General features: G+C 38.5%; 4 protein-coding genes and 1 long non-coding RNA gene across 7 annotated transcripts; 4 read left to right on the top strand and 1 right to left on the bottom strand.

The window, feature by feature from the left end:
• Positions 1–6,894: 6,894 nt before the first annotated feature.
• On the top strand, positions 6,895–8,420 carry LOC140241445 (tRNA methyltransferase 10 homolog C-like). The gene has a single exon (XM_072321177.1). The coding sequence runs from the start codon at positions 7,009–7,011 to the stop codon at positions 8,050–8,052; it is 1,044 nt and encodes a 347-aa protein (XP_072177278.1). The 5' UTR covers positions 6,895–7,008; the 3' UTR covers positions 8,053–8,420.
• Positions 8,421–16,181: 7,761 nt separating this feature from the next.
• LOC140246253 (protein bicaudal D homolog 2-like) lies at positions 16,182–75,381 on the top strand. Of its 2 annotated transcripts, XM_072325711.1 has the most exons (4): positions 16,182–16,530; positions 37,100–37,441; positions 38,355–40,073; positions 75,165–75,381. In XM_072325711.1, the coding sequence occupies exons 1-4, from the start codon at positions 16,315–16,317 to the stop codon at positions 75,168–75,170; spliced, it is 2,283 nt and encodes a 760-aa protein (XP_072181812.1). In that variant the 5' UTR covers positions 16,182–16,314; the 3' UTR covers positions 75,171–75,381. The 2 variants fall into 2 exon arrangements, with proteins under 2 accessions (XP_072181812.1, XP_072181811.1); XM_072325710.1 differs by lacking the exon at positions 75,165–75,381 and having other exon boundaries at positions 38,355–40,310.
• Positions 75,382–81,353: 5,972 nt separating this feature from the next.
• Positions 81,354–93,039, top strand: LOC140246251 (N-alpha-acetyltransferase daf-31-like). The gene is made up of 7 exons (XM_072325707.1): positions 81,354–81,515; positions 85,297–85,454; positions 86,584–86,629; positions 87,127–87,242; positions 89,243–89,287; positions 90,586–90,667; positions 91,471–93,039. The coding sequence occupies exons 1-7, from the start codon at positions 81,495–81,497 to the stop codon at positions 91,822–91,824; spliced, it is 822 nt and encodes a 273-aa protein (XP_072181808.1). The 5' UTR covers positions 81,354–81,494; the 3' UTR covers positions 91,825–93,039.
• Positions 93,040–93,220: 181 nt separating this feature from the next.
• On the bottom strand, positions 93,221–109,165 carry LOC140246250 (EF-hand calcium-binding domain-containing protein 12-like). The gene is made up of 10 exons (XM_072325706.1): positions 109,135–109,165; positions 107,021–107,577; positions 105,217–105,396; positions 101,622–101,828; positions 100,990–101,131; positions 100,327–100,592; positions 98,503–98,716; positions 97,613–97,771; positions 96,762–96,912; positions 93,221–96,013 (listed from the first exon to the last, which is right to left on the bottom strand). Exons 2-10 carry the CDS (start codon positions 107,480–107,482, stop codon positions 95,737–95,739), a joined length of 2,058 nt encoding a protein of 685 aa, XP_072181807.1. The 5' UTR covers positions 107,483–107,577; positions 109,135–109,165; the 3' UTR covers positions 93,221–95,736.
• An 8,406-nt stretch (positions 109,166–117,571) lies between these two features.
• On the top strand, positions 117,572–144,020 carry LOC140245993 (uncharacterized). Of its 2 annotated transcripts, none has more exons than XR_011902415.1 (3): positions 117,572–117,735; positions 140,848–141,003; positions 143,917–144,020. It is a non-coding gene; the product is annotated as an uncharacterized lncRNA (long non-coding RNA). The 2 variants fall into 2 exon arrangements; XR_011902416.1 differs by lacking the exon at positions 117,572–117,735 and adding an exon at positions 117,947–118,047.
• The last annotated feature ends 60,356 nt before the right edge of the window (positions 144,021–204,376 follow it).

The following is a 204,376-nucleotide window of genomic DNA, read 5'->3' as shown; positions in this document are numbered from 1 at the left end:
TTTTAGGTCCAGTTACATGTCCAGGGAGGTGGGCCACCTCCCTGAATCACTGAATTCAGGCAATTCACCCTGTTTTTATTCAGGGAGGTCCGTAGTGGGCCCTATTTAAAGGGACTGTACCTGGTTGAGGTGAGGATTCAGGTTTATAACATTTTTTTGTGAGATAATGAGAAACCTCTTATGAAATATGAAAGACCATGTAATTCCAAGAGGGATTCAATGTTTATTTGATAAAAATTGGTTTTGAAATGGCCGAGATATCCAAAACAGAGCGATCCTAATAAAATGTGAGACCCACATTATATATTACGATCGTTTTGTTTTACTTTGTTTTTCGATGTTTCAGCTATTCCAAACCCGATTTTTATCAAATAAACTTTGAATTCTTCTTCAAATGGTTTGCTCTGTACTATTTCATAAGTGTTTTCTTGGTATCTCAGAAAAAGTAAAATCCCAATTTTCATCTCTGCCAATACTGTCCATCCCTTTAAAATCCAAACTTGCTAAATAATTTCAACACCGGAATTTGAATCGTCTATAATGGAAATTTCTCATCATGACTTTCTCAGAACTTTGTGTGTGTGTGTGTGTGTGTGTGTGTGTGTGTTTTCCACATTTTCGTAATGGTGTTTCTTTTATGCTGGAAATTATGCTTTTATAATGGAAATTTCGCATCATGACTTTCTCAGAACTTTGTGTGTGTGTGTGTGTGTGTGTGTGTGTGTGTGTGTATTCCACATTTTCGTAATGGTGTTTCTTTTATGCAGGAGACGTGTAATTTGTTAACAAGCGGACGTTTCGCAGCCTTTGTGACTACATGGGTGTAGCAGGATAGCACCTCACGGTAAAAAAAAAAATTATTTTCATGATGTCATGTTTAGGCTCCCTATAGGTTCTAAAGTCAATAGGATTTTATGTTGCATCTATAATACTGAGAAGGTCAATGTAAAAAAAAAAGGCAACAAGGTGACCTCTTAAAACCTCGTCTATTATAATAAGGCACTCTCATAGGAAGAGAGAAAGCGACTTCTTGAATTTCTCCTCGGCGCCTTAAACAGGAAGAGGAAGATATACCTTAGAAGGAGCCAAACTTTAGTGGCTTTTTCAAAAACTCGCCGAAAAGTTTTTTTCTTTTCTTTTTTCCCTTTTTAAGATGAAAAGGCACACGTAGAGCATATAATAGGCGAATTTCACTTAGAGCTTATCACTCAGCAGTTGCCTTCCCTCGCACCCCGGAGTTCCATAAGTGCAGATTCGATCTAGTATAGAGGCCGCCCGCGCCCCGGAGATAGGGACGGTAGAAACGTTATTGTAACAATAAAGAAATAGTAATAACAGATAAATGAATGAATAGAAATAGCTAATCAGTGAATCTGAGCTCTCTTCAACTTGTCAAACCTAAAAAATAAAAAATAAAAAAAACTAATTTATATAAACCGGTCCTATACACTCCTCGTATAGGTCTTGTCATCATTTCACTTGTCATGATGCATGCGGCCTGTTGCACTCTCTTCAATTTCAGTCAGTGTTATAGGGATGGGATCGATTGCCGGATTCCTACTTTCATAGAGTAGGCCTAACTAAATACCAACACGTCTATGAGGCCCATAAAGATTTCTGTCACGACTTTAAACCGTATTAGGTGCATCTGTAAACGTTTTCTTTCCTGCTTCCTTCCAAACTGACGGATTTTGCGTCGTCACGTCATGGCCTTCAGAAAAGGAGAGATAAACATCATTTTAAGTATAACATATTTGTTATTAACTGTTTGTTGTTCGTTGGTCGATTGGTTGGCATTTGATTACCCTGGACCATGCCACTATAGATGCTCCGTAATCTATTCATGAATCATTTTTTTTAAGTTTGTCAAATCAGAAACAGATGTCTGTAATCAGAAAAAGAAACTTATGTATTTAAGAAAAGATGGGTCATGCTTGCAGTCTACACATGAAAGTGCATATCTACATCATCCAGCTCCGACATGAAGTCAGATATTCTTGACAGTTTTTGAAGTTCATCTTTAATTCCTTCTTCTTCTTCTTGCTTATGAGGCAGCAGCAGCTAAGTAATGTCCCTCAATTGTTGTAGCCAAGTTACAGTCTGTGGAGTAGGGTGTGTCAGGTCCATGTTGTCAGGAGGGCGGAGATCAGGGCACTCACTTAAGATGTGTTGAGCCGTCTGTTCTGGTGAACCACACTGGCAGGCTGCTGACGGGCGTAGCCCCCAACGATGCATGGCTGCATTGAAACGCCCAACTCCCGTTCGAATCCGATTTAGAGACACCCACTCACTCCTTGGGAGGTTTGCTCCTGGGGGGACAGATGTATTGGGCGTGACAACGAGTTGGGCAGGTCGTTGGGTGTCTTCCCAGCTTGTTCTCCATGTCTGGCAGATGTTGAAGTCTGATCCTCTCAGCGTTGCTGCATGGCGGGAGAAAGGGCGGCGAGACTTCAGTCGCTGATGCCGCTGACCCAGAGTTACAGAGCCCTCAACTACGTCGTGGAGGAGGTCGTCCGGGTTGCTGGAGGCCTTGGTTACCAGCCTATGTGTGTGATGTTCTCGGCGCATGGGGGCAGGAGCGATGCCTGAGAGAACAGGTAGGAATTCTGTTGGTGTAGGCCGGAGACATCCTGTTATTAATCTCATGGTGTCATTCAGAACTGAGTCAAGTTTCTTGGTGTGAGAGCTCCTACACCACGCAGGGGAGGCGTATTCCGCTGCACTGTACACCAGTGCTAGCGCACTAGTGCGGAGAGTGGTTGTACTGGCACCCCATTTTGAGCCTGCAAGTCGGTGAAGGAGGTTGTTCCTTGAAGACACTTTTGCACTTATGGCCTTAAGTTGTTCCTTGTAGGTCAGCTGCCTATCCAACTTCACTCCAAGGTAGGTTGGTGTAGCATTGTATGGAAGAGGTGTTCCATCAAGAATGACACTGAGTTGCCGATTAGCCTCCTTGGTGTTCAGGTGGAAGGCTGTTACCGTTGTCTTGGACATGCTAATCTTGAGTCTCCAGATCCTGAAGTACTTCGCGATTTGCGACATATCTGCAGTGAGGGTATTCTCTACATTTGACCAGGCTCTGTCAGAGTGAAGAAGGGCAAGGTCATCAGCATAGCCATACTGTCGTGAGGTTGTGAAGGGGATGTCACTGATGTATATGTTGAAGAGCAAGGGGGATAGTACAGAGCCTTGAGGAACTCCATTCCGCAGTTGGCGTGGTCTGCTGGACTGTCCATCACTAGTCTTCAGAACGAACCTCCTGTTGGCTAGAATGTTGCAGAGGAACCTCACCATGTGGCGATCAGGGATTGTCTTTAATAATTTCAGAGTCAGACCCTGGTGCCACACAGTGTCGTAGGCTGCAGTGAGGTCGACAAAGATGGCGCCTTCTCATCAATGATACTTCACTGCAATTTTGTTTCATAGATTTACCATGTAACAATTTGATATACGATATGTATTACCTATAGGCCCTACATAAAAATATATAGTCAAAATTGTCTGCAACTTTTCAATCGTCCATCGGCCAGAAACTAAATCTCTCTGGTCGCATTACACAGGTGGTCACTACCGTATGTTTAGGTACGTTCTTACAAGCAAACGTTTTGTCTAAGGGATCTCCGTGTGGTCGCTATGGGCAGGTGGTCGCCAAAACAGGTTTTAGTGATCGCGGGGATAGGGGAGGGATGGGGTTAATGGGACATAGCCTGACCACAATCCCACCCTCTTTTGTTATTCTTCTGGTCGCAAGTTATGCTGCTGCTGCTACTGTTGGCGTTGTTGTTGCTGTTGCTGTTGCTGCTGCTGCTGCTGTTCTTGCTGTTATCAGTGGCGGATTCAGAGGGGGCGCATCGAGCGCGCGCCCACTCTTTATTCTTTGCTAAAACAAAACAAAAAATAAATAAAAAGAAAGAAAGTGCGGGGGGGGGGCATGCGTTATGCGCCCCCTTTAATTTTGTAAAGGTGCCTTCCCTTCATGGAATTCCTGGATCCACCCCTGGTTATTCAGTGGCGGATCGGGGGGGGGGGGGGGAGTTGCACCGGGTGCACGCCCCCTCCCCCTTTATTTTTCGCTAAAAACAAAAGAAATAAAGAGAAAATAATGAAACAAAACCCGGAAGTGGCACCGGAAATATTAGTTGCGCCCCCATTACAGAATTCCTGGATCCGCTCCTGTTTGCTGCAGTGCTGTTGTTGTTTGAATGACTATCACCATATTAAACAGTGTGTTTCCTCGAATGTGTATACGTTTCAAATATCTCGCAAAACGTTACAAGCTGAATCCTCACCTCAACCACTACTATAAATCGAGTCCCAGTGGTACGTGAAATAGCCGGGCAACTGGTTTCCTCTGACATTTATGCACACGATGTGTAATACAGAAAACAAAAACGGGTAGGCCTAATAAAGCTTTGTTGATATATTGTATCTTCTTTTGGACTGGATATATAATACGCGACTTCAAATATATGTCTGGAACTCAGACTATTAGTATTAGCAATGCGCTAGCGCTAGCACGTGTATTTTGCGCTCACTGCGAGGTTCCGAGGCGAGGACCACTTCACTTCGTTCATCAAAGCATTTCAAGCTAATAATTTCAAAGTAAGTGACCATTTGATGTGATCGGTTTAATAAACTAGATGGCAAGTTCATTTTTCATGAGCCAAAGTCTGTATCTATGTGAGTGCCTATGTTTATCTGTATGATCTCGCTGTTTCGTAGCATGTGTGTGTGGTCCCATATATTGGTACTGATGTATTGCCGTTTAATAGGAGAATCCGAGACGAGCGAGGGCGAGGGCCGACAAGCAAGAAGAGCTAGCCAGGCTATCGCTAGGCAGGCCAGGGATATGGTGATGGAGCTACAAAGGTTAGCTCCCCCATGCTATAATTTAAGTAACGTCACGATAATTTCCTGACAGTATGTCCATGCCTGCTTTGATATATTTATCATGGCCTTTATTAAAGCCTGAAACATTGTCAAGACTCGCCAATGCTCACCAAGTCTAAAAAGAAAGTTACATCTTGCACAACAATAACAACATGCAATCCATGCAACAGAACAAAAGTAACCATGGTAACGGTTCAGGTTATGATTAATGATTTATATGGGGGGGGGCCTACATATACAGCCTAAAAAAAAGTACAATCATGGCAATCACAATGCCTGTACAAATGTGTTATGATTTTATTTTTAATATTTAACATTTAAACTGTATAAGTCGGTTAAGTGTATGGTCAATACGTGGACGGTAAATGACTAAATCATCATCTAAACTATCAAGTTTGATATTCTCTATTACCGGTAATTGCTCTGGACTAGATTCTATACACTGTATAAAAAACCAGAAACATTCGCAGCATGAAACTTTTTTGAATTGGAGCCAATGACCTTTTCCGCAGCGCAGCATGAAACTTTCAAAGCAAATTGCCACTGGCATTTAATGCATTATGTAGTTGTTAGAGAAAAAAAATTGCTTGCAATTTGCTTTTACAACTCTTGGCTCTCAAAATTCGCGAAAGTTTCATGCATGCAAAAAAGTCTATAGTTTGCATTGATACTATGGAGTAAATCATCAATCATCCTTGTTTGCGACAAGGTGCACGTTTGTGGCAGGGGCCATTTCATTCATTGATGAAAAGGTCCACTCGGGTGTGAAAGTATGCTCACTTCCCATAACACCTGTGAGTATTAAATTCCCACTTTTGTTCTAAAGTGGGACAAGCACACTTGATGCTCTTTACTGCTATTCTATCATTATCATTGCATGAAACTGCCCCTGCTACAATTAGGCACCCTGTCACAAACGGAGATAAATTGATTACTCTCGTAGGAGTGTAAGTAAGTGTTCTGTGTCGTTTCTGCACAAGACTACTCTTCATTATCTCATTAGTTTTGAGTTGAGGGATAAAAAATGGACAATATTGCGAGTAAGATGACTGACACAAAACAATGTAAATAATTAATCACTTATTGTACATTAGATTAAAATTCATGTGACCAAAATGCTGTGTGTGTGTGTGTGTGTATTTGTTGGCCCAGGTCCCCATTTAATGCTCTCTTTTTTTTTATCTGAGTGATTTTTCTCGAAGTGTCTTTTGTCTGTTTAACTTTCAATGCTTCATATGCACCCCTGCAGTGTTAGCCAATTAGTGTATAGAATTCACTGTAGATATGCAGCAATATCCCTGCGGCTTTTGATCAACTCAAAAGAATCACTTACTCCTTGGGTATCAGAAACATTAGATGTTATTCCTGGAAAATATGGGATGTTTCAGGTTTGGGTGACGTGAATAAGGTTTCCACTTATGTTTCAAGATACCAAAGATATAGCATGAATTTGATAGTTATTTGAAAAGTGAATTGAAAGCCAAGACAAGAATAAAGACATCATAGAGAGACTGATATAAGTGAGATTCATAATTAAAATTTTTAACTATTTTTTTGTAAGAAGAAGGAAGAGAAATTTGCATAGCTTACTGTCTCATGGTTGGACAAGCTCTCATGGAGATCATTGAACAGAAGTGGAGGATTGATGGAATGAGATGAGCATTTATATCTTTCATAATCAGACTGTAATCTGAATTACAAGATTCAATGAACATGTGCAAATTAATTGATTGTGTTTATTTTTTTCTTCAAATCACTGACACCTTACTCCTCTTTCTCCCACTTTGCATTTAGGTGTCTTCACACCAGAGTCATGTGGTCAAGATGTTCCGGACAATAGCTATCAGGATTGCTAGACTGCAGACTGTCCAGAGCAGTAGAAAGTTCAAGAATGCAACCAAGTTATGTGCAGCAGTGAGCACTAAGTATGCTGCATACCCACCTGAATTACTTCCCTTTTGCAGGAAGAACAATGTTTCATTCAGTTCAAGCAGTGAACATACTGAAGTAGACAAAGGAGCTACCAGTAGTTCAGATAAGTCCAGTCTAGAAGAGGCAAGGAAGGAAGTCGCAGATCTTCTCACTATTGGCTGGCAAGCCCCAGAGAGCATTTCAGACATGGACTTGGAACACTATATGACCTTGACAACAAAATCTAGTAGGAAGAAATTTCTGCGTTTTCTTGCAAAGAAAGAGATCATCAAAAGAAAAGAAAAAATGATGAAAGAGGAGCGTGCCCGTCAGAAGGCAGAGCAGAAGGCCCTGAAGGTTGATGAGGAATTGGATGAATTTCCGAATCGGTACCTGCTGCGTGTCCATGGCAGTGCAATGCTGCAGTTTGACCAGTCCAGATTGGCAGCTGGCATGATGTTTGGGCCAAAGATTGCATTTGACTTCAGCTATGAGGATCTCATGCGGAGACAAGAAGTTTCGAGTCTGGTGCAGCAACTACTACATTCAATGAATGCAAACAAGCATGCCAAAGACCCATTTGCCATTCACTGGGTTGGTCTGACTGAGGAGACCCAGTCTCTGAAACGGTTAAGGCATATCCTTGGGGATTCTCTGGAGAATATCATGGTGAATGAAACAGAGAAGGATCTGTTGGAGGTGTTCCCTAAAGACCAGCTCATCTACATGAGTGCAGATTCACCCAACGTTCTCCAGTCTTTCGACTCAGACAAGGTTCATGTGATTGGTGCCCTGGTAGACCGCAACATCATCTACACTGGTCAGTCGTTGGCCAGAGCCAAGCGCCATGGCATTGAGCATGCCCGTCTTCCACTGGACAGACACCTGCAGTGGGCAACAGGTGCAAAGAACCTGACCTTGGACCAGATGATTAAGATTCTTTTGGAGCTGAATGCTTCTGGGGACTGGATCAAGGCTCTGCAGCATGTACCCATCAGGAAGCATGCAGGACTTAGGTCGGGACCTCACTGGGATGCGGAAGCAGAGTTTCCTCCCAGCCGCAGGAGAGCAAAGCAGGACAGTATACAACGGAATCCATCTCATTTTGTGTCCAGTCGTGCCAAAAAGTCCAAGGCACCGGACAGGTCAAAGATTGGGTCAAAGAAGAAGACTTTTGTAGAGGAGGAAGATGACACTGATAGTACTCTGTTCAGTTCTAGAGCAAAGGGTCACTGGTTTGACAGTGAGTGAGTTAATTGACTGAATTGAATTGAATTGAGTTTTATTCATGTCAGTACGGTAAAGGCTTGTGATCAGCTAAAGAGCTGCTTTTCATCAAGGCTGTGCATACAAATTTACCAACTGTGATTCAAAATACACTGTATGTGTGTTTATGACAAAATGAAAATAGAGCAGTTCGAAATCATACAGTTCAGGTGATGAATGCCCCTCATAACTGAGTGTTGGTAGTCTATTCCATCGTTGTAATTTATGTGGTCATCAAAACAGCATCCCTTTTACCATGATACCATGTCATCAACTGTACAAGGATGTTAATGATCCTGCTATGCCAGCAAGAATGCCATCTACTCTCTCACATTGCATCATCTAAGCCTACAGCTTTACAGTATAAGGACAAGTCCACCTGTACAGGTGGATTGAGTGAATGCAACAATATTAGTAGAACACGTCAGTGGAAGTTTGGGGAAATTCCGCAAATCCATTCAAAAGTTATGAATTTTTAAAGTATCTGCGCAGTCACTGCTGGATGAGAAGACTACTACAGTGTATGATGTCATATGCGTACAACGATATAAAGAAAATAAAAAGAGAATTTCACAAAGCTTCACTTTTTGAATAAAGTGCACATTTCTTCGACTTGTTACTGACATATGTTACGGGTAATATTATTCCCCCTGCTTTCTGAAAGAAAGAAGTCAAGTGTTCTATTGTTATGTGAGAAAAGTGAAAATATGTTGAATTTTCTTTATTCTTTCTTTATATCGTTGTACACATGTGACATCACAAGCTGAAGTAGTCTTCTCATCCAGCCTTGAGTGAGCAGAAACTCTCACTGTTGTGTTCTACAAATATTGCTGCATTCGCTCCACCCACATGTCTATGAAGGTGAACTTGTCCTTTAAAATTCATCTTTTGTACTTTTTTTGTATGATGTGTCCTACACATTCGTACTTATCACCTTTGTGTCGGTCTCACATATACAACATTTGTAATTTGAGCATCAGATTCTAATAACCAATCGTGTGTCCAACAAAATTTGCATGTAAACAATTTTCCTGTGTACTGTAAAAGTGGAAATTTTTGTGCAAGTATTTTTTTTTTCACTTGGTTGGGTAAGATGAATTGTGCATGCATTTAATTCTTTGGAATCAATATATTATGAACTAGTGTTGAATACAAATGAAAAATTTGCATATTTTTGCTTTTGTGCTAGTTTCATGTGGCATGAAATGAGCAAAATTTCACCCCACCAAAATGTACACTTTGTTTGGTATTGTACAGACAAAGCAATGTTTATGTTGTTAGGTAATTACCACTTACATAATTTTAGAATCATTTCCCCTTATACAGCTGTACATATATTAATTACCATACTCTTTATAGTACTGTATCGGCTCAGCTCCAAATTTTTAAGACATCCATCGATGAAAAATGCTCTCTTTCTCTTTTTTTTTTTTCTGTTTCTTTTTTTTTTAGAGAGAGAGAAAGACCCTTTGAAATACTTTGTGTTCTTACTGCAGTGCACTCCCATCATAACAAAGTCCTTGGAACCGGCAATTTTCTTTCATTATATTGACATTTCATTGTAGCCAAACAGTAAAGTGTATAAAGATGTATAGAAGATAATTTTTGGACCTGAAATTACAAGAATTTCATTTAAACATGTGTGATAACAGGGGTGCATTGTATTGTAAGGCTTTGTCATGTTGAGAAAATGACTCAAAGCTTTGACTTAAACTAAGGCAGTGTAAGAAGGTGACTGAGATGTTGTGAATGCCATCTCCTGCGTGTGGGACAGTCATCAAATGTGAATGCATAATGAGAAAGTAGATAAATTGTTCATTTAGAACAAGATTGAACATGGCACATTCAGGGCCAATTTTAAATAAATGCCCGCAAATGTTGTGAAGATGTTGTAATCTTAAAGATTTGTCGTAGTAATTACAACAAAGGAAACATGCATTGCCGAAAACTTCCTCTACTGTTAAAGTTCCAGAGCAAGAATATAATGATCATACCATTGGATAGATTATCTCAGAAATTGAAGCTCTCAGTTGAGATTAAGCAGGGAGAGCACTTAAATGAAAAAGTATGAAAACACATAAAAGATACGAGTGTGACACCATTGAACCAGGTACAAGAAGTTATGGCATACACAGAGATGCCAGCTGTTACATATTTTCAGTACTGGCTCCTGTTTTGTTTTTTGCCAAAAATATTACAAGTGTCATGGACAGAATGGTTTTCCCCCAAATTGTAGTACCACACGTATCTATTGCAGGAAAGGTAAAAATGTTTTTCAACCAAAAGTATTCATTTTCAGCCCTCAGAATACTGCAGTTCTGTTTACAAGCTTGGCATCCATGCAAACAGGTGGTGACAATGTGGAGCTAAAATATGAGCATCAATGTGGAATGTTTAGAGTGAAAATCAAGCCCATGTTCAAAGTGATTTTGAATAAAAAGTAGAGCTATAGCAATTGAGTGGAACAGTAAATGCTTATGAAAATCAGAATGTGAAGAAAAAAAAACACATGAAATGTTAACAGCTTTTCACAAACTACAGTTTTTGTAGTGTTTTACAAAATGGTGAAAATTAACAAAAACCATATGCAAATTAGATATGGTGATGTCATCTCTTCAAAACTATTTTATTGGTTTGTCAACTATACAACAGACTGTCAATAAAGTAATTTTGTTTTATGTCCAAGTAAACAATGTTTCTTCTGTTTTGTTTTATTCCTCTCCCTTAAAGTTAATGTGAACATGGAATGGCATGTGAGTGTGACCTCAGATCTCTACCAGAATTTGATCCAATCTGTCCGGCTGTTAGTTGTTCTGTCAGATGACATCCGGTTACATGTATAATGTGCGAGTGAAGTACCTGTCAGCAAATGCATACTATATTCACTCTTTGATTAGGTAATTGCAATACCAGAGTAGTTGATATTTTGGCTTTAAAGGGATAGTACAATATTGGTGGAGATGAGAATTGGGCTTTTAACTTTTTGCGAGATACCAAGAAAACACTTATTATATAGTACAGAGCATACCATTTTAAGAGGAATTCAAAGTTTATTTGATGAAAATCGGGTTTGGAATGACTGAAACATCCAAAAACAAAGTAAAACAAAGCAATCGTGACAAAGTGTGGTACCCACACTTTAGTGGAATTGCTCTTTTTTGATATCTCAGCCATTTCAAAACCAATTTTCATCAAATAAACGTTGAATTCCTCATAGAATTATATGCTCTTTCATATTTCATAAGAGGTTTCTGATTATCTCACCATAAAATGTTAGAAACCTGAAATTAGGTCTCAACCAAAACTGTACGATCCCTTTAACTTTTGACCAGTTCTTTCTCACCAGGCAATGCCCAAAATCTACACTGACATTTCCCATCGTGATGTTGCCATTTAGTACCGAGTTTAATGGATGTTTGTTTGTTTGCTTGTTTCCTTGATATTTGGTGAATATCCTGTACATGAGTGGTGGAGAATGAATGCTGGGTTATGGTTATTGCTGTCTTCTCAAGATTCATGTTGTAAAGTGTATTCTGTTTACAATGAATTTCATATTATTGCTTTTGTTGATGTGTCCTCTGCTTCCCCCTCCCATCTTGCTCTCAGAAAATGTACGACAACCATGCTTGCTAGACATTCTTCCTAAACTGAAACTAGGCAACATTGTTAAGACAAGAAACAGTGTAGGAATATAAGACAAAGCGTTGAATTGAAATTGAATGGAAAAATTATCAAATGTCATTCTTTGTAAATTTTTTTTTTACAGAAGAGTGATATTGATGCAATCAGATATACACAATGCATGAGATGAGACCATGATTTCACCAGCTACTAGTAACAACTCTCCTAAGATCTATGTTATTATGTAGTGATGTTCATCTGTAATTATACAAGTAAGTCTCCTGTCTAAACAGCTGCCACTCTTTTATCATGTAGGTTTGTATAATAATTCTTTTGATACAAGAATGATCACTTACTTTGTTCCCAAGGACACGTAGCAAAGATTTTTGTGCAAGTTAATAACGGGCATAATGACATCATCACCAGCTCTGATATTTATACATCACATCTATGGTCGTGACTGCTTTCACTGTTTATGTTAACAACTTTGAAATCCCCATGAATTATTATATCTTTTTGGGCTTACTCCGTTTGCATTTTATCTACTAGATTAATGCACCTTTATTTAGGAGAGTTTTCCCCTAATAACGATTCATCCAACACTCTTAGGACCCCGGCAGAGCAGATTTTGTTTCCTTTCATGATTACGCCAACAGAGGGTAGCAAACATTCTTCCAGCTAAGGCTTGCAAGATGCCCCAGGGGCGTAGATCAGCGTAGTTTTAGATTTACACATTTTGTGTCAACTCAACAAGAAAGCGAAAAGAAAACAGTGAAGTAAAATGAAATACAGAGTGATCTGAAAGTTTAAATCTCGTACAAGAATAATCAGTGAGTTTGATTAATAAAACTATATTCTCACAAACCTTCATGGGCCTCCCGAAAAGACCGCAAGGTTCTCCGGAAGATGTGTGTGTGCAGTAACATGAAGACGCCCACATTTCAAAGCCATCTTCTTTCCTCATTCATGCAGTTATCACTCAACAATAACATCAACAATAATAACAACAACAACAACAACAACAACAACAACATATGAATATGTACTGCCCAACGTGTGCCTCTCAAAATTTATCTTCAAATCGAGCCTGTCGATAGCCCATGCCACCTCGAGGTAACCTGAGGATTTCATCAATGACCTAATGTACAGGGCCCGTTTTACCTTTTTGGTCAGATCAGTTTCAAATACTACTGAATTTCGTCATTACCGTATTATGTAGGTGAGGATGGGGACGTAGCCCCTATAGCCTAACGATTCCATGACCCATGAACGATGCTCACTTGTGTGTGTTTGCATTTCTAATCACTATAGGTCTAATCACCTTCTCTATTTTCGTATTTTCTTGAAGCCGTATCTTTAAACAACTCTCCTAAAGAGTGCTTGAAAATCTAAACATATCGCATATCCTGTGAAGCATGTAATTGATGCCTTTTACATTTACCCCAGGAAATCGTAATCTTTGTTATGACCAAAACAATAGGGTTTACAGTTAAAACGCAGACGACGTCAGTATTGTCGATTGTGTCCCCCAAATCATGGAACTGCAATGAATGTTTTCGAAAGACGTTTCTTATTACATAACGCTCAAGCCGCCGTAAATTCCTCGAATTGGGCTTGCATATGTTATGCAGATATCTTCTTTTTTTTTTTTTAAATCTTCAAGAGACTAAAGAGCTTATATCCTGGGGCTGATCCAGGAATTCCGCAAAGGGGGGCGCCTTTACAATAAAAGGGGGGATGGGGGGGGGGGGTGGGGCGGCGCCACGTTGCCCCGCCTGGGTCCGCCACTGATATCTTATAATGATGTGAAAATCTCCTTTCTTGAGACCAGGGAGGTGAGAAGTATCACCTCCCTGTTGAGGCACAACTGTACGTTCAGAGGTGTCAACCTAAATAATAATAATAATAATTGCATTTATATGGCGCTTCATACTGACGTTTCTAAGCGCACTTTGCTACTCATACAAATAGATTAGAAAACACAATAACATTAACAAAATCAGCGTTAACAGTAACAAAAGAAGAAAGAAAAGAAAAGAAAAGAAAAATACATGTGATACAATGGTACAATAATTGATAACTGTGTGCGCCTCCAGGAGAAAAAAAAAGGGGGGTAGTTTCTGCTGCCAAAATCTCTCAAGGCTGGATGGGGAATAATTAATGCAGTTCAAAGAGATACTTGCACAACACGAACGCAGTGAAGGAAGAGAGCTATGGGCTTGCTTGATAGCAGTCAATAACATTAATCATGAAATGTCACTCGGATCATGTCATGGAAGAGAAGAACTTGTACCTGACTCTACTTGCTTCATTAACATTGTTATTTTTTTTTCAAAGTGATTAAAAAAATACATAGAAAGTGTATTCTTTCACACATCTTAATTGCTTCACAAAACGAGACACAAATCAATTTGGTGTTTTTAAAAGAACAAAATGACAAAACTTGGAATGCTGAAACAAGCAACACTATACAGTCCAATTACCATAATTCGAGCTCCCGTCTAGACCACATTCTCTATAGCCGTTGACTGTCAATTATTTTTCAATATCCAACGTCTCTCCATGTCCAAGTTATGGTTTTTGTTAAATAGAGTAATATCAAACCGACAGCTTGGTAGAAAAGTTTAATTGAAGTTGGACATAAGATGCTTTACTTTTTTTTTTTTTCATGGTACAGAGGTACTTTATTCAGTGATATTTCATATGTATCAAACTAATTCATTTCACGTGTTATATCTTACCTGATGATATCATAACCTATAGGCTGCAATGTATTCTGATTAGTGAAGATGTCTGCTTTAAACGCCCATTTTTGTAACGGTAAATAATGATGAAAATTCATTTCTGAAGTGAATCCATGTAAAATGCTTGTTTAAATGGAATTGCTTTTATCTGGTATGACTTATGTAAATTGCATATTGGGCGAATATCATAAGAATATTAGTTAGTATTTGGTTCATGCATATTATGATATCCAACAAACAAACTCTTTTTAATAAATGATGACTTCATACAAACTATCTACTACTTCTTTTGTCTAAACCTCTTAATGAAGCATTACAATACTCTATACTGTTGCCTTGCATAACATGCTGCATCTTATACGGGGAAATTGTGGTAATTCTGAATTGAAAAGTATTCATAATTTCAAAGAATGCTGTAGAAGTTGTACAAATTCCATCTTTAAAACCCATACTGATCCTTTATTTTACCATTTAATAGTTTTCAAATTTGGTGATATCAGTTGTGCTTTTCAAACACCATCTTTTATGTTTAAGTATATGGAAAATTTGTTACCTCTCGATAGCTTGTCATGATTATTTTTCATATAACAAAAACATCCGATCCATTCACATCCCACCCATATGGGCAATAACATTCATTTGAATAACCCTGGAAGAATCCTGCGCTAGCTCAATGGCTCTAATGTATGACTGCTCTTCCCGATCATCTGAAGCAATTCACATCCTTCTCAAAAGCTTTTAAAAGAAATTATTAATGATGTTTGATAAATAGCATCCTAAGATGAATGATTATATTTATATCTAAAAATATATTGAAATATAACATAGTATTGACAATTATAATTTAATAGCAGAAATTATACAGGCCCTAATGGTAATTCATATTTTCTGTTAAGTTAAATCAAGTTAGACCATTTTGACTCCCCCTCCCCCTGCATTTGCACCTCCCCCTTTCTTGTAAATCCTTGAGAAGAGGGGGGTTTAGGGTTTGTTTTTGCTTTTGTTTTGTTTTGTTGTTGTTTTTTGTCGTTTTGTCACGATGAAAGCTATATAGGACTGTCACTTCAGCATGTAACATGTCTTGGAAAAATGCAACAGTGTACTGTATTTTGTAACTAAATGATGTATTGAATTTGTTTGTAAGATTCATATAGTTTTCCTCAGAAATCTCTGGACTCTGGCTGTTATATTTTTGTTTCTATCGTTACATTGTATTCTTGAAACAAAAGCCGCAGAAATTAATTGAAATTGAAGATAAGAAAATAATGAAGTTTGAAAACTGTTATATGTCTTTGTGAAACGGTAATTTAAAACAAGGGACGAATTAAAGTATACATGCCTGGGATATAAAAATAAAGTTCTCCTTTATTATCAATTTGCAAGAAGAGACACGCCCATCGCGATGGGTGGGAATGGATTTCTCATTCAAGAGGGCGTTTGGCAACTACTGTACTGACTTCACGCACACGCCCTTGCATGCTGATCCGTGCGTGCAAATGCATGTACAGTATTACAGTCGTGTATACGAAAACTTCGTTGCCCGAGACACGTACGCGCATCGCACTGGTGTGCCCTTCTACTCTGCATGCGCCAGCTGTATGGATCTCGTACATTTGTACACAAAACGGGGTAACGGTACTCGCACTGTACTGCACCGCCGTGTACAGCCGTCTGAGCTGCACCTGTAAACGTAAACTCCGGTGGTGTTGAGAAGCATTACGTTACTGAAGGTATGTAATATGGCGGATATTCTAGGGGACGGAAACTAACGGCTGTGGAGAGAAAGGAATGTCTCTCTTCGATTATTTGCCAACTTTTGGCGAATAGTCCATCTGATTTGACCACATTCCCTGCTGGAATAGCTGGACTATAACCTGCAAACATGATGGACTCAGATGATGGTTCGGAAACCATCGAAGAATTACGAGTGGAGGTGAGCCGGTTAAAAGAGGACCTTGCGCTAGCGAGCAAGGAAAAAATTCAAGCGGCGGAATATGGACTGGTCGTCTTGGAAGAGAAGCAGGCTATCAAGCAGCAATATGAAGACTTGGAATTGCTCTACGAGACATCCAAGCAGGAGCTCGAAATGGCGAAAGAGGTAAATATCACTTCACCAAAGTATTGAGATGGATCAATATGCAGCAACAAAAAATGAATATCAGTGTAGAATCTACATTACTACAGTAGGGTCCTAAACTAAAGATCATAATTTAGTCCGGGAACCCCGCTCATGAGGGGGGTTGCTCATGATCCCTCCTGGCCTTATGAGCACCGCCCCCGGCCCGGCCGTGGTCATGAGGCCCTCGGGGCGAGATGCTCATGAGGCCCCCTGTCCCTTCATTTCTCATCCATCTCACATCTGATATATGAATTATCGCAAGTCCGCGTGGTGATTTTTTGTTACACACACATGTCCACTATCCATGATGAAAAGAAGGAAAAATTCTTTCTGCCCTCTGAGACAAAAAATAGAGTTTTTATCAACCAATGTGCAGTGACCCACCGAAACGCAAGTGCCAGCTGGTGGGTTCACTCAATGCGGGGCTGCAGCACCTATCGGCCTGATCCAACTTAAAAACTTTGGTGCTTTTTTCTGTGGCTCGTTCCACGCACAAATCAGTCACGTGCAACAAGTCTGACATAATTTTACAGGAGACTCCTGTTATGAAGTCCTCAGGACCAACATTTTTCTTTCGTTATATTTTAAAATTTCGTTGTAGCCGAACCAATGAACAATAAAATACATACAGAGTGGATAATCGTTAAAGCCTGAATTTTTACTTCTTTGTAACGGGAACTTTGTTATAACGGTGTTCGTTGAACGGGAGTGCACTGTACAAACATTTGTAAATTAGAGAAAAATAAAATCAGAAAGTCCCAGTCTGTAACCTGATCTTGTGCATACATGTGTAGGTTCTATCAATTCCAAATTACTATTGCACACTGATATAGTAGGTAGGTACTTGAATTTGTCGGTAAACTTATCACTTTGTAGATACATCATTCATGAGTTCATTTTCCGTTGTCCATCAAAACGTGTGTGTGTTTGTGTGTGTGGACCATGACACATGTCCTGAATTTGTGCAGCAGAATTTGATATATTAAAGGACAAGTTCACCTTCATTAACATAAGGAATGAGAGAATGTAGTGCATATTAGTGTAACACATCATTGAAAGTTTGAGGAAAATAGGACAATCCGTTCAAAAGTTATGAATTTTTGAAGTTTTTGTGCAGTCACCGCTGGATGAGAAGACTACTGAAGTGTATGATGTCACATGTGTACAACAATATAAGGAAAATATAAAGAGAATTTCACAAAATTTCATCTTTGGAAAAAAGTACACATTCCCTTGACTCGTTAGCGACATATGTTATGGGTAATATTATTCCCATTGCCTTTAGAAAGAGGCAAGTCAAGTGCTCTTTTATTATGCGAAAAAAGTGAAAATATGTTGAATTTTCTTTACATTTTCTTTACTGTTGTACTCATATGACATCACGAGCCTTACTGTATGTAAAGTTTAAAACCGTAGAGTCTCTTTAAAGGTGTTGTTGGAGGAAAGAATCTGAATTTTCATTCCCAGCTCTTAGTTTCAATAGGAGTTTCCTATTTTTCTTGATAATTTTACTGCACACTCTACAGCGTATGGAAACTGCTCTTTCTTTCCTACTTTTGAGCCAAATCCCTATTTTTCATTCAGAAAGTTTGGGAGGTCTAATTTAGACAAACGTTAAGAATTTAGTGGATAATCTCACAGGGTACCTCCAGCTAATCATCTACAATCTCATGTCTTTAATGTCTTGTGGATTGTATCTTTCGTTTCCAGATTTACTCTGGTAATAAAGCGTGAATCATTCCAAGATTAACAATGCAGCAAATATGATATTAAGAAAACAACCTGGTACTAGACTTTGCTTTGTAATAACACATTTGTGGTGATATACAATGTACTACTGTATTTGTACATAGTTGTAAAGCAAATTAGTTATTGAGCACTTTGAATTGTACCGACCTTCAGAGTATCTTGGTGTGCACATTTGGTAGTACAGCAGGCAAACCAACTCAACTTTGGAATGCGAATTGCTTCAGTGGTTTCTTTGAGTTGGTTCTGATCCAAGAGAAAAGTGAAGTACACCCTTTGTAATTCCCTCAGCTCCATGCTCTGCTTTCACACTGTAGTGGTTGTGAAATCTCCATCCAGGAATTGTGGTCTAGACAGCCCATTCCAAATTTAGAAAGAAATAACTATGTGTATGATAGTCGACCAGACACCATAGCAGTATATTGGCTTTTGGGTGTATTGCAGATCTACAGTGTGTATGTGGATCACGGAAACCATGCACATAATGTGTAGATCTATAAGAAACAACAAATTTACAAATGTACTGATACTAAAAATTTACAGGCTGCCTAAGTTCAATGGATGAATCTGCTGGTTGAATTTTTTGTAGTCTTATGGGTACAGCTGACGGGTCAACAATACATTATCAATTTGTGCTGATCATTTTTTGTTTGTAACTCTGATTATGTGACATACTGTACTGTTAGCTTCGTCATAATTACAGTTATATCTTGCATTGTGCTGTTCTTACCATTTCACTTTATTAACACATTTTGTTGTCAAAGGCAGTGATTTTCAAGAGAAAAAAAAAGGGTGTTTTTTATACACAATGAGCCCATCTGACACTCTCTGTCTTAATGCCATATCATCCGATATTTGACAGTACTTTATAATGGAGTGTTGTCAAAAACTAGACACCAGGAGTAGGACGTACAATGTACAGATTGTACTTTATAGCTTTACATGTACATCATGTAATTATCGGTAGTGTTTCAAATGTGTTATAGAGAACTCTTTATGCTGAGCAACCCAGGTAAAGACAAAGGCTCCTTCTTGCATTCAGTACATGTAGACATTACAATCAGATTTAAACATTTGTAGTTCAAACTAATTATCAAATGCTACAATTGCAGCTGTTTTTTACTTAGGGAAGTGTTATACTATGTAGCTCTGCAGCAATGCTATGCCGTACCCATAGAGTAGAAGGGAAAACCTTCATTCCATGGGCAGTAGATTTCCAGCCCCTTGTCATTTCATGCAATGACTTTGAATACCAATGGCAATGGGACAGGCTCATTTGCGATACTGATGTGTAGATTGCCATGGCCAGAAATGGTATCTGGGTGTATCACTAGTGTGAGTCTTGTACGTAAAGCTTATAAACTGGCCTGTGGCAAGGGATTTCAAATGAAATGCTGCACAAGTACAGCTCTGTATGCATACATGTGTGCATGCAGGCATGCCAGCTTTGCAGTGAAAGCCATGTGGCACTAAGGACAGCATTTCTGGATGGGCATGAGCCATGATGACTCACCGCCCTTAAACGGTTACTTACCGCACGTGAGATGTATTATTGAGGCATTGCCCGACTGAAATGCTAATGGACGGGGAAAATGAGGAGGATGTATGGCTAGCAGAGCAGTAAACCCCCTGAAAAAATGAATATCAAAAGATGTGTACATGGTACATGTATGATGCTCTTGTACAGTGTATTTAAAAAAAAAAAATCATCGCTTATTTGTTGCAGGACTTAATATGTGATTTAGCAAACCTTATCATGAAATTTACTGTACATGCATTTAACATTTTGGTGCTACATAGAATTCTCTTTCCACAATGCTCATTAAATACCAAATGGGTAATACATGTAAATGGAATACAATATAGGCCTAGAGGGTGTTATAGAAAAAGAACTGGCTTTATAGCCCCTCTAGTCTTGTAGTCACATGCATTGTACATTGTATTATAATGCCTTTTCCAAGATTTAGGCTTGTGGATACTGTATAAATGGGCCCTTGTTGCATATTTTGTGTGACAGTCATATTTTGTCTGGAGTCATGGAGTTGAAATGATGTTTGAGTCTTGAATCAACCATCAGTCATGTGATAGACAAAGGCAAGAAGCAAAGTACATTAGTATGTACCTGCCTTGTATGTAGGCATAGAAAAGAATTACAGGTACAGCGCTGTAAGTAGATTTATTGTTTTGCATATTCCTGGTACATTTTGCATGCAGGCATGGCACAGCGCCCCAATTACCGAGCTGAAATCCATCAACTGCAGCACCTTATGGCATAAAGTAGACATGTTTTTTTTTTTTTTTTACAGTAAACAACTTTCCATCCCTGTAAGTCACAAAAGGCAAATATTTTTTAAAAATTTAAGTTTCGATATTGATTCTTATGAACGTACAAACATACTCATATGCATAGATATGTATTAACAATTTGATCATCAGAAAAAGAAGTTAAATTTTAGTGATTTTAATTAAATTTTGTTAATTTTGTATATTTAGTTAAATTTTGAAGAAGACAACTGAGTAAAAATTACCTTAGAATTTGTCCAAATTTCTCTTCTTTTTTTTTTCTTTTTTTGTGTGCGGTGGCCTGGCAAGAATACAAAGTAATATCAAATGATCAAAGCATATCAGGGCAATTACCCCCCCCCCCCCCCCCCCCCCCCCCGGCTAAATACTGGTTAGTGATAAGGTTAGAGTATTAAGAGATAAGGGTTAGGGTTAGATTTAGGATCTAGAGTTTAGGTTAGGGATAGGATTAGGTTCAGGATTAGGATTAGGGTCAGGGTCAGGGTCCGAGGTAATTGCACAGGGGGTACAAGTAATTGCCCTAGACCCGATCAAAGACTCATCGATCTATACACAAAATTTTACGAAGATATTCACCCAGCCAGACTGGTATCATAGAAAAAAAAAATTTCAAATTCGGGTTGTGTGAAAACCAATGACACAATGTTCAGGCCAGTCCTACACATTCAGTCACTTTGTGCGATGTCTGCATTGAAACGTACAAACCGCGCACCGAGTGTGCTGCAGCTGCACTCAACCACGCTTGCGTACACAACATGTGGTGCAGCATTTTACTTTCTTCTCATGTTCCATTTGATGACTTTCATTGCGCATGCACAATTTTCCTATTAATTTGTGAATGACATGGAAATGTTTTGCAAGCTCGCTCTGAGCTCGCTGACTCAAAATTTTCATATCAAGCCCTGTAGAAAAGTTACTATTCTCCAAAACTACACCATGGCCCAAGCGAAAATTTCTACCTCCATATATGGATTGGACCATCATCATATGTATAGATACAGGTATACCAGATTTCATGATTATCAAATGTCAGCCAGGGCACAGTTAGAAGAAAAAAATGCAGAGTAACCAATCTCATATTTAATTTCATCAAATTTAATATGTTTTTTCATGGATATCAAGTTCATTGAAAACTTAGATAGGTTGGAAATTTTCACTTCATAACTCCTATGCAAAGTGATGAAACTCGACTGTAAAGATTTTGACTTTCAGTGACCGCATTTTCAGATTACCATAGAAGTCCGTTGCGAATTATACCATTTTGTAGAATGGGCAGAAAATGAGAGGCAAATTGAGGTGCTCCGCTGCGCCTGCATACCAATCTATGATACTTGTGTAAGTCAATGTTTACAATTTTCATGATGTGTTTGTCCAGCTTGCATTAATGTGTGTATGTGTGTGTGTGTGTGTGTGTGTTTTTTTTTTGTAGTTAACATTAAATAACTGATGATTTAGTACAATGTACAGTACTGTAGGTCAATACTGATTATCAGCTACAACTGTCAAGTTATATTAAATGGGTTATTTTATCAATAATGCTACATTTTTGTGGTAAAAATATCTCTGAGTCCAATACATTGTACATCCCATCCTTGGGGATCTCTTGTAAGAGGGGTATTGATCTGAATTTTTTTAGCTCCTTGGCAAATTAGGTATGCATTGACACACAGGGCTTAATGATCTCAAGATCAGTGGCAATGCTGCATACATTCACATATGCAGGATGGTCCATGAGGGGTTTCAACATGTCCCGGCAACATGCTCAAATTCTTGCGCAACATCCTCAAAAGCCAGCAACATGCTTTGCAACATCCTCAAGAATTTGCAACAAGCTCAAAATGAAATGTATTCAAACATGTGAAAAACATACGTGCAAAACATAAAGAAATATCAAACTACCCGGTACTTGTGCAAAACATGAAAGAGAGCATTGAATGCAAGCAGCACTAAGAGAGATAAACTGCGAAATATTGCATACTACGTGTTTGGCGCACATACAATTCCTGCCACATTCTCAGATTCTGAGTTTGCAACATGCTCAAATTATCAAGTTTAGGACCACCCTGCATTCAATGTACATACATTGCACGTACAGGTGTAAATGGACATGTGCATATCAACAAAAACAATGTGCTGGTGGTGTACACATTAGATGTCTTTGACCTTATAATTCTTTCCTGTTCCGGCAGTTTGAGATAATCTGGTAATCATTGAGCCACTGGACTTCCTGCTACTTTTCAGTGATGAGTATCTCCTGTCTGTCTCAACAGATAGAGCTTTTTCTCTTTTTTACTGGTTGATATTGGCACTGAAGCTGTTTGCCCTGAAGTACAGTGTATTGAAAAAAAAAGAAGACAAGATAATGGGAGAAAATTTATTTGACCTTGTTCTGATTACTGATATGATGGCAAGTTTGCCTGTTATTTTACAATGTGGACATGGTGTTTCAAAGCAAATTTATATATATACATGTACTGTACCAAGCTTTGTTTTCATTCTTAGTGCAGTGTGTGTGGGATGCTAAGGAGCTTTTGATAGCCTTATTGATACATCCTGTCTATGATAACAAGCTCTCCTCGGATCATTACTCAGAGAAGATTGTGTGAACTTGAATAGTGTGTATGTGTTTTTGATTGCCCTTTATGCCTTAAAGATAAAATGTTGATGCTTTTTCAAATTTAAACTTTGTTAATTTGAGGACTTGCCTTTGCTGTACTCCTTGTACATGTAGAAAACATACATGTTGAGCTCATCCCAGTTCTCTTATACTTTCTTTATACCTTCTGTTGAATGCAGTTAGAATCCACCAGAGCAAAGGAAACCAACTCATAACATTGTTCATTTTAAGTGGTGTTAAATGTTATTTAAGAGCAAGACATTTTAAAGCTGTTGAAGACTTTTGAGATTTTATTAGTTACAATGTACAGTACGCGCAATAGAAAACGCCCGACGAAAGTGCGTCCAAATTTCGTCCCAACGCTTTTAGCGTTGTTGATTTCGCCTGGGACGTTTTCAACGCTTTTTGCGTCCAGACTTCATGGACGGATTTTGGACGAATTCAACGAATTCAACGAAATCCCCGAACGCTTTTCCGAAGCTGTGGACGCTTTCAACGCTTTCAATGCTTTCAACGCTTTCAACGCTTTCAACCCTTTGTACGCGCGATCACACACACAGCTACAGTGTATACAAAGTTAGCTGTAATCGCGAATCGCTAGCTCTTCTTCGTCGAAGTTCTCTAGGTTTCCCGTCCATTTCTCTCATTTTCTCTCTTTTGCTTCCGTATCATTGTATCCCTTTCTTTTCAGAGTACAATCATACTTCTGAGAGTGTTTTTTTCTCATTTTTATTAAGTGATTACCCTGTTTGCCACAATTTGGGGTGAGTTTTTGTTCGAGTGTTTGTTGAGTTTTTCGATTGAACGATGTGTCGATTATCTTCGTGTGTGCGAGAATATCGTACCCACTCGTTTGTTTCCGTGTAAGTATTTTTACCGTAAAAGTGTCTTCATCGTTCGTCTTCACGCATCGGGTTTTCACCCTAGTTTTCCTCATCGTAGTTTTCCACATCCATTTTTTTTTTTCCGGTGCAAGATACTCTGTGTATTTCCTGCTACGGTAAAATGCCATCGTCGATAGTTTTTGTGTATTCATCGTAGTTTTCCACCTCCATTTCATTTTTGTGTGCAAGATGTGTAGCTAGGTCTGCGATGTCTGAATCGTTTACAGATGTGTTTTGTGAGAGTATTAACCGCGATGATTTTGAGGATTTTGAGGGTTTCGCTTTGGATGAGATTGACTGGAATGATAGTGATAATGATAATGATTCTACTATCTAGTGGTGTTGATATAAGAGCTCTTATGATGATGCAATTTATTTCGTGTGACCGACCATCATGACGTTGGCGATGACGAGTACGAAACGATGTATACGTGTAGGCCTGTATGATCTAAGACGAGAGTGACACTGACGACATGGCCTGGCCCTGGGGGCTGTTTTAGTGTTGCTCGCTCGATCGTGCACTGGAGTGGTCTAGAGACCTGCATTTTATTTTTTCACTTAATTGTATCCTTTTGCTTGTTCACTCTGGTTTACTGCTACCAAAATTTATGTCTCTGAAGAAACTCAACCAGAAGCTAGACAATATGTTTGCATCAGGTCCAAGTCTGTAAATTGCGATGTTCCTACTCCTATTGAACTCGAAATCCCATTTTCTTTGCTCTTTTTTCCACTGATAAATTATTTAGAACTGTACTGCATTTCTGATGAATTGCTTTTGTGTTATATCAAGAGCCTGCTGAGTAGGTGTTTCATTCTATCCTTTCAATTATCTTTCTATCACTTTCTTCTTTTGACCCTGGATGGAAAAAAAAAAAACCTATCTTGCCATGTAAAGACAGAACACATGCCATCATGAAATATCATGACATTACGAAAGTAATAAAAGAAATAGGTAAGCGATGAAAATTCTTGTTTGTAAAATCATAAATCAAAGGTGATTTCATATGAACCAGCTCTTTGAAATGTATTTATTTTGCCTATTGATACTTGCTTTGCAAGTATACATTTTCTCTCCCATGGACTTTGTGTCCCCCTTTTTTTATGTGCTTTAATGATTATTATTCTAATTTGTTTTGTCAATATCATCATTATTACTGTATTAATATTACCATACTTTGATATGGTTAATTGCATTTGTTGATTGACTCTCACTTTCATTTTGTTGCATCCTCTTGGTACTTGTACAGATCCTTTCTAGGGCTTGCTGTTTGCTCACCCCCCCCCCCTTTGCTGTTGCTATTTCACGCTTTACCTTTCTTTGTCTCTCTGTTGTTCATTATCTTGTTTGATGTTGCCTCCATATTCATCCTTTTCCTTCAATGGTTGCCCCCTGGCCCTCACGGCGACCATTACTAACCTTCCCCTGCCTTTTATCTGTCCATCCTCCTGCTCTAATCCCCCTCCCTTACCTGTTGGGCTCCTTGCCCATGACTTCCTACCCTCTCCTTTTGTTTTCTTTGTTCCGTGTCCCTTTGCCCTGACTGTTCTTGTTGTGTGAAGTCGCTTTACATGTGTGTGGTTGCTTTTTCTGCCTATTTGCCATTTTGCTTCTGACGAAGATTCTGCTATAATCGAAAGCTTAGGTCCCTTTTGACTCTATCCTAAAAACAGTCATGTACACTCCCAAAGCTTGCTGGGCTAGTAATGAAAACTTCCATTATCTAGCAGGGGAGGAGGGGGAATGCTTTCATTTTCTCAAGAGAGCTTTTGTGTGAGAGAATGAAAAACTTGATTGAGTGTTGCCAAGTTGTTTTCAAACTTCTGCATTTTATTTGATCTTAAGCATAATCACTTTCGTAAGTACATGTACAGTATTACGATTTCTTCTCCCTTGACTGTAATCGGAAAGTTTGCCATAACGACGATCGCTAATGTGTTTGGATGTGCCGATATGCGAAACATGTGGTTCAAAGGAATGCACCATGTGCTACTAACTTACTGCCTTAGAGGTTACTGCAAGCTGAATGGATCGAATGCGCCATAGGCTTAGTTACGGTAAACAGTTTACGTTCGATGCGAATAATTATTACGTCTTTCAGGATCGAGGAATAATACACACAAAACATGCAAACAAACAAATCCACGAACGAGTGTTGATAACCAAAATTCATATGAAAAGTAATAGGCAGTTTTGGTGAGCGTGAAATTTTACTGTCATGATTTTGCTGTTTAATCGGGTGGTGGCTGCATCTCACATAGGACATCTCGGTGAATTTGTCTAGGCATATGAGACCTTTCATAATCTGTGATTGCATTTTTGAGTGATTAATCAATTCCTTTTTACAGCTCGGGAACATATAAATACATTGTATTTAGATCAAGTACGCAATAATCGACTGTTCGATGTATGCGCCTAAAGAAAGGCGAAAGAATCAGAACATCTTTGCAATGATTCCTTTAACTCGACTCACCAGCGAGTTCTTCGATCGATATACTACACCAGTGCGCGCATTCTTTCGTCTGGCACCTGGGGTCTGGCACGCACCTGGTTTTGTGGAAATTTCCACAAAGGGATCCGAGGGTGGGGTTTTTCCAATCCCAAGAGACCGCATTATACACAAGAAGACAATCTCGTCGCTTCTATCATTTTCCGTCACTCGTGTTTTCCCCTTATTCTTTGCTAATAATGAACGTTTCGATTGAACTTAACGATGGTTGTTCACACGTGGTTCCTTTTGTTGTGAGGTGTAGGTACAGTATTTTCTTTTTTTATCATTCTTGGGAGGGGAAAGAAGAGTAAAAGAGGGAAAACTTATTTAAATAAACGAAGGGCACGTATAAACGCTCAGCATCCACAGCAAGCCGTCTTTTACATCAGCATCGTTGATTATCATCACCTGCACTATCATCAGGCATCACTCAGATAATGTCCTTTTTTTATAAACATTTAGAAACACGATCACCATCACTCGAGATAAACACGTAGCAGTGGCAGATCCAGAGGGGGCGCATGAGGCGCACGCCCCCTTTATTTATCGTGAAAAAAAAAAAAAAATAGAAGTGAAACCCGGAAGTGGCACCAGAAATATTAGTTGCGCCCCTCCCCCCTCCTGTACAGAATTCCTGGATCCGCCCCTGCCTGTACGAAAATAAATGTCAACAGACAAAGTATCAACAACCTCCCCGACAACTACATAAACATTACCACAGAGCACACCGAAGCGGCTGGCATCAAACACCCTTCGAAATACTGCAGCAAAGCGGGAAATCGCCGTTACGAAAATGCATGTACACAGTGCGAGGCAATTGAAAGAATTACCTTTAGATTAAGAATATGAAGGGAACAAATAAAGTGATATGAAACGAAAGAAATCGTACACCAAACGAGAGGTATAACGACCTCCAATAGGCCCTTTATAGCCGCAGCATATCAATAAATATGACGTATAAATAAGCACACGGAATATGCGTGTTTCGGATTCCTCCCTTCTATTTCTTTCCTGAACTATTCCCAATGCCCGAATAAAATAATGACTAGTTTGTTACTCTGATTTCTTCTTCTGAGGAAAGGAAGTTCGTTCATCCGAAAACAAAAGGATTGACACTCCGAAGGTTTGCTAATCGGGCAATGCCCCCCCCCCCCAAAAAAAAAAAAAAAAACCAACAACAAAAAACAAAAACAGCCAACAAAATGCTCGTTAATCAAAATATTGGTTGATAATGTTAAAGACGATAATAATAATAATAATAATAATAATAATAATAATAATAATAATAATAATAATAATAATAATATAACAATAGACATAAATAAAACAATATATGGCCCTATAGCAATTACCCGCAGCATGATTACATTTTCGAATCAACAAACATGGACAGGCACAAGGACTATGCGTGTTTCGGATTCGAAATAACGCCGTAACCATCGGAATAGCGCACCCGTTTTCTTTTTCGGAATAATGAACACCACGGAAATCAATAAAATGATTTCAAACTAAGAATCCATCGTAATTCTTGCCTTAAAGATTTTCCTGAACTACGTGTATTCTCAATGCCCGAATAAAATAATGACTAGTTTGTTACTCTGAAAGTGGTGTTGTGAGTTAGGGAAGTTCGTTTATCCGAAAACGAAAGGATTGACACTCCGAAGGTTTGCTAATCGAACAATGGGGAAAAAATAATAATAGTAATACATTTTATTTTCACACTAGGTACGAACATCTATGGTGTAGGGAATTTGCGTGTTACGGAACATTTTATCACTTTCGCATCAGCGAACTTTACGTGCAGTGGGTACTACAAAAATGCCTCCCCCCCCCAAAAAAAAAAAAATAAATAAATAAATAAATAAAAATGTATATATAATTACACCAACACTTGAGCATAACAACAAACAAGCAAGCAAACAAACAAATAAACAACTTAAGATTTAATCTCATAGCTGCTTTGAATATTTCATGTTCCGTCTGTATACTTCTTTTCAGAATTATCTCTCGCTTCCCGCTTCACAACTAGGAAATAAACGATGCCAAACTATAATAAGAATTAAACTTATTGTCTTGCTCTGAATATAAAATTCATTATTCCAAAAGTTCGTTTATCCGTGAATACAACAGGCTCGATACTACAGTACTCTGAAGGTTTGCTAATCCGACAATAAACGCACCTATCCAATCACAAACATTCGTGCATTTTCGGATTATGAATCATAATTTGACTATCACATTTACGAACATCTATTTTTCGTGTAGGGAAGTCGCGTGTATCTGAATGTTTCATTTTCGTACTAACGAACCTTATGGGTGCATGGGTACAACGAACATGACCCTCAACCCCCCATCCCCCCCCCCAAAAAAAAAAAAAGAAAAAAGAAAGAAAGAAAGAGCCAAGTCAAACTAAGAATCAGTCTGAATTAGTCGCTTTGAAAATTCCACGTACCGTCTGAATTATCTCTCTGTCCAATAAAGAAATAAACGATATCAAACTAAGAATTAAACGTATTGTCTTGTTTTGAATATTTTTTTTTTTTTTTTTTTTTGCTTTTCTGGGGCCCGTTGCATAAAACTTACCATTGAATTTCAATGGTAACTACCGTCAAAATTAGGCATCACAGCCAATCAGCATCAAGGATTATAAAATTTACCGCTGATTTGAAGACTTACCGCTAGAAAGGAGCGGTAAGTCCAGCGGTAAGGGTTTTATGCAACAGGGCCCTGATTCAATAAAAAAACGGGCAATGTAACGCGCAATTGCTGAAGAAAGAAAATATATTTAATGACCAAATAACGGCGAACAAATCCTTCTAATTTCTTTTTTCCTCTTTTGGGGGTTAATTTTCTTTCTATACTCAAATGGATTTTACGTACACGCAATTTTAGTGAAACCATTTTCTTTTTGGTCGGCATTCTACGATACGGTTCCTGTGGGTTCCTGTGGGTTCACCCTCGCCAAAATTGCGTGATTTCTCTTAAATACTATGAACCCGAATGATCTCTGATTGGTAATTTAGTCTATTTCATGATCAACAGTTGTTTATTTTCTGCTTGTAAAAAACAAAACAAAACACGTGAACTACTACATCGTATAACATCTCTGTTTCGTTCAGCCGAGCGAGCCATGCCATAGCAATGGCGGCGACGCACATACGGCGCACTCGCCTTTCACATTCCCTGGTGGTTACATGCAGCCCGCATACCACCATGTGATGTATCAGGTGACTTTCACTAAATGCAGTGAATAATCTGCTAACGGTGCCGTACTTACAGCTAGGGTAAGGGAAACTAAAACTTTTACAAATTGCTTCAATGGAAACGGCATCGATATATGTATACATGTTACCAGTTTTAATATTATTATGTGTATCAGGTGAATTCCACGCCTGTCTACTGTTCTCATTCCCGACCGCTGTGCTACTTGTTGAGTCTAATCTTGCAGTGATTCACGTGTGTACTGACTACTGTATTCCATGTGCGCCTTGGATCACGGACGCTTCTAACGAAATTTGGACGAAACTGCCGAGCTCCGAACACGCATTTTCCGAACGAGCAACGCATTTGCCGAACGGAATTGAGCGGGCGGTCGTGCGTGAAATGCGTCCACAAAGCGTCCACAAAGCGTCAGAATCGTTGCTAATGGATCGATAACGAAATTTCGTCCAAATTTCGTCCAGATTTCGTTGCTACTCGATCGATAACGAACTTTCGTTGGAAAACGAAATTGACGGAGGCGTTTCTTATTGCGCGTACTGTACTTATAGCCAGTTTATTTATTTATTTATGTGTGTGTGTGTGTGTGTGTGTGTGTCACTTAAATTTTCTCTCTCTCTCTTTTTTTTTTTTACTGGTTTCAAACAATCTTCTATCTGATAGGCATGGCACTGCTGGCTTTTCAAAGTCAACCTTTATTTAGCATATCTCTTGAAAATACTGTGTAACATTCCAGCGACATGTTTTATCTTTTGGAGGTGGTTCTGGAGTATGACTTGTTTTGCAAGATATCCATTATACAAAATACTGGTACAGTTGAGTATTAGGATATAAACATAAAAAATTTAAAACATATTTAGTTTGTGACCTGCCAAAATGTCTGAACCCTTTGCTTTCTGTCTTTCTATCAAAAGCAATTCCATACAAACTGTATCTGTGTTATACCTACTATACAGGTACAAGAATGTACATGTAGCAAATCTTACCTCATCCCTGTGAGAGGAAATTGTTGGGCGCTTGCTCGGAAATCAGCATAATTTGCAGCAGACCTATCACAGCCAATATTAGGGTATCGAGCCACACTTGATGTCTTTCCAGTGTGTGTATGGCGCATGCTGTAAAAGTTCTTCACCGCCATTGACCTTACAGTCTGCCCATGCCTTCTCGGTACATTGATATGTGGAATTGCAATTTTGCAAGTCTTTTCAATCTGTAGTGCGTTCCACAGTAAACTGTGTGTACGTATGCTTGTGGGCCAAACAGAGAAACAAAGCATGTTGAACATTGAACTCAATGTTGCACTGGACAACATTGTCGTCTTCTTGAGTCACTACGCTGAAAAGAAACTTGAGTTTCATATTGTGATGTTTTCATGGACTAAAAGTTTTGACTATGTCACACTCAGATAATCAGAATGTTTGTTGTGAATTCATTTTAGGCCATGTCTGCTTCAGGTAATGCAAGATTTTACCATACTGTAAAAGTGGAAATTTTCGCGTTGTTGAAATTTTCGCACATTTCATGCAACCAGGAACTAGCGCCAAAATAAAAACACGCGAAAATTTTTGCTTGCCATATGTTTCAGTAGTTGATATCTTGATTCCGCGGAATTAAAAACACGCGAAACTCTTCTAATCCCGCTGAGCGCGAAAAATTAGTCGCGTGAAAATATCCACTTTTACAGTACATTGCATACATCTGATGGAGATGACCTTAAGCTTGTATTTACACATACAGTACAATAAATACACTGTATGTGCTTCCCAACGTGATCTATCATGGATAAAAACAATATGCACAAAGAAACTAAATCAGCTTTTTTGTTTTACCTATAGACATTTCATGAACTTCAGTTTGTTATGTTGTGTGTCAGACAAATGTTGCTTATTGCTGCAGACATGATTTTATTAGCACTTATAAAAAATAACTTTTTGTTTTAGTTTGAAAATGTGACCGCATGCTATGGATTCTTTGCCTTTGTTTCCATCAAGCTATGAGTCTCTGACTGTGTAACATACAGGTCGGTGATTTAATTATTTCATTCCATGCAAATGATGTGGCATTCAAGTGCACGCATTTCCAACCTTGGCAGGCTCTTGGGTGATGTACATTGTAATTGTAGGCACTCTTCAGAAAAGTTATCTAGAACAAAACCAATTTACATGCAACTCCATTGCAGCCATCTGAGAAACCACTAACGACATGTCATGGCATAAAAACAACCCAACCACTCATAGAGTACATGGGTTCTTCCAGGATTTTTCCTCAACTAAAATGTCTGATGTAGGGAATGAGCAAAAACATTGCTCATGTGCATAGTGCAGGTGCTGTTCAAGCTGGCACAGAGCTGGTGATGACAGTGTATGTTGCAGGTCAGTGGTGAAGTGTACATAATCGCTGCTTGCCCTGGTATGCTGGTTATTTGATGTCCTACCAGCATGGTTGCCCACCCACATCAGTATATTGTGAGATGTATGCCACCCTTACATTGTACATGTATGCATAATGCTGGTAGAAAAACCCAGTTAGCACTAATAGGGCATACCATACTGTGCTGGCACAGTTTTTGACTTCAAGAGCTATTATGAGAGATGTATTCCGGTCTGCATGGCTGTTACGGTATGCCAGTATAGAGTCGGCTGTTGCATAAGCTTTTATAAATTATAGACATTACAATGTATCTGTTACTATACTTATAGCTCTGTAGAATTAATTTCCGTGCAGTTATACATTTGTAAGTATGCATTGTACATTGTGTGTTATAATCCCCAAGATTGGATGTGATCGATAACAACATTCCTCGCTCCTTCTAATGTTCATAAGAATTTACACTTACCGATTGTATACTGTGTGTTTCATTAGATATTTGCGTAGTATACCTGTTTTACAATCATGGAATTACTGTAAAACACGATATTTTCGAGGCATGAAATTTTCGCGAATGGGAGCCGACGGTCTTATTTTTGCGAGTTGCCTCTAACATACAATCCATATAGTGTAGACAAGATCTTTAGCCTGCATTTTAATTCGCAAAACTCAGCTCTCGCGAAATTCGCGAAACTAAAATGCACGCGAACATTCCTCCTTGTACAGTAGTGAATTTACTGAGGAATTCCTGTGGACTTGCACAAGAGGCATTAATCTGGATGCTACACTTGTACATAATGTACAACAATGTACACATGTATGTTGAAGTTTTACCACAAAGAGAGATTTGTATTGTGCTGAAGCAGTGAAAGAACGGTATGTGAAAATTTTAAAGTTAAGATTGAAGACTGTGTGAGTTATGACCTTCGAGGGATGTGAGAAAATCAACTAGTCTTTAAACATGATTAGTTGCCACTTACTGTGACACCTTCATATTATGTAATTAGCATGTATTGGAAATTTCCTGCACCTACATGTATGAAATGTTTTAAAAATATTCAAAAGACATTTTTTTTTTTGTCTTTACCCTTCAACAATGCTGCCAAAATATGTGTTATGTATTTTATATACAGTTTTGATATCATAACTAGTTGATTCTCCAAAAAACAAGGAAATTGAGGGGGGGGGGGGTTTCGCATACAGATCAAATTTTTAATAGAGGTGATGTCGCAATCGCTGAGTCATGTAACCATGATAGCTTTGTCACACATCACCAATCAATGCTACGCTTGAGGACATCTGCCCCCCCACGGAAGAAAGCAGTAACTGCATACATGTAGCTGCTGAGCTGAGATAAATGCGATTTTGTGTTTTTTGCAGATTCTTTAAAAACACAGAAACATTCAAAAATAATTTTGTGGTATGATTATGCACCATACCTAGTTGTCTAACAATACCTAGGAAAAAATTATGTTTCCGTTATTTTTTAAATGTTATTTAGGAAAATGCAGTTACTGCGGTGGCTCACCCTTGATTCTGGGTAGTTTCCCCACGGAAAAAAGCAGTAACTGCAGACGGCCAGGAGTCTGCTGTTTTCCCCATGGAAAAAAGCAGTAACTGCACATGTCACATGACCATAGGAGGAGAATTGTTACCACCACCAGGTTATAAAGTTCTTCTACTTTCTGGTTAGTCTAGATCTATAAGATCTAGGACCTATCGCTAGACCTAGACTAGGTCTTGTCGATTGAATGGCATTCTGTGTAAAAATAAGGTAGACACCTATGTAGGGTTGGACCTACTACTAATCGACCGCCTAATGTTTATTTGCTTGATAAGAATATTTAACACTGAAATTCACGTAAAAAACTTGACCTACGTGATTGAGAAAATCCAGCTCTATCAAATGCCGTTGTTCCCTTTTCGATTCGAAGTTTCAGTGCAAAAATATCGCCGACGAACTTGCGTGGCCTCGTTTCAGCTCCCCGCGGTAAATCGCGTTTTTAGGATCGACCGCTGATTTTGCATTGACAATGCACGTAAACCGAGTTGTATTGAACACCGTGTTGTACGAAGCTTTTTAGAAGCCTTTTAGAAACTTCCATAGACATTACATTGTGCTGTCATTACGATTCGGTGAAAATATTCATTCGAAATTTTGTCCTTGAATAAAACCATTAATGAACAGTGAATTATCGCGTTTTCCCACACCATCCTAATCTACATTCAAAGCCGATCCATTTTTATGTGCTTTGCGCGCAGAGAAGTGCGTACTAAGTGTTCAGTGCGCGAATTATACGCGGTCGGTTTCAATAAGGGTGGTCGATATGTAGTAGGGCTACTATACCCTAATTGAACTTTGGAGTGCGCGGCCTGGCCCCTGACACATGACCCTGGACTAGACAATAAAGTCAAGTCTCTTCGTCTTAGATCCTAGTCGAACTCTGACGTTACACTTAAGCTAGACTACAGATCTATGCCCAATGTTAGTGCTAGACCTAGGTCTATTACGTTAGATTAGGCCTACTGACATTTTGTCTAACACTAAACAGTTAACAATAGATTAGAATCTAGATCTACTCTGTAACGTTAGATCTGGTAGACCTATTTTAAACTTTAGGGCCTAGTCCTACATCTAACATTAGACTAACGTTAACTAGTGCATTAATACTAGTGCTCATCTCCCTTCAATATATTTTCAGCTCACCTAGATTTTCTGGTTCTGGCCAAAGCCATGGCTACCATGACTTTTCCTCTGCAATTCATGATAGATAAACAGGCATGCCTGGACCGCAGAAACTGTGACAGCATCGTTAGCACTGGCATGATCACTGAGACTGTACCAGACCTGGCAATACTGTGCATGCAAGTGATGAGTGATGTGATGCAATGTTTAGCTAGTTTTTGTATGCATGCTGCAGAATTTATGCGCATGCAGCAGCTGCTGCACGCGTATTCTGCACTCTGAGCGCGCTGAGTCTGCCAGGTTTGCTAGTCTCCAGAAAGAAGCTTTTTCTACAACTTGTCATATGATTCCCTGCGGGCAGAGTCAAGTTACTGGTGAAACAATCTTTTTATATCTACTCTCCTAAATTATGGGAGAAACTGCTGTTTACATTGTTAAAAAAAAAAAAAAAATTAGTAGAAAAAATAAATGGTATTAGGGAAAAATATATACAGGAAGGACTATACAGAGTCTGAATGATAAAGACTAAATTGTTAGTTACTGCTTTCTTCCGTGGGCTTTGTTAGTTACTGCTTTTTTCCGTGGGGAAACTTGCAAAGTTGAATCAACTGGATGCAGTTACTGCTTTTTGCAAAAGTGAAAAATTGTATTTTTGGTCACTTTCATTTTTCTTTTTGCAAAACTGACCTATTAACATTGGAGAGCATTGGGTAAACTATTCATTTTTGCAAAAAAGTAGACATTCATAAAAATGTCAGTTACTGCTTTTTTTCCGTGGGGGGGCAGACATGTTGGCTTCACTTTATGTGTGTGCTCATGATGTTAAAACCTGTCTGAGTGCCGTCAAGTGTACATTGATATGCTCTGCTTATTTCAGTGCCTGTGTGCTCTGCAAATTTTCTCCTTTAGGCACAGTCAAATGTGTACGTGTCATGTGCCTTAAGGTGCTTCATCTATATGTCAGCGACAATGCTTTATTTTTGAAAACAGCCGTAATGATTCACATTTTTTTTTGTGTGTGTGTCTCGCAACGTATCTGATCCCATCATAAAAAAAAGTGCAGTTCAAATTTTTCATGATATTCAAAGTATCAGGAGTAAATCTCATACAATGTTCATAGTGTTATACATTGAAAATAAGCAAGCACTATGATGTTATTCCCCATGTGCATGATAGAAGATTGAATTTGTTATGTGAATATTTGAATCAGTATACAAATGTACAGAACTTGTGAAGGATTTAAGCTACAGGGTATCCGTGTACAAAAGGCTCCAATGGGATGCTGGATGCCTGCAATATTAAAGTATACTGTGACCACTCTCATGGGCCCCATTCGTGTACATTACACTTGAGGTGGAAGTCAATAACATACCAGCACCATGTAGCTGATCTCGGAATTTAGACCTCGGGCAGTCTATTACAAGTTGATTGTCTTGCCTCTTTTTCATTTTTTTTTTCCTCTCTCTCACACTGAGTCATCATTGCCTACATGTGTTCATTAGGGGTCCAGAAGAATTGTGCTGAAGTTTATTATCTTGTGATGACTTGCCCTTTTCTGTTAAACTTGTAGAGGCCTCGTAGAGACATCCATACTACAAGCGTGTAGACTGATGGGCAAAAGGGGTGTATGAAGTACAGTATTGAAAAGAAAAATTAAGTGTTAATGTACATGTACGTGCATGCATATAACAATGATGTACAAACTTAGATATTCGTTGTCCTGAAAACCTGATTTTGTCATTGTGTCTTCAGTGCATTTCAGGGGGTATTTCATGAAGCATTTTGTCCGACAAAGTTGTGGGACAAATTTGCTCTCAGCCAGTCAAGATGCAAGGATTTCAGTAGATTGTAACAGTTTGTCAGGAAATATCCGACCAAAATGCTTCATGAAATGCCCTCCAGGGGGGCATTTCATGAAGGAACTTGTCGGATAAAATATCTGACAAGTCAATTATATCCGACAAGTTTTGAGAAATTCTTTAGTCTGATTGGCTGATTTCTCTGAACTTGTCGGATATAATTGACTTGTCGGACATTTTATCCGACAAGTTCCTTCATGAAATGCCCTCCAGAACTTTGTAAACATATTGTATTTTTTTGTGTGTGCTATTTTGTAAATGTGTAAAAAGTATTTTTTTTTAATGAAAACTACAACCCATTTCATTATGTACATCGAATCTGAGATCATTTGTAGAATTGTAACAGCCAAGGACTGTTTGCCTATTTTCCTGTACAGGCTCTGGAGTCTCAAGCACAATGGCAGAAACGCTACACGGAGCAGGAGGTTCACCACGAGCAGAACCTGCTCCAGGAGAGCGCCACCAGGGAGCGGGACCTCACGGAGCGCCTGGCTGAGCTGGAGAGCGAGGGCCGCGGCATGCGGCAGGAGGTGAGCCGGCTGCGCGTGGAGAACGAGCGGCTGCACTCGCGGCACCACGACATGGTCTCCTCGGTGGAGCAACACGAGAAGGAGCGCAAGGAGCTAAAGGAAGAGCTGCGGGAGATCAAGTTCAGGGAGAAGCGCCTACTGCGAGACTACAGCGAGCTGGAGGAAGAGAACATTGCTATGCAAAAACAGGTCAGTACCTGCAACCTGTCCTCCTGTTTGCTTTTCCTGCTGTGTTATCTTTATGCAGAAGTTTTTATCCAGTGTGGAAGTTTTCATGCACTTTATGCTTTGTGATACTAGCACAAAAAAAGAGAAAGCATCCAAGTATTTTGTGTACTTTGTTTGGTTCATTTCAGTCAGTGACATCTTGAAATAGATTCTAAAAATTGTCTAACTAATTTTGTCCATATGAATTTGTACCATCACCGTCACTGGTAATATGTTAACAGGGAGTGACACTAAAAAAATGTATCATTTGTCTTACTAAAATCACAAAAAAATATTGATCATGCCAAATTTTCTCTCAGATAGTGAATAGTGCATACTTTCTATGGCAGCTGAACTTTGTATTGAGCTATTACGCAGTCCAAGAGGCAACTGTAGTTTCATGCATACTGTTCATTTCCTCTTTTCTTAAATGAGGTAATGGAAGATATCGACTTAATCAAGTTCATCCATATATATCCAGCCTCCATCCTTGCCACTTTTTTGTCTGATGGACAGAAAGATGATACATGCATCTGAAATGCTGCTTGTCGACAAAACTGAAAAGTTATCAAATTTTAAAAAGATCAGAAACATCCGGTCCCTTTTAGGCATCTTTAGATTGTACATTATTTGGAAAAACAGTGCAGTACTTTTGAAAAGAGTGAAGTATGTTTTACAATTTCGTGATTGAAAATAATTTAGATTAAAGTCTGTTCACGCTTACATTTTTCCACAACTACGTGCTCTCTATAAGAGAGTCGAAAGTATGCATTGCACTTCGCCATGTTGTAAAATTGCATATTAAGATTACCATCATCATACCTTTATGGTGTATCTAGTTAGGTGGAATTACCCGTTATTGTTCATTCATGTGCAATTTCATCCTTGTTAACAGAATTCATCTCTCAAGTCGTCCCAGATTGAGTATGAATCATTGAAACATGAGAATCGACGACTTGCAGAGGAGATCCAATACCTCAACTCCAACATTGAGGACCTGGCACGGCTGAAGGAGATCTCGGAGAAGCAGATTGAGGAGACGATGCAAGCCCTGGAGTGTGAGCGGGACCAGAAGCACCAACTCAAGAAGCAGCTGGACCAGGCTATGATTTCAGAGCTGGAGGCCATCAATGTGGACCTTGAGAATAACTCCCAAATGCACTTCATGGAAGAAGACTATGAAGATGACGAGGCTGGGGGCCATCCGCTGCTGCGACGCTTTGAACGGCAGATGCAGGATGATGAGGAGGACACTAGCATAGGGCAGGAAGCCTCAGACTTATTCAGCGAGCTGCAATCGATAGAAGTGAAAAAGTTGGAGGAACAGCTTCATCAGCTGGAGTCTGAGAAAAGTGAACTCTCAAAACACCTGGAGAAATCCAAATCCGAGTTAGAAACAACTCGTGATGCCCTCCAGAGTTTGTCTGACCTCAACATCTCGAGCTCAGATGGAGATACGGAAATTGACCCCTCACAGTATCAGCATTTGGATGAAACCCACCAGAAGCTGTATCAACTGGTCAGTCTCTACAAGCTCCAAGAGAAGAGGTATGCCGCTGTCCTTGCTAAGAATAAGGCTCTGCAGAGTGAGTTGGAAAACATGGTATTAAAGTTGAAAGAGGAGGGTAACAAAGTGGAACTCCAGAAAGAGGTGCAACTCATGAACGAAAGGAATCGCAAACAGCAGGACACTGTCAAAGACTTGCAGTCACAGCTTAAGGGTGTCCATGACATGGTGGGGGATGCCCAAGGCCAGCTTAATCTCACTCAAGATGAGCTTGCTGCTGTCAGTGAAGACATTGCACAGTTGTACCACCACGTATGCATGGTCAATGGAGAAGCCCCAAACCGCATCATGCAGGATCACCTTAAGGTCACGAGGCAAAGCAGGAGGGATGGCTTCAGAGCAGAAATTGCCAGCAGACTCAAGGAGGTGTCCACAGAGAATGGTGGCCAGGATGTGGTAGATGGAAGCAGCTCAGACTCTGCAACGTCCAGTCCAGCCAGGAGAGCAGATGATCATGCCAAGTTCAACGGTGACACCATTACATGTTCAACCTTGGTCTCGACTGTCAGAGATCAAATCAAGTACCTGAAGCGTTCTGTGGAGCAAGCCGTTGAAATGTCCCGGCAGCACAGCAGTGATGGGGGTGGAGCTGAGAATGAGGACTTGAAGGAGGAGGTGGTGAAGCTGAAATCACTGCTCATGACAAAGCGCGAACAGGTTGCCACTCTAAGGACAGTGCTGAAAGCCAACAAGACGACTGCTGAGGTCGCTTTGGCCAACCTCAAGAGCAAGTATGAGCATGAGAAAGCGATCATCGCGGAGACGATGAAGAAGCTGAGAAATGAGCTGAAGGCCTTGAAGGAGGAGGCGGCCAGCTTTGCCAGTCTGCGCGCCATGTTTGCGAAGCGCTGCGATGAGTACGTGACCCAGCTGGATGACATGCACCGTCAGCTGGCATCAGCAGAGGAGGAGAAAAAGACCCTGAACTCCCTGCTCAGGATGGCCATCCAGCAGAAGCTTGCTCTCACCCAGCGTCTTGAGGACCTGGAGTTCCAGAATGAGATGTCGAGCCAGCGGAGAGGCCAACGCAAACACAAACCCTCCAAAGTGAGTGAGAATCAAATGGCTTGGGTGACTAGTATGGGTCTTCCAGTGGCCCACAGGATGGGGCCAATGGGCCCCCTCTTCCCTGTCCCTTTCAGATCTATGCGGCCACCACCACCGCCACACCACCACCACCACCGCCTGCCAATGAGAATGCCGCGCTATCCTTACTCTAACCAGCCTCATTTCTTGTAGTGATGGGCCTTCTTTACACTTGATCTCTGTCCTTTATTTTTATTTACCTCAATATGTACAGCATGAAAGGGCTGGATGCAGTTTTGACATTTTAAACTTTAAAATCCAAACAGCTATATTGCCTCAGTGACAAGATACTGTCTTGAAAACGGGGATGATATGACTTGTAATATTTGTTATTCAAAGGCCAATGATTTTTTTTCTTTAAGACAATTCTCTGATTGATTAATCCAGTGTAGATAATGGTTTTTTTTAAAAAGAAAAAAGAAAAAGGAGAAGACTGCCTCCAGTCCTTTTTGGATATGTATCATACATGTAAATGTACTCAGTGATCCCACCAAGTATATAGGGAAACCATACATACTGAACATGTACATCAACATGCCTTACAACTAACCATGGCTGCTACTAAACATGGTGGTGTATCTACATATCCACACACAACTTGGTGAACACATGGACAGATTAGTGATCTTATATATTTGTACACGTAGCCTTGTCTTGCCACCAAACTAACTCATGCATGTGGTGTTTTTATTGTGTGTATATTTTGGGTATTTGTGGGATTCAACTAACTCATCATACCAACCATCATAATATACTTACCAGCTAGCTGACAGCATTATTTGGTGTCATTTCATGAGGGCCCTGTGAGTCAGTGTGTCCCGAGTGCATGACGACACGCATGCAGTGTTGCATGGTTTGTGCACATAATCAAGAATGCTTTCCATCAGTCAATCGAATCAGATGTTGGTCAATATTTATCCTGTGAGATATCTAACCTCAAAATCTCCACAACAATCAATGCTAGGTATGTAAACCATTTCTTCATTGATCATATTGAACCAAGTGTTATTGATAACTTGCATTTTTGGAAATGTACCATCGTATAAGCTCTAATTACAAGTCAGTGCAAGCAGCCTGGGATGTAATATGTTTTGACAGTGAAGGCACTGGCTCAGTGTCCCAGTGGGTCTTCATACGACATATGTAAAGTGAACTGCTTTAAGTACAACAAGCTTGTTGGAGATGGCTCACCATGGCGACAGCTGGCGGAAGGAAGAAGCTCTGATGGACTAGATGACCCAGACAGCAGGAAGAAGGAGGAACAAACGGCTCTTGCACAAACTCTTGTGATGATGGAATCCTATCATCTATGACAGGAAATATATGGAAGGTACTGAGTATGTCCTCAACGGTCAGTTTGCAATTGTTTGTATATTTAAAAAAAAAAAAAAATGAGTAAGACGATGAATGTATCTCATAGCCCTTTTTGCATGATTGACTTCTGAAGGCAGTTGCTTTGCAGTAGTTCAAGGGAAAATTAAATGTAAAAGACAGCACCTTCACACTACTCTCACGCTAGAGTCAGAATAGGTTTTGGACTGTTGGAAGTCAGAACAGACCCCATGCAAGTTCTCCAGTGGACTGCTTCTGTCTTTCTACCACACAATGGATCCTAAACATTTGGCATAGATTGTAACTAGGGAGGAGGAGAAAGTGAAACTGTAAAACCTTGTAATCACAAAGATGGTTTAAATCAAAAACGTGGTTTAGATTTCGTTCACGGAATAAAAGGAAGAAGAAGAGTGAAATAGGTATACCATTCACACGTGAGTACAGTATCAATGTGCGGTTATTATTTAATGTCTGTTGTTGTACACAATCCTTCATATGCATTTTTCTCATTTCAATTTTCAATTCAGTTGTGCTTTATTTCCATCCAACAACAAAAGGTAGTACAAAAACAAGTATACATTTATTGAATCATATTGGTAACAATCTCTGAGAAATACAAATCATAAAGTTTGATACAAAATGTATGAACGAATCAATGCAGAAGAAATTAGCATAAACCATGGACAAAATTTAAACTACCTTTGTGAATTCCAGTGTATGAGTTTATACTGTGCATGCTTTACATTGTGAGGCTGCTTCTAGCTCCATCCCTTTATGCACAAGGAAGTAAAGATACCTTTCCAAGAAGGCTCTTGGTTCTTGTCAATATTGTGATGATTGGTTCATTGAAGTAAAGTATCACCAAGTACATCCGTAAGTCTGTGGTGCGAAATATGAGAAGAGAGTCTAATAGGCCAAATTCAGAATCATGTAAAGCTCAGTGCAAACTTATGTATTTTTTTTTTCAAACAGCTGTCGAATATGCTGTAAAATTCTTTTCTCACATGCTGTATGTTTTGCTCTAATACTATGCCATTTCTTACCCATTGAGTTTACGCATTACAAATCTTGTCTGTGCAGAACCACAAATGTATTATTAGTATTTTTCTATGTGCCATATCATGCAGTAACATGTAAGATGAAACTACCACTTACATTATAGAATCTTGAAGCAGGGGGAAATTCCCTTGTTTGCATTGCTGGTAATGAATGCCTCGAAAGGAAATACAGTGCTTTGTGAATGTGCCACCACAAGAAATGGGACACACTTTACAAGGAGTACATAAGTGAAAATGATCTCACATTTAGCCACTTTCAGCATTTGAAGTCTGCAGCATTGTAAAGGCAAGAGCAATTTTGGATGTAAAATTGCTCTCCGTGTATACATGTAGAACATTGCCTCCAACATTGGAAGAGTAAAAACGTAGAGCTGATTTAATATACAAGGATGAATACCTTGTAGCCATTCTGTACAAAACCTACGTGTACAGTGGACCAATAAGAACAATTACCAGTGACAGCACGGCAGTCTTATTCATGCCCAGTGTTCATTTCATATGCACTGTACTCCTACCAGTAGTTGGAAGTAGCCCTGAAGTTACATAATGAAGGCAGGAGTCTTGGCATTTGTTATATTTAGCCACGCCAATTAGGTTGTGGAGATTGATGCCTGCGCAGGAGCAGAGTTGATTGATTCACAAGAAGTGACGTTCCCTACATAACCTCCATAATATGATGGCAAATGTGCGTTGCCACAAGTTATGCACATCAATAATATCCAAACCTAGAGGCAAAGCCTCTGAATCATGTTGAAACAATTTGTTCAGGCAGATGTGATACAGTTTATTGTATTGTCCTTGATGCATGTATTGTTCGCTATCTGCCGACTACAAAGGTGGAGAATATCAGTGAATGAGACTGCCCACAGCTGTAACAAAATATTTCTATTCATCATCTGCATATGAATTATTATTGTAAACAATGGAGTGATTTATCTACATGGTTTACATACAGCAAATACTCATGATTTGTTTCATTACACTATGTAGGTCAAGGTTATCATGTCTAAGAGAGTGCTTCCCCCCCCCCCCCTGCATTTAGTTTAAATCCAAAATGCAAGCCCTCCAAAAACATGGGCGTATGGGCATACTGGGTCATAGCAACTGAGGTGGAAGCATATGCACACGAGAGTATTTTAATTACCATGCTGTTCTGCCCATGATGACAATTTCCTGTTTTCCTTGAGAAATCACAACGGCTTTATTACGGATAAGTATCATGTCCTGAGTTGTTCAGCATTTGGCTAGAATTAGCCGAAGTATATTGAAAAACCCTGTGTGGAGTCTGCTGTTGATTGACTTTCACTATATTTCAGCTTACAACAATCCTGACATCCATAATGGAGAACATTTGTATGCCCTATCTGTTTCTGCAATAGTTGAGGAGAAATAATCTGGCTTGTTAGTATTTTTCTTTTCTTTGTGTTGCACTCCACTAGTATTTGCTAGAACAATCTCAAAGTGTGTATTTGATGTGCTTTGTGTGGATGTGTTCTAGAGTGACCTGTCCTGTTTAAAGATTAATTTACAATAGGCCCGTTCACACACAAGGGAAAAAGTGCGATTTAAAAATCGATTTTCTTATCGCGATCAAAATTTCGAAATTTTTTCCAGTGTGGACAGAAAAATCTCACTAATTACCGCGATCCTTATCGCGATCCAACTCGCACTATTAGTGCGATTTTTCAGAATAATCGCGATTATTTTGCCAAGCGTCGTGTGTGTGAGCGCGATCGAGATTCGGAAATCGGTATTTTTTGTCCCATCGTTCGTAGCGCGTGCGAAACTCTATTGGGACTGCGCGGTCAGTCTTCGGTCATGCAAGATTCGCGCATGCGCAGTTTGGCCACTGATCGTTCTTTCCTTGCTGCGAAGTGCGATTTTTCCCTGTGTATAAACGGTCGAAAAAAAAAATCGAAATTTGGATCGCGATTGAAATTTCGATTTTCGTTGTTTGTGAACGGGCCTAATGTAAGTGGTGAAAATGAGATCTTAAAGCTTTTCTAATAAAGTGGTGGTGGTTTATATCCATGCAGTGAAGCTAGATGATAGGATAATCATTGTACATCATTGTTGCTTTCCTTTTTCTTCATGGGGGTGCAAAATATTCTAGATCCATTACTGCGGGATAAACCCTTTCTTTAGTGATGACAGTAGAAGATACCCCTTTATGGGGAAAAGTACTCTTCTGCAACTCCCTCAGATTCTACATTATTTTCCCTTGTCGTTGATCAGGCAGCCTCTTGTAATCCTCAATTCCATTAGGGTTTGGCCAAAAAGGTCAGATCGAAGTGATGAAAATGGCAGCTCTGTACATGCCATCATCGCTGAAGTACAGTGCATGGGGTAAAAACAAAGTGTCCACGCAGGACACATCCCACACCATGTCAAATGAATATGAGAATGGAGCAGTTCTGCCCTTCTCTGGTGGTGCTTAGAAACTGAAAAATACAAGCAATGTTGTGAAATTGTACTGTAAGTAACAGTCCAAATGAGAATGGAATAACTTTTCACTTTTCATACCTGATTCAAAGTCTGATTCCCATTCCTCATCTCAAATGATGTTGTTGCGAGTCTCGCTGAACTGAGATATCTCAACTGTGTTAAAAGGAATGCTTTGGGCTCAGGAGATTTCATATGAACATGTGAGATATTGAGATAGTTTCACTTCTGCACTATTTGAGCAGTGTCAAGGTCATACTGCAGACTTTAAAGACCAAGCTGTGAATTTGTCTTCTTCCGACTAGACTGGAGAATATAGGGACCATGTCACACCAGACTCGCACATTTCCGTCAAACAATCTCAAAACCCACAAAATTTGATAACCTCCATACATACACCCATAAAGCATGATTGTGCACAGTGAACACAAATTCTGAATGGCATGCAACAATTCCAACTGTTAGCATGCTGCATGACAAAAGTGGCATACCTTCCATTATTGTTGGGTTGTTTTCCATACAGGTAGTTGGATATGATTTATTGTTGCATCAGATTTCCTCCCTTTCCTTTTCTTTTTTGTTTGGTTTATCCCCCTCCTTTTTTCTTTTGTTTGGTAAATGGCATGCCAAAAAAAAAAATGTGTGACACAAAAATCTCAACTTTGCATGCAGTTGTGCATGTGTGTATTCTCAGATCTGATCCTGGTGGTATGTAACAAGGTCGCAACCCCATAATCAGACAAAAGGTGAAACAAAGTATTTGGGTCAAAGGGAAACAGATGGTGAATCTACATCTTCTTCCATGTGCCACTGTACATGCATTATATTGGGGTTTCAGACTTTCAAAAGATTGTGTTTGTAATTGCATCTCTAAAAGAGTAGTTATGGAGTCTCCTGGCCAACTGCTATCTGCAAATGACATCCATATATTGGCTGTGTCACAAATTCTGTGGCCTTTCAAACAGTTAACTTTACACTTCCTTGGAAAAGAGCACAAGTGTAAGTGTAAGCATGCACCACGAGTACACTTGTAAAGTGAATACAATTTCAGGTTAGGCTCCACCTCGTCATTCATGATGGAGAGGTCAAATCAAGTAAAACTTATTAAAAAGATACTTTTGGGATTAAGACTGGTCAAGTGAGGCTCAAGGTATTTGTTCAGGAGATAACACTATTTAAGTTTCCTCTCAGTCTTACAGAATTTGACTTGATCAGCATGAAACATGTTTATGAAACATGTTCTTTTGCCAGTCTGAAAGCATTCATGTGTCATGGGGTGTCAACATCAGGCTAAATGATCAGAAGAATGTATATTTTGTAACATTTGTGCAGAATTTGTTTTCCCCTCCTCGTTTGCTGCTTATGTACAGCAGATATGGATGCATAGTGTTCAAAAGTAAATAATTGTGATAGAGCATGGAGCAGTTTCAATTTATTATGATCACTCACTCAAGATGTTGGTACATGACTCAAATACGTTTTGGTTTGGAATGACATAGTTTGCTGTGGTAGTCATGCACTGTTATTCTGCAGTATGTAGGCCCTATCTGGTGAAAAAAAAAAGTCTCAAAATTTTACTGTGTCCCTGTATTATATGAGCTGTGCAAATAGGGTGAATATATGTAAATGCCTCTTTTACCTGACATCTGACATTGTTGAAGTTGTATCCAAGAGTGGTAAAGCAAGCAATTTGTAACCTGTCAAATTCCCCCAAACCTTTAAACTGTAGGACTATAGGCTGAAGTATGAAATATCAAATGTTATGTTCATTGTAAAAGAAATATATATCTATGCACTAATTTCAAGAGATTGAATTAAGTTTTCAGAGCACAAATTCAGAATATACAGATGTCTGTACATATATATGGAATATAGTGTTTATGTCCATTATCATATTTATGACATGATGTGTCCAGTGACAGAAATATTGTTGTGTTTTCATTTTAAAAGCTACACAGAATAGTACACCGTGTATATGCTGATTGAATGCAGCATCCTACGCAGTTGTAGTTGCAAGTGTAAGTGCTTTTGTTTTTGATATGTAATGTTTTAGATGGCTTGGGCGTCGCTTTGCCAGTATTATTAATGTAGCTAAATTCATTAATCTGTCCATGTGTTCATAACTAATATGTGGAAGAAAGATTTTCACTATTTCACCTACAGACACACACATACACACATATACAAATATATACACCCTGGTATATTATACAGATCTTGTAATGCTAAATCTTTGTTCAGTATGAAAGTCTTTAGAAAATAAAAAGTAAACCATACTCTGCTTTGGCAAAGGAGATGAAAAGGAAACATTTTTTTTTTTTATTATAAGATTGAATTCAAAAGGGAATTAAATACCAAGTAAAAGTTATTTGAATGATTTCAGTTCATTGTATACACTTGAGATGTAACACTTGACTCTGGTACCATTTAGAACATGTGAACTGATTGACGGTAAAAAAACTTTTTCATCTCATGAGAGTGAAAGATGAATACTGATAAGCTTTCTGCGCTTGCAGTAAACAACCAACTTGCATTGGTCACATTTGTTGTTCAAAAAAAATGTGAGGAAAAAGGAAATGATGCTGGTATTTGGGACCTGAATGTTTCTCAGAAATAATTGGGTTTCGGTATTTCCGTGTGTAATCAAGTATCACGAAGGACAAGATTTTGCAGAGACTCTAAAGTTGCTAATCAGGATATGCCGTCTATTTGACATTGAGGTTTTGTGCAAAATACCTTTTATCTATGCATGCATGAAATTGGACATTTTTTTTTTCTGACATGAAATACGTAACATTTGCAGGATATTGTAGTGTGTGTGTAGGTGTATGTACCATGTTTATTTGTGAGTAGCTGTATGCATTGTGTGACAGTAGAACATATTTATCTTGTATGTATTAAGTATGTTGTAGTATAACAGCTTACTGTTGTTAAAAAGAAAGAAAACAAGATTCTTCCACTCTGTAAATTTATGTGTAATTATCTTTCATAAAACTGCGAATAAAATCATGTGCACATCTTGGCCGACTGTCTGTACTGAAATAGGAGCTGATGAAAGTCTCATGCAGATGCTTGACAATGATTTTTATGGAATGTGCATGACAAACATACAAATGAAATCCACTTCCCCTCTCCAGTCCAAGGGGAAAGATGATTGGAAATTGTTTGGCGCTGGTGGCACATCTTTCATAGTCAACTGTAATGTTTAACAAGATGTCTCATTCAGCTCCTATTTCAGTCAAACATCTACAACTGTATACTCAGCAATACTTGCTCATGCATTTGCATACTGTATAGTGCTAATAATCTTGCAATTTTTTAGCTTAAATTGTCTTTTTTTTTTTAAAGGGAATTGTGCATTTCAGCTTATTTAGTTGTTGTGAAGTAGTTTTTAATTTGATTGGCTTCTTGTATTAAGAAAGATGAAAATAATTTTCAGAGTATGATATTTATCTTTTGTTTATATTTATTCCTAAAGGACAGGGATCAAAACATTGAATTCCATCATTGTTGTTTTAAGAAATGTTGTGATTTAGTTTACGGTTCCTTTGAAAACTTTGTTGAAATTGATAATGATGACTTGATTTTATGCATGTTCATTGAATGATAATTTTTAGTGTGTAAACATATTTGTCAGCACATGCTATTGTAGAGGATTGGTTTGTAGATCTATGCTTCTGGCTAATAAAGAATAGGCAAAACTGAGTGAAAGTGCTTGAAATTTGTCAATATCAGTCTTTGAAATTTCTAACACTGTTCATGAAATGTTGTACTAACATCACATCATATATGCCAGTGTAGTCTCTTATTTTAATCGAGCTTTAGATCTCTCATCATCATCATCATCATCATCATCACTGATTCAAACACTCTTCAAAAACTATCAAAAATATCAAACTAAATATTTTCCAACTTCTATCACATCATCATAGTGATCATATAGTTGTGTACAAAACTCATTCTCCAAGACTTTTCCCCCACATTTTCTCCTTCATTCTGTCCCTCGCAAGAGAGGGCTCAAAACTTTCCATGCTCTCGCTCTCCACACTGCCATCGGGTTCGCTAATTTACCGCATACTTTATAAGCTGTTATTTTCGCATACAGATATTTTTGTGAGATCATGTTTTCGCCAATTGACACCGAGACTGTAGTAAGCGCACTATTACCGCAGGGCATGGTGACATTTTCGCGTGCTGTTAAATTCACGGTCCAACAGTAATTCGCGAAAAATCAAACCCTTGCGAAAATAACAGCTAATACAGTATACAGGTTACCTGGTCTGCTTGGTTTCCATGCTGATTTATCATTCCTGACATACTCCTGCTTCTTCCTTTGCCCCAAGTGCCCCTTTAAAAGAAGACCCAACATTGGATGAGGTTGGGGTGGCTGGGCTGTGGTGGTAGTGATGGCCGAACATCCCTTTATATATGCCTGAAGCAGCTCCAAAATGAAAATAGCTGGATCTGGCAGATTGACGGTTATGTCGATAAAAGTCAACATGGGTCAGATGTGTGGCCTATTAGCTTTACTGTCATAACTGACAAGTTTTTGTTTGTTTGAATGTTGTTTGATTTTTTTTTTTCTTGCCTAGTGGACCGATCAGTTGCAGCTTTTGATATCGTTGTTGTGTAATGATAACAACAGTACACCAAGATAAACTGTGTGACTTTCATTTGAAATGCTAAATGCATGAACATTCCATATATTTGGAATCGGTGAGACTTGGGAAATGGTACAAGTGCAATCAAAACTATAAGATGAAGCATTTTTTCCCAGCATTGCTGTTGACTTTACTTTAGTTTTACTTTAAAATGACCACAAGTTAAGAATCAAAAGTATGGTGGCATGCTAGGTATTTGGATTTTGATGGGAACAGGTGAGCAAATCACAATAATAATGATAACAATAATTATAATAATAATAATAATAATAATAATAATAATGATGATGATGATGATGATGATGATGATGATGATGATGATGATGATGATGATGATGATGATGATGATGATGATGATGATGAAGATGATGTGATCTCAAGATATCCGTAAGACTTTGAGATTGCTGAAAAACACTTTTTGGGGGGTGGGGGTGGGGGAGGGGGAGGGAATATGTATAGAGAAGCCAAAATTAGATTTTCTGCGTCTATGCAGATTATGCCTTGATACAAAAATGCTAGGTGCTAGGATTATCAGCAATTTTGAGATGATGGTTACAAGTGTAGATTGTGGTTTTGTCTTCTTTGTATTGGGTGAAGTTGAGATTGCTTTATTTGTAAAACCAGAAATTTTCAGCTGCATGAACCTTTCACAAACTTCACAAGGAGCCAAGATTTGAAGAGAGTAAAATGCACTCAACTGTATCTGTCTAGATAAAACGCATTGAATGCCAGTGGCGATTCATGAAAGTTTCTGGATGAAAAAAAAAAAAAAAAAAAAAAAAAAGGTTGTTGGCTCCAATTCATGAAAGTTTCATGCAGTGAATGTTTCTGGGTGTGCAGTTATTCTACAAGTACAAAGTGTTTGCAGAAAGCCACAAATTCAGGCCACATTACACAGAGCATTGAAGGATAGATAATATGTCTGCACACACCTGCTTCTCTATGGGTTTAGAATGTGTTTTGCATAAATTATGGTCACTATTGATGTTACAAATTGATATTAGTGAGCTTTAGATCTACGATGAAAATGCTAAGACAACGCAGCCTCCTGGGTTAGACAATGGAAACACCCGTCTCATTCATGTGCAGAAAACCGTTTTTTGCCTAATTACATTGAATCGTCTTAGCATTTGCATCATAGATCTAAAGCTCATAGATCAAAATCTTTGAACTACATGATGTGAGGTGAGGATGGATAGAGCCTAGCAGACAGAATATTCCCATCTCTCTACAGAAAAAAACAAAGTACACACACAGATTAGCATATTTAGGACTACACTGGGAACAATAGCATCATCTATTGCCTCCTGTTTTCATAAAAGGATGAAATATTTTATCCTCTTTGGGAGCATCATAGATAACAACATAAGAATCTCAGAAAATTTAATTGAAATCTCACTGGGACATTGAGAGGAAGGAAAAAAAAAAAACCTACATATGGCAGGCAAGTGGTTTCTTTGTTGCGTTATCACTGCGACTGGTCAACTGCTGTAAAACGAGGAATGTTCACGTGCATTTTAATTTCGTGAAATTTCTTGTCTACACTATATGCATTGAACGCCAGTGGCAATTTGTGAAAATTTCATGACACAAAAAAGGCCGTCAGCTCCAATTCATGTCGTGCCGCGAATATATCATGTTTTACAGTACTGTAAAGCTGTTTTTTTTTTTCATTCATATATTTTCGTGAATGAAATGGTGACTCTGAGGTTATAGTACAATCTGTAAGTTCACTAATGCCTGTACATTTGTGACATTTTTGTGTTTTGTTTAGTGATTCCCAAAACTTGTGAAAATTAAACCCTCAAGAAAATATAAACAGCTTTTACAGTATGTTGGCACGGACATAAAAAAAAAAAATCCAGCTCTTGTATGCACACACATCAAGACACTTATTCATCCTTGCCATACATTATTCACAGCTCAAGCATGTCCAGCATGTGTTTTCGGGTATTTCAATTTCATTAGCTGCTCGGACTTTGGTCAAACAAGAGCCAAATGAACTGGAAATTTAGGTCAATGCAGCTATGGAGGCAGAGTATTGATGTTGTACCAGAACCCGCTCTGAGGCAGAGCAGATGTCTGGCTGTACTATGTGAGCGTCATCTGTACATGTGATAACGCAGTGCATCCATGTGTGGGATGGGGAATATTTCTGTCATATTAGAGAGGTCATCCGTGGGGCATAGGGGCTGCAGTGGATCGGCCAGTAGCGAATGAAATGACAGCAGTCTGATGTAAGGCCTAGACTCCCAAGTACAGACTTTTCACACGCAAATATATGTAATCATCTGTATTTACCTCGGTTATAGAATTAACTAGTTACCACCATACCCCCCCCCCTCCCAACAACAAAAAAAGGAAATCAGACCAAAGTGATATGAAGAAATTTGAGCCAGTTTATCATGCAACAAAAAGGACAATCAAAAATCAAAGTATTGATCTGTGTGGTAACATCAAGAAGAGTAAAGAATGGAAGCTGCTCTGAATGTGTGACCAAACATAGTGAGAGTGTTTGCATTGATTATATAAAGGTGAATTTGAATATGACTCTGTTCAGAAGCAGATGCATTCTGGTCAGATGGAAAGAAAATGCAGATACATGTACCATACAGGGATATTTGAACCTCTTACACCTTGTTGTCCAAGCATCTTACACAAGCCTTCTCAGTTATTTCAAATTTATTTTTAGGTGCTGAAAAGTGATGGGAAAGGATGTTCAATTTTTGCAATCAAAATATCTGAACAATAACTATTTTAATTTGCTTTTTTTAATTCTACTTATTTATTCATAAAATCACAGTCAAGTTATTTACATAATCTATGATAGATATGTGAGTTTAAAGGAGGAAATCAGGCAAAGGCCTGGGGCTTTCTGTTTAAAATCTTGGAAGCCACAACCATAATATTGTGAAGTTTCCCCCATGATTTTCCAAGTGTTTATTATAAATAACACTTTAACATAAAATTTTAGCAGTGAAGAAATATATTTTATTTATTTATTTTAGCAAATGAATAAAAAAAAAAATCCCACTTTGAATACCATTTAAATCACCCTCCATGAGCCATCCATTTGAGTACATTGTATAATACATGGTCTCTAAAAAGATTTGCAGTCATGATTTGTCTGTGGTTGGTCAGCCATAGGCATCCAGTCACATGTTTGTATTCTTCACTGCACAAAACTGCTTACTCGGAACAAATCAAGAGTCAAACAAATTAATTTTGAAATACATAGCAGACTGTTCACATACCGGTCAAGTGACATACTAGTAATTGTAATGCCAAATTGCAGTTAGTATTGCAATTATGATTCAAATAACTGTTTGTTCACACAATGGAGGAAGGCTTCACATTTCTGCAGTTTTGAATTTCAGAGCAAAGAGAGGAGGTGTGGCTTCTTTCCAAGTTCCCATCAGTCACTCTTGAGCAGTAAGTAGTGCTCGCTTTGACTGCAGGGCAAGCATTCAATTTGAGGAAGGAGGTTTTTATGCTGGAGTGATTGAAAGGTCACCACAAACTCCGCCCCAAAACATGATTTGGAGGTCAATCCATTTACATAATTTTGGCAAATCGTGATTGGAAAACACCCCCTGACCGTCATTTGAAACACCATGGGAATGACGATTCAAATTACTCTCTGCGATTCCAGTTAGCATTCACATGGCAAAAAAAAAATGAAAAAATTGAATCATGATTTTAGTGATGCATCATTACAATCTTGTTTCAAATGGCGCACTCTGGGTACGTATGAAAGCACTCTATTGTTGCCCTCTCTTTTTTTCCTGAGCTTCAGTCTGTGACAAGCAGTGCTTTAACCCGCCTTGTGCCAGAAACCACATTTTTATGGTTTGGTACTGTGTCTGTCTATAATGGGATGCCATTATCTAGTATTAGAGTTTTCTAGGATAGAATAAACACAAAATAAATAGAAATTCATTTGAGCCCATTGTTGTGCATATATGATAGTTTTGGTTGCATAATTTCCAAAAGCCTCTTAATAATTGCCAACTTTATAACCATTTCTTATATTTTTAACACATTTTAGAAGATGAAAGTTCCTTTTCCTCTCTCTCAAAATGGCACTATCTTTTTGAATTGCGCAGCAAGGTGAACAATTCTACTTCAACATTTCCCCCTTCCCCCAAATAAGCGGGATACTGTATATACCATATCTGTAGTTAGTCTAATATTTACTGAATGGGGAAATGCATGCATGCACATCACATTCATGTCCGGGATCAGAGTTCATATTTTCGTGTGGTTTTAAATTCGCAAAAATGAAAACCTCACAAAAATATTTGGCATACAGTAATAGCTTCATGGTCACACATCCTCCCCTCCCCCTCCCCCTCCCCCTCCCCCCCCCCCCCAAAAAAAAAAAGAGAAAAAAAGAGCTGGATTGAGAAGAACTAAATGGGCACAACAAGGGAACGGAGAGATTGTAGAGTTTGACAAGTGTGAATTGCAGCTCTTTAAATTTCAGAGACAGAGAGCAACACAGGATATGGCTGAGACTCGGAGATTGTTGGTTGAAGGAATAAGATCAGTTCAATGAAAAGGACAGTTGATACACTGTGGATAGGATGTTATTAAAGACCCCTGAGATTACACACAATGTGCATGTTTCTACTGGACACCTCGTATCAGCTCGCATTGCCACAAATTTTTGTCACCTGCATCACGTCTTATTCTACTACGACCTGAACCGTTTCTACGGAGCAATTAAATATGCAATGATGCGGGGTAATGCAAGGGAACTTGCAACATGTGATTCAGGAAGTCGCGTATTATAGGGTCACAGATAAGGTCGCGGGCACACTGCCTTGTGATCAATAGACCATTTCTGTACCTTTTTGCAGTTCATGGGTGTTTCTTTTCCTACAACCTACACTGTACAAACAATTTCAGTCACCTGCTCCCTCTAATTAAGTTCCTTGGGCAGGAAAACGCTGAATTGTTGCTAGGTAGGGCAAGTATCTGGCAAGCTTTGAGATTATTAAGAGTGACCTTCGTGAACAAAGCAGGCATAGAATTTTAATACATTTACCGAAACGGTCTATTGAACAACATGCGGAATCTTCCAATACGATTTTGAGACATCCGGCACACTGCAAATTTTGTTTCCTGCTCTGTTTCTGCTGAAATTCGTCCCTCACATTACTTCACGTCGACCACCTAAAAAGGTGAATGGCAGATCACTTTGCATTAACTTCGCATCACCCACTGTCCAATACATTTCTACTGAGGAAAAATTTGAGATGTTATTCACATAACTGCGCCATCATTTAGCATCACCTCATATCACCTTGCATCTCCTCAAATTTTTAGCGTCCAGTAGAAACATGCTCAATGTCACCTACGGGAGGTATTGAAGGGGAAGTTAACCTGGAGAGCTTGTGACATGGAGGTGTTGAGGCATGCTGGTTAGAACATCATGACTCCCAGTCTTGGGGTCCCTGGTTCAGTGGCAGGAGTGGTTGTTCCCTTTTAGGCATGGCTCTTTATCCTCATCGCCTAGTCCCTCAGAGGGGACGTAAAGCTGTCGGTCCCTGTGATTGCCTCTGCTTATGAACACAGGGGCACATCTTACCAGAGGAGACTTTGCTGCAACTGCCGCGACTCAAAAGACCAAAAAAAAAAAAATATTTAAGAAATAGCTTGCACTCTCACCAATAAGGTAACTCCACAGCAACTTCAGAGAAATCTCTAAATTAGATAGTAATTAATTTGTCCAGAAGTCATGGGGACGTCGCCATGATATCTCCGCGACATGTTCTCAGTCGCGGAGATGTCTTTGTAACATCTCCAGCACTCCAGTAGGATGCCAATGGGTCTCCACATAGTCGCAGAGACATCTTGGAGACTTTGCGAGTAAAATTAGTCTCAGCTAATTGACCGCTGCTAGAAGGAGATGTGGCAGAGACCTTGCAGAGATGTCTCTGTGACCAGCTGGAGACTGGACAGAGTCTTCAAAAAATCATATGTGTTTGATTCTTTTGCAACTCCCTGACTACATACTCGGCTACATTCCAGGAGAGGTCTCTGCAATGGAGACCACTCCACGACCAGGGAGACTTGAGTTGCCACCAGGTCACCAACTAGTCTCCAGCCCAATGAGTTAACGGCCATGGGAAATACATGTATCTAAAGTAAGCCCAACTAACCTCAACAATGTGATGAAAATATTGATGTGATCCGAAGAAGACAAATCAAAAGACAATCATACCTGAGAGACTGACACTTGAACCATATAATACGGTTAGAGTGTATCCTCAAGGCCCATGTATAGTTTTGGGAATGAACAACTCAATGAGACCAAATGTCACGAAACTTCTTGACATTTATTCTTTCAAGATCATATTGCAAGAAATATTGCATAGTACGCATGGAAATAAAAAACAGATGTAACTCACTGGTGAAGAATGTCACAACATGAATTTTCTCACCAATAATTCATTCTAGTCAACCTGCCCTTATCTGGTAGGTACTTTATTCTGTCAGTTTTCGTTTGCTCATTTGATTTTTACTCTGCTATCCAGCCCACAAAATAAAGGATATGCTTTATCAACCAATCAACAAAATTGAATAGGTTTCCTTGTATCTTTTTACTCTGCTATCCAGCCCACAAAATAAAGGATATGCTTTATCAACCAATCAACAAAATTGAATAGGTTTCCTTGTATCTAATTTCTCATTTAACGAAAGCTGCACTTGTGCTCTGAGAAGGCGGTTTGATCGTGGGTCTGATGTAGAAAGATGAAACCTTTCATATCGACTTACAATGTCCCATATGTCAATATTTGTTCAAATGAAACACATTCACGCAAGACTTTGCTACATATTGCACAGATATCAAAAGCCGTAATAGTTGTATGCCCAGCCAAAGGTTGCTAACGCTATTATCAGTTATGAAACTAAATAACCATTGTGTTAGGTCAAGGTGTTGATACATTCAACATTTCCAGGAACTCCTTCATCTTATACAGATTTCACACAGGGTAAGTCAAAAAAGAGAAAGACAAGAAAACAGTAATTGGCATTAATCATTTTGTTTAATGCAAATGGAGCATTGTTCACAGATGGTACCACAAGTTAGTTGACATGGTAATGTATATGAGGGATCCATTATTAGCCTCCTTGTTCAAAGCCAAGATATCTCTGCTTTACATGGTGGATTTCAGAGTTGTCACTCTAGCTCGTAGGTGATATGCAAATTAACTCGCTCTTTAATTTCTCTCTCCTTGTCGTGGAAATACTGTAGCTGCCAAATTTCAACACAACACAATTGCAATGGAGCAGCATTTTCTGGGTTATTTTGCATGTGATATTGACAGTTTCATAAATATATCCATAGGCTGTCCACACTGTCTTATAATAGCTTTGTACAGAAAGTGTGTTGTACTGAAATTAACCAAGAAAAAGAAAAAAACCCTGAAAGATGTGTACATATACCACCAACGCAAGCACTATTTTCTCCATCATTGCAGATATTTGTCATTTCACCTTCTGATGGAGTGTGCAAGACGAGTTTAATCCAATCTTTCCTTGTACTCTACGCAGTACCAATATCCTCCATCATTGACCCGCATGCAATGCACTACCGTCCCTGGAAGACGGATGCATGTTTTCCGCGAGAGGTTGCTAGCTCTAGCCTGTAGCCCCTTTGGAGAAAATAGGATTACATGCTGAGGAAGTTGTGGTTTTGGAAGTACATCTCAGATTAATTTGATCAGAGTGCATTCGGCCAGGAAAAGATGTGAGGGAAATGAGATTCCGGTTCTTCTCCCTACCCCGATCCCATTACCCCCGTCTCTCAACCCCCCCCCAAATCCTCCCCCCCCCCACATCCTCCCCCCCCCCCCACATCCTCCGCCCTACCTTATCCTCGTCATCCGATAAACATCGATAGAGCATCATATGATTAGCTGTCTTAATTAATCTCCATGGATGACAGCCAACTCATGCACGCCTTGCGCTCCTTCCTCAACCTGCATATAGAACAGGGTCAAAGAGTTAGTCAAATATTTGTGAATGCTTCAGAATCTTCAGTGTCTCATCACAAGGGGTGGTTATGATGATGATGTGTGTGTGTGTGTTTGTGTGTTTGTATAGTTACATGTGTAGTGTGTGTGTGTACATGCTTGCATGCATTTATGGACCAAGTGTGGATGTGTGTGTGTGTGTGTGTGTATGTGTGTGCATATGTGTGTGTTTGTGTGCATTTGTGTATGTTTGTACTTGCGCAAATTAATGTGGAGATTATTAATTCCCTTGTGATTAGGAAGATAATTAGGTGCTGATTTGGGTGGAATATTCATGACACAAATGTGAGGGATTCCCAGAAGGAGATCGGAGATGATAAGAAGAATAAATGGAAGCATTAAAACCCGGGCAAAGTCCTCGGGGGGGGGGGGGGGGGGGGGGGGGGAAATAGCAAGAGAACCCCCCCCCAAAAAAAAAAAAAAAACAAAAACAAAAACAAAACAAAAACAAAACACAAACAAAACACAAACCAACAACAACAACAACATGATAATGGGAATTTGGGTGGCTTTCATGGTCATGTGAAGAAATGCATCATGTAGCATGTGTGCAAGTCACATCCTTTATAGCCCTTTCAAGACTGCTACTAAAGATGACATGGATACCGCAGGTAGTTTGGGCCTATATATATAGTTCTCAGTGGGATTTACACGAGAAAGATGAGTATGGTTGTAGGATCTAAGGATTTTTATCTTTGTGTGTGTGTGTGTGTGTGTGTGTTTGTGCAGCAAAAAATACATCCCCAACATTCCTTGATTTAAGTAAACACTTTAGTACATGTTTTTCCAGAAGTTTTGTGTTTGGTTAATGCACTGGGCAGCATTTGGAGTGAATATAAGGATATCCCTCATGAACTGTTCACGTGAAACTTTAACAAGCTTCGTTTGTGTGTTTGTTTGTTTGTTTTTAATCAAACTTAGTGAGGGGTGAAACATTAGGTGCATCACATAGGAATGCATTTTGATAGAAAACAATGTTGTCATGACTGACATGGAATGGTTAATACAGGAGAAGGTGCAGTGTGAAGATAATCAAGGAGAAAATTTAGCTTTCTGGAAATAAAGGGAAAGTCAAGGGAAAATGGCTCATGTGTGCATAGAGAAAGTAAGTGAGAATGGTATGAAAGAAGGGATAACGTGTTATACGAGAGTGAGAATTTAAGATATATGAAAAGAATAGAGAAGTCAACTGTGGCTGCACACTGATTTATTGCTTCCTACAAATGTTTTCTTGGATGTTATCTGTTCACTGTGGTGCGAGGGTGTGTTTGTCAGTTGGCATGACTGTGAGCTGAATGTTTGACATTCTCATCTGTGTTGGCACTATGTCACCAAAATGTCATTAGGACACTCAAAAGCCAACTGCCCCTAACCTTCTTGAGTCATTCTGTGAAGTGAGTCATGCCAGTACTGCCATGGAGAGTGTACTTTTTTTTTTCACTCACTCTCAGCTCAGACAAGGAGACAACCATGCTTCTAGTACCGTGGTATTTAATGAGAGATGCAGTGAGTAGGCCTGTAATATGTAATGCAAGTGAAGTACAGAGCCCCACATGCACAATAATTTGTGGGACTGAGGAGAAGATTTGCCTGTGGAAAAGCATGTCAAACAAATATACCTTTTTATTTGGGGAGGGGGGGGAACGATCATTTTTTTTCCCGAGTAGGTACAGGGATTATACAGTTCCATTGAATAGGAAAACAAAATGAAGGTCGGTGTGAAATTGTATGAGGAAGATTTGTTATTATTGATGAGATTTTCTCCTGTCTTGATTTACTGTACTGTACGAGCTGAAATTTTCGAGGTGGTTTTATTTTCACGAATTTCGCGGATCGCCTTCGAACCGCGAAAATAATATCGCGCGATTAACTAAGTTCAGTTAGACCCTCGTAATCGCGAAATTAACAACACGCAAAAATGTCCTCTAAGTAGCAATTCGCGAAAATATCTGTACGCGAAAATTTCAGCTCGTGCAGTATATGCCATATATTTCTTAGGGATTTTTGTGAGTGGGCTACTCTTCGTGAATTTTTAAAACAAACAAAAAAATTTCAACTCTGATCCTGACGTGAATGCAGTCTGAATGTAATATACATTTCCTTGTCCATTGTAGTAATCCACAGTCACGAATTTAACCACTCGCAAAATTTTTAGAAAATTTTGGTTTGCAAAAAATTAGTCTCACTAAATATTTGATGTATACAGTACTGTGCTGGACCACTATAATCGATTATAGCAATAGTGATCTCGGTCAGCAGCTAGACTTTGTCCCTTTTTTGTATTTATTTTGATTATTTTTCGCTGGTTCCAAATTACTTAAAAATCACCAAAAATAAATATTGATTTGGTGACAAGGCTAAAATTTTCTCATCAAGGGTTAAAGAAATGACCAAATTACATCAATTTAATATTATTATATTAAACAACAGTGAAATGATGTGGAACGCACACTGCCCACTTATTCTTTTTTTTTTTCCCCAGCCTAGTGTAGAAAGAGATTTAGATTTGGCATTCAACTTCCAGTACAGACGTATACTGTGCGAGGTGGAGAAAGTACATGTAGATATGAATGAACAAGAAAGTATGATGCGTGGGAAAGGAATTGTATAGGGCTTTTTACACTTGTAAATTTTTGCTTAGCCCCGGACTATCGGTGGGGCTAAGGGGGGGCCTTAGCCCCACCGATAGTACGGGACTATCCTTAGCCCACTTTCTGTTTACACTCGTTTTTGCCAAAGTGGGCTAGCCCCACCGATAGTACGGTACTATCTGGCCCTGCAAAATAGCAGGGGTTAGCACCGCAATTGCGGTGCTAGCACCGCAATTGCGGTGCCAAGCAAGTGAGTGTAAACAGAACGAAAAAATAATCCTGGGCTAAGCGACGGAGACGAAGTGCGACCCTCACTGACCAATCAGAAACGAGGTGATCAAGTGCTGCCGGTGCGTGCGTGTACGTGTACAGTACACAGCGTAATTATGAATATTCATGTGGTTTGGAAAGTCCGGGGCTAAGAAAGACGAGTGTAAAAAGGTCAGTTTTCTCCTTAGCCCCGGACAAGAGATAGTACGGGACTAATTGGCGAGTGTAAAAAGCTGAAAAAATTGGTACGGGACTAACGATAGTCCTGGGTCAGAGAAAGTCCGGGGTTAAGAAACACAAGTGTAAAAAGCCCTTATGTGTCTCTTTCAGCTTTATTTACATCCAGTGTTATTGAAAACATCCTCACAAGTTAGAATGATCAGGGATTTTTAAAAGTTGTGAGATTTGAATCCTCGTGGGAGCATGGGCCAAAAGCATCACTTACAAGGTAGCGTGCAGCTGTAAAACCTAATAGGCTTGTTACTCATTCAAGGTTTCTTGGAGGAGGAGAAAAAGATTAGTCAAGGAGCTTTCCTTTCAATAGACTTGGTTGTCCAGCTGAAGCTTGAAGTTTAATGTCTGAGAAGTCTTGTACTTTCTTGTGTGCAAGAGTCTGTCCTGAAAGGCTAGCTCTGATTTCGGTGCTGCTGTTCTCCACTTAGCGAGGCATTTAGGATGGAGAGCTTTAAGTGGCTCAAAATGAAATGAAATACAGGTCTAAAGACCTTTGAGAGAGAAACAAAGAATTTGTTTCATACAGAGATTGAAATATATATATATATATATATATATATATATATACCTAAAATTGTAAAACAGTTATGAGAGAGCTACTATTAATAGTGTATGATCTCCATATTTCTATTTAATTCTGCAATAAATAATAGTACATCCAGATAAAGGATCAACTCTAAGGTTGCAGTCTTTTACAACAGAGATTTCTGAAAATATATTGTACTGCAAACTAGTATTTTGTATTCATAATGTGTAATGTGTGTATGTATGTGAATGTGTATGTGTGTGAGTGTTGTGGACAAAATGTTTGAATACCTTTGAATTCAATTTCTTCTTTTCAATTTTACATCAATACAATAAACACTAAGTAAATAGTAAGAGATGTCATCTCTGGTTTCTAGTTGTTTTTTGGTTGGGATTGGGGAGGGGAGGGATAGGCTTGGATGAATCATGTGCATATGAAAGCCATAAATTCAACTTTGAATTTTTGATTTCGTAGATCAACCATGATTCAAAATTATATTCTCATTTTATGTGTCTGAGATTCCGTTCCAACAGCAACAACAACAACATGGAAACAATGGATTCAGTCAGGCAGATATATGCAGGTCTATATGTACATGGAGTGCACTCTGCAGTTGTAATGATCAGAAGTGTTTAATGTGGCAAGCGACAGTGTTTGGACATATGCCTCATTGAATGTTGTAGTGGTAGATATCGTGCACAATTTGTGACTGAATTGATTCACATATTGGTGCATTGAAAGTGAACTGACAGCATTCATTATTCAATGCATTTAGTCATCTGTATTGGTTGAGAGTAATGTCAAGCTCGCATTATATTTCATTAATGTGAGAGTGCAATTTAAGCCAATATCTGTGAGATAATCTTTATGAGCTATGAGACAGCAAGCCAGTTCATAGTTAGCTCATATACACATTGGTACAAATGATTTTTATGCCTCCGCCAACGAAGTGGCCGGAGGCATTATGTTTTCGGGTCGTCCGTCCGTCCGTCCGTACGTCCGTCCCGTTTTGTTTTTGTCGATATCTCAAGAACCGTGAGGTGGTTTTGCATCAAACTTGGTATGAGGGTATATCCTGGGGGGATAATACTTTGTTTGGATTTTAGGGTCACGGGGTCAAAGGTCAAAGGTCACAGGTTATTTTGTGAAAAAAAGGTTGAAATTTCATGTTTTTCTCCATATCTCACAAATGGTTCAAGGTATCTTCATGGAACTTGGTATATATGCATGTACCGATGGGCAGTGATTATCTAGGGAAGTTGGGGTCATGGGTCAAAGGTCAAGGAGTCAAAGGTCAAGGTCAACTCCTCAAAATATCACTGCTTTCCTTATATTTATGCAATGCCTGAAGGATTTTTTTAAAAATGTGATGTATGCATGTATAACCCAATATATATTCTGTGGGAAGTTTCTTGCCAAAAGGTCAAAGGTCAAGTGAAAGTGCTAAATTGCACTTCTTCCTCCATATCTCAAAAGTAACTCAAGGTATTATCATGAAACGTATGCATGTTCTACCTAACAGTGATTCTCTTTGGAACTGTGAGGTCAAAGGTCAAAGGCCAGGTTTAGATAATACTATTTTACCATTTGATACTGAAATTATACTTTTTCTCAATACCTTAAAAATTACTCAATGCATAAACTTATAAAAGGGTCAAAAGTCAAGTAAAAATCATCAGTTCCCCCAAATACCTGCACTCTGACGTTTTAATCATTCATCCAATTAAACCTAGTTCTAGGAAAGTGAACATTCAGCACATTTGTGGCAAACCTGTCATTTTAATATTTTGCCAATTGTGTGAAACTTTCATCACACATTGTCAAGACATTGTACTATAGACCTATTAGGAGAACCATGCATTATGGCGGAGGCATACACCAGTCGCCGTAGTGACATTTCTAGTTCTTTTTACTTTAATACAGGTTGTTGGTTAGGCACGCCACTTGTTTCACAGTGACACAATGATTAAGCTTGCTTGTTGTGACAATTTATGGAATTCATCAATCATATTCAAACAAAAGATGAACTTGCATAGACCAGGTGACCAGAATGGTCTGTCAGTACATTTGAATGTTTCGGAGCATTAAAGATATGCAAATTTGTCTCTTTTCAACTTTCAGCATTCACGTTGAGCCAGAGTTAGTGAGTCTTCTACTTTCTTAATGTTTTCACACAATTTCAAACATATTCCATCTATTTACTGAGCTTAGGCATATGTAACTGCTAGCTATTTTTCGTATATGTTACTGGTATGCGTGATGTCATGTTTAATCATTACAGCATCTGTATAGTGTTGGTCTTAGGAATGTGATCTCTTTGTCATGCACTTAACACATGCTCTTCATGCATCACAAATCTTTTTTTTTTTTGGGGGGGGGGAGAGGTGGGTGTCTCAGATTAAAGGAAGTGTGTAACAATATCTTGATTTCAAATCTGAGCCATGTGAGATGCTACCAGTATATCTGATATTAAAGAAGAGAAAAATATTGAGGCTATCCCAAAATTGAAATTGAAATAGTACATAAAACTTAGCAATATTAATTTGTCTAATGGGACCAATTTTAGTGATCTTAGACCCCGTTTACAGTGCGAGGCTCGGCCGCGGCCGAGCCGCGGCCGAGCCCAGCCCCGCTTCAGTGTAAACGCGCAGAAGGCCAAATGCGAGGCCAAAATTGGCCTCGCATTTGGCCTCGCTCTGGAGGTGAGCCCGGCTTCTTCTTGGTGTAAACGCAAACTGGGCCAAATACGCGGCCAATTGCGCGGCCAATTTTAGTCTGGCTTCCAAACCCTGTGCCTGTATCTTTCGCTATTCAGGATATTAACCCCCCTCAACGTGGAAAACTAGTATAGTTTAAGGTGGTTTTGTCCTGCAAAGGATTTTTTCCTTCGGCAAAGGCCTTTGCCCGAACGGCGACTTTGTCGCCACGGAATTCATTTGGCAAAGGGTCTGAAAACCAGACAATACTAAATTGCGTTTGTTTACAAGCAGAGCGCCACTACGACAAAATATTGAAAGGTTTGAATCAAAAGCGCGGCCGAGCCCAGCAGTGTAAACGGACAAAATTGCGAGGCTCGGCCGCGCAATTGAGGCCGGACTCAGCCGCGGCCGAGCCGCGGCCGAGCCCGGCCCCGCACTGTAAACGGGGTCAAAGTCTAATTGGAATTTTGCAAATGAGACTTGTTTAATTATTTTTGTACAGCATTTATTTAATTGTTTTAAGTTATCATTTAATAAATATTTGCATATCATTAGTTTTGCAGTAGATAAATGGAACACACATTTGTTGACAGTTCCCATAAGGCAGAATAGTTTGTTATATTACCTGAAAAAAAAAAATGCACACAAACACACATATACAAAAAAGGTCATTGATGCTCTTAGCCTGGAGGTATGATCTAGTCTTTAAACAGGCACATAATTAAATGGTAGTGTGCTGAGTCTACAGTATTAGATTAGTAAAATTTGATATACTGTGAACATCGATAAGTGATGAAAGAAGTATAAGAAAGGAAAACAAATATGACATAGACTAATAAGCATGAAATGTGTCTTTTAAATCAGCATCGTACATCGTGAGTCAAGTCATGTTTCACCATTTTTCACTTCTGAAAAATATGCAAAGAATATTTTATAACATAAAGATCATTAGATTTTCATATAAGATGCATTTGCATGTTCCTCAATATCATGTGGAACAAACCTCATCTTCCATTAGATCTCAAATAAAAAGTCATTGGGACATGTTTCAGCTTCAGGCAAGCATCATCAAGTTCACCCCCAATTTTCTCATCACTTGTTTTGACAGTTGTAGATGCATTCACAGACCAGCGTGGAGTGTAAAAGGTGAAGGTTGAAGTAGCTTGTCATAGTGTCTAAATATGGTACCCTTTGTGATTCTACCGTCATTACACCAGTCCTTTCCCCGAGCTGCTCGTGATATCAATCAATTTATTTCCAGGGGTGTAACAAACCCCTGTCACAAAGCATGTTCATATTCTTATCTCTTTTTTTTTTTTAACCCTTCCATCCTCTCTTACATGTTCACTCTCTCTCTCTCTCATTTCAATTGTGTCCTTATGTTCTACATTCTTTTTCCAAATGTTTATTTTTCTTCCTTCATAAACTCTCTCTCTTTCTGTATCGTTCTGGCTCATTATTTCTTTAAATTTATCTCATCGCCATCTTCTGTCCATCTCTTCTCCTTTGTTGACTCATCTGCTGAGAATTGTGATTCTGTCCTGTAATTCTCCATGTGTTTGTGTTGTCAGTTCATTCATTTTAAGGATGTTCCCCATTTCCTTAGCTATCAACTCTTTCATCTTAGTGCTGATGTTATATATAATGCTGTAAAGTGCATATATGCTTCATGTTATCCTGTCATTTTAATGTCTCCCTTACTCAATTTTCTCTTTCTTTCTTTCTTTATCAGTAGTCTCTTCCATCCACCATAATGCTTTTTAGTCATTTCATCACCTGTAGTACTGTTGTTGTTTTTGTTTTATCTGTTATCTCTGATGTACATGTACATCTTTCAGTTACTCCACCATCCCCTCTGCCCCTCCCTCCTGTTGCTTTCTTTCTTTCATTTCTTTTATGCCATGTCCCTTTCACCTGTTAAACTGTTTTTCTTTGACTCCCATTGGGAACCCTGTTGTATCAGCCCATTCTCTTTGCTGCAGCCGTGGTAATTGCGTCCGCTGTGCATTGCGGGCAGTGTCATCTCCAATTGTTACAATGGTGGCTATGTTTGTGTTACATATTGTAGATGTAGATCGGCCTCATTATGTGAATCGATGAATGCCGCGCCATTATGCTGCTCATTGATTTTTTTTTTCTTTCTTTTTTCACACACACCTCCCATTGGCCAATTCTTCAAACATTAGTCATGCCCAGCAAGTCAGTGATAGAAGCCCAGGGTTGTTAGTTTTAATATGGTTTGGGGCTTTGTAGTTGTTGAATAGTTGTTCAAAGAAACTGTATGTCGTGATAGGTGGATATGGTCTATGTGTAGGCCTATTTGATCATTGCATTGCAATGTGTGAAATCATCATTAGTGTTAAAATCACTCACTCACTGTGGAATCACACACTTAAGAATGCCACCACAGTATGATGCACGTTTCCATCTGTTTGTTGAGTGAATGCCCCATGGGAAGAAAATAGGAAAAAAGTGAGATAAAAAGTACAAAAGAAAAAAATTGGGGTGATACATGAACACACCTATCTCAATTTGGGCAAAGAAAAAAAAAAGAGGAAAAAATAAGAAGTGTCAGGCATGTCACTTGTTGTTGGGTAAAATGACTAAGCATCCCCCAGCACTACTAGATTGTGCCAAAAAAACATCAGTCATAGTAAACGTGTGTTGTTACGTGCTTATGCCAGTTCCATATTGTACCTGTCTACAGCAGTTTCAAGAGCAACATTTATGCCCACATATCCACTATATAAATAATGCCCAAACATAATTTCAGGTTCAGCAGCCACTGGTTCTCTCATAAAATATATATGGCCTGCAATAAACTGATGCGATATTATTCCATGCTTGTAGATAATCTGTTGTTGTGTGTAATCGTTCTGATAAGTTTTTTTTTTTTTTTTAATTTCATTTTATTTTGTTGTTGTTGATGATATATTAGGAAAAAGCAGTGTTTGAATAAGTAGTGTGATATGCAAAGCCATTTCCCAGATCCTTTCAGGCCCAAATACTGACATGACTGTTAGTTAGTACAGTCAGCCATGCCCATGTCGAATCTATTTGGACTGAAGAAATAGCTTCAACTTAAATAGAGAAAATTCAACTTTTGAGGGATTAAAATCAATGGAATATAAAGAGAAGATGACTTGAAGAGACCTTCGACTCAGGCAATTATTAGACTTTTGCGAGGTCAACTTGATTAAAGCAAGTTTGACAGTACATCCAAAGGAATTGGATAATTGATATTATACAAATATAGACCCAGCATAATTCTGGGTTACACATACATACTCTTGTATGTAAGAGGAATACTATGTCTTTCTTTTCTTTTTTATTGAGGGAGAGAGAGAGAGCGAAAAACTGAATCGCATTTTCCTGAGTGCTCAATTCATACATTTTCATGTGATCTTGATTCAAACAAGGCAGATCCTAAATGAGAATGCTTGTAGGAGGTCCCATACTTGAGCAATTGGCAACATGGATTAGGGTATATGGAACTTGTATGACTTTATTTTTGCCTCTAAATTGGCTTTATTTTTGTCTAAAAGCACCTTCTACGTTGCTGAAAGCCACATTCAAAGTCAAATTAAATCCCCCCTTGGCACTGAAATTGTGTAATTGTGTCTAATATTTAGGTTTAAGTAGCCATAATTAGAATATATCTAAATTTATATTTCTTGGTCAAACATTGTTCTTTTAACCATGAGTGACATATTGTGATACATGTCTATGAATCATCATTATAATAGCTGTAAGTAAGGTTCTTATAAATTGAGACCAGAACATGGTAAACATAGCAGAAGCTCTGCCAGCATTTTTAGGATAAAAGAATATCAATAATTGTGCAATGTGCCATTTCCATGCATTAGAGCTTCATTGATTCCCATCCATCGGAAATGCTTCGTTCTCACAGTGACTGTCACATGAATTGAGAATATTGATAAGGCTTGCAAATAAGGCGTATGTGATCAAAAGAATGTTTTAAACCCACATATGAGACATATGCCAGCCTACTGTAAAACCATATTTGTGTGTGTGTGTGTGTGTGTGTGTGTGTGTGTGTGTGTGTGTGCATGACACCTTTGTGAGAAGCCAAGATCTGCGAAAGTAAAATGCATGCAATGTTTTTTGTGTGTGTCTACATGATGTAATAAATGCTATTTACAAGTCATGAAAGGTTCATGCCGTGAAAAAGGCCACCCCACTGAGCAAATGTTTCTAGTTTTACAATATATATTTCATTTAGAAAAAGAATATCCCCCAGTTAGCCATTCATTGTACAGTCATAATTTTGTCTGCTGGCATGTCTGTGTATAGCATGTTTGTTCTGGCATTATAAACTAAAAACCGTGCATGGCTTATGTTTGTCTTTCTCTCCTCTGTGTTTTTTGTTTTCTGTGGCCGACCTCTCCCCCGTCAAGGTTTCGTCACTGTTTTCCAAAGTTGTGGAGAGCAGACACTCTGAGTACCAGAGGTTTGTGCGTAAAAGGTGTGCAGTTCCTCACTTGGGTTTCAGACACAATAGATAGTTGACAAAACAAAAACCTTTTTTAGTTTTCACTCACTTTGTTTGTGTTGGTTTTTTTTTTCTGTCCTTCTCTGCCTCTTTGCCCTTCAGTTTGCTGTGCATGTTTTAGTTTCTTTGCTTCTGTGTTTTATACACTGTAAGGCAATAAAATGTTGTTCCTTTAAAGGGAATGGTCACAAATAATCATGATAAAAAATAATGGTAATACAATCAATAAATAGAAATATTTGGAGAGCATTTATTCCAAGGCCATAGGGTCACTAAAATGCCAAAGAGATGTGCACACATCTTGATTATGATCCAGATTATTACCAAAAACCAAAAGTTTGTTCCTTTCACCACATTGGATCTATCCTGAAAATGTCATCAACATCCGTTCATCACTTAATAATGCGAGTGGATTAACAAATAAACAGATCAATAGACACCAGCAAATACTTAGCCTTGGCAGATGTTATAACAGTGGTAATGATAACAAGAATACTTTATATGCCATATATTTTATGAGTTGTTTTTTTTCACAAATTTTGCGAGTGTATGCTATTTACGAATTTAACAAGACAAAAAATTTTGACTTAATCTCACCATGAAAGCAACATACATGCTTACATTTCTCAGGTCATTACTGTACTCCACAACTGCAAATTTAACCGTTTGCAAAATTGTCAGGAAGTCCCGATCCATAAAAAAATTTGACTTGCAGTAGTCATTTGTTTGGTAGCATTGGTAGCAACAGTAGTTGTAGTCTTTATTTTTAAAAAATAATAAAAATAAACAAAATATGAAAATATATATATACACTTGGTGATTCTATCCTTCTGTGGAGAGTGCTCGATATCCTCAAAGGAAGAGCTTTAGACAGAAGTATTGGAACAAGTTCACGCGGTTGACTGCAGGTTCATCCGTATTTATTGCAACTCTGAGTTTCACGCAACTTCCATGAGGCGCAATCATTAGGCAATTGCCTGATGATTGCGCCTCATGGAGGTTGCATGAAACTCAGAGTTACAATAAATACGGATGAACCTGCAGTCAACCGCGTGAACTTATTCCAATACTTCTATATGTGTATATATATATATATATATATATATATATATATATATATATATATATATATATATATATATATATAATGTTAAAATCACCATTTGTTTAAATAATGACTATGAACAGTAATGATGAAAATAATGATGATAATGGCAGTAGAGTAGAGTTTCATAAGAAATCATAATAAGCTAAAGACCACATGCTTTCTGGGATACACTAATAGCTTGTTTGTCTGTTTGATTGTTTATTTGTTGCATGGGAATTGCATACAAAGTAGTCCTTTTCACACTGTATTTAGCATGTTGGTCTTTGATATGATATGCGAGAGTTAGATGCAACAACAACAGAAGTGTAGATAATGCAATGCAAATGGAATAATTCTTTTCTGCATAATGGTAGTGAATATAGTAAAAGGTTAAATAGGCAAATGCCAGGGTCATCCAGATAAGACACATTTCTTTCGTGGATATCACACACAGAGTCCTTGTTTTGAGGAAGAAATATCCAAAATAGTAAATAACTTGTTGATTTAATAGATGAGTAGTACTTTTCAAATATACCATCTTTTGTGTTTTGCCAAAGAACTATATCTAAATCCAGTGTTATGACAGTACACAAATAAGCCAATTGTCATGATCTGTTTCATCTACCACAATCTCTTTGTGTTCCCTCCCCATGGCAATATGTGACCAACTACAACAAAAGGATCAAAAAGTTGAGGGGGACAATTTTTTGAAAATGACATGACATTATTCCCTTACTCTTCCGCTTTAATTTTGTATATAACACAACTCATAAAAGTACTCAGTGGCGGAGATATTGGTGATTTTATGAGACCATGTCAAGTGGTCTAGGAAATCAACGTTCAAGAGCTTTCAAAAACCGCTTTCAAAGTTTTCTTTCCAACTCAAATCGTGATCAAGGGGGGGGGGGGTGAGACAGTTTTCACCTCTTGACAATAGGTCTGCTCGTAGCAACCTCTAGCAATGTTCATTCACGCTTAGCACCAGTGGTCTACGCACGACCAATCAGTAACCAGGGTGCCACGCACTAACCAATGAGATCTCTCCCTCGTTGCTTAGGCAGAGTCTATATGCGGCGCTATTAAATCCAAATCTTCGGACACGTTTCTGTTCCATTGAAAGTCAGAAAATCATGGCCCAGAAAAGCATTAATTTCTTGCCTTTCCTTTGATTATTTAGCTTTGAAATTTCAGCAGATGATAGACGATACATTAGACCACAAAATTATGCCAAAAACAGAAATCCGATCGTTTTAACTGATTTGATGATCTGACTTCAAACTCGGTTTTCTTGGCTCAGCCATCAGCAACTTTAGGCAAAAATTATGCTGAAAACAGAAATCCGATCGTTTTAACTGATTTGATGATCTGACTTCAAACTCAGTTTTCTCGGCTCAGCCATCAGCAACTTTAGGATCCTTTTGTTGTGGCGGGTCACATATGTCCACGTTCCATATCATAACAGCAGTAGGAGCATACAAGATGGGAAATATAAAATAAAATGTGTTCATGATGACTTACCTAGAACTGCTGGTTTGTTTGTGTTTTTTTAGGTGATACGCTATCAGCGTATCACCTATTGTGATTGTCAAAATCTCTCTTTATTTCTTTTTATTCTTCTTTCTTTCTGGACAATTTTGTGTCATCAATATCTCAAGAATGACATTACGGAATAACATGACATTTTCAGGGAACATGTCTCATGACAAAATCTAGCCACAATAAGGTTTTCATGACAGTAATATATCTATGACGTCATCTAGGCGCCATTTTGTGATTTTCGGACCATGTTACATGATCGATCATAACTTCATAACTAAAGGTCATTTCTGTATCATTTTCGGTGGACATTAAGTTCAGGTCACGCTCTATCTTACATTTTAATGCTAATTACCTAGGACATTATTACGGGCGCGTACGCGCGCGTCAAACTTTTAAAAGGCTCAAAACAACTTACCAATGGGAAATCTCGAAGTTTCAGACAATTTTAAGCGTTTCGCGCGTTCGCGTCCGTCCGCACATTTTCGCGCGTAGTGCGCGTAGACAAAATGAAAATGCACATTTTTTGACAGATTTGGATTCCTGATACATTAAGCAATAATATCCTTTGATTTCCGATCAATTTTGACCTATAACAAAGGAATGCGTTGGCGTCAAAGTTGAAATTTCGTGTGCGCGTCTATGTGCAAATATAGCGAAAAACATGTCTTTGTTTATTTCGCCATAGCTCTTTAAAACGTCTGGTTACCCTATGTTTTTATTGCATATTACAAAAACATATGAATTGGAAATAACGTTTCAAGTATCAATATCTCCATGAATACATTATGACGTCATCATATCATCATCTGAAATCAAAAAAGTGGAAATGATTTTTTTAAGGTACTGTTTCTGACATTCATTTGCTCGTATCTCTGTTGTTTAAGCTCAATATTATCCCAAATTCAGATATGTTGTACTTTGAACATTTACCTTTCAAGTCCATGTCATAGATTTGAAACTTGATGACGTCATCATGCTTTAAATTGTGTTTAAATGTAAAGACGCAAAATCGGACAAGTTTACGTGTTATGTCTATGGGAGGTGATTTTTTTAGAAACCATGCATTGACTTGACAACGTTTAAGCACCTTTATCTCAGCTGATTTTGCTTCATTTCCTCTGAAACTTAAGTATGTTGTAGCTGTGACAATAAGCTGCAGTAATCATGCATTTTATTCTTTGAAATCTCCTCATGAGGTTGACAATTTTGCAATTTAAAACTGAAAATGAGAATGGAATGCGGACGAAATGATTCCTGATTCGTCTTTCACGTACATAAGTTTACGTTCCTCTAATTTTCTCGTCGAGACATATGGCCGAGTGGTTAGAGGCGTCGTCTCAGAAACGTGAGGTTGCACACGTACGGGTTCGATCCTCACAAGAGCACGAAAGAAAATAATTATTTTTTTTTTACTTTTTTTTCTTCAATGGAGTACTACACCTTCGTCCATGTAGAAATCACATTTGCATGTAAACACACCTATACGCACACACTCACACAGCATACCTTTGTTTTGCGTTGGAGACTGCATTACTTCGACTGCTGCAAAATTTTGCAGGCTGGGCTTTTCGTCCATGTAGAAATCACATTTGCATGTAAACACACCTATACGCACACACTCACACAGTATACCTTTGTTTTGCGTTGGAGACTGCATTACTTCGACTGCTGCAAAATTTTGGAGGCTGGGCTTTTCAAACTGATATAGTATATTGTAACAAAATGAAATTTGTACATACCAATTCAGTAACACAATGTAGTCGTGGTTACTTTGTGCTGATTTATACATGTAACAAGCTATACATTGTAAAAAAGGTATTTGCATTGTTCCTTTAAGTCAGTCTTCTGTATTGATGATTATTTGTCAATTAGTGGTTTTTGTGGAGTTTCAGATAGTGATAAAAAGTATGGATGATAAGTGCAGCGATAATTCCTACAGTTAGTTCAAAGTTGTGTTACAGATGTTTGATACATGCATTTAGCATTGTGTGAGTATATACGTGTATACAGGTTGGCCATATGACACATTCTAGACAAATAATCTTAATTAATTAGCAAACGTGATCAGCTATGGAACTGAATATGGTACTGATGTATGATGTTAATGATTCTAATTAAACTGTGACGAGTTTAAAGGGATAGCATAACTGTGTGTAAAAATAAGGCAATTATAAGGAAATTTTAGGGGAATTTGATAACCATGCCTATAATAATTTCATACAGGTATTAATATCTGCCTCATATTCGTGCGATAGATCGTCATGTCAATAGCAAACTGACAACGTACGATGAATGTGTTATATATTGAACAACTGTCTTTCAAGTCCATAACGTTCCCCATATTTTCTCGTCGAGACGTATGGCCGAGTGGTTAAAGGCGACGTCTCAGAGACGTGAGGTTGCGGGTTCGAACCTCACAAGATCACGAAACAATATACTTAGCTATTTTACTGTTTTTTTTTCTTCAATTTTGTATTACATATTCGTCTATGTAAAAATCACGTTCGTATATAAACGCACCTATACACACACACAGACACACACACACACGCCATATCCCTCTTTTTTGTGTTGAGTGGGCATTGACTTTCCCCCTGTTATATCTATACATTGTTGCTGTTTTTTGTCTTACCATTTCCGTGGATGACCCGTGGCCGAGTGGTTACAGAAACAGTTTCGCATGCACGCTCAATATAACTTCAAGGTGCCTATATCACATTCGTTTCTTGTCGATCACAGATGACCGCCATCTGATGACCACAAGCGTATCACCTAACTCGTCCTCAATGTGACGAGTTTCCATGTCTCGTTTTTATTTTGTTTTGGTTTTTTGCTTTTTTTTGACAGAGTAGGTCAGTTTTTCTTGCATTACTGTTTCTATGTATGATGAAGGAGATTTTTTTTTCTTTGAAGGGCTTTTTAAAGCTTTTAAGCACTGCAGTCTATAATTCTACACTGTATACCTGTGACATTACTGTTTGGCTAGTGATTGAGAGCTTAGAAAATGCCATGTTTTTTGTTTTTGTTTTTGTTTGTTTGTTTCCTTCTGAGTCTTAAGAAATGCTGTTAGTCAAGATATTTCACAAAAGATCTTTCGATAGGTCTTGACCTGCTTTCCAATCTTTAACTTTTTTTTTATTTTGCATTTCACACTTTTATGTCACAGTAAGCAATCCTTTTGGTCTTCCTGTGTAGTCTCTGCATCTCAGACTCTGTTGTTCCTCACAGATTTTTTCACTGCTAGCACTGTGTGTAGCTCTAGTGATGAGAATACTGATAGAACAGAAGCAACCTGCACTCAGATATTTGTTTGCAATGCAGACCGTACCCTAGTGTCAGTGTGAATTGTTTTGTGTGTTTCTAAAATGTTTGCCTGTATCAGAAAATTGTCAGTTGAAAGTATAACATCAATGATATAACAAGACAAATGCAATTTCCATAAAAGTACCAACCTCTCTGCAGGCCTTATTTTAAAATTGCAAGGAATCTTTCACAATGCACTTGATGCATGTTTGGAATGGAAAATGCACAACTTCTTTTAAAAACATAGTTTTAAAACTGCACAGAGATGAAATGACCTATTTACCATCAGTGTTTAATGGATGGCAAAATAAGGTCATTTTCTGTGATTACATTGTGTGTAAAATGCTGTGTTGGTAGTGTGTTAAGAGACTGTGCTCGCTCCATCAGGTAAGTTTCATTTTTTTCTTGGCTTGCCCCAATCGCACAAAGTGGTTGCCCCAGAGTGGTTTCCCCATGTAAGCAGACGACTTTTGACTCTTTGGCATCATCCATCTAAACCACAAAGAAAGGGATGCAAAACTTGTGTCTGTGAGAGCAAGAATTGGAATCAGTTGTAAGTCTGTCAAGTGCACCCTTTTTTGTTGCCTCCTGAGTTACACAATTGATGCCAATCCTACCATCAATCACAATTTATTCTTCCCAGTGCAAGGGTTCAGAATTATTTGTGATGGGTGTCTTCAAAGCAGAGCATTAGAAAGAGATTTCTCACTTACTGCAATGTTCTCTTCTTGTCCCTCTTTTTCCCCGTGCAGCGTTAATCAAGAAGATCAGGATGACTACTTCTCCTAGCAACCAACACTGTCCACCGGACCCAGGGAGGATTACATGGATGTGGAGGAACACTCTCCGGATGGCATCACCGCAGAGGAGCTCTCTACCCCGGTGCGTGCCCCTCGATGGCATCCCAGACAAAACAACGATAGAGGACAAAGAGATTGGGAAATTCTGTCCCTGTGAATCATAGCTGGACAAACTCTCGGAACGGCAGCTTCCGAGCTTGTCGTCACTGTCCCCTTTAATATGCTCTTCTATCTTTCTTCTTCTTCTTCTTCTTCTTCTCTCTCTCTCACCATCTATCTCTCTCTGTATTCATTAAAGGGAAACATTAAAGGGAAACTCCACTCTGTGTGCAAGTTGTCTTTGATAGATGAAAATCAAAGAAACAGAATCGTCACACAAAACTGTTACTGTTTCTGGTTGTTTGGGTTCACTGTAGTTAAAGTCAACTTCAACATGAAGTGGATTTTCACTTTAAGTATATTCCATCCATGTGTGTTTCTTCTTTAAAACTGGGTCCAATTGGGTCTCATTGAATATTAAATCTTAAATCTAAAGTCCAAATCCCCCCCCCCTTTCCTTCTCAGTTGTTTCTGTGTAAATCCAAAGAGATCCTTCCCTACACAACATTGTACAGACGGTAGTCAGCCAGGCAGTATCCGTTGTATAAATTTTAAGGAGCATAGAGTATTTTTGCAGATTTTCAGCTCAGTGTCAACTAATCAGTGTGGTCTCTAAGTATCATCGTCTTTGTAACAGTGTTCTTATTCATGGGTTACTGCCTGCTGGGTGGAAGCTAAGCCAAAACTTCCTGCTCTATCTGATTGGTGTTAAATCGTAAGTTTTACAAGGCAAAATTGAATTAAACCTCATCCTTTGAAAGTCGCTCATTGGGCAGTAGAAAGTGTTAATCAAAGGGAGATTGTAATTTTTCTGTCACACGAGGGCGCTTGAGGACTTTTTTTTTAAATGTAGCAAGCTCTTCATAGCATTGGTAGAAACAGCATGTGTTGCATCACTCATAGTGGCAGTTGAATGCTTGTGAGCCCTCTCTACATGTCAGAAAAGAGACGCTTGTTGTACAGTATCATATGTAACGTTGAAATGTTTCTCACATCATTAAATGGTTTTGAATTGTCCATTTCAATTTCATATTAAACAAAACAAAAAAAGACATTTGTACTATCGTTGGGTTGAAGTTGATAGATTCTGTGTGTGTTGTGTGCACTGCTGCTCACATGTTTAAAGTGTTTGTGTGCTTTGTATGTGCTGTACCATACCTGTAACTGCAGTTTGCCAAATTTTACATAGTACACAGAAATTAAAAAAAAAAATACATAAAAAAGATTTATAATTATCAGAAAACACACGAAAAATTGAAACGAACAAAACATTCAACATTTCTTGACTGTTTCTTGATAAGATCACATTGCTGAAATACATCTTTTCTATGCTGCTTTTGTATTAAAACCTTACTCATTAGATTTTTCAAGAAAAAAAAAAATGTTTGTACACCATTGATACTTGTTCAGTACAACCTGTTCGGACCTCATCTTGAACGCACACACACAAAAATGAAAATTACATTATTACATCTTGTTCACAGGTAGAATGATGGCATGCATGTGATGCCAGATTGTTAAGGGCAGAATGTCCCTATGTGTAAGCCCAAGTCATGTGACAGTTGGTTACCCCCGCCAGTCATCACGTCATAATGTAGCCCCATGTATTTGAACCTGTGTGGTACATTTTATTCAGTCATGGAGCCTGCACTGTAACTTCTTTAGGTCTTTGCATTCCCTTATATTTGTGTGGTGTATTTGACAAGCCATATTGTGCCTAGACTCTTCACTTCAATTCCGTCTTTATGAATACGCACGGCATATCAGAGCTCTACAGTTTTGTTTGTTAATGTTAGATTGAATATTCTACAGTGCAATATGCTATTTGTCTTGATACTGTGGCATGCATTAGATGTTGCAGGTAGGTAGTGAGTTCAGTTTGTACGAGATATCAATAGTAACTTGCGTCCAGGTTGATTGCAGATAAGAAAACACAACCAATTCCAACAAACATAGATCTCCACAGATCTTCCTCAAAATACTGCAGGGGGAAAGGAAATAGGGATATGATCAAAAAATGTGAGACATTTGATAGAAAAGTTTTCTGTTTTATAGTGAGAATGATGTGATTCATGCAAGTTAGTATTACCAGCATGTAACATTCGTGGAAAGATTCATTACCAGTTGTTGCATTCATAGTGGAGAGCAAATCTTTGCATACAGCTTCATGCTTGAAGTTCTCTTAGCTTATGTAGAGATGCAAAGATTACCATTTTGGGGGGAATTCGCTTTTTTTTCACGGTGCTCCTTATTCAATAAGATTATACTTTACAGCAAGTTTACTTCTAACTCATTTAACACCATGTCTCTTTGGATTGGTGTGATTGTTGGTTTTGTATTTATTACCAGGAATAGTATTCAAGTGTAGTCAGAGGTGTCAGTCGAATAATTGACCTGTATAACTTTGCATATTCGTGCTTATTGTGCTAAAATTACAGCTTAGTTCAAACTTGTTCTGATTGTAACTACAGTCCTTAGATAGTTCATTGTGTTGTAACCCTGTTCATTTATTTATTATATATCAAAGTTAAAACATATATTTATATATCATATTTACACCTGGAACTTGAAATGTTTTGAAATAATTGCAGATTGATACTTTTTTTTTTTTGCAGCAAAGAAATATTTATGTATGATATCTCAGAGCATATTAATGTGGAGAGTGGAGACTTACATGAAAAATGATAAGCAATTCCGGTAAATTTTGTGTGTTTGGCTGCCAAATTACATGCCATGGTGATTCAGAGTTATTGCCATGTTATATTGCTTCAAGGAAGAACACTTGGCAATGTTGGAAGTGGAAGGTAATGAAGGAATTGTGATGCGTCTTTTCTTTTCTATTTTTTTAAGTGGTCTGGCATCAAGGGTCATGGTTTGGTCAGCAACATTCCAATCAAACTGCAACAGGACAGAATCATTCTGGGAATATACAGCAAAATGCACTTACTTGATGTATATAATTTTTACCTAGTCCACAGTGCTGCCCTTAACTCCCCTTACTCTACCCTCCCAAGTGCAGGAGAATCGAGGACATTATTATATATGATTCTATTCTGTTTTTGCCTATCATATCAAAATCATGTCCAGATAATATTAAAACTGAAACAGCTTAATAATGTGTTGGATAGAGAATATTGAGCTACTATTATTTCTGTCCTTTTTTAAAATCCAAATATGTAAGTACAACAATGTCGAAGTTCATAGATTTTAGTTTTGTTTTTCCTTAAGTTCAAAGTGTTTTAAAGTTATATCCACTGTGGAGCTGTCTCACATGCTGTAGATATAAATTTCCACACTGTGTTAATATAATGTGGAAAGTGACTAATACTGTACAGTTTTAATGTGATAAGATAGAAAAATTTCCAGTCAGTTTAGGTATTTTGGAGATTAACATCTTAAAGATTAATGAGAACAAAAATATTGTGCACTATGTAGAATACTGTATCATCTTTGTATCACATGGAAAAGAAACGAATAAAGTGGCACTGTTACAGTTTTTAATACAAGGTACAATGTCACAGAAGAATTTGGTTATGACATAAAGCACTGAATTTAATGACCTTCACTTATGACATGTTTCTCAAGTAAAGTTTTTTTTTCCATGTTTATAAATGCAGCATCATATTCTGTGCTGATCTAGTGTACCAAAGCCATCACTGGTAGTGCACTGCTCCATGATTGTAATATTTTGTTCTCTGTCGTTGTAATCACAGGACTGCTCTATTTCAAAGTATTTTGACACTTTTTGAATCTGTGCATTTGAATGCTAGATGAACAGAAGAAGGTATTCAGGCTGTCCATTTTCAGACATTCTTTTACTGACAGCAGGGTCTTCTAGCTTCCCTTTTCTGATTATTGACCACAAGTTTTTAAGTTACATTTTATTCTCTACTATGACATGTGCAGCACCTGCATTTTATCATTCAGTTTTTGAGCCAGTGAATATGTCGTGCTACAATGAGATTAAACCTTGGGATTAGAGGAGGAATATGATTGTAATTCACACCTGTTGAAAAATCCATGATATTGCTTATGTCAGATATTTGTATAAGGTATTCAGAGGAGAGGAAAAATCAAGTTTGCTTGTTGCTGTGAAAGTTTTGGCAGAGTTGAAAACCAAGAAGTGATTTGCTGAGCAATAAATGGATTGTATCTTCAAAAACCAAAGATAACATCACTCCATGTTGTTGTTTTTACCCTTTCAATGTTAATATCAACTCACAATCAGTCATGTACCTTACACAGTCATCTCACCTATGTCAAACCAATGAAACTGATGACAAATGGATGGTGTATAGTTATGGTTGAGATGGGGGATTCATATTTTAACTACATATGTATTTGCAAGATTAAAAGGAACTACTTATGAAATATTAGGGAGCATAAAATTCGAAGAGGAATTCAAAGTTTATTTGTGGAAAATTGATTTTCAAATGGCTGAGATATCCAAAAACAAAGGAAAGCAAAGTGGTCCTAATAAAAGGTAGGTCCCACCGTTCATTAGGACCACTTTGTCTTTGGATATCTCAGTCATTTCAAAACCAATTTTCATCAAATAAACTTTGAAATCATGTGAGAATTGTATGCTCTGTAATATTTCATAGGAGGTTTCTCATTATCTCAAAAAAGTTGGAGACCTGAAGCCCGTCCCAACCAAAAACTATACCATCCCTTTAACCCATTGAGAATGGACTGATTTTGCTACAACACGCATTTCCCAAAGGTACCTGCCCAAGTATACTTGGGACTCGTCCTCAATGGGTTAATTATGTATATTTTCAGCTAATACAAGTAAAAGCATGTTCTCATACTAAGATATATCAGATTTAACATTTGTTCTTTTCCCTTTTTTTTTTTGGTGGGGTGGTTTTACAGACAAGTTTTATATTAATTTTATACAGCTGAGATATGAGATTTTTGTCATTTCTGTGTATGAAATGAATAAGAAATTGTGAGAGGATGACATCGACTTCCTGATTTGAATATTCGTAAGGACTGATCAAGAAATGTTTTCTGAAAAAATCTGAAATTTCAAAATGTATTATCTTCCTTATTTCTTAGATGATTTTTGTCATTTTTGTATTGTTCTGTAGGGAATATTTGTTCTCTTTCTTTTGAAGTTTTATTATTTTTTGGGGTGGATTTCCTCTTTAACTTACGTATACGTGTAAAATTAATGGTTTCAAATGGAGCTAGCTCGCTCCATGGTTTCAAATAGTGTGACTCCATGTTCAAGTTGACTTAAATGAATAGAGTACAATCAGCTCAGTCAGACAGAATGGTAGATATTGCATTAGATTAGGATATGAAATGAAAAAGTGATGGAATTTTAAAGTGTCAACGTTTTCACCAAATGGCGCTTTTGTACACTATCAAACAGAAAGGGAATGAGGTGTGATGACCATGTCAAATGTATGCAGTGGAACTTTGGTATAAATAGTACTGACTGAACAAACTGCCATATAACCAAAGAATATAGAAGCGCACACAGTGCGCTCTCGTGCGCTCTATACTCTTTGCATACAACAAAGACATTTTCTTTTTTTCATGAAAATTTTTTGTTTTGTTTTGTCCTTTTTTGTTAGTTTTTTTATTTTTGTGTGTGTTTTCTATGATGGTAACAAAACATCAGTTCAGCAGAATTATCCTGTTTCTACATTTAGTTTCTTTTGTTTAGCAGTGGTTGAGACATTGTCCAGTGTGCAGCGTCGTAAAGTTCACAAAGATCATAAAGTTAACCTAGAAATATCCTGTGAAGCTTACTTTTCGAAAAATATGAAATTGATTTCATATCCGACATATGAAGCTAAATCAATACTGGTATTATCTTGTCTCGTATAGTTTTCCTCAGGAAAGGGTTATGCCGATCGCATTCCCGAAATTATTTTGTGATGCTTAGGCCTACTGTACTTCCAATTAAGATTTAGTCTCGGATCTTTGCAAAGAGATTTTTCTCCTCCCCACCACGGGGGAAAATCTCTTTGGAGCTTTGGTACTACAGCGATAGAAAGTTGTAAGGCGCCACCTTGTGACCACCGTGGAATGACCTGCGACCGCTGGCAGTCGAGTAGAGAGAGTGGAAAGATATTTGGTTTGTTTCCAAAATTTAGGGAAGGATTGACCATTATATATAACTTGCATTCATTATTTTCAAATTTAGAGTAAAAGCCATCCGATACCACGATGAATATCCGATGTGCAAGGGTAAGTAGACCTTGACTTATTGTGTATGAAAGTGTGCTGAATACTTCCATCTTTACAATCACGTGAAGCGTAGTCCCATTAATTGCATAATGTGCTGGCTGGACGTGTATTTGACCGTGGCGTGGAGAAATGCGATGCTAGCAAGGGTAGCAATAAATTTACTAAATATTTATTGCTTGCCATTATCTCGTACTTGTTGTCAACACCACACGAAAACTAGAGTTCTGCAGGAAGACAATTCGACAAATTATGCCTGAAAATGTATAGTCAAAAAAACTTTCCTTACAACCTTGTGTAAAAATAGACATAAAAACTGGGGGTTTTTTTTCTTCAAAATCCACTTGATTTGTGCAAAATAATTTACAGCATTTAGACCCCCTCCCCCAGTTTGTCCTAATTTCCCTCATTCACCGAATGACATACAATTGTTTGGCACTCTAGATGCTGCTTGCATGTAGGGTGTCTGATCGCGCACTGCTAACCCTCGACCAAAACGCGCCCCTATCTAATAACACGCAAGTCCCATAGAACGCAATAGAGCCGCGCGCCTACGCTGTTTTGACCAAGCATTTTTGTGCCAAATTTCGCCTTTATTGCCAAATCCCCAGACCATGCCATTAACGAATCCTGACAAATTTGGTATCATATGAAAGAGGAAGTTTTGCTCCATACTCTATCAGAGGGGCGGTTTATGAATCCGACGATAAATTGATGTAAACATCGATAGAAGCACATCTATCCCCATATCTCAGCGTCTGCTTCGGTATTTGCATCGCCCCAAGACATGCTAGTAGTTGAGGATATGCTGAATCCGATGGTGTGGCTAGTTTTTCGCTAGCTCCACGCCTAGGTGTGGGGATATCGCCTTGAAGATACCCCTTGCAATAATTTTTTGGTCACAGCGAACGTTTTAGGCGGGGCTTCGTATGCAAGAATCCATAGCAACTTCGCGCGAAGGGGCTAATGCATATGTAAATTTGATTACGCATCGCGCGCCGTCTACCACCGGCCACATGGCCTCATCTGCGGTGTGTGGGGATTGCGTGTGCATGCGGCGCACGCCAGAATACTGATGCTGCCAGCAAAGAGCTACCTCTGTGTGTGTGTGTCACTACGTGTGTGTGTGTGTATGTGTTGTGTATGATGTGCATCTCACGAGGCAGGAAACTGGGCTGTCGCTTGCGATAGCTCCTACAACACGCATATTAGCATGCACTCTGTATACAGTACTGTACATATCGGATACAGTCACGCTCACAAATCACGTACGTCTTGCAAAACAACCAGACTCTACTAAATTTCTGTCTACTATTATTAGTTTACTTGTGGATTGGTTATGATCTTATCGTTGTTCAATCAATCATGTCCGCTTAACCAAAGAAAGTGCGACTGTGGTGGTAGCGGCAGCGGTGTATCACAATACGAACACCCGATCGACAAAAAGGGTGTGCAAAAGATTTCGGAAGACTCTTATTTGGCCATTTTTGCATGTACGAATAGTGGTAATGTGGCATCATTTCCAAGCCTGTGGCTGTAGAGGTTGTAGCTTGTACATTTCACGCGAGCTGCGTGCACCTGCTCTCGACAATTGACTGCATATTTCTTCGAACCATGCTCGCCATGCCGGCTGCCCTGGCTTACAATCGCGATGCTCTCCGCTCGGCTTCCCGAATTTTACCGGCGGCGCGGCGGCGCGGCGGGGCTAGCTGCCTAGCCGCTGCTAGCCTTTAAACAAGGCGACTCGCTCTGCGTGCCCCCGTATAGCGCGTTTACCCCACAAACCTGTTGGCCGGCGAGTGGAGCGAGCCGCCTTTATCCACTCGTTCAGGGATGTGTACTTTTGTCGTTGTTGTTGCTTTATATTCTGGTGCAGTGCGTATTTTCTGCGTCAAATTTGTACGCAAATTTGTCAAAGAATATAAAGCAACAACAACGACAAAAGTACACATCCCTGAACGAGTGGATAAAGGCGGCTCGCTCCACTCGCCGGCCAACAGGTTTGTGGGGTAAACGCGCTATACGGGGGCACGCAGAGCGAGTCGCCTTGTTTAAAGGCTAAGCCGCTGCTAGCTAGCTGCGCCTGCATACATACGCGGGGTTCGTACGTGTTGTAGGGCGCTCAATACGGTACATGTGAATCGAATGTAAACTGCATACCGAGCACGTACGAGTATATGTACGTACGCACGCAGCGCACACAGGGTATGACAACACATAGGGGGAGTGGCTTCTTCGCTTGTTACGCGTAATTTCTAACCGCTGTACGCTCATTATCTGATCACTGGAGATCCACACGCGAATGCAGCTTTTCGGCGTTGTTTGCAAACATGATTTGGGTCACATTTTGATGCGTGCTCGTAGAAAAAGGGGGTGATATTGCTGTGATTTCAAAGTTAAATTTCTCAAGATAGAAACATCATTTCGCCATGAAATTTGAAATATGTCTTAATGATGTAATTCTCTTTCATATGAAATGATTCACAATTCGTTTCTCACAGAATTTCAAAAGTTACAAAAATACTCCAGACACCCTATTGCATGTGCATACCACTCAGCAGTTACAGCTCGTTATTCCGAAGGTTCGTTACTCCGATACCGAAGGCTCCTCAGTCCGTAACTATACACAGCCCAGTCGCCGCTGTACATACGTAGCGCGACAGGGCTGTACCAACGAAGCTCCAAACACGAAGAGGGTCCAACGATCGCATGCGATCGGATTGAATTTTGATACTTTAGATCATTATTTTGTCACTTCAAACTCATCTGACGAACAAAATGATAATGAGACTTCATATCTATGCTATGAATATTGAAATTTAGATTTAATAACTTACCTAAAATGATGGTTATATGCAGCCTGTGTGAACGGTTCACGAACGGTACATCGTCTTTCACGCCAGGCCATTTCCAATATCCGGGAGGTCACATGATCTGAATGCCCTTTCAAAAGGTCGCGCTGTTGACCGTGCTGCTACACCAACACTCAAGCAGCGCATCGTACGCACGCAAAAGATTTCCGCAGAGCTCAAGGCGCCATTTTGAATTCTGCAACGATGAACCCTGACGGTGTTAGGGAATCCGCCAGAAAGTATCATTTTTTGGTTCCACGGACTTATCACGAGGGCTCTCAATGGACTTACGAACCTTCTGTAATACAAGCATGCACTTAAGGTGAGTAACGTTTGGTAACGTGTACATTGTTTATAAAGAACGTATAAATTTTCATAAGTTTTGTAGTTGTGTTGTGGTTCCCCACTTTGTAGGTGCCCGCTCGTTGGTCAGACGCTGTATTCGCGTAGCGTATTAACAGCGTCTGGTCGGGCTACTCAGTCCGAAGATTCGTTATTCCGAAAGTTCATTTTTCCGAATTTCATTTTCGGATTAACAAATCTTCGGAATAACGAACCTTCGGAATAACGCCACAAATGTTCGGATTAACGAACCCTTTTTCATTTTCGGATCAACGAACCTCTAGGTATAGGGAATTTGTGTGTTTCGGATTAGCAAACCTTCAGAATAACGAACCTTCGGAATATCGGACCTTCGGAATAACGAACAGCACCCCCACTCAGCTCCCATTTGTGTACCTGACTGCGCGCATGCGCTGCGGTAGAAAATTGTTGGTTTAAACAGCTCAAAAAAGAAAACAAATTTTTATAAAAATCAGATTTCAAGACTGCTAGATATATGCTTTCTTAGTGCAATGTGCAAGTGATGGGGATAGCAAAGCATCGCCTTTACAAATGTGATTACATTAGACTGAAACTCTGTTTTCCCCCAGCCTGAGGATTTGATGAACATGCAGCACTGCAACCTGCTATGTCTTCCAGAGAACTACCAGATGAAGTACTACTTCTATCATGGCTTGTCCTGGCCCCAGCTTTCCTATGTTGCAGAAGATGAGGATGGCAAGATTGTAGGCTATGTCCTGGCTAAAATGTACGTTTGGAAGGGGTTACTCAGACATGAAATGATATTCTCCGTATTACAAGTGCAAATTGTATCTTGTAGTTTGGTACCCAATCATGTACAATGGTAACATACTAACAACATTTGAAAAACTGTAATTGTGCACTTACCCATAATGTAGTTATAAAATTCATGCAATCCTGGCTTAAAGGCATTTAAACCAGAACAGAAGAACTTTATGAAGTAATTGAATTCAGTCAAAGATGGAAAAAGGAACCGAATTAACTGTCAAATATATTTGTACTGTAAACAAGCCCTTGAGAGCTACAGTATGTGGTGCTTGATTATCATGATGTACACTAACATAGTTTATTAATGGATTTAGATAACTACTGGGAAATCAAGTATTTTGCAGTTCTGCTGAAAATGGTCATAATTGGTGTTTGAGAAAAATGCTAGCCCCCCCCCCCTCCAAAAAAAAAAAAATGAATAGATAAATAAAAAATAAAAGGGAAGCTTAGCAAAGAAATAACTAGATGCAAGAACATGGTCATTTTGTTAATTTTTGTATGGATGAATAAGTTAAGTGTGGAGAGGAAATATTTTTGATAGGGAAAGAAATTATGATGAAGGGAAAAGATAAATTAATCTCAAGAAGTAGTACTGTAGGGTTAAAGGGGAAGGCTAGTAACTGATCAGTGGGAATCAGTGGGAATGCTGGAGGATGATTGTTCCAATCCTTGTGGGATTTATTTAAGAGTACACTATATATCTATTCTTGTGTGAAAATTATTTGCTTCAGAATGGTCTCATATTCAAGTAATGTGCAGTTTAATGTTTCCAGGTAAGCGTCCCTGGTCAGTGATGGGGCATTAATCTGCACATTACTTGAATATGAGACCGTTCTGAAGCAAATAATTTTCACACAACAGTAGATATGTAATGTACTCTTAAATAAATCCCACAAGGATTGGAACAATCATCCCTCAGCATTCCCACTGATTCCCACTGATCGGTTACTAGCCATCCCCTTTAAGGAATATCATTATATGGTGTTAGAAGTGAAATTGTAACCTACTTGTATATTGAAATGAGTCTATCGGAGCTGTGTCTGAGTACGACTAGTCCAGTTTTCTTATACTTTGTTCCCATTCTGTAGGGAAGAAGACCCAGATGAAGTACCACATGGCCACATTACATCGCTGGTAAGTCTTCATTCAGTAGAGTATGTGATATGAGACACAGCAGTGTGTAGGTTGTTTCCGTTTTGTCATACCTGAAGCAATCATCAAAAAGACAACTGTAGGCAGTATGTGTTTGCAATGTTTGTACGTTATGTACTGTAACTGTAAGTCTGTCATTTATTCTTTAGATACTTCACTGAAGTTTGACAAAGGCTGTTGGGGAGGTATGTAGAGAAGGATGGGCCACCTACTGAGTTGTTCAGTTTTCCCCAAGAATGCAGTTTGCATGGAACACCGAGGAGGGTCGTGTTAGTGGATGGAGCAGAGGGAATGAGTTTATTTTGTATTTCTGAATGAAGATGAATTTCATTGAGTAATCTTCTTTTTGGTTTACCCATTAAAAAATAGTCTTGAGTGTACTTTGGCAGGGGTCTGTGGAACTTGATTGTTAAAGCAAAGTCAGTTCATCCTCAGCGGGTTAATAATGACTCATTTTATTCCTGTGATTTTCCCATCAGGCTGTGAAGAGGTCCCACCGCCGACTTGGCTTGGCACAGAAACTGATGAACCAGGCTTCCCTGGCCATGACAGAGTGCTTCAATGCCAAGTACGTCTCACTTCATGTCAGGAAGAGGTAAGAACTGCAACCCTTGATGGATAACCCTTCTTAGTATTGATAAGTATGTACACATATTCGACACACACACAAACACAGACTGCACCTGCTTACCAAGCAACATGTAGGCTGTTCAGAATTTAGACTATATACACAGAATTTCATATGCCGAATACCCACCTCAGTGGTGGATTGGGGGGCACGTCAGGCAAGCGCCCCCTTTAATTTGTTTTGAAATAAAGGAACTAAAAAGAACAAAATGAAAGGGGCCTGTGCGCCCCTCTTTAATTTTTTTTTTTTAAAGAAAGGCACCAGAAAACTGCTGAAGCCTTTTTTTTCTTCTTCCTTTTGCTTATCAGGCGATGAAACCCAGAAGTTGGAAAAAATTGCACGGTGGAGCCTTTTTTTTTTTTTTTTGTTTACTTTTTGTTTGTTTGTTTGTTTGTTTGTTTGGTGTTTTTTGGGTGGTTTTTTTTTCTTTTTTTTTTGCTTGTCAGCCGATGAAACCCGGAAGTGGCACCAGAAATATCTTTTGTGCCCCCCTTTACGGATTTCCTGGATCTGCCCCTGCACCTATTACAGTATTCATCGCATAATCGGGCATCTGATAATCGGGAACCTCGCTTAAATGACATACGCTTCCCAGAAACATTTCCAATGCACGTTATTTTCACTGGATAATCGGGCGGGGACCTCTGATAAACGGGACAATTTTTCTTCAAGCGATCTTTGATTTTGTTGACATTTTACACAAAAAATCTACCAAAATGCCACAACAATATTTCAAAGATTCCCTAACAGTTGTCGTTTACATCGAACTTACAAAGCAAGCTTCGGACTGGTGTGTTTGGACCTCCGTCCATCCAGTACATGTACATTTCAGCTCGCTGCCCGCCTTCGCTTTTCTGTACGTGTGTATATATGGCGAGCTAGATCGCTACATATTGACAACACATGTACAGTGAAGTGATCGCGGCAAGTAAACAATCAAGCCGTGATGACTGAATGATTGAAGGACTTTTCATTGACGTTCCCACATCAGTTCTGGGCAATCATTTCCCATGGTTGTGGATATGTATTTATACGGAACGCCCTACGTGTCCAAGAATTCTACGAATGTTTAAGAAAGTGCTAGCTTTTAATCCACATATTTTGTGTTCGAAGAGAGGTGACAGAAGAAGAACCCGGTTGCGATTACTCTACATCATTGCGAGAATGCAGGGAGAGCTAGAGGGTCGCGCCGAGGGGTAGCGCGGCTGTGTATTCATGTACATGTACAGTACGTCACTATGCATGTGTGTGTGTATGTGTGCACTACATGTACATGTCATATGCCGTTAGTGTATAGTGAGTGCTCATCGCGAAATCGGGCACCCCGCTTAAAGGGGCCATGTTTGCTACTCCCAACCTGTCCCGATTATGCGATGAATACTGTAGTTCTACTGAAGTATTGCTTACTACAAGCATTTTGCTACCCTTGGAGGCTTGCTCTGTTCTTTGTGGTGTATTGATTTCACATCTATGTTACCGTACATGTACTGTGTGCAATGAGTTTTCATTTTTGTAACTCAGTGAATTTCCATGCTCTGGTATTTATGCATACATCATGTGCACAAACTTCTTTGCAGACCATAACAGTTACATATTTCTATGTGCCTGAGGAAGAGTCAGTAAAGAAAAAAAAAAAAAGTCAGCCTGGTTTTACACATGATTGAAGGAAGTCAATGATAAATTTCTCCAGCTTGATGGAGACACACCACGTTTTCATTGGTCTGGAGGAGTTGAGTTTTTACACAATTCCAACGTTCTGACTCCCTCATCTGTATAATTCTAGTCATGTTGTTGAACTTGTGCTAGGTTTAGGACATACTGCTTAATAAAATAGATATCTTAACCTCAGTCACTGTAAGATGTTGGAAATATGCAGTCAAAATTTCCTATTTTCACTTGGGAGTTACAAAGGAAAGTTCATTGTGCTTCAATTAATGAAGTCAAGTGGTCATCTGTTTTCTTTTCAGCAACCGGGCTGCCCTGCATCTCTACCAGAATACACTCAAGTTTACGTAAGTACTTCTACAGAAGTTGACAATTTTACTACATGTTTTGAAGCCAATGGAGATATTTGGAACACCACTCAAAACTACAGAGCTTGAATATTGCAATAATCCATTTCCATTTTACAATGTCGTTTTAGGATGGCATCATGTAAGGTTAGAGAAGGTGGGTTTAAACAAGAAAGCTGCTACTGAAACAAAAGTAGAGAATTTTGCAATCAAATAATTGATATGAATAGTTAAATAACAAATCATTTTAAATTGTTGATTTAATTCCCATTTACTCATGTATAATCTGTTAATGGTATTAACACTTGTCATGTTCAGTTATTTATAATTTGTGTGTGTGTAGGAGTTTTGTTATACCCCCGCCAAATGAAGTTTGAAGGGGGTATATAGGAATCAGCGGACGGTCGGGCGGGCGGTCGGTCCGTTGCAAATCTTGCGTCGCGAACTACTTCCTCAGTTTTCAACCGATTCCCATAAAACTTGGCACAGATGTGTGCCTTGGGTTGTAGATGTGCAAGACGTATTTTTTGACAGTACCCAAAAGTACGTTGCCATGGTAACGGCATATTATGGGCAAAAATGGGTACAAATCTTGCGTCGCGAACTCCTCCCACAGTTTTTGATCAATTTTTATGAAATTAGGTACAGATGTTCATCTGAATATGTTAATGTGCAAGACACATATTTCCGCAGTGGCAAAAAGTGCGTTGCCATGGTAACGGCATGTTATTGTAAAATATAGGGCAAAATGCTTCATGGCAAAACTGCTTCATCAGTGTTCTTCCAATTCTCATGGAATTCATATTGAATGTTTGTCTTAGGATATAGGTCAGCATGACACATTTCTTGACAGTGACAAAAAGTATGTTGCCATGGTAACAGCTCACATATTATGAGCCAAAATGATGGAAAATTTTGTGTTGCAAACTACTTCCTCAGTTTTTGCCCAATTTCCATGAAACTTGGTACAGATGTGTGCCTTTGGTTGTAGATGTGCAAGACGCATTTTTCGACAGTACCCGAAAGTACGTTGCCATGGTAATGGCATATTAATGGCAGAAGATCAAGGAAAGATCTTGCGGATTTAACTACTTCCTCAGTTTTTTGACCAAAGCTTATGAAATGTTGTTTGGCAGGGGTATAACCAGTCGCTGTAGCGACATTTCTAGTTACCTTATATTTTTGGTTTGAAATGAAGACGAAATTTCATACATATTCATCTTTGATGCAGTTTTGTGCAAGACAGTGGAAATATTTCAGTCAATGAAAGTAACCATTCAAATATCATTTTCTTACAGAATCAGTGACATCGAGCCAAAGTATTATGCTGATGGGGAGGATGCATACGCCATGAAGAGGGATCTTGGAAATATTGCCAAGGTATGGTTTTTAATCTCACAATATTTTTTACCCATTTGTTCCGTAGTTACCCACTACCAAAGTGCTTGCAATATATTTCTTGGCATAGAAGTGAGGGGAAAATGGTTTCTCATTTCTTTTGTTGTATTTCCTTTGTTACCATAACAAACCGAGGTAAGTTTGTTACCCTGTATACAGGAAAGACTCATTATCTGCCAAAATAAAATGCTGGGGTAGACCAAGGAAAATTACTCTCAAAATTATGTACGTGAGCACTGAATTGCATACTTCCAGGACCAGCAATGTTCTTGTAAAATTGCCTTGAAAAAGGCAGGTTCACAGTAACATTCACTGAAACAAAGTGCCATGACATATTAAATCCTTTCTGCTGTGTTTGATGTATTAAAGTAGCACAAACACTATTATATCATAATGGGAGTTTGTCAAGTGTTTTGGACTGTGCAAATAAATCAATGCAAAAAAAAAAAAGTTCTTTCATTGTGCCATTTATTTACAAATGAAAGACAAATCATAAAGCAATAGATCTGCTAAGTGCAATTGTCACTTAAGTTGGTATAGAATAGCATGCGGTCAATGCTTTTCAGTGCTTCATCATAGAAGCTAAGCTTTTAATTCTACTTAGTGACACATTTTTAGCCGGTATAGTTCAATGTTTATGTGTTGGGATTGCTGTGAAGTTCTGTTTATTTGGATGAAAAGTTTCTGATTAGTAAAAATCAGGATGATATCTTCAGTAGTAAGTGTTGAACAGTGCTGTCAATAATCATATCTCTACCAATTCATTCTTGCCACTACTCATCCAGAAGGGGAAATCTGATGTTGAAGCTGTGGAGAAGGTGTTGGAGCGGATGACAGTGGAGGAGAGCAGGGAGCAGGAGGAGGAAACACTGGCTATCACAGATGCTGGGGCGGGAGACCACACCCCGTCCCCACCCTCGGGGGCAGAGAGGCTCCAGGGTGGGGCAGAGAAGGCGGGAGTGGAGGAGGAGAAAAAGGCAGCGGCAGGAAAGGGTAAAGATGAGGCCAGCGGAGGCGCAGGGGGAGGGGGCAAGGGAGGGGAGCAACCGCCCAAATCGGGGCGGGAGTCCAAGAAGAGTCGGAAGAAAGCAAGGGAGGCAGCAGCCAGGTCAGAGGAGAAATCTGGAGAAAAGAGTTAGAAAATGTCAAGAGTTGTCATTTCACATTTAATTTTTGCCAAGGAGAAACATAGTTAAAAACCATCTACACTATAATGTACTGAAGTGATGATGTTAGTCTTTTGTTGTAGCTTGGGTTGGAACTAGATGCGAGTATGGTTAGCAACTACAGTGTTCACAGACCAGACCAGATGAGGTTGTGTAAAACCACTTTTGTGCTCTTTAACACCATGAAGAAAGAGGTATGGTTATTTATGACTTTTACCTGCCTGTGTATGCTTTTTGGCATCTTGCTGTCAGGAATCACAAACACACAAAAGAAAAACCAATCTATACAATTGTCATCCCAAATAGATTTATACTAGATAATATTGTAGTTAAACGATTCAGGACTATGATATATATATGCCGTGTTTTGCCTTCATACAGATTCAGCTCACAATCGCAAAAAGTTTTCAGTGTGAGATCTACAATATTTTGTTTGCCCCGTTACAGCAAAGCTGTGATACCATATCGTTAATGACAATATTAGATTATGTTAATCACTATTGTATTGTTGAGGAAATTTAACCATCACTCACATTTACTGATTGTGCAGCCCATTGTACTTGAATATCTCGTAATTGTCTGGAGCTTGAATGGAGTAGGCATACATAAATAACCACAAAAGCCTCAACAATAAACTTTGGAAACAACCAAAAACAGATGTTAGCATTTCCTTAGGAAGTACCGTATCCTAAACTGCAGAAAAAACATTGGTTGGAAATGTAATGCTTCAATCATTAGTATTGGGAATTGTTTGAATATAAAGCAATTTTTATTCCCTCCCATATTATGACATATTCTTTTAGGCCAGCGGGAAACAAAATATTTTTGGTTTTCAATTGCTTTCATCACATCACGTCTTGATATTTTCAGTGATATGTTTATGTTAAAAAATAAAAAAGAGAAAAGAATGTGAACATTAAAAAAAAAAAAAAAAAGCTGGAAAGTGATGAGATCAGTTCTATCTATAATCTCAGAGCAGAAAATAAAAGATCATACCCTTTTAGATTTTTTTTTTTCCCCCAACCCAAAGTTCCCAACAGTGAGACTACGGTTGAGTGTACTTTCATGCTGGTATGTATAACTACCGATACATGCACATTATCACCCATCACTGAGATGTAATCATTATGTCTTAGCCCCTCGGACTGAAAATACTCGTTTGTATGCCAATAAATATCTGAAAGAAGAGCGTGCTAGTGTGATATGTCATTATTTTGCAAATAAAGGTTAAACGTGGCGTGTAATAATTCAAATTTCTGCTTGCAGTAAAGGACGCTAACCATTATTGGAGGGGACAGCAGGTGTGTCCCTGGGAATTTGGACAAGAGACAGACATAACACACTGAGCATTATTGTAAAACTTTGGTTTTATTACATGCACTTTGGGAGTCACAAGAATCACATACATAAGGCTTTGGACAGCAAGAACATATAATGAAAGACGTTAGTGAATTAGACAACAGTATTTCTGAAACAATTTCACGCACACACAAAATAAGGCGTTATGCGTAGCTGAAGGTATTGTTGACCAAGTAGGTACTCGACACGTGGGTGAAGTGCTTGGCCCAAGCACAATCATTCCTGTTGTATGCGATTTTAAAATTGAAGTACAATAAAAACAAGTGTACATAAACACAAAAATTTGTGTAGAACAGTTGGAAATTAGCAACTGTTTTTTATATTTATTGTTGTTTGTTTTTTATCTCAAATGTTTGAATTAGCAAAGGCAGTCCATACCAACATGATACATTTTCAGGCAGACATGTAGAGATATTGAGCAAATAGTGTCGAGCTTACCACAAAATCTGATACGAGAATACATTTCATTCTTTTCGCAGAGGCATATAGTCAACCTCACTGAAGATGACATCACACGGATAAATCTCAGTCACTACTGCAGTAAAGTCAAGACGTGCTGAAAATACATGTACATCTACCAGTACAGTTCGACCTCGATTATCCGGCCATGTCGGGACCGGCGCTCATCCGGATAAGCGAATTGGCCGGATATGGGAGACACAATGTTAACGTATATAGCTGCCGTCCAAGCTGCCGTCCTATTGCACTGGCAGCTAGGCAGGTAGCGTACCCCGCAACGGTGGTGTAATCTATGCTAGCCTGCGCAAAATTGTAGTCCCTTCTTCACAAAAATAAAGTACAGCTTTATGTGAAAATCATACATGTTTTACCTCATTAGATATTGAGAAACCTATCATGCACATCTTATGAAATTAGTGAAATAGATCCATGAAAGTCACTGTTTTTTCTACATTTTTGGATGACAAAAAAAAGTCCTTCACTGCGTGAATGCCTCCGGATAATAGAGATTTCCGGATAAAAGGAGGCCGGATAATCGAGGTCGAACTGTATGTATGTTTGGCTTACAAGTCAAAGCATGTTCTTTGGTCTGACATAGCTTGACTAAGAAAAATTGCTTGGACGTTGGATAAATACAGAATAGGTATGACCATGGTCTGTGTGTTTGTGTGTGCATATGCAGTTTATGAGCATTTGGAAAAAAAAAAAAAAAAGCTCTCTGAATATTCCTATTCAGTGTATCATTTTGAAATAGCAATCTTCATCCCACAATAGGCAGATAAGAAATGGAAAAGGCTCTCTCATCAGCGACAAGGAAAAACTGTGCGGCCTTACAAATTCAGTAATTGCATATCAGTGCTTGGAAGCAGAAATAGAAGACATAAATCCACTGGCTTAAAGGGCATTAATGCCAGTATGGTTCAAAATAGATATTTAGTAGTAGTCGTGAAGGAAGACAGAGAGACCACTTTGCCTCGAGTTATCTTCAAGTCTAGGAGCAGGATGCATGTGTTAAATACACTGTTATATAATTTCTTTGTATACACATATACATTGACAATGATTATCTATTCTTACTACTAGGTATATACCATAAAATATATCCATATATTTGTTACATATGTACATAAGGCAAAACAGAAAATATAAATATACTGTACATCCAACATGTACAAAATGGTTAAAATATTTTCTTTTTTTGTCTTTATTATCTTAAAGAAGCTCTACACGAGACAGTGAATCACACAGAATGTGTGACTTCACAGATGCTACACAAAACATCTGTAAAGTTGAAATATTGTGTTTCATGATTCCTTTTATTTCAAAACACATTTCACTCCCAGTGCTATCTTCTACCTGCAAGGAACCAAATTACCACAACTTATGGTGGTTCCTTGTAAACTCGCGCAAGTCGAAATGAACTGGCAAAATTCAAAATGAACTGGCATTAGTTCTACATTGCTGCACAGTTTTGCAGATAAAGTAACTTTTTGGAATACCTTCTACGCTCTTGGTTTCTATAGACGAGCTTTTCAGGCAAGATAAAATGGCTCTTGTTTGGCATAGATATGGCTCCTAAACCAACAAACCAATATCCTGGGCAGATTTTCAAATATTGTGGAGCAACTTCAGTGCATAGGTTTTCATTTTTGTTTTTTGTTTCTATTCATTTTTTTATTGAAGATATTTTCTCACATATTTGAACAATGCAAACTAGTACAGTTTCATCAAATCTTTGCAGCAATAAAGTGGTTACTCCAACATGTGCCTTTACTCAGAGAAAGATGACTTGAGGCACTCACTGTCACATATCAGTTCTTGAGGACATCATTCCTGCATGATGCTTTTATGGAGAAATATGCTGCAAAGTGACCACATTCCAATAAATAATTGAGCAGATCTGCTCAGCTATGATAATTCAATCCACAAAATGACCCAAAAGCTGAATTGATAGTCATTATGAGATAGGAGACTCTTGTAACGTGATGGCTTGAACACCCAGAGTCTGCATTGTGCCATCAATGAGTAATAGGCCTCCATTGCAGTGTGGAGGTCGTCATAATCCCTTCACTTCCAGTCAATGTTGTACACCTTGCGCTCCTCAATGCCACCACTCTTGAGGTAGTTGTTGTCGCTGACCAGCCAGTAGGAGATGTCATTGTTGTAGCCCGGGTTGGACCGCTTGGCCCGCACCGCAGTGGGCTGGAACAGGGCGTGGCTCTGGATGCCCTCTGTGGATCTGGTCTCCGGCATGTAGAGCTGGATTTTGTCCAGCAGGAAGCCTGGCCAGAAGACATCATGCTCTGGCACGTTCTCGAGGCTGATGTACCGCTTCTTTAGATGCCTGCAAAGGAAGGGAATAGACATGTCAACACACTGAGAGTTGACCCTGGAATTTCTTGCACCAATGTGGTAACAAGTTACAACAAAAGAAAGGGCAATCCAATATGCCTCCTATTTCATTTCAAAAAGATATGCTTTAATACAGTATGGTGCTTTCTGGCAATTTTCTTTAAAGACATCATAAACATAGATTTCCCGTAGGAAAACTACAGTGTAATGTTTACAGTTGTCCTCATTCTCAAGTTTTAGCCTTGTTCACAAAAGCCTCCCAATCTAGATGGCATTCTGTACTGGAATTTGCAACTTGTGGCAAGGTTCTCTTTAAGGCGCTATATGACGATAATGATTAATCGGATAAATATTGCAGCCACAAACTGAGTGATGAGATACCAGACATGGTTGGAGATTAAATTTCTTTGCATGTTCATTGTTTTTTTGCTTTTTTTTTTTCAAATTGTCTTGGAATTCCTTTCATGACCACAAGCAACATCTAACAATGATTTTTTTTTTCTTTTTTTTTAATGGAAGGGCTTTTACCTTTAAAAAAGTATCAACATGAAATGCTACCATTCCTAAAAAATGCCATAAGAAATGATTTGATGTGCGATTCATACCCTTATGTCTTTTCGTGACACCACCTGATCCTCCATCCTCCTTATCAATTAAAAGAGATAGTTTTTGCCTCTATAGCAACCAACATGGCACATCATACTTTACTCCCAATTCCTCATCACCCAGTGAGGACTTACTTGGTAAGCTTGTCATACTCCTCAAACGACATCCAGCAGTCAATCTTCCTGGAGATGAAGGCCTTGCCACTGGACAGGTTCTGCATCTCTGGCTTGGGGAAGACATCTTGTTTCTTGGGGTACACATGCTTGGAGTCCACCAACACCTCACCTACACAACACAGAGAGGGCCAAGGGGATGTTTATGAGGTCTATCATGATTGTCTGCAGTTGCATACATCCACAAGAATGGGTATAAGATATTAGAGAGAACAAAATTAGGCTTTAAATGATTAGAAAAAATTGTACTTGCTTGACTTAAGATGGCCAGATATGATAGAGCATGACCGAGCGAAACACAGTTCTGATATATAGTCTGGTATCAACTAGTTTCTACACTAAGAATAAGAATGAAGTGAGTTTGAAAGTAGTAGCAGAACTAACCAGTATTTTTACATCATGAAATGCCAAATGTGAGAATTGTTTCTTGTTCACGCTGCTTTTTTTCTTGCATACACTTGTTGTAGGCATCCACTGGTTTACACTGGACCTCATAAAAATCTCACTTGCATCCATTAGCAAGAGAGAGAGCAAAGTGTCTTCATCATACCCTAAGATATATGGTAGGCAAGTCATAAAATTTGCACACCTCTCAACCTTTCTGACTGAAAAATAGGGATGATTTGGCTCAGAAGTAGGAAAGAAAGAGCAGTTCCCATAGGAGTGTGTAATATAATTACCATGAAAAATAGGAAACTCCTACTGAAACAAGAACTGGGAATGGTCAAAATTCAGATTCTTTCCTCCAAATTCAGAATGGGTGGGAGGTTTGAATTTGTATCAGCTGTAGAAGCGAGGAAGGGACAGCCCACCTGATTTGGTGACAACCACTTTCTCCATGTCATGATACTCCACAGGTGAGTCTGGAGGCTTTGGTGGCTCTGCAAACTTGTTGGACATGGTGTGGGTACCTGGCTGTCGGAGTCGCCTCTTGAGCTGGGTCACTCTCTTATCACCAGGATGCAGGAGAGCTAGAATCCAGAGATGGTGATGATGTGAAACACACACAAAAATGAAAAGACCCGAGTAATCTGCACATCAGACTTTGTTTCCATTAGCTGTACATTATTCAGTCACTGGAATGAATTTCAAGCGCTAGAATTTTGATCATTCACTAATTTGAATTGGCAAAAGGCACTTGTTTTTTTACATAATCACAAATTATAAAAGAGAGAAAAGGGAAATGAGAAGAAATCAACTGGTATTCTTCATGATGTGCCTAATGAATATTATTTATGGGAATATACATGATGATCAAGTTATGCTTTGTTTTCTTCTATGTACATTATTTCAATGACATACCCGATTGATTAATTGTCTTTTGAAAAAAAAAAAAATTGAATATAACTAAATTACATTCAAAACTCATTCCTACATGTCGAGTCAGATGCTTCCTTCATTTATGTACGTGTCATGTCATAGTGAAGTTATTTCAGGTAATGTATTGTGTGACATTGTGGAGATTTCAAATCACAATGGGTTATACTCATTAAATGCTATGCAATTGATATTACAAGCTGCTGATGTTTATGCATACCAAACATACTACATCAAAACTAATGAGACATCATAATAAACGCCAAAACAGATATTGTACTTGAAGCATATTACCACACCATGATATGTATCACAGCAAACTGCTGCATAAATTAGGAAAATGCATTGCATGCTACATTTCTAGGAGCAGTAAGAGAAGTGCTACCTCTTTCAAGAAGCTTGGGAGTGAGTGGTATCTCCCTCTCCTCACACAGCCTACAGATGGCGTGGTACTCGGCCAGTCGGGCTGCCCTGTAGTCATGGATCTCCACAGCCAGTTCGCCACCCAGGGTGGAGGGCTGGCTGTGCATGTCAATGGCCTTGTTCCCCGTCTTGATCGGACTCTGAATCGTGCGAGGGAGTCTGCCTTGCCTCTCCGGCTGCAGAATTGGGATCACACAAAGAGTGGAATTCAGAGGCACATCGTAAAGTTTGCATGAATGAATGAATGAATGAATGAATAGTTTATTGATCATTATCATTTTTGCTGAAAATTGCTTTTAGAATTACACTAGGACTGGCGATTTGCAGTAAATGATTTGCATGCATATAATATATACTTTTTTCTTTTTACTTCAAGCACCTCACACCAAGATCTTTCCACACAACTCTACTGTTATCACTGACTGTTATACACCTCTTTTAAGATTGAGCATCTCCACAAAACTGAATTATCTCTCCATGATGTGTGGGTGACCAGCAAGTGTTGGTACTTGTAGATACAAAAGCAGCTTTTTTAGTCTCTCTTTCTACCTCATGTAACAGTATTATGTATCATGCAAAACTTTTTTTTTTATACATATATTTTTGTCTCCTTATATTATTGCCATCATCTCAAGGACATTTCTGACCTCCTGAACACAAAATTTGGCATGTCATTGATGCATATCACGGAAAATAAACATCTCATTGAGCATTATATCACAAAGAAAACACTCAATGTAAACTCATGCTACGTGTATTATGCCACATTTCTGAAATACAAGAAAGTCAAAGTCCCACATAGTTCTGCACAGCAAGAGCATTGCCAAGTCTATGGCTCTTCAGTCTATTTCAAAAGCAAAGCAAACTAGAAATGTCGCTACAGCGACTGGTTATACCCCCGCCAAACAACATTTCATAAGCTTTGGTCAAAACAACATTTCATAAGCTTTGGTCAAAAAACTGAGGAAGTAGTTAAATCCGCAAGATCTTTCCTTGATCTTCTGCCATTAATATGCCGTTACCATGGCAACGTACTTTCGGGTACTGTCGAAAAATGCGTCTTGCACATCTACAACCAAAGGCACACATCTGTACCAAGTTTCATGGAAATTGGGCAAAAACTGAGGAAGTAGTTTGCAACACAAAATTTTCCATCATTTTGGCTCATAATTTGTGAGCTGTTACCATGGCAACATACTTTTTGTCACTGTCAAGAAATGTGTCATGCTGACCTATATCCTAAGACAAACATTCAATATGAATTCCATGAGAATTGGAAGAACACTGATGAAGCAGTTTTGCCATGAAGCATTTTGCCCTATATTTTACCAATAACATGCCGTTACCACGGCAACGCACTTTTTGCCACTGCGGAAATATGTGTCTTGCACATTAACATATTCAGATGAACATCTGTACCTAATTTCATAAAAATTGATTAAAAACTGTGGGAGGAGTTCGCGACGCAAGATTTGTACCCATTTTTGCCCATAATATGCCGTTACCATGGCAACGTATTCTTGGGTACTGTCAAAAAATACGTCTTGCACATCTACAACCCAAGGCACACATCTGTGCCAAGTTTTATGGGAATCGGTTGAAAACTGAGGAAGTAGTTCGCGACGCAAGATTTGCAACGGACCGACCGCCCGACCGCCCGACCGACCGCCCGCCCGCCCGACCGACCGACCGCCCGACCGCCCGACCGTCCGCTGATTCCTATATACCCCCTTCAAACTTCGTTTGGCGGGGGTATAATAAAAACACAATCCCAAAGATAACTCACATTTGCCGCCTGATAACGCTCCCTCTTCCTCTTGATGATCATGTCATCTGGGGTTAACGCCCTCCTCTCTGTGATGTCCATCTTTGGGATCTCTAGCAGGGATGCTAGGGAGTCGGGCGTGGCCCCCTCCCTTGGCTCCTGGGATACCTCCGAGGAGAGGGCAGGGGTGGAGGCTGACTCCTTGACCGTGGTGAGGCTGGGCGGGACTGCTGTAGCCTCAACCACTGGCGAGGAGCGCGCCTTCATTTCACTCTTCCTTCGCTCCTCTGTATCATTAAAGAAAGGGTAGAGGGATCACACACTGCGTATATTAACATTTCCTATTGAAAATAATTCTACTCATTAAGTGAAACATTTATTTGACTTGTTAAACAATCATGAGAGTCAATTGATTAAGTTCTGATTCATCCAGGTAACATTCAATTAAGCAAAAAATATTTAATCACTGCATCTAGACTTACTGATTAATTCTAAGAATGGTTTCATTTTGGATCCTGGATGCTCCATCAGCTTGTCCGAGCTGATAAAGTGTCCAGGATTGAACCTGAAACCATTCTCAGAATTGAACAGTAAGTCCAGATGCAGTGATTTTATTTCTGTTTCTTACAGATCATGAGAGTATGTGAGAGTTGTTGGGGCCTTCACCCGTTTCAACCCACCCACCTATGATCTTCCTCTTCCGTTCCACCAGCTGGTAGCGCTCCATGCCCTGCACAAACTCCCGGTAGTCAACCTCCAGGTTGTCATCTTCATCCAGCGTATCCATCATCTCATTGAGCAGCTCATCCGAGAGTGGAATCTTGGCCTGGCACAGCAACAGATTAAGGGAAGCAGAGTCTCACTTCAGTTTTTTTTTTCTCCAGTCTCAATATTTTGGTTGTTTTAGTACTTTGCATAGATACAGACTGACCAGGATTGATTTGCCATTACTCTCATATGTTTTAAAGGGTTCATCATGTTCAAGTTTTTAAACTGACTGACTATACTCACATACACAACATTCTACAATTAACATAGATTTACAGCATTGTCTTTAAAATAAGTTTCCTTTTGAGGGATATGCATTTCTGCTGTTGCTTTACTATCAGGATCTCATGCCGTTACATCCCTGCTCTGATCTTGTAATCCATCTCAACGTTTGCTTACTTCTTTCTTTCCAATTAACATAAACATTTGTATATTCTACCCTCGGATTACAAAAAGTGAGAGGGAAAGAGAGAGAGTTGAATAGAAATAGTTAGGCAGAGAGAGACCTAAAATTTTCACCAGTGTTCTAATCGCAGCAGTGCTCTCACCTCTTTGATGACTTTTCTGAACTCCTCCCGGGTGATGGCCCAGCTCTTGTCCTTGTCGGCCCGCTTGAAGAGGTCCAGGAGTCTGACCTTGTTGGTGGATAGGTAGTCGGCCAGGATTGTCATCCCTTCCGGCTGTGGTTTTAGCTCATCTTCATCCGTCTTTGCTTCCTTCTTCATCTTCACTGGCTTCTTCTCCTTCATCTTCAGCTAGGGATGCACCAATCATTGGACAATTAGATCTTTGAATGCATGACTTGACATGGAGAGGATACATTCTGGGGAATACATTCAACTACAAGGTTTTGTATTGCTCAGAGTGCTGCACACATTGATACTTTATCGTCACATTTAGACTTGTGCAGTGTTTATGACAAGTATTGATGGACAAGTGGTATACTTTGGCCAACATGAACGTAACTGTTTCTTTATCTTACTTGTTACTAAGTATTTCTTCATTTTGCCCATAAAGCCCTACACACACATTTTCCCTTGATCTGGGGTTTATCAATACTCTTTGTTGTGGATGATGTGTCATGATGTAATACTGCTGAAATGATAGGCTCATGTGGAATGCATATCATGAAAATATCATATATCAATTTCAAGTCATGAACAAAACAAAAGGAAGAATATACAGTGTAATTGTTGTACTTGTGATGACAAGGTATTGCTACCATGATGAATCTTTCGAGCCACTCACTCCAAACATTGCTTTCTACAGTTTTGGTTCTAACATTCAAATGGCAATAACTGCTACAAACATTGCTTTCTACAGTTTTGGTTCTAACATTCAAATGGCAATAACTGCTACAACCTTTTGGTGATTATACACATTGCTATTGAATTTAACTCATCAGAAACAAATTTTTCACATGAAGGTTTACTTCCCTATAATGAGTTTGTCCCATGAATGAAGTTTTAATTCAAAATGTGGTATAAAGGCATTTCCTGGCTGTGTATTTGTTGACGAAATCACAAAACAAAAAACACAACTACATATGTAGCTCCTGGGATAAATTACCAAAACTGCCAAACCTTTAAAAAACAAACAAACAAACATTAATGATTTGGCTATGTAACTACTCATCCAGGCTGTCTCAGTATCAATGAATTATGAGTAAGTTTGATGTACTCTGCAGTATCACAGGACAATCTAATTGTGCAAGGCAACATGGAATAAAGTATGTTCTACAATATATGTTTCCTCTTAATATTAACGGATGGAAAAGATAATGTTAAGCATGCAACCTGACACAAAAAAAAAAAGATTTTTTTTTAAAAAGAAAGAGAATAGCTGATGTCCATCAAATGGCATGATTGTGAGTATGATTCATGTGGAATATATAGCATTCAATGTCATGGTTCTGAAAGTATTCATGATGACCTTAATCAAGAGGCAGGAAGCATTACTAAGATTAAGTTTTTGCTAATTCTGTTCCTTCCCAACAAACAAGCATAATATTTGGGGGTAGAGGGTGAAATCGCCATTGAAAGTGAAAAGATGGTTGAAAATACTAAAGCCAATAATTCTGATCTATTTCTTTCCATCACCTAGGCTGTAGTTTTGAGGCACAGATAACCGGTGCAAACATTTTACTAGTAATGCTCTGGATAGCAATGTAATTTATAGAGGGCTAGCAGCTTGATATTTCTTCTCAGTCTAACTGGAAGAAGATTAATATATTTCTTTCATACGTACGTTGCACTAAAACTTTTAGTACAATCTTTAAAACAGCCTATCAAACAAAGGAGATTGAAATTCATAAATGTACAAAAGTTAAGGCTTTCATCTCAATTATCAAAAGACAAACTATGCGTTCAAATTTCATATCACAAGAAGTACTTGTGAAAAATGAGAACTTTACTTGGAATCACATGGTTTACTGAATAAATTTGTTGGTAAAATGGTATTATTGTTATCATGCCACTTCCAAAATTACATCAATCATCAAGACATCAAAATGGAAATATTCACTGTTGCAGAAACTGGCGTGCCTAACTGTTTCATATCAAAGAGACCATCTTCACGTCCATTTCATTTTACCACTCGAGCAGTTGAATAAATTTTTGTTTGCATTAAAATGTATTCAATAACACAGCATTTATTCCTTTTCCTCCCAGAAATAGAACAGTTCAACCACAATTTCAAACGACAGTTTTTGTTTTGTTTTTGTTTTAAACCAGGAGATTAGAAAGAGGAACATTTTCAAAGGCACATGTTAGAAGAAAGATACAAACTTCTATAATGCTAAATCAAACAGATGTGGTATAGCACAGAGGTGTTAATGCCATGCTACATTATTTTTCAGTATCGTAGTCAAGGACGCATAGACGAGGATTTCAACATGACAACACATTACTTGCAGCCATGCAATCATTTTGATGCAAAATTGTCTAGATTTTGAAGCCAAAGTCAAGACAGAAATACAAGCATACTCAGAACACACAAGTCTAGACAAGAGCACTAGTCCTTGTTGTTACAACAGTAGAATCACAAAATACAGGAAAATTCTGTAAACAGAAGGACACATTTTATGATCGAAATCAAATAACTAATTCCTGTAACAGGAAGCTAGATGATCATCTACAGCAGAAGGAAACTACCAGCTATGAAAAGTAATTGTACAACCACTACTTTTTTTAAATGTCCTTGGTCTCTACCAAACAGCTATATATTTGGAGAACAGAAAGAGACAGTATACACACAACAATTGGTAATTGATAGATTGGAGCAATTCATCATGCATGGAAGACAGGGGAATGAACATGGTGTTGTGTTAAAGTTTGGAAAACATCACTGAGAGGAATGAAGAAACAGAAAGTGTAGAAACTATTGTATGGCAGCTATGTATGCTCCATGCAAAGCATGCAAGTACATGTTAATAGCAATGGTTGGCATATACCTCGGGTACAGGGAGAGTCTTAATCGCTGTTTCAAGCTAGAGCAAAGGCAAACAATAATAATGGTTTAAGAAATACACATAATAATTATCTAGCAATGGAGTGCAAGCAAAAGCACTTTGAAGGTATAATCATCACTTGCTTGGTGATATCTGATTTCATGCTACAATGAGCATCACTTCATGTGATTTACTTTTTCAACAATATTAAAAGAATAGGGGCGAATGATATATAAGGTTTAGTTTTTTCTTTTATCATTTCCCTTCATTTTGAATAAACAATTTCAGCTTGTTACAAAAAAGAAGAAGAAAGTATCAACAAAGTACACTCGTAATTACATTACACAATGATTCAATCATTGAACTTTATATTTTGAATATTGATTAATCTAGCAGAAATCCTAACCAGACATAAATCAAGACATATAATTGGACTCCCTGCCTATTCAATGTTGACTGAACCACTAGTTGCCTTTTATATTTTAACACAAAGCAATAAACAGTGATGATATTTTTTAGCACATAGACTAAATGAATAAATCTTAATTGAATATAGTTTTATGAAGATTAATAAGTAGTATCATCATTATCACCATCATGGTCATCATTATTGCAAACGTTATAATATTATGGCATTGAAAATAACAATAATTTAATAAGTTTGAGAGTTTCACCGTCAAAACCCAAGTGCATACCTTGAGAGCTTCGGCTGTACGCCGAGCTTCTTGCAGCTGTGCCAGGACCCTTTGCTCCAGAGATGTAAGGTTAGGCTTGGCCTTCAACCAGGACTCTTTGAGGCCCATGGACTCCAGGCCAGCTCTTAGAGCCATCCTGTCGTGCAGCCAGCTCTTGTATTCCGTCATCCTCTCTTGCACCTAGAGAAAGATGAGGCACAGTGTTTGAATTTGTGTTTTGACAGCAGAGAAGGATGTGGCTGAAATTTAGATATAAAAACATCCGTGTGCATGATGGTAATAAAAAAGCTCTCGAAACAGCACAAGAAAATGAAAATGACTGACACTGGACAGGTTGATTTATTTATAAGTTTTTATTTTTCTTGTTAGAAATGGTACAGCTTCTGGGTACTGTTTTTCTTTTACTGGTAAATATACTTATATATAAAGATAGATTAAAATCTTGTCTGCATGAATACACATAACATAATAAACACATAAAACAATGTACAGTACTTATAAACCTCTTTCCATTCTGCAGGAGACTGAACTTCTTTAATAGCTACATTGTATTTTACAAGTACTAGTATTCAGTTCAGTTAAGTTCAGCATATTTTGCCTTTCACAGAAAAACATGATGAAAAGAAAAACAGAAATGAATACAAAAGCACACACAAACAAGAGCATGCCATCTATTCAAGAATAAGTGGTATGGACATCTATGGAGCACTGAGAAGCTTGTGTGAAGGGCCCACTAACAAAGAGCTATGATGACGAATTGATTACGCCTATGAGAAAAAAAAAAACCCAAAAAAACTATTGTATGCCACTTAATTGCATTTAAACAGACACAAACTCACACACATACACACACTCATGGAGAGAGGCTTGTATTATTCAGAATGTACATTTCATATCAAATCCAGGAACAGATCAAAGATATAAAGAGAGAAATAGAGACAGAAGTATAGAAAGACTCTGGGCATCAAGTTTATTATTCTTTTTCAACATGGATTTGAATCTCTTATAAGAGAACTCTACACAAACATTCTTTTTCTCAATGAAATATTGGAGGCAAATATTTACCTCCGCCAAGGGAGGAGGTTATGTTTTCATTACCGTTGGTTTGTTTGTTTGTCCGTGTGCAAAATAGCTCAAAAAGTAGTGAACGGCTTTGGATGAAACTTACAGGAAAGGTTGAGAATGACAGAAGTAACAAATGATTAAATTTTGGTAGTGATCCAATAATTTTGGGGGGAATTTATGAAGGATTTTTGATATTTTGACAGGTAGGGTCAATGAACTTGGGAGTTCAAGCTGCGCATTTTTGAGGTTTTCAAACGCCCGCTAAAGTGCGTGCTCTACGCAGTTCCTGCTACGCGAGGCGCACCGTGCAGCTGAGGGTTTATGACGCAGCTAAGGCTTCTATATTGGGAAATCAGGCAATTTTTCAGCAGAATACCTATGGGTGGAAATCACTGATCTCTTTGTAAGAGCCCAAAGAGCTTTTCCCCAGTGGTGGAGAAGAGAAAAATCTCTTTGGGAAGAGCAAGATCATCGGTGGAAAGTAGCTGCTTGGCGGAGGTCTGCACTCTCAGAGTGCTTTTCTAGGTTGAAAAGCATCAATTGCTGATGTTTGACGGATAGAGTAATTATAAATGCAATTAGTGCCCTTTGTCTGTTGCAATAACAATGTACGAACAAACTGAAGGAGAACTGACCAGTCATCAAATATTCAGGGAGAATGACTACCTTTTCTACTTCTTGGGGAAGACAGGATTTGCGTTAAGTACACTGTGTACAGTGTATTTCATATCACACTTACCTCCATGTCATGCATGATCTCCTTGTCCCTCCTCGTCAAGACAGTCCCTTGGGCACCAATGGGTTCCAGCCTGGGCCTCCCATCCCCCTGGGGCCTAAGCTCTGCTGTGGCCCTCTGAGTGCCTACATGCCTTTCCACACCAGTCCCATCTCCCATCTTGGGGGCAACATAGATGCGCTTCCTAATTCTAGGATGACCAAATACCCTCGCTGCCAGGGAGAACTTTTTGGTTGCTGACAGATCTCGGTGCTTGTATAGCTTCAGTTGCTCTTCCATGGGAAGGAATTCAGTGCTCTGGGGGTTAAAGAGTCTCCGCAGACCAAAGTCTGCCCAGCTGTCTGCACTTTCCGGTCGATCTTTCTGTTTTTCCTTAGTCTTGTTTTTCTTCTTTTTCTTCCCATTTTTGGCATCTGAATCCATTGGCAAGGTTTCATCTGTTCCGTTTTCAAGTTCCCGTGCCATGTCAATACTTAAATCCTTGATATCTCATGGAATAGAATTAAATAACATAATTTTGTCCTCCTATCATGAATTCTTCATCACTGGTGAAGAAGTCCCTGTTGAATGACAACGACAACAACAAAATGAATAAGTAGCATTAATAAACAACTAAAAGGCTAAGCTTAGTAAACTAGTAGTGAATCCTAGAAAGAGTTGATGTTGTATAGTTGGACCTACTACTCATCAACCACTTTTTGATTAAACACCTTGTATCTTAGAAAATATCTCTCACTTTCACCTAAATTTCATTCCATTCAAGGCAGAAAATACCGCAGATTCATATCCCCCGCTCATATTGTTGACTCGTACCATACCCGCGGAATTCTCGGTGACAAACACGAGTGACATTTTTTACTGAACACCGGCGCAAGCTCATCATTTTAATTGACCGCCCGTTTCCCATTGAAGAGCATATAAATGGGCAAATACGTGTTAACAATATCATGTGCATTCTTCAATTATTTTTCCTTCTGTTTCCTCAGGTTATTTACTTGTACACATGTATCCCCCTAATTTCTCTTGATTTGTATGCATGTTCGAATGTTCCAGCGTGCCGCACCCCGTCCCATGCATACTTTTGATTTTATACGCAAGAAAGCCATTGGCATTGCGCAAGGGTGGTCAATCTTAAGATAGGTGGTCGATGAGTAGTAGACTTACTATACTTTGTAATTAATATTCAATTAATATTCAAAATAGATTTACAATTAGTTGCAATCCTTAGTTTATAATTTGCCATTATTTCAAACCGACTGAATTACATAAAATTTCAAGTTGACAGCAAAGTAAACATAGAATCCAGGTAATGTAATATTGTGGATATTGAAAACAAATGGTACACTTCACGAAATCACTGAATATGGTTGAATTGTAATAGAACTACCGTACCTTGTTGAATCATTCAGAGAGCTCTAACTAACAATATATAGGAACATTACCATTAGGAAAAATAGCAACTGGCAGCCTTCTTCTTAGCCTATTGTATGTGCTTGGGCAAAGTAAGAACTCAAGCATTACAAGGTTAATTCAGACACCTTTATAAATTATATTCTAGAGAAAACTCTGCTTCAGTTTTAGGCCTAACATTGTTAGAGCCAGAGGGTCTAGTTACTGTAGTCTGTACTGGAATGGGGACTGTACTTCGTACTGACTTGGCATGGCACTGCTAGTGCTACAGCAACCAGAGAAGAGTTCTAGTCCTACACACATTCCAATAAATTCCAATAAATTCTCATGCACTTTGATTACGATGGGGAATATCTTGCAAGCGTCTTGGCACACAGAAAGAAAATGCAATGGACTGCTGTCTAGAGCTTCTGTTATTAGTACTAGACGTCTATGCCAAAGCTTCAAGTCAAACGTTTCTTTCAACTAAACTTTTACATAAAACGCCAACGGTTTACCTTACATTGTTCTTAATACATGGGACTGTTATGTTATTTGCCGTATTTACGGGGGCGAAACTTTAGCTCTCTCATCCGAAACTTTCTATCAATTCACATGAAACAAAACATGACAACACATTCGAAGTCTTGGAGTGTAATTGTCTGTAAAACTCCAATAAACTTAAGGCATATTGTTCGGAAATGTTGCTCTCGAGCTCCCATACATACCAAATACCAAGTGGGAAGCGTTTTCGCCACGATATGGTTGCCCCGACAACCGTACAGTATGCATCTCATGCACCTGCTGTCAACTGAATGGCACCGTCGCGCCGTATCAGCTGGCTAGCTGCGTTTACTATACACTATATACTGTAGTAGATTTTTATATACTAGTATACATGTATATAGAAATTTATGTATTTTTTTTTCAGTCTGAAGTTACTCTTCTGACATCGGATTTAAATTCACGTATGTTTCCATACGTAGAATGTGTGATGCGTTACACATGGTCTCTGGAAGGTTTATGTACACGTAGAGTCCCCTATTACTATGGAGTCTCCGATATACAAGGAATCTAAATATCACGAATATAATTATGTGACTTCAATTCATACTAAAGTGACTGAAAGTGACACTTAAGCAGATTTCCTTTGCAGGATGTGCGGGTTTTTTTTTTCCATATAACAACTCCATTCTTCTTTTTCTTTCTCCTCTAATTCGGATGTCCCTCTGTGTTTCTCCATAATTTCCTGTGTTCTATTTTATCATGTTCTTACTCTCCCTCTTATTATGATGATAATTTGATTGATGATATATCATAGCTTTGATTATCATGATTACCATCACTATTATCATCGCTATATCATCATATTTGCTACACACCATTAAAGAGGAAATCCATCCAAAAATAAATAAACTCTAAAAGAAAGAGAAAAAATCCACACAGAACATTTCAAAAAGACAAAAAACGATTTTAAGATTTCACATTTCTTTGGAAAATATTTCTTGACCAATCCTTATTAATATTCTAATGAGCTAGTTGATGCTGTTACGCCCTCACAATTTTTCATGTATGTTATATATGAAATTCGGGGGGTGTTATTTTTTTATTACTACAGGTAAAAGCATATTTCCACACTGAAATATATCAGAGTTAACATTTGTTCTTTTTTGGTTTGGGCAAGTTTTTCATTTGTACAGCTGAAATATGCGATTTCTGTCATTTCTTTATATGAAATGAACAGGAAATTGTGAGATCATGACATCATCAACTTGATGATTTGAATATTCATAACGATTGGTTTTCCGAAAAATTGTGAAATTTCAAAATGTTACATTTCCTTATTTCTTATCCGATTTTGATCATTTTTGCACTGTTTTGAAGGGATTTTTTCCTCTTGATAACATTTGGAGTGAATTTCTTCTTTAAGACTATCAATATTATCACCTATCTGTAATTATATGGTTGTTGTCATAATATACTTCCTCATTCTCCTTGTCTACTTTTCTACTTTGAACACACACACACACCCATATATATAAGTATATATATTATATATCCACTAAAAATTGAGTGAAAATATTCACTCTCGAAGGAGTGAATAAAAAAAAAAAAGTGAATTTAGAGTGAAATTGGAGTGAATTTTGAGTGAAAATGTTCATTTTCACTCGTTTTTGGAGTGATCCCTGAGGTCACTTTATAAAAGAGTAAAATGAACATTTTCACACAAAATTCACTCCATTTTCACTCTAAATTCACTCCTTCAAGAGTAAATATTTTCACTCGATTTTTTTTAGAGAGTATGAATATATATATATATATATATATATATATATATATATATGCATTATATTGTAGTTGCTCCGCGTATTGGCAGTACTAGAAATAGCAATAATAATGTCACAACAGAGGAAAGCATTAAATGCCAATCTTGATTTCAATTTAAAATCTGAATTTTCGGGGGTCCTCCCCCTCCGTCAGGGATGACAGTACGCACTGTCATCGCACTGTCGTCCCTGACGAAGGGGGAGGACCCCCGAAAATTCGGATTTTTCATTAAAATCAAGATTGGCATTTAATGCATTCCTCTGTTGTGACATATATATATACATTGTATATATATATATAATATATAAAGTGTGTGTGTGTGTGTGTGTGCATGTTTACTTTTTCAGGCTTTTCCTTTCTTCCTTTTTTTATTCGAAGAGTTGTTACACATTGCACTGGACAGAACATTGTCATTATACTCAATTTGACCATGAATCTCCGAGGACAGAAAAGAAAAGAAAAAAAAAGCTGCAAGGATTGGCTCGGTGCCCAGCATTGTATCAACTTCATATTCACAGTGGTTTCTATTCGTGTACCTTGGGATTTATCATGGCACATATCATTGCAGCTGCTGCGCAGACGTGAATAAAGATGACCACCGAGCGTGTGGGAAAGTTGCGCAGCATGCAGACAGACCCATGAGTTCGTTCACCTGCAACCATTTCTTCACTGGCATCCCTGCGCAGCAGACGTGACCGAGACCTATGAGTGCATTCCGGCGGGAGACGTAATACGCGCAACAATTTCAGAGGGTAGGTAGACCTGTTATCAATATGTGAGTTTTTTTTTTTTTTAATAAACGTGACATCAAGTAACAAAACAGTGTATGAATGTTTTAAGCTCCGACAACGTTGCTAATAACTGTTTTCTCTTCCTTGCAGTGGAATTTCTCTTGTCCAAGTTGAATTAGCATGCACTTTGTATAATGATATCAGATATTGATATGTCGGGCAACCTCTTACAAGCTTTTGGGTCGTCATAGAAATATTGCACATTGTAGGGTTTGTGAAAGTATCTTGTGATAGATCGATCTTTCGAAATAAAAACATTTACTTTACTTTTCTGGAAGTCTATAGTTTATATATTGATATTATGTTAAGATATGGCGAGTACTAGCGGAGACATTGTCGGGAAAATTATTTCTACGTCTCGCCTTGAAAAAAAAAAGGAAACAATATCTAAACATAAAAATTGTTCTCAACGTGCGTGGAAAATATACCGGTATACTACGACACTACTTGCATATCACAAGCGCATTTTCCACTGATTTTGAGTGTACATTATATTGGTGTGTTAGTGTGTGTGGGCGTGTTTGCTCAGTATTGATGAAGCCGTGAAAATTATGTGTGACGCAGTTACAACGACTGTAAAATTTGCATCAGTTGCTTTTTTTTTTTTTTTTTTTGGTCGTATCTTGCAACTGCATAAAGTCGTATCACTTATCTATAAAATTAAGAAAATAAAAATAGGTTCGACTTGGCACCTTTAGTGTCGCATTTGGAGCACCTTTACGGGTGCTACTTTGCATCTTTCAGTCCAGGAAGGTACAAAGTTGCACCTTTATAGTGCCTCCATTGTGACACTGGTAAAGGTGCAAAGTTGAGTCTGATTTTCTTATGTATATACACTCCCTGTCTCGTTTACATCCTTCATGAAAAGTAAAATGAAAATGTGATAATCGCAAATCAACCACGTTGTATCTGTTGTAATCGACTAAATAGAGGAATGATAGAGAATCATTGTTCGTGCGATTACATGTTATGTGTCGTGTTTATTGCTCAAATAGATAGTGTCGTTGAAACATTGCGTCTTCATTGAGTCCATTTAGAAGTGAATCGCCATCTCTCATTGTATCTTTTTTTAATTTCACTCCGCGTATCAATTTACTATACAAACTTGTTTTTGATAGTTATCATTTCTGTGTGGAACTTGCTTATTGAGGCATGTTGAATTGTATATCACGACGGAAGCACTTGTGTTTAATTCAAATAAAATCATTATAAATTTCCTATGATTCCTATTATTCACCGACATCATCTTAAATCTATACAGGACATACGTATCAGCTTCCCGAAGCTGAGTGATACAGTTACGAATAATTTATATTCAAAACATTTCTTTGCGATTAAGTTACATTGAGTGCTATACCGCGCGGTAATCGCCGAGTTGCGAGATGTGTAGGTTTCCTGTATGGGTCAAGCGAAGATGACTGTCATCTCACAGCTGGTATTATAAGTTTATATCCCCACCAAGCTGTTTGCAAGGTCCACGAGTTTTCATTGAAGGTAGGCCTATATGCTGCTCCTTTTATACTTTCGGGTTTGACCTATTCAGTGTGCGGCATATTATATCGTCTTCTTGAAATTCATCGATGACAGCCTAAGTCAAGCGTATCAATTAATCAATAGAGAGCATAAACCACAGAAATACTGCCATTCTGTGGATCGTTGGCTTTCTCAACAGCTCCGGATTTAGTTTTTGTTCGTTTTCAAAGTTGTAACGTTAAATTATTGATCAAACACAACCACGCCTCTATGCATGGGTTTCTCTTATACAGTGAGATTAAGAGTGCGAATATCTTTTCTTTCACTGCTGGTTGCCAATTTCTCAAGCGTTGCATCACCTTTCTTTTTTCGTTGCAACGCGAAGAGCATTCAAATTCACATTCAAATAATGTCATTAACATATAAAGTAGTAAAAAGTAATATATATAATATATAACGCTTACATGAGTATAGACTATTTTAAGGAATTTTGAACAACATAAGCTTCAACAAAACATATACAATTACAGTAATATCAACTTTGTATTTCGATTAATAAACAATCAGTATGCAAAATATACAATTTAATTTTGAACTGTCACTGTATACGGAAAAGAGGAATTCACAAGAAAAGCATAGCTTAAAAAGTGAATTTTTGTAAATTACTCTGGGAGACAAGGGCATTTCAAGATCTATCAAGGACTCTGAGTTTTTTTTTTTTCTTTATTCAGAAAGTCGCTATGGCTATCCAAACTTCATGTACATGTATAATAATATAGGATACCTCAATGGTTTTTCTTAATTTACAACACGCAGAAAGTTTACCCAATAAAATTGGTCGACCTAATAGAAACGTATATATTATAATGCAATGTTTAGCACATAGTAGCAGTTCATTATTAATTCCCTGTTATGTATGGGAAATGTTCATTTACTCAAATACATCACATCTTAAGCAAGAACGCATATAGGCCATCGTAGATTTCCCTAATCATAAATTTGATCATGCAGCCCTTATTATTTAGCGGTATACATGCTTGCTGGTGTGAGGATACATCACGATCTAAAAATCTTCTCCCCGAAAACCTGGACAAGTGGAAGAGATTTTTATTTTATGAAACCTGAAGTATAGAAAGTAGTAGTCTGCACGTGAGTGAAGCTTGAGCAGGAGAACAAAAAGAAACGTTGGTCATTATCTTACTATTATGGAAGTATACAAGTTGATCTTATGAATAGTGTCATCAAAAACAGACACACAAAAGCAAATAAACACGAAACAATCAATCAATTGCAATAACATGGTACACTGTATACAAAATAGGCCTTTAAATAGGTGGTGCGAGAATATTATTGGCGGAAATACTAAAACAGTTATAGTTTAGCAAATATCACATATGAATCAATCATGAATTATGATGACAATAATCAACAAGACCGGAAGTGAAACTCCACTGCATGTTCGACTTGACCTTCAAGGTGAGATATGTATTTATCAGTATCTTTATTCTATATATTTTCCTGATGAATTCAGGTGAAAACAATATTCGATTAAAGGGTGTGTACAGTTCTGGTCGAGGTGAGGATTTAGCTTTTAACGTTTTGCGAGATATTCAGAAACCACTCTATGAGATGTCAAAAAGCATGCAGTTCTAAGGGGTATCAAAAGTTTATTCGATGAAAATCGGTTTTGAAATGGCTGAGATATCCAAAAACAAGGTGAAACAAAGAGATCCTAATAAAGTTGTGGCATGTCGCCTTTTATTATTAGCACTTTTTTGGATATCTCGGCCATTTGAAAACCAATTTTCATCAAATAAACGTTGAATCTTTCTTAAAATTACATGCTCTTTCATATTTCATAAGAGGCTTTTCATTATCTCACTTACGAATGTTCAAAACATGAATCCCCACCTCTACCAGTACTGTACAGTCCCTTTAACATGAAGCCACGGTTTAATCTATATGGGTTAAGCGCCTAAAAAAGTATAAAGTCCATAATCAGATAGAACACGGATACAACAAATTTTTACTGTAATACCTTACGTGTTGCATAATAAGGACATTTCTTGAAGTTATTTGATAAAAGTATATATCCCATGTTTTCTTCGCCGTTGTTGTTTTACTTATCAATCATTTTATTATTATTATTTTTTTTTTTGTACCAGGTTACACTCTCAAATATACAAATTGACAAGGTCGGAGTTGACTCATTTTGCGCTAAGACTCTTCACGAGGTACTGGGTGTCATGTATTCCTAGTTATAATAATTACCTTGCACTTAAATATCCACAAAATCTACTTTCTACATGTATCTAAATTCATGACTCCCCGTCAAAATATTTCCTTCTCAGCGAATGATCTGATACTGCAAGAATCATTGAGCATAATGTGCCTAATAATAGTTCGGAATATAGTTGACAGTGAATGGGTTGTTTTAATTTCACTTCTTTTTCGTTCAATGAAGTCCAAGCCACTTAAAGTATCAGCATACTGGTAGTTCACAGGGGCGGATCCAGGAATCCCGTAAAAGGAGCGCCTTTACAAAATTAAAGGGAAGGGGCGCACACGCCCCCCCCCCCCCCCCCCCCCGCCGTTTTGTTTTCTTTTGGCGCGCGGCCGGTGCGCCCCCTCTGAATCAGCCACTGGTTCATTTTGCAAACAGAATCAATGGGAGAGTTGTGAATTACAGTATATATATGGAGTGATGACATCGCATATTTGTAGGCCTGATTATATAGAAACTTTTTGTTCCGAGGAATGTGTCATCTTAAAGGCATAATTTACCATTTACAGGTGAAACAAACATCCAGTACATGTATTAGTGCTTTAAAATAGTTCTAAAATGTGAGGGATAAAAACAACCACTGTAAAAATTTGAATCGGTAAAATCGAATATATATATATATATATATATATATATATATACACTGCAAAACATCGGTGTTAGATTTAACACCATGGGTGTTAAATCTAACAACGTCAATAGAGGTGTCAATAGAGGACCACACCTACAGGTGCAGAAAGTATACTGTGATGATATTGAAAAGCGTTCACCTGGCACTTCATGGTGTTAATTTGACAATGTGGCTGGTGGTATTTTGACACTGCGCTGGTGTTAGTTCAACAATGACACCGCATGGTGTTCATTTGATATAATGCTGGTGTTAATGCCAATGGTATAACACCCGTCCAGCTTCAATAAGGGACCACACCAACTAGTGTTACTGTGGTGTAAATGTGTTCACACTTCTTTTAAAAAAATCAAGTACTTTAGGCCTATCGGAAAATTCTTTATCGTCTTGTTGAAGTTCAAAATCAACAAGAAGAACAGTAACTAAGAAACTATTCAAAAAGCAAATTTATAATTTGAAGCGGGACACCCGGAGGTGTTAATCTAACACCACAAATTAGCACCGGAAATTTAACAACAGCTCGGTGTTTCATATTTAACACCTGACTTTTTGCAGTGCAAAGTGTGAACAATAGTTATAATAAAAATGTTTCCAGACTATTAATATCAAAACGTCTACAGTTGTGGTTTATTGAGAAAAATACAGATATCTCCTTATATTTTAGGCTTTATCGCGAAAAATTTATACGATGATAGGATGTTTTGTGGTACAACAGACCTACACATATGCATTTAATGTGATATCTTGATTTTTTTCTTAAATCAGCGTTCCCAAAGGTAAACAAGACATACATGTACCTTAAAAAAAAAAGATATCTCCTTTCATTATAGTACGAATGCCTACCGTCGACTTATCATGAAGTAAAATTTCCACTTTACGTAAAATGTGATTTTCAATAACTCGCAATTACACCGCTGCTTCAGATCTGACTACACACGACGTTTCAATGTATCATAATCTACTGTATACGTCTTCATCTAATTCAAGTCCATTTTCAGGGAATGAAATTCTAAACAATTGAACCTCGGGGAACACGAAAAGAAACGGCGCGACGGGTGTGTGCAAATGATAACGCCTTTATAGAAACAACGACGAGGATAATGATGATGCATGATGATGATGATGATGATGATGATGATGATGATGATGATGATGATGATGATGATGATGATGATGATAATGAAAGTAATAACAATGATAATACTCGGTACCCGTAATACGAAGATTATGATACTGATTACAATGATGATGTTAACAGTAGTTTGATGCTATACCAACAACTGTCAACTCTATCATCCATCTTTCTGTAAAACTTAAATGTGAATTTTCCGCATGCACAATAATGCATTGATTGTCATTACAGCACGCAGCGAGCGCCAGCTTGGGACGCAGGCAATACATCCGATCCCACCGACGTCCGGCCGTGTGTGGTGACGTCCAGTATCTTCCAGCAGATGTTGTTTTGAGGAGGAATCACACACGACGAGATATGGTCCAACGTAATATATAGCATTTGTTAGCTTTTGTTGTCAACAAAAAATTATAAAACTAGACTGTGCGATCGCATGCACTCGCTTTTTGCTTCCACTGCTAAAACTAGGCAAGTTGTCGGGTCTACTACCGGTATACTGTGAGTTTGATCGTGTTGATCAGCTGGTAACACTACAAAGCGGATCACCAAAGCTAATGCCAAGTTCTGCTTGAGCTAGTTGGTGCAATCGAGAGCTAGATCTGTTAGAGAACTTGGTAATTGAGAAGACCAATCTCAAAGCAAGCCAGCAGGTCAATTTAGCCAGTCTCAGAGAACTCGGAGCGTCTTTGGGTGGTGAGATGTTTTGCTTGATTTTGCTACCTGGATATGACGTCCAATCAGACGACAATAACAATTTCTTAATGTTTAGTTAGCGATGATTATGATTAGTATACGGTATGAAGATAGTCGGCGCGAGGAGAGAAGCTAGAAATGATCGCATCATTTTTGCAGCATACCCAGCTAGCCAGCGCATCGCATCGCGTCGCCCCATCCGCAGCCCTTGGCCACAATTCAACGCAGCCGCGCGTTGTCAGGTCGTGAGCGAGCGGTGCCATTGCCCATGGACATGGACATGGCAGGGATTTGCAGACCCGTTGAATGCAGGTATTATGAATGTATGGCAATCAGGAGCGGTCATAAGAAACATGTATTTCACTGTGCGTTCAATCATGTTGAAGAAATGTTTAGTTTTGTTTTCTTTCTGGAGATGGGAGAATGAAATGCTGCCATAATAATAACGTTAAAAGACAACACATGACTAGATGATTGACCATGTAGCAAGATGCTTGCACTGCAGTTCATGTTATGCTCTGTCCATTCTATTTCCTACCCCTAGACCAATAAATCTGTTTCTAGATTATTTGATAGCATCTTTTTAACTGTCGGGTCAGTGATATGGGCGGCCGGGCCGTGTGCCATCCACTGAGCTAGAGGCAGATTTATCGGTCTATGTCCATTTGTGTAGGAAGAATGGGAATATTTAGAAGTTGCTTTGTTCTTGAGTCACACTTTGATACCTGAAGCTGTATTCTGTATGCTGGTATCCCTGACAAACAATGAGTTTCATCTTCAATCACATGTCCATAACGCTGTGCTGAGATGATGTGAATTGTGCATGAACAACTTGGCAAGTTTTGGTTTTCAAAGATGTTTGCAGCTCACATGCCCTTGCCAGAACGGCTCATGTTACATGCTCATAGCTGATATTAATTTGACGAGTGACTGTAGTCTGTAGCTACATTGTAGGTCATGTGAGCATGATTTAAGTTCTAGTCTTTGCTACACAGCTAGTGTTTCTTTGCAAAAAAATAATGTGAAAAACCTAGATTAAAAGTGACTGCTGTGGGAAACTGGACTTTTATTGTAAGATTTTAATAAACTTTATCGACCCCCGATCGTGAGTATGAGAATCTCAACAAGAACATTTACAATAATCAAACATATTTTGAATATGTGTATAAAGATGAACAATTTACAATAATGAATGCAAATGTTTGCACTGTGAATTCATTAATTTCTACTACACTCAGCATTGCAAGGGAATAACAGTGTGTGAAATAATCATTGAAATTTTACTTGTAATGAGATAGCCTCAAAACTTGAGTGTCTTTTGAGTTATTGTTCAAATAGAATAGCTAGTCTGAAAATAATTCTATCTGTGATCTGTGCACTGAATGAAGGACTGGGGACCAATCTTTGTGGATTGTACATGAAATCATATGTCACCTTTACAGCAGTTCATCTTCAGCATCATTCAACCATCTTAGGGTCATGCATCCATTTTATTTATTTATTATATTTTCATATTGTGCTAGGCAGAACAGTGAAGCATCAAATCTGATTCTAGTTATGAATACTGAGTCTGCCAGCTTCTTGGCTTGTCTGACATGAATTTTTAGTCATTCCTGCAATGCATGTGATGGCAGTGAAAGGGTGATGGGGGGAGGTGGGAAATCAAAGGTGATTTCCTAGTTTGAATTGCTTCTGTAGATTTTATTTTCTGTTGACACTCGTCAGAGTCTATGGCAGTCACATGATGAACAGATTTATCTATTACAAAAGTGTAAGTCTGGAAATGACCTGATGGTCTTCAAGGTATTTTCATCCCAGTTCTGTCAACAGAAATTGACAGAACAAAGCTGATATGCTGCTGCCATAGTAACAATTTACTATGGCAGCAGCCAATCGGGATTTCCTTCTGTGCCTTGTGAAGTGTCATTATTGCAAACCTGCTTTATAAAATGGACACCAGAAGGTAATCGTTGTCCTTATTCTCCAATGGGTTTCATACATGTATATTATCAGTGATCTTCCAAACATGAAACTGAAGATGGTATATTTTCTGAACCCTTCTCTCCTTATGCCCTGATTCACACTGATCAACTGGATTGCTTTCTTGGCCTATTGGAAGAGATGTCAATGTACAGTTTAACTGCCAATGAATAGAGGTTTTCTAATCTTTCTTTAGAATCCCTACTGTGTCACGATAGCCTTCCTGTCAGATTGATAGGCATGAGCTGTACACACATATTCTGACACAGGAGTTATTGGTTTTTGCATTGGGATGCAAAAAATCAATTTTATTTGCCCCCATTTCCACATGGGATATGAAGAAATTCATGTTTTCTTTCATTTGCCATTGGCACATGTCGCCTATCAAAGGCAAATTATTGTGAGAGATTAAAAAGATATATGAAAAATGAACCAGAACCCAATTTGCATTGTAATGCATTTTGGGAGAGGTTAGCAATTTTATGTGTGTGTGTGTCCACACACAAGAATTGACGGTTTTCACATTGTGTTTCTTTTAGAAATTGATTTGCAAACACAGATTTTGTTGTTGTTGTTGTTGTTGTTGTTGTTGTTGTTGTTGTTGTTGTGTGAATGCAGTTTCCATGATACCTGCAGTGGGCTGTCCAATTTACAAAGTGTTAGGTCAAGTTTTTAGGGATTAACTCAAAGCTAATTAATGAGAAAGCTTAGCAAGCTATAGCTAAACAGCAAGGTGCAAAAATGGTTAAGAATAACATGATATGCTGACATCAAAAGATGTTTCAAACAACAGTTTCAAATTTACAAGATTATTCTACCCTCCTCCACTTCTCCCTATTAACTGGTATAAACCCAGAAATTCAGCTTTGTGCATATACACAATGTGGGAGCAAGTGTCAAATATTAGCCTGTAACAAAGTTTGTTCCTGATCTCTATGTAATTTTATTAGCTAGGTCTGAAACCGAAACTATCACATCATGTTCATCTTTGAAGTGGGTTATAGGACAGGGGCGGATCCAGGGAGGACAGCAACCGGTGCACGCCCCCCCTTTATTTTTTGTTGAAACAAAGGAAATAAAAAGAAAAAAATGGGGGGAGGGGTGCGTGCGCCCCCCCCCCCCCTTTATTTTTGTAAACACGCCCCCTCTTTACGGAATTCCTGGATCCACCCCTGTAGGACCCCTACGTACAGAGCTGCTAGCCAGTCACACACATGTGTACCAATACAGAAGGTCTGTACAGTGCTTGTGGAAGCTGCATAATGATGCATAGTGCAGATCTTGATGCAAATGAAAAAAAAAAAAAAAAAAGACATATTTCCTGGTAGGATGCAGTGTTGGATTGTAAACAGAGATATAGAGGTAGATCTATAAACAACAAATTTTGATGGGTTTAACATGTGTGCATGACAGTACATCACTTTTGTATGCAGAACTGCAGTTATGGCCATTCACATGGAGTTTGCAAGTTCATGCGGACTGGCCCTGTCAGTGCCATTAGCGCAGTGTCCATGCCCGATGTTAATGGCATGTTCAGTTGATGGTCCTGAGGGGGTTAAGGAAATGAGGTATAGTACTGAGATCATCAACGTGATAGGAACTATGATGTTTCACACTTTAGTTAAGTAATGAAAGCTATTTCATGACAAAATGAAACAATTCCTTTTAAACATCATGGCGATATAATGATGTAAATGAAATGACTGCTAAAGCTTTTTCATTAGGAATAGAGCCATCTGATCAAGAATTTGAATAGTTGGAGTGAATTAACCAATATCAAGTAGCCCACACCACAATTCAGCAGAGTCACTACTTGGTCAGAGTAGTGGTTGCAAAATCTGAAAACTCACAATGAAGCATAGACAACTGACCAGTAGATTCTCTTGCAATCTCCGCAGGATCAGTAGATTTCATGCAGCCTACAGTCTTACATGTACATGTACCTTAAAAGCACTGCCCAAATCCAGTTCTACAATTAAGCTCTGAACATTAATCCGTCTCTGACGGAAGTGTATATCCTGTAACTCTTTCTGAGATGATCAGGTGCCATGAAACATACCAAACCAGAAGTCAGTGAGTTCCACTGCTAAATCATGTCCGGTATTGAAATCAAGGCTGTTTTTATGTTTCAGTGTTAGCAAGTATGTAATTTCCAAGGACCAGTGTAATAATGATATTAAGGTCTTATAAGATTTTGCCCCCTCCTCTGATAACTTGATATCACGATTACTGTGTTATAAACAAACATACAAGGAATGAAAACTTTGTGCATTGTTTACTGTATAGTAATCGTGCAAGCTCAGGAACAGTTGAGTGTGTGTTTGTTGCAAAAATGATACGATAACTAAGGCTATTTAAAGGGGATGGCTAGTAACTGATCAGTGGGAATGCTGGGGGATGATTGCAGGTGACTGCAGTTTAACTGATTGCAGTTTACTGTTTCCAGGTTAGCATGCCTGGAAACATTGAACTGCACATTCCTTGAATATGAGACCATTCTGAAGCAAATAATTTTCACACAACAATAGATCTACAATGTACTCTTAAATAAATCTCACAAGGATTGGAACAATCATCCCCAGCATTCCCACTGATTCCCACTGATCAGTTACCAGCCATCCCCTTTAAGCCTAATCCTGTACAGCAGACCTCTTCAAGATCATCATGGTTGTTTTATTGATTATTATCATTATTATTATCATTATTATTATTATTATTATTATTATTATTATCATTATTATTATCATTATTCTCATTATTATCATCATTACTATAATTATTATTATTATCATTATTTTTATCATTATTGTTATCATTATTATTATTATTTTCATTATTATTATTATCATCGTCATCATCATCATCATCATTATTTCAATTTGTTATTTATTTAGTTATTTATTGGGCATTTCAACATATTAATAATATTACATGATATGAAGATTGTGGTGATTTTAGGTGCATACCACTGGTCTTCAGGGGAGGGAAAGGCAAACTTAATCACCGAGGCTTGAGGCCTTCCTCCCCAACCAGTGCATGCACCCGGAATCGGCTATATCAATGCAAAACAATCACAAACAATGTCAAATAATACAGTATTACACAAAAGAAATATTCACTTCAAATACAAATAATAAAACTAGAACTATCATTGAATGTGATTCATGCCCAACCTGAGGGTATCTCATTCAACAAAACTTAGTATCTAATATGTTTGAACCTTTTTTTTTTTTCTTGAGATATGCTTTTAATGTATTTTGGAACTAGTTCTGTCTCTTATAAGTTTCTCTGTTTGCTTTTGGGTCCGTGTGAAGTTTGAGGTCTGTGCTTTTGTACAGATCCGACAAATAAGCATGGAAATCAGCATTCCCCTTTTCATACATCTCATCAGAAATTTCATTATTCTAGTCATGTGATCATCACCAATAAACAAATCAAGTTTGTCTTCAGTCTGGGATGTCGTTACACGGTATCCTTGCATGACACATACATGTATTGTACATCTATGGACAGGTTTTCAGTGAGTACCATGGTTTTTGTTGTCTGTGCACACCTAGAGCTGTATAGGCAGTCGCCAGTGTCAGGGGGACAATGCAAATATTGAGTTCAAAGCTCAAGTTCAACTTTATTCAATTCTGCGATACAATACAGCTATCGCTTGTTACGTCTCTACCTCCTACAACGCATGAAACGAGCCAAACACAGAGTTTCCGTGGATACAAAGCAAGTGTAGAGATATTTTATCTCTTTGCCCCAGATAGCTGATGGCAGTATCAGAGTGTAGACTTGTTGGTAGCTATTATGAAGGGCTGCCAACTAGGTTTAGTCTTTGCAATATCTCTGAATGTTTGAGAGGACGGTTTGAATTTTAAAAAAAAAGTCATATTTGATTAAGAAAAGTTTTTTATTTAACTTCATATAGCATGCTCAGTATGTGCAATATTCCAATCTTTCAACCAAAATATGATTTATTAGGTTTTGCCTTCAATATGCATTGATTTTTCAAAATTATTATTATTATTATTATTATTATTATTATTATTATTATTATTATTATTATTATTATCATTATTATTATTATTATTATTGTTATTATTATTATTATTATTATTATTATTATCATTATCATTATTATCATTATTATCATTATTATTATCATTGTTATCATTATTATTATTATTATTATTATTATTATTATTATTATCATTATTATTATTATTATTCATTTTGTTATTTCTATTTCGTTTTACTTAGAATCAGTATGCCTATGATCTGCAGAGGTTGGCCGATATTGGCAGTGATGTTAACAAATAAAAGTAGTTTACTGCAGGGAACTAAGTTCCAAAGGATGCATGGATTTTGATATTAAAAAAAAAAGAAGACTCACAAAGTTGTTTCAACACGCAGAGGCCAAGTAATGTCGGGGAAACATGGATGGTCTGGTAGAATCACTCTTCTTTTCGTTGCACACCAGGGCACATTTTAAACCATGAATAGCACCTGTCAGCCACATATCGGCAAATAAACTCCAGTCACAAGATTGTTTGGCTGTGTGTATACTTACATCTAGAGATCAGTGATAAAACTACACAATTTGTTATGGAGATTCTTGAATATTATACTTGAACTGAGCCCCCTTTCCCACACCATGTATCTCCACGCTATGGGATCTACTTTACTGATTACTTTGAGTGTATCAATGTGTGTGCCCATCTAATGTAAGTTTGATCTGTAAAAAGTGTGAGATTTTGTGTGACATGCCTCAGAACAAACTGTCTTTTAAGTAAAACCTGAAGCACCAAGCAGCAACAACGTTTTTATAGTTAGGCCACTGGGTCCCATCTTACATTCCAATATGCCAATACCAGAGGAAAAAAAAATCAGTTTTTAAGATACATGTACTTGGTTAAAGGGATCGTATAGTTTTGGTTGAGACCTAATTTCAGGTTTCTAACATTTTTTTTTGGTGAGATAATGAGAAACCTCTTATGAAATATGAAAGAGCATGTAATTCCATGAGGAATTCAATGTTTATTTAATGAAAATTAGTTTTGAAATGGCTGAGATATCCAAAACAGAGCGATTCTAATAAAGTGTGGGACCCACATTTTATTACTATTGCTTTGTTTTACTTTGTTTTTGGATGTTTCAGTCATTCCAAACCCAATTTTCATCAAATAAACTTTAAATTCCTCTTAGAATGGTATGCTCTGTACTATTTCATGAGTGTTTTGTTGATATCTTGCAAAAAGTTAAAAGCCCAATTTTCATCTCCACCAATACTGTACCATCCCTTTAAGTAGAAATTATGTGTAATCACACCCTCCTTTACAGGTGTTCATGGTGCATGCAAATATATCACACATGCAAAGCATATTAATCATATTCAAACAATTGTATAAAACTAATGAATTACACTGAGTGCCAGTGGGAGTGCCATATATGGTAGGCCTTATATGATGGACAATGACAACAAAGTGATTTTCATAATCAAGTAAAGTTTTGATAAGATGTTTAAATGGATTTCTGGTTTGTTCTCTAATGTATCCACAGTATGCATACTTTCAGTTGCTCAAAATACAAGAATGCTGGTTTAAAATACTAGGATCTGAGTCAGGTTGTTGAGCTGTATGTATAGATGTCTAGCAAAGACATAAAAATTATAGAAGTAGGGGTCCAAAGAAAACGGGTTAAATGGAAACAAAATGCAGCCTAAGGACTAAAGAAGAAGAAGAAGAAAAAGATAAGAAAAAAAAAGACAAATATGCATACCTAGCTTTTTGCAAAATCAGTGTATGGTATCATGTTTTAGTTTTTTTTTTTTTTTTTTATTGTGTGCGGAAAGGGGTAAAAACGCCATATCCGTAGCCTTTTGGTTTTTGTTCCAATTGATAATTTTATGTCTTTGTTCAAACGCATGATACTAGATGCATGCACCTTACTGATTGCTTCTTATCATGCATGCAGCATAGGCAACATGCATCACTAAAATTTTGTTGCACCCGATCGTCCAAGATGCATGAGTCATTTTCAATTTTCAAGAGAAGCTTGAAATTTTCAAATGTTTACGGTTCCAAGATGTTCATTTACATAATAAGTCACAAACCTGTTCCAACAACTATCTGTTGGGGTATCGGAAATTAAGAATTAGTGAGACTGTAAATGATATCTATATTTTTTCTGATATTCCTCGCATTCATACTATCGTGAATTTAGTTTTGAGAATCGCTACAGTATCTTATGCCAGATTTTGTTTCTTGCGAATTTTTGATGTATATATTTCTCGAACAATTACAGTCATATTCGACGACTTTTAGTATTCATTAATTCTGAACTATTTCTTCGTATTATTCCAATTTACAAATTTCTACAAACTTCTACTGAACAAAATAATAAGTTTTGTCCTAAATTATCATATAAAGATATTTAACAGAGACTTGTAATATTTCCTGCACTTCACAAAGATAGTCTGCCATAACTGTCCGAATCCAGTAAAGCTAAACATTTTGTATCTTTCCCTCTCGCACGCGAGATGCACACACACAATAGGCAACCTTCCACTCATTCACTTGCACTCACCCACAGTACGACGCGCGTCTGTGTTCAATGGCCTCCATTTCTTCCATCGTGTTCTCCTTTGAATAATGAATAACGAACCTGCACACGAAGCTGAGGACCAATATTTAACAGATCATCATAGTGAATACTTCACAATTGACGAATTCAATTCCGAATTTTGCCCCCAAACTGGAAATGACAGTCGATCTGTTCACAGTTTTTCCATAGATAAATACTTCAGCCTCATTCATATCAATTCACGAAGCTTGAATAAAAACTTTGAATCAATCGAAACGCTCTTAAACTCTCTTCACCATTTTGCCTTTTCCGTAATAGGAATTTCTGAAACTTGGTTGCATTATGTCTCCCCAAATATGTTTAGTATTCAAAATTATGATATGATTCGTGCAGATAGAAGGACTGGAAGAGGAGGTGGAGTAGCCTTGTATATACATAATCAACTTCGTTACAAACTCCGACCTGACTTATCCATTAATGGTGTTGAAAGTTTATTCGTCGAAATTATAAATGATAAAACTAAAAATATCATTATAGGTATTATCTATAGATCACCAAATAACGAAATAGATTTATTTCTAGACAGCATTGAAATTTTTTCAAATACAATTATTCATGAAAATAAAAGTTTGTTCTTAATGGGGGATTACAATATTGATTTACTAAGTACGACAAACCATAATTCTTCTAGATTTCATAACACATTATCATTAAGTAGTCTTTATCCTCACATTAATAAGCCTACGAGAATCTGTAACACCACGTCAACTGAGACTTTAATCGACAACATCTTCTCTAACATTATTGATAAAAACTATACTAATGGCATACTTTATTCAGATATATCTGATCATCTTCCAATATTTACCATTCACGAGCAGATTGGAAACGTTCAACCAAAACAAAAATGCTATAGAACGCGAAGAAAAGAATCTCACGAAAATATTAATTCATTAATATCTGATTTATCACGCGAACAATGGCAAGATGTGACTTCGGTCAATGACGCGAATTTATCTTACGAAATGTTTTTGCATAAATTTCTTTATTATTATAATAATCGTATTCCCTTAGTTAATGAGAACAATCGCGCAAAAACAAAACAACCATGGATTACCAAAGGGCTAATGCGTTCTATACTCACCCGTAATCGCTTATATAAAATGTCCTTACGTAAACCAACACCACAGAACAAAGCAAAATACAGAACATATCGAAATACATTAACCACATTAATCCGGGCATCTCGAAAGCGATATTATTCAGACATACTAGAATCAAATAAGGACAGTAAATCCAAACTGTGGCGAACTATCAATGACCTTATTAAGAATAAAAAGAAAGAACTCCCGACCGTTATTTCCGAAAATGACCAAGATATTAACGACCCTGAAATCATTGCAAATTGTTTTAATACGTTCTTTACCAACATAGGCCCCAATCTCGCCTCAACAATACTTCCAAACGCTGGAAATTTTACAGATTACCTTCCAGAAAGTAATAATAATTCTTTATTCTTTACTCCCACGAATGAAAATGAAATACTGAATATTGTTCGATCTTTTAAGTCGAGTAGATCTTGTGGCCACGATGGATTAAGTATGCATTTACTAAAACAAATAATACATTTTTTAGTAACCCCCATAGTACATATTTGTAACTTATCATTATCTACTGGGATCTTCCCAAATTCTTTAAAGATTGCGAAAGTAATCCCTATTCACAAAAAAGATGATGCGTCCCAAATAAAGAATTATCGTCCAATTTCATTATTGCCCGTCATTTCCAAAATCCTTGAAAAGATTGCACATGAACGTTTGTATAAGTTTCTGGTTGATAACCACATTTTAAATCCTAACCAATTTGGCTTTCGCAAAGGTTTTTCTACAGATTTTGCAATCATTCAAACTTGTGACAAAATTATCGATTCTATTGCGAACAAACAGCACGTGATAGGAGTTTTTATGGACCTGAGCAAGGCCTTTGATACAATAGACCATGGAATTTTATTAAAAAAGCTACATAATTATGGCATAAGAGGAATAGTTCTTTCCTGGTTCCGAGATTATTTATCCCAACGTCAGCAATACGTAGCATTTCATTCAAGTACCTCGCTTAAGTCATATATTACTTGCGGTGTACCACAGGGATCCATTTTAGGACCTCTACTTTTTCTTATATATATCAACGATATCATAAATTCCTCAACCCTTCTCACCTATGTATTATTCGCGGACGATACCAGTGTCTTCTACTCTCACAACTGTTTAAACACACTACTTGATATACTTAATTCTGAGCTTGCAAAAATTTCTACATGGTTTAAATGCAATAAATTATCACTAAATATAGATAAAACGTGTTTTATAAACTTCAATACTTCACATTTGCAACCGATAATGCCTAATAACATTATTATTGATGGTATGCCCATTATTGGAAAAAAATCAACCAAGTTCTTAGGGGTAACCCTTGACTCCAACTTAAATTGGAATAACCACATTGACAATATAACCACATTAATATCCAAAGCCATTGGAATACTTCGGAGATTAAAATATTTTGTAACGGAAAAAGTACTCATTATGTTATACAATGCATTAATCTTACCGTACATTAATTATTGTAATGTTGTCTGGGGAAACTGTAATAAAACCAAAGTAAATGTTATTTTTCTTTTACAGAAAAAGGCAATAAGAATATGTACCAACTCACATTATCTAGAACATACTGATCCATTATTCCTTAGACTAAAAGTTCTTAAAGTTGACGATATACACAAATTTCAAACAGCAATATTTATGTTCAAATACACGCAAAATCTACTCCCACTCTTCCACAACGCATTTTCCCTTAACAGGGATGTCCATGCTTACCCCACGCGCCATCGTAATGATTTCCATTTGAATAACCCTAAACTCCTATTAGCTCAAAAATCAATTCGGCATAACGGGCCTGATATTTGGAATTCACTCCCTCTCCACATAAAACAGTGCACTTCTCTCTATTCCTTTAAGGCAAATACAAAGAAATATTTCTTGGCACAATATCATACGGTACAGTAATCATTAAACATGTACCTCTTATACTCAACAACAAGGCAATATTTGGTCCACCCCCTTTTCCTTTTCTTTTACTTTGCTGCTTGACCCTTCGCCCATATTATAACATATCCAATCATTTTCTTAGAAGTGCTGACCATCAACACTTTCGCGCTTCATCACCTGCACACGCACTCACGGGCACCACTCCTGTTTACCAAGTAATTGTATAAAACTGGATTTACGCGCACTTTAACATGGCCCATCTGTATTAGTGTTCAAGTACTACAATAAAAAATGGTAATTTAACTCCGGCTGTCCGTCTGTTCAAGCACGGCTTATAACGGCGGCCCTCTGCATAATATGTATATATTATATATTGTACTGTGAATTAAGTCATTATTGGCCATATAAACATTTTGAATGTTATTTAACGTTTCATTTGTCTTTACATACAAAATATGACTTACTATGTAATATGTCAATAATTTTCAGAATTGTATTTGTGTAATTGAACCTGCCTTTGTTATTTTTGTTATTCTGAAAGAAAATATGAAATGCAGAAAATAAAATCTTTTCAAACAAAATGTGACGATTTTACCTTTGTAATGCTAACAATTGTGTAACAGGGGCATTCTCTTCCCAGGGTTTTAAACCAAACTTATGTAACTCTTAGAGCCAAAGTTTTGCATCTTTTGAATCATGGAGGTTCTCTTTTCTACCTCCATGTTTAAATCCATGCCTTACATAATCTCTGTCCGCAAGGTCTTATTTCTTGAAGTGAGTTTCCGGAAACATGACACAAAAGTGAAGAAGTGACCCCCTGTGGTCATTAATCTTTTTGCCAGATGTTTTCTCTCCTTTCATGGTGTACTTACATGCTTTCTTTGATTGTTTGCGGCATAAGGAATCAAAGAATGTCCAGTCCACTTATGGTGTGCGGTTAGGGACCATAATAACACATCTTGACCGTTTCAATGATTTCGGAAACCATTATCAGGTGGACTGGGTCATTAGGTAGCATTGTTGTTTATACATTCACACATTGCATGGTGTAATTCCATTGAAATTTGTGCTCTTTGTATTTACTTTGAAACCCATTGTGACAGGTTCTTCTTTCTGTCTTTTTTTTTAATGTATTCTCAAGCATAATCTTTCCCATCCCCTGAGTCTGGTGTTGAAATTGAAAGGAGGTGAGAAACTGCTTGTTCAGCCTTAAAAAAAAATTAATAAACGCACACACACACACACAACAACAACAAAAGAAAATTTAAAAAAAGCAGTCGAACTGTGTGGCACATCATAGACATCAGATGTTTTTCCCCAGGTCATTAGGTTACATTGAGATTTGAATAGGTAAAAGACATTATTCAATCTCACATCACCTAAATGTGACCAACCAAAGCTTACCTGAAAAACCCCTTCGTGTGTGAGTCTGCCTCCACCCCAAAGGATATTGTCCAAAGCATTATTTATTTCTAAGTTGTCCATTCATCTATCTGTTTCAGATATCTTTACCACAATATGAAAGATATTTTCAGCAGATTGAATTTGTACCTTGTCCAGGTATGCTGCATTAAGTAGGTGTAAATGTCCTGATTAGACTCTGGACAAAAGCAAACATTTGTCAAAAATAGTATTTTGTATCGTAATTTCGGCTTGAAATATTCAATAGTAATATGAGGGAGAGTAGAAATGAATATATTTTCAATTACTGTATACGCCGAATATTTTGCAAGGTTTTTATTTTTGCGAATTTCGCGAGTCGGGTGCTATTTGCGAAATTAAAGACACGCGAAAATATTGACTCTGATCCCGACGTGAATGTTACGTACGCATGTACATATAGGACTCTACGATCGCGAATTTCACCACTCACGAAATCGTCGGGAATTCCCGATTCGCGAAAATGTAGACTCGCGAAATATATGGCGTATACAGTGTTTACATGTGTAGTGATGAAATTCAAAGGTCAAGATTAAAGTTCTCTCTGTTCTGCTCAAGGAATGTGAAAAGGTAGTTTGTGTAGCAAAATGCATCCCAAATTGCAATGCAATACCAGAAAAACTATTCCCTGTATGAAAAACAGGGAGGTGAGAAACACCTCGTCTCACCTCCTTACAGTCTCACCTCCCAGTCCCTGATAAGAAGCACTGCTAGGCCAAAAGAAGGTGTAATTTCTGAACCCTTGCCAGAGGGCACTGCCCTTAGAATCTCCACCTTTTTATCCAGATTTTATATAAGGGTACTCACACCCTTGTCCTTGAGTCATTCCTTAAAATATAAGTGCTTATCCTTGCTGTTGATGTTGTTTCTCTTTTCTTTTGGAGTTAGAGTTCGTGCACCTTGTGTCACAGCTTCTGCAGAAATATGTCAAACAAGATTTCAAGAATAATTTCGGTGTAGATGGCTTGTCAGTTCGTGAACTTCATCTCTTTGTGTGTGTGTGTGTGCGTGGTGAAGAAATCTAAAAAGAGAAAAAAGTACTTTATGACCTGATGCTGAATGATGCGCAAGGAAAACACACGTGGAAGTGTCCAATTGGTGATGTTTAAATATTCAGTAATTTTGTGACCTTCTTAATAGACTTTTATTAATGCAATCAAATCTGTGGGTGTGAGTATCTGAAATAGTTAATGGCGAGCTACTCCTGAAGCCTGCTTCCCTTGATGTGGGTTCAATGTGCGATGTATGTTTTGCTTGTATGAAGTCACAGCTGGGTTGGGCCAACTGTGGGCACACCCACTAGCTGTCAAAGTACATGTACATATCTGCCACAAGCAAACTCGAGAAGAAAAGTATGAATGAATTTTTAAATATGATTAAATGAGATGAACTGATCTAAAGTCACATTGATAAGAGCACACACCATTAGCCAAAGCTAATTGAATACAGTTCGACCTCGATTATCTGGCCTCCTTTTATCCGGAAATCTCTGTTATCCGGACGCGTTCACGCAGTGAAGGACTTTTTTTTTTTTCATCCAAAAATTGAGAAAAACAGTGACTTTAACATCTTTTCATGGATCTATTTCACTAATTTCATAAGATGTGCATGATAGGTTTCTCAATATCTAATGAGGTAAAACATGTATGATAATATCTATTTTTGTGAAGAAGGGACTACAATTTTGCGCAGGCTAGCATAGATTACACCACCGTTGCTGGGTACGCTACCTGCCTAGCTGCCAGTGCACTGAGACGGCAGCTTGGTCGGCAGCTTGGACGGCAGCTATATACATTAACATTGTGTCTCCCATATCCGGCCAATTCGCTTATCCGGATGAGCGCCGGTCCCGACATGGCCGGATAATCGCGGTCGAACTGTATAAGAGTCTGATGCCCTACTCCTCCCTTCATCATTTTGTCTGACCCTGCATTGTTGTTTTTCTTGTGATTATTTTGCATTGCCATGGAGATAAAGATACTGAAACATCTTAAATGTTGATTTTCATGCGCACCTACATTCAAACAATTCCACTATACAGGCAGATCCAGGACTTCTGTAAAGGGGAGGCACCTTTACAAAATTAAAGGGGAGTGCACGCGCCCCCTGCCCATTTTTTTCTTTTTATTTCTTTTGTTTTATGAAAAAATAAAGAGGGGCGCCCACCTGGTGCGCCCCCCTCTGGATCCGCCACTGCTACATGTAAGTGAATTTGTAGTTATGACCTGGTATCAAATGCAGTTTGTGTGTCAGTATTAAAACCTGTGACAGGTCATTGTCCTATGAATCGTTCTGACTTTTCCTGCTGTGAGTTTGGCACCAAGCAAGTAGGACATGAATAGGTTATTCACGTCCAATCTATGCTCAGGACCCCTGGACAAGGACAATACAGTTTATCTCCGGTAATTATCGTTGTGATAAGGTGCCCTAGAGCTCAACAATGCCACTTGAAAGGCAGTTCCATGAAATTTTAACAGCTCACGATTTCTGTGCTGGGTTCTTGGAAAATGAAATGGCCTCATTTAAGAAGTCATAGTGCAAAACTTCCACATTCATGAATGCACAGACTTCTAATTACTACAGTGTACACGAACATTGCTCATGGGCCAGAAGTATGCCAAATATTTAAACAGACAAGACAGCCAACATGGATGTTGAATAGTATTAGTAGCATAAACAAGTTGAAAAATATTCAACAGTTTTAGTCACCTTTAGGCTCATTTGATGGTCATTTGTTATGCTACGTAATGTAATGTATCTCTATTTAGAATTTTACAGGGATTTGTTTCAGATAAATGGGTTAGGGCCTATTTTGTATGTTTAGTGTTAGTTTCTGTTTTTGTTTTGTTTTGTTTGCTTTTTGTTATAGTTTTATGTATTTGGTGTGGGACATGGTGCCACTTGCCCAGTACCAGTTTACCCCTCTCTCAAGCAGTCACTGGCAGGCCAACAGGTACCCCCAGGGTATGGGGCAGGACTGGGTAAGGTGAAGGACGGTGGGGTAATTAATTGCCACTCCAAGGGCTCCTCACCGTGAAGGCAGCCTCATTGAGCACGACGTGTATGGGAGTCGGAAGTCACGTAGTAATGCCCCGCGCAGGCGCGAAGCGTGGTCCCAGGGAAGTGCTGCGCTTCACTGCTGGTGGGGCATGCCATGAACGACGACTAAAAAGACTTGCGGAAAAAGAAAAGGAAGGGGGGGGGGGTGAGGGGTATTGGATTGCAAGAACTGTGGGAGTAGAGTAACACGTTGAATTCGTCGGAACCAAAACATTGGTCGCAAGAGTTGTTTTGGGTGCGTGTGCATGTCTCCCTCTCTTTGTGTTTGTGTCTTTGCCTGATTGTGTCTACAAGGCCATGATTATCAAGGGAAGCAGAGTTAAGGATGCCTCCTATTTTATAAACGTGAGTCTACTTTTTGACTGGTGGATCAGTCACAGGTAGAGGAAGGAACACACTGTTCACTGTTGCTTTCCAAGGCATACATATCCAGAAGTACAAATAAGAAGAGATAGTTTTTTTGAGTGGGAGCAACTAAATTTTGAAAACCAGACGCACTCGTCTTTACGAATTGGTGAGTAAGAACGTAATCAACGTAAAAATCTTAGCCTAGATTACAACTGATAAAGTGTTCTTTTATCTGTTGAGCAGTAGCCATGGTAATGTCATGTGATATGCTAATCATTTGAAGTATTTCATTCTGTCCTCACTGTAAACACTTATATGTATAAGGTGTACCCGACTTTGGACATCAGGGCAAAGAAACAAAACAAAACACATAGACACAAGTACTTGCATTCGTGTATAAGGCGCAACCCAACTTTCAATATTTTTCAGGACAAAAAAGTTGTGCCTTAAACATGAGTGTTTACAATTAGTTATATTTTTTATTTGCCTGGAGACACAGATGCATACAGTTCCTTTCCCTCTAGATTTTTTCTTTCTTCTTTAAGATAAGTCATTGACTCTTGTTGTAGCTTAGGCTTTTGAATAGTAGTCGGTTTGGATATATTTTATTGTGTTGCAGTGATCACGTTGTTGTCGTCTAAAACTTGTTTTGTGATGGGTTACTGACCCTTATTACAAAACCCAATGAAAGCTTTGCCAATCTTTCTTTTGCATCACAGACCTTTTTCTATGACAATATTGAGACGTGCAGCACCTGCTCTCTCACTCTGCGGCATTTTTTTTTTAAAAACGTGATGAGGTTACCTTGCCTTGAAATTCCAAGAAAGCAGTAATGATTTCAAGAATATATGGAAAACAACAATTCTCATTTGCCTTGTAATGTTCCCGTGATTCAAAGGCCAGTAAATCTCCTATTCCCTTTGAATCAGTGTGAAAGCGACTCATATTACCTTGTTTACTACTCGCTAATGACAGCACAGCAGATAGACTCCAGGTCTTCAGTGTACAAATCAATGTGAAATGGAACATTGCATTCTTGATGTGGCATAGAATGTTCATGGATGGTTAAAGAACGTCTCTACAAACATGCGCTTTTATTCATAATTTATTAAAGGGGACCTCCCTATGATTTTCAGACTTTTACATTTGAACAACTATAAATTAGTCAAACTGAGTACAGAGTTTCAGAATTTATAGTGATTAGGATAAGGAATAAGAATGTTTTCAAAAATTACAACAAATTGCAATGAACAAGGATGATGACATGACAGCCTCACCATAAGAATGCATGAGTTCGGGCTCGAGGAAGCAGAACAAAAGAAGAAGGCATGCATAGATTTTTCACAGGTGAACTTGTTGAGCAAGCGGTATTGTAATGGAATTACACTGCTACATTTCTGAAATATATGAGGCTCTGATGTCATCAACACTGTTCAGTGTAATTTGTTTAAGATTTTCAATTTATTGGTTTCTCTGCTAAAGGACCACAATAAATTCCACGAATCTATACATGGAGCTGTTGATTTATGTACTACATGATGTCAAATTGTGAAAATCGTCCGGAATGCCCCTTTAAGGAAGTTTGACTGGTGATGTTGAAAGTTAATGGATATATTTGCTAGCATGTCATATGAATACTCATCTAGAAAGTTTGTAACTTCTTTTGAGACATAACATCAGTAAATCAAAACACATCTATGCCAAATCTTTATCAAAGCTGACTGTGAGACTAGCAGTGAGAAATGAGAATACAAACTGATATTATTTTTATTGTTTTAATTTTTTTTTTTTTTTTTTTTTTTTTACCATTGACATTGCATATAAGACATAAATGTTATGGCTACCTTGTTTGGATATAGTTCCTTTACTTGTGGAGATTTTATGTATGTAGGAAGACGTAAAGTCACTTCACAAAATGAAATTAGTGCCACGTATTAAATATGTCGATCTCTACCTTGACTAGTGCTCTGTTAAGAACAGAACGTGACTGGGAGCAAATGGTGCATTACGCTTGAGTCGCTGCAATGTCGTCGGAGGTCAGCCAATTCATGGCCCTGCAGCTAATTATTGCGCTGGCATGCGTATCGAGCATCATGTGCGTTTTGTTTACAAACATCCTTGGCTTCCCTGCATACCTGGGTTTTTTTTTTTCTCTCTCTCACACACACACACAGGCAAGCCTGTCAGAATAGCAGTGACTGTACACAGAACAAACAAAACAAACTAAATAGATGTGTGTAGTAAACTTTTTCAACTCAGTCACAGCTTTAAAAAAAAAAAAACAACAACAATGCTATGTCAATGCAAAGAAAAAGAAATCAGTATAGTTCCTGTTGTCTTTTGTAGAACAGAGAGAGAAAGAAATAGAGAACAAAAAAGAAACATAGTATTCTCCACACAGATTTTGGTGTTGTGATTGACTGAGATGTTTCAAGGTTGTGTAGGAGTTTTGATGTTTTGTGTATCTAAATTGTGTTTCATTCTAAACCTTTCCATTGATGAGAACTCTGTGGGGTGTGGGCATGGTTTTAGATAATCCACATTTTTTAACCTATATTTCCTTCCCAGAGCCAGAGCTAATTAGGCAGTGTGAATGGGTACCAGGAGGTGTGCATTGGGTAGTGTGAGGAGGTCTGAACTAGTACTAGTAGATTTGCTCCTGCACATTAATAGTAATAATAATAATCAGTTCGTAGGATGCATAATACCATAGGATAGTCTCTGTGCATGTACGCATGGAAACATGATCATCCAAACATATCTATGTTCACATAACGATTACAGTGCACTTCTGTTATAACGAACACGGTTCTAACGAAATTCCGGTTACAACAAAGTATTAAATTCGGGCCACAACATCTTCCGCTCTATGTTTTTCTGTTGTTTATTTGTTCGGTTATAATGAAATTTCAATATAACAAAAGGAAACTGCCAGTCCCAAGGACTTCGTTATAACAGGAGTCCACTGTATCGAAAAACTGACAACACAGATTTGAATTTATCGAAATCTGTAATACATCTAATACCGAGGGGGAGATTGTTCCATAATGATGGTGCCATTTTTCCAAAAGCCCTGTCACATTACACACATGTACATGTACAGGAGTCTCACGTATATGTCTTCAAATTGTACATCGAGGAAGACATTATGAAGTAACAATAGACCAAGAGATGAAGGAAAAGAATAAGATGTTAAATTTAAGTTCATTTTTCATATTATTTGTTAAATATCATGCATCTTGACTTCACAACCTATTGTGTGATTACACTGTACTTTGATATAGTCAAAATATGTATATTCATTGGTTTAGCATATGTTTTGTACACTTTGTTGCAAATGAACTTGAATAAATGTAATGTAATGAAATGAAATGAAAATATGATATAAAACAGTGGCTGCAAAATACCGTGAGCATGGTTCACAATATGTGCTACATTCCAGTTGTTACATTTTGTTATTTATAGATGTGTTTTGTGAAGACATAAAAGACAAGGTTCTTTTTTTTTAAATGCAATCCAAATTCTTCCTGTTGCTAGGATGAGCTTGAATGATTTGCAAGGTTGTTGTTGTTTGTTTTTTTCCTCACAAATTCCACTGTAGCCAGCCACTATAAAATTGGAATGATCAGAACAGTTGGTTTTATGGCATCATGGACTACATTAAATGGTACATAGATGCGAGGAAGCTGTTGATAAATGAGATATAAATCTGTCTAACATAAGAGTCTTCAATGATACTCTTGCCAACATATGACAAGATGCGAGTGTAGTGCAAATGTTATGAAAAATAACCATGAGTATGTCTTCATAGCAGCTGAGTAAAGCTCTACATGTTGGTGCAATGTTTATGGTTCTTTTAATGAGAGAATGTGTGTGTGTGTGTGTGTGTGTGTGTGTGTGTGTGTGTGTGTGTGTGTGAGTGTGTGTGTGTGTGTGTGTGTGTGAGAGAGAGAGAGTTGTAGGGGTAGGAGCATGTTCCATACCAAGAGATGGCTTAAAAAACTTCAATATCTACTAAATCTCCCAAAGAAATTTATAGCATGGATGCTGTAAAGTTCAGGGGGAATTCTGAATTGAATTGGTGTCCATCAATCACAGAAGACATTTTATTGTGTTTTTGTCTTCAAATATATCGTTTTGATGGGAAGATGCCCATATATTCATCAGACTTTATTAGATTTCAAGAGGCATACAACATCTGTAGATTCTCCATAGAACAAAGCTCCTAGTTTCAAAAGGAAAACCCAGAACCAAACTTCATCTTTATTCCTGATAGATTGCAAAGTGAAATGAGAAAGAAACACTTTCTTAAACTATAGGAGGAGGCAAGTTTAGTGTCAATTAAATCAATATCTATTTATTATTTGTTATTAGTTATTAGTGACTTCATAGTTGTACATCACTATTTGTGGATACAGCTGTACATGTACATGCATTTTCTTCTTAGAAAGGAATGTATCTTTTTTTTTTAAATCAAGGCAGAGAAAGCCATCCATAGAGGCAATTGTCTAAATCTAAGACAAGTGCACTGTCATGATTGTCCATGATAAGCAAGAATGTTAAATGATTATCAATTGATTGATAAGTCAATAGACAGAAATCAAATGGAAATAGTCTATTGTAGTTTAATATAATATTTGAATAGCCACCTTCAGCATATGTGTTGCAAAGTTGGCAGATTTGTAATATTAGAATTATGTAACATCCAAATGAATTTACTAGAGTAGATGGTGATGCAGAAGGGAAGGAGCAAGGTGCACTGTGGCTTGATAAGACAGCTATATAGGGCCATACATATCACAGTACATCACCATCAATAGTTATGTCAATAAAAAAAGAATGCCCTGCTTCAAGGGCAAGGATCTCTGATGGTCACTTCCATCTTGAAATCTTGAACCTTTCCTCTGTTTAAACTGAACTTATATGAGTACTTTGACTGTATTGATTGATGGAAGTGTGACATAGTTTTAAACTGTTAATTTCTCTTGAAAGAAAAAAATGAGAATAGACTGAAAAATATTTTCTTGGTCTTTTGGGGAGCTCTGTAAGACAAGAAGAGATGACCTATAAAGTTTCGAATATATTTCAGTACCTGGTGTAATGCCAGATTCTGCTGTTTGGACCTTTTGTGTGTGTGTGTGTGTGTGTGTGTGTGTGTGTGTGTGTGTGTGTGCTGTTAGTATGCATAAAGTTCTGTAAACCAGAGAAATTTCCATCCTCGTATCTCGTTTGTAAGGCTTTGATCCAAACTCATCATGTTACATTTGTTACTTAAAAACAGAAAAGGATGTACACCAAAATTAACGTACGCATATAAGCAAGGAGCTGAAGCTCCTTTACGTATACTGTAAGTGATGCTCATGGGAATGTGAGCTATGTATAAAAAGCACTCTGATCAGTATTTTTAGTAGAATCTTTGATATTCACTGCAAAGTATGTATTTTGCAAGGAATCTAGTCTGAAAATTATACATACAGGTTGCAGGTATTTATTTGAAATAAGTGCCCAAACTGGCTTCTTTCTACATGCTGTAAAGTGCATGTCACAATTTTGAAGTCCAAAATGGATCATTTTCTACTGTAGATAGAGTACCAAAGCGGCATAAGTAATTGGAAGTTTTATCCCAGCTGAGTGATTACTATTTTGTATCCTAAATGCAGAAGATTTTTTTTTTTTTTTCAAATACCTCATTCACAATATTTAAAGGACAAGTTCACCTTCATAAACATAAGGATTGAGAGAATGCAGCAATATTAGTAGAACATATCAGTGAAAGTTTGAAGAAAATTGGACAATCGATGCAAAAGTTATGAATTTTTAAAATTTTTGTGTTGGAACCGCAGGATGAGGAGACTACTAAGGCTCGTGATGTCATATGAGTACAACAGTATAAAGAAAATGTAAAGAAAATTCAACATATTTTCACTTTTTTCGCATAATAAAAGAGCACTTGACTTGCCTCTTTCTAAAGGCAATGGGAATAATATTACCCATAACATATGTCAGTAATGATTCAAGGGAATGTGTACTTTTTTCAAAAGATTAAATTTTGTGAAATTCTCTTTATATTTTCCTTATACTGTTGTACGCATGTGACATCATACACTGCAGTAGTCTTCTCATGCAGCGGTGACTGCGCAAAAACTTCAAAAATTCATAACTTTTGAACGGATTGTCCGATTTTCCTCAAACTTTTAATGATGTGTTCTACTAATATTGCTACATTCTCTCAATCCTTATGTTAATGAAGGTGAACTTGTCCTTTAAACAATTGAAATATGACATTTCAGTCTGCAGTGCTAAAAATCTCTACAGTATTATCAAAATACACATCATATACATTGTACATTATCAGACTCTCACTTTGAATGCTTGGGTTAGATGAAAGATTAAAGGAAAACTGATGGACTTCTAGAGACAGACACTGCTGAAGAGAAATTAAATATCGAAGGGATAATATAGCAGATAATATAGCTGAGATTCATGAGATGACTAATACAAAATACAAGTTTGTACATTAATGAAAAACATATAAGTCAATTTGGCAGAAGTTTTCTTCCTAATGCTGCAAGATCATTACTGTATTTTACTGTAGTGCAGTTCTGTATTGGGATAATATGGATATGTTTTTGTATTTATTTATCTGCTAATTTCTTTTCAGTGTCAAGTGCTGAAGCTGGAATAATCAAGAAGCATTCCCAAGACAGGGAAGGCAGTGTTTGACGTCCATCACCACACCTCCTGCAGACTGCTAACCCAAAGCTCATGATGTGCTTCAGAGTTGTCTGTGAAAAGTGCCACAAGCAGACGTGGAAAGGTGACAGCTTCTTTGTTATCAGTTATTTAAATCTCTGTGATTTCGTGATCTCGTGATTTTATGATGTTTAGTTGTTTATAGATATACGTAACCTCCCACTGCATAGGTAAAGCTTGAATTCGGATCGCATTGTCTGGTAGAAGGGTCTGATAGGGTGACACACTGTGCTCAGTTACCTCATCAATGGCGCCACAATATGAAATTCAAAGTGAGAAGCAAGGTCTCTCACTCTTCTTCAAAGTCAGACAAGGTCATCGGAGAGTCACAAGGCAAGGAACAGAGGACCTGACAAAAAGATGTGGCACTCCTCAACTCAAACTGCGCTTTTCTGGGTTCATTGGTGGTCACGACGTGTCGGCCAGCTGTTGGGCCCGGACCTGTGTGAAGTGCCGCGGTGTTTCTAATTGAGGAGGAAATGAACGTAATCGATGGGAATCCCCTCATTTCCTCTGACATTTTTTTTCCCCTTTCTTTTTGATAAAGTTAAAGTTGTTCCAGAGGTTTTCCAAGCTTGATCTCCTGAAAAGCTCTCCATTAAATGATACAGCCTCTCATAATCTGACAGTTAATTTCACTGAATCTGTGCAAAAATACTCCACTTGAAAACATGAGGTAAAGTGTTATGCGGTCATGCCTTTTGTGATGTTTTGACGAATCGTGTAGCATCTTAGAATTCACCCCCACTCTGTTTACATGACAGTAGGATTAACCTGTGACAGGTTGATAGGATAGTATACCACGTCAAATTATTGTGAAGCGTGTAAGAATGTTTTCAATGTAGTTTTGATACAGGTTGAAGTCTACGAATGCCGCATCTCCCCCCCCCCCCCCCCCTTAAAGAAAGTCACGTAGACTCTTTTCCCCCACCACAACCTAACCTTCAACTGCATCACGAGTCGTCGCTCTGTCAGTGACTGGCATTACTCAGTGCTGTCTCAGAAAGCGCCAGCTGCGGGGAATGTTGCTCTTTTGGTGGTGAATGAATTCGTTGGGAGGGAAGTGACAAGCTTGGAGGTTTTAAGAGATGTTCTGTGTGTGTCGCGTGGTATGTGAGGCGTAGGACACTGGCCAGACATCCAAGGCTGCTTGGTTGAATCATCATCACCCCATCACTGAACATTCCCTTGCTCCCCCCGCCCATGACCATTAACCCTCTTCAAACCGTTGTGGCAAACTACCACCAACATGAACATACAAACTGGTTACCCATTGATGATATTGATTGAGATGATTACTGTAAAGAGAAGTGTTGGTTTTGTGCCAGTGGTTGCCAGTGTTACCCACATTTCAAGGCCAGTTCCTCTTTCATCTCTGATATTAAAGTGAAAATGCTGCCCTGTAGCTGGTATCATTGGGCAACTTTTATGAATGTTATGTTATACGTTTACTATGTATGACTCCCCCATCATCAAGGACAGATGCATCTGCTTTACTTTACATGTATGTGAAGAAACAAGAACTTTGGGAAGAATGCAGAAATTCTACCATGTCAACCTGTGTTAGTAAACCCATCACTCCTGCAAGCACAAATGGATACCCTCATAACAAAGAAAATGCCCCCCCCCCCCCCATAGAAATGCTAGCACTTCAGAGCAACTCTTTGTACATGCACAGGCATATAAACACGCACCTTTCATTAGAAACCCACCTGAGACCACTACGTTCCAACCATAAGATTGTTAGCTGTCACACCGTACATTGTGTGTCATATGGCTTCACAATGTGGAAACTAGAAATGATAAAGAGTGCTGCTGTTAATCCTTGAAAGGTGATGTTATGTATTCTTCAACAGCTCATTAGATTGGTGCGCCAAAGTCATGGAATACATTCAAACAGTGTGATGTAAAAATCAGTCAGTGATAAGGTTTATTGGGGAGTGACTTGCAAGGAACACTTATCAAGCTGTTCTTATTACGTACAAATGCAGGTATCATAATCCATTATGTATACAGGATACCTGGTATTAATGATGCTTTGATAATTTTGAAGAATTGAGAATGATCTGTGTGCATGCCTTTGCTCTGCCAGAAAAACATGGGGTCATTCTTACACAGCAGACGTAAACATGCGGAGATTAAACGACGCATTGTGTAGACGTCTCCATATCATAGAATGAGACAATTATTGCATACAAGCTTATAATGCTCAAATCGCATCCCACAAGTTTGGCAAATGTGTAGGTGCTCGTTAGGCATTACAGATAGAATTTCTTGTAACCCTCACAGGCTGTATGAAATTTGCCCTTCGTGTCATTTATTCCAAAAACACCCTATGACAATTCCAACTTATGATGATTGTCGTCACCATGTCAGTGACGCACCACGTCCTACCCACGGCGAGCATTTTTCGGTCTTTACCATGGTAACTGCACTCGTAGCATGCAGTGATTGTGCTTGGCTCTCACAGAACAAAACCCAGATACTGGTGTCCCTGCATTATGATTCATGAAAGCGAGTCCTTGGTTTCAAATTACACCACTGAAGCTCCTGTGCTGCAGTGTCAGAGCATTTTGAATATCTTCTCACAAAGGAAAAAGAACAAAAAGGAAAACAACAAGCCATAAATGATACTGCCTGCCAGCAATGGCATCCTCTATTTCAGGCCTCACGCTGAATGGTCACCTGTTCAATGAAACCAGCCAACTGTTGCTGGTAGGATCTGTGTTACTCGGTCAGTCTACAGTGATAATGATTCCTGATTAATAGTACAACCACAGATTTGCCACCTTGCCAAGTCTTTACGTTGCCCCCGAGTGACTGAGTGACCAGTTGTACTCTGCTCTGTGTGAGTGCGTGTGTGTGCGAAGACGTAATGTATAAAAGTTATACAAACTGTGAAATACAGGCTTTTGATGTTTTATTTCATCTCATATTTTTGTTTTGTTTTCTTGTCTTTGTTTGATTTTTGGTACAGGCTGCGGTAACCACAAGGAGCAGGTCATGAAGGATGTGCCAGAGTCTGAAAGATGCAAATGTCCGAGAGAAGGACACTGAGTCACCGTTATTGGCCACCCAGGCTTGGATGGTCATTGTCCAATGGAATCATTCTTTTAAGTACTAGCAGAAAGAAAATGGATGGGGGATGGGGGAAGGGCAAGTGTGAGACAGGCATGAAGAAAGAAGGGGAAAAATTGGCATTGTAAATAATTTCCTTTTCATAAAAAAAAAAAAAGATTATTGCAGAATTATCATAGTAAGGCTGATTGAAAATTTTGGAAACTTAGCAACTCTGCTCGCTTGAAATATAAAAGGAGTATTAAAGTGCTTCTTTTGTGAAGCCTTCGTAGGTATCAAAGCAACGCTACTAAAAATATATATGATATTCCAAAATAGAGCAAATTAATATTTCTGTGTGGTGTTTTGTAGTTGATGTGGATATTTTTTTATTTTTATTTTGTAATGATACAAGTGTGGAAGCATTACTTTTTAAAGAATTTTATAGCTGCTATTGAAATTACTGTAAATATTTATACTTAATCTATGAATAATATATATTGGTTTTACGGTTGTCTAGTTTGATAGCAACTGAAGCACATGAAATGCACACATACCCTCTCAAAGACACAGACATACACACATACACATAAACCAGACATGCACAATCAAGTAAAGAACACACATGAATGTGCAAAGATAGTAGAAGGCACAAATATATGCATGAACACAGGGTCCACATAGACTAACACAAAGATCATCTTCACAAGAAACTGATCCACAAAATGTCATATAATGGGACTTGTATCTACACCACATTACTAGGTACCTTTCCCACCTCCGGCATAATGATGACTTCTTTAAAGGTGCATGGTCCCGGTGTTTTAGTCAAATGTGTATGCGGGCGCACGGCGCAAGTTTCCTATAGAGACCTACACTATCGACTTCTCTTTGGCGCTTACGCTTTGGCCCACTTTTCCAAGTCCGAAGAAGTCGGATTCACTGTAGTCAGTGGTCCGATCACAGTTCGGCTCATGATTCGGCTGAGGATGATGACAGCTTAAACAAACTTCTTTTGTGATGTCATAGTAACAAGCACATATGCACGCACCCTGGCATTACTACAGACAGCGCGATGCGCAAAGAAGACAACAAAGGCAACGTTACTTAGCAACACCTACACACTTTACTCTTTGATGACAGCTCAACTTCGGTAACCTTCGTATCAATGCTAACGGTGATCGGCAGTATCATCAACAGCGCCATCTATACTACCGGGACTATATGCCCCTTTAGACAAAGGAACAGGGTCCATACAAAGGACATTAGAATGTTATCCTCGCTAAATGACTGTAAGTGTACGAATCGTAATACACTGTGATGCCATGACACCTCGTTATAAAGAGGTCAGGTATAACAAATCCCTCTGACAATCGGGTAATTGTGCAGGTCCCAACGCTTCATATTTTTACGTTTGTACCCCGATATATACAGTGTAGTAAGAAACTTGGTGTAGCAAGGTAATTGTGATGGTGTAATAACTGTTTAGGTCTATGTTATGGCAAAGTTCCCATGTGTGATGGGTATTTTATCCTTGCTGCATTACTTTTCCCCACCTATGCCATGCTGGCAGTTTTATTAAGGGTTTTGCCAACATATTCAGCCATCCCACTGCTGCATTGTAGCTGAAAAGTTTTTATGTATTATTAAGATGCAGTTATCTCAGGCTCTTCAAATCACTTTCACTCACACAGTGATCCTCTTCATATATTGGTATTCCACTTATGTGATGATGTTTAGAATGAAGTATCATTGATAAATAAGCCACACCACTGTTGTATTAAACAGTATTCTCATTGACAAGTTATTTTGTATCATTTATGTTATACATAAGTTATCTTTCTGTCAGGTTGCACAAATACCTTAAGAGAGATAGAAAGTATATATACCCAGATTTTTTTTTTGATTTTTTTTTTTTATACAAGAGGACAAATTTCTTTATTGTCTCAACTCAAGGTCTCCCTGTTTGTGGGTTATTTTGTTGTTATCATTGCTATTATTATTTTTTGTTGGGGGGGGGGGGGGAGCGAGGGAGAGGAGGGAGTGGAAATGCAAAGTGCCAAGGCAAATTGGGTAGTGTATGAATGATAGAGTAGGTTATATCATCTTCAAGAGTTGTCATATTTCAGCTCTAGAATGAGCCATGAAAAATATATTGCACAATTAATGTATATTCTTGCAATAGTATTGGTAGTGAAAGATAGATAGACTTACATGCTTATATAGGACACAATCATATAGTTCTAAATACAGCTGACTGATTTATGTTTTGGAAATGCTGCGACTAGCTTGTAAAAAAACAAAAAATTATTGAAAAAAATTATGTTCAGGATGCCTTTTTTTTTCTTTTTCATAATGCACTTTTTATCATCGAACATTCTGTTGTACAAATCTTATCCCACCTCTTGATGCAAGTTTAGTTCGCACAATTCTGCAAAATCACAAAAGAGTCAACAGTCCTTTACTAACTTTTAATCAGTAGTAATGGTTGGACAGAAGAATGAACATTCAATCCACTATTAGATTTTAGGCAACCATAGAAATGTACCCAACAACAGTCATCAGATTTTTGGAAGTGATTGTGACTTGTGGGTTACAGCTCGTTATGCCAAAGGTTCGTTACTCTGAAAATGAAATAACGTTAGTTATTCCATAGTTTAGTGGTTCCGAAGGTTCGTAAATATGAAAATGAAATAAAAGGTTCCTAATTCTGAAAGTTCTTTTCATTTTTGGATAAGCATACCTTCTGCATGACAAACCTCATTTCATTTTCAGGCTGTTGAAACCTTGGGAATATTACAAACCTCATTTCCTTTTCAGATTAACGAACCTTAAGAATATTCAACCATCAGAATAGTGCCACAAATGTTCGAATTAAAAAACCCTATTTCATTTTTGAATGAATGGACATCTTGGCACACTACATAGGGAATTTGTATGTATTAGAGTCACAAATCTTTAAAGTAAAGTAACAAACCTTCCCATCCTTTTTGGATTAATGAACTTTCAGAATACTAAGTAACAAACTCACGAACTTGAAGTCGATGAACTAGAAAGGACTATTACACACCTGCTGGTCTGTTCTTCTGACAGTTTAAAGTTGGAAAGTGCCAAAAGTTGTGATTTCCACATGTATGACAAAGGGCTTTGTTGGAGCGTGCTCAGCATTTGTGTGTGTGTGTGTGTGAGTGTGCATGTGCATTGTGTAGGGTTCATGTCGTATGGCAAGCGATGGAGTCCATAGTCCCCCCAACAACTTGCACAAATCATATTGATGACACCTTCAAGAAATGGGTGTGGCTGTGCGAAGTAAAATCACATTCAGTTGGTCCACAGGGTTTACTTGTGACCCAAAGGTGGAATTGCTTCCCTGCTGGTAACAAAAACACGAGAGTGTGATGATTATATGCAAATGTTCGATGTAATGTAGATTACATGTATTATTTGTCATGTGCTGCAGGTAGATGATGTCATTGCAAAGTCATTTTATTGATTGATTCAGTGTGAAATTTCCTTCTTTTTTTTTTCATTTTTATTTCAAGAAGATTATGTAAATTGTATTGTTCTCACTGATGAATTTCTACCATATATTTTGTTGAAAGTTGATGGCTGCCAGATTATCTAAGAATGGAGATGTATAATTTGAATGATTGTAATAAAATCACAACAGGAAATGTTAGAGAGCCAGGTGGTTTCATCATTGAAAATTAAACTTGGAGAATGAAAAGAAAATGAGATGATTATGTGAAAGGATGAAAACATGCAGACCCAAGAAGGATGAGGAGAAAATGGAAGGAATGGACAGAAGGGTGATACGAGACATGATTTATGCAAAAGTGAGCATGAATGGGGTTGAAAGGACAAGAAGGGAATGGGATTAACTAGGAAAAGAACCGATTTGTCAGAAGAATTGCAAAATAATAAACAAATATCGACTGCTATGAGGCGCATGGTTAAAACTATTTGCCCAGAGGTGATTTCTGAACAATGCTATGTCCCTCAACTTTGTCTTGGGGCATAGCTCTGTTCAGAAATCGGCAAGGGTAAATGGTTTTAACTGTGACCTAAAAAAGAAGCAGTCAATATTTGTTTTATAAATGGCATCCCACTTAATTTTAGATATTTATGCTGAATTAAGGCATCAAAATGAAGTTGTCATGCTACCAGTCAGAAAAATTACTGAAGAAGGTATATCTTCACATTGCACAAGATATATCTGCGAGCATCTTGAAAAAACAAAACAAAACAAGATATGACTGCTAAGCAATTGAGTGAAAACTAGTGACTGCAACTTTGACCAATCTGAATCAGGGAGTTAATAATGAGTGCTGTATGTATATAATGTGAAATACACAGCTTCCTTCAGTTTTGAGCAGAGGTTAATGGTATAGGAAAAGAGCGAAAGGGTCAATGATGTCTTGTTGCCTACCATTTCCAGCCTCATATCTGAATTGACTCCTATTTCAATTGTTTCAGTGATACATAGGCTTGTGTAAACATGTATTAGGTCAAAACAAGTACACACACATATCAGCCCAATCTCTCTCTCTCTCTTCCTCCCTGTGTGTGTATGTATATGTGTGCGTGTGTGCATATATATATATATATATATATACACATTATACATATTATATATAGACATATGAACATCATATATATATATATATATATGTACACACACACACACATATTTTATATGTGTGTGTGTGTGGTTAGATACATGTAGGCCTATGTATAGAACATAAACACACACACACAACAACACTCCATAACAAAGGATAACGCATGAAGTCACTTGTCTTAAATCGCCATGGCACTCGCTGTATTTTTTCCCCTCAATCTGTACAACATTTACTCCATAAGTATAACACAATCCCAAAATAAAATGGAAGTATATCTTTTTGGACAGTATCGAATGAAGAATACACACCATTGCCAAGCTCTGTAAAAAAAAAAAAGTCTGAACAACAGGGAAAATGCAAGCAGTTTGCGCCAGATTCGCCTGTTTTATAGGATTCACAGAAACATCATATCAGATGGTCTACAATCTGGAAATTGATGAAATGTATTAAAAGCTTACAACGTTAAGCCATTCATTCTACAGCTCGGGTGTCGCGTAGCTCATGTGTAGGTATTGAAAGCTAAATTAGTCTAATTTTCTTTTTACACTCGTATTCTATGTTACTGATCTCATTGTATGTGGTTGCTATTAAAGTTGTTCATAGCACAGACTAATGAAGTCAAAATGCCTGACAGTGATCAAGTATGTAACTCTTTGACACTTTCAATGAATTATCTTGTTGCATAAGGATATCCCACAAAACTTGAAAAGAAAACACCAAGAATTGAGTCATGTCATAAAATTTGAGTACAGGCCACTGAGTATGGTAAAATGAACTTCTACACTCTATGCAAAAACCAAAAAAAAAAAAAAGAAGATAAAATGATACATTAAATTTTCATATAATAGAATTACAATATTTTCTTTGAAAAGAAAAAGATTCAATAATTCAACTTGGATATGTCGCTACGTCTATGTATTCGACAAAGTACTACACGGAGGCAAAACACAATTAATCTTGCCCGTCATTTTTACAATTCAATCATTTCTACAAATCATAGAAAGGAAGAGGAAGCAAAGTGTACATCCTGCAATAACTGACTGCACAGCACACCTGTAGTTGGTTACCTCAAGTGCAGTGCAGAGAATGTTTGTGTGTGTGTGTACATGTGTGAATTCTTTTTCAAGTGCGCCCTCTCAGCTCCAATGATCACGAGTTTCCTGCTAAAACAATTAGAATACAAGGAAACTGTAAAACCAGAAATATTCTTGTGTGTGAAACCTTGGCAAATTTTGAGAGGAGACAAGATTCGCGAAAGTAGCACGCACACGAAAGCTTTTGTCCACAAAATGCATTGAATGCCAGTGGCAATTCACAATGGTTTACTGCTGCGAAAAAGGCTGTTGGCTCAAATTCGAAAAAGTTTCACAATGCAAATGTTTCTGGTGCTACAGTATTCGACTAGACCTCCCTGCATGTATAAGTATGTCGATCTGATTGGACATCTGAACACCCTTGCTTCGTGCTGCTGTATTCTCCTTTTTCTTTGACTCCACTGCAAAGACCATATGATATGGAGTTACAACACTTCTCAAACCTTGTGAGCTCAAACTCAAAAAAATTTTCCGCAGAGTTATTCATTTTCATATCTGCACCTGCAACTCCACACAGAAGGCAAACAGCAATAAATGTATTTTCCTTGGAGAGCATACGAAAAGACCCTAATGTCTCAATTACTGGTAAAAAGTAAAACTTCAAGGGTCACAACATTTTTTTTTGGTATGCATCGCTTCACTTTTGATATAAGCAAACTGAACTCAAGTAGCCTATCATTTGGAACAAACATCAAATTTTTCTTTTCATAATTGAATTTCATATGAGTGCTCCTCTTAACATCTTACTGCATTTCATTGGGATGGATTTAATAAATCTGTGATATGAATTTCATCATTACATGAATACAGGGAAGATATTACATCATGATTAAGTACATGTTAACTAATCATGGCAGTAGCATGGCAGTTTAGAGAACAAGTACACAGAATTATCGATCTGGCAGAATTAATTGTTTGACATCACACACAATCGAAACGCCAATACTTGATACGCCATATATTTAGCGAGTCTTGATTTTCACAAAGCAGGACTTCCCGACATTTTCGCGAGTGGTTAGATTTGCGATCGTGGAGTACAGCAAAGAATGGAGAAATGCATACGTGCATGTCACATTCATGTCAGGATCACAGTTAATATATTCATGTGTTGTTAAAATTTGGAATAGTACCCAACTCGCGAAATTCGCAAAAAATAAAAAACCCACAAAATATATGGCATATACAGAAACTTAATTTGAATGGTACCAACTACATAACGTTAATCACTCAAGTCTGAACTCATTTACTCTTTGGACAAATGGTAATGAACACCAAGGATACACTCACACCTACCCCCTTTCCCCTAGTGAGCAGTAGTTCTCCAAGGCATGATATATTGCATAACAGATCCCATCAAATTATGTCTCTCTCTCTCTCTCTATCTCCATGACAACAAATGAGAGATACAATGTAGTCTCCACTCCAGCCACAGGTGGGATTCTTGCACAGTGCATGTTGGCCAATTCTCAGTTTCCATTGCAGATTTTTGTTGAAAAAAGAAGGGAATACACAGGATGTTTCTGGCAGTGAAAATGTGCAAAGAGGACATCCTCTCTAAATCCATGATACAAAGAGATTATAGTCCATAATACACATTCTTTTTTTTTCTTTTCTTTTTTTTTTTTTTGCTTCAATAGACAGTTGTTGAACTTCCAAATACCTAATTAGAAGAGATTCCATCCTATATTATAAAACAAAATTATATATTGCAATTCTACCATTTCAATTCTAAAATCCATTGATCTAATTTCCAAGCGTTGTATGGCTTCTTGTACATCTTCAGCCATATTTTCATCAAACAGGGTACTCAAGTGAATTATCCTGCACTTTATGGATTATCTTTAAATAGGAAGTACAGTACCCTGAATGAAGCATGATATTTCATCACCATTTCTTTTCTTTTCTTTTTATAAAAACAAATCAATCAAATAATTGAAAGCTACAGTGCATACATACTCGATGTACATGGTCCTTTGACTCCTGTCTCTTTTTTGCTTTTTTTTTTTTGGTGGTTTTGCTGTTTTCTTGATAAAGAAAATTTCATAACATACATCTGAAGTATACTCCCAGAAAAACAAACTCTGAGATCTTGGGAAACAAATATTATTTGATATAGAATTACACCAAAAAAAAAAAAATGGTTTGTTTCAATTCACAATGATGATTAAACATCACCTGAACTCAATATACATTCAACTACAGCAATTACCTCATTCTGAAATACAGACATGTATCACCGTCAAGAGAAAAAAAAAAGAAGCCAATTAGGAAATCTATAGGCAAGTACTCTTCGCTGTGAACTCCTACAGTACACTCAAATTTCACACTCTTTTCAAGGATCACAGCGAGTATTCTCGGCTATGAGTGCACAGTCAATTGTTTTGTTCACACAATTTGGGTGGGGAATACAGCAAATATCTCAATTCAAACTTGCATAAAATTCATTGTAACACTGGATCTGCACATGATTTCTAACACGATTTGATTTGCAATGCTCCCTGTTATTAAAAAAAAAAGAGAGAGACAGAGAAATGAATACACAATGAGCACATAGTTTGGATACATCCGTGTAAAAATGAGGAGCTAAGATGCGTATTTTCAAGATTCCATGGCCTGATGCACCTGCGAGTACAATTTGTAGAAAATATGTTCACAATCTTCTCAAGGTTATCATCTGAGATTTTAGTTGTGCACTTCTTTCAGTCTGATTCTTAGATGGAGGTAAAGTCGTCAAAACATGAGAAGTATGCAAACAATCACAAAACGAATCCCATTTCAATATTCTGGCATGTCGTCTTTGTCAAAAACGATTCATTAATATTCTTCATTTATATATATATTTACACACATGACATTATGTTACATACACTAGTGATGATATATAATATGTATGATACTCAAAGATACATCACGGTATTCCCAGACTAAAATTCCATACAATTCAACATACAAAGTCATATTCTTTTTCTTCTTTTTTTTTCTGTAAATGTTCCTTTCAACATCCTGTCTGCGTCCGCATCCTCATGGGGCAAAGCCTTCTATGTACAAAGATCACCAGAGAAAGATGGCTCGATAGCATCACAATTGATTCCGCCCTACCATAAAGTTCATATTTCACATTTATATGTATTTACAAGATGGGGCTCTACCAGTGCTACAACTGGCACACATAGTACTAATGTGACCTCACACTCCACTGCAACATCCTCATTCACTATAAAAAAACTGCTCTAAAAAAGATCAGTTCCACACTTAAGAACAAAGGCATTTCTGACATCTGCAGAGGACAGACTGTCGTACACCTAATCTATCGATTTTAAAATATATATTCCACTTTGTTCAAGTCAGAACTACACTCTACTAAAATATATTTGACAGAATATATATTTTCATATATCTCTCTTTAAAACATCAGCCAGTGTCCTATCAAGACATGAAACAAAGTGGCCAAAATCCCAACCTTTAATCAAGCAAATAATAAACATAGTCTACAAGGTAACAACTGCAAAGCTTAGACCCCAGATGAAGTGTCTGTTCAAATGAACAGCATGCTTCATCAGTCCCACATATGGGTATACAAAGCATGCCTTAACAATATGACTGATGAAAAGCACTGATTCAGTGTCCAATTCTATTATAAAGTCTAGGTTACTAGGTGCCTAAATAGGAAACAAAAGAGAGAGAAAACTAAGCTCATGCAGAGGTGTGAAGTAATAATATTTTGTAAAGTACTGGGTTTAAGAAAAAAAAAATCATGAACATAGTGAAATCCTTACAATAATGCAACAACATCTGGCTAAACTCGAGTGTGGGTTGTTTCTCAGGCACATGCACATGGGATTCGGTGGCAGGCAGCTTGTAAACGAGACTATTAACAGATCCCCAACTTCTGGCATTAACAAGGCACTCACAGCAGCAAATCCTGTGGGGATAGTCTCATGATCTCAGTCCTTTTTTGGAGAAACAATCCTCAGAAGGCTTCCCGCTCATGTAAAAATGATACAAATAAAAAAAGACAGCCGCAAGTAAAAATCTGTGTGAATCTAACAGCAGCACAATTTCTTACTCTCTACCCCCCTATCCCACCCATTATAAAACAGCATCTTTCATTTTTCATCTGATCAGTTTAAAAATAGAAAAATGTAACACTATCCCCTTGCTTTGTTTTTCTTTTTCCTTTGGTTTTGTTTCCAACCCAAATCTCAGCAGTCATTTCGAGGAATCGCGAAACTGGCATGTGGAATGACATCGGGTCCCTTTAGTGTGCGATTTCACGCACGTAACCAGAGATGGACATGTCGATCACGCATCCTGTAAAATGCAACAGAGCTGGCAGTGGGGATGTTGACATCATGCAAAACCGTTCCGGCACAACAAAAAGCACACGGGAGAAGACTGGATATCAACTCAAAAGGCCACAATCACTGTCTGGTTGAAATTTTGTGACAACTGAATGCACCTAAGCAAGTGTTTTGAGGTATACAAAACTCTGGGCATAGGAGGTGCAAATTTAAAAAAAAAAAAAAAAAAAAAAAAAATAGAAGGATGGGAATTGAATTCACTAAAATTTCAAGATGAAAACATCCACAAAACATTTTTTTTTCTTTCTTTATTTCTTTCCTGCGCTGGGTGCACACATCAATTCAATATCAGACTGTGGAAAAGTTTCACACGCAGACACATGCTGGAATCTCAAACCTTGGTGCTGTGTAACACATCACTCAAAATGGGCATGCAGAACTTGCAATGAAAATGATTTGCTAGCAATGTTTGAGATCACTTTTTGTAAACACTGCAGGGAAAAAAAAAAAACAACTCCCCAAACATACAAAGTTTGTTGGGAAGCAGGGGGGGGGGGGGGGGGGGGGCATGGGGTTCTGAGGGGGGCCTTTCCTGCACCCTCTCATGGTCTACCCTACCAGATCAATACCTGCCTGCTCAGACTTAGTCAGATAAAGCTTGTTGTTTCATGAATTTCACACAGGGTTAGCATCAACTGCATTCTTGCAATGACTGCTACAACTGGTGGTCAAAAGAAAATCAACTTTGAATGATTCAAGTGTGGCCACAAAGTTGTAGAGAGTGATAGAAATTCTTTCAGCCTCTCATGAAAGCAGGCCTGAATGAAACAGTTTTGGAAAGAAGTCTAGAACCATGTTTTGTTTGGTTCAATGGTACTTCACGTTGTCAACGTTTGACTCAATAAAACTCATGATCTCAAGTATTTTGATGCACTTAAAATCAGTTTGACTGTAATCATTATATCTACTTAAACATTCATTGTGTCACAAGGGCATAAAATATGAAATGAACTAAAAAAATTTCTTTTCATATTATTTTGTCAAATGACATCCATCTGATTCTCATTTATATTCAGATCTTGAAACAAGCATTTTGGACAGTTAGGAATCAATGGCAAAATTGGAAGAAAATTACATCAATCACTTGATTTCTTTTGATGAAATCTTGCCTTACCGAAGGTCTGCATAAGAGTTTATTATTGTTGACACATTTGATTGTAGTGAGTGCTTTGGTTCATGGAAATTTTCCACATACACAAGAGAGCCAGCTATGAAACTACTCCCGGCTCACATGAGTATAATCTTTGTCTCCATTAGGTTGTTTGTCTTTGCCGGTGATAGTTTTGGTTTCCTTAAAGGTGCTGCCCTTTGTTTTCATCCCCAGCCAAGAGGCAATGTATCTGTTCTGTCTCGTGCTGTTTCTGTGAGAGATGTAGACAGTGTGCCCATAATTTGTAAAAAATAATGTCACTTTTTCCCTCCCGAAGTTTGAGGAAATGCTAGTAACCTTGAAACAAATCCATTGAAGACATTGAAAAATGTCTTCAATTATGTTTTTGTATGTTCCTACGGGACAAGGAATGAAATTTCGATCTCTCAAGTTTCAGCAGAAAGGGCAATATATTCACACTGTCTGAACACTGACACAGCAGTTCAAACAAGGACATGACAACCCAATTTAAGAAACCAGAGTAAAATTTGATCTCATGCCAAATCATGCACTAGTCTTCTCATGGGTAATTCTTCATTGATACAGGACTATGAAATTTACCTCCTCTTCTGTATCTTTTAACATGTGAGATATATGTCCCAATCTAAAAAGAAGACAAAAATCATGATACACTGTATTAACTGAAGGAGAGTTGTTGTAACATAACCTGTGGATTTCTCACATCTTGGATAAGCCCTTTCTACTCATGACTACAACGATCACTGCTCTAACCTATATCATGTATGATGTCTCCCTTGAAACCTACTGCCTGTTTCTCTGGACAAGTTTGCTCTTCTCCTATTGATGATGAGTGCTGGTGTTGCAGATATTCCAACATTCTGTAAATTTCATATCCCACCTTTGACCAGTGTGTGACGTTTTGATATAGGGTTCAAAAGCTGTCCAGCCAACGCACGCATGATATGTTCCAAAACCCCCCACATATTGGCAATCACGGTAAAAAGTGACGAATGCAAAGAGCAAATATACTCCATCTGGTAATGGCATGATAAACTCTTCCATTACATCATCTCTCATACCCGTGCCTCTGTGAGTTAAAGGATCGTCTTTGGTGATGTCCATTTTGCAGATGGAGTGAAGAGAATTTGATGGCTCACTCTCTGAGAGAGTCAAGGTTTTGCATGCTTTCATTTCCAATCACGGCCAACTCCTTGCTGCATTCCGAGTGAATAGCAAAGATGGCTCTAGGTTATGCCCTTGGATCTTATTGCCCACTCAACACTGTCACTGTCTCGGAGGTTTCAACAATCTTGTTTCCACTCCCCATCCTACATACTCAGCCTATTCAACAGCAAGGTATTCTCTGCTCAAACTAAGCCAGGCATCAATTAAAGGGATGCCGACAGGTGGGGCACATTTTTTTCATTGTAATGGTAAAAAATTTGGTCTCACTCCCATATTTTTATTATGTAAATGGATGGAAGAAGAGACATCGCCTCTTGAAGCTGCATTCTGAAAGTCCCTCGAGTGTGGCACAAATGGACGCACTTTTCCTGACTGTCTCGGCCGAGATGACATCACGCAGCAACATATACGTTGTATGCCTTGCTTTAGACACCTGCACACCCGGCCAAACCCAACTTGAATAAGGCTACATTTTCTGGAAATGCATAAACCCCTTGGAATCTGGCTAAAGATGAGACAGCCATCATGCCCAGGGGCTCAATGGTCTTATGACCACAAGCATTTCAGAACGATCATCAAGAACTCATTTTCAAGCTCAACTAAACTTCTAGAGTGATGTAACCGGGCTGATAACTGAAAACTTTTCCCCTTCTTTCACAACTGACTTATCGCTTTGGCATTTTTTTTTTTTTTTCATTCTGCAGGCAGCTTGTGAGGAAGTCAGAGAGACTTGTTGGATGGATGAATACTGGAATGGTTGTCATGGGACCGGCGTCTGGTCCAAAATCACACCGTCTCCTCCCACACACTCCACACTCCATCCTCATCTTTGGTCTTTGTCCTTGAGAGTCCGGTAGTCACAGGCGCTCCATCGCTGGAGCGGCGCAGTAACTTCTGACCACTTATACCCATCAGCTGCCTATTGGACCTGGATGTCTTCAGTTTTTCCTCTCCTCCACCGCCGCTACCAACTCCTCCTCCTCCTCCTCCACCGCCGCTACCAACTCCTCCTCCTCCTCCTCCTCCTCTAACTCCTCCTTCACTCATCCCTCCTCCAATCCCAAACAAGGTGTTCTGAAGCTCAATGAGCTGCTCGATGTTGCCATGGTGACTGAGCAGGGACTCCAGGAGATCTGCATCATCCACAGGTGATGCAGGCAAGGTGGGGCTCCGCTGGTGAGAAATGCTACCCTCGTGAGTCGAGCTGTGTGTAAGGAAAGACGCAAATCTAGCTGTTATATGTAATGATAACAGTATTTGTGTGAACTTCTTCCTTTTAAATACACTAAAAAAAATGAAATCAATACAATTGTAAATTATGCAGTAAATGATGAGGAAATTTGCGCGCACGGAAAGCAAAGCTATCATTTACCACGCACACTTGTGTCCGGCTCCTTATTACAAATTGCTGTCAAACTTAAGATGTAGCATAATCCAACTGTATTACACTGTCATTACTATGCAGGCCTTTGTGTTCCCGACATTTCAACTCTCATGCAATGCTGCACCTTTAATTTCCGACACTTTGCACTGACAGAGACAAATTGAAGTATGCCACGTCTTCCCTGCTTCACAGTATGAGAAACCATTCACCCCCTACTGTCACTTGCACAATGTTTACCCTATATGTCTGTACAAATCATGACTGAATATCATACAGCACTACACAAGTGAATATGTGACCATGTGGCCTTTCTGTCCATAATAGCTGGCCAAACTCCACTATAAGTTTAATGTAATGGTTAGTCATGTTCTGACCAAATGCCTGCCTACCTGGAAGTGGTGGTGGTCAGCTGAGATTGCTTTGAAGGCTTACTGGACTTGGGCGTTATGCGGCGTGGGATCATCGATCGGCCGTTTCGCTGTGAATCTGAACATGGGATAAAAGAACAAACATTCTTCAAATGGTCACGTTGCCATTGCTTCCCTTTTTTTTAATCACTTACTAATAGACAATTCATCTAAAAGAAAATACAGCTGAGTTTACTACAACTTGGCCAATCTTCTGAGACATCGATATACAATAATCATAGCAATTTACACAGAAACAACAATGAAAACATCAAATGAGCCCTTTGTTTTGTACGTCTGCTAGTAGCAAAATCAGATAATTTTTTATGTCATCATCTACTGCAGGACAACTTTACAAATTTTCAGTTGCAATACTTGATAAAATCAATGTTTCTGTCACTCCATTTTTCAAGATACATTCCGACAAAATAACTTTATGGAAAGAAATTTGGGGAGGGGGCAAAGCAAGTGAGCTATCACTGCTTATCTCAACTGAAGACGTAGTCTTGTACCTGGACTGATGAGGTCCATGTGGGCCTGGTTGCGGGCCAGGGCTGCTGCCTTGTTGCTGGTCTTGCTTCGGTCCAAGCTCTTGCTCCTACGGTGCTTCTTCACGTTGTTTGGTTTGTCGCCCTCTATGGCAGGGGCACTGATGCCTCGGAAACCAGAGAAGTACTCTTCAGCTTCTGTGTCAAAAAAAGGAAACGGAGTTCAGGTAAATGTCAATCCAATTGTCGATCTAAGTGTTAAAGGGGATGGCTAGTAACTGATCGGTGGGAATCAGTGGGAATGCTGGGGGATGATTGTTCCAATCCTTGTGGGATTCATTTCAGAGTAGATTATATATCTATTGTTGTGTGAAAATTATTTGCTTCAGAATGGTCTCATATTCAAGTAATGTGCAGTTTACTGTTTCCAGGCTAGCATGCCTGTACAGTGACGGGGTGATCGTTAACATTAAACTGTACATTACTTGAATATGAGACCATTCTAAAGCAAATAATTTTCACACAACAATAGATATATATTGTACTCTTAAATGAATCCCACAAGGATCCAGGAATTTTGTGGATTTTATGAAGGATTTTGAATATTTTGGCAGCTGCGTTTATGAAGTTAGGAGTTCAAGCTGCGCATTTTTGAGGTTTTCACATGTGCACTAAAGTGCGTGCTCTAGTTGTGTTAAGAAGGAGAGGCACGCCGCACAGCTGGAAATTGATGACATTACAGAAGGATTCTATATTGAGAAATCAGGCTACTTTCAGCATGCATACATATGGGTGGAAATCACACATCTCTATGGAAGAACGAGATCAGTGGTAGAAATGAGCTGCTTGGCGGAGGTCTGCACTCTAACAGTGTTTTTCTAGTTATAATTATTACGATTAACATTATTATTATTATTATTATCAATGAATTAGGAAAAGTTTGGTAGTCCCTTCCTAGCTTTCTTATATATGGTGTTATAACTGTCTGAACCTTCTCCTAAGGGGCTTTAAGATAAGATCCCAGTATTATATCTAATACTACTTCTAGTACTTTCATTGCATATCTCATCTGGAATTACAGGGGATTTCCTGCAATAGCTAAGCATCCCTCACAATCTATCACTAGTGCCTATACAACAATTGCTTCAAGGTGAAGTAGAATTCATAAAATTTCTCCCAATCACATGCACACAAGACGAGCTCTGAAATGCCAATATATGCAACTCAACATCAAGAGATTAAAAAAAAAAAAATTGCCAAACATTAATACTGTAAACCCAGAAACACTAACAGCATGAGGTCTTCGCAACTTGGAGCCAACGGCCTTTTTGGCTGCATGAAACTTTCATGTATTGCCACTGGCATTCGATGCATTGTGCAGATAAAAACTTTTGTGTGCATAACTTTCGTGAATCTTGGCTCCTTGTGACATTCGTGAAAGTCTCACATACATGAACATTTTTGGTTTTACAGTACTCTGATTTTGAAATCAGAAATATTACTCCACACTTGTAAATCATCTCCTCTAACCACGTAACCAACACACCTTCGTCACTGAGCGGACAGCCAGGAAGGAAAGCTCTGTGTAGGAGGACATAGAGGGCAGTGCTCGCTGCCATGTTCTGCTGCTGGATGAGTGATGGTGAGGCAGAGGGGCTGGTCCGGTGGAAGGTGTCCTCTATGTGGGGAGCCAGACTGTAGTTCCACAAAAGGCAGAGCCACCTGAAATAAGTCACATGAGCAAATTTAGATTTTCCTGAAGTTTGGTGTGTTTTTGTTTGCTTTGATTTTGTGTGTGCACGTGTGTGGATCAATTGATCATGTTTCCCACTTAATGCAACTATTCATCTTTTAATTCAGAATTCTGTCTATCATTAGGTATTTTTCTCTTCTCCTGACGGGGAGAAGATGGGGGGGGGGGGGGAAGTGGGTAGTGCTACAGTGGTCCTTATCAGAGAGACATTCAGTTCACCATTCATTCAGCCCATCATCAGTACTCCCTAGCTGCTGCCACTCAGAACACCATCTTTCTTCTTTTCATTCTTTCCTCTTGTGTTTCAAGTCTTCACTGTGATGTATGCTAATATATTTATGCATGTATACAACAAACCTCTACATATGTATGTTTCATTCAAATCCAATATGTGTCTCATGCTTTACAAGATTCAACGACAACAAAATTGAACTAGTACTTCCTAACAATAAAAATGAGGTGACATGCAGCAATTACTAAATTTTCTTCAAGGACTCAGGGCTACATTTATGTTTGTAGGCAAAATTTATGTTCAGCTTAGAGTGTAGATATTTCATGGGAGCAATTGTCTGCAGGAGCAAATGTCATGGAACTAAAAATGATCAAGTAATGCTGCTAATCCCTATCAGACCATCAACAAGCTTAGAGAAGGAGCATCACTACCTGTGCACTGTGCCGTTGTGCCATTTTTCATTTCAAAATAATAGGCCGGTTAGTTTTTGAAGCCATGTTTCAGAATGCAAGCAAATTTCTGTAATTTGCACCAATCATAGAGTTGCAATAGTTCAAGAAGTACACTGTACATACAATGATCTGGTATTAAAACTTTTAAGGAGAAGTTGACACATGCTGATTCCATGAACTGTTACCTTAGACACAAACTCTAAAACAACTGAAAACTACATATCCTGGATCCTTCTTTCCATGTGTACAAATAAACTCTAAAATAGGAGCTATGGATTAATTGATGCCTCTTGCCTGTATGAAATAAAATACTGTAAAACATGATATATTCGCGGCATGAATTTTTCGCGAATTGGAGTCGACGGCCTCTTTTGCGGCATGAAATTTTCGCGAACTGCCACTGGTATTCAATGCATATAGTGTATACAAGAACTTTCGCGTGCATTTTAATTTCGCGAATCTTCGCACTCGCGAAATTCGCGAAATTAAAATGCACGCGAACATTCCTCGTTTTACAGTACATACATAGGTTTACAGATCTACTTCAGGAAATGTCCCACAAATGTCCACTGTATATGCCGTATATTCAGTGAGTCTAATTTTCAGGAATTGAGACTTCCAGACAATTTCTTGAGTGTTTATACATTGTATTCATGATCATGGAGTACATTAATAAATGAAGAAATACATATGTGCAAGTTGCATTCATGTCTGAATCAGAGTTAATATGTTTTTGCTTGTTAAATTTGCAAAAAGCACTCAACTCCAAAATCTTAGGAAATAAAACCCCACCAAATGTACAACATAAACAGTAGTTTGGTCACACTATGACAGTAGTATAAGCGAGCATGAATGTGTGTGTGTGTGTGTGTGCGTGTGTGTGTGTGTGTGTGTGTGTGTGTGTGGAGTGGGGGTGGGAGAGGGGAGTCTACCTCAGCACAGAAGCTGGAGCATCTCCGTCCACAGGACAGGCAAAGAATTGCTTGGGTCCCGTCGCGAACTCTGGCATCGACAGCTTGGCCAGCGCCTCATTGAGTCTACGCCAGATGCCACACATCCACACCAGCACCCGCAGCGTGCTGCTGTCGGGAGATGGCACCACGCCGTCTCGTTCGTGGACCAGCCGGCGGAGGACGACCCTCTGGAGGATGCTGCGGAACGGTTCCTGGTCCCAGCCCACCCGGATCCAACGAAAGTGCTGCTGGACCGTCAGGTCTGTGCCAGGACTGTGGGGAATAAGACAGAGGATTTATTACTACAGTTAGAAGGGTATTAATGCTACTAATCATTATAAATAATGTTAATAATAATAGCTAATAATAATCACTAATATTTTTAGAGTGCCTTTTCCAATGGATACAAAGCACTAAAATAATGATAGATGATGCTATCATCCACTCATAAAACCTAAACAAAAGCTGGACAAAACGACATATCACTAGTGAGAAGTTTATTGTCATTCAAACTGTGAATAAATTTAGAACAATTTTCCTGGCTTATAATTTTGAGCAGATTACCCAAAACACACCCCAATCCCAAGCACTGAAGAGACCCTTCAAATAAGAAAAAAACAAAACAAAACAAAGATATTGTTGCAATCAGGCCTACAGATTATCTCGTCATATTTGAGGCGATTTTACAGATGGCTGCAAAGGGCATCAAAAACACAAATGGCACATGGAAAGTACAGAGGTGTGCAGTACATGCACTGTAGCACTTACTTCCTTCTTGCTGTAAAATGACACCTTACACATAGAGCTGGAATCAGAGTTAGGTGAAACACTACTGCAAGTTACGAAAGCTTCAGTGTACATGTAGTTTACTTCCCTATGAAACTATACCAGCATAAGTAGGCAAAGTTATGTATTGAGTTTAATCCTCAGACTTCTTACGCACAGTTAATTCTCTAAACAAACTACCAGCATATTTGGGTAAGTAAATCTGAAACTATTGAGATTTATCCCAAGACTTCAACTGTACTGATTTGTATAGCCGTTGTATGTCTGTGTCTTTGTAGTTGAATTGGAGTGTCTACAACTCTATAGTCTTCAGAGTATTGTTTATGAGTTGGTGATTCACCCTGTCTTTTATATCACTATCAGTCATGTTTGGGGGGGGGGGGGATTTGGATAGTTGGAGCTAGTGACAAGAACAAGCTCCCAATGAAATCTCCCTGAAACTTAAACTGCATGTACATCATGTATACTTTTTTTAAGACTGTACTTTTAGCTCAATGTCAGAGAAAAACTATATCTTATTACAGCAGTGCAATACTGCCAACATGGTAACAGGGTTGCACTAAATTCTCACCCGACTCCGTCTACCGTCCCAATAATGATGCATTTCTCCTGCAGACAGAAGGTGGCGCTGTTTGACAGTGTCAGCAGCCTCGCAGCGCGCTGATTGGATCGCGTCTCCAGCAAGGGTAGGAGGTCGCCAAAGAGGGCAGCCACACCCACTCGATCCACCCCGTCTATCACCAGGACGTGCACTGCCTTGCCTGAGGCAGCTGGGAGCCTTCCTGCTATTGTTTGTATCAGGAATCCTGCAGAAAACACATGAAGTATTTGTTTCAATCAATTACACCATGAGTAATATCTACATGTACATTATGAAATGATAACGACGATAATAGCAGAACACAAAAAAGTACAATCATCCATGACAGCAGTAATTAATAATGAACACTTTAAAATTGTCTGCAGACACACATCTTTTTTTAGAAGACTGCACTTAGGTACTCACTTAGTCATTCAAGGAGATTTACTGTAGATCTTTCCTCCTCCCTCTCAATTCTTGGAAACAGTTTCCCATCTTCCCAGTCACTAAGTACATTGCACTTTCTCCTCATACTATCGGAGCTGAATCATACCATGACAGATCCCCATCGGGCTAACACTGGCTTTGAGTCTCTGTGAGAGACGGGAGACTGGGGAGATTGATGCTGACTTACCTTTGGTGAGAAGGAGCTTGCACAGATCCTGGTGGGTGAACGCGGCATTGAGGGACACATAAGTCATGTCTGATTCCACTTGATGATACTTGTTCTTGGCCTGTGAAATGTGAGAGAATGTGCGGTGAGGAGTATCAATTAACTTCATCACGATGACAGCGCAGAATATTCTGTGATACTCAATACACCCTCAAACAGTTTGAGACTTGGCCAACATCCAGTACCACCCACAACCCCAGCTTGTGGTGCCCATTGACCAGAAGATAAAAGTCTGTCATACATGATCATCACAATCACCATAATCATCACCATTATCTTCAGCTTCATAATCATGAACATTCCAAAGTCATCACAGATATTCACATACATGTATAACACTGAATCATTGTCTAAATGCTGCTGCCATAAACTTGTTCATATTACTATTTGCTGACTATGCAGGATTCATGAATATACGCTAGAATCTATATAATCAGAACAGAGGGCTGTTACGATTGTGTATTCACATGGCTCATTGGTAACTGCACAATGATTACAGGAGTTTTAACAAGGTGACACTTTGTACAAATTACTGAAAATTGGCATAAAATAGAAAACACAGAAGAGAATTGATTCAGAAGAAACAAAATACTAGAGAAGCAGTAGAGAATAATCACAAAGACAAAGACTGAAACACAAACATATATATCAAAACTGTTCTCTACTTTTCTTTTGACTTGACTTTTGACCTAGTAAGGTCATAATTTTGCAGAGATCAGGAAAAAATGCCGACATTCTAAACACCACGTTCAAACAATATATATAATATATCTCTTCTCACAATACATCTTCTATTCCACATCAATTTTTAGGATTTTGCGGCAATCACAACAAATAAAGTTTAAGTCTTGTTCATCTGTTACACTTTGTAGCTGTTTGATTTCGTTTGCTGGTTTTCATCTCCAGCTTACCTGAATGAATTCTGCAAGTTTGACAGCGAGTCTTGACTTGCCCGAGCCAGGAGCTCCATAGAAGAGAACACTCTTGTACTGTTCAATCTGCAAAAGGGTGTGATATCAAAATGAAGCAGGATGCCATATAGAAATCAACTGAGATCAATATTGGTCGCCAGTCCTTCAAATAAAACTCCAATCTATGATTAAGCCGTTGAGGATGGGCTAATTTTGCTACAGCACGCATTTCCCATAGACCCCTGCCCAAGTATACTCGGGACTTGTCCTAAACGGGTCAAGTTGAGCCTCATAAAGAAGGATACAACTAATTTCATTATGTTAAAATCAGACACAGATTGTGAAAGTTATGGAATATCAACAAATACTTGGTAACTTTCTGAACAATATCATCACAAGTAGCAAAATAAGAATAAATCTAAATATTCTGTCTATTTACATGTAGGTAGGAAGCTCAATGGCACATTACAATTTTGCTGGGAAAGGCATCATATGATCTCTCAGAAACATGCATGGTTTGGGTCTATTTTCCTGCTAAAATCAATCTTGATAAGCTCTGTGCGGCCAATTTCAATGGAAACTTACAATTCTGACATAATTCTGCAGCATCTGTACAGGCAGGAAGGACTCAAAGGCCAGCTGGTCAAGACGGCCATTTTGGTTGCCATGGAGCTTGAGGACAATGTCAGAGGTCAGGTTGAAGAGCTCATGAGGAGCCATGGAGGGGTTCTCACCCACAGACCAGTGCAGATTGCCTACATATGTGAACAGAGTCAAGGAGAGACTGACATCTTCACCATCATTATCATCATCATCATTACCACTGTTTTTGTTGCCATGGGCATCACCATCATCATCATCACTGATCACCATCACAGCAATCACTTCCACAGACATCTGACATGATCATCACAGTCAACTGACACAGTAATCAATTTGATATCAACATCACCATTCTCATCACCACCATTTTCACCATCATCATCATCATCATCAAGAACATCATCATCATTATTGTCATTGCTGCAGTCACTGCCATCAGATTTCATGATTTCAAAGAACATGATCCACAAAATGTTGCACAAGAGTATGGTTACTGAACAGAAGCATATGTATTTCCTACTCACTTATTACCTACCACAGTATGACGTCAAATTTCACAACATGCATCAACTTTATGATTCCACAATGGCATTAAGGTCAGAGTGAACATGGAAGAAGAGTTGGTTCAAAATGAAGAACAATGAGATTCTAAATGAATGCCAGTTGTCTTCTGGACATTGACAATTCCTCAGTAGTACCAAAATTAAGGATTTACATGTTACTTCTTCAAGACACACATCCACAGAAACAGTGCACTAAACCAAAAACAAGTTTAAGGAGAAGTGACTTGGACAGGAAATCTGACAGAAACTAGTGCCCTTGGGGTGCCACATACAGTTGTTAAAGAAATCCTCTGTATGATAGCCAAAAACATGTCACATCTACTCATGATCTCCTTCATTCTTTAATATCTAGATTCAAACAAAAGTGGAGCGATAGCCCATCCCCAAATACTACAACAGTGGGATGATGTAAGAAAACATCAGTCATAATAGGTCAGATGTAAACTGTTTTCAATTCTAGTCTCTCCCAGGAGTACTGTGACCTGCAACAGCTCAAATCTAGGTCAACAAATATGGCAGATTGTAAAGCCACGTGACATGCACTTGGCTTCCATACAACTGAAATCTTCATAAACTTCTCGTATGTGGTGCCATCATTGCATTTGCTTTGTAGGATGTGCCGTAACAAGTTACTCCCAGCATTTGCTGGAGCAGTGAATAATGACTTTAAGTTTGTTGTGCTTGTACAGAAGCAGAAGTTCACAATTTCTTAATTCTTTCAGAAAAAACCTACAGCTGCTGTGCTGTGAGTTATAGTAATTCTGAGGACTTTAAAAACAGGCTTCTTGAAGCCCCATGAGCGAGAGGAACAACAAATAGTTATCAATAGACAAATAGCATTCATCATTCCAGTCTGTCAAAAAAGTAGAGAGCCACAATTTGTGACATGGTTGGCAGAGCAAAATCAAATTCTCATAGAGAAATTGAGTTAATGACCACCGTGTCAATGCTACCAGAAAAAGAGCCAACAATTTAAATCATCTTAATTCATCCTGCTGCAAGAAGGATGAGGCTTTAAGGGTAATTTTGACAATATCTAGTCAGACCCATCAAATGAGATGATATTTGAACATGGGTTAAAGCCTCACTTTTCAGTACTCAAGGTATGCATGATTGACAGTAAAGAGTGTAAAGCAACATACCTGCCACATAGCTCTGTATACTATGGACTCCTAGCCCAAGGGTAAAGCTGTCCTGGCCCTCATCTGACAACCTGTCTCCGTTGGGGCTTGGAAGGTCCTCGTCAACTTCTGGCATCTGAAAAAGAGTAAGGTTGACAGACTACATCAAACTTTTACCTTCTGCAAGATGGATACAGTGCTCATGCAATTATCGGGAACTATTACAGTGGGAGCCTAGCTTTAATTAGAGAAAAATGTGTTTTTCAACTACTCTCAATTCATTGGGGGCCACTGTACTATTGATATCAGATCAGAAGTTATGACTTTCAAAGATCCAGAAGTGTTTGTGTAAGGGATATTGTTTTGGTGATACATAACAGATTTAAAAAAAAAGTAGTCTTGCAAAATCTACAAGTGTTCGTCACATGAACTGCTAATGTGCATCAATTGTTTTTGTAAAAAAATGCTTTAAGTCACATGTACGGCAACAGTATTTAAAAAGTACACATACACACACGAGCACACATATATCCCATGCCTTTAACAATTATGATCATAAAAAATATTGATGAAGTGCTTTTTGAAATGTATATAGAAGATGAACAGCAGCAAAAATCATCCAAATATAATTCTACAGCAGAGTGACAATAGATTGATAACAAGTCGGGTCAGTGTCATACCTTGCAGCTATGGGCCAGCAATGAGCCAATGGACTGGTCAAAAGCTGCCCATGTCATCCCCGCCAGGACAGAGAGCTGACCAATCACAAACTGGTTGGACTGGTCCTTCTGACCCAGCAGGTGAGGTGAGAGGTCATTGGAGGGCGTTGAACTCTTGCTGACATCTATGATGACACGGATTGTCTTCCCTTCAGCTGTGCAGAGGATGCATAGGAAACAGATGACAAGAAAAAAAAAGACTTAATAATCATTGGTACAGTTACTGGTGATATCAATACCTTGTGTACTCATGAACACTTCAGTGTTGAACTCATAAGGACAGGGTACAATCCAGTTTTACAAACATCCAAGTAAGTAATACACCACAGTGGTTAATGCCATACCACGCTCCGCAATGTTTGCAACATGAAAAAGATGAGGTTCATTTTGTTTAATAAGTGGCATGTGAATATCAATTTTGACACTTACTTTCGGATTTCTAAAAAAAAAAATCCTCTGACACATACTTCAAATTCTTTCCTCGAAATCACCACAATACACCTAATCTAATCTCTGCACTTCAGATTTTGTGGATCACGCTGAATTGACTCAATGTTGTGCTGAAGTCAGCATTAAACCCCGCTCCTAGAACAGAGCTGGGATGGATCCCTTCAGGATGTACCTGTATCCCCCAGTCCCAACGCATTATGTGGGGGAAGCATTTCCCCCACCGCACCAGGGATGGCATTTTGAAAATCCCCCCAACAAGAAATCATCAATTAGGATTGCTGAGATCACTGGAAACCACAGGATTCTGTCTGACACAGACTCTGCTGCTACATGCCCCAGGTTTGTGAGACATTGCCTCCACACTCCAACTCCATCTCCTTCCTCCCCCCCCCCCCCCCACTTCAATTTGACAGATATTGCTCTGTATCTTCTTCCTCTGTCAATGCCATTCCCTCGGAGGAAAAATAGAAGGATGGGTTATAGAAGTGCTTTGATGAGATTCAACAACTACCATGAAGCTGCTTGACAGAATTTGTTGCAATATGTAAGTCAGCCTTCACTGCTGGTGACTATCCACCATCTTTATCTTTTCAAACCGCCATCAATACAAGTTCCATCCTACCTCAGTCCCTAAAACAACACATCATACCAAAACAACTCTTTATGGTATAGGACATCAAATGAAATCAGTAAGAGAAACTCATCACATTAACATTTTATCCACATATTCACTGAATACAAACACAAAACAATGTGACCGAGTTAAGAAAATATGTGTAACATAAAATCCAAAATATGACATTTCTTTTGACGCCAAATGCCACGGATCGCATCATATATGATACATCATCTTATCACCGTTTTCATCTGTGTTTTAACTATACCTGTGTATGAACTACACCCCCATAGTTCTCACCAGTTTATCCACAAAACATGACAACACTGGGACTTGTGACAACTTTAAATACACCTGCATGTCAGATCTTTTCAATACGTCCAGTATTAGTTTGGTGTTAGTCGAGTGTTAATTACTATGGTCATGAATAAGGATGCCATGCAGTGTCCAGGAGAAAATGGAAAGTGGAAAGCAGCCTGCAATTTTGATGCTCTAAAATCCAGGGCTACCAACTGATATGTACTACCCCAACACACTCCAAACTATTACTGAGTGCACTCCTGCTAACAATAAACACTTACCAGGATGAGCTCCTGTCAACACTGACTTTTTTGGCATACATTTTGCTGTTACATGTATGAAAACTGTATCCCTTATTTCAAGGGTATTCCCCTCAGCTAAAAGGTGCAGCTAACACACCAATGAATACAGAATACCTTATAATTGAAGTATGTGTGAACAAGGGTAAGATAATTAACACCACACATCCACTTGTGAGAAAGACGTTCACACTTGTAAATGCACACCTGCCATGCAGCTGCATGACATATATTTGTATTACTGGAAGCATGCAATTAAAACTTTACACTCTCACCCTCTTGTACATGCATGTACATAGAGACATACTACACAAACTGTGGCAAATGTTTTCATAGTTGTCATGTTTAAAAATAGCTTGAATTCATTATGATATCTTCTCTTTAATAGTGTCATTATCATCTGTAGAAACATGCATCCAGAAGTGAGACAACAAAACGATACAAAACCTCAGTAAGTTTATCAGCTGTTTCCCTAATTACAAACTAATTGTTTAAGGAGAGAGGAAAAGAACCCAGAAATGATGTGAATATGAATAAGTAGCAGGGCAAGTATCAGTGACCGGACAGTATCAGCAGCCAACGGGGGGATTAACACAGAGGAAATTGACAGCGACAATTTGGTGAGCCCGGGTTTAAGGGAAACATCACGCAACCTCCCACGACAGACCAGTGCAGGGACATCTAGCGCGCCACTGGCGGGCAGTTGTGGCACCGACACAAAGTCTTTGCATATTTGTGGATTGTCACAAAATATCTTCGCGACTGAAGAGAGATCACTCGGATTATGGGCCTGACACTTCTGTGCTCACATGGACTCCCCACCCCCTCCCTTAGTGGACATCTGCTCTTTATCCTCCCAACTGCACAAGACTGCGAGAATGTACACAAAGCTCATCCTATTGCCAGTTTCCTTCCCACTTACTAAGCCTTTAAGTCCAGCATTCACGGCTGAAATCCAGTGCTAATAACATTGTTTAAAAATTAAAAATTCAGGGTGATTATCCAAGGTGTGAATGGGACACTGATCTTCACGTAGAAAAGGTGGAGGAGGTGAGGATAGAAGCAGTGATAACGTTATATCTCGGACATACCTCTAATATATTGTCTACTTAATAATGTTCTGCAAAATAACCTTTGTTTACTTACATACATGTACTAAATCTCTTTTGGGTTGAACTGTATTTTAGTTTTGGAATTCAATTACAATTTCTGAATCATGTAGAATGTTGATCATTTAAACAAATTTCAACATTCATGAGCTTTCTTTTCTTTAGGCCAAGACAAATCATTAGTACATGTTCACAAGGAAAAAGAACATAATTTTCTGCAGGACCAAAAATAAATGAAATGCCATTAAGATGTTCCAAATTCTGGTGTAAGAGTTCTGGGATAACGAGCTCTTCATATTTTCTTCCAAGATTGATAATACAGTGCCTGTACTTTGCCTGATATGTAAGGCTTTCATTTTCAGCAAATTCATGAGCATAACTCACAATCTCATTGTGACATAAGAAAGAAACAGTACTTACTGATACTGCTGAGGTATTCTTTGCACGAGTCAGTCGCAACGTTGTGAGGAGTGCGCCCTCGTCTGTCTGGCACAGTCAAGTGAACTCCGCCATACTGATAGAGAGCTACAAGCATCTCCTGTCAACAAACAAAACAGTAATAATAAGATGAGTAATGAGTAAATGGTTTTATTCACCCAGAGTAGTCTCTTCGAAAAACCCACTGTTCTATCTCTGGACCCTGCCACTGCCATTACCCCAGCATCACTAGGTTTACACTTTTATACACCAGGGTATCAAGGAAGGATAATGCCATCTTGTGTAAGACTGTATTAGCCTTAACGGTACTGTGGTGTTGGTCTATACATACTCTTTAGAGCACATCTTAATTGTGACTATACTGCAAGGCATGAGGTGTTAAGCGCGAGAGAGCTGCGCCTGCCACAGGGCCTTTTACAGACTTGGTTTTAAATTTCCTCTGTTAACTTTTGTTTTCATCTCAATTTCATTCTCGGGTAGTAGCAGTCAATCAGCAAGGTAGCATTTACTCAGCCTTCACTCGGTATGCTGCTCTTATGCAGGTGATCATCTAAGTTCACAATGCAGAATCCCCATTCATAAAAGAAAATAAATACCTCTGTGCAACTAAGTACCTCGTATGATAATGGAAGATTCTGAGACAATCTGTTAGTTCAGACTGGTTAATCTATACACAGCTGGTCAATTACCACATCAAACATGAATGATGTAAATATGTATGCCTTGAGAATTATTCATCAATGCATGGTTTAGCACGAAGAGGCAGATCCATTTCTGAAAAGGTAAAGCAGCTGAGGCCAGACGATCACACATTCACCCCTTGCCTCACCCTTCTCCATGGTAATGGACTGGTCTTGAGTAAGTTGCACAGAGTGGAATATATAAACCTTAGCCACAAAGCCTGATAAAAGGTTAACTGCTGGCCACTGTATCAGCTGGCAGGGAATTGAACCCAAGATCTCCTATTTAATAGTCCAGAGCCTTAACCAGTGTACATCAAATGCTCTCATTGACAGAAACAGTGAGTCAGACACAGCAGAAGTGTTAATGGTACTTCTCGGGTCAATCTAAAATGACATGAACTAAACTTGCTGAACCAATGAAATAGAAATTCCTCCATATACATGAACTACCACTTTCACGGTAAAGGAATCTACATACAGTTTATTACCACAATCATTTCAGTGATGACAGCTTTTGATACTTTTTTTTTTTCCAATGAAAAGAAAAAGTATGTTGCATCCATTACAAACTGACAATTTAATGATGGCAATGTATCATAGCACTTGCTAAAATGTAGCATCAGCAAGAATTCACCATCATTTATGATATGGAATTGAGTGCAAAAATCTCTACGTATAAATCCAAAGCTGGCAGGAATTTTCAAATTAGGTCTCGTACAGCTTCATTTCCCTTTGCCTGCATAGCTAGCTGTCATGTTCACTTTATCTGCCTGCACAGAATATGTCATGTGGTATCTGATCGTCCTCCCACTGAACTGATGGACTCTGTCTCAGCCCTATGCCAAGTGTCAGTGTCAGACTATCCTTTCTGGAATGAAACCAAGCACACAGTAGGCATTGGGGCCGAGTTAATGGATGCTGGATTGAAGTTGATGACATGTTGTTTATACCTTTCGGGCTGCATCAACCCTCAAATCCATCCCTGAGGGTCCTCTGTAGCGAGCTACCGCAGGTCATGGATCAAGGTTGAGGGGGAGAAATTGGAAACAAATTTGGCAATAAAATTACGGGGGTTGAGTGGAGAAAAAAAAAAGAGGAGGGGGAGCAAATATTTGGGAGACAAATTTGAAGATTGACAATTCGATTCGGAGGAGATGGATATCAATGGGGCAAATATGTGAGGCATCTTTCTGTTCAGACGTTGTTCTGTTTCGAGGGTCGAAGAAACGGAGCATTGTCAACTCTTGAACTTCTAGGGCATTTGGGGTAAATTCCTGCAGTTTTTACAGCCATCTGCTCAAGATTTAACTTCAGGTCTTGCATTTTACAGATACAGCAGGAGCACTTCATGACTGAGATAGTCGATTCAAGAAACTGGGATTGTGCAGTGAGACAGCAAGATCTGATGAATACTATCTATTTAGACTGTGGTAGGCTGGATAGCAGCGAAGGATGAAAAGGGGGGGGGGGGTTTGCAGTGGCCAAGCCGTTGACAAGACAACGAGAAGCCAGCTGGATATTCCGAGCATCCAGGAACCATGGGGAGACAGCTTCGTTGCAGGAAGAGCCAGATTCAGGGGCAGGAAGAGACCTAATTGATAGAAAATCATGCCTGTCGTTGGAGATGCTCGCGCACCGGAGCCCAGCTAAGACTTGCTAAATATAACACCATAAATGCTTTCGGCTCAAGTACTTCTCATACGCATCAAGCACGCATCCTCCATTTGACACAGAGGAGAAACTGCTCGACTCAAGCAAATTCCCAGAGTCTTGGAGAAGCACTACTCGGAGCGGAGACCAAGGATTGATTCTTTGGAGGTAGCCTTAAACATAAATCCCACAAATGACGGGAGGGGTTATGACCTACCCCTATTCCTGCACATATGTACTCCTGGATTACAACAGCTTGCACAAGGGCGACATTTTCTTTGCATTTCTTTCTTGTCACTGCGACAAACAAGCAGATAGGATACTATTTCACTTCTCATTTGTATCGTTAATTTTGGGGAATTATGTCAAAAACAAGATTTTGATTACACTGCCATAAATTGTTTGCATGCTACAAAACTTGCTTTCATGCATCAAAGCATCTGGTGTAAGAGTAATATTTGCAGGACGTCAGACCACTGCAGATCAGAAACATACTGATGTACACTTCAAAATATATTTAGAAGGCAATAATCAATCCTTGGATGAAAAAATGGGTAGCTTGTGTATATCTCGTATGCTAAATCAGATGTCAGAAAAAAATGTGTACATCTCAAACCCACATTTTTTCAGTTTTGATGTAGAAGCCCCCCGCCCCCACCATACTGTATATACAGTACAGGGTAAATCATAAAAACAAATGAGTTGGCAGCTCTGGATTTGGAGATTCCCTTGTAGCAAAAGCAGCAAAAACAACATATTCCTTTATTGACCGATTCGGGTTCGTTGAGGGCAGCAGACATTTTACGGCACAGGGCGCAGCCATAGTGGGTGTATCAGCCGACCCCCCCTGCTCTCCCTCACCCCGGGGCAACATGTTTACACGCACTTGTAACAAAGGTTCGCGCACTCAGTACGAGACGCCCATTGGCTAAAGCAGTTTTTCATTCTGCGCGCGTGCTAATGTAGGGAGAGGGGTGGGGGAGTGCGGAGGGGGGGTCGGCTGATACACCCACTATGGCTGCGCCCATGCCAAAAATACACATAGCACGTCACAGAATCGGTCAATACATCCACCTCTGCATTTTGTGAGTTGAACAACAAGCTTTTTCTCCCGTTTCAGTAAGTTTCTTAGCCTCCCTGCTATCACTCTGCAAAATAAACATTCCCTACGAAGAAGACGACATCATGTTGTTTTAGATGTTACTGAACTAGGATACACGAAGATCAACGAGTTCCACCCCAAAGGTGGAAGGGGTGCCCCACCTTCTGTCCCGTGGACGCCAGGATGTGAGCCAGGGTCCAACCGTCGTGATCCATGGCATTGAGGAGGTCTGAGGAGACGGGAGGCTGGTGGGTCGTCTCCTGGTTGATCTGGGATAGCATCTGGATGTCTGTCTGCTCACTGCTCGGCAGGTGGAACAGCAACGTGTGCAGGCAGCTCATCTGGCCGTAGCGGGCCGCCGCGTGGAACGGCGTCCAGCCAATCTACAAGGCAGAGGAAATACAGTCAAGATTGCTGTCAGTTTATACAGCTTTTTGGGGGTTTTTTTATTTTGTTTGTTTTTTGAGGCTATCTATCAGTTTCTATGAACATGAAGACATATTGTTGCATTCACATTCTGTCTTGACTTAAGACCTGATCTACCGCAAATTGTGCAATTACGTCCACAACACCTACCCAACACTGTGCAGCTTTTCCTTTTAGATAGAATTGGGCATAAAACCAATCAATCAATCACCTCCCGCTAAAAGGTAGATAACTTACAGAAACATTGACAGACAACTACAGACAACAAATTTTAAGACTAACTGTCCTAAAATCCTGAAAATATGCAAAGTCATTGAGAAAGAGAGTTGGTGCAAGGTGTGTACAAATTTTGAAACCTCAACTTCAAAATTCAGCCCCGAGTAAAAGTTGCTCTGAACAGAAACTCAAATGTTACAGCTCCGTATTAAGACAGATTTTACAGAAATCTGACAAATGACATCAAAGTGGGGATTAAATATTTGCAAAAATCAAAACATGGCATACTACACTTACCTTCCAATACCATCTTTACAGTGACAGACAACACTCTCATTGGGGGTGAACCTATTAAAATTTCTAAAACACCACTCTAAGTGTCATTTACTGAATCTACTGTACCTTGCAAAGGTTAAAAGCCGTGACATTGCTCTCTATTTTTGAATGCATACTGTAAAAAGTGGATATTTGCGTGTAACTTTTCACGCTTGGCCAGGTGAGTATTGCGTGTTTTTGATTCGACAGAATCAGGACATTAATTACTTGAACATATGGCATGCAAAAAATATTCGCTTCCTCTTATTTTCGCGCTAGCTTCTGGTTGTGTGAAATGCGGAAAAATGTCCACTTTCAAAGTAATGCATGACAATGCAGACACAGTGATATTCACATACTGTGTATTTTCTGTAAGCTATACCCCAAGAAGGTCCTCTTTAATTTCCCTTTTCTCTTGATTTTGTATTTGTTTTTTGTTTTTGTTTTTGCTCAGCATGGTCAAAATATAGAGAAACTTGTGTCTTTGAGGTGAGCTTTGCATTTGCTCTCCTGGTGTCTTACGTTTGTGATGCAGTCTCGAGTGGCACCATTGTCCAGTAGGGTTCTGACACAGGAGGTGTGGCCACTGGCCGCTGCCCAGTGGATGGGCTGCCACCCCTGGGAATCACTGCACAGGGGGGTGGAACCATGCTCAAGCAGAAACCTCACGCACCTGGGGATCAATCAATGAACAAGGGAGAAGAAGGATGAGGTTAACATAACACTGATTTCGATGATTTCATGACATTTTTATGATACTGATACTGCTCTGTCCAGTGACATGTATTGTACTTTACTGTTGTTTTGAAATAAGAGAAATAATTTCAATTCATTTCACTTGAAGTAAAATGGAATCACCTTAAGAATTCATAATTTTCATAGCCAGGGCTACCAATATACATATCAAAATCAAGGAGGCTTCAAAAAGGTATCTGGGAAATTACTTGTGTGTTACTAGCATCTCAATAGGTGGTCAAAAGTTGTCAATTATTCGGGGAGGCTCTTAAATACTCTTCTTTTTGTCACAAAGCGAAAAGATTTTTCTATTTTGTCAGGGAAACTTGCCAGCTATGCATCACATGCACTTTGCCAATAGGTATCTCATCTATAATCTAATCAGTGACATACATGAGTGTACATTTAGGTACTAGTACTTGATGCTGCATTTAAATACTGTGAGTGGAGTTTGAAAGCTCTTTATCTTTTAAAAAGGGGGAGGGGAAGGATGGAACAGCATCTGTTGACATTTGGAGAATGTCAGATGTCTTTTTTCCCCTGTGAAACTGTGATTTTGCATACAAAGTTTCATTCTGCATACAAAGAGGGCATGGGTATCACACAATAGGAGGACTGCTGAGGTAGGGGCGGGGTGGGGCGACTTACCCTTCATGCCCCTCTCCAGCTGCTACATGGAGGGGGGTGAGCCCTTCTGCTTGAGCCGTGTTGGGGTCTTCTCCTAGGGTAACTAATAAATCTAAACTATCTGTGAAGATACAAAAGCACAGGAAGACGATCATCACTATACAGTTGTAATAATCTCTCCATTATTATACACAAACACATACACACAGAAATATATAAAGTAGTAAAATCATGATTTATCAATACTGGAAACCACAGGTTGATATTCTTCACACCAGATAGTGAAGATTCAAACTCACAGAAAATACAGTTGGTGGGTAATTAAGTTTATGCCAGTCATATTTTTTCAGCCTTCACTGACACGACGAGTGATGACACATATCAATAAAATCAAGTTTGTCAAGATAATCCCATTGGAAATTTCCAGAACTCACATCTGTTGAATGACTTAATTACAAAAGTTTGGCAATTCATTACAAGTGTTTGGCAGTGGATTATCAAGGACTAAGATGACTAACTCGTGCAGTGTCTGACTCAAGTCGCTTTCAAAGAACAGAGAGTGGCATCTCTTCCCTATACCTTTGTTTGACAGTACGTTGGTGACTGTGTGCCTGAATACAAATCATACATGTATGTGTGTCTTACTGCTATTATGTCTGTGTCTGTTTGTGTCTGCATATGTGTGTGTGTGTGTGTGTGTGTGCATGTGTCTGTGTGTGAAATCATGTCTGTGGCCATTTGTGTCTGTATAATACGGGTGCGTCTGTAAATGTCTGGATGTATGTAAGTATGTGTGTGTGTGTGTGTGCCTAACATTATATCTTTGTCTGTGAGCGAGTGTCTAAAATAATGTATGTGTTTGTATCTGTGTATGTGCGTGCGTCTCTGTGTGAAATTATGTCTGTGGCCATTTGTGTCTGTATAATATGGGTGCCTCTGAAACGTCTGGATGTACCGGTATGTATGTGTGTCTGTATGTGCCTAACATTACATGTGATGTCTTAGTCTGTGAGCATGTGTCTGAAATAATGTATGTGTTTGTGTCTGTCTGTGTCTGTGTCTGTCTGTGTCTGTGTCTGAATGTGTATGTCTCCATTTTCTTGGTCATGTCATTCTGCTGTATTTGTTTTTTTCCTGACACACATGTGATATTCAGCACCGAGAGTGTCAGGAATGTGGCTGCCTGCAGGGGAGGGAGGAACATGAGTAACCATGAAGAGATGAGGCGATAAGGAACCGCTGATTTCGTCAAGATAGCCCACCGTACAGCGCTCGCCTCACTCTCCGCTAATGATCTCTCCCTGGCTGTTGCATCGGTCACTGCCCTACTGACACCTCAGCCAGTGACTAGGGAGTCGGTCGGCTTTAATAGTCGTACTACCTAAGATCCGCATAGCGTGAATCACCGTACTTCCAACAAATTCTGGTCTGTCGCAGGAGCAGTCCAATTAATTTCCTACCATGTAGGTGCAATGTTCAAGGATTGCTGTCAGAACCTCTACCATATGGTAGCTGACAAATTTTATAGGTCAATGTCCACTGATGTCTTGCTACATGAATTTGATGGAAAGAGGAGAAACTAAAATATCTAATTAAATCAAAGTAGCAACACTTCACAGTAAGCACCCATAAATGACTATGTATCTGCAAGGGTCACAGACTGTATGTCCGCTGTTCTGTTGTTGGTACAGCTATGCAGGGTAACAATCAAATGTTGCTTTCAGGAAGTTACCAACAATATCTTTGAATGTTTCTACAACAGATATATGGTGCTATACAAATGCTGTCGATCAATCAATCAATCAATATCTTAAACTTCTGTAGCAATCCCCTCCCACTACGTTTTAATCTTGACAACCGAGGGAGGGACGGTGACACTGACCTACATGTCCGCCATAGGCGGCGGCGTGGATGAGAGTGGAGCCATCTTTCTCTGGTGAAGTCCGGTCGTGCTGCTCCTCTATGAGTCGGCAGAGGGTGGCTGTGTCCCCCTTGCGGGCGGCCTGGTGGAGAGGGGATTCCCAGGCCGAGGTGCAGAGGGTGGGGCGCGTCAGAGCAGGGGGACTGCCTGCATGGGGGAGGGGAATAGAAACATGCAAAGGAATATAACAATTAGAAAGAAAATCATAACTACCTAAGAACATTGTTAAATGCACCTTATCCATTCTGCTGTTGAGTACAAGACTCCTTTGATTTGCTTTCTCCTTCCACGAATGTACAGATATGCACAAACACACACACACACACATACATACACGAAAAATAGGAAATGAACGACAAACACAGAAAAGGCTGTCAACAGTCTTCACTAATACATCTTTGAGATGCATTTATAAGTCCCTACATTAACAAATTTTTTCACAATTTTCAAATTTTCTAATCTTTGAAATAACTTTGTGGATTCATGAAGTCCTACAGAACTTTCAAGACAGGTATGAGCAAAACTGCACAAAGCAAAAAGAAAAATAAATTCTGATAATATAACATCAAAGAATACTACAGAGAAAGAGACTAGAGGATAAACCCGTGGGATTCCGTGTAGGCTGAGGCACTTTCACTGTGTCCTTTGCATATAATTTGCCCGATCAATGTCGTCTGCATCATCAGTCCACAGAAAAGACGTCGATACACGACTGCCATGGCATGAAAACAAGAGAGAGGTCACATCGCTGATGCGCTCTTTTCGAATCAAAATCCTTGCAGGGCTCATGTGGTCAGCTGCAGCTGGGCTGGATTTGGTTTACCACATATTTCACTGACGGAAAATATATACACCCACTCTACAAACTGCACAGCAACCATCATCTCCAGTAACAACTGAATATAAGTACATCCAGTTCTGCAAACTCATGGTATTTACAATGGAACAGTTTGTGGCCAGAGTCAAAGTGCTTGGTAAGAAGAAGATCCCCTTGTTTTCCAACGATCAAACTACAGACCCTGCAGCATCATCAACTACATTCCAAATCTTAAAGGGAAGGTAAACCCAAAGAACAATGTGGATTGAGTGAAAGCAGCAACATTAGTAAAACACATCAGTGAAAGTTTGAAGAAAATCGGACAATCGATGCAAAAGTTATGAATTTTTAAGTTTTGATGTTGGAACCGCTGGATGAGGAGACTACTAGAGGATATGACGTATGAGTGGACAACAATACAAAGAAAATATAAAGGAAATTCCACAGAAATTCACTTTTCTAGAATTATGAAAAAACAATGGACCAACCGCTTTCAGAAAACAGGGGGAATAATTGCTACCCTTAACATATATCAATATGAAGTTGATGGAATTTGTAATTTTCATATGAAAAATGGCTTTTTGCAGAATTTTCTTTATATTTTCTTGGTATTGTTGTCCACTCATACGTCATAACCTCTAGTAGTCTCCTCATCCAGCGGTTCCAACATCAAAACTTTAAAAATTCATAACTTTTGCATCGATTGTCCGATTTTCTTCAAACTTTCACTGATGTGTTCTACTAATGTTGCTGCTTTCACTCAATCCACATTGTTCTTGAGGTTTATCTTCCCTTTAAATAATGACTGCATCTGTTCATGTCCATCATTAGCTTAGTAATGACACATTCACATACTTATTCCATTTCCTCTTTTCTAACATTCTTTTTTTTAATTCTTTGTCTACTAAGTATTTGTTTAAATACAGTAATGTTTAGGGTACAACACGACACACACCTGTGATTTCTCATGTATCTGTCACCTAATGAACCCTTAAAAGTTGTGCAGAAAAGATTACTTACTGATAAGTTATCTCATTCATCTTAAAGATTGCATGAAACATAATGTGAAACTAAAGACAACACAGAGAGATGGGGGGGGGGGGGCAGAGATGAACATAGATTGACTGATGCACAGAAAAATAATTCCCTCATTCGTCATGAAACTGACTTGAAAATGGAGAAGTGGAAGAGCCCGGACAGAAAGGAAGACAGTGAAAGTGAAAAGAACAAAAATATGGACAAACGAATGTGAGATTATGCAAGAGATAGGTAAATAGATAGATAGATAGATAGACAGATAGACAGACAGATAGATGAATAGATAGACATAGAAATAGAGTAAAAGAAAAGGAGATAAGACATAGAGTAAAGGAGTGAGAGATAAAGAGGTAGAGGGAGAGTAAGGACTAAGCAGATACAATATGATAGTTTGCTCAAGGTAACCGGGCATGGTCATTATTTGTTTCTGAAAAAAATAATTTTTCTTGTTTCCAATAATTTGACTAATTTCAACTGAAAAGCATATAAAAAATATTTAAAAATGAAGTTGGGAAAGTATAAAATCAGGCTTCATGTAGAGTATACATGTAGGTGCATACACAACAATCGAGGATATGTGTAAAAAATTTCAAATTTCCCAATTTGAATAGTGTGAAAACTATTCGCCTACATACAGGTCCTAAATATGCACAACGGGCAGGTGTATTATATCGCCCTAAGGTACCCCTAGGGCCTTAAGAGGGTGCCTTTTCATTTGTTTTAAATACTGTAAATTTATTTCTGTAAATTTATCCTTTACTTTGTATAATGAAATTCATGCACTGTATTCAATTTTTGTAATATATTTATATGTTTTTGTTGGAAATGAAAAATAAATGAATGAATGAAATGAATGTATACGCCAAATATTTCGCGAGGATTTTATTTTTGCAAATTTCGCGAGTCAGGTATTATTCGCAAATTCAAAGACACACGAAATCATTGACTCTGATCCCAATATGTATGTGACAAGCACGTATACATTTCTCCATTCTGACTGTACTCCACAATCGTGACCTTTTAACCACTTGCAAAATCGTTGGGAAGTTCGGAATCACAAAAATTTAGACTCGCTAAATACAATTTGCATATATATGGCATACAGTATTCTGTACAAAACGGGCATGTACCCGGTGTGAAATGTATCCCTTGTTGCCTGGAGTGAAATGCAGCAATATCCCCAATTGAAGCCATTTGTGAGAACACATAACACGCACAACAGTGAGGCAGAAAACCAGATGGAGGAAGAACATCACAAAGGTGATGAGGTGATTCACATCCCATAACACCAAGCAGTCCCTTTTTTGCTTATTTTGATTGCTGATAGTTGGCAGGAAGAGAATATTGGCGTAAGGAAATGTGAGCGTGTATGTGTATGTCTGTATATTTTCACTTCACAGATATAGAGCTATGCCTCCTTATTATGCTGTGATGGCAACACTGTGCCCCATATTCCAGTCCTGCAGGATGCAGGTTTGTGTAAGGAAGACATAAAAGCAGGCTATCATTTTCATTGTGGTTCAATAAGAAAAACTTTGAAAAAAATAAATAAAAAATAAAAAAATCATCCTCTTCAGATAAGAGACCATGGCCCTGTTTTATGAAGAGTTAAAATTGATTATAAAGATGATTTCAAATGTAAGTCTATGGCAGACTGTGTAGTACGGAAATTTAAATTTAATTATCTTTTGATAAAACAGGGCCCATATATGTGGCCACGATACATCTAAAGTCCATTTGAAAGCAATTTGAATGATTGCTTTTATTAGTTAAACCTGATTAATGCAGAGGAAACATGGAATAAAACATAAGACTTTCACATGTGGCAATACATCTAAGGACATTGGTATATATGAAGAGCATTTCTAAGTTCACCTACCAACTTTAAATGATTTGAAGGAGTGGCAAGACAAAGACAAAACTTCTATTCAGTGTTCAATTTGCCCTTTTAGCTTCTCGTAATCCATCTTACAGTCATATCTACTCCAATGGAAGATGGAGCTGGCAGAGCACAGTTTCTGTATTGCTGGGTAATGGACAGTACAACGTATATGGAGATTACTCTCCACTCCACGAGAGGACACGAATATATTCATCAACTGAATTTACCTCCTGATATACAGCCCCTCATCTACTCCAGATAGAATCAACAAATCAATTCAGTGCAGTTTGTGGCTAGTCTGCAAATGCAAACCTCCTTTCGAATGGGGGGTGGGGAGGAAGATGAGAGAGCAAGGGAGATAGACGGGGGGGGGGGGGGGGGGGGGCGTCTAATCATCATTCTGTGACATCTTGACACAAGTCCTATCTGAGGGTGTATGGAGGTAATTCATCCAAAGGACTCCAGCTAACCTTGTCTATCCCCTCCATTACCTTGGGTTATTGCATCACACGGAGCTGCACCATGCACACGCCACGTGAAAGTCTCCCCCTGTATACTGACTGCTTCCACATTCATCACGCACATGCATCGCTGATAAACGGACGATGCGACCATATCTGGGGGAACGAAATTGACCGTTATGCCAATCTGCGAGATGGGGTAAGCACACTGGCGTCTACTCCACAGATGAAATTGCCTTCCATAACAGATCCAGGCCCCCCCCCCCCCTTACCCAATATCTCCAGAAATGATGTTCAGACTTTCATCAAAGCTTTGTGGATGAGACAAATGAAAGAAATCAAGAGAGAACATCAATTTGTCTGAATGAGGGAGACTCGGAAGAATGAGCACCACCCCAAGCCAAGAAGGCCCCTACATCCCAAAGTGCCTCAAATAAGATGGAGCTCTATGTCTAAAGATAATACACAGAAGAAAAAAAAACAAAGCAAAAAACAGCAAGGAAATCAAAGCATGCCAAAGGCTGCCGACTTGCGTGATGATAATTGCAGGCAGTAGTCATGATCATTTTTCTCCGCAAACCGATCAATACTGCTGAAGTTGTCAGCGATGCCATAACTGGATCCTGGTGGGATAGGGCTGCAACCACTGGATGAGGGCATAAGTGCAAATCAATATGTTTGACACACAGCAAATTCATCGAAATTATTTCCAAGCAGGCTGATGAGCCACGTGTGGCTGACTTGAAATACGAAGGAATCCTGAAATGTGGCAATAATTACCATGCAGTGGTTGTACATGTTTTTGAAATGATCAACTGTTTGATACTTCTCACATCATGTTTATGTTTTGAAGCAGGAGTTCTGGGATTGAAAGCAGACAGATTCATCTTTACTGCTAGATATAAAATTCTTAAAATTTCCTTTGATAGTATTCAAAGTTGTACATAATTTACTTATCCTTAAAATTCATAAAGTCAAGCGCATAGCTTTCTCCATAGTTCTTCCACTCTATCACTCTATACAAATTCATTCAAGTGTTACTCTGGTTGTAATGCTTCTCAGTGAAGGTAAATTTGTTTGTTCACATTACAAAATCTCTGTTTCACTCAGTGTTGCTATTGCTCTTTGGGGGACGTTTTCTTGGTATGACGTATTCATGTTACTTGTATGTTGATCTGATTTTCTGCCAAAGGGCAATAAGTCATGCTATTGTGATTCATAATAGCAGCTCTGAATCCAAAAATCTTACAAACAGGTTTGTGGAGAGGAGGGGTGTTGGATTTTATCTTGGCACATTTCCTCGTGATGTGAACTCCTATTGTTCTGGAAATGTCACGATCAAGGCATGACCCGATATTCAGGGATTTCTACGATAAGCATCAGCGGGAGATTTAATTGGTCGTCGGATCTTTGAGATACAGACTGTAGAGAGGGAGAGAATATCAGAGATGTGAAAAGCTACCATTGTTTCACGCAGCGATGGAGACTCTGACGTCACAATCAACTTGCCGTGAGATTGATAGTCTTCAAGCGTGATCCTTGCCCACGATTTCTCTCGAGTCTGACATCCGGAGCTCCAAAGGTACATGGAACAAGAGCAATCAACGGAGGGGCAACACGTTTTCTTCTCTCCGGCGAGATATGGCTGTCGTACTTCTGTCTTCACTGTTGTGATTAATTCGCTAAATATTGCCTAAACAAATCGGGTCGTACGTCACTACTTCCCCCTCACTTATCTCAGCTGAAGTCTCAGCTTTCATTGTCTGCCAAGATGTCTACAGGAGGTAGGCTACGAGAAACAAGGACAGAGGCTCTTCAACCTCTTGAAGAAGAAAAAAATTTCAAGGAAATTTTTGAGGAGGTAGGATATATTGAAAAACTAATGAGTTCTCTTGTATTTAACATGAAGTCAACTGGAACGTATTTCCATCTTGACTGACAAATTCAAGATGGATTTATATTCTATTTCTGTTTACTCTCTCTCTCTCTCTCTCTCTCTCTGAAACAAAAAAATTTCATGACAAGCATTCAATTAAAATCAAGGACTTGGATAACCTCAGCAGGAAAGCTCTAGTGTTGCAGACAACCCCTGCAGGTTTACACTCATTTTAAAATACTGTAAAAGTGGAAATTTTTGAGGTGTTGAAATCTATACGCATTTCGCACAACCAGAAACTAGCGCAAAAATAAAAGTATGCGAATATTTTTGCTTGCCATATGTTCCTGTGCATGATGCCTTGATTCCGCAGAATTAAAAATAAGCGAAACTCTTCTAACCCGCCCAAGCGTGAAAAATTAGTTGTGCGAAAATATCCACTTTTACAGTAACTCCACACTTCCTTCAACCCCGAAGTCCAGCATCTTCAATCATAATAATCCAGCTACAAAGGTGTAAAGGGCTTGCATCTCAGCAAGATCTGTCTCAGCCGAGGCTGTGCTTATCAATTATTTCGGCTCCACAGAAAAAAATTCCATGCAATTCTTCTTTTTCTTTACTAATTTCCCCCCAGGATGAAGTTGTGTCCGGCTGAGTGCAAGGAACTGATCCCACATTCCGGTCCTGTCCCCTCATCATAGCTGGCTGAGAGATACCACAGATTTCCACCTCTTCCTGATGGCTGTGGAGGTGAAGGTTTCCATGGCAACAGTTTCCTCCCAGTGAAGCACAGAAGGATCCTCTAGGTGTGTACAGCAGGTTGGGACACACAGCTGTTAATACATGCTTTCTATCAGACAGGCATATCACTTACACCGTCATGCACTCACCGAGTCTTGAAAAAAACACTGCCGTTGCAGATTCCAACATTAATTTGTCAGATCAATGACAGCAATGTTTGACTCCTTCACCTTTCCACTGTACTTCCAATAACAACATGCTCTGCATAGATTTAGGGGCTCATTTAAAAAAGTGACTGAAAACACACACACAAACCCACAGATTTTCACAAAGAATAACTATTGAAGTAAACTGGAAGCAAAGCAAGCCAAGAGGAAGTGAAGGTAACACAACTGAACAAGACATATTGTCTTGGAGTGGTCTGAAGCCTGAAATAGTTACAATACAACTGATGAATGAAGATGGCAATCAATGAAAATGAAGGCTTGGTGAAATAGCAAATGCATAATTATCATAAGGCCATACAAACATCTTGACAAACGATGTTTACATCCCAAATGATGCCTTCCTCAACTGCAGATAAGCAAAAGGCACAGTTTATCACATTTCAAATGCTAACTAGTTGGCTTGTTGTTAGTTTTTTTTTTCTGTTAGCATATCACATCTCCATATATTCATTTAAGTCTGTTTGATTTAATTCACTCAGTTATAGTACCCTCTGTCTACTCTTTCATTGGGATTGACCCGTAAAATCAATGACGTCCAGAACGGGCTAAGAATTCAATATGCCATGCCATATCAATTACTCTGGGTAAATATGGCCTGATGACAATAAGTGATCATATGAGGGAATGGAGTCCTCATCCAAATATTATACTGACCAGCTGCACGACCCAAATCATCACAGGCTCAGCGAGACACCCACCAAAATTTGGGTCTTCACTTCTCGAGTGCAATTTGAGATACTCAACCTAATAATAAACCTCATCTGGTTGGTCAAATGACAATCACTGCATACTGCTCCCTCGAAATGAAGTGAAATATGCATGGCTCAACTGAAGTCCAGAGCTGTGCCTCCAATAAACAACATGAAGCTGATGGCTCACTACAGTATTTGCCTTGGTCGTCTTGGGTGCTTCCAGGAGCAGTTTACTCATGATTGCAGATTTCTAGGGCTTTCAGACCTGACTCTAAACTTGTTCAGAAACACATTTCTTGCTATTCAACATTTCTCTTTTTCCTTCTTTTCCTAAGTCTGAATGCAAACTTGAATCACATTTCTAAAAATTATAAAAGACATGTTTTCAAAGCCTCCACACAAACTCTGGGCTGCATGTATCTTTCAATTCAGTTTTGCTCAACAGTGGGTGCACATTTGTAATGGAAATGTTTTGACCTTTGACAGCTTAGGTGGTACCTATAGGCTGACTTTGTAGTCACCTTGAACCCTGTTCTAAACCATGATTATAAACAACTTAATGATTGTAAGTGTGAAACCCCCTGTGGACACCGGACTGGGGAATCTTTTCTACTGCAAAAATATGAAAGGGGTGGGGGACACAAATGCAGATCAAGGAGATGGGTGATGATGTAGAAATTAAGATGAATGATGAACAGGGACATTTGGCAGGGGACATTATGAAAAGAAGAAACGGAAATGAAAAAGACTATTATTGTGAGGAAGATGGGTGATGCAGATTGCAAATGTTTACAACACTTCCTCATCTTCATCCTACATCAGGGTATCAGTACTCATGGATTTGTTTCATTTTTATACTTTGATTTTAGAGATGACCCAACTTTCACTGAAGTATCTCCTAATGATAGATTCAATGCATTGGCAATGACAGGCAAAGCAACGAGAATGAGAAAGAGAGAAAAATGATATGAGAAACAAAAGATATTAGAACATGGAGGTGAATAATAGACAAAGGGTTTCAAATTTATGATTGACTGAGAGGCTAACAAAATGTCTGTCCTGGGCCCTGTTTTATGAAGAGTTAAAATTGATTCTAAAGTTGATTTCTATGGTAAGTCTATGGCAGCCTTTGTGGTAAGGAAATTTAAAATTGATTATATCTTTTGATAAAATGGGGCCCTGGCTACATAAGCAGAATGATAGACTTTGAAATTACTATACAATGGATAACATTATGGATACCACTATGGACACATCCTCTGGAACTATATTTCTTAATCGCAAGGGATATTCCGCACATCAACTTGTTATCTAGACCTTTACATCTTTTCCATGCTGCTGTTAATGTAAAATGGCACACAGTGTAGTCCTAAATATTCAAAACAGTATTGGGCTTGACCTGGGGGGTATTTCATCAACGTTTGTCAGCGCTGACAACTTGAATCACCATAGTAACAGTCAGTGACCAGAGCATCTCAGCCAATCAAAACCAAGGATTTTGCTGAAATTGGTCAGCACCGACAGTTGTCAGCGCTGACAAGCGTTGATGAAACACCCCCCAGAAGACATGGCCACTTGTTAGCTAAAAGTAAGCATTGGTCCGGTCACATAATACAAACTTTCAGGAATCTATCATGTACACACATGTCTCATGATTCTGATGGTCACTTGCACAACTCTAGTGGACTGACCATCAACAGACTGACCATTCCCACCAGTGACCTCTGACTACAAAAGCACAATCAAGAGCAGATCGCAAAGGCATCATACACAGAAGAGGATTGACTGAGACTGAAGTCACCACTTTACAGGCATCAGGGACAGGAAGTTGAGATTACAAGGGATCTATCAGAAATGGGACAAGTTTCGATTCACAAGAACCAAGAACACTGGCAGACTTTCTCATGAGCACAGCGTGCCACTCAAAGCCATTACAAATCAAGTTACTGTAAAAGCTGTTATTTTCACATAGGCCCTACAGATATTTTCTCTGAGGACGTCAAAGATATTTCAGTAAGATACATCTTCACCATTTGACATCTAGCCCATCATAAAGTGCACAAAGATGCTGTACATACACATTTGTACCCTAGCAAGTGGTGATATTTTCACATGCTGCCCAACAGTGATTTGTGAAATTCTCAAAATTAAATCCTCTTGAAAATAAGAGCTTTTACAGTACACTATCTATAACAAAACAATACTAATAAATGGTTTGAATGACATGATAATTAGTATAACCTTCAGTAAACAAGGATAGAGGAGCAAAAATAAGAATTAAGATACACCTTGTAACATATTGGGAAGAGATTAAAGAGAAAATTAGCAGTAAATTGCAGACAGACTTGATGCAGGCTGACAAACACTGCAAAAAAGATGTATGAGCCACGCAAAAGGGCAAAGAACAGGGGAGATAGAGATAGATAGAAGAAAGACGGAAAGAGAGACAGTGAGAGCTAGAGTAAGACAAGTTAAAAAAAAAAAAACAAAGATTGACAGAGAAAGAGAGTCAAATGACTTGAGGTAAGTTATTTTTCAAATGTCAGCTGCCTCACGGATGACTCTCTATCGTGTCCTTGCTGCATTGCCATGTCCATTGGTGGCGACGCGGCCCATCAGTGAAGCAGCTGTTAGATTTACACTTGGATTAATGCACTGCACAGTACACGTTCATCTCGGCCTGGCTTATAGTAGCATCTTTACTTGCATGCAGATCTTGTGTAAGCAAAAAAGTCATAATCTTCTCATAGGAAGATATACTATTCGTGTGTTTGTACTGCTTCAGGAGTTAAAAACAAAATGATTTGGATTTTCTTAACTATCTTTCCATTTTTCCCACAAATCCTAGGATACAGGTATATGGCCAAATTCAACCCATAAAGACAGGACATTTAAAAAGATATCACTTGCACTTACTTGAATGAGCATTATTCAATTCACTTCAAATGCATTAGGGCAAAGGTCCCATTACTTGCCCAAAAGTGGGTTTTAGTTTCCCTAGGCAAGTCAGGCAAGGGGGAGTGTAGAGGATTTGTAGTGGATGACACTATTCATTGCAAAGGATGGCACGGATCTGAATCAAGACATCATTTCGATGAGACCCTCCACCAAACACTGTCAGGAATTTATTCCTTCCCTTCCTCCTTGTAATCTCCAGACAGATGGATGTCCTTACAGATGTAAGCACCAGTTACAGAGGTAATTAGACTTTAAATATGAACAGACATCCCTTTGCCCATGGAGGACATTTACTTTCAATCAAGGCTGCTCCTCATCAATGGTTGAACATCTTTTAATCTGAGCCTATTTCTTCCCCCCTCCCCCAGCTCTTCCCCTTTCCCCCACCCCCACACCCCCACCCCTAAAAAATTAAAAAATAAAAGCAAATATGCCATCTACAGTTAAGAGAAATAAATCAACAGAAAAACAAATACTAGTACATTGCCTGACACTTTGAATATAAAGCACAAGTAAGCACAAAATAAGAATCTAAAAAATAAGTACAGTCTGTAGGTGCTCCATTACTTTGTTTTAAGAGGGGTTTTGTCCATTAGTAAAAAGTACACAGTGATCTAGCATATAATGTATATCAGATGAGGGAGTATGAGTTCCATATTGTATTTCAAAGATGATAAACAAACTGCAACAAAAGAATCAGATTATTTAATCTTTTCAAAAAGCTATGCTCCAAACATTTATAAACACTGCATTATTTGCCTCAGCAGAAAATAAAATGATTTTTTTTTCTCAAAAATTGTTCGAAGACAACACAAGCATGATAGTCATTTCCAGACCTACTTCTGTTAAACTAATCAGGATGTTTTGATTTCGTCGCATTGATATCTCGCTATAATCTTGTTCCATGTATATTACCACATAATTCTATGGCCTCTTTACAAAGAGACAAAGCAAAACAGAGGAAAAATATGGTGAAAACAAAGAGAGGATGAGAGAGAGAGAAACAAGGCAAGATTGAAGGAGAGAGAGTGGGAAGAGAAGAAGGAGGGAGAAAGAGAATGATAGGTAGAGGAGATAGAGTGAACAGGTGAAAAGAAGAAGTATCATGAGAAGGAAAGGACGGCAGATTAGGAACTGACCGGAGGGAAGTAACCAGAGAAGGAAGCCAGGCAGGCAGGTGGGCTGAGGAAGCCCCTCCACCCCCTCCCACTCCCCCCATCCCCCTTCCCTCTTCACGAGTAGGAAAGGACAGTCTGGTCAGGTGCTTGATGTACTTCAATCACGATGATGAGCACATGCATCACTCTTCAGGGGTATTCTTTACTGTAGCAAACCAACAGTTAGATAGACTTGATTTTTCTCTCTAATTCTATGGATTTTATTACCTTGTTTACTTGTTTCTACCTCTACCTTTCTTCCTCTTCTTCATTCTTGTATCCTTCTCCTCCTGTTTTGTTCCTGGTCATCTTCCGTTTTCATCTTCATCAGCCATTTACTCTTACTTGTCATTTTCTCTCCTTAAAGAAATATCACTGAAACACACACTACTTACCACAATCAGGCAACTTCGGACAGTAACTTGTTTTAGCATTTCGAAAATCAAAAACAGAAACAAACATAAAGACAAGAATGCAAGGAGCTTTCTATCGGGGCCTCGGAATGAAATTCATTCACTTCCAAGTCATCATCCCTACCGGTCCCCCAAACCTCAAGATTAGATCAATTCAATTTCCAAAGGAACAACAAATCAAATATCTCTTTAGGAAGTAGCCTCGAAGGGAGGGAGGGACTCAAACATCCACAGCTTTGAAGACTGAAAAGGGAGGAACTTCGGATATGGAGGAAGGTACATGTTGGAAACAAGATTTGACTCCCAAACTTCATTTTGGTTCCTCCTGAGGCCAGATGACTGTACAGAAGGGAAACTTCATTTATTTATTACTCTTAACAACGTTTTGCGATGTCTGCAGCTGGGTACAAGAAATTTCTGAGAAAAACATGGATCAGCCAGCTCATTTTCCCAGTTGAACTCATGCCACCATTTTTCAGCTACAAATGCACCTGTCAGACAAGTTGGCGCAGAAAACCATTACACATTTATCACACATAATATATACATGTACATATTTCAGTGTGACTGGAAAAAAGCTGTTATGTACCAGCAGCCAATTAACTGTTTGTGCAAGAAGGGCACATATCCCCCTACATGCCTATATGATACCTGTCACTGTTTGCTCAAACTGAGAGGGGACCAACCTTTGGCAAAAGAACATGTCAAATATCAAACAGTCAAGGAGAATGTGCCCTCCTTCTCCGGTCCCAGTCAAACTCAAGCTTGGACTGAACATTTGAAGTTTCATTAAACTTTGCTGTACCTGTTCTAGCAGACACAGTTAGTATTGAGCAGACACTATCAATTCCATATAGAAGTCAAGGTTCTCAACATTCTTGGGTAACTTTCAGTTTGAATGTTTCTCCACATCATATTGAGTGTGGTTTGTCTTTGAGTGTTGCCTATTATATGTGGCTGATCACTTTCAAATGCTCTAAGGTTTAAACTTCTATTTTCTTTTCTTTTTTAATCATGGCATGTGATGAACCTAAACCATACATTCTCACAACCTCAACATTCACTGAAGGGCATTAATATCCTTTGGTGGGCACAAGTTCTTCAAAAACTCTTAAAGGTACTCTTTTACCATTAGTAGCAGTGATTTGAAAAAATGCTCGACTTATCACATCTGATCCAAATGTGTAGGTCAGTTGCATCACAAAACATCCTACCATATAACAATTTTGCAATAAAGCCTAAAACATAAGAAGATATCACTATTTTTCTCAATTTTTACAACATTGATTATACTGATTAACATTTTTACATTGGCTGTTTTATATCCCTAACTCACATTTTAGAACTATTTTGAAGCGTCAAAACTGGGTTTTTGTTTCCTCTGCAAATGGTAAATAATGCCTTTAACATACTTGAAAGAATGTTACAGACCGTTTGCCGAGGCAATGAAACTTTCAAACATGAAAATCGTTATGAATAGACAGTGCTTGGGGATGCTCTAACATAAGAAACCGTGGTGATTATTGGCAATCTCTTGTAAGGCAAAGGGAACACATCTACCTAAATCATTTAATATGAGCATTCTCATCCTGTCAATGCATTCTACCATAATTCAGTCTGATCATTGTTTATTCCTTCATCTTCAATAGCTTAAAAAAATTAACATATCTTTTCATTCCATTTGCAGACTATTGTACATCGTACATATAGTTTTTAACAGTTTGAATGTACCAATTTCATGTCTTATTGTTTCTGAAAAAAAAAATGAATAAAAAAATGACTGCATTTCATTTGTGAGAGGTTCAATGCAGAGACTCTGAATAAATTTGAATTTGAATCAAAGCTATCAAGCTTAGGGCTGGTTTGTTGTTTTGTTTTTAAAGGCGTTTACAAAAACTCTCTTCAAGCCGATGAAATATGGCATTGTGCCGAATAGGAAGGTCATGAACACCCCTGATGTGTAACCATGATGCAATAGTCTTTGCTCATCTCAGCGACAACTGTCATCATCCCTATACATTTGATCTGCAGGTATAATCTCTCTTCCCTCATTCCACTCTCTATCCTCCCCCCCCCCTTTCTCTCATCTCTCTGTCTATCTCTATCTTTCCTAAAATTTACGTCATTGCTCATACCTAATCGCTGGCCTCAGCATCTCTCGCCTCTCCCCCGCCCATCTCTCATCCTATCTCTTTATCATGTAGACAAGCGTGTAACCTTTCCAAAGCAAAATACAGCCCTGCAAATCAATCCCAATCCCGGCCCTCCCCCATGATTGTTTTCAGCTACAATGCATCTATCCTCCTCCTCCTCCCTAGTCCCAGCCATGCTTTACCCTGTGACCTTTTCAAATCAAAACAGGAGTTCGGTCTCTTTTGCATCACTGCGCCTGCAGCAGTTGTGATTTACCTACATTTCCCCCTCTCTTCTCTTTTTTCTCTCATTGTTTTCAATCTCCTATTCTTTGTTTAGCCATTTAATAGGCAAATGCATTTATTAGTGCATTACTTTATCCAACCAGTTGTAACAAATAGACAGGAAGTCATGAGGGCATTTAACCTATAATTGTCAAATTCTAACAGTGTTTATTAATAACGTATAGAATTATATCATCAATTTTTGAACTGTACTCATGGGGATAAAGGACAGATTGCTATATCAACCTACTGATTCTTCCATTTTAATTTTGGGAACATTAATCATTTCTTTTCCATAACCTCTTTTCTTATACCTTCTTTGAATACTTTATGTTAGTCATACAGTACACAAATTTCTTCAGAATTTCTTGTGACTTTATCTTAAAATGGTTTCTGTACCATTCTTCACATTTATCTCTTCTGACAAGATTCAATCAACTATATAAAATTTACACTTTCTTGTCACCTCTTTACTACTGTCTGTCCGTCTGTGTCTGTCTGTTTGTACGTCTGTCTGTCTACAATGCCATCTCTTGGTATCCCCCCCCCCCCCCCTCCATCTATCTCTACATATCTGATAACACATCTGTGATAACTAATTCCATACTGGTCCGACTGCATTCATGCCAACATTCCTCCTTTCTCTTCTCAGTCCCACAAGATCCGAATCGCTGAATGCTAAATGTGTGAAACCAGCTAGTCAGGTGTAATATGCTGTCATACAAGCTGTATTTAGCAACCACATTAGATTGAGAATCTCGACGATACACCCAATAATGGCACGGGAAAGTCTCACACACTTCTGACATTCACACACACTCACACTTCGCTCCCCGCAACTCCCCATCTCTTGGGTGTTTTCGAAAACACGTGCCCACGCAAAGACATGGGCCAGATTTGCACAGGCTCAAGTGACTTTAATGCCGGATTTTTCGCCCCAACTGACACTTCAGACTTGCAAATGAACAGCTCTATGCATGTCTGGAGATGTCTGTCTACACCGCCACATGTTGACGTACAGCATCATCCTCATCCATATCGCTGGACTACACCTCATTATTATCAGCCCTCAACAACCTTTCACTGAGTGTGAACTCATCCTTGATCAAATTTCTTTAGTCAAACTGATCCTATCTACTAACGCCTGGGTGTTCAACATGATATAAATCACAAACATTTTTCCACATCTTGGGTGGCTGAGTCTAAAATTAAAAGCACGAGAGAGGGAACATGATTAAAGTCCATGCCATCAAATGTAATAAAACTCGACATTTATCATGGCGAATGCCACAATTACAGTATGTACAGAGTGCTGTGTCTACATCCTACCTCAGACTCACAACATACCATAATTAACTCCTGACATCAGCCACAAACTTGCTTTTTCAGCCCAAATCCCTTTCAAATTCAAACCATGCACCTACACGTACATTTAAGCCATCATGATTAGAACACCCAAAACAGTGTGATGACAGAACAACTCTTGTCAGAGCATCTAATCTCTCAAGCTAAGCACAAGCAGAAATTAGCTGCAGCGCAAGATGATGATTCTGAACAGTCATAACACTAGCAGCTCCATCGAGCATGAACATCTGGTACTGGCAAGGTCATGATTGGACTGCTTAGTCTAGAGATGTTTTCCAAATCAGTAAGCTTCATGAAGTAGTTCCAACTTCCAATGTTCAGATTACCAAAAAACAATAACAAAAGATTTCTGAATGATACTTCCTAACACCAACTAGCCATATCACTTCTACTCTCTAAATACAATAGGCTCATTCACACACGAGAATTACCCATCTTTGGACTTCGATGGGAAGCAAATTATCAAGGTTTCATGGAAAACAAAATCAAGTTGGATTGAGTTTGATTTTTGCATCACATTTCAAGAATGCATGATTCAAATCTGCTATCTTCAGGTGTATGTCTGAATGGACCTAAGGTATGCAGGTTAGTATCTGCACCTGAAGCCATTCCTACGTGCAGGTTTCCTATCTCAAAGATTTACTGTCTCTACGCACATTTTATGGTGATATTGTCTTCTTCCTAAGGACCCTTCACATCATAAAAACCCTAGAGAACTTGACTTTTATGTCCTTCTGACAGCAAAAAGATAAAATATCTCACAAAACTGAAAAAAAGGTCCAGATCTCATCTGATTTCCACACAACATTTTATAGACATCAGCCCATTGTTCCGACGACTGGAAAACTGACATACCACCCTGCAAAGTTTTGAAATATTACTCTCACAATGCCTTCAGATACACAAGATGCCTATGCAGCTCTTTGAATTCTTTAGCTAGCTGAAAAAGAGATAAAGTAAGACAGGAGATGCATTTGGTGTCATAATGAGAACACTGGTTCTATTCTGATTCTACCATTGAAAGGAAGGCCTGGTACATATAAACTGATAAGCATGACAAACAATACAGCACGTTTTCTGTTACATTTCTTTCCTGAAAAGTGTTATTCCAAATAATACAGTTCTCTATTTCTGAAAAAAAAAATACTGGTCACGATTCCAAAAGTCAACGAGCTCATAGTATGTCTACATGCTACAGAGTTATCCAAAATGATACTTGTTCTTATGTTCTGGCATCAGTTTTCTGAACTGGTTTTGAGGAGAGTCTGTCAAACTTCATATTTCTGCATATTGGGAAACAAATCCACAGCAATGATTCTCAACGGCATATGAATCTGCCTCCCTTTAGATTATGATGGTTATTGGTCATGATGCTTACAGTCTGCATTTCATTTGTAATACCTGTATACACACATCTGGCAACAAAGAATGTTCTGTATCTGCTAGGCATAGATGCCTGTTTCATAGATGCAAAAAACAAACAAAATATGACATGATGCGCAGATATAACAGCTCACTGTTATGGCACAAGTGGAGCGAGTTTGATACATGGCAATAAATACGTAAAACTGAAGTCACCACAAAAGCAACTTTGAGGAAGATCTTCTACCCCAAAATAAACATCTGCAACCTATCTCCTTCTATCTTCTTCTTCTTGGGAATCAAATATGATAGAGCTGAGAGGATGAAGCCCACATTTTGAATCATTTTTCCTCCACCAGTCACGCCAAACTAAACCATCAAAATGACATATCCAGCCCATGGCAAACCCTTGATGACAGACGTCACCCGTGCAACCACACGCTCGTGGATCCCTGTTGCGACAGACGTCATCTTCATTACACGGCCAAAAACGCTGCCATTTGGCATGTTACAACCTGAATTTGGGGCAGTTTGCCAGCCAAACGGGGGCCTCGCGAGATGATCGCTTCGCCAGGCAACCATCGTCATAACAACATCAGCAAGTCAGCAGACCATGGCTGAAGGAGTACCACAAAACATGTGCAACCCTCAAAAAAGAAAGAAAGATAAAGGTTGTCTGAAGCAGGTGAAAGTGAAGATGGGTTATGAATGCTTCACCGAAGCCTTGAAGCACTGTTATGCAGCTATGCCAGCAAGGTAAAACAGCACAAGCTCATATTATTCTTCTTTCTATTTGTAAGGAAAATAATGTCAAGTGGTGGTCATATATCCACTTCAAGTCCAATTCTAAAGATATCCATAATATGTAAAGTTACTCATTGTTTGCAAGAATATTTTAGACTAGAGACTTGTTTACACAGTGCAATATTGGCATCTACTGCTTATTTTCGCAAATAGCAAAGAATTACATCATTTCTCATTTTTCAGAGATTAATTGATTAAATCTTTATCACACTGCAATAATTATTTATCAAGAAACCATGCCTTTAAGGTATAAGGCAGGAAAAAAAAACTTTCAGCCTTGAAGAGAGACTAGTAGCAGTCAGTATTTCCTCTGAAGTGGCAGGTGTCAATCAAAAACACACCCTTCAAAACAAGCAAGACTCAAGAGAAGCACACCTGCCCTGAAGGGTAGGAGGAAGGGGACCTGCAAGAAGGTCACTCCTGGCCATCCAGCCCCCCTCCCCCATACAAGTGTGTGGTGTCTCTTGGCACTCCTACCCCTCCAGAGGCCACCAATGGAACAGATGGGGAGGGGGGTAGGGCACTGCTTTTACCATTAGTGTCATTCACACAGACAAAATAGTGGGGATGTCGATTGCGATCAAAATACCAAGATTATTTTGTGCCCATTTAGATGGACAGAAATATCCGACTAATTGCTATTCGCGATACTTTATTGACCAAACTGCGCATACCTGATATCTACCAAAATGATGACCCTTGCCCTTGTGTTTGTGCGCTTTTGTGATGTGTGTTTTTAACAATGCGATAAATTTTTTTTAGATATTTGCTCCAGCATTTTTAAAGACAATCGCTGCACAAATTATGATGTTATTTCTCAAATAACTGCATTAATTCTCAAATAATCACACAATTTCTTGAGATGTGGATCACTTTATATGCTGATCCCAATATATTCAAAGAGAATTTTATGTCCACACTGGCAAAAACCTGAAAACAATTGCAATGCAAATCTTAAGATTTGTATCCCGCTTTATTTGTGTTAGTGTAAATGCCACATTGGTTCCTTTCTTTCCCCTGTGAGAAGGACTGTCATCCTGGGACCATGAAAGAGAGGCACGCATCCCTGACAATCCATCAATGATTGACTTCATGAGAGACCCTCGTCACCAAGAAACATGTGAGGGGATGATACACCGCTGACATAAACTCATCACCAGAAGGGTCATCGGTTGCCACGGAGACTCACTCATGAACAAGCAGGAGGAATGACCATTCCATCTACACCATGGACACTGTCACTTAACACCCTAACAACTGCATTCTATCTGTCTCCATTGTTTACTCACTTGTGTTCGCACATACACATACACACATACGCACATACTCACTCTCTATCTCAATAATGACTGAAACATCAATATTACTACCGTCAACTCAAAAAGTCACTTTTCACAAAAGATAGTGTCAGATACATTGTCATATTTAGGTGATCCGAGTATCCTCTCGGATCACCTATTGTATCTGTACGGATTCTTTCTTCTTCTTCTTCTTCTTCTTAGGTGATCCGAGTATCCTCTCGGATCACCTTCTGTATCTGTACTGATTCTTTGTTCTTTTTATTTTCCTTTATTTCTAACCAAAATTTGTGCAGCGGTTAGCTCAGAAAGTGCATTTCCTTTCAATGTCAAACTTATACCATATATGTATCATGTCCCAAAGACGGCAGATCAAGTGAAATCATAGTGATCAGTCGACCGTGACGTCACTATGACGTCATTATATGAAAACACATTTTCATTCATATCTCATTAATGGAATGGAATTTTTCAATGAAATTTACGTCACATACATTTCAAGTTATGCGCATTTTACTCATATTCTCAAAATTCATATTTTCTCTTAAAACGTGCGCGTACGCGCGCGTTGAAATATTTGTATGCTCAAATCGAGCTCAAATTTTTTTTGCACACGTTTCAGACCATTTGGAGCATTTTTTGAAAAATTGAAAAAATTGGACGGACGCGTACGCGCGCGCACATATACGCACGCACAGCTCATATGCAATAGAAATTTCCCGTTATTTTACACTTATCGGATGCCTAAAACGTCAAGGAATATTTCTACCAAGTTTCAAGTCAATCCGACTCAATATGACGTCATACGGGCCCGTTAAAGTTAAAATTCCGCGCGCGCGTCAATGGCGATATACAGTGCAACGATGCCAAAAAAAACGCCAATTTTAAATCCGATTTTACTCGTGAGGATGGACGGTAACCCCCCATTTTCTTTACGTATTCTAAAAGCTGATGAGTTGGACATGTTATTTCAGAGGTTGGCGATGCTGGCAAAATGATTAAAAGATATCAAATATCTTAATAAAGTAAAAAAAGTAAATTTTCAAAATGACGTCATCAAATTTCAAGTTCACTCAAGCGTATCTCACTTATCCTTTGCCAATTTACACTCAGATTTCAGTATGTTGTAGCTTATTATATGATCTTTCATTAATATAATTACAACATTTTGATTGGATGACGGCATCACCTCGTAAAAATGGATTGAAAGTAACATTGTCAAATTTGACCAGTTTACGTGTTATCTCTATGGGAGAGCAGTTTTTCTGGCAGTGAAAATTGACATGACTCTCTTTTTCGAGCACTAGCTCACTTATGCTTCGGTGAATTTTTCCCAGATTTTAGTATGTTGTAGCTGAGACGTTGGCCTATCGTGAATGTGCCCTCCATTTTTTCATACGATGTCGGCATCACGTCGAAAAACTTGGTTGAAAATTGCACGAGGCTTCGATGCAGCGTCATTTTGCTCAATACACAGGGCCTATGGAGAATGAAATAGGTCATTGCGTAGCGCATCCGACTCGTAATCCTAAGGTCCCTGGTTCGAGGCTCACCCTTGCCAATATTTTTTTAAATTTTTTTAAACACTTTTTTCTTCTTTTTCCTTAGTTAATCTTAATCTCCCTTTCCTTACTTTATCTTTTTCTGATTTTTTTATGCTTCTCCTTCAAATTTCTATAAAATAACATAATTTTTTCTTTATTTTTCTTTCTTTCTACTTTCTGTGCAATAGATGAACAACAACAATGGCTATCAATCCCATATGTTGCACATGTTTGGTACATGTCACGTACATTATTTCATAAAATAACAACTACTTGATTGGACACCATCTTGGGTATGTAAATTAGGGTCAAAGGTCATAAATGTTTCATCCTGTATCTTGGTGAATACATGTCCTATCTTTCCCATATTTTGCACACGCAAAGACCATGTTACAACAATCATTTCAGGAAATAATCACTTTTTGCTTAGACACCATCTTGGGTGTGCAAAGTGAGGTCAAAGGTCAAATATACTTCATTCTGTATTTCCGTTAGTGTATACGGAATTCGGTACCAAAGATGGCAGGTCTCACACCCTTTTCTAAATGAGAATCCAAACATCACACGGCCAATGTCCCGTCAACACAGATGAAACCTGTATGGTCATGAATATTTGGATCAGGACTCAAATCATTGATTTTCGAAGAGATCGGATCACCTAATTTGTCAGTGTTGACAAATTCCGAGTCTAGTTCTTCTTTATTTCTTTCTCCTCAAATGTTGTGCAGCGGTTAACTCAAAAAGTCATTCACCTATCACTTCTAAACTGATACCATATATGTATCACGTCATAAGGACGACAGATCTAATGTATCACTGTGATCAGTCAACCATGACGTCACTATGACGTCATTATCTGAAAACACGTTCACATTCGTATCTCATTAATGGAATGGATTTTCTCAATGAAATTTACATATCATATAGTTCAAGTTAAGCTCTATTGATATATTTCATGAAGTTTAGTCACGTTCATAGTAAACGAGCGCGTACGCGCGCGTTGAAATTTTAACATGCTCCAATCGAGCTCAAAATTGTTTTGCACACGTTTCAGGTCATTTGGAGTATTTCAGAAAAAATCGACGGACGCGTACGCGCGCGCGCATATACGCACGCACAGCTTATATGCAATAGAAATTTCCCGTCTTTTCACACGTATCGGATGTCTGAAATGTCAAAGAATGTTTCTACCAAGTTTCAAGTCAATCCGACTCAATATGATGTCATACGGGCCCGTCAAAGTTGAAATTCCGCGCGCGCGTCAATGGCGATATACAGTGCAACAATGCCAAAAAACCGCCAAATTTAAATCCGATTTTACTCGTCAGGATGGACGGTGACCCCCCATTTTCTTTACATATTTTGAAAGCTGATGAGTTGTACATATCATTTCATGGGTTGGCGATACTGAAAAAATGATTAAAAGATATGAAATTTCTTAAAAAAGTAAAAAAAGTAAATTTTCAAAATGACGTCATCAAAATTCAAGTTCACTCGAGCGTATCTCACTCATCCTTTGCCGATTTTCACCTAACTTTCAGTATGTTGTAGCTTATTTAATGTTCTTTCATATTTATAATTACAAAGTTTTGATTGGATGACGTCATCACCTCGTAAAAATGGATTGAAAGTATCCTTGTAAAATTTGACCAGTTTACGTGTTATCTCTATGGGAGAGCAGTTTTTCTGGAAGTGAAAATTGACATGACTATCTTTTTCGAGCACTAGCTCACTTATGCTTCAGTGAATTTCTCCCAGATTTTAGTATGTTGTAACTGAGACTTTGGGCTATCGTAAGTGTGCCCTTCGTTTTTTCATACGATGTCGGGATCACGTCAAAAAACTTACTTGAAATTAAAGTTTATCTTCGATGTATTGAAATATTTCTTTCTTTTTGCAACGTTATGTGCAATAACTCAAGAAAAACATACCCTATCACCACCATATTTTGCACATGTTTAGTTCATGTCACGAACATTATTTCATAAAATAACAACGACTTGATCAGACGCCATCTTGGGTATGTAAATTAGGGTCAAAGGTCATAGATGTTTCATCCTGTATCTTGGTGAATACATGTCCTATCTTTCCCATATTTTGCACACGTAAAGACCATATTACAGGGATCATTTCATAAAATAACCACTTTTTGCTCAGATGCCATCTTGTCTGTGCAAAGTGGGGTCAAAGGTCATATTTTCTATTTTCGCTATGACGTGTTATCTCTATGGGAGGGAATTTTTTAGATGTGAAAATTGACATGACTCTCTTTATCGAGCACTATCTTACTTATGCTTCGGTGAATTTCTCTCAGATTTTAGTATGTTGTAGCTGAGACTTTGCACTATCACGACTCGAATCATTGATTAAAAAAGAAATCGGATCACCTTAATTTGTCAGTGATGACAAATTACAATCTCTAGTTTTGTATTCTATTCGTTGGGGGGGGGGTGGCAAGATGTAGGTCATGACATCAGTGAACTGAAAAGGGCTGCAGTACAAAATCAGACTATCTTTTCCCATATGTTGATTCAATCATACAACATTTGTCATCAGCAGAGTATCTATCAAGTTACATACAGAGCTGCACCTTGCTTTGCCTATGACTAAAACAAAGTTACAAGGGAATTCCTGAACAGTTTAAAGCTAGTCTGAAAAAGAAAGAGTAACATTTTACGAGCATAATAGTCAAAATTTTATCAAAATCTGATATAAATTACGAAAGTTATGAAATTGTGAAGTTTTGCTAATTTTCATTAAACAGTTCTTCAACTATCATGAATCACAAAAATTTGCTCCCAGCTTTCAGAAGCAAAAATCATAACCAACAAAGCTCTATTTGAAGAAGTTTGTACATACTGAAGGTCCATAGGCAAATCAAGCAAGTACACTGTCAGAGTAACTACCTGAATTATTTCGTGACTGAATTATTCAGTGGAAATTGTGAGTGGGTTAGGCTTTTTCCCACTTATGAATTCATAATAATCACATTCACACATATTTTTTAAAAAAAACCTTGCGTTGATAAACTTGGTTACAACTTACTGCACCCTGTCTATCAGAGGTAACACCATGGGGGCCTCTGAAAAAGGTTACTCTTGACTTCATATGCTGCTATGAGTTTCAGCTGTCGATGTATCATATCAAAGAAGAAAAAAAAAACACCAATAACTCCATGAGCTAGAACAAAATACCGCCTAGAAGACCAGCCCCTGTATCACATATAGTCAGACATTTATGGTAGCCAGATCCTGTTCATTAAAACCTTCTTAGGGGGGTAAGTAGGGTCTTGGACCTTCACCCTGTCTCAACATAATGGTGCATCAAATCCCCTCCTACACGTTTGATCTGTTTCTGCCGACACCCCCCTTGGTGCCAGACAGACTGGATGCCCTGACAGGGAAAAGAATGGGGGCGCTCCAGGACACAGTTATCATCAGGGGTCCACGGAGTCTGGATGGTTCTAGTCTTCACCTACGACTTAAATATTACTCTATTTTTCTTTCATGTATCACAAATCATAACATCATGCCCTTTAGGTCTTTTGTTACAAACTCCTTACAGAACAAAATAAACTGCAGATCTACTGTATAACAAGAAATGTTTGCATGCAAACTTCCGCGAATTGCATGAGGAGCCACGATTCGTGGAAGTTCTTGTCTTCACTATGCAGTGAATGCCAGTAGCAATTTGTGCATGTTTTATGCCGTGAATGTTTCCGGTTTTGCAGTGTGTGAAGACAGACTCATTCATACAGCTGATGATAAACCAATTGGTATTAAAGAAACATTTGTTGCAAACCACTGATGAGAGCGCAACGAGTAATCTTTGGATTCATAGAAGACCAGCATACATTAAAGTACCTCTGGAGCTCTGGAGACCAGACCCATCAATCAAAGGTCAGAGACATATGAAGTTTAAGATTGCAGGCCTCCTACCATTTGTTCATTTTCACCATTCTCTCAATACAGGGGAACAAGGCAGTATACTTATTATACAATAACTGAAGTATCAAAATGATAAAATGAATGTCTAGAGAAAACAAACAAACAAAAAACCCCAATAATATCATTGTTCACTAGAATATGTACATGTATGTCAACATTGTCACTATGAGCATTTGCAACATTCTACAAAATTGATTTTAAATGATCATTTGCAACAATCTGCAAAATTGATTTTAAATGATTTTATTTCCTTCAGCATATGGCAAAGGGGGGGGGGGGTTGGAAAATCTATCATTACACATAATCAAAGTGACGAATCAAAAGAACCATCTGTTCTGAGCTTCAAAATACACACCTGCTACATGTCCAATACACTTCTTTGTCGTAATTCTTAAAGAGAAAATGACATCACATGATAGATTTTCAAGTGGCTTATATAAATACCAAAATCAAGGGAGGTGTCAAGTATTGATTCATTTAGAGCAATACACATGCT

Source organism: Diadema setosum, chromosome 2 (genome assembly GCF_964275005.1).
Source record: "Diadema setosum chromosome 2, eeDiaSeto1, whole genome shotgun sequence".
NCBI classification, from domain to species: domain Eukaryota; kingdom Metazoa; phylum Echinodermata; class Echinoidea; order Diadematoida; family Diadematidae; genus Diadema; species Diadema setosum.
Note: the sequence above shows the minus strand (reverse complement) of the source record. Positions and strands in the feature narration are given on the sequence as shown.

What these genes read in the sequence shown, in the direction of transcription:
- LOC140241445 (XM_072321177.1), top strand. Translation starts at nt 7,009, where the DNA reads ATGGACTTGGAACACTATATGACCTTGACAACAAAATCTAGTAGGAAG.
- LOC140246253 (XM_072325710.1), top strand. Translation starts at nt 16,315, where the DNA reads ATGATGGACTCAGATGATGGTTCGGAAACCATCGAAGAATTACGAGTG. An exon ending in AGCTCGAAATGGCGAAAGAG is followed by an intron (nt 16,531 to 37,099) that starts GTAAATATCACT and finishes TTTCCTGTACAG; the next exon opens with GCTCTGGAGTCTCAAGCACA. An exon ending in ACATTGCTATGCAAAAACAG is followed by an intron (nt 37,442 to 38,354) that starts GTCAGTACCTGC and finishes CCTTGTTAACAG; the next exon opens with AATTCATCTCTCAAGTCGTC.
- LOC140246251 (XM_072325707.1), top strand. Translation starts at nt 81,495, where the DNA reads ATGAATATCCGATGTGCAAGG. An exon ending in CAGAATACACTCAAGTTTAC is followed by an intron (nt 89,288 to 90,585) that starts GTAAGTACTTCT and finishes ATTTTCTTACAG; the next exon opens with AATCAGTGACATCGAGCCAA. An exon ending in ATCTTGGAAATATTGCCAAG is followed by an intron (nt 90,668 to 91,470) that starts GTATGGTTTTTA and finishes CTACTCATCCAG; the next exon opens with AAGGGGAAATCTGATGTTGA.
- LOC140246250 (XM_072325706.1), bottom strand. Translation starts at nt 107,482, where the DNA reads ATGGCACGGGAACTTGAAAACGGAACAGATGAAACCTTGCCAATGGAT. An exon ending in AGCGTTATCAGGCGGCAAAT is followed by an intron (nt 98,717 to 100,326) that starts GTGAGTTATCTT and finishes CCAATTCTGCAG; the next exon opens with CCGGAGAGGCAAGGCAGACT. An exon ending in TCCCAAGCTTCTTGAAAGAG is followed by an intron (nt 97,772 to 98,502) that starts GTAGCACTTCTC and finishes TCTGGATTCTAG; the next exon opens with CTCTCCTGCATCCTGGTGAT.